The 288,358-nt window shown below is 40.3% G+C and overlaps 1 protein-coding gene across 2 annotated transcripts; it reads left to right on the top strand.

Annotated features, from left to right (window-relative positions):
- The first annotated feature begins 75,455 nt into the window (after window positions 1-75,455).
- On the top strand, window positions 75,456-240,211 carry P3H2 (prolyl 3-hydroxylase 2). Of its 2 annotated transcripts, none has more exons than XM_079767058.1 (15): window positions 75,456-76,139; window positions 202,304-202,456; window positions 206,696-206,885; window positions 212,468-212,599; window positions 214,683-214,825; window positions 215,148-215,237; window positions 217,684-217,724; window positions 219,351-219,445; window positions 226,633-226,760; window positions 227,315-227,410; window positions 227,984-228,134; window positions 229,004-229,121; window positions 230,006-230,081; window positions 233,699-233,839; window positions 239,220-240,211. In XM_079767058.1, the coding sequence occupies exons 2-15, from the start codon at window positions 202,349-202,351 to the stop codon at window positions 239,310-239,312; spliced, it is 1,602 nt and encodes a 533-aa protein (XP_079623184.1). In that variant the 5' UTR covers window positions 75,456-76,139; window positions 202,304-202,348; the 3' UTR covers window positions 239,313-240,211. The 2 variants fall into 2 exon arrangements, with proteins under 2 accessions (XP_079623184.1, XP_079623183.1); XM_079767057.1 differs by having other exon boundaries at window positions 75,465-76,101.
- Window positions 240,212-288,358: the final 48,147 nt, after the last annotated feature.

Raw genomic sequence — 288,358 nt, 5'->3', positions numbered from 1 at the left:
TGGAAGTCAGGAAACACTGTGTGTGGTCATCCCATCCTGGGGACTCCCAGGGCTGACAGCAAGGGTGGGCTTCTGTGGGGTCCCCTCTGTTATGGATCCAGGATCACTACATCCTAATGTTGACTCTGGCAGGACTTGGGCCAGTCCTCTGTGGATCTGAGGTCCTACTCCCTATACCAAAGCCCCTGAGTCTCTGAGACCCAGATGCAGAAATTGCCTGTCATCGTCATCCCACCCTGGGGACTCCCAGAGCTTACAGAGGGGTAGGGCCTTGGTGGGGGTCCCCTCTGTTGTGGCGTACAGAGTCCCATTACTGTTTCCTCGGGGTCCTCACCCTGACTTTGGCAGGACTTGGGCCGGTCCTCTGCGGATCTGAGGTCCTGCTCTCTATACCAAAGCCCCCGAGTCTCTGAGACCCGGATGCAGAAATCACCTGTTGTCATCATCCTGCCCTGGGTGGGATGATTCTGTTCTAGGGGCCAGGGTCCCTCCCTCCTCCCTCATGTTCCTCACCTTGAGCCTTGGCAGGTCCTGGGATCCTCCCTCTGTTGACCCAAGGCCGGACTCCTCAGATCAAGGCCTCACTGCCCTGAGTCCTCTGCAGGAAGTCAGTGTATGTCACACCCGGTACCAAGCCCAGCAATTCCAAAGCCTGATGGCAGGGGCTGAGGTAGATTCTGTAGGGTCCTTTAGCCCTCCTTCTGATCCATCTTTGACAGGGCCTGGGCCTCCTGTTCTCTATGAACCTGAGTCTGCAATCCTCAGACCAAGGATCTGCCTACCCGAGTTCCCTGAGGAGGTGGGGTGGGGGGAGGTGCAATTTTCAACATACAAACAGGAAGCCCAACTTCGGGAATTTAAATTCCTGCCTCACTCACCTTATACTGTTAAACCCCAAATCTAGATACTATACTTACTATGATCACCCCCAAGATTTTAAACAAAGCTAAGATAACCAGTTGAGCAACTCTATTCATTAAAGACAGCCTAAAGGCAATGATTTCAACCTTGAAAACAGAAAGCTGGGAAGAGCCACATGGACAGTGGAAAAAGGGGGGTGAGATGGAAAATTTCTCTGATAGTAGCCAAGAAGTGAATGGTTTTCAAGGTGAATAAGAGCAACCTGTACTTGAGAAGCAGGATGATTTACATCTCCACAGAGACAGTCACATTACCTTGAAAAGATTTTAGGTAAATCTTATGAAAACTATGGTTAGGGGTGATCAGCTAATGGTGAAGGATAAGAAAGAACAATGAACCACTGAAATGGGTGGCCTAGGGCAGTGGTCGGCAAACTCATTAGTCAACAGAGCCAAATATCAACAGTACAACAATTGAAATTTCTTTTGAGAGCCAAATTTTTTAAACTTAAACTTCTTCTAACGCCACTTCTTCAAAATAGACTCACCCAGGCCATGGTATTTTGTGGAAGAGCCACACTCAAGGGGCCAAAGAGCCGCATGTGGCTTGCGAGCCGCAGTTTGTTAAATTTGAGGATCTTTTTATCACTGTATTGGTCATTTGTATTTCTTCAGTTTGTCGACCTAGGGAAACATTTGAAGGAAGCATTATCTCCCTAACATGGGACCCATCGGAATTGAACATGGGTTCAATAAGTTTGAGAAGGCTTAGGAGTGCTAAAGAAATGCCCCCTTTCTCTTACCAAAGCATCTTGGCCTCCTCACCCCTCCCCATGGAAGTGTCAGGATGGTGCTTTATGATGTCTAAATTTCTCTCCCAGAGCTACCATTAGCTGGAGGAGAGGCTTCCTGATTAATTAAAGCCTAGGGGGGTGTGCCCCCTCATTGTCCTAGAGAAAAGCATATGTTCAGGAGGCCTGGGGTAGGGCCCTGGGAAATTTTGACATGGTGAAGATGACCAGGAAACCACAAACTCCTAGCACAGTTATGTAACAACCAACCTCATTCACCAAAAGAAGGTAAAAAAGGAAGAAGCCCTGTTAACCCAGGTCCAGTGTCCAGGATGAGAGGACCACACCCAAACTTCTCCTCCTCTTCTTTAGTGTATATCCTCAAGACTCCCTGTTCTTGCTTGGCAGATTCCATCCTCAACCCATACTTTTTCTCATGAAGACTTTTTTCCCTTTCATCCCAGCCATTTCCCCAGAAACCAATGTCCTTCTGCCCTTATTCTGTTGTCCTTCTAGGTACTATAGACATCCTTGGGGGTGAAAAGATGTCTTTAAGGGAGTTCAAGGAAAGGAGCCTTTTCAAAAATTCCTACCCCTTCAAGTAAACCTATAAAAGCTATAAAGCCAACAATATGTGGCCATTATCACAGGCCAAATGAGGAAATGAATAAAAATGATCCAGAAAAAGAGCAAGACAATGTAGAAAAATTCACCATCTTGAGTGATAACTTGGGCAGCCAGTAACTTCAGAGAAAGGCCAAAGAGCTCAGATCTATGAAATCTCTGAAGTCTGGCCCCCAAGAAATGCTGACAGTGTGGAAGCCAAATTTTACACCTACAGGGTATACCAATACTGATGGTTAAAATAAAATTGATAAGTAGTTCACTTCCAGTGTAAGCATAATTTGCAGATAATTTTTATTAAATTTATTGGGATAACATCTATACTAATAAAAGGGTAATATGCTAATTAGATCTGGAGACCTCCCGGACGTCTTTCTGGACAAAGCCATGGTGGCGGGGCCGAGGCAGAGGCGGTTAGGGGCGATCAGGCCAGAAGGGGAGGGCAGTTGGGGGCAAGCAGGACAGCATGGGGGGTGGGCAGTTGGGGGTGAGCAGGCTGGCAGTGGGGGACAGTTGGGGATGATCAGGCCAACAAGGGGGGGGACAGTTGGGGGTGATCAGGCCAGCAGGGGGGGGCAGTTGAGGGCAATCAGGCTGGCCTGGGGGGGCAGTTGGGGTGATCAGGCCAGCCAGCAGGGGGGGCAGTTGAGGGCAATCAGGCCAGCAGGGGGGCAGTTGGGGGGCAAGCAGGCCGGCAGGCAGAGTGGTTAGGGGTGATCAAGCAGGCAGGCAGGTAAGCAGTTAGGAGCCAGTGGTCCCAGATTGCAAGAGGGATGTCCCAGATTGGAGAGGGTGCAGGCCTGGCTGAGGGACACCCCCCGCCGTGCACGAATTTCATGCACTGGGCCACTAGTAGTAAATAATAGTAAACAAAATCATCCAACTAACCAAATAAAAAAAGCAGTAAAAAATAACCTAGTTGCAGGAAGCATAAAATAAATATATGAATTCATAAAGCATAAAATACATACTATATCAGATGATAATGAGGAAGTGTGCAATTTTAAATAGACTGGTCAAGAAAGGTTCAATGAGCCTTGGCTGGGTGTTTAGTTAGTTGTAGTATTGTCCTATACAGCAAAATGTTGCAGGTGCCATTCCTGGTCCAGGCATATACCTAGGTTTCAGGTTCCGTCCCCAGGGGCACATATGAAAGGCAATGGATGGATGTTTCTCTCTCACATCAAAGTTTCTCTCTCTCTCCCTGCCTCTCTCTCTAAAAACAATAAAAAACATATCCTCAGCTGGTGATTTTTAAAAAGGGTTCAATAAGATGAAATTTGAGTAAAGGCTTGAAACAGGTGAAGGAATAAGTGAGAAAATACAGGAAGAGGGAACGGTAAGTGCATGAGCCCTATGTCAAGGTTATGTCTCAGGGGTTTGGAGGTTTCAAGGGAGGGCAGAGTAACTTGAGTAGAGGAGCTAGGGGAGAGTGTTGGTAGGTAAGGTGAGAAATGTTGAGGAGAGGGAGTTTTGGGAGGAGATAGTGAGGAATAAAAATAATGTTAAGATGTAAAAGTTATTATAAAAATTCTGCTCTCTTAAAAGCAGGCCCCATCCGGTGAAGGTGGAAGTCGGGAGACTAGTTCTGAGGCTGTTTTACTCATTCAGGTAGGAGACGATGGGGACTCAGACCAGAGTACTGAGAATGGGGGGCATGAGAGATGATTAGATTCTTCATACATCTTTAAAACTCAGCCAATAATAGGGCTGTATAAATTGTTGACAACTTGGATGGAGGAGATGAGGAAACGTGGTTTCAAATGGGACTCACAGGTTTTGGCCTGAGCTACTAAAAAGATAAAGTTTTTATTTACTGAGATCTAAACAATTGAGGTGAGATCAGGTTTGAAGAAAAGACCAAGAGTTTGTTTCTCAAATTACTTGTAAGATACATACTAGATACTGAAAAGGAGAAGTCAACAGGCAGATAGATATGTGAATCTGGAGGTCAGAGGGAGAACCTGAGGTAGAAATGTAAATTATCAAGTGGAAAGTACTGGATGTCAAATCAGAGAACTAAAAGCCCTGGCTGGTGTGGCTCAGTTAGTGGGGCATTGTCCCATGCACTGAAAGGTTGCCAGTTTGATTCTGGCCAGGGTACATGCCCCGGTTGTGGGCTCAATCCTCCTGGTAGGGGTCTGCAGGAGGCAACCAATGGATGTGTCCCTCTCACATCGATGTTTCTTTCTCTCTTCCTTCCTCTCTCTCTAAAATCAATTTAAAAATTAACATAAAATCAAAAGAAAACAGATAAGGTCACCGAGGAAGTGAATAGAGATGAAGAGACCTTAGGACTGAGTCCTTGGGAACTGCAACATGAGGAGGTAGAGGAGTTGAGAAGGAACCAAGAAAGGAGGTCTAGTCTGAGTGGCCAATGAGGGAGAAAGCCAGGAGCCTGTGGTGTTTTGGAAAACAAGTGAACAAAGTTATTTTACTTTAGCGTGTCTTCCATTTTTCACTATTATTTTTTAAAACAAAACAATGAACACATTGTGTGAGCATATGTGACTGTTTCTTGAGGATTGATTCCAGAAGTATAATTGCTAGGTCAAAAATATGTGAATTTAAAAATTTTATGGATTCTGCCCAACTGTCTTCCAAAACTGCTTCATTAATCACCTTTTGAGAGTGTTTGAGAGAGCCTATTTCCCCACATTATTACACATTCTTGATACTACTAAACTTTAAAAATAAATAAAAATGTCTCATTTTAATTTGCATTTTTATAAACAGTGTTAAATTTGAGGATCTTTTTATCAGTGTATTGGTCATTTGCATTTCTTCAGTGAATCCTGGTCCAAATCATTTGCCCATTTTCTTTTTACTTATTTCCTTATCAATGTGTAGATGTGGAAACACTTTTATATTCCAAATGTCATTTCCAGTCTGTCACTTGCTGTTTAACTTTTTTGCTCAGCCCGTGTGGCTCAGTTGTTGAACATTGACCTATGAACCAGGAAGTCACGGTTAGATTCCAGTCAGGTCACATGCCCAGGTTTCTGGCTTGGTCCCCAATAGGGGGCATGCAGGAGGCAGCCAATCAAAGATGATCTCTCATCACTGATGTTTTTATCTCTCTCTCCCTCTCCCTTCCTCTCTGAAATCAATAAAAAATATATTAAAAAAAAATCTTTATGGTATCTTTTGTCCAAAAGAATTGAAAATCTTTATGTAATCAGGAATGTAGAACCTTTTCTTTATGGCTCTGGATCTGTGTTTTGCTTAGATTTTTCCTACCATATGATTATAAAAATTATGCTGCATTTCCTTTTTAACACTTTTATAGTTTTGCTTTCTTGCATTTAGATCTCTAAGCCATAAAGAATTTATACTGGTATATGATAAAGTTGAAAATATTTTTTTTTGTAAATGTATAACTTATTTTCACAATACCATATACTGAATACTTGCTCTTTTTCCCACTGATTTGAAATGCCACTTTAATCACCAACTGAATTTCAATATTTTCCATGATTCTGTTTCTGGATTCTTTGTGCTATTCAATTAGTTTACTTATTTCTGCATAATATTTAGTGACTGTTATTTAAAAATGTTAAGCATGTTCTTTCTTTACCTTGTCCTTTTTTTTTTGGGGGGGGGTATTATTTCACATTTTATCTTTGATTTAAATGTTAAAACCAATTTATAATGTCCCAATATACAAACAAACAAAAATATTTTTTAATTGTTATTGTTGAAAGTATTACATAGGTCCTCCTCCCCCCCCTTAATCTCTTGCAGCCCACTCCTGTCCCCCCCATAGGCCCTCCCGCACTCAAATGTCTGTGTCCACAAGTTATGCATATATGTATTCAAATTCTTTGGTTGATCTCTTCCTACCCACCCTCCCCTGCCTTCCCTCTGAGGTTCAACAGTAGTCTGTTCATGCTTAAAACCTTTTGTGATTTTGCCTATGATGTTATTGGATTTATAGTTAAATTTAGGAAGACTATGCATATTTATAATAATGAACATTTCTTCAATAAACATGGCATGCCTTCATTATTCTGTGTTCCTTGGTAGGGTTCCATCATTTTCTTCAGAATCGTCTTTTTCATGCCATGTTATGTTTATTCCTAGCTAATTTATGGTTTTTTCCTAGAATTTTGTAAGAAAAATATTGTGAAAGGATGCCCAATCTAAACTTCAAGAGGAGGGCCTGCCTCAGATTTTGATATCTGTGACTATATTGACTGGCCTCCAATATTCACATAGCAGATACCTTAACGAAATGTCTTTGGATAAATTTTGGTTGTATTTTTCCAGCATGATAAAACTGACCACTAGGTGGCAGAATAAGCCATCTTTCTTGGACTGTGTAACCATTCAAACATTTTATACAACAAATATAAGTAAGGCAAGATTTAGGTGGGTGGGTGGTAATTTGTAAGTTATGTAAATATCTAACTACTATGGTGTACATCTGAAACCAATATAATATTGAATGTCAACTATAATTGAAAAATATTTTTAAAACCTTTGGTCACAGCCCCACTGAGAAGAATAAATTATTTTATAGTCCACAATAAACCAACATATACTGCAATAATATTGATCTTTAAAAAGTCAATATAAAGTAGATCAATGATTCCTGACTCAAAAATAATTATCATAAATTATATTAAATTATCATATAAACATGTTTCTGTACTCTTTCTCTATTTCTTCCTCCTTACTCCACTGCAGAACTGTGGTATTCTGTAGAGTTTATTTTTTATCTTGTGCCTTGCTCTGCTCATTGTGTTTTACTCTCTGTGAATAACTTACCTAATGAAAGGTTTCAACCATCATCTCTGTGCCCAGTACCCCCAAACGGCATTCATAAATCTAAACTCACTTTCATCCTCAAGTCTCATGTTTTTACTAGTAATAGTGGACTGACATGTTCCATAAACTACCTAAGTTCTTGTCTTCCTCTAGGGCACATAGGTTGCTAGTATGTACCTCTCCCAATGATCTCTTGACCAATATTTTTCATGCAACAAATTATATGCCATTAGTGGGTTGTGAAATCAATTTAGCTCATTGCACCCAGCAATATAAAAACTAAAATGTAATAGTAGAAGATATCAGAGTGTAATGCCCATAGTAAGGACAAATATTCCTTCTATAGGATATTAATATCAGCTAAATAAGTGCATCTATATGAATATGTGTCCTGGTTTTTTTTTAATTTTTTTATTGATTAAGGTATCACATATTTGTCCTCATCCCCCCATTCCCATCCCACACCCCTCCCCACACATGCCCCCACCCCCCTGTTGTCCTTAACCGCTGGTTAGGCTCATATGCTTGCACACAAGTCCTTTGGTTGATCTCTCCCCTTTACCCCCACCCTTCCCTACCCTCCCCCTGAGGCCCGACAGTCTGATCCATGCCTCCTTGTTTCTAGGTCTGTTCTTGTTCATCAGTCTATGTTGTTCATTATTTCCCCTAGATGATGTGTCCTGGTTTTGAGGGGAAAAAATTTACTGTGGGTCATAGTCAAGAAAAAAATAATGGAAAAAAATTCTAGTAGAATCTCTCAGACTCCATTTTACCAAGTATCGTGGAGGATCTCAAGGCTCCACTTTCTGAAATGCACCAGGTCACTTCATACAATAGTCCCTCAGTCTTAGAACAAATATTAAACTCCTACTCTATGCTTCTAGGTTCAAGAAATCTACCTAGAAGTTTTCTTAAAGTCTTATATGTCCTAGCCTCTCCAGAAGTGTGTACATCCAAAATGGAGACAGACAGTGCAGGTGCATGTATAGTAAACTTAACCTACCATCACAGGAATTTACAGCTCTTCTCAAAAATTAGCCAAGGACATCAGCCAATTAATCTCCAAATGCCAAGACTGTTCATGCCATCTCTGGACTTTCTTGTTCCCCTGACTTAGCTACCCTGATCCAAATAAGAATGAAGGCCACTAGGCAATGAATCAGCTGAAACAGCCTTTCTGACTTCTGTATTTTTCCCATAAAAATTCCTTGGTCTCCCAGCAACTTGGAACTCACTGTCCTGGTATACTGGAATTTCCTTGTATGGTGGTTGAAAACCTTGCAATGAACTCATCCTTCTGCTTTGTTTTATTCAGTATGCAGTTTGGTTTTTGATGGATGTTCAGGTGTGTCAAGTTCTCTCATCTCCCCCACCATAATTAGCTTCAGAGTTCCTTTATCCTCTCCTCTGTGTCTGCTATAGGCTATATCCTTGGCTGACTTTTTTGCAAGAGCAGGTCTAACCTTATTCATTTTGCAATCCCATTGGACATCCACTTAAGTGTCTTACTGTCATTTAAAAGTGAACCCATTTGAATCCTCGCTCATTTTATTTGCTTCAAATCAGTTCATATATTGATTTTTATGGTATTAACAATTTCATCAATCTCTTAATTACTTAGTCTTGATATCTTAAAAATGAGTATTAGATTAACTGTTAAAAACATTAGCTTTGGACTTGGAATAATTGGCCTTATAATATCAACTATCCCACTGTTTTTCTGTGTGTCTTTATATATTATTTAGCATTTCTTTCTTTCTCTCTTTTTTTAAGAGAGTAAGAGAGAAGGAGGGATTTGTTGTTCCACTTAATTATGCATTCATTGGTTGCTTCTTGTATGTGCCCTGAGGGGAAATCAAACATGCAACATTGGCATATGGGGAGAACTCTCTAACCAACTGAGCCACCCTGCCAGAGCTGTTATTGAGCATTGCTAATTCTCAGACTTCCTCATCTGTGAAATGGAAATGATGAAAATGCCTACTTTATGAGGTCATTGAGAAAATTAATGCTGCAACACTTTCAAAGCACTTCACTGGCAAATAGTTAACACAATAAATGTGAATTCTTGTTTTCAATAGTAGCAGTAGTTATTCTAGTAGCAACATACTTGAAAGAAATCAACAGACTCTGAATAATACTTCATTCACTTTGATATGATCTGGATTCTTTTGAGGGTTTTATCCTCCACAGTTCCTAGCTAAAGTCTAGTACATTGAATTCACTCAATAATAGGGTGTGTCTGTTATCTTAATTTTCTCTAATTATTCATTTTAGTTATCTAACTAATCTTTCAATATTATGTTCCTTAAATACTTATATTTGCCATTTATATTAGAGAATTTATTTTTTGCTAAAAATGCTGTTTCTATGCCACAGTTTTGTAGTAAAATTGTGACTATTAGTGTCATTCATTTAAAAAGAGAGAGAGAGATGTATGCTTTATGCTTGTAAAGATGAAATTAACAAAATTCATTATTCCTCATTATAAAGTTGATGTTTTCAATGTAAAATGGGAAGAGTCAGAGCAAAAATTTTAGGAAAGTACTCTAAAATGACTTGGTGGTCAATTTTCTCAAATATGGCATGAGTTTGAAAACTTTAAATTATATTTTTCCTTGATATTCTCAAGATATTCTGACAAGAATATACCTTCAGTATAGTAGCAAAAGAAATATGATCTTTGGAGACACTTGTTCCCTGCTTTATTTCTACACTTAATTAAGTACCTGGCTTGATGTTCCACAATATTTACTGAATGGATGAATGAATGAATGAACGAACAAATAAATGGAATCTAATCCTGACTTTGCTAGTCAATATCCTGACCTCAGTCAGGTTATTTACCTTTAATCTTACTTTTACTCTTCTCCAAAATGGGGAAAGTCACCTTACGGCTTTGTCATCATATGAAACAGGACTGCATGAGGTGTAGGACAGGTAGTAAACATGCTACTAGCTTCCTCCTCCACTTTTATTGATGGAATAATAAAACCTATCTATCCAAATGCCCAGATTAGTCTTATTCACAGAGGTTTTAATGTTTGGGTAAAGCTATAATTATATAGGATACAATGTAAAAAATGACTGGGACTTAAGTATTGAATACTACTGTGAGTTCTACTAGTAAAGGGGAATATAGGCCATTTTATAGATGAGGAAACTGAGGTACAGAAAGTATCTTTCCTAAGTTCCCACAGCAAGTGAATGGCTGAGGTGGAGCTGCACAACTCAAGATAGTTCTTTCTCTCTTCCTCTCCTCTTCTTCCCTGTTTCCTCTCTCTCTCTCTCTCTCTCTCTCTCTCTCTCTCTCTCTCTCTCTCTCTCTCTCTCTCCCCCCCCCCCTTTCCCCCTCCCTTTTCTCTACCAGGCAGCTTTCCAAAGTTAGTCAGATGAACTTTGACCAAGAGGATCCCACCAGAGAAGACAGTAAGACGGCAGGCAAACTTAAGACACAGACTGCATCTGTTAATGTTTTATTCTCATGCTAAACATCGGCTAGAGACTGAGGAAGAACTCTCTGGGGTGGCCAGAGTAGTGCGTCCACCCAGGCCTTTGCTACTCTGAAACATTGATGAGCAGCTAGGGGGAAATGTAATAGTCAGCAGTTAAACAAAGGGCAAAGGTGGGGGTGAGAAATTGGGCCTCTCTTCTGAGCAATCAGATTATGGAATCTATCTGGCCCCACTTCATATATTACTGTCACCCTATGTTTAATAAATACTTAATTCTCGCATTTGTTAAGTATTTAGATATTTCAACAGCTGTTTTTAAGAATTTTATATTTACTTGTATTAATGTTCATTTTAACTGTGTTCCTAAAAAATGTTTAAATATGTTTTTATACATAAAAATAGAGTTTACAAAACAATTAGTAACTATTTCTGTTCATTTAAAATTTTAATTTATTGTAATTGCATTGATCTTTTAATTGAAATAAGTTTTGTACATTTAACCAATTACCTTCTTCAGAATGTTTTCAGAAATACATTGGTGTTTGGTAAAAAGGTGCTGGTTAAGAAATATATAGAGATTTGACATTATTTTTAAATTTTAACTTTTTTATTTAAAATTAATAAATGAGTGACCATTACTTGAATTGATTTTTCATAAGTACATACATAAAATTAACATCATATTTTTGAGAACTTTTACTGTCATTAAGTATTGAAATTTGTCAGACCCAAAGAAGTGGAATTAATTACATTTTTAAATGTCAGCTATTCATTCTTTCAATCAATTGTTTCTTGTACATTTATATTTCCAGGCCCATGATAGTACATTTCTTATGGTATTACAATAAGGCTTATGGTATTACAAGTAGGCATTATCAGCCCCATAGTCCAGATGAGTAAACTGATATTTAAAGAAGCCCAAGTCACATAGCTACAAAGAGGCAAGGCTGAATTCAAATCCAGGATATTGGGGCTTCTTTCATTACCCCCTGAAGTCTCAATAAACTAATAACATTTAGCATTTATTTAGCAGTGCTCAAGTACTAGACATCATTACAGATACTTTCTGTTTTTCTCACATACAGGTTAGTAATATACCAATCTAAAACAGAATCTCAGAAAACTCATATTTACTTGGTGCAGAGAGATGTTGAAATTTGAATCTCAGTCTGTTTGATTCTAAATCCCTTACTTTCCAGGGGTCCTTAATCAGGAATGTAGGGATAGAATTCAAAAAAATATATCATTTCATACTAAACTTTAACACTTTTTTCAACTATGAATGGTGACAAAAAAACAAAAAACAAAAAACACAGTAGTGTTGGAGTCCTAAGGCAACCAAAGGCATCCAGCATATAAAAAAAGGTTAAGATTCTAAAATTTCCATACTGCCTCTCAAAAGTTATTAAATTCATACTATGTGCCCAGCACTGTGTTTCAAAAATCAACAACAACAACAACAAAAATAGCCCTAAGTGAGCTCAGAAATGAGTGAAGGAAATAGATAGATGTGTATATTGAATCTATATATAACATTTAAAGGCCATAATAGAGGTAGTGAGACAAAAGATAAAATCACCATCTTTACCCCAGATAGCTCCTCAGGAATAGAGGCAACCAGGAGACATCTGTTCAAGAATAGGAACTCATCTTGCAAGAACAGTTCAGGAAATAAACACATTTGTAGCCCAGCCAGAGTAGCTCAGTGGTTGAGAGTCAATCCATGAACCAGGAGGTCACGAGTTCGATTCCCGGTTGGAGCACATGCCTGGCTTGCAAGCTCCATACCCAGTGGGGGGATAGAGGGTGCAGGAGGAAGCCAATCAATGTTCTCTGATATTTCTACCTCTCTATCCCTCTCCCTTTCTATCTCTCTAAAAAATCAATAAGATATATAATATTGTCATATTATTAAAAGAGCAATTTATAAAAAGAACGACTTGTGCCAAAGCTCTAAAAATAAAATCTAAAAGGTGCACTTGGAAAACGCAATGCAGTTCAGAACAAGTGGGCTGCAAGGTTTACGTGAGCAAGTGTCAGAGGCGGAGGCTACAAAGGCAGGCAGAGGCCCAATAGCGTTCACTCTGCCACAATATAGTGCTCAGTTTGTGGCAGCGGGGACAAGCCTTGAGAAGTATCTATCTACCATGAGAATAAGCAGCATGTTTAACACATAAGAGATCCGGGCTGATCTCTACACACCTGCATTATTTCCTGACCTGACTTAAAGCCTTAATTAGACTGCTTCCTGGATCCCACCTTGAGCATTGGGTGGTTGATTTCTTAAAGGTGCAGTAGAACCAGCTGGGGTAGACAAGATGCCCCTTCCAGTGAGCAGTAGCTTCTCAGTGTGAGTCCTGGGCTCTGGAATTTTAACCAGATGTTATGGCAGAGTCCAGCTTGTTTTCCTTCTGAGTGCAGTTCTCACTTTATCTTGTTCATTCAGAACCGCAGGTGAAAACAGAGGCTGGGAAGGAGAGGGCTTGTCTGGGTTCTCAGAGATATGAAATCAAACCATGACTTCTGTTGTAGAGATTGGTGCAGATCCTCCCTCCCACACTGCTCTGAGAGGAGTCCAAGGCTTTATTTGGAAATAAAACAAATGGTATTTTCTAAAACATTTGTGCAGCACTGTGGGACTAAAGTTGGGATAGGATGGGCTCGTGTACCAATAGGTGCCAGAAATAAAATTTATTACAATAACTGCCATTGGGCCCTTTTTGTGTGTCAAATGCTATACTAAACATTTTACAAACATTAGCTCATTTTTTCCTCACAGTCATCTCATGAAGTAGGAATTACTTTTCCTATTTTACTGATTAGAAAGCTGTGTTTATTGAGGTTAAGTGGTTTCTCAGACTTCACCCTACAGTCACCTATGTAAGAGCCACGGTTTATATCCAGGTCTGGCCAACGTCAGAGCCCATTCTCTATAAAGAGGCAATTTTAATGTAGTGGAAAGAGCACCTTTAAGGAGTCAATCTGCATCTAAGTTCTCATTGTGCAACTTGATTTGCTGCAAAATCTAGGTTTTCATTTACTATGTCTTGGTTTCCTTACATGAAAAAAATGGGATTAATAATAATTTTATTTACTACAATATTTGTTGTGGAGATCTAATGAACTCACGTATATAAAAAAAATTTTTGATGTTGTCAAATTCTATGAAAATACTTTACATATTATTATTTCTTTCAAAGCCTCGGTTCGATTACCTATAAATTTGGGGTAATTCTGGTCTTGCATAACTCACATGGATGTTGGGAGAAACAACCAAGATGATCTATAAGGAAGTATTTTATAAACTTTAAAGTAATATAGCAATGAGGTAATGAGCAAGCAATCACCTTATAATTCTAATAGACTGTAAGGGATTATAGTAATTACTGTCAGTTCCTCTGAGACTAATAACCTGTATCACTACTTAATATTCTTTCACTTTTATTAGTTCCTTCTATTGCTGTGGCATATATTTTCCAAGGAACTTGGCATAAAGCTTTCTCCTATCCATTTCTCTCCCCCCTCCCATCCCCTCTGCCGCTATAAAACAAGATGACGCCATTATAAAACGAGCAGCATGTTCTTTGAATGACCTGCCCAACTCAGAGCCTAGTGTATGACATAATCTAAGATCTGCACATGCATTAATACTATAAAAGAGGTTTTGTGAGAGACAAATACAAACACCATGAGGTCACTTCTTCCAAAGTATAACAGGAAGCAGACTCTTGGAAGAAAATAGTATAAATGTCTTTTTGGAAAATCTTGTCTCTGAGCACAGAACATATTATAAGTTTTTCCAGAACCCTCCAACATACAGCACATCAAACAGTGTGCCTTTTCTTTCATTTCCCCCCCCTCTCTCCTTCTCTCTCTCTCTCTCTCTCTCTCTCTCTCTCTCTCTCTCAGCAGTTCTATTTTCAGAAAAAGGATGAAAAAACTGGGAGGGAACTTTTAATTACTATGATTTCCAAAGTCCATTACTGCTCTTAAGGCCCTGGTCTTTTTTCAGAGAAGACTGTGTAATGAATTCAGAATCAAGGTCCCAGTCCCATTTCTCCAGCTGAGGGAATAGTTCAAATTTTCAGCCATCTTCATCTGCCAAGGAGGGCAGTATGACATAGAGTTAAGTAAACAATGAAGTAGAAATCAGGAGATCTCAGCTCTTTAGATAATTCTACAAATAATTGTTGTGCAACAAAATAATTGCTTTTAATGATGTCTACTAACTCCTGACACTACTTGGCAAGGCTCAGTAAACAGTTGTTTAATGACAAATATATTATATATTAAAAATATACAAATACTACAACATAAATAAATATATAATATTATATATATATATATATATATATATATATATATATATATATATTATATATTATATTATATATATATACTAGAGGCCCAGTGCACAAAATTCATGCATGGGGGGGGTAGGGGGGGGTCCCTCAGCCAAGCCTGCATCCTCTCGCAATCCGGAACCCCTCGGGGGATGTCTGACTGCTGGTTGCGGGATTGGGCCTAAACGGGCAGTCAAACAGACTTCTTGCAATCTGGGACCACTGACTCCTAACAGCTCGCCTGCCTGCCTGATCACCCTATCCACTCTGTCTGCCTTCCGGATTGCCTCTAACTGCTCGCCTGCCTGCCTGATCGCCCCTAACTTCCTGCCTGCCTGATTGCTCCTAACCGCCTCTGCCTTGGCCCCCGCCACGGCGGCTTCATCCAAAAGGTCTTCCAGAAGAACGTCTGGAAGGATGTACAGAAGGTTGTTTGGCTGTCTGGTCTAATTAGCATATTACACTTCTATTATTATAGATTGTATATATATATATATATATATATATATATATATATATATATATATATACACACACACACACTAGAGGCCCTATGCATGAAATTTGTGCATGGGTAGGGTCCCTAGGCCTGGCCAGCGATCAGGGCTGATCTGTGGGGCAACCAGCATGGCAAACACGGCCCCCGCTGGCACCCACCTTGGCTGGCCTGGGCCTGCAGGCTAGGAGCAGCTCCTGTGTTGAGCATATACCCCCAGGTGGTCAGTGCACATCATAGCAACCAGTCATTCTGCCGTTTGGTCGATTTGCATATTAGGTTTTTATTATATAGGACTACAGGTCCAGTGTACGAAATTCATGCATGGGTGGGGTCCCTAGGCCTGGCCAGCAATCAGGGCCAATCAGGTTTCATGCCTCCACACCTCCTCCTTCCCTCTCCGCCCATGCCACCATCACGTGGTTTCCCACCTCCTCTCCTCATCCTTCCCTCACCACCCCATGAGCCACCACCATGTGGTTTCCCTGCCTTCCCACCTCCTCACTGTCCCGCCTCCTTCTTTCCTTGCTGCCCGCATGCCACCACCCACCCTTAGTTCCCCGCCCCAGCCCGGGTCTGGGGCCCGGCCCTGATCAGGCAATCGGGACCTGCCAGCCAGAGGGAAGGACCAGGAGGTTGGCCAGCAGACCCTGATCAGGCAATTGGGGCCTGCTGACCAGGGGGAGGAGCTAAGTGCCATTGTGATGGGTGGGTGGTGGGCTAATTGGGGCCTGCCGGCCTGGAGAGGAATAGGGGAGGGACCCGGGAGGTTGGCCACCAGCCCTGAGGAGGGAGCCGGCTCTCAGACCCCTGGGAAAGGGGCCATGTTTGCTGCCACCCACCCCCAGTTCCCCATCCCAGCCCGGGGGCCTGGCCCCAACCAGCTGATTGGGGTCTGCCAGCCTGGGGGAGAGACCAAGAGGTTGACCGGCAGGCCCCATTGGCAATCAGGGCCTGTGGGCTGGGTGCAGCTCATGCATTGAGCATCTGCCCCCTGGTGGTCAGTGTGCATCATAACGACCAGTTGTTCCGGTCGTTCTGTCATAACGGTCGGTTAGGCTTTTATATATATATAGATATAAATTACTCAGTAACCAGCAATCAAAATTTCAGTGGCTGCACTCTGATAATTGTACTTATAGACCTCTGGTGGTGCTGGTGGAAGTGTGTGACTTGCTTTTGAAAAGTGAGGATAACTCTAGAGAACATGTGAGAGCTATGAGTTGAACTCAAGTCTGTTGCCTCCATTGAACTACTCTATTTCCAATGACAAATGAATTGCCCTCTCTGAGCCTCACTTTTCCATCTATAAATGAAGTAGTTAGACTAGATCACCTCCAGTTTTGTGAGTCCATTCCTATCATGTACCACATAACAAGTCAGGGCCCTAGGCTTAGAAAGGATTTTCAGTTAAATGCTCAAAGCTTAGTCCCCCATTCCCAGAAGAATGATGTCAAACACACAAGTTGTATAGTCTCTTCTTATAGACAGTGGTGCCATGATTTCCTTTGGTGTTTTATTTGAAAATTTGTCTTACTTTGTTGACTATTGACTCCATATCCAGAAACACTGAGTGTCTAGTTGACATCTTTTACTCTTATCCCTTTCATTTTATTTAAATTCTCAAAGACTACAATTGCTGATTTCCAGCCTTTTTTTTTTAGACCAATGGTTTTTATTTATGACTGCACATTGTATCATCTCTGAAGCTTTTAAACATAAGGCTATCCAGACTCCATTCTTCAAAATTTTGATTTAATAGGTGTGGAGTCCATGCCCAGTTTCTCAAAGCTATCCATTATGTAGCCAGGATTGGGAACTACTGTACTACCCTAGAACAGTGTCTCTTAAATCTTAATGTGCAAATGAATTACCTGGGGATCTTGTTCAAATAAAGACTCTGATTCTGTAGGTCAGAGGCAGGGTCTGAAACTCTATATTTCTAATAAACTCCCTGGTAATTTTATGCTCTGATCCTCGGCCATTAGAAGTGTGATCCATGGACCCGCAATATCTGCATCTCTTGAGAGGTTGTTAGAATGTAAAATCTCAGCCCTCATCCTGACCTGCTGTGTTAGTCAGAGTTCTCCAGAGGAACAGAACCACTAAAAGCTATGTACATATAAGGAGATTTATTATAAAGAATTGGCTTGTGTAATTATGAAGGCTGACAAGTCCCAAGATATGCAGTGGGGAAGCTGGAGACTGGAAGAGCCAGGGGTACAGTGTCAGTCTGAGTCTGAGGGCCTGGATACTCATACTTGCTTCTGAATTTAATCCTACCTAATAAAAAGGTAATATGCAAATTGACCGTACCTTTGACACACCCACAAGCCACGCCCACCAGCCACACCCACCAGCCAATCAGAGCAAGTATGCAAATTAACCCAACCAAGATGGCTACAGCCACAGAGAGCAAGGTTTCCCAGGTAACAGAGCAAGCCAAGCTTTCCACCTGCCCTTGCAAGGCCTAAGCCTCCACTCAAGCTACAAAGTTTCAATTATAGAAGGTAAACAAATTCAAACAGAATGGCGGCAGAACGGAGCTTGAGAGAGCAGGCCAGGGTTGCCCCCCGCAACAGGGGAAGCAAAGCTTTCCACACACCCTGACCGGGCCCACCTGCTTAAGGCTACAAAGTTTCAATTATAGAAGGTGAATTAATTGCAACCAAAATGGCTGCCAGCCACTGAGGGAGCAGCGGGCTTGGCTCCGCTCCAGGCTGCAAAGTTTTAATTGTAGAAGGAAAATAAATTCTAGATACCCGGGCCTCTGCTTGGGTTGCCAGGGGGCATGGCCAGCCTGGAAAACACCACAGGCCCCTTGCTCAGGCTGCCCCAAGCCCCAAGGGAACCCCCACCTGATCCGGGACACCCTTCAGGGCAAACCAGCTAGCCTTACTCCTGCACCAGGCCTCTATCCTATCTAATAAAAGAGTAATATGCAGATTGACCATCACTCCAACACACAATATAGCTGCCCCCATGTGGTCAAAGATCCTGCCCCCATGTGGACACAAGATGGTCACCACAAGATGGCCAGCAGGGGAGGGCAGTTGTGCGGGACCCGGCCTGCAAGGCAGGGCAGTTGAGAGGGACCAGGCCTGCAAGGGAGGGCAGTTGGAGGTGATCAACCCTGCAAGAGAGGGCAGTTAGGGGTGACCAGGCCAGCAGATGAGGGAAGTTGGGGGCAAACAGGCTGGCAGGGGAGCAGTTAAGCATCAACCAGGCTGGCAGTGGAGTGGTTAAGGGGTGATCAGGCTGGCAGGAAGAAGCGGTTAGGGGCAATCAGGAAAGCAGGCAGGCAAGCAGTTTGGAGACAGCAGTCCTGGATTGTGAGAGGGACTAAACGGGCAGTCGGACATCCCTCCAGGGGTCCTAGATTGGAGAGGGTACAGGCTGGGCTGAGGGCCAACCCCCATCCGTGCACGAATTTCGTGCACCAGGCTTCTAGTATATTATAATATTGGACATCATGTAGTTTCTGGAAAACTACTCTAATCTCATAAGATAATGCACACAAAAAAGCAAATCACCCCTTAATGTTATTTTTAAGTGTTTCTAACCTTGAATATCCCCTGCAAATGTCCCAGGGACTACCAAGGGTCCCAGGACCACATTTTGAGACTGCTGTTCTGGAGAGAATCTAGATGATCTATATAACTCCTTCCAAATCTGTCAACTGCATATCTCACCAGCACGCCTTACACTAATGGAGTCAAAACAGTCTCTTCAATAAATGGTGTTGGGAAAATTGGACAAATACATGCAAAAAAATGAAACTAGACCACCAACTTACACCATACACAAAAATAAACTCAAAATGGATAAAGGACTTAAACATAAGACGGGAAACCATAAAAATATTAGAGGAATCCACAGGCAGCAAAATCTCAGACATATGCCAAAGCAATAGCTTCACCCATACAGCTCCTAGGGCAATGGAAACTAAAGAGAAAATAAATAAGTGGAACTACATCAAAATAAAAAGCTCCTGTACAGCCAAAACAAACCATCAACGAAACAACAAGAAAGCCCACTGCATTGGGATAACATATTTGCCAATGTTATCACCAATAAGGGTTTAATCTCCAACATTTACAGGGAACTCATACAACTTAACAAAAGGAAGATAAACAACCCAATCAAAAAATGGGCAACAGACTTAAATAGATACTTTTTGAAAGAGGACATAAGGAAGGCCACGAGACATATGAAAACATGCTCAAAGTCACTAATCATCCAAGAGATGCAAATCAAAATGACAATGCCGTACCATCTTACACCTGTCAGAATGGCTATCATCAACAAATCAACAAAGGACAAGTGCTGGCGAGGATGCGGAGAAAAAGGAACCCTTGTGCACTCTTGGTGGGAATGCAGACTGGTGCAGCCACTGTGGAGAACAGTATGGCGTTACCTTAAAAAGTTAAAAATGGAACTCCCATTGGACCCAGTGACCCCGCTTCTAGGAATATATCCCAAGAAACTAGAAACACCAATCAGAAAGGATGTATGCACCCCTATGTTCATAGCAGCACAATTTACCATAGCAAGATTTGGAAACAGCCTAAGTGCCCATCAGCACATGAGTAGATTAAAAAACCATGGTACATCTACACAATGAAATACTACACTGCAGTAAAAAAGAAGGAATTCTTACCATTTGCAACAGCATGGATGGAACTGGAGAGCATTATGCTAAGTGAAATAAGCCAGTCAGAGAAAGATAAATATTACATGATCTCACTCATTTGTGGAATATAATGAACAACATAAACTTAAGAATAAAAACAGATCCAGAAACCGAGAAGCATCGATCAGACCGTCAAAACTCAGAGGGAAGGTAGGTGAGGGTGGGGGTAAGGAGGAGAGATCAACCAAAGGACTTATATGCATGCATATAAGCCTAATCAATGGACATGGACACCAGGGAAGTTAGGGCATGAGTGGGGAGGTGGGGGAGGGTAATGGGGGGATAAAGACACATATGTAATACCTTAATCAATAAAGAAAAGAAAAAACTTGGGGAAATTACAGCATCTTCTGCAGGCAGTCAGCCCTTTTTTCCACTAGTAAACTATACCATACTGACAGCAGTTTCAAAGACCAATGATCAGAAAGCCAGTTTTGAAAGTTTACTTACCCCTCACTATAGACACAAGTTTTCTCAACCTCAGCACTATTGATATCTTGAGTTAATTCATTCTTTGTTCTAGGAGTTGTCCTATGCATTGTAGAATGTTTTGCAACATCCTTGGCCTTTATTTATTAGAGGCTAACCCTGCTTCCCCATTGTGACACAGATGTCTCCAGACATCACCAAATGTTCCCTGTGAAGCAAAATTATACCTAAATGAGAAGCACTGGTAAAGACACAGGAAATCAATGAGAGTGGTGAAGGTAGGAGACAAGGTTTCTGGTTCTGACTTGGTAATTTGTATGGATGATGGTGCCTTGAACTGTAAATAAAGGGGAAGTGTAGTCTTAAGAGGAAAGACAATGAATTCAAGTTGTGGTGCTGATTTTTAAATATTCAAGGGTTATCTCTGCATGGTTAGGACATGGGTAGTTATCAGAGGAACTGCCACCAAAAGACTAAAAGCAGAGACTCACTGGAATCACACTATCACTCTGAGAGAATGTCACGGAATTTGGATGTCAGAAAGAAATTCTTTTAGTTTGTTTATTATGTTCCAGGCACTTCAGAAGATTTCTTATAAATAGTTGTCATTCTAGCTAGCATGACCCTTTTACTGATGAGACACTAGATGAGGGAAGTTGAGTAACTCTTCCAAGTCAAAAACAAAACTCTTAAGTGGCTAAGTTTGGTCTGACTCTAGAGTCTAAAGGCTTTTTGTTCTTTTTTTTTCCCTCTCTTTTTTCCTCCCCCCTTCTTTCTTTTTCAATATCCTATCTACTAAAGAGGGAATATGCTAATTGATCCTCATGCCATCACAAAGATGGCAGAGCCCACAGCCAGTAAGGAGGGAATATGTTAATTGACTGCCCCGCCCTCAAAGATGGCAGTGCCCACAGTCACAACATGGTGGCGCCCAGTCCCCTCAGCCCCGCCAGCATGCCTGCCTCCAGTGTCCCCCAGTCCCCTCAGCTGCGAAGTTGCCCAGGGCCTGCCCAAAGTGCAGGCAAGCCTTGAATGACAGCTACCCAGCCTCCCAGGGCCACCGAAGCTCAGGTAACCTAGGCCAGCCGAGGCTTGCGCTGCTGGCAGTGGCAGCAGCAGAGGTGTGTTGGGGGCATCACTTTCCCCTGATCGCCAGGTCGCCTCCTGCCCCTAAGGGCTCCTGGACTGTGAGAGGGAGCAGGCTGGGCTGAGGGACCATCCCTCCAGTGCATGAAATTTCATGTACCAGGCCTCTAGTCAACTATAAACGGCTACCATGTGCCACCTATAACTTGAAGTAAGGAATTGATACAGTCTTTTCCCTTATGGAGCTTTTAATCTAACAGCAAAGCTAGAAAATTAAACAAGGACTAATAAAACAGTTAGTTGTCATTATTAAAACAATCACAGGGCCCCAGGGTGAGAAGACTGTTTATTCCAGTCTTATCTCAAAAGGGGAGATCAGGAAAGGTTACCAACAGAAAGTGGCATTTAAACCATGATCGTACTGATGAGTAAGAAGTAGAAAAAGAGTAAGGGAAAGCATGTTCTAAGCTGCGGGAATATTATGTGTGAAGAATGCCTCTCTCAATTTCTTGCTGATCTGAAGTCTAAATTCCTTTATTTTCTTTAATCTTTAAAACCAATATTATTTATATCAGTTTGTTAATTTTATTACACCATATAACTATGTGGTTGTATTTATTGAAAGTACCTTTTTCTGCATTTCAACTAAATGGTCCAAGGAAAGGCACTATGGCATGGCAGAGCTTTGAAGCCTGGATTAAAATACAAGCTCTGTAACTTTCCAGGAGAGAGACATTCAATAAAGCATTTCTATCCCAATTTTTATTTTTTTCATTTGTAAAATGGCAATTATAAATATTATATAAAATCATATATATGGAGATGCTACACTCTTACCAATAACTGGGCTATTATTATTATACCAGGTCAAAGGATCAGCATGAAATGTGAACACAAATGGTGTGTTCAAGAAAAAGAAAATAATCCATATTAGCTGGAGCCTTGAGATTTTATTGCAAGAAGGGACTGAAAAACAAGTTTAAGACATATGGTGGTGGGTATTAAATACCAGAGAGAGGAGCTTACTGAATTTAATAGGCAATTTATCCCATGTAGATTGTCACTTTCTATTGCTTGATACCAGAGCACGAGCCAGTATTCTCTGGGGATCTTTATAGCATCTGGCAATGTCTATGAAGCTTTATAAATAACAACATATATGCTATCATTTTCACAACTGATTCAGAAGCAGTTTAAATATTTCTTTAATTTCCAAGTATGCCGGGTTTGAAGTTTGGCTCCAGAAAGCTGTTTACAGTTAGAATAACATTTCTGGGATACAGAAAGAGAAATATAAATATTAGCCCAAATTTAGAAATATCTTAGGATTTTCCAGATATGGTATGTAGTTGTCCAGCCAAGAAGCTTGTGTGTGCTTGTGGGAGGAGAGGGTCACAACAACTAGAGAGATTCCTCGAGGACCAGGAATGCGGCCTTGGTGAATTTGCACTGATGGAGCTCAAGACCCTGAGTTGAACACTGGAAATGACCTTGAGAAAGCAACTGTGAATCAAGTGTCTGGGGATAGGACTCCTAGAGGCCACTGAGTGCTCTGGTCTCAGACACATACAGAGGATCCCACCTAGAAGACCACTTGAAAAGTGTATAGTCCTGGAGGGAAACATTGCCAAAGATTCTGGAATACTTGAAATACTTCTTGAAAGCCTTCTGCTTCTGCTTCTTCTTCTTCTTCTTCTTCTCCTTCTCCTTCTTCCTCTTCTTCATCAGTTTTAGAGGGGAAGGAAGGGAGAGAGAAAGAGAGAGAGAGAGAGAGATACATCGCATGATTGCTTGCCTCCCAAAAGCACCCCAGGGGATTGAACCCACAACTTAGGTGTGTGCCCTGACCAGGAATCAAAACTGATACATTCTGGTGCACAGGGTGACACTCCAACCACCTGAACCACAGTGGCAGGGCCTGAGAGTTCTTCTTGAAGAGAACAGACAAGCATCTAGTATTATATAAAGAAAATGGGTCCTGGAGGCAGAAGACATGCTTCTGAAGCCCAATAAGCAACTATTAGATCAAACCTTCTACAGGTCACTTTCCTAACCTGAGTCTCATTTATATCATCTGTCAAATGGAATAAACTTAGAGCCTCATTCATAAAGTTATTGTACTGAAAAACAAATAATGTTATACCTTAAATAGAAATTTAGCCAGGCCCATATTGCTCAGTGATTGAACATCGACCTATGAACCAGGAGGTCATGGTTTGATTCCCAGTCAGAGCATATGCCTAAGGTGGTGGGCTTGATCCCCAGTAGGGGGTGGGCAGGAGGCAGCCAATCAATGATTCTCTCTCATCATTGGTGTTTCTATCTCTCCCTCTCCCTTCCTCTCTGAAATCAATAAAAATATATTTTTAAAAAAGATTTCCATTTATTTAAGGTATTATACAAAATATAATACATTTAATAGAAATCACAGACCAGAAAACTCAATAAAAATGTTATTAAAAACAGGAAATGTTTAATTTTTTAAATTTTTTGATAGTATATACATAGGGGTGGAAAAAAGGTTTACGGTTGTGAGTACCTGAAACATAGAGCTTATTCTTATATTATTATTTATTATTGTATGATTTATTTGTATTATTTGTCTTATTATTATATCATTGTTATTATTTCATATCCTTACTTATAATTTTTCCTTTAGGTAATGGTGGCTGGTAATTTAATCCACTTTTGCATATATATATATATATATATATATATATATATATATATATATATATGTATTTGTGGTATTTGAAGCACATTGATCTTTTAGTCTCTAAGCTACCCAAGTTTTATTTTAAATACTTATACTTTTTTTCCAATAAAATTTTAAAAAATTATGATTTTGAAGTAAAATAAATCTCAAATAAAAGCATAATTTAATCACTGTTTTAAAAGGAGGAGCATGAATTGATGGCATCACACTACAGACTGAGCCAAAAAAACAAGTTAGAGATGTCCAGCATGTAGGTAGTTCTTGCACAATATGTTGTTTAGAATTTAGGATTATCTTCCTAACCAGAGAAGGAAGGAAGAGCCTAGAGTTTAGAGAGTATTTAAAATTAACTTTAAGGACCTTTCCAGTCCAGGGACCTACGTTCATTGCGGCACCGCTTTCACTAGAGTATAAATAGTATCTCACTATTGTATTTTGTATTTCTATGAAAATAGGTAAATGGATTATTTTTGTCTTAAGAATTTTGCTCAATGTCATGAATAAAATAATTTATTCAGTAGTTATGTACATATTCATGTATAAGATATTTACAAATCTTTCTTTGTCCCCTTGCAAGTGATGTGAAAGTGTCTGTTTTCATGCAGCCTGAGTATTATATTTTTCAACATTCACCTCAAATCTTTAAAAAATCTTATAAGAAAAAAATAATTTATTTCATTAGTAAGTATTTGAAAAATTGGATAAACATTTATAAAAATTAACTGACAAGACACAATAAGAAAAAGAATTAAACTATCTGAAGAATGAATTAATGTTTGGGGTGAATAAGGTAAAGCTAAAAATAGATGGGAAGTTCAAACTGGATTTAAAAACCAGAACACTTTTTAAACCAAGATACAGATCATATAATAATACAAGAAGCAGAATTAAGGAAATGCATAAGCAGAATTAGGGAAAAAATAAAACTGGCTATACACAACTCATTTTATGAGCCCAATGAAAGGTATAATAGTGCCATGCCACTTTCTATCTTGCACTTAAACCTCAATTTCATTTCCATTTTATGGCTTCCCTTCTGCCCTTTGGACTTGGCATGGGCACCTGGATTCCTTGGCTTTGAACTTTGTTGTACACTGAATACTTGACTCGCACTTGCTTTTCCGATTCATTGTTCTTGGATCCCTTGGGTAATACCTTTTGGGCTGAAACTTGCCCTTATTTCACACCGCAAGGTTGATGTGTAACACTCACATGGGTGTGGTGAGGGTGTATTTGGATAGTTTGGATAAAAGAGGTAGTGATGGGTAAAGTTATGTGAATTCTTGAGCCTTGCATCATTTTCTCAGTAGTACTTGTATATATAGACAGCAATGACTCTTTTTTTTTAAAATATATTTTATTGATTTTTTACAGAGAGGAAGGGAGAGGGATAGAGTGCTAGAAACATCGATGAGAGAGAAACATCTATCAGCTGCCTCCTGCACGCCCCCTACTGGGGATGTGCCCGCAACCAAGGTACATGCCCTTGACCGGAATCGAACCTGGGACCTTTCAGTCCGCAGGCCGACGCTCTATCCATTGAGCCAAACCGGTTTTGGCAACTCTTAATAATTATAATTATCTGTCATAACTCCCAAGCATGATTCTTTGTCTTTATTACGTGCTATTCTAAATGCAAAGGCCTAAACCACCCATCTACTCAATTCACTTCTTCAAGATATAGCTTGAACATCTCCTCTTTTACTGTGTCTGCCTGGATTCACCCAGGCTTCTTGCTAGTTGCTCTGTTCTCTGCCCCTCTGTGGTTGAAGCAAAGGACCAGCAAATGCCATGTTTTTCCTTTAGGTAATGATGGATGTTTTCAATTAAATATGCATCCCTATGGCCATACTATGAATTCCCTCTGCTTCACCAAACCTGGGGAACTGCTCTGCATACAGCAAGTCCTAAGTAAACTCTTCCTAAATAACTGTTTAGTATAACCAATGAGGAAAGCGAATCAAGAAATTTCACCTTCATTCCCTAGAATAGGTGAAGTAATTAAGGTGCAAGAGATAAAGAGGCCTGCCCAGGGCTCACCCAGAAGGCAACATCAAAGCTTGGACTTAAGTCCAAATCCTCTGAAATTGATCATGGGATTCTTTCCCTTCAGAATATTGTCTTCAAATCTAAATAGGATGATAGAACAGTTAAAGAATAGTCATAGAGAACTAGTAGCCAAAATCTTAGACACATAACATCAGTGTATGAAATGTGCTGTGTTTGTATGCTCAAGGCAAATGTTTCTAAGGTTAGCATTTTACTTGTTTTTAATTATATAAGAGAAAACATTATATTCTCCGAGCTTCTACTGAGGGGTGAGGTAGTGAACACTCAATATATAAAACTTCTGGCATCAAAGAAGTTCCAGACTGGTGAAAAGTCTCATACTTTTTTACATTTTATAAGTCTGTTGTTATGCATTTATGGTCATGTTCAATTTGTGCATTGTTTTATGCATATTTTAAGTGGAAATTCCTTAGGGTAGGTGTGCAAAATAGGTTGATATAATATTTCTCCCACTTCACACGTCAAAAATTCAAAATACAGAGGTTATAGAGCTACTCAGGGGCAGTCTTGGGCATGCAACTTTTCTTGGGCTCACTGAACCAGATAAGGTGGTAAAGAGTGGTTATATGGCTAAGAATCCTCTTCCATCCAGAGTGCCCACGGACTCTGTTCTGAGGAATGAAGTTTATTTATTCAGAAATATCTGCGGAACATTCACAGCAGATCTGGTGGTCTCACAGGATGCCTTTAAAGAGCAACAGACTTCCAGCTTGCAGAAAACATCCTCTCACCTACTGCTGTCTCTCCCCCCACTCCACCCCTGAGTCTCCCCCATCCCAATGCAACTCTTAAATTCTCTATCTCAGTGAACCCATACCCACTGGTTGTCTCAAGATTCAACTTAGGTAGTCTTAGACTTGATTTTCCATCCCACATCCAATATTACATCAGGCCTCTTGTTTCTTAGCCCTTCACTTCTTCAAGCTGTCCTTTCTTCTTCCTCATTGTGACAATATTTCCAGTGTGTCTCCTACCTCCAGTCTTGCCGTATTCTAATCAGTTATACATAGTTGAACCAGACTATTCTTCTAAAATAGACATTAGACTGTGGCTATCTGGATGCTTCAAACTGCTTGACTTCTTTTTGGTTGACCTTTCTCTTCTCACCTGCACCGCTTACCCTAGTCTCTTTCACCCCTTCTCTAAGATAAAGTTCAATCACCTTAATATGACTTAGGAGGGCTTCATGATTTATCCCTGATCTCATCACCCTCATCTTTCCCTTCCTGTACTCTATGTGCCCCCAGACTGAACAACTTATGGTCCCGTGAAGGCACCTTGCTGTTGTATCCTCCCTGTTTTCTAGCCCCTTTAAAAGTACAATTTCCTCTACTTGGAACACCCTTTTACACCACTACCAACTCCATTCCTTCTCCTTGCACTCTTAGCCTGGATACTTCTACTTGTGTTCCCAGCCTCAACCAACATACCAATTCCTTTAGGAATCTTCCCTGAGCTCTTTAAGCGGGGTTAAGACTCATGTGCCGGGATGTTTGACAGCTGGTGTTAACTCATAGCTAATACAAATGGCATTGCTTTAAAATGGCACATTTATTGTATTTCCTCTCATATTGTCAGCAACTTGAGTGCAAAGATTGTACCTTTTAATTATTTGTGTAACTCTACAATAGTTAGCATAATGATTACAAATAGTAGGCCTTCAATAAATATTAGTTGAATGAATAAATGATCTAATTAGTAAATAAAGAATGATATTATGAATGTCTCTGTAAATTAAAGTTTTATTACTTCGGAGAATTAATATCTCCCTAGCCCTTGCTTAATATACATTAATAATATAGCATAGGGGAGTTTGCTTACATTATGTAACCTTTGCATGTGTTTATTTTGGCTGTGTTTTTATTAGAAGAAGGGCTAAAGACAACAATGAAACTGTGATAAGCAAAGCAGATTTTAAAAATTCTTGACATTTGTCTCAGTTTCACCAATACTCAGGCTTTATTCTAGCTTTGTCTTTAGATTTTATCAGTCAGTGAAATCCAAGCCTAAGTGTTTGGGCACTGGTTAAATAACCACATTTTTATTAACTGAAAAATGAGTCAGAGTCTATAGATTAGTTTCTGGTAATGGTTTAGGGATGTGCTTCTCAACTTTAGCATGCATAAGAATCTGGAGAAGCTGTAGATTCCTTAGTCCCCACCCTCAAAAATATTTGGGACATGTCTCTGGAAATAAGTCCATCCCTGTATGATCAATTAATATTGACAAAGGAGGCAAGAAGGTACAATGGGGTAAAGACGTTCTCTTCAATAAATGGTGTTTGGGAAATTGAACAGATGCATGCAAAAAAAAAAAAATGAAAGTAGACCACCTTCTTACCCCACATACAGGAATAAACTGAAAATGGATTAAAGACTTAAAATATTATTCTTGAAACCATAAAAATCTTAGAAGAAAACAGGCAATAAAATCTTGGATATTTCTTGCAGCAATATTTTTTCTGATATATCTCCTTGGGCAAAGAAACAACAGAAAAGATAAGCAAATGGGACTACATAAAACTAAAATGGTTTTGCACAGCAAAGAAAACCATCAACAAAATGAAAAGATAACTCACTGAATGGGAGAACACACTTGCTGATGATACATTTGATAAGGGGTTAATATCCAAAATTTATAAAGAACTTATAAAATTCAACACCAAAAAACAAAAACAAAAAAACAACAACAACAAGCAATCCAATTAAAAATGGACAAAGGACCTGAATAGACATTTTTCCAAAGAGGACATACATACAGATGACCAATAGACATTTGAAAAGATGTTCAACAGCACTAATCATCAGAGAAATGCAAATTGAAACCATACTGAGATATCACCTCACACCTATCAGAATGGCTATCATCAAAAAATCAACAAACAAACAAGGATGTGCAGAAAAGAGAGCCCTTGTGCCCTGTTGGCAGGAATGCAGATTAGTGCAGCCACTGTGAAAAACAGCATGGAGATTCCTCAAAAAATTAAAAATGGGACTGCCTTTGGACCCAGCAATTCCACTTCTGGGATTATATCTGAAGAAACCTGAAATACTAGTACTAATTAGAATGAATATATGCACCCCTATGTTCATTGCAGGGCTATTTACAATAGCCAAGATTTGGAAGCAGCCCAAGTGCCCATCAGTAAATGAGCAGGTAAAAAAGCTGTGCTACATTTATACAATGAAATACTACTGGACAGTATAAAAGGAAGGAAATCTTACCTTTTACAAGAGCATGGATGGACCTAGAGAGTATTATTTAAGTTAAATAGCCAGTCAGAGAAAGACAAATACCACATGATTTCACTTATATGTGTAATCTAATAAACAAAATAAATTAATGAACAAAATAGAAACAGACTCTTAGATACAGAGAACTGACTGACATCTGTCAGAGGGAGGTTGATTGGGAAGCTGGGTGAAAAAGATGAATGATTAAGCAAAAAACAACAAACAAACAAACAAAAACTCATGGGCAGAGACAACAGTATGGTGATTACCAGAGGGGAAGGGAATGGGGGCAGGTAGAAGAGGGTAAAGGGATAGTAACATAAGGAGACTTGACTTTGGGAGATGAACACACAATGCAATATACAGATGATGTTTGAATTGTATACTTGAAACATGTATAATTTTATGAAACAATGTTATCCCAATAAATTAAATTTTAAAAAAAAATTTAAGAACTTACTTTTCTAACATCTCCCAGGTAAAGCAGATGTTAGCAGTTTGCAAACCATCACAGACCACTGGTTAGGTAACAATCAACAGATACTCAAAATAAACTGATGAACAGAGTGGACCCAGAGACATGAAACTATGGAACTGAGTGCAGAATCTCAGAGGGAAGGTGGGGGAGGGTGGGTAGGTGGGATATAATCAACCAAAGACCTTGAATGCATATATGCATAACCTATGGACACAAGACAATAGAGTGCTGAAGGCCTGGGGCGGGCAGGGGAGGGTGGATGGGCTAGAGGGGGTCAATGGGGGGAAAGGGGGTATATGTAATACTTTCAACAATAAAGAATTACTAAAAAAAAAAAAAAAATCAACAGTTACTTATTGAGAGTTTTTGATAGATCACCCCTTCCCCAAAGTGGTGAGTGGAGTAAAGGTAATCAGGATGCGGCCTGCAGCCCGGAAATACCAGGATACCCAGTTCTGTCCTTATATAGACTATACATTGAATCACCTATCAGTATCAGTCAAGTTCCCTAAGCCCCCGTTCTTTCTTCATTCCTCCCTTCAAAAGGAGCGCTCACCTCTGCCGGGGCGCTGGTCTCCCTTTGCAAGACAGCCTGACAGGTCTTTCCTCTAATAAAGCCTGTGTCACCTGGTTTTCGGCCTCCGGCTGATCTTTCAAGTTTTTAGTGTGAAAAATACAACAGGCAGAGAAAGATCTTGCCCAAGGGTACCCAATCAATTCTGCAAATATTATGGAATGCCTAAAGTGCCTCCAAGTGCTGGCTTACACAAGGGGATTCAGACATAAATAAGAAACCACCTCTGTTCTCTGGGAGCTCCCAGTGTAGTGACAGAAACTGATCCTGATAACTGCGATTGTGAGGCAGATGGTGGTTGTTGAGATAAGCAGTTTGACACTACTGGAGCATAAATTAATGAATGTGATGGGCAAAGATAGAAAAAAGGGAGTTTCAGACCAGGTCACCAAGAGTTTTGAATCTCCTTTTAAGGACTTTGTACATGGTTTTGTTTGCCATGAGGAAAACAAGATTTTTTTAAAAGGAAAAGATATTAATAATTTCTTGGATCACTGATGGCAATTTGCATGACTAATGGACTGAGGTAAAGACAAGGAGGCTGTTGCTGAGGTGATTGCTATTGTTCCAGCAATAAGCAATGAGAGAATAAAGTGGGAAGTGACAGTAAAGTTACATTATTAATACAAATATACAATGGCCTTCAGGCACAGCAGTGGAATGCCTGGGACTTTCTAAGTCCTCAGGAATATCTAAGGCCCTATGAAGGCTTATAAACCAACTTCCTGGCTCTTTTTCATGTTGAAATAAAAGGAGGAATCAAGTCTATTTTGTTTATTAATCTATTTCCAACACATAATAAAGTTTCTGGCACATAGTAGGTGCTAAATAAATATATATTGATTGATTGATTGCCAAGCTGGAAAAGGCCCTGAGTATCATCTAAACTTACTCCTTTCTCATTTGTTGATAAACAGTGAAACTGAGGCCAAAAAAAAAAAAAAAAAAGTGGAATTGACTAAAGTCATATATCTGGTTACTAGTAAAACTAGGACTAGAACCCACATGTCTTGAATTATAGTCCAGTTGTGTTTTTTTAACATCACACCAACCACCTATCAGGCTTCTATTAAATGATACTGTGCTAGGGATAATGAGCTACTTCTGCATGACCTCATTGTTTTCTGTTTGTCTGCCACATGCTGTGGTCTGGCAGACAGTAACTCATTCAAGTCATCTTCCAGCCAATAGCATTATTGACTAAGACAATAAAATGTGTTTTCTCCAATCTGTATTCCACTTCAAGTGTTTTGTTTTTCTGGTATTTCACTACAAATAGATGGCAACTTCATTTTATAAGTCATTCAAATAGAGAAAATAAAGTGATTTAACAAGCAGTAACTGCTGAGAGATATTAAATCCTCAAACCACATCTTCAGTTACAAAATGTAGCACATGGAAAATGCACCAGCGTGCCTTGGCTAAAGTTTATAAAATGTCTCTGTTGTGAATGTTCCTGGCCTTGTCCCCAATAAAGTCCCTCAATAAATGCATCATCTTGGCTGCACTATGTGTGTTCTGGGGAGAATAAAAAGAAAGGCAGCAGTAGTACCAGAACTCCCAGAGGGAAACTGGCCAGGGTTTTACCATCTGCAATTCCCCATCTGAACAATGCCCTGGTGTGATATATGCTCTACAGTAATATAGAGCTTCTTGTGTCTAAGGTAAGAAAACCACTGAGCTATATAATTCCAAAGGCCCCTCTTGACTCCCAAGGTATGTGGCCTCAAATGCACTTTAATTCCCTGAGTTAATTTCCTTATGTTAAAGGAAACAGTAATATCTTACTGATGCATAACAGAATTTAAGGACAAAATGTATATAAAAGTACTTGGAAAGTCTGACACAGGAATGGGTTTAAAATTTTACCCAGAAAAATCCATGTTCCTTAGATCATTTCTATATGGTATTGTAATCATATTGTAGGGTATAAAAGTGGACGAACTTTGTTAGTAACATGTCAAAGGCTTTCTAGCATCACCAGCTCGTATGTTTAAATTTCCTTTAAATATAGCAATGGCCTTTATTTATTGAGAGTTTACCATATGGAGGGCACTTCAGTGTATGGATGTTAACACTTACAACAATGATAAAATGTGCTCACTATCTCTGTTTCACAGTTGAGGGAAGCAGAGCTCCAAGAGGTAAATCACCTAACACAAAGGCAAAAATTTAGAAGTGCTAGTGCAGAAATTAAAGTTCAATGTGTCTTATAAAATCCACTAGAGGCCTGGTGCACAAGTACACGGTGGGCAGGGGACCCTCAGCCCAGCCTGTACCATCTCCAATCTGGGACCCCTCGAGGGATGTTCAACTGCCCGTTTAGGCCCAATCCATGTGGGATTGGGCCTAAATAGGCAGTCAGACATCCTTCCAACAATCCAGGACTGCTGGCTCCCAACCACTTGCCTGCCTGCCTGCCTGATTGCCCCTAACCACTTCTGCCTGCCAGTCTGATCACCCGCTAATCACTCCCCTGTCAGCCTGATCAACACCTAACTGCTTCCCTGCTGGCATGATTGTCCCTAACTGCCCTCCCCTGCCGACCTGGTCGCCCCTAACTGCCCTCCACGGCTGGCCTGGTCATCCCCAACTGCCCTCCCCTGCAGGCCTGGTCCCCCCCAACTTCTCTCCCCTGCAGGCCTGGTCACCCCCAACTGCCCTCCCCTGCCGGCCTGGTTGCCCCTAACTGCTCTCCCCTGCTGGCCTGGTCACCCCCAATGCCCTCCCCTGATGGCCTGGTTGCCCCCAACTGCCATCCCCTGCTGGCCCAGTCAACCCTAACTGCCTTCCCCTGCAGGCCTGGTCACCCCAACTGCCCTCCCCTGCCATCCTGGTCCCCCACAACTTCCCTCCCCTACAGGCCTACTCGCCCCCAACTGCCCTCCCTTGCAGGCCTGGTCCCTCCCAACTGCCCTCCCCAGCTGGCCATCTTGTGGCAGCCATCTTGTGTCCACATGGGGGCAGCCATCTTTGACCACATGGGGGTGGCCATCTTGTGTGTTGGAGTGGCGGTCAATTTGCATATTACTCTTTTATTAAACAGGATTATATTTCTTATACCACATGAAGGCCAACCTAAACACTACATTTCATTTAAGATCAGACAAATGTGGGTGTTTCAACTTTTCAAAAAAAAATCCATTTACTGAGTTATCTATGAGATAAAAGGAATAACATATTAACATGTTTAAATATTTTCAGTGATCATAATATTGGTGATAGTTATTGTTATGGTTTTCTGAGACAATAGAATATATGTTATGAATAAATCAAATGCATAATGGATGTGTATTCTAATTGTATCACTGTTGATGTTCTCAACAGCCATGATTTCTGATATGTTAAAGAAAGATGTAAGGCAGAATAGATTAATTAAAAATTCTGTAGTCCTAAATTTTAATTTGAGATATCAATATGAAGCAATTATAATTATCAATAGTGATGATGTTACCTAGAATTATTTTGCTGATCATTTTGCAATTCATGGTGGGTCAAAAGTAGGTTTACAGTTGTGAGTTCACAAAACAGACTTTGTTATTTTTTTTTTTTTACACTTTTTTTTATTGATTAAGGTATTACATATGTGTCTTTATCTCTCCATTGCCCCCCACCTCCCCACTCATGCCCTCACCACCCTGGTGTCTGTGTCCATTGGTTAGGCTTATATGCATGCATACAAATCCTTTGGTTGATCTCTCCCCCTTACCCCCACCTTCACCTACCTTCCCTCTGAGGTTTGATGGTCTGATCAATGATTCTCTGTCTTGGATCTGTTTTTGTTCATCAGTTTATGTTGTTCATTATATTCCACAAATGAGTGAGATCAGGTATCTTTCTCTGATTGCCTTATTTCACTTAGCATAATGCTCTCCAGTTCCATCCATGCTGTTGCAAATGGTAAGAATTCCTTCTTTTTACTGCAGTGTAGTATTTCATTGTGTAGATGTACCATGGTTTTTTAATCCACTCATCTGCTGATGGGCACTTAGGCTGTTTCCAAATCTTAGCTATGGTAAATTGTGCTGCTATGAACATAGGGGTGCATACATCCTTTCTGATTGGTGTTTCTAGTTTCTTGGGATATATTCCTAGAAGCGGGGTCACTGGGTCAAATGGGAGTTCCATTTTTAGTTTTTTGAGGAAACGCCATACTGTTCTCCACAGTGGCTGCACCAGTCTGCATTCCCACCAAGAGTGCACGAGGGTTCCTTTTTCTCCGCATCCTCGCCAGCACTTGTCCTTTGTTGATTTGTTGATGATAGCCATTCTGACAGGTGTGAGATGGTACGGCATTGTCATTTTGATTTGCATCTCTTGGATGATTAGCGACTTTGAGCATGTTTTCATATGTCTCTTGGCCTTCCTTATGTCCTCCTTCAAAAAGTATCTATTTAGGTCCATTGCCCACTTTTGTTTGGGTTGTTTATCTTCCTTTTGTTAAGTTGTATGAGTTCCCTGTAAATGTTGGAGATTAAACCCTTATTGGTGATATCATTGACAAATATGTTAATCCCATGCAGTGGGCTTTCTTGTTGTTTTGTTGATAGTTTCTTTTGCTGTACAGAAGCTTTTTATTTTGATGTAGCCCATTTGTTTATTTTCTCTTTAGTTCCCATTGCCCTAGGAGCTGTATGGGTGAAGCTATTGCTTCGGCATATGTCTGAGATTTTGCTGCCTGTGGAATACTCTAATATTTTTATGGTTTCCCGTCTTATGTTTAAATCCTTTGTCCATTTTGAGTTTATTTTTGTGTACGGTGTAAGTTGGTGGTCTAGTTTCATTTTTTTGCATGTATCTGTCCAATTTTCCCAACACCATTTATTGAAGAGACTGTATTGACTCCATTGTATGTTCTTGCCTCCTTTGTCAATATTAATTGAGCATAGTGGTTTGGGTTGATTCTGGGTTCTCTATTCTATTCCATTGGTAAATATGTCTGTTCTTGTGCCAGTACCAGGTAGTTTCAGGAACAGTGGCTTTGTAATACAGCTTGATATCTGGTATTGAGATCCCTCCTACTTTGTTCTTCTTTCTCAGGATTTCAGTAGCTATTCAGGGTCTTTTTTTATTCCGGATGAATTTTTGGAGAGTTCAGTCTAGGTCTATGAAATATGCCATTGGTACTTTAATGGGGAGTTTATTGAATCTATAAATTTCTTTGGGTAGTATGGACATTTTAATGATGTTGATTCTACCAGTCCATGAGCACAGTATGCTCCTCCATCTGTTTATGTCTTCCTCTATCTCTTTTTTCAGTGTCTTGTAGTTTTCTGAGTACAGGTCTTTTACCTCCTTAGTTAAGTTTATTCCTAGGTATCTTAATTGTTTTGGTTTGATGGTAAAAGGGATTGTTTTTTTTTTTTTTAATCTCTGTTTCCATAAGTTCACTATTGTTGTATAAAAATGCCATAAATTTCTTGGTGTTAATTTTGTATCCTGCTACATTGCTGAATTCATTTGTTAAGTCTAATAATTTTTATATGGAATATTTAGCGTTTTCTATGTACAATATCATGTCATCTGCAAATAATGACATTTTACGTCTTCTTTTCCAATTTGGATACCTTTTATTTCTTCTTCTTGTCTAATTGCAATGGCTAATACTTCCAGTACTATGTTGAACAGGAGTGGTGAAGTGGGCATCCCTGTCTTGCTCCTGTTCTTAGGGGAAATGGTTTTAGTTTTTGCCCATTGAGTATGATTTGGCTATAGGTTTGTTGTATAAGGCTTTTATTATGTTGAGGTATGATCTCTCTATTCCCATTTTGCAGAGTGTTTTTTATCAAGAAAGGCTGTTGGATTTTGTCAAATGCTTTTTGTACATCAATTGATATGACTATGTGATTTTTATATCTCAGTTTGTTGATGTGATGTATCATGTTTATTGATGTGTGGATATTGTACCATCCTTGCATCTCTGGGATAAATCTTACTTGGTCATGTTGTATGATCTTTCAAATGTAATGCTGGATCTGATTTGCTGGAATGTTGTTGAGGATTTTGGCATCTATATTCATGAGGGATATTGGCCTGTAATTCTCTTTCATGGTGTTGTCTTTATCTGGTTTTGGTATTAGGGTAATGCTAGCTTCATAGAATGAACTTGGAAGTGTTCTTTCCTCTTGCATTTTTTGGAATTGTCTGAGGAGGATAGGTTTTAGTTCTTCCTTGAATGTTTGGTAAAATTCTCCTGTGAAGCCGTCTGGCCCCGGGCTTTTGTTTGCTGAAAGCTTTTTGATTACTGCTTCAATTTCCTCCATAGTTATTGGACTATGGAGATTTTTATATTCTTCCTAATTGAGTTTTGGAAGCTTGAATTTTTCTAGGAGTATGTCCATTTCTTTTAGGTTGTCTAGTTTGTTGGAATAGTTATTCATAGTATTTTTTTAACAATCCTTTGTATTTCTGTGGGGTCTGTTATTATTTTGCCTCTTTCATTTCTGATTTTGTTTATTTGGGTCCTTTCTCTTTGCTTCTTGGTGAGCCTGGCGAGATATTCATCAATCTTGTTTATCCTTTCAAAGCAGATTTATCTTTTGTATTGTTGTTGTTGTTTTTTGTTTGTTTGTTTTGTTTTGTTTTGTTTTGGTCTTTATGTCATTTATTTCTGCTCTAATCTTTATTATCTCCTTCCTTCTGCTCACTCTGGGCTTTTCTTGTTGCTCTATTTCTAATTCTTTAAGTTGTAGAGTTAGATGATTTATTACCATTTTTTCTTGCTTTTTGAGTTAGGCCTATAGAGCTCTAAACTTCCCTCTCAGAACTGCTTTCACTGTGTCCCATAGATTTTGTATTGTTGTGTTTTCAATGTCATCTGTTTTTAATTTCTTGTTTGATCTCTTTGGTAACCCAATCATTGTTTAATAGCATACTATTCAGCTTCCAAGTGTTTTAATTTTTTGACTGTTTTATTGTAGTTAATTTCTAATATTATGCCATTGTGGTCTGAGAAGTCGCTTGATATAATTTCAATCTTCTTGAATTTGGAGAGACTTAGCCTGTGACCCAATATGTGGTCTTTCTTTGAAAATGTCCCATGTGAACTTGAGAAGAAAGTATATTCATAGCTTTGGGGTAAAATGTTCTGAAGATGTCAATTAAGTCCATCTGATCTAGTGAGTCAGTTAGGATTGCTGTTTCTTTGCTGATTTTTTGTCTAGAGGATTTATCCAGTGATGTCAGTGGGCTATTAAAATTTCCTACTATGATTGTATTGTTGTTGATCTCTCCCTTGATATCTTCAAGGAGTTGTTTCATGTATTTGGGTCCTCCTACATTTGGTGCATAAATGTTTACCAGGGTTATATCCTCTTTTGGTATCGATCCCTTTAGTATTATGAAGTGGCCTTCCTTATCTCTGTTATGGCCTCACTTTGAGGTCGATTTTGTCAGATATAAGTATTGCTACCCCAGCTTTTTTTTTTTCATTTCTATTTGCCTGAAAGATATTTTTCCATGCCTTCACTTTCAGTCTGTTTGAGTCCTTTGTTCTGAGGTGGGTCTCTTGTAGACAGGATATATATGGGTAATGTTTTTTTTATCCATTAAGCCACTCAATGTCTTTTGATTGGATCATTTAGTCCATTTACATTTAAAGTTATTATTGATAGGTACTTGTTTGTAGCCATTTTTATTTTTTTGTGCCTGTTTTCCTGCTTTCCTTTTCATTTCTTCTTTTTACACCAGTCCCTTTAGCATTTTATGCAATGCTGGATTGGGAGTGATAAACACCTTTAGGCTTTTTTGTCAGTGAAGCTCCTTATTTCCCCTTCAATTTTGAATGATAACCTTGCTGGATAGAGTATTTTTGGATTCAGTCCCTTGCTTTTCATCACTTTGTAAGTTTCCTTCCATTTTTTTCTGGCCTGATGTGTTTCTGTTGAAAAATAATTTGATAACCTAATGGGAGATTCCTTGTACATAACTTTCTGTCTCTCTTGCAGCCTTTAAGATTCTCTCTTTGTTCTGACAGTTTTCCATCATAATTACTATGTGTCTTGGTGTGGGTCTTTTCAGGTTCATCTTGTTTGGAACTCTCTATGCTTGTGAGACTTTTTTCTTCCCACATCAGGGAAGTTTTTTGATATTATTTCTTCAAATAGGTTTTTTAACCCTTGTTCCTCTTCTTGTCATTCTGGCACCCCTATTATTTGTATGTTGCTTTGTTTCATGTTTTCCCAAAGCTCCCTTAGGCTCTCCTCCTGTCTTTTAAATTTTTTCTCCAATTGCAGTTCAGTTTGTGTGTATTTTGCTTCCCTATCTTCTAATTCGCTAATTCGGTCCTCTGCTTCTCCTAGTCTACTGTTGAAACTTTCCATGGTGTTTTTTATTGCAGCTATATCATGCTTTATTTCTTCTTGATTCTTACATAAGTTGTTGATTTTTTTCATCCATCTAGTTTATGAACTGTATGACCCTTAGTCTGAATTCTTTTCCTGACATATTGCAAGGCTCCATTTCACTTAGCTGTTTTTCTGGCAATTCCTCCTGATCTTTCCTTTTTTTGTTGTTTTTTTGTTTTGGTCTCCCCATTTTTGCTCTCTCCAAAGGATCTAGGTATCGAATTGTACAGGGGCTGCTCCTCAGGTGGTCACAGCAGTGGCTGCTCTTCTGTTGGCAGCTGCTCCTCTGATGGGCACTGCTCACAGCAGTGGTGGCTCCTCTGGCTGGCAGGGGCAGGCTGCTCTCACCTGCTGCTCCTTGGACGGGGGCAAGCTGCGCATGGCTGCTGCTCCTTGAACGAGGGAAGGCTGCTCACACAGCTGCTACTCCTGGGATGGGTTGGGTGTTTGTAGGGCTGCTCTTCTTGTACTGGGGCAGGCTGCTTGCGTGGCTGCTGCTCATCAGATGGCGTTGGGCTGCTCATGCAGCTGCTGCTCCTCGGATGGGGGTGGGCTGCTCATGGAGCTGCTTCTCCTCATGGGTTGCTCACTGGGCCTGCCACTCCTTGGATGGTGGTGGACTGCTCACGCAGCTGCTGCTCCTTGGAAGGGGGTGGGCTGCTCACGTGGCTGCTGCTTGCGTTGTCACAGTGCCCTGGACTAAAGCATTGGGCCAGCCAGAGGGGAGCATGCTTTGGAACTCCCAGGAGTCCGTGCCCAAGGTGGCTGAAGTCTCAGTGACCATGGGACCACAGCTGAGGCAGTAGGTCCCTGGCAGGGGTGGCTGTAGAGTCCCAGGTGTTATCTGAGGGCACCCTGGCTGGAGGTGAAGCTGGGCTCCTAGTCACAGCAGCTCTCCCTTTTAAAAAGGTGTGGTCTCTGCAGAAGAGCCGGCTGCTCTGGGACTGTTTCCAATGGTAGCAGAGGCTGCCTGGTTAGGCGAGCCCAGTCAGCCTGCCCCAAAGATCCTGCGGGATCTAACTGTGCCTCACTAACACACACACACAGACACCCCACACGTCCACACACTCCTCTTTTGCTCCCTCACTCATTCACACTCTCTCTCTTGCTGTTGCCTTCTTTCTGCCTCTATAGTTGTGTCTGGAATATTATTGATCCACTAGAAGCCCGGTGCACGAAATTCGTGCACGGCGGGGGGTTATCCCTCAACCCAGCCTGTACCCTCTCCAATCTGGGACTCCTGGAGGGATGTCCGACTGCCCGTTTAAACGGGCAGTCAGACATCCCTCTCACAATCCAGGACTGCTGGCTCCCAACTGCTTGCCTGCCTGCCTTCCTGATTGCCCCTAACCGCTTCTGCCTGCCAGCCTGATCACCCCCTAACCACTCCGCTGCCAGCCTGGTTGATGCTTAACTGCTCCCCTGCCAGCCTGTTTGCCCCCAACTTCCCTCCTCTGCCAGCCTGGTCACCCCTAACTGCCCTCTCCTGCAGGGTTGATCATCTCCAATTGCCCTCCCTTGCAAGCCTGGTCCCTCTCAACTGCCCTCCCTTGCAGGCCGGGTGCCTCCCAACTGCCCTCCCCTGCTGGCCATCTTGTAGTGGCAATCTTGTGTCCACATGGGGGCAGGATCTTTGACCACATGGGGGCAGCTATATTGTGTGTTGCAGTGATGATCAATCTGTATATTACTCTTTTATTAGATAAGATAGAGGTCTGGTGCATGGGTGGGGGCCAGCTGATTTGCCCTGAAGGGTGTCCCGGATCAGGGTGGGGTTCCCTTGGGGCGTGGGGTGGCCTGAGCGAGGGGCCTGTGGTGGTTTGCAGGTGGGCCACGCCCCCTGGCAACCTAAGCGGAGGCCTGGTATCTGGAATTTATTTTCCTTCTACAATTGAAACTTTGTAGCCTGGAGCGGAGCCAAGCCTCCTGCAGCCATTTCTGTGGCAGTTAATTCACCTACAATTGAAACTTTGTAGCCTTAAGTGGGTGAGCCCGGCCAGGGTGTTCGGAAAGCTTTGCTTCCCCTGTTGCCGCCGGCAACCCTGGCCTGCTGTCTCAAGCTCCATTCTGCCGCCATTTGTTTGAATTTGTTTACCTTCTATAATTGAAACTTTGTAGCTTGAGTGGAGGCTTAGGCCTGCAATGGCTATTGGAAAGCTTGGCTTACTCTGTTACCTGGGAAACCTTGCTCTCTGTGGCTGTAGCCATCTTGGATGGGGGTTAATTTGCATACTCGCCCTGATTGGCTGGTGGGCATGGCTTGGCTGGTGGGCGTGGCTTATGTAGCGGAGTGATGGTTAATTTGCATATTACCATTTTATTAGAGAAGATTCGTGGATGGAGTCTTCTCTCTGGGTGTCTGGTTATGTGGCTCGCTCTCTACTACATTGGCCAAACAGGATAAAATTCACCTCAACAAGATACTACAACAAAGGGAACAAAACACAAATGTGTCATGACACTGATAACCCCAATATAAGAGAGAAAAAAAATGGTATGAGAGAAAAGAAAAAAGGAATATATATATATATATATATATATATATATATATATAGAGAGAGAGAGAGAGAGAGAGAGAGAGAGAGAAAATACCAGAGAACAAACAGATAAACCAAAACATACAAACACCAAATAAAGAGGGTGGAGGCAGAATCTTATATACAGAAAGTAAGGTTAAGGCTGTGGTCGGCAAACTGCGGCTCGCGAGCCACATGTGGCTCCTTGTCCCCTTGAATGTGGCTCTTCCACAAAATACCATGGCCTGGGCGAGTCTATTTTGAAGAAGTGGCATTAGAAGAAGTTTACGTTTAAAAAATTTGGCTCTCAAAAGAAATTTCAATTGTTGTACTGTTGATATTTGGCTATGTTGACTAATGAGTTTGCTGACCACTGGGTAAGGAATTGGATGAATATGGGGAGGACTTCAGTTCAGCATAGAGGAAGCAGAAAGAGGATGAGTGGATAAGAAGAAAGAGAAAGAGAAGAAAAAAAAATAATAATTTTTTTTAAAAAAATAAAATTAATTTAAAAAATAGGATAAAATAAAAAAAATTAGAATGATGAAAAAATAATGCAAAAGAAATAAAAAATAAAGAAACAAATGAAATAAAGAAAAAGAATTAACAAAATAATAATAATAAAACAAAATAAAAATGAAAAAGTGAAGTGTCGTTCCTTTTCTCTGATTTTTTAATTCCCCATGAGGGCTGGTTTAAGATCCCACCCTTCTGTACTGTCTGCCACTTCTAAGTTTCCTATTCCTGGGACTGAAGGCCTCTCTTTGGGCTAGTGCCTGAGGGCTCTCAGGGACTATTCAGATTTTTTTCTGTATCCTTTGTGCCACTCAGGGTATAGTCTGGCTGTGGCTGTATTGGTTGCCTGGAGACTTTACAGAGGGGCTATCTCTTCAGAAGAAAATGGTTGCCTAGATCCGGCACCTCGGGTATGACTCTGAGTGCCAGACTCATGGCCACCTCTCCCTGACCCTCTCTTCTCCCCAGCCTCTCCCCAGAATCCACAAGTCCACACCCCCACCTTCACCTCAACCACGAGTGAGTGTTTGTATTTGAAAGGTCCTATGAACTAGGTTTAGCAAACAAAAGCAAAGACCAAAAAGGGTGGAAAGAGCTATGCCACTGCAAGCCCCTCTACCCACAGCAGGGCGCAGCCTGGGCAACCATCCAGGCTTCCCCCTCTGGGCTCAGTCTTTCATGGCTGTGGACCCAGATCTAGAATCCCCTGCCATCAGCAGTCCTGTGGACCTCCTTTCTACAGTCAGATACTATGCCTGTCCCAAGGGACGCGGCCTCAATGCTGTGCAATTTCCCTCTGACCATCTGGACTCAGAGGTCTCACAGTTCTCTCCAGCTCAGATCCCTGATTTTACCATTCTCCAGGTGTCCTCTGCCCTTCCTGGCTGCAAATTGTCTCACTAGCTGTGTCTACTTCGCCAATTCAGGGTGGATGTCATTCAATTTAGTTGCCCATTCTATCTGCTCTGGGACAAGGCTCAGGACACATCCATCTATTCTGCTGCCATTTTGTCTCTCTCCCCAGACTTTATTCTTGTATTAGTGTTGGGAGTACATGAGACTTGGTTGGAAAGTTTGTAAGGAGGACATTCTGAGAAAAGGGAAGTATGTGGAAGGCTGCCTGCCCTGTTTATCGGAATTCCAACTTAAGGGAGACTTAGGGTAATCTCAAAGGCAGCTCCCCTAATTATTCCTTGACCTTTCTAAACAAGTCTGTGCATGTGCAGACCCCTGGGTGTTTACTGGAATCCTTATGCTTAATCCCTGGATGCTCTTGCCTAAAGGACAATGTAAACACATGTGTCCTCCCAAGATTACTCATCCTACTGATTGTATCTAAAGATAAAAATTCCAATAAAAGCCTAAGGAGACAGGCAATCAAGGCTGCCTAACTTCTTTAGCTGGGCCATCCCTAAGCCCTCTCCCCCACTGTGAAACTGTGTTTCACATTCTTTTGTCATTTTTTCCAGATTTTTTTGTTATTTCAGATGTGTGTGGTATAGAGAGGAAAAGTAAATTCAGACACTGCAAATCCACTGGCCAGAAACAGAATTCAGTCTTTACTCTAGTATGATTGATCAAAGTTTGTTTTCATTTTTTTTTCTTTTAACATTTTTTAATACTTTTATTGATTTTTTAGAGAAGGATGAAGGGAGAGGGAGAGAGATAAAAACATCAATGAGGAGAAAAACATCATTGATCTGCTGCCTCCTGCATACCTTCTACTGGGAATAAAGCCTGCAACCTAGGCACATGCCTTGATCTGGAATCGAACCAATAGCCCCTTGGTTCATGGGTCAATACTCAACCAACTGAGCTGGGCAAAGTGGGTTTTCATTATTTAGTTTTAAATACGTTCAGCTTTACAACTCGGTATTGAATATGTCATACACAAAAACAATTCAAATGCCTTTGAAATTTTGATATGTTTCATTGAGTTACATAATTGTCTGATCAAATAATTACTGTACTATATATACAGACTTATTGATGGGAAGTGTGGGAGGTTTGTCACTAGAACACTTTTTTCTTCAGGCCATTTCACTGCCTCAAAGGCAATTTCGCATGCTGTTTCATCTGGATGATCCAGACGTGTCAGGACAAAGGGGAGCATATATGTTAAGACATGATCCTGTTATGATTTATACGACTTGAATATTCACTCACAGGTTTATTCTCTGTTGTAGTATTGCTAAAGATTTATTTCACCAAACACAGATATTATGATGCCTTCTACTTTGCACAGTTCCCAACCAAATTTTTAAAGGACAATGTTTATAATTGCATATCCTGTGATATTACATATCTTTCTACCAGGAGAGATTTTCTTTTGATCAGATGTTCAAAATTATAATATCTGTTTATAGTTTTCACACCTTAAGCTTGAAATAATGTCCTACTCACTGTTTTCTGGATCAATCAATGCATTTAAAACCTTGTTTTGTCTTCCACTCCCTGTATTTCATGAGCTGCCATGTCACAGGACCCATTTCTAGCACAAATGCCCTCTGACTCTGCATCTTTATGCCACATTGCTAGGTGACAGTGAAAGTATTGCTGAAAATTATTTCTAGTGGAGGTTAGCACTATTGTAGTTTTTTATAAAGCTTTTAATTCACAAATAATTTTAAAGTTTAAAAAACAGAAAAGCTTAAAAAATATAAAGGGTAAAAGAATAACTGTATATACATTCCTGAGAATACCATTGTTAATATTTTACCCTATTATTTTACATGCTTTCTATTTTTCCCAATTATTTCCTTGTTTATTTATTACCCATATTTTAGAATTAATACTGTATTAAATTATTTTGTTCATTATATTGTCTTATAGGTAGTCATTAGGAGTCCCTTCAAGCTGACTCCTGTGTTCCTATGCATGCCCCTATACTTTTGGGGAATTTTACTTTGTGGACTAATAAGTTCTTCAGCAAGCTCACCTTGACCTCCTCTAACACTGGCACTGGCACCATTCATAACTCCAGGGGCCCCAGTTCCTCTTCATGGAGATGGTATTAGAAACCAAGATCTGTGTACTAGCTATGCTCATTGCTACTGGTGTGTAGCATTAAAATACTGTTAAGCAATTGCGGGTCACATAAATATATTCCACTGAATCCACACTAAATGTATCCCCAACTCAACTTCCCTATGGCCATTCCAAGGCCACACTTCTTGAATAAAAGTGTAACAGAAGGGATGTTGGAGTGTAAAGTTTATAAACTATAAGATTTTTATTATTATTATTCATCTTTATAGAGAGGGAGAGAGAGAAAAACATCAATGTGAGAGTGAAATATAAATTGGCGATCTCCTGCATGCACCCTACAAAGAATTGAGCCCACAACCAGGGTATGTGTCCTGACTGAGAATCAAACCATCAACCTTTCTGTGCATGAGACAACACCCAACCAACTGAGCCACACCGGCCAGGGCAAAGTTTGTAAAATTTATAACAATACTAGAGGCCCAGTGCACGAATTCGTGCATGGGGGGGTGAGGGTGTTCCTCAGCCCAGCCTGCACCCTCTCCAATCTGGAATCCCTCACAATCCAGGACTGCTGGCTCCTAATTACCCTCTCCTGCTGGCCTGATCACCCACAACTGCCCTCCCCTGCAGGCCTGGTCCCCCCAACTGCCCTCCACTGCAGGCCTGGGTCCCCCCAAACTGCCCTCCCCTGCAGGCCTGGTCCCAACCAACTGCTCTCCCCTGCAGGCCTGGTCCCTGCCCAACTGCCCTCCCCTGCAGGCTTGGTCCCCCACAACTGCCCTCCCCTGCAGGCCTAGTCCCCCACAACTGCTCTCCCCTGCAGGACTGCCCCCCCAACTGCCCTCCCCTACAGGTCTGCCCCCCCCCCCACCTGCCCTACCTGCCCTTCCCTGCAGGCCTGGTACCCCCCAACTGCCTTGCCCAGCAGGCCTGGTCCCCCCCAAACTGCCCTCCCTTGCAGGCTTGGGCCCCCTCCCAACTGTCCTCCACTGCAGGCCTGGTTCCTGCCCAACTGCCCTCCACTGCAGGCCTGTTCCTCTCCCCCCAACTGCCCTCCCCTGCAGGCCCGGGTCCCCCTCCCCAACTGTCCTCCACTGCAGTTCTGGTCCCCCCCCCCAACTGTCCTCCCCTGCAGGCATGCCCCCCCCAACTGTCCTCCACTGCAGGCCTGGTCCCCGCTCAACTGCCCTACACTGCAGGCCTGCCCCCCCCCCCCCAACTGCCTTTCCCTGTAGGCCTGGTCCCTACCCAACTGCCATCCCCTGCAGGCCTGGTCCCCCCCAACTGCCCTCCCCTGCAGGCCTGGGTCCCCCCCCTTCAACTGTCCTCCACTGCAGGTCTGGTCGCCACCCCCCCAACTGTCCCCCACTGCAGGCCTTGCCACCCCCCAACTGCCCTCCCTTGCAGGCCTGTTCCCCCCCAACTGCCTTTCTCTGCAGGCCTGGTCCCCCCAACTGCCCTCCCCTGCAGGCCTGGGTCCCCCCCAAACTGTCCTCCACTGCAGGTCTGGTCCCCCCCGCAACTGTCCTCCACTGCAGGCCCTGCCCCCTCCCAACTGCCCTCCCCTGCAGGCCTGGGTCCCCCCCAACTGCTCTCCCTTGCAGACCTGGTCCCCCCCAACTGTCCTCCACTGCAAGCCTGGTCCCTGCCCAACTGCCCTCACCTGCAGGCCTGGTCCCCCCAACTTCCCTCCCCTGCAGGCCTGGGTCCCCCCCAATTGCTCTCCCCTGCAGACCTGGTCCCCTCCAACTGCCCTCCCCTGCAGGCTTGGTCCCCCCCAACTGCCCTCCCCTGCAGGCCTGGTCCCACCCAACTGCTCTCCCCTGCAGGCCTGCCCCTCCAACTTCACTCCCCTGAAGGCCTGGGTACCCCCAATTGCCCTCCCCTGCAGGCCTGTGTCCCCCCCAACTGCCCTCCCTTTCTGGCCTGGTCTCTCCCTACTGCCCTCCTCTGCCGGCCTGGTCACCCCCAACTGCCTTCCCCTGCAGGCCTGGTCCCACCCAACTTCTCTCCCCTGCAGGCCTGCCCCTCCAACTTCACTCCCCTGCAGGCCTGGGTACCCCCAATTGCCCTCCCCTGCAGGCCTGTGTCCCCCCCAACTGCCCTCCCTTTCTGGCCTGGTCTCTCCCTACTGCCCTCCTCTGCCGGCCTGGTCACCCCCAACTGCCCTCCTCTGCTGGCCTGGTCACCCCTAACTTTCCACAACTCCCATCCCCTGTAGGCTATCTTGTGGTGGCCATCTTGTGATGGCCATCTTGTGTCCACATGGGGGCAGCCATCTTTGGCCACATGGGGATGGCCTTCTTGTGTCTTGGTGTGATGGTCAATTTGCATATTATTCTTTTATTAGATAGGATAAGACTATAGGGTTATAATGCAAAGGCTCCTCCAAGGCTTCAGGAAGGTCCTATGGAAAGTTTACCTTCATTAGCTCCATGGTAAATCTTCCTTGATCTGTTAAAAAGTTAATTTCATCCCTAATTATATGGTGGGGATGGGTCATTAACAAGAAGCCCTTGCAGGAGCAACAAAAGCATATTATTTAACTGAATTTTCATAAATGTTTTATATCCCACATTTGTGGGGTTTTTTAAAGGTCTTTATCATCACCTTTTGTTTTACACCATCTGAACCCTTCCCAATGGGTCACATTTCACCCCAGCTTCTTATTTCCCATGGTATGGTCAAAATAATTAAGAGAAGAGAGATGATTTTAAATTATTTTGTATCAACCTTGGTATGTAAAAATATGCTTTTAAGATGTTTCTGGTGACAAGAATACAGGCTTTGGGACCTACCAGGCCTTTGAACAATTGTTGAATAACTACAGCTAATTGGAATTAAGTTCAAGGCCTAGGGTTTCTGGTTAAAATGTCCATCTCTTTGCCCCCTGCAACCTTCAGGGTGATCGGTTTTGTCATTTTTATGGAACTAAGAGAGAATCCATTCTTCTTTAACAGGAAGTAAAGTGGCCTTTGGAGTAAAGAGGTCCTTAGTTTAATTAGAGACGAGTTAGGTTTATCCTTGGTTTCTGGGAATTCTGTGCACATTTTAAAAATTAACACTTTCTACTATAACTATAAGTTTCTAATATTCTCTAAGGAAAATATTATAATCTATGTATATTGCATATGAAAAAAGTCTATTTACTAACTTGGACACTGAAATCAATTATAATTTTTTCTATGGGAAATTACAAAAGAAGGTAGAAATATTTTATCTAGAAATTAACATTTGAATCATTAAAGTATCAACCCATTGACAAGTTAGAAACTAACTGAATATTTATACCACGTATAATTTTATGAACTATGCTAAAATATGTTCAATATTAGCTTCTTAATTGTTCTCATCTAAGAATCAATAGTATGTAGACCAAGATAAAACTTACGAATTAGAAAGTTTACCTGGATAACTTAAGAGTTTAAACATTTTCAATACGCAGACTTATCTGTAGAGTTAGCTTTTTTAAAAAAAATAATCTGTGAGTACATTGTGATACATAACAATTCTTAAGGTCAGTTAGGTAGTTGATTCCCAAGGGAGGATTTAGGTAAGAAAGCAAAAATAAGTTCTCAGTTTGACTATCATTCTGAATCCAGACAAAAGAAAAAGAAAAAATAAATGCACAAATCATATGGACTTGCTATGTTTTGAACTCCTGGGTAAAGTCACATATTAAAGTGATTTTATTCAACGTAATTATTTAACAAAACTAACAATCTTTTAAAAACAAAAAGGCTACATTAAAACTTTGCATAGCCTTTTTAAACTTTCAAAACAGGTTTTTGAAGAAAGAGTCAAAGGACCCAACTCCTAAATGCTTTGAAATATGTATAAAAGTGAAACACGTTTATGATCAGTTTGAAGTCTAGTGGAGAGATGCACAGGTGCTAAATTGTACAGGTGTCTTCTAGAATCTCCTTGTATCCTCATTAAGAGTTATGAATGAGGCAGAACACTCTGTTACCATGAGCACTGCCTTATGCATCAAAGGGCAGGGGATCAGAGCCTATCTCTGGTAGCAACTGTCTCTGTGAATGTGTAAGTCTTTTCTCCCAAGAATCTCAGGAGGGAACTGCATTAGTGTCACTCGATGTATATATAGCTCTTAGACTAGTGCTAATTCTTAAAATGTTTATTACTGGTGTGAGATGAGTACAGAGTTTGAGAGCAAATGTTTAAAAACATTTCACAACATTTTGACTGAGTAATTTATTTCTTGTGAAGATCTGATAAACCATTTCTTGTGAAGATCTGATATATATTTTGTATATATATATATATTTTAGTAATTTAGTTTAGTTTTATTTTTCTAAAAGTGCTAATATTTAACACATGGGTGTTTAGGATGAAACAAACAAAACAAAACAAAAAAACAGAAACAGAGGATCAAATGATCATCAAAGAGTCTTTTTTTGGTTCTATTTTACCACTTTATAATTCCAAGAGGGTTCATTAGAAAAGCAGCAATTGTCCAACTCTCACCTCCCTCTGGACTAAGCAATTTATAAGAGCACAGGAAAACACAGCTTTCGCCAAAAATTCTTGCCATTTATGAAGCAATTTTGATTACGAAAGGCTGTCTGGGCTAGTCATGTAGTAGCTAATTTGGACTTGTCCCGACAAAATCAGAAAAAGATTTATGAGGCTGGCAATGAATAGAACACGTGCTATGTTTCCAGTTGTTTCAGAGAAACTTTCTTTAATTCTAGTTTAGGAAGCATTGCCAAATTTCCATAGGACTCTACTCATTAATGTTTAATGCAGAAAGTTAAAAGATATTCCTGACTAAATATTAAGAGATCAAGATGCTTACATGCTTTAGCATTCAAGAAATAAAATTAACATAAAGATATTTATGCACTTATGGTACCTGCTCTAAAACTCATATAAAACAATCTTACAACCAGAACTAGTATATAGACTTCTAGTTGGCATAGTTATCGATTAACAGAAAAATCACCAGGCTGGAATTTAGAAAACAAATTTTTAAAAATATATATTTTATTGATTTCAGAGAGGAAGGGAGAGGGAGACAGAGACAGAAACATCAATGATGAGAGAGAATCATTGATTGGCTGCCTTCTACATATCCTCCACTGGGGAGCTAGCCCAGTAGGATCGAGCCTGTAACCCAGGCATGTGCCCTGACTAGGAATGGAACTGCGATCTCTTGTTCATAGATCCACCAACATTCAACCACTGAGCCACACTGGCTGGGCTAAAAACAAATATGAGCTCCATTTCTGCCAGTGATACTTGATCACTTACTTCTCCAGGACACAGGGGAAACATACTGAAATGCAGAAATCAAACTGAAATGTGTGGTTTTCCTCTGGGCAGGATGTGAAAGTGATTTCTTTCTCGGATCCTTGTCCAGGTGGATTTGAAGAATGAATCCACAGACAAAAGATAGTATAGGAAAAGGTGGAAATTTATTGGGAAACAAGCACGGACTCCCATGTGGGGAGGGGTTTCAAAGGGGTATCCCACTCAGTCCCTCTTTCCTAAGGTTGATATAGGTTGCAGTTCTTTGTGTCCTGATAGCCCCTCTGATTGGTCACTATAGCAGCTTCAGAGCTCAAACCCCACATGGGGTTCCCCTCTATTTCTCCCCCTCCTGTGGTAGAATTCTCTATTCCCTGTGAAAATCTGTTTTCTTCTTTCTCCCTTTTGTTTTTCTACTCCCTCTGGCTTTCCCCTGTCTTCTGTAAATTGGGTGTCTTCCTTTCCCCTTTGGCATCTCTTTTCTCTCCCTGTGAATGTATGCCTTTTGGCAAGTCCCAGCCCCCCAGCTTTGCAGTTCTCCCCATGGGCCATCTTTCTTTCTAAAACTCCCTAAACCTGACTATTTTACCTCTAAAAACTCCTCTCAATATGTTAAATGAGGGAATTAAACAGATAAATCAAAAATGCCCCTGTTTCTAATGATATGTGTTCCAAAGTAATCTTATTTTCTGTTTCCAAAAGTAAAAATTTTATCCTCATTTTTATTAGGCATAAACAGCCATTAGAAACCAGCAATTGTTTAAAACAATAGTAAAAAAATAGTTTAATCACTCTGCTTTTAATCATTTCTAAACTTTGAAACCCAAGATAATAAAATCTAACTGTCCTTTTCAAATTGTTTATTATCCTTTTATATTGGAGTGACTGAGGTCTTCTAATACATTTGCAAGTTGGTCAATGCTTGTGGACTGTCTGCAGCAGAACTGCTTGATGAAATTTTTAGAAATTATAGATTCCTTCTGATTGCAATTTCATTCTCTTCTTTTTAAGATTCCTATTTAGTAGGTCTAAGAACTGGATTTGTATTTTTAAAAAACTAGCCAAATTGTGCTAGATCATCCTATTTAATAAAGAGGGAATATGCTAATTGACCCTCACGCCATTGCAAAGATGGCAACACCCACAGCCAATAAGGAGGGAATATGCTAATTGACTGCCACGCCCTCAAAGATGGCGGCGCCCACAGCCACAAGATGGCGACACCCAGTCCCCTCAGCCCTGCTGGGGCAGCAGGCACGCGGCAAGGTCGGGCCCACCCCCAGGTGGGCCTGGCCACTCTGCACGCCTGCCTCTGGAGTCCCCCAGTCCCCTCAGCTCCCTAGCCTCCCAGGGCCGGCCTGAGGTTCAGGCAAGCCTTGGATGGTGACTGCCCAGCTGCCCAGGGCCGTCTGAGGCTCAGGTAACCAGTGCCGGCCGAGGCTTGCACTGCTGGCAGTGGCAGCAGCAGAGGTGTGATGGGGCGTTGCCTGCCCCTGATCACCAGGTCTCCTCCTAGCCCTGAGGGCTCCCAGACTGTGAGAGGGGCCAGGCCGGGCTGAGGGACCCCCCCCTCCAGTGTATGAATTTTCATGCACTGGGCCTCTAGTCTATACTAAAAGAAGGGTAATATGTAAATTGGTCAGGACGCCCTCATGCAATGACCAAACAGCAGGCTGTGTGGGGAGACCAGGCCAGCAGGGGGAGCAGTGAGGGGCGGCCTAACGACTGAACAGCAGGGTGCATGGGGCAACCAGGCTGGCACAGGGGGGGCAGTGAGGGGCAACCAGGCTGGCAGCAAGAGGTAGTTGGGGGTGACCAGGCTGGCAGGGGGGGCAATTAGGGGTGATCAGGCCAGCAGGGGAGGCAGTTGGGGGTGACTAGGCTGGCCGTGGGGACAGTTACAGGCAATCAGACTGGCAGGCAGAGGTGGTTTGGGGTGATCAGGCTGGAACAGGGGGTAGTTAGGGGCAATCAGGCAGGCAGGCAGGTGAGCGGTTAGGAGTCAGCTGTCCTGGATTGTGAGGGATGTCTGACTGCCGGTTTAGCCCCAATCCCTAGGATCAGGCCTAAACGGGCAGTCAGACATCCACTGAGGTGTCCTAGATTGAAGAGGGTGCAGGCTGGGCTGAGGGAACACCCCCCCCCCCATGCATGGATTTTGTGCACCGGGCCTCTAGTCCTATATAATAAAAGCCTAGGTGGTGTCGCGTAACACCCTCATGCAACATCATCACAAGATGGCTGCCACAAGATGGCCACCCTCATGTTATCACAAGATGGCCACCACACGATGGTCACCACAAGATGGCTGTCAGGGGAGGGCAGTTGTGAGCAATTAGGCCAGCAGGGGAGGGTAGTTGGGGGTGAACAGGCCAGCAGGGGAGGGCAGTTAGGGGTGACCAGGCCTGCAGGAGAGGGCAGCTTGGGGCAATCAGGCCTGCAGGGGAGGGCAGTTGGGGGGGACCAGGCCTGCAGGGGAGGGCAGTTGGGGGAGACCAGGCCTGCAGGGCAGAGCAGTTGGGTACAACCAGACTTGCAAGCGAGGGCATTTGGGGGCGTCCAGGCCAGCAGGGGAGGGCAATTGGGGGTGATCAGGCCAGCAGGGAAGTGCAGTTGGGAGTGACCAGTCCTGCAGGGCAGGGCAGTTGGGGACGATCAGGCTGGCAGGGGAGGGCAGTTGGGGGCAATCAGGCCATCAGGGGAGCAGTTAGATGTCAATCAGGCCAGCAGGGGAGTGGTTAGGGGGCAATCAGGCTGGCAGGCAGAAGTGGTTAGGGGCAATCAGGCAGGCAGGCTGGCGAGCAGTTAGGAGCCAGCAGTCCCGGATTGTGAGAGGGATGTCCGGCTGCCAGTTTAACTGGCAGTTGGACATCCTCCAAGAGGTCCCAGATTGGAGAGGATGCAGGCCGGGCTGAGGGACAACCCCTCCCATGCACGAATTTCATTCACTGGGCCTCTAGTTAGTTTATGAAATGTCTAATCTAGTTCAACCACTCATCTGAGGGTTGAATCCACCAATGGAAGTGGGCCTTTATCTCTGCTTAAATAACTCCAGGGATGGAAAATGCTTTGGGCACGCTAGGAAGTAAATACTCAACAAATGTGTGATAAATGACTGTATATATATCAAAGAAGGAAGGAAGGAAAGGAAGAAGGAAGGAAGGAAGGAAGAAAGGAAGGAAGGAAGGAAGGAAGGAAGGAAGGAAGGAAGGAAGGAAGGAAGGAAGGAAGGAAAGAAGGGAGGGAGGGAGGGAGGGAGGGGAATAAAACTATCTCAAACCAGACTGTACCCTTAAATTTGCACTTCTCTTTGTGTGTTAGGGTTTGCTTTTTGTTTTTTTGTTTTTTTGGGGTTTTTTTTTTTGTTTTGTTTTGTCTTCTCCATAATTTTTACCCATTCTTTCTACCCTAAACAATAATTAAAAAAAAAAAGATGTAAAATTTAGGTTTTTTTATATATTGCTTTTGTATCCATTATTTTACTAAAACATCATAAAGAAATATCCACATTTTACAAAAGAGAAAATGGAGGATGGCTCAGAGAGATTAAAATATATTGCTCAACATCATACATAATCAGAGAATACTGCCTAATCACTTAGCATATCTATGATCAAAGACTAGTGCTCTTTCCACTAATAATTAGAAATGATGAATATATAGTGTTTGCTATATGCCAAGTAGTTTTTTAAGGTCTCTACCTGTATTAACTCCATGAATCTTCACAATAACCCCCTTGAGGTGGGGGCATTTATTATTATTTCTCCCTTTACCTGCGAGGAAACTAAGACAAAATGATGTTTTCAGAAGTCATGAATTAATTAATTAACTTTTCACATATCACCCAGTTCATTAATTTGTTAAAAAGTGTAAAATGTATGATGTAGGAGTAAAGTCATTGAAAAGTTAAGAGGAAATGGAATTCAGTGCACAAGTGAAAATTCTGACTTTAAAGAAGAACATGGACAGTTCATCATTTTAACAGAAATGATGGCACAGAATATGAATTATAATGCATCTCAGCTATAGTGTGTTGGAGGAGGGATGGCCAAGCTCTATTTTAATGGTTTTGGTTTTGTGTTTTTTTTTTTCAGATAAGTATGTAAAGCAAAGTCATATGCATCACTAAGAAAATGGGAAAAGGTATAAAATAGCTGTCTAAAGACAGGAAAAATTTATATTGACTCCTGGGATGTAGTTGGCTTGCTCAGTTGCACTGAGGTCACATCTGAGGTTTAGATTGTAAATCTAAAGTGAGTTGACGGCATCTTATCTGTTATTCTCCAGCCATGTTTGATTATGCAGGTGCCAACATGGAGCAATCAGCAAGGTGACTTTTACCCAGAAAGATCAATGGAAAGAGAGAGGTATAAAAAAGTTCCAGAGGAATGCTTTGGTTTTTGAGGAATGACAAAAGTTAACAGTGGTGCCAGTTGAGGAGAGGATCAGTAAATGACAAAGTAAAATTACCATCTCACCTCCCACCCACCTCTATCATATTCTCAACTTACTGTAACCTATTCATAAAACAGTATTACTAATATGAAAATATGCCTTACAAAATGCAATTTTGAAATGTGATCTTGCTACTGGAAAACAATTGCAGTTTTTTCTTGGTTGGTTAGAACTGAGTAGTACCTATAGTAGTGTGAACTAATGTACTGATATCTTCTTTGCGCCCAAATCTCTTACATGAAACTTCTCCTCCAAATGATCATCATAATAATTTTTACAAGAGGGCATTTTGTCTTTGACTTTAATTATATATAAATTGAAAATCTTGGAAGGTAAATAATTTGCCCAAAGTTTCATAGCTAGCAATAAAAGAACTTTTTTAAAGCTTTTTCTACACTGTGCACACCCCCCGCCATTCATCCAAGTCCAGAGCTGAAAGCACTTGGCAAGAGTAAGAATAATGTTTTTGAAAGGGCCTTTAGATTGTCTGTTCCAAATTCCTTCTTTAGAAAGAAGCACAGACTTCACTCACAAAACTCACAAAACTCTGAGCTTTGAAGATGGGTAAGAATATCAACCTCGTCATAAAAGAAAGAAAGACTCTGATTGGATCAGATGTTAGAAACAGAAACGAGAACCAAAAAAAGTCCAAGATATCAGCCAAGCACATAATTTGTCCCTGAAGAAGTCTCCAGGAAGACTGAAAATGCTAGCATCCACCAAAAAACTGATGGGAGAATTACCTAGTGCCAAGCTCTCAGATCCATTGGGATCAGTTGAATTATCCCCATATTTATCTGTTTGGGCCTTGAACTACTGCTCTGTGCCAAATCATCTATAGATCAGGACCACATTTGGATCATCAGTCCCCTCAAAGGCTAGACAGCACACAGGAAAGTTTCTGAGTCCCCTTAAAAACATGTCACTCCCTTCTCTTGAATTAATGAAAGGGATTTGAAGAAGACTAAATCAGCAAGATGAACCAAGCTCTTGAGTGATACAGGGCTAGGCAAAAGTTGGTTTGCAGTTGCATTGTGACAATCTTTTACGTTAATAAAGCTACTGTAATAATCATAACCTGCCTGTTCCCCGTCCCCCCCCCCAATATGAACAATTGTAACTCTACTTTTGCCCATCCTTGCCTAGTTACCATATTCCATGCTCCCAGCATTTAGTTGAGAGAAATAAAGTTTACTTTCAGATGAGGACCCTGGAACCCAGTGAGGTAAATCATAAATGACTCATGGGATAAAAGGATGTAACTAAAGCCTCTGACACCCAGAGTAGTGTTCTAGCTACAGTGTGAGGAGAGTAGGGTGGGGGCCAAAGAAAAAATTCTGTCTTCAGCCAGAATATCATTCAAACAAGTACTAATATCACTCAAACAAGTGCTTTCAGGGTCCTTGGTGGTTTATTGAAACTCCTCAGTTTTCCTGTAGTGAAGCCAATCTGTGTTACCACTCCAACCAAGATGACCCACCCTTTGGCAGGTTCACCAGAATTTTAATGGTGCAGTTACAAAGGGCCCCTGTTTACAGTAGAACCATTCAAGAAAGCTGGTTTTGCTTCACAAATAAATAAAACCCTTTTGCCTAGAGTGTTGATTATATATTTATATATTCTTCATAATAAGAAATATTCAACAGAAAATTTTCTCAGCTGGGTAAAGAGCAACTTTGTGCTCCACATTTCTGGTTATTTTCAGCCTCAATATTGGCTTCTCTCTGGAATTGCCATGAGCAGGTTAATCCTTCCAGTTTTGACCTTCAGTTTACCTCTGAAGTTTGGAGTCTCTATTGTTAGTGGCTGATGTGGAAGTGACTTTATCTAAGTAACTAGAGGCCTGGTGCAGGGGGAGGGGATGTGGGAGGTTGGCCAGCTGGTCAAACTCCCGGTTGAGGAGACAATTTGCATATTAGGCTTTTATTATATAGGATGCTCATTCATCTAGATAAATGTCTATTACATTCTTGGAATTCTTCCTTCAGCTATACATCAATTCAATTCATCATCAGTATCCCCAATGGCATTATGTTACTGAAACGCACCCTTGTCAAGCTTCTTAAAATAGCATTCAAGGCTCTTTACTAAGTAATCACAATTTCTAGGTCTACTTTCTGCCATTTATCTCTACAAGTCATATGATCTAATCACATAATACTTCTAACGACACAATACTAAGTGTTGTTATTAAAAATATCTTCATGTTTTATATCTTTTCATTCATGCTGTTCCACCTTCCAAGCACCATCTCTTCTTCTGCCTGCTAAGAGCTACTTTTACAAGTGGCCAATCTAAAATGTTCTATTATACATGGTGTCAAAACAAGCCAAAGGAAAATCATTTGGGCAAAAAAATGAAAAAGGATCGCAAGTCATATTTATAGAAAATATTCTTTTATTAACTTTTGGTTGAGAATATGTTTGTATATTTTCAGAAAACAACTCCGAGACCATGTGGATTCCTGCAACAGAGAGGAATTGACAGGAGTGCTCCAGCCATGAAGTCAGAAGAGAAACAGTCCAGAGATGGAAGACGCTGACCGTGCCTTGCCATACTAGCTGTCAGCAGATGTGCGTCACTGCAGATTGCCCAGGACCAAACCAGAGAGGGTTGGACCTGCATTACCACCATTTGTCCACCATCCAGAACTGAAATATCATTGCTGTTATGTACACATAAACAACTGTTGGACATAGAAATCGGGACTCAAAAGAACTGTTGGCCCAGAAAGAAACTCACTATAGACTGATTCAATTGCCTCTCAGCATAACCATTATTGCTTGTCTCATTTTCAGTTCCTATAAGTGTATTCCTAGTATCACATGAGCTCACTCATCTAGGGGAAAAGATGAACAACATAGACTGAAGAACAAGAACAGCATTGATCAGACTGTCAGAGGGAAGGTAGGGGAGGGTGGGGACAAGGGAGATAGATCAACCAAAGGACTTGTGTGCTTGCATATGAGCCTAACCAGTGATCATGGACAACAGTGGGATGGGGGCATGCGTGTGGGGGGGTTTGGGATGGGAATGAGGGGAGGTGGTTGATGACAAATATGTGACACCTTAATCAATAAAGTAATTTAAAAAAATAAAAATAAAATGTTCTATTCACATTGTAGTGAGTTATTTTTTTACTTCCCTCCCTTAACTAAAATTAATATCTCTTTCATATGTGTTTTCATAAAAGTTTATATTTGCTTTTATAATTATGTGTATGTGATTGTTTTCTTTAGAATTTTGTGTGTGTATGTGTGTGTGTGCATGCACGCGCATGTGTGTTATAGATGTTGTGAGTTCCTTGGAAGCATAGACTAAATCTTGTTGTCCTTGGATTTATCAATGCCCTATATTGTATTTGATAAATTTAATTAACAAATTTACCAAATACAATTTACCAAATATTTCGACAAACACCTGGTAATTGAGCTTTCTGCTGTTTATATATTTGTTTTTTATTGGTTTGATTTAATATCAATAGAGACAAAAAATATATATATAGACAACACCCATGGGACTACCTAACTAATAATAATATATCATATATTCTTCAGATTTAAAAACAAATAAAGTATTACACATCAAGTTGTGATAACATTCTAAACCTCAATTCTCTCTCCCAATGCAGATGTTTCCATGGATTTAGTGCATATGCAATCTATATTTTCATATCTTTTCTAAAAACACATGCATATAAATAAATAAAATATGTTACTCTTTGATGCGTTTTTATTTATTCATTTATTTATTTGTTCTTAACAGACTTTTAAGTGACCAGATCAAAGGAAATTTAGGAACAGAAAGCAATTTCAAAGCCCTGCAACATATCCCATGCATTCTAGCTATAAGACAGATGGATTTACATCATAAATGACAGCTTAATTTTGGCCCTGTAAGCCCTTAGACTGCTCTCTCTCAAAACAGCTGCTTCTGGAAGAGAAATTATCAAGTGCATAAATAGCTAAAACCTGTAGTCTTTTCAGATTGTTTTTTTTTAAACCTAGTAATGTGCATTTACAGTTCCTCCTTCATAGCTTGATAGATAATTTCTTTCCAGTGCTGAATAATATTCCACTTTCTGGATGTGCCATAATTTATTTATCCATTCACCTCCTAAAGGACATCTTGGTTGTTTCCAAGTTTTGGCAATTATGAATGAAGGTGATAAAAATATCCATGTGCAAGTTTTTGTATGAACATAAGTTTTTAGTTCATTTGGGTAAAAATACCAAGGAGTGTGATTGCTTGATTGTATGGAAAGAATATATTTAATTTTGTAAGAAATGGTCAACCTGTCTTCCAAAGTGACTGTACCATTTTGCATTTCCACCAGCAATGATGAAGGTTTTTGTTGCTCCACATTCTTGTCAGCTTATGGTGTTTTCAGCTTTTTACTTTGGCTTTTCTAACAAGTGTGCAGTGGTGTTTCATTGTTATTTTTATCTTTTTATTTTTTAAATATATACACATACTACCATACTAAATGTATTTTTATAGACTTTTTTTTGTCTTGACCAAACACCTTTATTTATTTATTTTTAAAATTCTTTATTGTTTAAAGTATTACATATCTCTCCTTTTCCCCCATTTACCTCTCCCTGGCCACTGACCTCTCCCCGGCCACTCCCATCCCCCAGCACATGCCCTCACCCTCTTAGTGTCTGTGTCCATTAGTTATGCTTATATGCATGCATACAATTCCTTTGGTTGGTCTCTTACCCTCCCTCCGATCCCCACTCTCCCCCCACCCCCTGCCTTCCCTATGAGGTTTGATGGTCTGTTCAATGCTTCTCTGTCTCTGGATCTATTTTTGTTCATCAGTTTATGTTGTTTATTATATTCCACAAATGAGTGAGATCATGGGATATTTATCTTCCTCTGACTGACTTATTTCACTTAGCATAATGCTTTCCAGGTCCATCCATGCTGTTGCAAATGGTAATAGTTCCTTCTTTTTTATAGCGGTGTAGTATTCCATTGTGCAGATGTACCACTGCTTTTTGTTTGTTTTTCAGTTAGCAATAATCACGCCTCGGACAAACCTCATCGGCTATGATACTGCCATTGTGCAAAGCTACCACTGTTTTTTAAGCAACTCATCTGCTGATGGGCACTTAGGCTGTTTCCAAACCTTAGCTATTGTAAATTGTGCTGCTATGAACATAGGGATGCATATATCCTTCCTGATTGGTGTTTCTGATTTCTTGGGATATTTTCCTAGTAGTGGGATTACTGGGTCAAATGGGAGTTCCATTTTTAACTAAATGTATTTTTTGACTTTCCTTTTTACTTATCTATAAATATTAATTCTTATACTTTGTTATTTATTTTAATTTATATAGTATTCTCTCACATAAGTATATCATAATCAATTTATTAATTTTTCAACTATTAGAACTATTTCTAATTTTTGCTTCACAATTAACATTTTAATGAGCATTCTTATAAATGTTTTCTTACATACATGTGTATGAATGTTTCTAGGAGTTTTACCTAGAAGTGGAATTATTCGGACATTTTCTGAGGCCAGATTTCTCTTTAAGAGGACTTCATAAACTAGCAGTATATTACATAGTTGTGTCTCTAAAACCTTGCCACACCTTATTTTTTGCACTTGCCTTGTTGTTGTTGTTGTTGTTATTATCAGTCAATATTATGGCTGGTTATTTTCCCTTCTAATTTTCCTGGCCCATAAATAAGTGGTAACTGCATGAAATGGATGCCATCCGATTCTTTCCTGAGAACAATGACTCTCTGCAGTACTCTTTATTCATATGGCCTCAATAAGTTTTGTTTTTGGATTTTGTCTTGGTAGCACTGGGAAAAACATTAAAGGATCTCTTCCCATTTTCTGCTCCTAACCCTCTACTCCCTGCTGACTGTGGGTGGTTATTATACATAGGTCTTACAGTTCTACCTTTGTCAAGTAGTGAGAGTTCAAAGCACCACCAGCAGCTCTCCCTGGCTCCTTTTTCTTCTCTGCTAACATGTGATCAGATTCTTTCTGATGCTCTCCCAAGTGCCTTAGCACCAGTTCCTACTCAACTTCCCTTTCCCACCAAGAGTAGTACCTTGGGATACTGGTCTAAATTTTGCCAAAGCCCATCGTACCCTAACAGGCCTCTAGTCATTCTCCCACTTCTCTATTCCCCTGCTGTTTCCCACAGCCTTTTCCTGACCATAGTCTGGCATTCCCACACTGATTAGCTTATTCATCATCTTTTCAGTGTCTATTTTTTAGAACCTCTGGGCTATGGCCCAGGAATAACAATATTCTCTCTGCTGCTTCCACCCACTTCTAGTCATCAACAGCAACCGTGGCACCTGGTGTATCCAGCCTACACAGGCTCCTGACACACTCAAGTCCTGGCAGTTTAAACCTCTATGACTTGCAGGGGTGTTGGCCTTTTAACAACTGGATAAAAAAATGTGGGTGGAGTGCTCATCACCTCAGACCAGGCACTCCCTAGGGATGATAAATAGGTTTCAGAGACAAGTTTCCATCTACCTGCCACACCCATCGTCCCTAGAAGGAGCAAACATATTTTACATGCCCCAGCGTCCACCTCCCCTCATACCAACCACCACAGATGCATACCTGATCAAACTCCATTTCCTTCACGTGACACTTTCTCCTTTCTGTCCCTCTACTCCTTCCCTTAATCATTAAACCCTTAAGACATCAGATTCTGGTCAGTATCAAACCATCTTAAGAACAAAGCCTCAGATGTGTTGACCTGAGAAACAGAGATTCTGTCAAGCTATAGATAACATATTGATTTCAGTTGTGTTTCAGCCCCAGGCCCATGAAAGCAGAATGACCCTATGGACCACACCCAGATGAAACCAGGCAGAACAAAGCCATGACTGACATCAGGACCTGATACCCTGGCCCCAACCAATCAATAGAGCCCAGGACCCCAACTCCTCTAACCACCATGATTAATGATTTTCCCCCTATATAATCCATTCCCTGGAAGCCATTGGGAAATCAGGTCTTCAAACACAAGCTTACCTGAGACTCAGGCTTGGAACTGTTAATGTAAAAAAAAAAAAAAAAAAAAAAAAAAAAAAAAATTCAAACCTGTAAAGAATTTTTGTGTTTATTTGAGCCAAACTGTCAACAATTGCCAGGAAGCAAAATCTCAACCTATTGGGATAATGCTTTGGAGAATGGAAGTTTTTCACTTTGTTTTATACATTATAATCAAAGGAAGAGATGTAAGTGGGTTACATGAAATCCATCGATGATAGATTAGGGAGGCAGGAGAAAGCAAAGTGGGGGAAGTGGGATGGGGGAGTGGGGAGACCTCTGAGATTGGATAAAAAGAAAAATGATAGACACATATTTCTTTTACTTAGGTGAGTTCAGGATATTTAACAGTCAACAATTAACATAACAATAACAATGAAGGAATTTGTGGTCTCTGTCCCAGGGCCCAGGTTCTTGGCTGTGCCCTGAGGGATCCAGCAAAGGAGAAGTTACAAGTTACCCTGACATTTACAGGTATATTACCTTAGATGCAAAAAAAACAATAGACTCAGTAAAGATCAAAGTTGATCTTTGTCAAGGAAGATACTGGCCTAAGACATGACTACCCACTATAAAGTGATTTTTAATTAAAGGTTTTCAATTTCAGGTCATCCTTTGTGGTTATTTGAGATCGCTTGAGTTTGTAAGACTGCCATGCAGGCCTTCCCTGAGTTAGTCAGGTTAGTCTGAAGCTCTTTTTTCATCCACAACAGCATTTCTTCAACTAATAAACCGTTAGTTTCTTGGCTGCTAACTCCTGCTTGAGTTTAATTGGGCTTTGTTGTGCACAGGCAAGCATGCCCCTTTAGTCCGGTAACAATCTCCCTTATTGTGTTAAGCAATAAACTCTACTTTCCTTTATTAAGAGGTTACTTTGGTGGTCAATAGTTTATCTTGGTGGTATTTTCAGAGAGCTGATATTGGGTAGAACCACTAACTGGGTGCAATCTAATTGTCTCTGCCATCTAAGAAACCTAGAGACTGCTGTAGCTGAAGGTAGCAGCCAGACTTAAAACATCATGACATATAGCCAGGGATCACAGTCATACTCATTATGTGCAAAATGAATATGCAGAGGATGCTGGATGACACAAAGGGAATGGAGCAAATATATGCATAGAAAAGGGACAATGGGAAAAAGTGTGGACTCCGATAGTCTCCTCAATACCGGGCATTCTAGCTCTCCCATGTGTGATGCCTTAGTATAATTCCTTATTTCCTCTCTTGGAAATCTGCTCAAGTACCTGTGGTGTTGTGACAGGGCAGAGAAACTCTGCTTGTGTTTTGGGCTTTTATATATGTACTTATTTTTGCTGCTTTATCATGAAGTCTTAGTTGTCAACTGTTGATGTATAGAGAAGGAAATATATCCATCGCCCTTCCCCACAGATAGCAGAGAGCAACCACTGTGTTTCTAATGATTTGACCCTAAACATTCTGTGGAAGAAAAGAAGCCACATGTTAACCTGACTAACTCAGGGAAGGCCTGTGAGGCAGCCTTGCAAACTCAGATATCTAAAATAACCACAAAAGATGGTCTGAAATTAAAACCTTTTAATTAAAAAGCAATTTATGGTGGGTAGTCATGTCCTATGCCAGTATCTTCCTTGACAAAGATCAACTTCTATCTTTACTGAGCCTATTGTCTTTTTGCATCTAGGATAACTACCCATGGAATGTCAGAGTAACTTGTAACTTCCCTTTTTTTCTGGATCCTCATTGTTATTGTTATCTTGTTAATTGTTGACTGTTAACTATCCTATACTCACCTAAGTAAAAGAAATATGTGTCTATCATTTTACTTTTTATCCAATTTCAGAGGTTTCCCCGATTTGCTTTCTCCCACCTCCCTAATCTGTCACCAATGGATTTCATGTAACCCACTTAGGCCGCCCTCAGGATCCTGTTTGGAGCTCCCTGACCTCCTGGGACTGGCCACCGAAGACTGAAGCTGCCCAGGCCTGACAAGGTCCCACAGACTTACATCACCAGGACAGAGCCTCAGGTAATGATTGTGGTGGCAGGACCTACTAGACAGCTCTGTATGCTTATAAAGGGGCAAAACTGGGAAAATAAGAACCTCATCCCCAGGGTAATGTATCTTCCTCTTTCATATCATTAGTCAGGCAACTTAGACCCCTGATCTTTTCCTCCCTAAAGATATCACCTAGGCCTCATTTGTATTTCAACTCCGGGCCCAGAAAAGCAGCAAAGCCAGACAAGTGACGTTGTGGCAGCCTCAGGACCCGCTTTTATCTCCCAAGTCACTCAATAGGACAGTTTTTGAGCCTTCACCAACCAGTCTCTTAGGGAAATCATGCTGCTGAACCCCTTGCTCCAATCATTGAGGAATCTATACAGTGTTCCAGCTGACTACAATCAAAGTCCAACCCCCTGTGATCTCCACGCCCCCTCCCCTCTCAGCAGGAAGTAACTATGGAAGACATGACCTTTGTCCCTATTCCATAAAACAAAAAGACTAGAATGTAAGGTCTGATTAAATAATTGAATTGATATCCCCTCCCTTGGGAATTAACCTTTAGGTCACTTCACAATGGACATTCCATTTGCTTAGACCATAATCTCTGCCCTCCAAACTTTCCCAGAATCCAGACCTACACAGAGAATTATCTGCCCAGAAAAAGCCCACCTAGAGTCCTTTAAAAACTCTGACTCCCCGTCTTTAGGTGCTGGTGCCATTTTGGGGTTCAGCCCATCTGGTATCCAGATGACCTGATAAATTTATAATCCCTTACCACTTTGGCCTCGTGCGTTCCTCCTTTGGCAACCCTAACAAAATTCTTTACAGGTTTGAATGTTTTTACGTTAACATCTTCCATGGAAATCTGAGCATACCACAAATGCAATGGAAAGTAAAAGCAACTTATAATGTCATGTGCAATTGAACAATGAAGATGTTTTTAACTTTGGATCCTTAAGGAATTTTGTATATTTTTGTTCTTGTTGTTGTTCTTAGGAATGTTTTCTCCCCAGATCCCACCTGAACTTTTATGAACCTGTGTTGGCTGGAAGTAAGGCATATTTGAAATGAGAGTGTGTTTTTCAAAGTTTTAAAGCAGCAGTATATATTTTTTTCTTTAAATGCATTATATGCAAATAAAATCCAAAAGCTCTGGCTGAAGTGGGAGCAGGGGTTCTAAAAGGCTTCAGGGACTTCTCAGCATCTCAGTTCACAGCCTAATAGTGATTTTAAAGAAATCATCAAGGAACAGTTTAAAAGTCGATCTTGATAAGCTTTGTCTACAAAAGTGTGATTTTCATGCTAGTTTAGCTACCAAATCACTGTATGTTTGTGTGTTAACAAGTCACTTTCCAACCTAGGTGTAGAGGTCTTCAGCTGAGTCAGGAATCTATGCTAGTTGATGTTAAAAGTTTTGCTCATCCTGGAACATCCTGTGAGTTTAACTATTCATAAGTTTGTCTCTATTGAGGAGATATATGCACATATAACCTCTTTAACTTTTCCTTTGAATGATAGGTAAGTGTGTAATTGTAGGGGAAGGGAAAGTAGTAGAAAGTTTGGACTAGAATGCTAATAGGAGGCTGTGTGACTTGGTTCACCACCATCAGAAAGCTGGTCATGGGAAATTCATTCACTGACTTAGTTCTGGGCTCACTGTGAGATTGGGGAGAAGGCAACTTCTTGGGTCCTGATCTATTTCATTATCAGGAAAATTTGAGAAGTTTTGATCTATGTTCATGGGGAAAAGAGCAGACATCATGAATAAATACATAATATAGCCTCACTGGTCTGTTCTTAAAATGTCAGATGAGGGACTCTTTAAAGATGAATATCTCTGAAGAAAAAAGAATAAATGAAAAAAAATCACCTTATTTTAATGTCATTAAAGCTTGTCAGAAAGCCTTAGTCAATTATGACATAATCTTCCTAGGAAAAAGTTGTAAGTTTTGCCAATTAAAATGAGGCAGCGAATGTAATACAAGTATAAGCTCCTGTTCTCATCTGTTCTTTTCTGTTATCCTGCAAAAATACAGAAACAGATCCCTAGAGAATTTCAAATTTTGTGTGATACAATCTGAGGTCTGGCAGTCTTTCAGATGCAGAATGTGGAAGTTAGCCTTGTTTCCTTGTGGGTATATCAAGAATGAAGTGTGTGTGTGTGTGGGGGGGGGGGGGCCGGAAATAGAGGAAAGGGACACTCAGCAATCATTTTTTCATATATCTCAAAGTTTGAAAATAACTTTTGTTTAAATTTATCTTTTAAAGTGCTGCAACATCTCCAGAAAGTTAAGTATATTGTTTTATTAAAAGTTTTTTCATCCTAGAAAGTGTTCAGTAATGAGAAAGATCCAGTGGAGTTGCTGAAAAAGAGGAGGGGGCCGATTAGTTTAGAGTATCTAGTCTCTGGGTATGAGTGAGCAGATTGTCTTTGTTTGCTAAAAGCAATCTTTGGAGTGTAGTGAGATTTTGAATTTCTCCCATTTTGCATTGTAGCCCAAAGCCTTTGTGTAGGGCAGTGATGGGCAACCTTTTGAGATTGGTGTGTCAAACTTCGCCAAAAAACTGAACATAACTAGGGTAGTGTGTCACTTTGAGGAAAAAACATTATTTCGCAAATGTTTCATCCTCAGGAGCAGCAAATGTTTCATCCTCGGCATGCAGCCGCCTCAGCGGCCGCGTGTCATCAGAAATGGCTACGCGTGTCAGTGCTGACACGCGTGTCATAGGTTCGCCATCACTGGTGTAGGGAATGCCTAGGAGACCCTGAGAGGTGGAGAGACAGCATCTATCATTTTATATGGGAAGGGTTTTGAAAATGATAAAGTACTACAAATATTAAAGTGACATTATTTAAAAAAAATAGAGATTATTATTACATACGGAATGGTTATTTTTGAATCAAAAGGAAAGCCTCTGATTCCCTAGAAGATTGGCTGCAGTCACTGCAATAATTTTAATGTGAGTGATTCTTTATCTTTTGAAAGTGCACTTGACTCTAGGAAACATCTCAATGTCCCCTGAAGTTCATTCTGGAAAATAAGGTAAGAAAAACTCTTTTTTGGTAAACATTCAGTTTTGATTATAAAATAATATGCACAATTTCTCTGCAAGTCCCTCCCAAAGCATTGGTATTATAAATGGGATCAGCATATGGCTTCCCATGATGTTGACTTTGAAAGAAATTGACTTTACGATTTATTCTGTGTTTATTTTAACAAATCAACCTCTGATTACATGTTGTGTGGTAGAATCTGAAGTCTGGCAGTCTTTCAGAGGCAGAATGTCAAGTTAGTGACCCATGTTTTCTTGTGGGTACATTGGGACTGAAGTGGGGGGAAAATGGAGGTTTTATTTCTACAACTTGCGCAAGATTTTATTTATACAACTTACAACCTACTTTCTCTTGAAAGTAAGAGGAAGGAGTTGTCTATAGAGTTTTTAAACATACATTTGTATACTTTTACAGTACCTTAAATGTAATAATTTAAAGTTCAAAAGTGGTTTGGAGATTAAGCTAATTTTAAATATAAATTGTCCTAACCCCCAAATGTAAATTGGTCCAGATCAGTTTATTACTTAGATCCTAAATGTTTTCAAAGACTAAGGTGGTAAGAGGCTCAGATTTAATAGAATAAAGGAATTAAAATATTGGTTTGGCTATTTATTCGTGTGTTTGTTTGTTTGTTTGTTTGTTTGTTTTTCAGGTGAACCACTTCATCACTGCATTTGGGTCTTACTTTCTCCATTTATCAAATGGGTTGGGAAAGTTGGGCAGCTATCCTTCTCCTCACTATGTTTTGTAAATCCTGGATTTTCTTCATGATTCTTTCCTGTGGGTAAATGCACAAAGAGAAGACATATGCTGGACAGACTAAAGTGGGAAGTTCCCTCGGGAGCTGGGGCATGTGGATCAACTCTGCTGTGCCTGGAATTGTTATTATGCTACAAGATGCCCGAAAACAACAAGGCCAGTCTTCTGCTCTACTGGCTGAGGCTGGCTGACATTTCTAGGCAAAACCAACAAGCTCTGAGTAAGCTGAGACCTTTAATGACCCCTGAGGGAGCTTGGAAATGTGTTTGGGAACCGAAATTTAACTTTATCCCAGAGATAGATGTAGGGAGAGGGGGAGTAATGCTTTGGAGGGCCAATAGGAATATGATAAGAGTATTTTTAAAATGAAAGAATCAGAGAATACTTATTGCTGGAAGGGCTTTCAGAAGTCTAGTTCCAGACCTTTCTTTATTGATGGGGGTAAAATAGGACCAAAGAGAAGTTTCTTGCCCTGAGGTATCACAATTACCCCATGGCAGAGCCAGAACCAGATCTAGGACATTCTAATTTAATGTCCAAGGTTATTCTATACCTTAATTTGGTTCACTCATTTAATAGCATTTTCTATAACATAGGCACAATGTTGAGATCTACTAAATCTCTTTCTTCCCAAGAGGTTAAGAGGATGATGATCATTAGATATCTTTTTGAGTTGAGTTTTCATTTATTGGGGCAATTTGCACATTGTCAGGTACTGCTAATAAAAAGTAATTTAGAGCCCAGTTGGTGTGGCTTAGTGATTGAGCCTGGACCTATGAACCAGGAGGTCACAGTTTGTTCTATTCCTAGTCAAGGAATATGCCAGGGTTGTGGGCTTGATCCCCAGTAGGGAGCATGCAGGAGGCGGCCAATCAATTATTCTCTCTCATCATTGATGTTTCTGTCTCTTTCTCCCTCTCCCTTCCTCTCTGAAATCAATAAAAATATATTTAAAAAATGTTTTAGAAAAAAGTAATTTAGATGTAAACACAACAGGAGCAACCTGGTGTGTGGGGCAGATGTTGAAAGAAACCACAGGCGGGCACCCTGCCAGCCTGGCAAGGAACAGGTGGTCAGGTAATCAGGAGGCTGGAATCTATTTTCAGGAGCCAAATAAATGGCGAAGTCAGAATCTGAAGTATTCGGGTGTGAGTGACAAGTTCTCCAGCAGAGCCACATTGGTGAATTTTATGGGTTCTGCCAATGTTTTCATTTGAATGAATTTCTTAAAACAGAAGAAGAGGCTCAACAGCCCCAGCAGAGGCACATTTAGATGCTGTCCAGAGAAGTGGGGATGCCAGTGTGCAGACTACCACAGGTCAGACCATTCCTGATGAGAATACTGTTGGAGATAGTCCCAAAAGAAGGAAATGGTGTTAAGTGCAGGCAAAGCAGACTAGAATAATGAGAGAGGCAGGCAACCAGCACTAGAATTTAGGGGTTTGTGGTAGCTGAAACTTTATTGCTTTAATACTTGCATCTTTGTTTTTCCCTGTGATCCCACCAGAAGATGAGTCTGAAAGCGACTAGAAGAAGGCTGGAGAGGTTTGCTAGAACAAATCCTCTGTCAACAGATGCTAAAAAGAATTCCTGTCTGGAGACCCTAAGAGAAGTATGCACTCTTCAGTAAGTGGGCTCTGGACTCAGATTCAAGTCCTAACTCCCCAACTTATTTGCGTTGTGAACATTAGAACATTTTCTACCAAAATTTCTTTATTTGTAAAGTCTGCATAATAATATATACTTAATTTCTCCCCATCCTCCAACCCCAGGATCAAATAAAATCACAAAATGTTCCCAGTTCAAAAATCTCAGTTAATGTTACTTAAATCTGAACAAAGATGGAAGTTTAATGCTATGAAAGAATTCAACACAAATTCTCTACCACCACTCAAATAATAGCTTTATATTTCTTCTTGTGCTCTTTGTATTTGGACTTCTATCTAGGTCCCCATCACAATGTGGAAACTGCAGCAGCCTATGTTTTCCTGGAAATGGATACATGATACAATTCAGGAAGCTGAGGCCAGAGAGGTGAGACACCTATAGCTCTGCTGCAGTGAAGATAGGCTCCAGAGCAGTCAGAAGCAGAGTAGACCTTCCAGAAGGAAGTTCCTGACAACTTGTCTGAAACACTTTGGTGGGTCAGATTTAGCGTCACAGAATCAGCAAGCAGCATGCTGAAATTCAGCCAGATGTCCAAGAGCAAAGCAGTCAGCATCAAGGGTGGCTCTAAGATGAGACAAAGGGTGTAACAGCAGAGAGATGAAGCTCATCCCAAGCATTCTGTCAGCAAGAACTAGGTGCTGGTCCAGGCAGGTTTCTGGCTTAGTGATGCCTTACAGATGGAAACAGGGGCTGGGTTTAGAAATGGTCTTTGAGCAGGCAAGGAATAGCAGGGGCGCCACTTCAGAAGATGTGGGGTGATTATTCTAATTAGATAAACAGAATGTTGGAGGGGAGCTCCTAGTTTCCTTATCTGTGTTCATGAGGGAAATTCTAGAGTAATGTTTCAGAAGTTTCCTAGCTTGCCTGAGAGTGGACAAGTTTGATTTGAGGATGTGGGTGGCAGAAGTAATAAACAGGCCATTTATTGCATATTAAAACCCATACCCTCCAAACCTGCTTCTCAGCAATAATGGTAATATTTGGGTATGTATTACTTCCATTTCTGGGTCTATCTAAGTGGTTCCAAAATTGAAGTTGAAAAAAAAAAAAGATAAATGATTAGTTATAAACCTTAATATCCCCAAACAAGAGAAGACAAAGGTTTAGTTTCTAAAACAAGGATTTAGTTTCTAAACTAGAGTTTAAAGGCAGAGCAGACTAGCAGGAGAGAATGCAGAATTAGTTCAGAACGTGGACTCAGAACATGAATTCAGCACAAATTCTGCTATGAAGTATTCAGGGATGGAGATGGGAAGGGGGTCTCAAAGATAGGCAGGGCACCGGGGTAATCTCAGAATGATGGATTACATACACATACAGAATAATCTTCTCTCCTAGAATATCTAATAGGTAAGGTTTTTCTTTGCATCCAACTGAAGCAATCTGGCATCTCTTATGTAGGTATGATTGAAGACCTGTTTATGTTCTCTAGTGGTCATGACTGTTTTTATCCACATTACGTCACCTATCAAGTTGAGTTCACAGTCATAGTCAGCCTCTGTCTAATACATGTGGTCTCTCTCCCTCTCTCTCACAAACATACACAAACACACACACACACACACACCCACACACACACACACACACACACCTTGTTTATACTAGTATTTATTCTGAAGAACAATGTTATGAGTCTGTGACTCTAGTTGAATGAGGAACATACAGCAAAGTTGGTGACTAAAGAAAACATGTGGTCCAAGTTTAACCAAAGCAGAATTTTGATGGGAGTTACGAAGACATTTTAGGCTTGGAAAGAGGCAGCATAGTAGAGTGGGAAAAGCACTAAATAGGCTTTGGTCCTGGCCTTGTAATTTTCAAACTGGATTTTGGCAAGTCATTTCTCTTTTATAAGACTCAACTTTCTCAATGGTATAATTATAACACTAATGCCTTATTCAAAGAGACCCTTAAAAGTTAAATTACTGCATGTCTATGAAAAGAACTGGCCTGCTATCCAGCACATAGGATGTGCCCAATTCTCTGGGTTTCTATATGAATTGTGTTTTTAGCTTCAATTATTTTGGGAATAATTAGTACTCTTTATTTCACTTGTTTCTTATTCAACTAAAATGTGAGTCTCCCAAGGAATACTATTAGAATGCCTCCATGACAGGAGTGTGGGCACAGAGTGTTTGTGGTGTTTTGTTTGATTTGGAATTTTAAAGCCCAATCAGGAATTAAGGTATGTACAGGGACAGGGCTATTAAGGAAACTGGAAAGGAACAGACAGTCCTGGAATGTGGCAGCTCCTGTTTGATTTTAAATGTAAGTTAAATATTAATTTTTTCTAAAAAAACACTCTTCTTCTAGGAGGCCTTTTTTTTTCTCTCTCTCTCTCCCTCTCTTATGTTGACAGACTATTAGTGGCTTGCCTTTCACACTAACTTACTTGGAGAAAAAAAAAAAGTCTTCAGATGATCCTATTTGTATAAGGGGAAAAAAACAAGTCTTCAAAACAGCTCCCTTGTTGCCAGCATCAACAGCAGCTGAACAGGGTTGGGTTGTTGTGTATTGAGAATTATTCCTTTCATTTCAAAGGAATCAAAGATGTTTGGGGCAAGCAAGAACCCTGGTTACACATGATCAAAATAACATATTAGATTTGCTTATTGAAAGAGTCTACTACCAATGGAGTCTCCTGCTGGAGTTTGAGTACATTTTTTTATTGTTCCATAAAGATTTTGCAGGAAAGAGAGGAGTCATCTTTGAAAAGCAAAGCTGATTTGGGGGAAATAATAAGTATTTGAAGAGCTCTTTTCTGAATTCCTTCCTGCTGGAGGTTTCCTAAAGCAAGCCGGTGCCATGATGCTGTTGACTTGTAAATAGAAGTCAAAAGGAAATTCAAGCTTCTGTCAAGTTTCATTCCAAATATAATAAAAAAGAAAGTGGTTGAATCCCTTTTAAAGTTTTTGAATGGATTTTCTTGTGCTTTGGCTGTTCTCTGATCTTATAAAAAATGGGAAACAATAGAGAAATCACAAGTTTCCAGTTCATACCTATCTTAGCAGAAATTTCAACATCTTATGGTTCCAATGTCTCCTTTTCTCAAACCATCATTTCTTTCTTTTAATATTTTCTTTCTCTTAAAAAAATTCACAAGGCTATATCATCCAATGCTCCATGACATTCAACACACGTTTTATATTTTGGTATATAAAATTAAGTCCACTGATCCTGTTACTGCCTAACTATGTGACCAGTGGGTCTAAATGTCCTCATTTGTAAAATAAAGTAATTGAATAAGACTTGCAGTGCTCAAACTATATTCTATCCCAGGGTTCTTCAACTTGTACATTGTTGATACTTTAGGCCGGATAATTCCTTGTCATGGGAGGCTGTCCTCTTCATCTAGGGATGATTAGCACATTAGATGCCAATAGTACAACTGTACTCCCCTGCCCTAGTGACAACTAATGATGTCTTCAGGGGAGAAAATCACTAAAACACTGATTCTCAAACACCTGTGGCTATCAGAACTCCTGAGGAACTTGGTGAAAACATAAAGACCCAGATTTGCTTCTAGTTCAAAAGCCAGGGCCTCTATGTATTTATTAGTTCTTTTCATACACAACAAAGTTTGGCAACCATTGTTCATAAGGAATTGTATTGACCAAGTTCAATGTATGATTCTTGCACCAAGAGCCTCAGCATCACCAAGGAACTTGTTAGAAATGAACATTTTGAGGCTCCACCCCAAACTTAGTGAGTCAGAAACTCTGAGAGGGAACTCAGTTGACTAGGAAATGGCCCCGGTAAAGAAGAAGTGGCACCTTGGCACACCCAGCAAGACATGCAGGAGTTTGAGAGATCCAGGGAGGACTGTCTTTCTCAACACAGAGTTGATTCCACTGGGCAGAGCATCGCTTGAAATCAACTTCTTGGCCCTGCATGACTCTTATCACCATATTGCCATGAACTTCGGTCCTAATCTAGGCTTAAAAGGCAGATCAGATTGTCCTTGGGAAAGGCAGATGGAGAGATGGTACATCTTACATTCATGAATCCTCCACAGCACCTGGAGCCCTGAGTTATTCTCTGAACTGAGACATTGACTCTAGATCAGTGGTTCCCAATCTTTGCTTCATACTAGAATCATCTAGGGAACTATTTAAAAATCTCAATGCTCGGGCCATACCCCAAATTAATCAAATCACAGTATCTCAGAGTGAGAGCCAGATATCACTATTTTTTGCCTTCTTGGGTGATTCCAATGTTCAAGCAAATTTGAGATGTCAATTGAACACTTTCTATAAAGTCAGGCAGGATTTGTACAGAGGGAGAAAAAGTAGTAAGACATGTAGTGCATGTCTTGAAAGCACATGGCCTGTTTGGGGGTCAGTGGAAAGTTTGGTACGGCTACAGCCTGTAAGTTTTTAACTCTCTGCCAATGTCAATTCTTCCCTAAGTTTTCCTAGATCCTTCCACCAGAAGTCTTTGCAGGCTCTGATTTTCTATAGCACTTTGAATCTAATCTAACATGTACCACATTCTACCTTATATCATAGTCCTGTACTTCACGTTTGTCTCCTATACAACATTGTAAGATCCAGGGATAAGGGCCCTGGCTTATTTGTATCTTTACTCCACTAGAACACCTACTTTGAGAGTAGACATTCAAAGATAATGAATTTAATTGACAAATATTAAATAATATGTAAATGTCACAGAATGTAAAGGTAATCTATGGTTAAGCATCCCCCCACAGCAGGAATCCCTAGTCTAGTATACTTCAAAATGTCCCACAAGTGGACTGATAACTCTGGACTCCAAAATCTTTATCTGAAAAGAGAGACAATCCCTAGAGAAAATGTCTAGGCAGATAAGTCAAGTGCAAATTCTGGAAAATTGAATATCCAAAGTACACACTCAGCTCCCAACTGGAGTTTTTCCATCAGTGGGATGAGCCAAATGAGTGAGGTTTGATGGGGAAAAAATAAGAACATGATTTGGGGGAATCCCTTGGAGTAACAGAACCAAGGCTGTTCATCGTCAGAGCAGTTAAACTCAACAAAATTAATGAAGGAATGAGCATGAAACTCTGGCAACCTCCCGGGCATAGTGGTGATTCCTCACAAACGCCTTCTTTAGGAAATTCATATCAACTTCATGATATATGAGGTTCTTTACCATTGCCCTTCCCTCTTACTCACCATCCCGGTAGCCAAGAAGACGTTGGTGAAATTGCTATGGCACTAGGAGACCACAGGAATGCCTTCAGGAGGCAGGCTGGAGTCAAGGGTCCAGGGGATAAGCTCTCAGGAATCCTTGTGAGAGTGTGGAGCCAAGGCACAGGAAAGAGGGGAACAACTTGCCTCCGAAGGGATTTATGAGAGAGGAGAAGCAGAGGAACAGGAAAGCCTTCAGCTAGTCCTTTGGAATCTGGCAGCCACTTCTGTCTGCTTTCCCATTCCTAGATTGATACTCATTGCTTAAGTCCCGCGGGTACTGGATTTATTAAATTGCCTCTTTGTTCATCTCTTAGAAGAATTTATATCTGAAAACTATATGACGTGTTGGGACATTTGTCTGCTGTAGCGATGAGGGAACTGAGGCTCAGTTGCACAAGGTCACACTGTGGGTAAACAGAGGCAGAATTGAAGGCAGCTGCTCCTTCCTCCGAGTTCTCTGTGTCCTGTAATACCACCTTCTGCATAAAAAGGCGGACTCTTGATTGCCTCTCCCCCCTGTTCCAATACACAGACCCCCCCCCCCGCCAAACAGTGGATGAGAAGGCCAGGGAGGAACCCTCCCTAAGGGAAGGAACTCTAAGCTTTGAATCCCAAGATCCAGGGGTGAGGCTTCCCTTTGCCCCTTCACAGGTCTGTAAACTAGGACTGCTCGCTCTTGTCAAGCCCCCACAACTGGGCCAAATGGCCCTCCAGTGCTTCCCCTGAAGGTGAAGGCCTCTGTAAACTGTGAAGTCAGGTACAAACTCCAGAAAATGATTAGAACCTTCACCTCCCTGAGCCGGATTTTCTTCCTCTCCAAAAAAGAAGTGATCCTATCCATTCTCCAATCTAGAAGGGGAACCACGTATAGAGCTTCACCCGCCCAGGTTGCCCTCAAGAGGCACTGGCTCTGCTCTCTGGCTGGCACTTGGGTGTGCAGCCCTTGGCATCCCTGTGGCTGCAGCCCTCCCGGAGCCGGCAGGGCGCGCGCTGAGCTCCGGCGGGAGGCTTGTGGAGGATCGGGCAGCAGGAGGAGCGTGTGAGTTGTGGGCGTCCCTTTAAGAGCTGCCGGCCGACCGGCCTCTGCCTCTCAGTCCTCCGAGAGCCGGCGGTCACCGGTCACCTGGGGCTCACAGGGCAGTCAGATCGCGGCGGGGCCAGTGCTCTCGCCCTCGGAGGTGGGAGTAGGCGCACCGACGCCAGGTGCGGGAGCGGTCTGGAGCGTGGCCGTCCTGCGTCTCTCCGAGGCGGAGGATGCGGGAGCGCATCTGGGCGCTGCTGCCGCTGCTGCTGCTGCTGCTGCTACCGCCGCCGCTGTGGGGCGGCCCCCCGGACAGCCCGCTCCCGGAGCTGGAGCCCGAGCCAGGGCCTCTGCAGCCCTACGACCTGCTCTATGCCAGCGGCGTGGCCGCCTACTACAGCGGGGACTACGAGCTGGCCGTGCGCGACTTGGAAGGGGCGCTGCGCAGCCACCGGCGCCTGAGGCAGATCCGCGCGCGTTGTGCCCGCCACTGCGCCGCGCGCCGCCCGCTCGCGCCCCCCGGCGCCGGGCCGGGGGCAGAGCTGCCCTTCTTCCGCGCGGTGCTGGAGCGGGCGCGCTGCTACCGGAGCTGCGAAACCCAGCGCCTCGGTGGCCCCGCGTCCCGCCACCAGGTCAGCGAGGATGTGCGCAGCGACTTCCAGCGCCGAGTGCCCTACAACTACCTGCAGCGAGCCTACATCAAGGTACCCAGTCCGCACACCTAGGCTCCCTGTGGCTCCAGGTGCTCTCCTGAGTCCTCGTCACTGTTGTTTTCTTGCCAGATTTGGTCTCTTTTAATGTTTCGTTCTCTTTTTTTTTAATTTATTGGTGTGACATTGGTTAATAAGATTGTATAGGTTCAGGTGTACAGTTCTATATATATTGTGTGTGTGTTCACCATCCAACGTCAGATGACCTCTTTTGGCCACCTTTTATCCCCTTTTTACCCTCTTCCACCCCCCCCTCCCCCCAACCTCTTTTTCCTTCTGGTAATCACTATACTGTTGTCTGTGTCTGTGAGGTTTTTTTTGTTTTTTGCTTAATCCCATCACCTTTTTCACCTAGCTTCCCAACCCCCCTTCCTTCCGACAGCTGTCAATTTGTCCTCTGTATCTGTGAGCCTGTTTCTGTTTTGTTTGTTAGTTTATTTTGTTCATTACATTCCACATATAAGTGAAATCATATGGTACTTGTCTTTCTCTGACTGGCTTATTTCACTTAGCATAATACTCTTCATGTCTATCCATGTTGCAAAAGATAAGATTTCCTTCTTATTTAATGGCTGAGTATTATTCCATTGTGTAAATGTACCAGATCCTTATATAGAGAACCCTAAAGATTGCACCAAAAAACTACTAGAACTGATAAATGAATTCAGTAGAGTGGCAGGATACAAAATAAATACCCAGAAATCAGTTGCATTTTTTTATATACCAATAATCAACTATCAGAAAAGGAAACTAAAAACAATAATAATAATAATCCCACATACAATTGCATAAAAAAATACCTTGGAATAAATTTAAACAAGGATGTATGTACTCAGAAAATTATAAGACAGTAGAGAAAGGAATTGAAGAAGATACAAATAAGTGGAAACATATACCATGCTCATGGATAGGAAGAATTAAAATAATTAAAATGTCCATACTGCCCAAAGCAATCAATAGATTCAACATAATTCTTATCAAGATACCAAATGGAATATTTCACAAAACTAGAACAAATATTCTAAAATTTTATATGGAACCACAAAGGACCCCAAAAAGCCACAGCAATCTTGAGAAAGAAGAACAAAGTTGGAGGAATCACACTACCTGATATCAAACTGTACTACAAGGCCATAGTAATCCTTTCATGTTTCTGTCATGTGTTTGTAGATTCAGGTATCTGGTGGTGTGAGCTCTGTAACCAACACTAGATGAAGCTGGGCAAGTCGTTAGCTCTGTTGCTCTCTCTCTCTCTCTCAAAAAGGACTGTGCTGATAAGATGATGTTTAAAGTCCCCACTAAGCACTAATCCTTGAGACGTTGTCAGAGTTGGGTCTAGCATTAGGTTTCTCTCACTTCATTTCTTGGTGTAGCTCCACATCAATTTCTCTGCTGTTTCCACTCCTTCATCCCTCCTACACGCTAGTCTGTAACTTTTCTCTGAAGCTTAAAAGAAAGCATTCTCAAAACAGTAGAGATAAAAATAGGTTTGCTCTGAAATAAATTTGTCTCTCTTCTCTCCTGCATCTACAAAAGTTTAAGATCAAAGGTTAAAGAGAAGGAATGCTTGGAGACGTGAAATCTGTGTGAGGCAATCTCACTAAGGCTTCCAGTTTCTGGAGGTTTAAGTGTTAGACTGGGTTATACATCATCAGATGCCCAGTCCTCTTGTTCTGGTTTTATTTTTGTGTATTCAACTTGCCTGAACATAGTGTCAGGAGGTATGCGATATATATTAACATTTCCCCCATAACCACAATGTTGAAGATCTATCTGGATGCTTCAGCAGAGAGCACTTAGCTTGTGGTTCTCAACCTCACCCTCACTCTTACTCACTCATGTTGCTCTTAACTTTCCGCTTTTCTATGTCAATATATCAATGTCTCTTCTACAGCTGTTGAAGTGACAGTTCATGCCCGCCAGTGTACCAGGCTACATTTCTGGGGTGGTGAAATAACACATTATGTGCAGATATCCAGGTGCGTTTAGCAGCTCCTCCCTCAAGGTCTCTCCCCTCAAGCTTTCAGGAGATTTGCAGATGTGGGTTGAGTTCAGGAAATCACAGCATGGGCAAACTCTTAACTCCCAGTGTTGTGGCTAAGATGCTGGACTTCACTATATGATATTGGGCAAGAAATAAGGAGAGAGCCTTGAGTCTTTTCCAGGATTTCTCTTCTGTTTACTTGTGCCTCCTGAAAGATTTGTAAAGGTATGCAAATCTGATTTCTTTTGAATAAGTGGACAGTTTTGGTGGTCTTACAAAAATCAGTCAATGGTAAGCGGAGAGGGGACCTTGAGTGCCTGACAGCTGAAGATATATAAGCTAGTTCCCAGGGCAGAGCGTGGGTGGTCCCCTGTTATATACTCTTCCCAGGAGTCACAGATGTGAGCTTGGCAGTCCTGCTGAGAGCTCTGTCACACATCTTGGGCAGATTTTCTTTTCTCAGGTCCTATAAAAATAAATAACCATGAGGTAACAAAATGTGTGTTTCTTCGGTCCTGTAATTAAGCTTGCTTCACTGTAAATGTTAGCATTTATGTCATTCTCCTGCTCCTGTCCCATGGCTGGAGGTCAAAGAAGGTGACACCAATAGGTTTAACATGCGTCACATTGCTGCAATGAATTGATTACAGGAGTTAGTCATTCATGGGCACCTCCATGGGTGAACTACTAGGTGTGGTCTGATGAACCCATGAAGTTTAAAAGTTCTTTTAAAAATATGTGAAGCAATGTAAAAAATAAGTTTCCAGCAATGTTTCTAAGAGCAGAACAAATCTTGTATCTTCTCCATATTCACCCCTTCTCCTATAGGCAAGTCTTTTTGGATCCATGTAATTGATCATGTCTTTGGAAATTCATTTTTGATGGTTGGAATTTGCAGGAATATTTTTTGTGAACGTCAAATAAGATGCATCATGGTTCTGTCCCTTCCCTCCACAGTTTTAAACCTTTGCTTGGCTTCCAAGGAATTTGGAATTTCACACACACACACACACACACACACACACACACACACACACACAATCTTTTGAGAATAAAACAAAAAATCTCAAATAATAATGGAATATCTTGACAGGAATGGATCCTAAAGTTCATTCCTTGATGATACAATGAGGAGTTCCCTGCATGTGCTTGGATATGGTCATGTTGTTGTTGAATTACTTTTGATCAATGATCCAGTTTACACTTGAAAAAAGATAATCTTGGGCCAGATTGATTTCAGTGAGGACTCTGCAGTCAGGATTTGAGAATGGCAAATCTATAATCTAGTCAGAACTAGTGGGCTTCCTAGAGATAAGGAAGTGTAGTTATTCTCGATAGGGCTTTACAAACTGTGGAAGCTCTTGGGAGATGCTGCTCTTCCCATCCCCAAATCCCAGGAAGTGAGACATTGATGGAAGCAGATCCTTTATGCTGGGGTGTTGGAAGGGAAGAATTGAATTTTGTGAAATCTGAGTCCCGTCCAGATCAATTTCACATTTCCCTGACAAGGAAAGGGAGATTCAGAGAGTGAACGGGGCTTGCCCAGTGTCACCTGATTTGATTTGATGAAATGAACACAGGACCAGAATTCAGGAGTCTGAGCTCTGACAATAACTGATGCCCATGCTTGTGCTGTGCCCACTGCCCCATGGGGCTGCCTCAGGTCCCAGGGAATGCTTTAGTCTCCAGGGCTATACTTCTGCCAGATTTGGACAGCTCCAGGGATGAGCTGATCCTTGTCCTGCAGGATACCAGACACACAGTGCATTTATCTTAAGGCCTGCTCTGTAGAATCTTCCTTAAGACCTGGCATGTTTATCTGAACAGCTATGAGACAACAGTTCCACCTGGTTCTTAGCCAGGGAAAGACTATTCAAACTTTTGATTTTTATTATTTCTGATTGTAAGATATAACTCATGATTCATAGCCTAAACCCTAAAATAAAGCTTTTATCACAGTATTCTATGGGAAACCTTCATTGGTATCCCCTTGCTACCGTATATAGCCCACCGAGTTTAATACAGCATCTATAGTCTGGCTCCCCCTTAACTCTACCAGCCCTGTCTCTCCCCACCCCCCACACTCTGCCACCCTCCAGCCAGAGGGAACAATAGATGCCTGGTCTTATGTGTCTCACACTTTTGCACATCTGGGCTTTGTTTATTCTTCTTTGGGAGGCATGTAGGCTCTGGAATGGGATAGTCCTGAAGTCCTGATATTGAACTTCAGCTCCTCAATCTCTAGCTGTGTGATGGTGAGCAAATTTTATAAAATTTCTGAGCTTCTCTTGCCCTGTCTGCAATATAGGGAAATGATAGGATTACCTGACTGGATCGGGTTTCAGAGGAGATTTATGTAAAGCGCCCAGGACAAGGTCTCTTTCTCTCTGAACACTGGAGCCATGTTTCTGCTTATTATTAATTCTAATAGTAGATGTTTCCTTCTCTACGTGTTGAAATGGTAACTCGACTACCACAAATGTACCTATTTGGGTGAGGTCCTCTTTCACTCCCTGTGCAACTCCCAACAATCCATCATTCCTCCCTCCTCTAAATGTCCAGCCACAGCGAAGAATTTGTTCCTCGCATATCATGTTTCACTTTCAACCTTGTTTTGGGAAATTCATATATTTGCCTATCACTTACATGAGCTCCTTGAGATTAAGAATTCTCGTAGTCATTGTTATATCTCCTAAAATAGGAGTTTTCAGATCCGGGTGATTATTAGATAGATGATTATTCTTAATCACCTGGGTATTAAAAATGTGATTTAAAATGAGAGCTTTGGGGCCAGTAGGTCGGAGTTGGCTCCTCAGCATCTGTATCCCCCCAAATATCTAAACCAGGGGCAAAAGCAGTTAATGCTCAGTATATATTTGCTGAATAAATAATAGCTTGATTCCTCATGCATGAAATATTGTTGAGAAAGATTGCAGTGTGGTGGCCGAGGTTGCCCCACACTAGTTACTTGGTTTCCTGGCTGGTTGGTTGGGGGAGAAACTTACAGAAGGACTATAGATTGTTTGACTTGACACTCTTCTACTTGTAGGTTCTGGCTAGTGTTGCAAATCTTCTTTCCCTCCCTCTCCATCCCATCTCCCCTCCCCCCAACCCCCTTGCCCCACACACACTGATTTAATTCTTATTACCTAAAACTATGCTTCAGAAAATCCTTGACACATTGTGCTTGCTTTATGTACATTTGTTGAGTTTAAACAAATGCGGAGAGAGCCTTTTATTTAGAGGCCTAGAGGCCCGATGCATGAAATTCATGCATGGGTAGGTGTGTCCCTCAGCCCAGCCTGCACCCTCTCCAATCTGGGACCCCTCAAGGGATGTCCAACTGCCTGTTTAGACCTGATCCTGGGATCGGGCCTAAATGGGCAGCCGGACATCCCTCTCACAATCCAGGACTGCTGGCTCCCAACTGCTCACCTGCCTGCCTTCCTCATGATTGCCCCTAACCACTTCTGCCTGCCAGCCAGATCACCCCCTAACCACTCCCCTGCCAGCCTGATTGATGCCTAACTGCTCCCCTACCAGCCTGATTGCCCCTAACTGCCCTCCCCTGCAGGCCTGGTCCCCCCCAACTGCTCTCCCCTGCAGGCCTGGGTCACCCCCAACTGCCCTCCCTTGCAGGCCTGGTCCCTCCCAACTGCCCTCCGCTGCTGGCCATCTTGTGTCCACATGGGGGCAGTCATCTTTGACCACCCGGGGGCAGCCATCTTGTGTGTTGGAGTGATGGTCAATTTGCATATTACTCTTTTATTAGATAGGATAGAGGCCTGGTGCATGGGCGGGGGCCAGCTGGTTTGCCCTGAAGGGTGTCCTGGATCAGGGTGGGGGTTCCCTTGGGGCGTGGACCCCTCGCTCTGTGATGGTTTGCAGGCTGGCCACGCCCCCCGGCGACCCAAATGGAGGCCCTGGTATCTGGGATTTATTTATCTTCTATAATTGAAACTTTGTAGCCTTCAGTAGAGGCCAAGGCAGGCCAGGAACTTGGCTTCCTCCATCACCGGGGAAACCCATGCCTCCTGCTCGCTCTGTGGCCTCAGCCATTTTTGTTGGGATTTATTTATCTTCTATAATTGAAACTTTGTAGCCTTCAGCGGAGGCCTGGGCTGGCCAGGGTGTGCAGGAAGCTTGACTTCCTCCATCACTGGGGAAACCCAAGCCTCCTGCTCGCTCCTTGGCCACAGCCATCTTGGTTGGGTTAATTTGCATACTCGCTCCTGATTGGCCGGTGGGCGTGGCTTGTGGGTGTAGTGGAGGTATGGTCAATTTGCATATTACTCTTTTATTAGGATTTTTTCTTATCTGTGTGCTTTATAATCTGGAAACTTGAATGGTATCTCTTTTTCTCCTGCTATTTCAGCCATTTAAGAAAAAACAAACAAACCTGGTGCTGTTTATTTTATTTTATTTTTTTACTTAAAACAAGCCTGCTCCTGCATGTGTTGTTTCTGAGTTGGTGCTTTGTGCTATTTGACCTTTGTATTTTCCTCAGAATTAAAGGGGCACAGAAAGAAAATGTGATTAACTTAGGCAATGTTATCTCCTTCCTAGAGTCATCTCTCTAAACCCCCCTTTTATTGACCATCATCTATCTTATGAGTGGTTGCTAGAAAAGAAAAAAGTAAGCTCAAGGAATTTTCTCACTTCTATTCTGCTTTATAAACTTCTTTCTCTTTCTAGATGAATGCCTTAACAACAACAACAAAAATGGAAACCCTAGGCCACACCTGCATGATATACATACTGTTAGTTTAGAATAAAAACCTTTCTCAAACCCCATATTTAAATTTCTTTTTACCTACATGTAGACTTTGTGCCTTTTATTCCCCCAGTTATTTCACATTGGAGGTTAATTTTATGTCTTAAAAATAGCTGTTCTAAAATCCTCCTACGGGGTGATTTTTTTGTGTAGCCAGCTCTTGGGTGCTGTGTGCTAAGCAGTTAGAATCCCAGTTGTCCCCTCATGGGGGTTGTCCATTTGAAGGCCCAGTCAGCTCTTCATTGCAATTACAAATAGTGACACAGAGGCTTAAAATTCAGTTAAATGAGGGTAGCAACTGCTTATAAGTTTTCTCCTATCTCAGTCTGGTGAATCAGGGATTCCTTTACAGGTTTTAATAACAGAAAGTAATAAACTGCTTGTCTCTCTTCGCAGATCCCATCTTTGAGAATCAAGTGTATTCTGCTACTAATATAATTTGTTCACTGATAAACTCCAAAAGGATAGATAGCCTGTGGAATTCTTTTGGGAATGTTAGATAAAATGTCAGGTTCATGGGTGGGACTTGAGAAATTCTGAAAGGTGGGTGGGTTCACTTAAAATGAAAACTCCTCAGATTTGGTATAATAATGGTTCTTTTGTATTGCTAAGGCATTCAGTAAACTGTGGATTTCTTAGAATCACAGATCTTGGGACTGGAAGGGACTCCAAGAGACCATCTTGTTCAACTCTCTCTCTCCAGGTAAAATAATTGCTTTTGGGCAGTGAAAGAGGGGTGAGAGAGAGGGATAAGTACCATATTTGCTCAAGAAATGTGGTCTAAATTATTTTTGCAACTATAAAACATGCTACAACTTGAAAGACTCTCAGAGATCATGAAGAACTTTGTCCCTGTCACTTAATAACTAATAACACTGGCTTCAGAGGTTTCATGACAGATCAAGGTGGGTTAGCAAGGAGAGCTGGGTCCAGAATGCAGATATTCTAACGAAAGTTCCAGTGCTCTTTCCATACTCTATGTCATGGTCGTGGCTGCCTCTATGTAAATGGCCATGGCAGACTCTGTAAAGGGTAGCATGGTGAACCAGGGGTGCAGCTGGGACTGCAGTGAACCTTTTGCTTCGGAGACAGGGCAGACACGAGACAGATCTTCCTGCACTGCCCCGCCCACCCTACATTTTCATTCACATGATGCATCGACCACTCAGCCAAGAGTCACAGTTGTCTGGTGAAAAATTTTGCATTTCTCACTGGGAAAAATAATTTCTCCTGTCTTTTTTTCCATTCAGCTTTTATCCTATAATTCATTTTCTTTCCTTTCATTTATCCCTCTTTTCCCGTTCTCTGACTTCCTAGCTATGTAATTTTCATGAGACCTGGCCCCTCCTTTGCCAAATAGCCCAGACACATCTTTTAAAAAAAAAGTGTTTCGGATTCAGACTTCTGAGTGGCATGAGTTAGTGCTTGTGTAAGATTTTCAGATTTTAGAACTGCTGAGGGCGACAGACTTTTGTTGGAAAAAGCCGATTTCACTCAACTACACTCCTTTCTGCCTTACTTAGTTTTCTATGCTTATTTCTGACTTTCTCCCTTTCCTCCCCCATTCCTTGCCCTATTGGTGACCTACATGGTGAGAGAGAGACTTGAGGGGAACAATTAGAGGGAAGAGACTTGCTGGTAGTGGTAGAGGCAATGTCAGGTTTCTGAATATAATACAATGAAGGGCATAGAGCTTCTTTGATACACAGACATAGGCATCTACTTCTTTGAAACTTTTCATGTCCCTTTTCCTCATATGCCTTGTGTAAAACGTAGGCATATGTTGGGGAAGTTGTTACCCTTCCCTCTCAGCTCCCCATATTTCTGCAACTGCTCTCTGCCACATTCATGGAACATTGGTATTCCAACCATCCCATTGGAATAATAAAACCCTAAAGCGAATCAAGTTGTCCATATTTATCCGGCCATTTTAATGCAAGAACCAAGATTAGAATTCAAGAACCCTGAGTCCCACCTCTGTAACACTGCTGATGACCACTATTGAAAGACCCACACTGAACACATAAACTCAACAAAATTAAAACACATAAGGCTATCCCTGACATTATTTGCTAACTGGAATAGATCTAGAAAACCAAAGCTCCCATCTCCTTATGTGATGTTATTCCTTGCAGTGCTCTTCTGCCCACTTCTGGAAAAAACTCAGAAACGGGAACCTGGTCAGTGTTGTTCCCTAATAAACCTAATGAAAATTAATGAGGCAAAGAATCTTCTTTGGAAGGGAAATGAAAGAATAAGAGCCAGCGAGAGGAAGATCCAAGATGGCAGGTTTTCCAGAAGTTCAGGGCTATTGGATTGATCCTGCTGGAATTCATTATCTGCAAATAATGGATTCAACTTTTGTGCAAGTAATGGCATCCTGCTGAAGATTGCAGTGTAATTATACTGGAATTCTGGATGGGAATGTAAAAAGGCAAAAGATGTAATCAAATAAATAAATCCAAAACAAAACAGAGAAGCTGTTAACAAACCCTGAATCCTAAGAAAGTTAATTGAGCCAATTTTGATTTATTCTTGTGTGAATGTTAGATTTTTAGCTTGCACTCTGCCAATATCAATAGGCTTGCATGAAGAAATCAACACATAATTAGGACTACAGAAACAGTGAAATTACCTTAAAACCATATTTGGCTGTTTTTGAAAATGATCTCAAATTATAGTATCAAAGAGTAATCCAGAACACCATACTAATAATTTCCCCACTGAAGCAAGAACTATTTCTTAATAACATTTTTCAGATTGAGTCCATAATCAACAATTAGCATTTGATTCTCGCACAACCACCAGGGACAGAGACTTTCACAGTCAGTCATTATTTCTATAGGATGACTAAGGGCTCAGTTATATAGTGGAGTCTACAGATCTCAGGTCAATAGGCATTTAAGCTGGAGCTTCTCAAGCTTGGCTTATTGACATTTGGGATGAATAATTATTTATTCTAGTGGGCTGTTCTGAGAATTTTAGGATGGTTTGCAGCATCTCTGGCCATCATCAACTAGACAGCAGTATCAGCACACTCCACCCTACTCCAAGCTGTGAGAACAACAACAAAAGTCTTCATATACATTGCAAATGTCTCTGGGGGGTGAAAATCAATCTACATAGAGAGCCACTGATTGAAACATTTAGCCATACTGAAGCTAACTGGACATTAAAGTTAGACAAGTACAAAATCACTTTTTTGACTATATGCTGGGTGGCAAGGTGCCCACTGGTGAATCATGATATTTATGAGAAAGTTTGGCTACAACTTGAAATTTTTCATGAGGGGAAATCCATTGGAAATAGAACCTCTTTCCCCAAGATGCAAACCACTGGGCTCATATCCCACAGCTGGTGCTCCCCTGTGGCTGCCCGCATCCAGCTTTGCGGGAAAGACCAGAGGCTCTGGCTTCCCTCTACTTACTGTCTGAATAGGACAGGATAGACTGCTTCAGCAACACAAGCTAGCACCTTCAGTCGTGAACTCCAAACTCCAGAATTAATGTATTTCTCATTCAACTTGGGAAGTACCCACGAGCCAACATTTAAAAGTAATCTACGGCAACTCTTAGTTTTCTTGGGGTTAGCTCTGTATCACTTATATCCGGAGAAAGCAGCTTGACTGAAACCCAAAATGCCAACCTGTACAAGTCTGGACAGTGGAGGAAATAAGAGGGGCCAGAGGAAAGGAGAATGACATAGAGATGGAGAGAGAGAGAGTCAGAGGATGTCTCGGTCTGTTGAGGCTTCTAAGACAGAATACTCATAGACTGGGTAGCTTTTAAACACCAAACATTTATTTCTCATATTTTTAGTGGCAGGAAGGCCAACTGCTGAGAGCCCTGCTTCCTAGATAGCCATCTTTTCCTGTTAACCACACATGACAGGAGGGTCCAGAAGCTTTCTGGGGCCTCTTTTATAAGGGCACTAATTGCATTCATGAGGGCTCTGCCTCCATGACCTAATGACCTCCTGAAGGCCCTGCCTCCTAATACCATCAGCTTGGAGGCTAGGTTTCAACATATGAATTTTTGCAGAGATGCAAACATGCAGACTGTAACAGATAATGTGGTGGCATTTCAGGGATGTTTTGTTTCAAAGCAATGGGATTAGGTATGGGAAGGACATAAGATTTAAGGTATATGAGAAATTCCATTTAGAAAAAAACTGGTAATTTTTAACTTTTAGATAGGAAAAAAGGACTAAGAAATAAAAAAAACATTGGAAGTAGAGATAATGGAGAATTTGGAGAATTAATTTAATCTGGAGTATAGGATGTTTTCAGGATAGATCTAGTTGATCATATTTTTAAAAATAATATATACTATTCTGAGGTTTGAAAAATTGATATATGGTAATACATGAAATGATATCTTCAAGGAATTTTACTTTAATTATAGTTATAAAATATACCACTTCAAAACAAAGCTAAGTCCGAGTGAATTGTTGTTCTAGTGACTTTTTAAACTTGCTAAGGGAAATGCCATCATATGCCATTTCAGGTTTTATTGAAACCCTAGGTGTGGTTTGACCTGCCCTTTTACTGTGTGCCAAGTTCCCTACCCTCTTTCTGACTCAATATCTATCTCCGGGAAAAGATAGATAATAATAAAATAATAATAATAAAACCACATAACTCACAGGATTGATGTACAGATAAAAGGGGAAAATATTTTTCAAAGTCATGTATGAGGAATGAGCAAACAGATAAGATGAGAAATGAGGAAGAGGAGGCATTAAAATCCTCATAGAAGACTAAGTCATTTATACAACATTCATCACTTCATGCAGCTACAATGTGTTCAACAATATTCTGACTTTATTAGAATAACTTATTGGGTTTTAACATCAAAACCCAGTTCTATATTCATAAAAGTCCTGCTTTTTATTAGTGGTATAAAGAGCTCACCCACATGGACCTGAGTTTTTTTTATCTGGAAAATAGGGATGACAGTCAGACCTATTTCACAGGGTTCTGGTAAGAATTAAAAAAAAGATTGTGGGCTCATGTAGGTCAGCACTGACACAGAAGAACTTGTTCCTTGCCTCAGGGTTTCTAGGCAGAGGGCAAACTTGTGAGGGCAGATGAAAGGCAGAAGAATAGGCACATACATCATGATAAACTTAGAAGATATTAACACATATAGTAGGTACAGAAAACTTCGGGATACACAAAACAAGAAGTTGACCTGGTCAGTTTGAGTCACGGACTTTACCTTCAGTTCTCTATACCTTGGAGTGCATGCTGACCAGCCTACTTTCACCTTCAGGCTAAAGCAGAAATCCTCCTCTTAATGAGAAGTGGGGACTGCTTTTTTGTTGTGTTGAGAAAAGTCCTTTTGTTCTCTTCTCCACTACATTCTTCAACACTCTGAATTCACAATTTCCGTGAGATTGTGGCCTCTTCTTTGCCTTTTTCAAAAAATGGGACTCTGTTCAAACACATTCCAAACCTTCTCTGTTTCATATTAATAGATAAAATCTCTCCCCACAGACCAACACGTCTTGGGAATTTTAAATCCCTGTAAGCCTTTTCCCCACTCGGATCTTGAGTACCCATCAGAGATGGCCTGTGTTTGGAAATCAACAAACATCTCATCATCACAAACACCAAAAATGACCCTGCTTCTTGTATAACAGGCAAATGGGAGAGAAGCTAAAAAAAAGAAAAAAAAGAAAAGTAGAATGTTATGAGTCTAGGGATCAAGCAATTTAGACTCTGTCCCCCGTCTTTCACTAACTTTTCTCTCCAGGCATGGAGGTCTCCATTTGGACAAGAGAAACGTTAGGCCAGATGGCTTATAAAAGTTCTTTTTATCTCTGCCAGCCGGAGATTCTAAAATATTTTAGTGGACTGGTACTGAGGGCCAACAATCTACCTATGGAAAAGAAGGATGAGATAATGAAATGCAAAATAGAATGAAGATAAAAGGAGTTTAAAAGGAGATAAAAAAGCAAGTGCTTCCAGTGTGTCTGATGACAGTCAGTCCATTTAAAACTTTCAAGAAGGTCACACTGGTATCTAATTTGGTGGTTCTTTAAGAGGTACAAGATAAACTAGGGCATGTTCAGGAAGGACAAACAGATAGATACAACACTCATAACTATTATGAGAAACAGTTGAAATAGGGATGAATAGACTAAACAAACAAACAAAAAAAGAGGTTTAAAAAATGCATCATCGGAGACATTCTCTTTTTTTTCCATTTTGGAATTCCATCAGAAATAGGTATCTATTTATTTATTTATTTTTAATTCATTTTTTAATTGTTATTGTTGAAAGTATTACAAGTATCTCCCCCCTTTTTCCCTCCTTCCCCTCCCAAATCTGGTTCCCACCCTGCCCCAGGCCTTCACCACCCTATTGTCTGTGTTCATGGACAATGCATATCCTATCTAATAAAAGAATAATATGCAAATTGATCATCATTCCAACACACAACATGGCTGCCCCCATGTGGTCAAAGATGACTGCTCCCATGTGGACACAAGATGGCCGCCACAAGATGGCCAGCAGGGGAGGGCAGTTGGGAGGGACCAGGCCTGCAGGGGAGGGCAGTTAGGGGTGACCAGGCCAGCAGAGGAGGGAAGTTGGGGATGACCTAGCTTTCAGGGAAGGGCAGTTGGGGGGGACCCAGGCCTGCAGGGGAGAGCAGTTTGGGGAGACCTGGCCTGCAGGGGAGTATAGTTAGGGGTGACCACACCTGAAGGGGAGGGCAGTTAGGGGTGACCAGGCCTGCAGGGGAGGGTAGTTAGTGGTAAATAGGCTGGCCGGGGAGTGGTTAGGGGGTGATCAGGCTGGCAGGCAAAAGTGGTTAGGTGCAATCAGAAAGGCAGGCAGGGGAGCAGTTGGGAGCTAGCAGTCTTGGATTGTGAGAGGGATGACCGACTGCCAGTTTAGGCCCTGTGGGATCGGGCCTAAACGGGCAGTCGGACATCCCTCAAGGGATCCCAGATTGGAGAGGGTGCTGGCTGGGCTGAGGGACACACACCCCCATGCACAAATTCTGTGCACCAGGCCTCTAGTATGCATATAAATTCTTTGGTTAATTCGCCCCTCCCCCCAGCCCTTCCATCTGAGATTCCTCAGTCTGTTGCGCCTCTGGTTCTATTTTATTCATCACTATTATTGTGTTCATCAGATTCTACATATAAGTGAGGTCATATATTTGTCTTTCTCTGACTAGCTTATTTTGCTTAGTATAATCATCTCCAGGTCCTTCCATGCTGTCTCAAAGGGTAATAGCTCTTTTTCTTTTATAGCTGCATAGTATTCCAGTGAGTAAATGTACTACAGTTTTTTATATTCATTCATCTACTGATGGGAACTTGGGCTGTTTCCAGATCTTAGCTATTGTAAATTGTACTGCTATGAACATAGGGATACATATGTATATTCTTTCTGATGGGTGTTTCAGAATTCTTAAGATATATTCCTAGAAGTGGGATCACTGGGTCAAATGGGAGTTCCATTTTTAACTTTTTGAGGGAAGTTCACACTGTTTTCCATAGTGGCTACACCAGTCTGCAGTGAGACAGTTATTCCTTTTTTTTGGTTTGTTTTGTTAATCCTCACCCAAGGGTATTTTTTTCCATTGATTTTTAGAGAGAGTGGAAGAGAGGGCAACAGATGGAGAGACAGGAAGAAAGAAACAATGATGTGAGAGAAATACATCGATTAGCCACCTCCTGCACATGCCCCCGACGGGGGCTGGGGATTGAGCCTGCAACCGAAGTACATGATGTTGACCAGAATTGAACCCACAACCCTTTAGTCTGTGGCCTGATGCTCTAACCACTGAACAAAACCACCTAGAGTGAGACAGTTATTCTTGATCTTAACGGCACCAAGCCAATTGAAGAGCTAGGACCAAGTAACAGAAATTACAGAGAATAAGATCTGGGTTCAAACCCAAAGACTTTCCTAACGCTGACATCTAGTCAGATATAATAAGGAACCCCAGAAGAAAGTTTTTGAGCATAAGTCAGACAAATGCTTAACAGGGAGGTTGCATTTAGTGTTCAAGCATTAAAGCGATGTTGAAATAGATAGCATTTAACATATTTTCCAATTCAGGTCTTATAAAATGAAAATGTGTCTTATAGCCACAGATGGTAGATCATTAAGGACTTTTTCATTGGAAAAAACATACAGTTCTCTCTCTGTCCTGCTTCTTAATTCTGGTTAATGTAATCTTAGACCAGGGTTCCCAGTACACTCTCTATAAGCAACTCACATAATGCAGAAAAGGAAAGAGGGGGGAAAAATACCAAGGCCTTAAAACACACACAGGAACACACAGGAACAGAATATTTAGCAGTAACAATATCCACATGTATGATTTGCATCAGTCTTCTGATTTCTGGCTCAAGTGTCTCTGAGATAACATCTAAAAAGAATGTACTTGTGGTTACAGAGTACCAATGAGAGTTTTAAATTAAACGTATAATAACTTATCAGAACATCCATGCTTAGGAATTGAAAGTGGGTGTACTTCTTTTAGCAAGTACATCACAATATACTCAGAAAACCCAATTTCATTTACAGAGTGTTTACAGGGCAATTCTAATTTGCTTCAATCAATTGTGTGCTGCTATCCAGAGGCCAGTCTGAAAACCTGACTACCATATTCCGCACTGTAGTTCAGTTCTGAAACCTTTTGCCAATGTTCATTTGCACATTGGGTTGCTAGGGAGTCTTCCCAGGACTTCAGGTTTAAGGATATTTAATGTTAAATATTGCTAAAGAATATTTAAAGGACCATTTTATTTGGCCTCTCCTTTCTGAAATCCCTCCTTTGCTCTCTATTTGGTAGAGGGAGGAGTTGCTGCTACCCCTGGGAAGGAGAGAAGGGGAAATCCAGGCTCTCTGTCCTACGGGCTGACCAAGGTTGGGATGGAGGGAGCACATGTTTTTATTCCCTGGTGTTTGGCTGGGGTAGGGCACGTGTTATCACAATCATTTCTATTCTGTTATGTCCAACTTTCCTGGTCCTTTAACTAGAGAAGCCTGCTTTTGTTGGCTCCCATAGGCATTTCCAGGTGGCAGGCTTCTCCAGAGTCTAAGCTGGTATGTATGTATGTATGTGTGTATATATATATGACAGACAAAAAGAAGGAAATTTACTACTATGTTCAAGTACCGGGTCCCTGGCCAGGCTGTCTTCTTGCCACCTTTCAATCTTCCTGTGTTTGCCTATGATAGTTTGTCCAGTGTTTTTAGGTGTACCTAAGGGGAAGTAGGGGAGAAATGAGTTTACCATCTTGTTCACATCCAGAAGTCTTCATGTGGATTCTTCAAATAATCTTTAAATTATAATGATGATGATGGTGCATATAAGTTGAGGGGACTTTATCTCAAAACTCTGGATTAACTTTGTTACCAATGCTTAATTGCCCAAAGTTACAGCAAAACCTTTCTGTCCTCTAATAAAAATCTCTAGTCAACTTTCACCACCATTAACGCAAACCTAAGTAGATCACCTGGACTGTGCCATGGTGCATGTCAAGCTGTTAAGAGTATTCTTTCCTGCTCCTGCTTCAGAGGTTCAAATGTCCCAGCACTTCTGCTGAGCTGCCACCAGTTGCCCTTTCACTTGTTTATAGGTCCACAGAGGAGTTTCTTCTGGAACACTGCGATTTAACTCCACACATAAATGTGTAGTTGTACATCCTGTTCCATTTTCCCAATAGGATACTTAATACAGTTTTACCTACTATGTTATAGATGGGAAACCAATTAAGGTAGGATTTAGAATAAGAAAAAAAAATGCTCCTAAGTAATGATTCCCTTCTCCTTTTCTCATTGTCCCAGAACAAATATGACATTCCCTAACCAATACCTCCTATGTCCCAGGTCATTATGTGTGAGTCTTTGACCTAAACTTCATTCTTGGCTGACTTCACTGTTTGAGTCTGCTTTTGGTACTAACTCAATAGGTTCACTGAATTGAATTGTCATTGCTCCTAGAGCATGAGTTTGTCCCTATAACACTCCTCATAATTAGGTATTTAAAAATGCTGTTCTGTGTACTTGATCATACATTTTTTAGGGGGGCTGAAATGACAGCTTTGCTTATTTCTTCTTCATTGTCTACCCTACCCTGTCACTGACCATTCATAACACAAGGCCCTTTGAATTTTTCAGACCCTTAGATGTTTGGGTTCTGAATCAGTAGCCCTATAAAACTCTACTCATGGGTGATTCCAAAAACAGTGCTGAACCTTAGCAGTAACTTGGCTTTTTTTTTCATTCTTTTAAAAAAATTGATCTTTATTGTTGAAAGTATTACAAATGCCCTCTCTATTCTTCCCCCATTGACCCCTCCACCCCCACTTTTTAAAGAAAGCTCTTTCATGGGGGGTACGATTTATAAGTCAACTAGTGGTCCAGTGCATGGATTTGTGCACATTGAAAGGAAATTAATTAGAAGAAATATTTTAATATCACTATTTGCCCTTTCTCTATAAAAGAAGTTTCAGAGATGAAAGAAAATTAGTAAAATGTATATGAAAATAATATATAAATTGATTAATAAATAAACATGATATAACATCAACAAAGACAAGATATAAAAACAAAAACATGATATAAAAACAACATTGATAAAAACAATGACTGATAAATTGATTAAACTTATTCTAATATCTCCCCGTATACCACATTAAGAGTAAAAACACTTTCAGAGTGCTTGACTAATTTCCCTTGAGATGAAGTATTTACAACTTTAACTTTAACGTCACACACTCTTCTAACTCGAGATAAAGCAACATATAACTGACTATGTCCCAAAACAGGTTCAGGTAGAAATACTCCTACTCTGTCTAGAGTCTGTCCTAGTAATTTATTAATAGTCATTGCAAATAGTCATCGTGCTGGCATCACGGGAAACTGTCTTCGAGTTAATTTAAATGGGAGGCCAGTGTCAGACAGGAACAAATATTGCACATGCTCGAGTCAATATTTATTTTTAAATTGCCAGTGCATTGGTCAGATGGTCAGATGGACGTATGGTCGGTCACCTAACCTTTTATATATATAGACTAGTGGCCCGGTGCTTGAAATTCGTGCATGGAGGGGAAGGTTCCCTCAGCCCAGCCTGCACCCTCTCCAATCGGGGACATCCCTCTCATAATCTGGGACTGCTGGCTCCTAACCACTCACCTGCCTGCCTGCCTGATTGCCTCTAACCCCTCTGCCTGTCTGCCTGATAGCCCCTAACCTCTCTGCCTGCCTGCCTAATCGCCCCTAACTGCCCTCCTCAGCTGGCCTAATCTTGCCCCCAACTGCCCTCCCCCGCCGGCCTGGTTGCCCCCAACTGCTCTTCCTTGCTGGCCTGATCTTGCCCAGTCTCTGTCTCTCTTTGTTTTTCTCAGCAATTTTCCAGGCCTCCCTGCCTCCCTCTCTCCCTCTTCCTCTTTTCTGGCAGGGAGAAGGCGGGGCCAGTGGGGGCCACTCCACCATCTGCCCACCCTCCCTTCCATCCAGGCCTCTTCAGGCCCAGTCTGTTTTGTTTCCTCATTCTGAGAGAGGCTCCAAGACAAGCTGGGAGGGAGGGAAAGAAAGGGAGAAAAGGCTGTGAGATGGTGGGCACTGTGTGTGTCTGTGTGTGTGTGCGGTTGTGAGTGAGTGTGAGTGCCGACCCTGCTTCCCCCATCCCCGTCTCCACTGCCACAAGTCCCCACCTACCAGAGCCTGCTATGCCTGCAGCCTGGGAGTTAGGTCCAGCCTCTGTCATTGTGGATGTGACGGACCCAAGGTTTTTATATATGAGGATATAAGTATACTAACGTGAAGTTGGGGGGATATACTATTGAAAACAGTATTTAGGTAAGAAATTAGGAAACTGTAGCCATAATTCTTTCTTATTTTTCATCCTCACCTGAGGACATGTTGTCTGTTGATTTTTGGAGGGATGGAGGGAGGAAGAGAGAGAGAAACATCAATTGACTGCTTCCCTTTCGCATCCTGACTGGGGATGAACCTGCAGCCTGGGTATGTGTCCTGACTGGGAATCAAACCCACAGCTTCGGTGTATGGGCCAATTCTCCAACCAACTGAGCCACACTGGCAAGGGCAACTGTGGCTCAGATTCTAACTATGTCACTTACTCTGGCTTTATGATGATGGATGACCCTTTCTTGGTCTCAGTATCTTCATTTGTAACATGAGGTAATTGGAATATATAACTTTGAAAGTCTCTACAGGCTTTAATATATTTTTATGTTTGACATAATATTTCTTTTGATAAACAAAGTTATTAAATTTTACTAAACTATGAAACTCTCAGCAATTGCATTGTTTGCTCCTCAATTTAGTCTTATTAAATCCTTACCTACAATATGTTTGAAATAGAGACACTAGAATGATAGGCTTGGGCAATATAAAATACTTAATATATTGGAGAAGAAAGCCAAATGGGCAAGCCCTTTGCAATCATAGAAATAGATTTTTGTAGCAGTGTCAGTGGCCTGAAGAAATATATTGATCTCATCACTTACTTCAAAAAACTGTATCTCTCTTCTTTAACTTCAGTGTTAAAAAAACTTACTACACAGTTTTGCAGACTCCTCTCTAAAATGATGTAAGCTAATGGCTAAGATTCCATTGTATTCAAAATCTTCACTATTTCCTGTGACGCTAAATCAAGGTCAAGATGTAAGTTATTAATGCCGGCTGTTCTCTATGAATAAAAAGTACTTCATGTATTGGCAAAGTTGTGACTTCTTATTTGAAATGCACTTTTTTTTTTCTGCAAAACCAAAACCAAAACAAAAGACAGTGGTCTGTTACCAATTTTGATTTCAACACATCTTGTTTTGACACATCTATGTTCTGAAGAAATGATTCTCTACTTCTCCCTTGCACATGCTCCAATTGTCCAGATATAGTTCTTTCATGGTATATCCAGCTATAAATCAAAATATCATTATATCTAACTATGTGACAGTAATTGTTCTTCCCCATTGTAATATATTATGTGATATTCTACAGAGTCATTTGAAAATAGAATTTTGCCAGAAGTTCATTCTTTCTTTCCAATCATAATATGTGATATTCGTTTTGAGACTACTTTTGTAAGCTTCTAGCCAATAATATTTAATGTAATTATTTTTGCTATAAGGAGTGTAACTTTGAAAAAGGCCTTTTTTTAAAACCAATTATTTTTAGTTGTATTGTTTGTTACTATTTTTGTCTCTACTAATGGGCTTTAGTAAATCACTAAGAACCATGCATCTTTGTTTTTTAGGTGTTGTTTTTTTTTTTTTGTAAATGGAGTTGTAACAAAACATAACAATAATAATAAAATCATAAACTTAATAATAGCAAACAACATATAAATGATATAATGTAGGCAAGATTAAATGTACCTTGATAACTAAATGATGGTGGACAGGAAACATCCAGTGAAGTCCAGCAAAGAGCTTCTATGATTTTAAGAATGTCATGATTATTAAGAGCATAACTGGGATTTCTGTGAAAATCATGATTAAATCTACATTTCAAATTAATATAATACACCTGAATCAAATCACTTTTAAGTCTGAAACTATTGTCATTCCATATAATGAGCCACGAATGATTGACATATTTTCAGAAACACTGATCTGGAAAGTAAATGAGATGGGATTTTATTCTCCTCAGCAAATTAAAGTCTCTGTGAAGCAGGGTTAAGCCGTAGGGGCGTTATGTTATGAGGAGTTCATACATGTCAGGGGTCTAGAAAAGCACCTGGCTCATAGCATAAGCACTCAGTGAAGAATAATTGTTGCTGATATTACATTATTATCATTACTATTTTTAATGGACTTTCTATTAATCCATCTCACATCTTTCTTATATGAATTAAGAAGAATTGTGGCGATTGTTCTTTTCAGAACTCACCTCTTAATTTTAAATTTTGTAGCATGAGATTTACTCTACGCTAGTGTTATATAAAACATAAATGGAACACAGTCTATTACAAAACAATAGACTGATTCCAAAGATCTTTAAAAAAGTCTTTAACTTGTTTGAAATTCAGTTTTCATTTCTGTAAAATGGGAATACTACTGATATTTACTCTATCTGTAGAACGAGTTTAGTATAAAATTGAAGAAAGCATTTTGAAAATGTTCAAGTTCTATACAAAGGTATTGTAAAAGCAAAGTAATTTTTATTTATACAAGAATATGTGTAGTTTATAAAGCTTTACCTGATGAGATTACTTTTATTACTATATTAATAACATTTATCTTTTTTATATACCACATTAAATTGCTCATTTTTATCTGAACAGTGACAATTGCATATAGTGATGGAGTTCATTAATATGACCTGAAAGTATTTTCCAAATATTTTCAAGCTTACAGAAATCAAATATGGGTTGTGCAGACACAAGAGAGCATATATGTCGAGGTTCCTTTTTGTCCTTGACAATTTTAAGACCTCTGGCTTCCTTTAATAAGTACCAGACCCATGCATGCCTTTATCCCTGGGGGTAGGGAGTGGGGAGTGGAAGCTGTAGCTTAAAACAACACTTGGAACAGGAATTGTTTGATAAGGCCAATGGTTAGAATATTTGCAACTTCTTGTTTTGAATTCCTATAATAACATCAGCTTCTAAAGATTATCTGGCAATTTGTGGGAAATCTAGCAGGAATAAAAACTGGACAATCAGGAGAGATTTTCTTGAGATGGCACACGAGGTAGTAAGAAATGAAAGAATGTGAATGTGGAAGGTCTGAGTTGGCCCCATAATATAGTGTTTTGTTTTTAATATATTTTTATTGATTTCAGAGAAGAAGGGAGAGGGAGAGAGAGATATAAGTATCAATGTTGAGAGAGAATCATTGATTGGCTGCCTCCTGCACACCTGCTGAGGATTGAGCCTGCAACCCAGGCATGTGCCCTGAACAGGAATCAACTGTGACCTCCTGGTTCATAGGTCGAAGCTCAACCACTAAGCTATGTCAGCAGGGTGGTCTTGATAGTTGTTGAGTCTTACAGACATGATCATAGGGCTGAAGTTATGTCAGTGCTACTCCTTCTTAGGGGTGGTTTTTTTTTTTCTTTCCTTTTTTTAAATCAATAGCTATTTGTTTTATGAATCAGATTCTATTGACTTCTTTATTGAACTGTACATGAGAAGCCAGCACCATTACTTCTGATATTTAAATGTATGGAAAGAATTGTGTTATTAAAATCAGATCAATATCTTCCTTTAAGTCATGCAGAACGGGGCCACATGGTAACCTGACAAGCTCAGGAGAGGCCTGCATGGCAGTCTTGCAAACTCAGAGACCTAAAATAACCACAAAAGATGGTCTGAAAATTAAATATTTAACTACAAACAGATTATAGTGGGCAGTCATGTCCTAGGCCAGTATTTTCCCTGACAAAGATCAACTTAGATCTTTACTGAGCCCATTAGTCTTTTTTCCTCTAAGATAACTCATCTGCCAAATGTATGGGTAACTTGTAACTTCCCTTTTTCCCCCGGACCCCTCAGGGCACAACAAATGGCACCAGGACATCCCCTCATTGTTACTGTTATCAAGTTAATTGTCAACTGTTAATTATGTAAAACTATACTGTATTCATCTATGTAGAAGAAGCATATGTCCACTTTTTACCCTATCCCAGAGGTTTCCCCACTCTGCTTTCTCCCGCCTCTCTAGTCTGTCACCAATGGATTTCATGTAACCCACCTACATCCCTTTCCTTTGATTGCGGTGTATAAATACAAATGTAACCCACCATTCTACAGAGCATTATCTCAATTCATTGAGGTTCTGCTTCCTGGCATATGTCGACAGTTTGGCTCAAATAAACTCACAAAAATTCTTTACAGGTTTCAATGGTTTTTTACGTTAACACAGCACATCAATGACTGAGTCAGGACATACATAATATGTCTCAGCACTCGGCTTCCTGAACTGGTTCTCTTTGCATTTGAGTGGTGAGAATTACAATGGGCATGCAGATAATCACCTCTCCTGTTTGTGTCATGCTTGGAAATGTGTGAAGTACCTTCACACACACATCCTCACTTCCTCGTGAGAGCCCTATAGGAAAGCCGAGGTTTCATGGTTTATCCACTCAGACACTGAGAGAATGGCAGAGCAGTAGAGTTTTCTGGCTCCAAGGCCAATGTTCTTTCCTACATGTCACAGCTGCTGTCTGTTTAGATTTGAGGAGTTCTTTGTAGCCACAAAGCTATAAATTCTAAGTTTCCATTTCAAGGCCCTTATCGTGCCACTGTTCTATGTCTTTTTTTTTTTTAATTGCTTTCAGAGAAGAAGGGAGAGAGAGAGAGAGATAGAAACATCAATGATGAGAGTCATTGATCGACTGCCTTCTGCACGCCTCCCACCAGGGACCCAACCTGCAACCCAAGCATGTGCCCTTGACCGGAATCGAAACCTGGACTTTTCAGGCCACAGGCCAGCGCTCTATACCAGTGGCCGGCAAACTCATTAGTCAACAGAGCCAAATATCAACAGTACAACGATTGAAATTTCTTTTGAGAGCCAAATATTTTAAACTTAAACTTCTTCTAACACCACTTCTTCAAAATAGACTCACCCAGGCCGTGGTATTTTGTGGAAGAGCCACACTCAAGAAGCCAAAGAGCTGCATGTGGCTCGCGAACTGCGATTTGCCAACCACTGCTCTATACACTGAGCCAAACTAGCTAGGGCCTGTTTTATGTCCTTATCTTTTTTTATATGTGGTGTTTTCAAGCTACAGATTATAATTCTGTCATTTTTCCCTTTCTTTAAGAGATGGGAGCTTTTGGCCCCGTTGGATGTCTGTTCTCATTGGACTCTGATAGCATGGGAAAGGCTGAGTGGGAAGATAGCGTTTTCAGTCAGCAGTAGCACAGTGGCACAGGTCAATGTGGGGTCACCCAAAAGCTTGTCCCCTCTGAAGTGGACTCCACCCCCCCCTTTCTTTCTTGAGCCCTCTGGGTAACATAATACTCCTGATTGTCCCTGTCACATAAAGGATATGAAAGTTGTATAGACCTAGATTATTTGTTCAGTTCTCAATGTATGTTAGTGTTCCATTTCTAAACATTCTATTTGTGCTTGGTGTAAACATTGAAGGACATTGCTGGATTTCATTCTTTTTTTAATTTTTTTTCTTTTTCTTTTTTATTATTATTATTTTCTTTATCCCCCATTGCCCCCCCCCCCCCACTCATGCCCTCACCCCCCTGTTGTCTGTGTCCATTGGTTAGGCTTATATGCATGCATACAAGTCCTTTGATCTCCCCCCCTTACCCCCACCCTCCCTTACCTTCCCCCTCCGCTAAAGGACTACGTGAGTTTCAGAATCTAAGATAGCGCATTGAAAGAAATAGTTCACAATTACCCATGTTTTTTGTTGGCATTCGTTTGTTTTGGCCTTCTATGCAATATTTACATGTCTTTCCCTTGAGTTGTCATAAATCAGAATTGTTTTTTAATTTTCTCCTAAGTTGACATATTTTCATGGACTTGGCCCTCTCTCTTATTGTGGTTCATTATGTGGCCCAAGGGAGATTTCAACCAAATCTATGCTCTTAAACTTTTGGATGGTATATGTTGTTCTTTCACACTGGAAAATTATAAGCAAAATGTCATTTTGAGGGGAAAATCTTTATGCTTTATGGACTTTGAAAGAGCTTGGTTTTGATACATAGTTCAATATCAAGTCCTTATGTATGGCTTTGTAACTTTGGGCAAGTTATTTCATGTCTATGAGGATCAGTTTTGTCATCTGGAAAACGAATATAATACGTCTCAGTTTTCCTGTTTGATAAATGAGCAACTTCTAGAAGTATGATGAGGATTAAATGAGCTAATTCATATAAAGTGCTTAGGTATGTCTGGCAAGTCATAAGCGCGAAGCACACATTAACTTTCCTATTAAAGCTAATGGATCACACTTTGGGAAATCCTGGTTCTATTTTTTTAGTAAGTTTTCAAAATTGTGATAGTAGTTAGGGTTGGCTTGGCTGTGGCAGCATTGTCTTCATATAAGCAAGTGGTTGTGGAAGATCAGTCAGGAAATCTGGGTAATTGTCCTGCTCATTCCCTCTCTGGCTGCATGACTTTGGACAGATCGTTTTACATCTTTAAATCTGATGTGCTTATGGTGAAGAAAAGTGGCATATTTATACTTGGGATCCTTACTTTACAGGATTATCTGAAGGATATTTCTTTATATTGGTTGTGTAAGTACTTTGCAAATTGCAAAGGACTGCATACATGTGGTTTCTAGCTTTAACCCTTTGCACTCGCTTGCTTTTTTCTCGATTCCTTTATTCTACTCGGGATTTAATTTTTTTTAAATACCCCAGATTTTACAAAGCGCGGCAGTTGAATAAAAAACTGGAGTTTCTTTTCATACAAACTTATTTATTTGGATATTTTTATATTTCAAATTATTGATACATTCAATAACCGTCACACTCGACATCCGAGTGCAAAAGGTTAAAAAAATTACTATCTGGGGTTGGACAGAATATCAAAGGAACTCAGCACTCTACTGTTGTTGGTAGATTGTACTGAGGCACAACTAAACTGTTAATATCAGGGCTATTGACCTTGAGTCAGCCTTTCCAAGGCCACCATTGTCCCAGTGCTTACGGAACTGTGCCTGGATACTGTGGAAATTATAGGGGAAATTTGAATCAGTGCGCTGGTTTACTTGGCTGCTAAATTTGGTTCACTGTTTCATAAATTAGGATCTGTCTAGAATGGTTCTTGTTGCCACCAGCAACCAGGGTCACAGATCTGAAGGGCATCAGATAGGTAAGATAAATGGAAAAGAACTTCCCAAAGTAATTCCTTTTGCAAGAATCCCAAGGCTAGTTTCAGGGCTGAAGATAGCTAAATGGGAGGCTCCAGGCTTGAGATTTCCTGCTTGTAACTGATAACAGATTCGGATATTGATGTGGACAAGAGGCTATGGTACATGATTTTGCTTTCCGGGGTAGAGGAATAGCAGCAGTATTAGATTGCTCATTAGCATTTTCTGCAATGAAATGTATGTAGCACCACAGTTACAGACAGTAGAATAGAGATTGACTTTCCAGATCTGCTCATTCCAAATTCTGATACACACACACACACACACACACACACACACACACACACACACACACATATTTCAGGTTGTTGCCATTGTTCTGTACCAATGCTTCTGAAATTCTCAAAATTAATCTAAATTACTTGGCTTTTGCTACACCATTTTTCTTATTAGTGTAATTCTTTTTTTCTTAATCATGTAAAAGGAAACTTAAATAACTTCACTGGAATCTTTCAGTGAACAAAGTTACCTTATAGCATTTAATCTCCCATTTTCATTGAAGATTCATGTGATGAGTTTTGCAAAATTTTACAAAAAAGTCCACCAGCTTTTCAAGTATTGCCAAGCTATCTACTGTTAATCCTGATGATAATGATATTAAACCAGAACAAAATAAAGCAGACAAATGTTCCTTGTTCTTCAGTCACTTATTTTAATTCCCACACCTTCTCACCAGAGCCATTTACTGATCTTGCTCTTCTGTACACCTTCTTGGATGACTTCAGCTTCTGGTTTGTGGTTTTATCACAGTCCCTGATTTTGTCCAGCTACCAACCTCAGTGAATTTTATAAGCATGGCATTGAGAGTATGGAAAACATTGCTTTGATAGTTTTTCTTTAATCTTCTCAAATTTCTTGATCTGATTTTGCCCTTACTAGCTACCTTGTGGTTTGGAACTTCCCATGATGTCCTTCCCACCCATCTTTATTTACCTTTCTATCCAAACCAACCCCATGGCCTGTCTCAAGCCATCTACTTATATGGGCATTTGCATTGCACTAATGGTTGCAATCACTCTATCCTGTAACTTTCCATTTTGTCAAGCTTTGCAGTGCTCAAGCCCTGTTCTATGAACACTGCAAACAAAGGCCACATAACCATGCCTTTGAGGTTTTCTCCTTATTTTCACTGTGTGCTCATAGTATCTTAGTGTGTAATGTTAGTATTCTTTCGCAGTTTTCTGCTGTTGGGGCTCAATATTTTTTTTTCTCAAAGTTGATGTTGAGACTCATTTATAGTCCTCAAATCTGTAATCCTTCATTCTCTGCATGACTTACCTCCTACACTCATAAGGCAAGTTTTAATAAGGAAATATTTTAGAGTGGCATGCTGGGGAAAAAGAGAAGTGCATGTGTGAGACACTAATTTGGTGAAATTAGCAGGCATTTGTATCTTTTAATGGAGGGGAAAGTAAAGGTAAAAGAGGAGGCTCAGAATTGACCCACAGACTTAGAGTCTGGGGAACCGATGGATTGTGATTCTATGAATAAAAACAAGAAATACAAGAAAGGAAGTAGAGATGAAGGATGTGATTTTCCCTGGCTACTTCTGGTCCTTTTGCCCTTTGTAAAAGTAATTATTTGTACTTAATTACCGTAATAAAAGAGAAAATGTTATTGTTTGAAATGAATGAGCACATACCAGGAAAACTAAAAATATAATAATAATTATAATTATTATTATTACTACTACTAATAATAAAAGGGCACATACCAGAAAGATTAAAGAGTTTAGGTCCTGGCTTCCAGAAGTAATAATCCTCTTAATAAGTTAGGTTGAAGGGCTCTAGTGTTAGATAACTAGAACAGCATTCTGCCTTTGGAAAAATGCCATCAATCCTTTGCCCTTCCTCTTATTTTTAAAATAGCCACGGAAGCGAGATACAGCAGGTCTTAATGGGAAAATTTTCTAGATTTTATGTCTTGCCTTAAGCACCAGCTATTTTGCTAAGCCCACTGTCTCCTCCAAGGGTTTTGCAAGTCAAAGACTGACAGAGATGGTTAGGAAGTGACATAAAACATGGGTGTTATTTTAGTAGCAACTTGCCCTGAATATCCCTCGTATACAATCTCAGCTGAAACATTTCCTCTTTGATAGAAATACAGTGTGGCTAAGACTTACTGGAAAGATATTTTTAGTTCAACACCTGGTTGCACATCCTAAATGACACGGTAGTATAAACCGGATTCCAGGTGGTTCCTAAGACAAAGCTCAGGTTCCATGCTCTCTTCCCTTTTCCATGGTGTTTTCTTTAGTATCTCAGCTTCTTTGTATTCCCACCTTCTCCACGTCACAGAAATGCCAGAACATAAGAAACAGATGATTTTCCAACATCCTTTTGCTCGCATTCTGTCAGAATCTCTGCCCGATTGTGCACTCTTTGCAAGCATCCTGCAGCGTCATTCTTTCCACAGTGATCCAAGTAGCCTATTTGTCAAAGGTCTGGCTCCTGTCATATTTACTTTTGAATTTTTGTAGGTTAGTATTTAAAAAAAACAAACCATTCTGGCATAGGATATGTTTATAGGATAGTGCTAAACACCTTTTATAAGCGTTGAGATGCATCTTTCCCTAACCTAAATGGTCACTTGCTCTGCACCTGCTGTAACAGTGTTTTCTTTATTTTCTTCATCAGGCTGGGAAGTAGCCTGGGATGGACTGTTATATTATTTCATTAACTATGAATTTGGGAGAAGCATGACATTGAGAATATGGGTTCCTTGCAGTTCCTGTTAAGGTAACAAATGTGCTCACTTTGTGTTTCCACCCGGCAAGTGTGACTCTGAGAACCACCTCGGTCAATCTGAATGCTTTACGCCAGTCAAGAGGGCAGTCAGCATATGCAAGCTTAATGCTGTCTGTTGGCAAACATTTCCTAGAAGGCAGATTTGTTTTCTCAAATCAGAATTAATAATAATAAAGCCAACACCTAATTTTGAGATTACCTACTGCCTTTTAATTTATTTGTGGCTGATATTTCCCTTTATTTGCTCAATAAAAAACTAGCTTTAATATATAATTCATTTATAGAACAAGAATCATATAGTAAAGATAACAGAATCGCTATCTTAAAGGTTCATAGCTTTGGGAGAGGACAGGGAGACACGTATTTCAGTATTAAAAATAGTATGTGAGAAAGATTATGAGAGTACTGACCAGCTAGCAGATCACTGTGGGTGAGCCAAGGAAGACCTCTCTGGGAAGTTGACATTGAAGCTATGCCTTTCAAATGAGTGAGAGGTCCCCAGACAGAAGACACAGGGTCGGGCCCTCCATGGAAGAGAGGGAGGTAACCTGTTTAAAGACTCGGAGGTGTTTAAGAGCTTGATGAGGAATTCTTCTGAGTGTATAGTACATTTTCTAAGGTAATAGATGGTACAGTGTTTTTGAATCTATAATATGCTCAATGAGAACTGCAAAAATTATATCTATGAAATGTTAGTCTACATGATTAATATTTTGTTCATAGTAAGCATGTTTTTTGTTTTGTTAATCTTCACCTGAGGATATCTTTTCCATTGATTTTTAGAGAGAGTGAAAGGGAGGGAGGGGGAGAGAGAAAAAAAACAAAAACATCGATATGAGAAAGACACATCAATTGGTTGCCTCCTGTGTGCTTCCTGACCTGGGGCAGCATGAACCTGCAACCCAGGTACGTGCCCTTGATCAGGAATCAAACCCGAGACCCTTCAGTGACTGGGCCAGGGCTCGCTAAGTATTTTACTTAACATGTTCTTTTAGTGCCTATCCTATCTAATAAAGAGGTAATATGCAAATTGACCATCACTCCAACACACAAGATGGCTGCCCCCATGTGGTCAAATATGGCCACCACAAGATGGCAGGCAGGGGAGGGCAGTTGGGAGGGACCAGGTCTGCAGGGGAGGGCAGTTAGGGGTGACAGAGCCTGCAGGGGAGAGCGGTTGGGGGCAACCAGGCCTGCAGGGGAGGGCAGTTGGGGGCAGCTAGGCCTGCAGGGGAGGGCAGTTGGGGGGGACCAGGCCTGCAGGGGAGGGAAGTTGCGGGCAATTGGGCCAGCAGGGGAGCAGTTATGGACCAATCAGGCTGGCAGGGGAGTGGTTAGGGGGTGATCATGCTGGCAGGCAGAAGCGGTTAGGGGCAATCAGGCAGGCAGGCATGTGAGTGGTTGGGAGCCAGCATTCCCAGATTGTGAGAAGGATGTCCCCCAAGGGGTCCCAGATTGGAGAGGGTGCAGGCTGGGCTGAGGGACACCCCAGCCCCCCAGTGCACGAATTTCATACACCGGGTCTCTAGTTATCTGATAAACTCCCACAGGAAAAATGAATGGAAAGGAAACAAATAGTATTTTCTAAAGAAATTTCCAACTATTTGAGGTCATAGTGATATTTATTAAGGTAAGACACATGTTTGGCCTGATGCAAACAGAAATAAAAAGATGCTGTTGGGGCACAAAGGAGGGAGCCGTTCTGAAGACTTACCCACGTGCCTTAGATACACCTACCTACAGAGAGGACTCATTGACTTCATATTCTTTCCACTTCATGGCACAGACACCAGACCACAAGCCTTTTCCTTCACCCACCACTGAGACTTTGCCAGGCCCAGAAAGCTTCCCTACACAGGCCCCCATTCATCATTTCTTCACTCTGTGACTGAAATGTGATGAGGTATCGGGCAACACTAGAGCTAAATATGGGATTGAAAACCCCAATTGCACTAGGGTGGTAGCTTTGTGGTAGCTGAGTCTTTTTTAACAGACCTCACGAATTGGACACCCATCTCGTCCTGCCCAGATTCTTACGACTCCATGGGGTTGGGAAATCCCAGCCTGACAGCCAGCACTTGTCTCCCAGCTTCTGACGTGCTTTTCCTCACATGTCTCAAAGGTCTCCATGGCTTATTCCTATAAATGCTACTGCCCTGCACTGACAAGAGACAGGAAGAGGGGAGGGAGGGAATAGAACATAATGTAGCATAATGTAAGCACCTTCCAGAGTTGGGACAGACCATCCACCGGTCCTGTCTGTGATTTGGAAAGCAGGAGCACAAGGTCCCATGGAGGAAGATTGGTCTGGGAGCTTGGGGTTCATCCTGTGTTGCTCTTGTTTCAAAAGACTACTTTGGTAATTTTCATTAACTTCAACATCTGATTCACTCAGTTGGAACCTTCTTTGGTAATTTTGTCAGAATGAAGGTGGCAGGAATCCTAGGAGACAAAGAGTTAGATTTGAGCATATGGTTTGTGGAGCCCCGGGGACCTTGGGGAAGACTTCTAACAAATCCAGGTCTCGTTCTCGTACCTCCCACTCCCACCACTCATACCCTCTGAGTATTCAGGATGGTGTAAGTGTAGCAGATTGAAGGGTTATACAGGTGAGGATCAAGCCCTGCATGTTCCAGGTTCATTTCTGAATGAACCTACTCCAGAGACTGTTTTCCTGTCAGTGTATATGCAAAAATGCTACCTATAATTTTTCATATTAATAAAAATGAATTTCACTAATGAAGTTTCTTTTTCCCCCCCTCAGTTTCTTATTTTTTAAAAAGTGAGAAAATATCCAAGCACAGGGATCTTTCTTTTCAGTCTTCTGATTGCCTTCATATGTTGTGTTAATTTTCACCCCAATACTGCAGTTCTCAAGTAGACACAGTTTTTATCCTTCCATCTCCAACTCTGACTCATTTTGTTTATAATCAGTCCAGTCACAAGGGAGACCCACATGTTTTTCTTACACATCAGTCATGTAGAAAGAAGCACGCACTTAGTTCGCACGTATCACTTTTCAGGTCAGCAAAGAAACATGGAAATTTTGAGAACTTAATGAATAATTGGCTTTCTCTCCCTTTTTTCCAAGACATCTCAGAAGTTTCTCATGTGGTCCTGTACAGATATTTCACTCAGTATTGCCAAGAGATTTTACCTAACAGCAGGATTATCCAGATGTAATATTAGATGTATTAATTTTCTGAGGAAATAACATTTTTTGTGATTCAAAAAAATTAAAGGGAATATTCATTTTAAAGACCTCCTCTAAAATGGCTTTAACTTTTATGCTTATCATCAGGTGATACTTTAGATCTATTGAAATAAAGATTATTTCCATGTGTTCCATATGAAATTTCATGTTTGATCTCTGTTACATTTACCTTGAACTAAGTCAAATTGAAAATCTAGTACATACGTTTTGGAAAAGAAAAATTTTCACAGTGCAATCCATGTGTTGAGAAGTCCAAAGTCAATTACTTTTAAGAGCTTTTTAAAAACTTGGACGGGTGCTTTCATTTCTAATATTTGTTAATATGTGAAATATAATAAGGCATCTTACAGATTAGATATCTGTGAAATTGTGGGATGGTCACCTCTGCCTTTAATTTACAGTAACTTTTGTCTTTGTATTATTTCTTTTCCTCCCTTGCACTATTTTCCCCAACTCATTTCCTACCCAAGAATCTTCAACATCAAAACTAACAAAAACCAACAAAAACTGGCATCATTATGAAATTTTATAGAACTGAATTTGGAATTACAAATCAATTCCTCCTCAAATGAAGAGTAATGTAGATTGGTGGCATTGACCTTTTCCTTAATTATTTTATATTAAAACCAATGATACAAATGTGTAAAGAGCAGGGATAGAATTTTTAAAAGTATTTTTATAGAGGTAAATTAGAGTGCTGAAAAATATGTATAGGAAGGAGTTTACTCTACCTGCTGGCATTTGTAAGGCTGTGACTTGATAAGAGGAGGTGAACCTAACTGGGTCTGGATAGATAAGAATTTGCAGGATGGAGTAAGTGCACAGACTATCATTTGGGATGGCAGTTTACTTACTACTAATTTCTAACTGCTACTCACGTTAAAACTTATGCTCCTTAACATATCTAACCTTCCCCACAAGCTGCCATGCTACTGGATAGTGGGGTCAGAGGTTGGATATGGAGAGATAATAAGGTGCTAAAATAGGATATTGTGTTTGAGGAGTAATAGGCGGCAGTTGGGTCCAAGACACATTAGAAAAGTTAAGAGTCAAACAGATTTAGTTTGGAGTTGGGTAGACTAGTTGAAGATGACCTCAACATTTGTTACTTGGGTGATGGCATTGATAAAAATATATAGTTATAGAGTATACTTAGTGTTGAATTTAGTGAGGCCAGTTTTGGTAATTGTCTTTGTTCAGGCTGCTATAACAGAATACCATAGACTGGCTTATAAACAAAAAAAACAAACAAACTTATTTCTCATAATTCTGGAAACTGGAAGTCCAAGGTCAAGGCACTGACAGAAGCTGAGCCTGGTGAGAACCCATGTCCTGGATCTTGGATGCCTGTCTTTTGCTGTGTCCTCACGTAATGGAAGGCAAAGAGAGCTCTCTGGGATCTCTTTTATAAGAGGATTAATTCCATTAATCGGGATGGTCTACCTACATGACCTAATCACTTTCTAAAGGTCACCCCTCCAAATACTGCCACATTGGAGATTAGGTTTCAACATAGGAATTTTGAGGGGACACATTCAGTCTTCAGCAGTAATGAAGAATGAATTGTATCTAAATCTTTCTAGTATACTTCACTCAATAGAACATTCCCATCTCTCTTTGCTTGTCCATTAAAAAGTATTACCCTGGAAATTTATAAACCAGACTACACATAGTATTAATCTTGAAAAATTACTGGTAATATATAAAACTATGGATTTTTAGATTTGAGACCTGAATTAAGGAGAAACTTATCAACAAAATAAAGGTACATCAGATTTTTATGATCTATGTTAATGAATGGAAGGGGACATTCGCAAACATATTAAATATACCAATAATTCAAAAGTCAAGTTTGGTCGTAAACATTAGTATTTTCTCCCTCTAGGTTTTCTAATCTGTTTCAAACAAAGGGTTAAAAGTAACTGCTATTGAACAGTGAAAAATGTGCTACCACAGGGGGAAATGTAGCCAGTTCCCCTAAGAGTAATAATTCTAAAGAGCCATTTGTTTACAAGGAGTGTGCTTAATCCATTAGACTGCGTGGAGCTGCAAATGGTTAGATAACTTGTGCCTGAACTAGTCAAGAAATTGGGAAATCAGTAATTTTTCTGCTGACAACACTTTGTTCTCCATTTCAAAGCTTGCACGTTTAACCGTAATATAACCAGAGATTTGTAGCACCTCAGGGGTTAGCTATCCTTAAGTATGCCTTTATCAACAAACATTGGTATGTCATCATTTTGGCCTTCGTAGTTAACATCATGCTTACACTGAAAACTCTCAATGAAAAGAGCAGACATCACAAACGATTGTATCATTCGATAACAGCTGTGATTCCTGAGTAATTCCTGTGCAGCAGAAAGAGCTCTGGGTTCTAGCTTCCTCTCCTCCCCAGGATATTCTGTGACCCCAGAAAAGTCACGGTTTTTCCCGGGACCTCAGTTGTTATAGCTGTGAAAAGAGAGAGTTTCACCTTAAGCATCCTATCTAATAATAGAGTAAAATGTAAATTACCATCACTCCGCTACGCCCACGATTGGGCGGTGGGAGGCTGGGGGGCGGGACTCGGGGTGGCCCATCCGGCCATTGAGAGGCACGGATCCGCTGCCACTGAGGGGGGCGGGACTCCCGCCCCGTGCGACTCTCAACGGCCAGATCGAGGCCAGATCTGCGGCCGCTGAGGGGGCCTGCGCGGACACCCAGCTGCGCCTCTCAACGGCAGGGTAGCCAGGTGTCCGCGGTAGGCCCCCTCAGCGGCCGTTGAGAGGCGCAGGGGGTGGGAGTCCCGCCCCCTGCGCCTCTCAACAGCAGGGTAGCCCCCCTCAGCGGCCACGGACCATCAAAAGCGTGGGAGCTGGGTGCCTGTCCGCTCAGGCACCCAGCTCCCCGCGATCAAAAGCAAAAGTGTGGCAGCTGGATGCCTTTCCGCTCAAGCACCAGGCCTTTTAGAAGCCTCCGCCACGCCGGAGGCTTCTGAAAGGCCTGGTGCACCAGCGATCGAAAGTGAAAGCATGGCAGCTGGATGCCTGTCCGCTCAGACACCAGGCCTTTCAGAAGCCTCCGCCGCGCTGGAGAGGCACCCAGCTCCCCGTGATCAAAAGCAAAAGCGTGTAGGGGACCCTACACGTGCATGATTCAATCATGCACTGGGCCTCTAGTTTAAAATAAAGGGAAGGAGGGCATAGGTAATCCTTTGAATAAAGATTTAAAAAAAAAGAGAGAATAATCTAATGTCTATCTTCCATAGGTCCTTAAACAAAGCCTGCATATGCTCCCTAACATTTGAGATTAACATAATCCTAATTTCTCCAAAAACTGCATAGTGCTTTGTGTTTTCTTTTTTTGATCTCAATAAAAATCATGAGAGAGATTAAATCCATTCAAGACTGAGGAAACTGCAGCTCAAAAAGTTCAAAAGATTAGTACTGAGGCCTGTCCCCACAGCTTGTATATTTTGCATTATTTTATATTGTACTAGAGTCCTGGAGCACAAAATTTGTGCACAGAATAGTCCCTAGGCCTGGCCTGCTATCAGGGCCATCTTCCCCAGCTGCCAGCAGCTGCTCCGCACTCCCCCCCCCCCCCGCCCCGCCGCCGCCACCCACCCCTGGTTCCTCGTTCGTCATCAGACTATCAGGGCCTGTGGGCTAGGGGCAGCTCCTGCATTGAGCGTCTGCCCCCTGGTGGTCAGTGCACCTCATAGTAACTGGTCGTTCCACAGTTCGGTTGATTTGCATATTACCCTTTTATTATATAGGATCATTAATGGAAAAAGAAATAGAGTAAAGGCATTTTATAAATTTGGCATATTATTATATATTAATTATAAAACATTTATTGAGCTTTTAAAACCACAAGACCATTGGTCAGAATAATAATTATTCATTTACTCAGTTGACATTTGGCTTTTATAGAGTTTTTACCTTTGGGTTTCCCTCCCTTTCCAATATGCCTTTAGGAAGGTAAGTCTTCTGGCCAAGAGATGGAAAAAATGAAGACAAATTTTCTGAATAAATTAGACAAGTCTATTTATATTTTAGATGATGTTAAATGCTCTTTAAATGCTGTTTTAAATGATGGCAAAAGTTGGTTTAAAAAATCCTTAGGTTAATTGCCATTCATTTTCCCCATAGCAGAGACCTCTTATTTTTGTCATCTTCCTATTCTGATGAAGTTAGTTTGAAGATGAAGTTTGTTAGCTGTAAACACATTGAAGAGATTTTGGTGCAAGATAAAGAAAGCAAGTTGTGAGGAATTATTCATGAATGGTAGCTGTAGCCACAGTATCCACAGTATATACAGTGTACCCAGTCCACTTGTTGGAGTCCTTACCTCATAGGTAGATTCAAACAAATCCCGACTCTGCCCTTTACTCGCTGTTTAACCTGGGTTAAATCACTGATGGAAGTCACTGCTCTTCAAATTGCCCTCTCAGGGACCACTCAAGTTGTTTAGACAAACACCTTTTGGATTTGTGACATTTTTTCCCCCAAAAAATAGTAAGCACAGAGCCCATGGCATAGGCTCTTAACCTATTGCTTGTTACTCTAATGAAAACATTCAAATTCTCATTTTAAAAATCCTGCCAAGTTTGTGGTTATTTGTTCACTTTTTAAACAAGCAAGTTAGTTACTTTGTCTGAACATATTACAGGCACAGTGGGAGCCACAAAGCAAGATTCTCTTATATGGAGCCCAACATTGCTCTTGGGTGCAATTGGCAACGGGGTAAAAAGGTTTGATGTTAATCCGAAGTGTTTCTGGAAGGCAAAACAGTACATGATTTGAAAATGGAGTGGACCTCTATGGGTCCCTGGGGAATTTTTATACTCAGTTAATTTTAGAGAGGACTTTTATTTAGAGCTGCTTTTATGCCTGGATGGGTCGGGCCACACCGCAATTACACATATTTAGAAGGGAGGATTCTTTGATGACAGATGTAATTTCTACCCCCTCATTTTCCCTTTAAAAGATTACCATTTAAAAATCCTTTGAAAATGGTTTGATCCTTTTTGCACATGCAGATTTCTTTTCAGTCTCCAGGAGATTTATGCAAGCTGTAGTTTTTAGTGGAAAAGAACACCCAGGGGTTCACCCCTTTCCTCACCCCAAATAGAAAGGGCTGGGTTTCGCTCCTTTGATGTGGGTGAGGCACACCTCCTCCCCAACACTTCTGATGACTTTAGTGTTTCCTGCTGTTTGTTTGCCCTCCCGGTGAGCATCCCATTCCCTGTCTGTACCTTAAAATACATAAGATGTTTTTCATTTCTCAGGCCAAATGTGAACTTGGATCAATTAGCTTGAAGAAGGAAGACTGTGAATTCTTTTTATAATTGGGTTTTCAAAATTTTAGAAAAAATCAATTTTATAATAAGGGAAAGACCTGGACACCTTGGTTAGTTTCTTGGTTTTGATGACTTTAGGTGAATACATGTAAGTTCATGATTCTCTGCATTATGGGATTCATGCATTATGGGATATAATGCATGAATCCCATACACACACAAACAATAAAATTTCAATTTTTGTTTTAAAAAAAAGTGTATGGATAATCTCTTCCTTAGAGGGATTCTCCCTTTCCACTTACTATTTATATTAGTATTGGTAATTAATCATTCTTGAGCATTTATTCTATGCAAAACACCCTGCTAAGGCCATATGCTTCATAAACTCATTTATTCCTCATAAGAATTCTGAGGATATTTTCCCATTGATTTTTAGAGAAAGTGGAAGGGAGGGGACAGACACATAGAGAGAAACATTGATGTGAAAGACACATTGATTGGTTTGCCTCCCACAAGAGGTTCTGGGTTGGGGATCAAGCCTGCAACCTAGGTAAGTGCCCTTTGACTGGAATCAAATCTGGGATCCTTCAGTCTGCGGCCAACGCTCTAGCCACTGAGCCAAACCAGCAAGGGCGCTAAACTGGCTAGGGCTAGTCTCTTTTTATAGATGAGGAAACCAAGACTACCTTTTGTATATTCATATGATCAGGAGAAGGTAATTTCAGGACTTGCATCCAGGTTTGTCCCACAACAAAGTCAATGTTTGAGACATGAATTTGTATAGCCGCTTCAAGCTGAATGTTTTGAGTTTCATGTCTCAAATCCTTTAGCAATTCTGAATGCTTTGAGTCTCATGTCTCAAATCCTTTAGCAATTCAGAACATAGTGTATCCCATGAATTAATATTTTATTAGAACAAATAGCCAGGTATTGTAATGTTGTCTTTCCTATCATCCTAGACCTATCATTGACTCTGAATCACTTGGATTTTTCTGCAGTTCATATTATAATTTGTTTAAATTATAATGTAGAGTTGGTTTAGAGTAAAAGTGTCATTTTAAGGTCTTGAGGAACATAATGCAATGCAATGTGGTAATACCCAGGGCAGGCATAGAGACAGTGCTAGTGGGTGTACTTGAGTGCCTCTCCTCTAGACTAGAATGATGGGATTCAAAAGTCCCTGGTTCTCCCATGACTGAAGAGAAAAGTTAAACTGGATGGTAGTTCACTTTAGGAATGAGAGTCATTCCCCTGAAAAAATTTGAAGGCCCTTTATTCTTTTTCAAATCATTCTTTTTCTTTCCATTTATATTCAATGTCAGATTTTTAAACATATAACATACAGCTAAATGTAGGAAGCCATTTATTGTGGGGTCAGTGGTAATATGAAGCTATATTTTTACATATTGTTATAATTCAAAGTAAGTAAAATCAGATAATAAAATCTTAGACTTTTATTTGAATGTACAATACTTACCATAATCTCTTTATTTCTAGTCTTTCATGTGTCAGTGATTTACATACATGAACTTAAAATAATAATAAAAGGTGTCACACACATATAAAGGCTTTATAGTTTACAGTTTGATTTATATTTATTAGACTATTTGATAATTTCCATAGCTCTATGAAAAAGACAGGAACGTGTATGCTTTTTTTGTTATGGACGAAACTCAAGAAACTGAGGCACAGACATCCCGTTGTTTGCTTGGATTGACTTGTAAGCATTTGTGTAATTGAGTGTAAATATCACTGTAATTTAAACCCTGAACTTCTTTTGAAGTAAATTATTATCTGTGTAGGAATGAAACATCAGCACGTTGCTTTTTATTTAATTACGAGGTTCTAGAAGGTGTATGTAAATCCAACAGAGGGGAAGGCCATTATTTTTATTTCATGCTCCCTTATTTCTCAACACAGACACATTCTGGATAAGTGTTTTTTTAATGATTTTCCCTTCAAGTTTTGCAGACACCGTTTATAGTGGGGGTAGAAAAATTGATCAAATTGCACTCATTATTTTCCAGGTTTGTCAACAAGATCATCTGAGGACAATGAGGTAAAGACTAAAACTCTTACCATGACACCCAGGTTCTTCACACAAATGTAGCCTTGCTTACATTGCAGCCTCATTGCTTGCTGCTTATGCCCATATCTTATTCTGCAGCTCTAATCAAAATAGGATTGGCATCACTTGAATTTTCCATGCTCAGTTATGGATCTGTGGTTTTATCCACTCTTCTTTTTGCCCATCAGGCTTCAATACCACCCTCTTAACTGACAGATTGCATAGCCACTTTCCAAACTCATCTTTGCCGGTGAATTCTCTTACTATTCGTTTTTTCTGCCTTAACTATAAAAGTAATGTATAATCTGCCTTTCTTTACTGCATTATAATAACAGTGAAGTTATTTACTTAATACTTTTATAGTTTAAGCACTATCCTAATTACTTTTCATATATGATTTAAATGAGTGGTCTGCCATAAATCTCTGAAATTGCTATTGATAACTTCCTTCCCCACTGTAGATGAGAAAACTGGGCACTAGGTCATATTGCTAGTAAATGATAGAAAGTATTTTCAATTCAGATTTGTCTGCTTTAAAGCCAAGGCTTTTTAACATTAAAACATACTACCTAAAATCAGTGAATTAAGAAAGAGGAGGTTCAATGTCTTACTCATTTTTGTAGACCAGTTCCTAGCCCCATGTATGGTGTTGGTGGAGGCTCACTTAAGAAGGTGGAAAGCGTGCTGCAAACTGGGCAGTCTTTCTGTGTTTTGGGGAGGTAGTGGGCTCTCAATCTCAAGAAGATCAGTTATTAAGGAAATAAGGTGTTATGTGCTGTGGATATATATCCAAAGGAATGCTGCCAAATTATATTCTTTTAAAAATAAAATTTAAATTTATTTGTTGTTCATTTGTTGTGCTTATATGCATTAACTCAATTCTCACAATACTTCTTTGTTGTAGGCACTATTATGTCCTTACTTTACAAATGTGGATTATTGAGACACAGAAAGGTTAAGCTCATGTTCATGGTCATATAGCTAGTGTGTGACTAAGCTACAACTGGATCATGGTGGGCATTTGGGCACCAGGGCCCACACCTCCAACCACTGTGCATGCAAATCATCCTTTCACTCTCCTGTACCTCCTAGTGAAGGGTCCAAGGAAGCTGTCTGACCATCCTAGCACCCTGTGACTAAGAATATGAATACATGGGCACTGGTTTCTTTGCTGCTTCCCTGGAAGTGCAAAGTCTTACTTTGCCCAAAATAAATGATGATTTTATAAAGAATACATCAAAAAACAAAAACAAATGCAAAGTTTGGGTGTGCAGTCAGAGCTGAGGGAACTGAGTCTCTTTTGTCTTTTCTGTACAATTGAGAGCGAGGATAATAACACTTGATATTGCCATAGACCTTTTCAGTTTGTGAATACATATGCCAGTTGGTCTCTTGTATATGCTGTCTGTCTCATGGGGCTGTTATTGCTTGTTGGTATCTCTGCTAGATTATGGGGCTCCTTATGCCTAAGTCCTCTAATCACTTGCCTTTAGCAGGTGCTAATGAATGAGGGTTGAATTGGATAGTAGTAGAAGATGAAACAACAACAGCTCCCATTTATTGAGATCCTATTAAGTGCCAAATCATTGGCATATATTGTTTAATAGTAGTAATCATATTAGTTTTAATCAAATTCATTATAAATGCAATTAAAATTGCTCAAAAGGTGCTAGCCGGTTTGGCTCAGTGGATAGAGTGTCAGCATGTGGACTGAAGGGTCCTGGGTTTGATTCTGATAAAGGGCACGTACCTCAGTTGCAGGCTCCTTCCCGACCCAGGCCCTGGTCAGGGCTCGTGCAGGAGGCAACCTATGGATGTGTTCCTCTCACATTGATATTTCTCTCTGTCTTTCCCTCTCTCTTCCACTTTCTCTAAAAATCAATGTAAAAATATTCTCGGTTGAGGATAAAAACAAAACAAGTAAACAAAAAAACCCTGTTCAAGTGGGCAGTTTTATAGCCTGGACCTACTATTTGGTAACCTTTCTAAGCAATGAAGATACAAGGATAATGTAAAAACAAAATAAACATATAAACCAAACACACAAACAAAACCCCATGACCTCTGGATTAATGGAGCTTGTAACCCAGAGACTTTGAGAACTGACCAAGTTCTTTTTCCACTTAGGTATTTCTTCACCCTGCCTAACTCCAAATTCAGTTTACTTTATTATCTCTTGAGGAAAAGATGGAGAAGGTTTAGAGTTAGCTACCCATTGGAACTTCCATTTTACCTTGAGGTATGTTGGAGGCAATTGGAAGTAGCTTTGAACTATAAGAAATTGTTGGATTTAAGGACATTTTGCTTTTCTTGGTCTCATATTCCTCATCACTTGTAATCAGTACTGTATTTAGGCCCTTGAGAGGCTCTGGTGAAACTTGACACTTGGATAATGAAAAGAGGGTAAATTCCAGTCATATCATGATTAGAGCTTTGACTTTAAGTGCACAATAACCAGTTTTCACATGTTTGCTTGGTTGTGTCTCTTCCTAACATAGGTGTCTACAGAGCACTGCCTCTGACTTCCTCTCCTTAGTGTTAAAGTTAATACAGTTAGTGCATTAACTGATATCTCTGCACCTTTTTTGTTTGTTTGTTTCAAAACCCTTTAACTTTTATTTCTTTTAAAAATTTATTTATTTATTTATTTAAAAACATTTTTTTAATCCTCACCGGAGGATATTTTTCCATTGATTTTTTAGAGAGAGTGGTACAGAGAGAGAAAGACAGAGAGAAATATCAAGAGAGACACATTGTTTGGTTGCCTCCTGCATGAGCCCTGACCAGGGCCCGGGCTTGGGAGGAGCCTGAAACCTAGGTACATGCCCTTGTCTGGAATCGAACCTGGGACCCTTCAGTCCACAAGCCAATGCTCTATCCACTGAGCCAACCCAGCTAGGGCTATTTCTTTTTTTTGGAAAATGTTTTTATTAATTTCAGAAAGGAAGGGGAAGGGAGAGAGATAGAAACATCAATGATGAGAGAGAATCATTGATAGACTGCCTCCTGCACACCCCACCTAGGGGATTGAGCCCTGAATCAGGGCATGTGGCCTGACCAGGAATCAAACTGTGACCTCTTGGTTCATAGGTCGATGCTCAACCACTGAGCCATGCCGGTCAGCCTATTTCTTTTGTGCCTTACAAGAACACTGTGAGTTGAATGTTTATCATCCCCCTTTCACATGATGAGGTCATCAGAGGTGACCAGCAATGGGAGAGTGCCTACTTACTGATCCACGCACTAGGTGAACGACAGTCAATGCTTTTTGTGCTAGACAACATGGGTTTGTCTGGACAGAAGATAAGAGAAGGACAACCCTGAAAAAGAGCCAATTGCTACAGGTGACTAGGCAGAGAAAATGCTCACTGTTGCTAGGAGACCAGTTCTGCTGTCAGGCTGAGGAATGAGAACATGCCCAATGGAGGGCACTGGGCTGGAATTCGTGTCTGACAAAAACTGTTGAATCATGCATGCCAGTGTACTGAGTCAGAATCAACCAGAGCTTAAAAACAGTCAAGAAAGTTTTCCTACTCCTTGTTTCTCCTCTTTTTATTATTTATTTATTTCATATACAAATTCTTAATTAACGATCCAACAGTAGACATGGGATGCATAGAAATTTTTAGTGCCACTCTGAGGTACATGGTGATGTATTTTAAGCCACTATCCAGAATGGAAATCTTTTCTCCAAAAATAAGTAAGCCCAAGGAGAGTTTTAACTTGCTTGTCTTCCAAGTTCATCTGAGGTAGTCTAAATTGTTGATCAAATGCATCGTTACTGAGTTAATGTCAAAACTCTTTGCACTGTTTATAACAAAGGTGCATCCTCGCCTCCACTCAACAGACCTCCTTACTGACTGACATCTGTGCTTGCACCCAATAGCCAGTGCAGCCTTGCACAAGTCATGCTTCCTCTATGAATTGCCTTTTTCTCAGATAAATGAGGCCAGAAATGTGAATTATCAGACCTTATAGATTCCAGGAAGCAGGGAGCACTTGGCTCTTGAGATCCAGTGTGCTTTTGCCAAAGCACATAAATATCTAAAAAATTAAGGACATTTGTACTTAATTGCTTCAGTTTTAACATATATACCCCTTTTTATCATTTTATAACTTAAAATGGCTGGAAGCCACTACTGTTGACAGGGAAAGTTGATTGAGCCAAGAGTAAACAAACCTGAAGTTGTCCAAGCAATATTAACCAAATAGATGAAATAAAATATTCCCAATTCGTATCTAACACCTTGTGGAGTAACAGTTTATGTTACCATGAGCAGTACAAGACAAAGCTATGTTTCATTTCCCTGGAGGATTTTCTCTGAAAGGTAGTTGATACATCTTCAGAAGAAATACTTAAGTTTTGGGAAGTTTATGTCATTCTAAAGTACAGATCCAGTCATGCTGTTCCTCTAATATAAAATCTGTAATGATTTCTGGGTAGTATAAAGATTCTGACTGCCTTAGCCTGGAATTCAAGGCTTTCAGGGTCCGACGCTCTGACCCATCCTATCTTTCAGCAAGGTCTTCCACTCATCCTTTTCAGGTATGCCCTTCATCTCCTCATGTCCAATCCTACCCCCTTTCAATGCCTTCTCCAGTGCTGTATCTTTCAGGAAGCTTTCCCTGAGACCTGCAGCTTGGAAGAATGCCTTCAAATCTTTCCATTGTTAATTTTATCTTTATAATGCATGAAAGGAGTCTAAGAGGATGCTAAAAAAGTGAGATACAGAGACATGAAATATATGGTTGAAAATCAAAAGAAATATTTGGTTTAGGAGACAACAAGCCATGTTCATTGTGCACACACCCTTTCTTTTTATCTGCTCCCTTGTGGCTGTAATGAGGTAGGATTGGTTCTATAACTTTCATGCAAATACAGCTTTTGTAAATGTGGGAATTATATGCTGTTTTAAAAAGTTAGGAGATATCTTTTTCATTACAGAATAGTTTTTCAGGTGAGACTATAAATTTAGAATCACAATGTTTTGGATTTAGATTCAGACTCATAGGAATTAATGAGAGTTTAAGATTAAGTGGTCCAGCCCTGGCTGGATGGCTCAATTGCTTGGAGCATTGTCCGGTACACAAAAAAGTTGCAGGTTCGATCCCTGGTCAGGGCACATACCTAGGTTGCATGTTTGATCCCCAGTAGGGTTCATATGGGAGGCAACTGGTTGATGTTTCTCTTTCACATATAGAGTTTTCTCTCTTTCTTTCTCTAATAAATAAATAAATAAAAACATATCCTTGGGTGAGGATTAAAAAAAAGGTTAAGTGGTCCTATTGGGTACTGGAAATACCAGGGGGAATACTTTATAAAGTATATGATTGTCTAACCACTATGCTGTACACCTGAAACTAACGCAAAATAATATTCAATGTAAACCATAATTGAAAAAAATAAAAAAATGTTATAAATGTGAAAAAAATAAGTGATCCAATTTCACATTACTAATGAATAAATTGCAACAGTATAAGACTGAATGATTTAGTTATGAAGACTGAAGTTTAAAATCCAAGTGTCCTAACTTATAGGTTGTCTTGTCTTTTGTTTGTGCAGTAGTATTTCTTAATTTAATAATAAATCATTCACTGTATGAGCTGCTTCATTAGTTACCTGCAAAAAGTGAACTGCATTTAAAAGTATTGTTTGTAAGTCTTGTTTATAATTTTATAAAAATTCAGGCAAAGTCATACTGCTGGAGACATGATTCACCAGTCTTACTTGTAGTTCATTTGCGGTATGGCCTTAGGTCAAAAATAACCAAACTCTGGCTACCCTTGAACTGACTGCTTCCATTATTGCCAGCATCTCTTCTTTCAGCTCACATATATTGGACATCCATACACCACTTTACCACCAGCTCTGAAAAAGAAATTCAGCTTGCCATCATCTGAGCCTTGGAAATCCTGGTCCTACTTTTTGCACTTGTCCTACTTTTGTAGACCGCACTGCAGTTTCTGGACACACTGCTGTCATCGTCCTTCAGTCATGCCCACCAGGGCTGCTGTGGCAACCACTGTTTCCAGGCCAAATGACAGAATGCATTCTAGGCCTTAGTGATTGATGATCTTCTTACCATCGATGCTCATGCGTGCCTGTAGCTGATTAGCTCTGACTTGCCCAGAAGTTGAAAAGAGGCAGATTGTGGTTCGTTGTGACAAATAAGGTTTTATCAGGGCTGTCCAGCAGGAAGAACATTCCAGCCACTGTGGAATTTCTTATCGGTAGCACTGAAAAAGTGAGATGAGCCATTGGAGTTAATGACCTCTTGGGTTTCCTTCTAGCTCTGCCTCTAGTCTCTAAAAAGCAAGTCAGGGGTCAGTGGCCGGAGTTATTTTTAATCTTGATTGAAGTATAATATACACAAAGAATAGTGCAAGTTTATAAGTAACAGTTTGCATTCATTTGACAAAAACTGTTTACCATCACCTGCAATCATTTCACAGCTCCAAATTATATCAGTCTGTTCATTAGTGCCAAATCCTGATAGCATTTTCACAGTGTCACTGTTTGCATTGTCTCTGTATATGTCAAGTAATTTTGTTTTTGCTATTTTCAGAGTGACATAAATGCAGTTTGAAAATAATACAGGAAGATAGTAACTCTGATATGTGATGTTACAATAATGATTTAAGGATAATATTTACTTCTTATGGACTAATATATGTTCAATGTAGATAATTTACAAAATACAGAGTACAAAGGAGACAAATAACAATCAATACACAGCATCATCACCCAAATATATGCAATATTTGAATCACATTATGCACGTTTTCTTGTAGCTTTTTTAAATTGAGAAATATAAAATGACACTTCTTTATTTATAGTTTAACTATTAAAGGCATTCCTTTTGCTTCACAGATATTACATTTCTTACAAATTTAAGGTAAGGCCCTAGCCGGTTTGGTTCGATGTTTGGAGTTTCGGCCCGCAGACTAAAGGGTCACAGATTCAATTCTTGGTCAAGGGCACATACCTTGGTTGTAGGTTCCATCCCCAGCCTAGGTCAGGGCACATGTGGGAGGCAACCAATATGTGTCTCTTTCACATCAATGTTTCTTTCTCTCTGTCTGTGCCCCTTCCTTCCACTCTCTCTCAAAATAAATAGAAAAAGTATCCTTGGGTGAGGATTAACAAAACAAAAAACAAAAAATTAAAGTTAAGACCCTCCACTAATAAAAAGATTACAGCTTGCTGAAAGCTTAGAAGATGGTTAGTATTTTTAGCAATAAAGTATTTTTAAATTAAGGCATGTACATTGCTTTTTCAGACATAATACTATTACACATAATAGATTACATTATAGTGTAACATAACTTTAATAATCACTGGGAAACCAAAAATTTCCTGTGACTCATTTTAATGTGATCATCACTTTTATTGTTGTGGTCTGGAATGAAACTTGCAATATCTCTGAGGTATGCTTGTATATGAATATATATAATCTACTTAACAAATACCTGCTCTAGTTATTTGACCTTTGTATAGTCTTGCAGTCTCATAAATATTGCTTGGGGTCATTATTATATTTAAATATTCATTGCTTATCATTTCTGTAAAGTACATTCCTAGCAGAGAATTGTTGGATCAAAATTTATGTGCACTTTAGGATATTTGGTATATATTGCCAAATTGTCCTTTAGAAAATCAGTACCACTTACTCCACTAAATAGCAGTGGCTGAGAATCTGTTTCCTAGAAGCCCTGCTAGATTCTAGATTATACTTAAATCAAGGAAGCTATGACAGCCCGGTTGGCATAGTTCTGTAGTTGAGCATTGACCTATGAACCTGGAGGTCACAGTTCGATTCTTGGTCAGAGCACATGCCAGGGTTGTGGGGCATGCAGGAGGTAGTTGATCCCCAGTGTGGGGCATGCAGGAGGCAGTCGGTCAATGATTCTTTCTCATCATTGATGTTTCTGTCTCTGTCTCTGTCTCTGTCTCTGTCTCTGTCTCTCTCTCTCTCTCTCTCCCTTCCTCTCTGAAATCAATGAAAATATATTTTTAAAAAAAGGAAAGCTATGACAATTTGATGGATAAAAACACATATCTTGTCTTAATATGCATTTTTTGGTTATCAATATGAAAATCTTTTAAAATGTTATTAAGTGTTCATGTATTTTGTCTATTTTACTGAGGTGTTATTTTTTATTGCTATATATGATTCTTTTTATATATGCCTATAAAGACCCATGAATAATACAAGAAGACAGTGACTATGACTATGATCTTTCCTGGAATGAAAAGTAGTGCATGAGCCCAATAGTGTTTTTAAAATTCTCACTGAAATTATTTGGAATAAATAAAATTAATTTTTTAAATTTTATATTAAAATTTATAGTAGGTATCAACCAATATTTGCTCATTGATTAATGTCATGACAGGTTAGTTAGGAATTATACTAAAATGGCAAACAGATTTAACTGATTTTCCAGGAAAGGACATACTGAATATTTTAAGTTTAATTTAATGTTTATTTTAGGTGATATATTCCTTTTAGGGCTGGCATGAAAACAAAACAAAACAAAACTATTTATTATGGATTGCTATAGGAGATTACAAAGATAATGTATGCCTTTTGAAGGAGCTTTATTTCAGCATTTACCTAGTAAACTTTTGGCTACTATCTGAATGTCTAAAACAAACCATGATAGCTAAAGCCAATCTCATAAGACTTTGATTTAGTTAATCAATTTTAGTACAAACATCATCCTGGAATATGTTGGTATTTATTGGGGAAATTAGGTACTTCAGATGTGATGGATCTCTTGGAAGCTAGAGTCCAGAATTAGAGCCAAGATCGTCTTACTTTCTGAAATTTCTCTAATAAATTATTTTCCTTGATTTAATTTATTGTGCCTTTAAATCATTTAAAAAGACCTCGTGCAGTCTATGTGTTATAGGATTATGTTGCTCTGCTCTGGTCAGCTTAGAGAAGAACATTTTGGACTCAATTAGCAACAGTTAATGAAGTGAGGGCATCACGTAAGCGTGAAACATGAGGCTGCAGCAGGAGGTGGGAATTTGAGGCAAGTTTGAGGTAATGGAAATTCCTGCTTCAGGCACACAATGTGTTTTTACTAAAGATAACTTTTTGAGAAGACTGGCTGTTAACATGCCTTGTGAGAAACAAGTGTTTCATGTTGGAAGTGGAAATAGTTATATAGACAGTCCAGATTTATTGTCCTATAAGCTTTCTTTGCTGTAACTGTGGGGGCACTCCCTCCTAGGATGGGGTACTCCTAATTATAGCTCTTGATTTTGCAGGAGAAGAAAAGGAGAGGCAGCCTGAATAAGAGAAGTCCCAGGATAGTCTTTCAGAGGACACATTCGATTTTTGTAACTTCAGAAACACAATCCTAGTACTGTCATTCTGAATGCAAGACAAGAAAGTCGAACCCAATACTTGCTAGAACCCCTTCTGTATCTTTTTGAAAAATGTATTTTTTATTGATTTCAGAGAAGAAGGGAGAGATAGAAACATCAATGATGAGAGAGAATCATTGGTTGGCTGCCTTCTGCACACCCCACACTGGGGATGGAGCCTGCAACTCAGGCATATGCCCTGACCGGGAGTCCAACCCTGACCTCCTGGTTCTTAGGTCAACGCTCAACCACTGAGCCACACCAGCTGGACCCCTTTGGTATCTTTTAATAAAGCATGCATGACTTTTACGAAAATGAGCTTGATGTCATCAAATGAGAAAACATCTCATCTGATCAATTCCACCAACCCATTAGCTTCTGTAGGTAGATAGATACTGCTGCTTTTCCTCTTATCTCAATGATAATAATAATGATCATAATATGAAATTAAAAAATCTATGTGAAATCAATAGGAGGTCAAGATTTTTGACTCATACCCTGGATGTAGCCTATCTCTCCTAGTCTTCCAAAAGATTTCATGCTTGCAATTATCTTTTTTATTTCTCCTAAATCATCCATTTCTCTGTAGCTACTGGATGATTACCAGTAGCTCACAAACTTACCTTAATGCATCCATCTTAAAACAAATAAACCACCTTTGACCTCACTTTCCTCCATTATCACAACTTTAAAAACTTGTCTGTACTTGCTGTCTCTACTCATTTTCTCCCACATTTTCTCCACAACTCATGCTAATTGGATTTCCACTGAATGGCTGCTGATAAATGTCCCCAGTGGTCTACTTCTTGCTAGGGCCAATGGTTAGTTATCTGCCTTCAGCTTTCTTGAACTTTCAGCAGTATTTCCCTCTCATGACATTATATCTTGGAGTCTTTCCTTCTCTAGTTTTCCTTTCCCTCTTGCTAGATTTCCTTCTATTTAACTGGCTGTTTTCTATCTCCGTTATTGGCTGTACTTCTAGTAGATCCTGGAATGTTGGAATACCTGGATATTTCAGTGGCTGAAGAGAGAGGGAGAGACTGTAAGGAGGACTGGAAAAGGAGGAAAGGTGAACACATACATTTTACAGAAAAGTACTGTGTGGTTGGTGTTTAGTTGGAGAGGAAATTTACTTATAGATGGAGCTTGAGATGCCTCATAAAACATAATATCTACCTTGAAACTAGGAAAAGTTTTCCAAGGATTGTGATTTCACAATTTTTCTAGCCCCGAAATCGGTGAAAGTCAAAGGATGCCAACTCAGTGAGGTTGGTGAACTAATTAGGCCCCATGTTGAAGGTAACAATGACCTTTTATTGGAAACCAAAGTCAGCAATGTCCCAGAAGTGTGTCATCATAGACTTTCTTGTTCTTGGTATACTTTCTCCAAAAGGTACTCTAGGTTCTAGGGCCAAACCACATGGAAGCTGACATTCATTCCTTAATTCCCCAAATATTTATTGAGCTGCTACTATGTGGAAGGCACTGACGGGCGAGGCTGTCTTGGATAAATATACGAGAGAATGGATTTTTTGTTGGAACTATTTTAAGTGCCACCTATGAAAATACTGACCTCATTAATATGAAACATTTTTTTCCATGGTTTCTCAGGACACCACTGGGCATGGGATGGTCTACATAGCAATAGTTTATAGAGTCATAATAGAGGTTTAAATCTGGTCTTTAAAAAAAAAAAAGTTTGCAACTTTTTTTAAAAGTCTTAGAAAATATACTTTATTTTCAACTTTTTGGATACAAAAGCATCAATATGTAGGAGAACTTAAAATTATTGCCAAAGAAGAAAATATGTATGATGTAGATCAACATATATCAATCTTTCCATTGGGCAAAATAGAAATTGCAACTGATTTTTATAAAACTGCCTTGTCTATGTCTGCATCTTTATTCAGGAATACTGCATTGGTAAATTGCAGTAGTGATTCATAAAATTTATCTTAGACAGCTTTTGTAAATAATTTTTTTAAAAAAACCAACTTTTTACCAGGTCCTTATGGGCAGGAAGAATCATAAGCAAGATGTTTAGAATGTAAACGTGTCAGCATCCTATGTAAAATCATATTAAATACTAGAGAATAACACAAAATTACAACTTATCCAAAAGAAAACCTCTAGAGAAATGAACAGTAAAAAGAACACTAAGGATTTGTCTCTTTGCTTCTATACAAGAAACATTGATGTCAAGGTCATACAGTGTAGATTCTAGAAGAGGATTTCATAGTAATTTACATTCCTTCTCCTCCTCCCCCCACCACCTTCATTTCTTTTTATTCAATAAGTAATTCTTAAATGCCATATATCAGGAATTGCTCTGGGTAAAAAGATAAATTAAACTCAAATCAGGTCTACAAAAAGCTAAGAATCTGGTAGTGGAAACATCTACCAAAATATACAAATGACATTTAAATGTAAAGGTAAACTACTAGTAGAGAGAATTATTGTTTAGCCAGTGACCTTTGAACTGGACCTTGAATGGTAGGAGGAGAGGGCAGTCGGAAGACATTTAGATGGTAGGAACATTGTAAGCAAAACAAACCACAGGGAAGGGTTCTGAATAGACAAGGCTAGAGATGTAGGTTGGAGTCTGATCCAGCATGATCTTGAATGGAACAATAGAAATTTGTGCTTTAGATGATAAGTCTTAAATGATTTTGAGCAGAGGAATTTCACTATCAGTTTTGTTTCATAAAGTTGTATAGATTATAGATTGTAGAACATACTGATGGAAGACCACATAGGAAGCTGTGCAGTAGGTCAGAAAGGCTTTCTCAGATCTTGGTGACAAAGGCAGATATGATGACCAAATATTGCGGGGACATTTTATATAAAACTAGAAGCCCAGCGCACGAAACCATGCGCGAGCCACCGCCAAGAGCCTCCCCGCCCCACCACCCCACCTCGCCGCTGGGAGCCGCAAGTTGCCCGACTTTTTGCAGCAGTGCCTCCAGTCAGCACTGAGGACATTGAGCAAGCTGGAGGAGGAACACATGGTGATAGTTCTAGCGAGAGACACTGCCTAGCCCGGACCGCTTTTCCAGCTCTACATTTGTGCCACAAAAGCAGTTATTTTAAAATCTGATCCACTGCCTCAGTCCTACCCCCTTGGTTTGAATTTTCTGCACTGGGAGCCATGAGCCGCCCCACTCTGCTGCCGGGAGCCACTGCTCACGGGCGGCAGGGGAAGGGGAGGGACCGAGAGGTGCTCAATGCACCTCATGGTGACTGTTTTTTTGTTCATTGCGGTCGTTAGAGACTCTGGCTTTTTATATACATATTGATTAGGGGCCCAGTGCATGAATTTGTGCACTTTGAAAGGAACTGTGGGCCACGAGGCTGTGGTGGGCAGAGGGGTGGGTCTCAGTCCATCCTCCGCACCCCCGCCTGGCCCCTCCCACCGTGGTCCCTGGTCCCCTCTCTGGTGGGAGCCCTGCTCCCACTGCCACCACTCCCATGTGCTGACAGCAACGGCCCTGCTTGCACCCACTGACGGCACAGAGCGATTGGGGCTGGTGCCAGCAGGGGGTTGGAGGGGGGTCAGCATCGTCAGCAGGTGCGAGCAGTGGCTGCTGCCCCAATTACCCCTCAGGAGCAGGGGGATGTGGAGAAGCCCTGAGGGGTGATCGGGGCCGGCAGCTGCCATTCGCACGTGCTAACGGCGCTGAGCAATGGGGGCTGGCGCTGGGTGCAGACAGCGGGTGCAAGCGGGTCTGGTGCTGGCAGCAGGTGCAAGTGCCAGGCTGGACTGTGGTGCACAGGAACAAAGAATTTTCAGTAACCACCAGAGGCTCACCCCGATGACAGTGACTGGTGCCCAGCCTTGGTCTGGTGTCCCTGTTCACCTGCTCTGCCATCCCGCCGCAACCAGCGCCCGCCATGTTCTGCGCTCTGCCGCCTGCTGCTGATGCCTGCCATGTTCTACACACACCCCCTGGTGGTCAGTGCATGTCATAGTGACTGGTTGTTCGGTTGTTCAGTTGTTCCACTGTTTGGTCTATTTGCATATTAAAGTTTTATATATAGAGATTAAGGAAATGGCAAAATAAAACGTAATGTTTCTTTTTAAAAAATATATTTTATTGATTTTTTACAGAGTAGAAGAGAGAGGGACAGAGAGTCAGAAATAGTGATGAGAGAGAAACATCAATCAGCCACCCCCTGCACACACCCCACTGGGAATGTGCCCACAACCAAGGTACATGCCCTTGATCAGAATCAAACCTGGGACCTTTAAATCTGCAGGCTGACACTCCATCCACTGAGCCAAACCAGTCAGGACTCTTTTTGAATCCTATGTTGACTAAGGTTTTGGCCGGTGAGAGTGAGCCTTCAGTTAGAATTCCATAGGAGCAGATAAAAATAAAATAAAAAACATATTTGTTCTTTATTAAGTAATAATAACTCTGGCTATTATAAAAGATAAATTTCTAAATCTCAGTGGCTTGAAACAAATAAAATTTTATTTTTTGTATAAAGTCTAAGTGGTGGTGGGGAGTACTGCTCCTCTGGCATCATCATCATACCTAATAAAATGGTAATATGCAAATTACCATCACTCCGCTACGCCCACGATTGGGCCAGCGGGAGACACAGAGGGCGGGACTCGGGGTGGCTGGGGTGGTGATTGGGCCGGCAGGACGCTGAACTCGCGTTGCCAGCGGCGACGCTAGCTCAGCGTCTGCGCCATGGCTGTGCTGCAGCACAGACAGGCCTCTGGGGCAGCGAGCTGGCGTTTTGGAGGTTTGGAGGCGGCGCGGGTGGGTGGGCGGCGCGGTTCCCGGGGGAGGAGTCTGGCGGCAGTTGGGCCGCAGGAGCGTGAGGCGGTGTCCCGGTGTCCGCAGAGGATGCGGGTTTCCACGAAGGCAGAGGAGGCGGCGGTGACCTCAGCATTCCTGGGTGGGAGGCGAAGGCAAGACCCCGGCCTGGGCTCCAGCCCCAGGAGGACCATGCCCCCGCCCCGCCTCACCCTAGGGGCCCAGGGACTTCGGAGCTGCCGGCCACACTGGGTCCCGACCAGCGGACAGACAGCCTACACGTGCATGATTGAATCATGCACTGGGCCTCTAGTCTTCAAATAAATGGCTTCCAAAGTCATCCTTGATATTGACACTGTAATTGGTAGACAAGGGGAGCGAGAGAGAGAGAGAGAGAGAGAGAGAGAGAGAGAGAGAGAGCAGGATTACAGGAAAGGTTGTTATGGGCCAAGCCAGGAAATGGCATATATCACCTGCACTCATATCCTGCACTCATATTGCATTATTCAACTCAGTCTTGCAGCCTGAGTTAATGCAAAGGGGATGGAAAATATGCTCTAGTTTTGTTCCCATGGTGAAAGCAGATTTAGTGGACAATCAGACAGTCTCTGAAATAATGACATTGTCTGCACTGATTCTGGGAGATATTTGATTTCTTAGTGGGGTCCATGGGCATTTTGCATTCTGGCACAAGGGGTTTTAAGGCAGGGACTCCTCCAATCCCAGAAACCAGGAGCCCAGATGAAGATGGAATTTGCTGATCAGCTCAGTCTTCTGATTGTGCCTAATGAGCCTTCATTACATTGGAATTTGCTCTGTATCTGAAGCCTGCCCAGCATAGATCAGGAAGGCTTATCTTAGGTCCTCTGACAGGTCATCCTGTTACTTTCTCCAGCCAGGAACATGCTCAAGATACCATGTTAATTTAGGGGGGATTCACAAAACTATACAGAATGAGTCAAATTTTATATATTTAAAATGTGGGCATCATGTCCTAGCTGGTGTGGCTACATTGGTTGGTCATTGTCCCATGCACCAAGAGGTTGCTGGTTCAATTCCAGGTCAGGGCACATGCCTGGGTTGTGGTCTTGATCCCCACCAGGGGGTATGCAGGAGGCAGCAAATTGACATTTCTGTCTCACATCAATGTTTTGTTTTTTTTCCTGTCCCTTTCTCACTTTTTTCCTAAAAATCAATAAAAATATAAAAAAATAAAATATGGGCATCTTTGTTTTTGTAAATAATATACACATTCAAATGGTCACCTCAATGAAGCTTGAGGCTGTGCCAGGTTTTGCTCTGCACCCTCTGCCTGTCAGAGTGCCTGACACACCCTGAATCTTAATAAAAATAGGTTAAATAAATACACATGTGAATGCACAAAGACTGGCATTAATTGCATTTATATCAAGTTACAAAGCGTCTCCCTGCTTGAACCTATCAGCTCCACCCTCCCTTTCCCCTCCCTTTTTTAAAATTAAATGCATTGGGGTGATATTGGTGCACATTGAAGAGTAGAGGCATGCTAAGATTGGAAAGGTAAACTGGCATATCATGGCGGACCTTAAGGAGAAAGAAAGCCCATCTGTCATTTATTTATTGAGTACCTCATGCCAGGCATTTGACATGTTTTTCCTCATGTGATTCTCACAAATAATTGTTGTTTTTTCTATTTCACTAAAGGGAAAACTGAAGCCTAGACAGACTAAAGAACTTGCCTGAGGCCTATTGGCAATGTACTAGGATCCTAATCCAGGCTTGCATGGATCCTAACATGTGTTCTTTCCTTTCCATCATATTGTGTTTCTTCTGAAGTTAATGAAGAACCCTTAAATTTTTCTTTGGGGAAGAATACCTGGTAACTGGCACCAGTTTGCTTAATGAGTAGAGAGAAAGCAAGCCTAAGAGGTATTGGTAGCCTTAACCATAGCATTGGCAGGGGAATGGAGAAGAAGAAATGGTTGACAGGATATTATAGAATTAAACTCTGTAAGGCTTGGTATTGTTTAGAACGTGCAGCAGTATAGAAGGAGGAGTTACACAAACTAGATGACCTAGTTATGTTGTAACCAGACAATCAAAGGGTCCCGGCTGCCTGTCAGCCAGTTCAGCAGAGACAAGGCTGAATCATATATGGACATTTATTCCAATACTGCCAACAGTATGGGAGAGCAACAGGTCATCCACAAAAATCTACTCTGCCCCCACCATAAGCCAGCTGCTTATATTGGGTAGAAAGACAGAGATTACATGGGGAAGTAAGCAAAAGAGAATGCCAAATGGGCAGTTTACAGGTAATGGGGGCTAGAGATTTGCAAAGGCCTGTGAATATGCAAAGGGCTGGGGGGTCTTCAAAGGGCTGGGTTGGCTCTGGTTTTTGCAACAGGTTGTTAATCTTTCTTTGATAATAGGCAGCTCCTGGATGGGGAGAATGGGCCACATTTCCAGGTGAGCTCCCACATCCGCGTGCAACTCCCAGCCCGGTTAGAATGTGCCTACTTTAATCAGAACAAAACTATCATGGTTAACAGAACAAGGTTAATATTTCTTACAATTATAGCTGGGCCCCATTATTCTATTTCTGTCCCTAACACTGTCTTTTTTTTATTTTGTGGCTATACGTATATTCATTCCCATCATCCTGCTGCTGGTCTTTGTAATTCCTTATTTTTCCTTGCACCGTTGTCCTCACTTTAACCTTATCACCGGAATTTTGTCAAAGTAAAAACATAGACCCTATTGTACTAAATAAAATCCAACCATAAGCTCTTGGCATCAACATTTCAATGGAATGTATGTTCTTATGGGACATCAGTTCTCCCTTAGTTGCGATGAGTACACAGTAAATTTCCAAACATCATACTATGTGACTGCTGTTCTGAGGCCCAGGGGAAAGAAACTGAGCAGGGATTCTCAAACAATTGTGGGGGAAGTAAGGAGAAAAGAGAGTAGGAAAGATGTTTTAGTTTTGTTTTGGATTCCAGCTCAGTCTCACTTCACAAATGCCCCTTGGTCAGAAACAGCATCATTGGCGGTACTGAGAGTTCAGGATGAAGGAGGCTCCTCGTGCTCCATTAGGGTGAGCATATTGGCCATTACTGTACTCCTCCTCCCTATCTTTCTAGCATGTTAATAGATGAGTCATGGTGTACAATCCACTCCCATTTCTGTGACATTTTTATAATTAGATTCACCCATTTATGAGACAGTGGAACAAAATAGCACCAAAGTATAGTTTGATGTGAATTCTCTGCTTTGTTCCTTGGGGATAGACTTCATCTCAAGAAGTAGAGATCATAGTTTAAATTAGGCCATTGTGACTAAGATACAGTATATCATTCACATTCAGTTACTTAAAAGAGAGAGAGAGAGAGAGAGAGAGAGAGAGAGAGAGAGAGAGAGAAGGGATGACTAGACCAAATGCATGGACAACTATTAAAAAAAAAAAATGCCAGTAGGAATTAGAGCAAGTGAGAGGGAACTACTACCATGAGTCACTGACTGTTAAAAATATCCAGAAATTATTCTAAGTCTGATTTGGCATTAATAGTCTCTCTAAATCCCACAAAATTAATATGTGAATTTGAAAAGATTTTGTGTTCACTTGTAACTTTCAGAAACTTGGAAGCTTTGACTGCTGACTGAGTTACAAGTTAGATAATGAACTTGCTTATAAATCATAAACCTGATTTAAAAATAGATGCCCTAGATTAGGATTTAGCCTTGTGCATCATTAATAGTGGTCCATACTATATTTTTCTAATGGCTACTTCTTTCCATTAACTTTAGGGCATTTTAGGGACCTCCAAAGCAGTGAATTTCAGTAAAGTTGTTTCTTCCAAAAGCTGCTTTAGGGCAAACAATCCCAGCTAGTTATTACAAAACCAGGTATTTATCAGGCATTAGATAGCCTTTAAGCAAAATGCCCAAAATTCTTAAGTTTAAGTGACATAGATAAAGCCAGATTTTACAAGAATAGTCTTGATTTTGACCTAAGCCTTATAATATCTCAGCAGTCCATAAGTCCTTTGAATTTTTTTCATTTATTAGTCTGTCATACCTGATAAAAATTTCTTATCTTTTCTCTTAAAAATGAAACCATACCTGTTAGGATTTGCCAGTGCAATTTATATAGAATCACGATGACACTCCTTGACTTCACACAACCTCAGATTATCAGCAGAGATCCTCACTTCCACAGTATGTAAAAGGAGTCAGTTAGGCTGGTGAACAAGAGTCTGCTATGAAAAGATCATGGTTAGGGTTCTTGCAAGGATCCTAAAGAATGTTCGAGAACATATTTGTCCTAGGTCCTTAAATGGCATTCAGGTTTTCTTTCCCAGCCTAAAGAGCTACTACCAAAATGAGGATGTCAGAATTTTTGGAAATAAGTGGCAAGAGCTTCTGAAGGGTGTGGGTGGCAGATACAGTGGAGGTGAATGGCCCTGGAGGTGGAGTAGAGCAACGAAGTGAGGATGTAATGATGCATAGGAAAATGTCCCTTTTTCCAATTCTGGCAGTTCATGCTTTCTCATTCCCTTGGTCTTTGCTTCTTTTAAGATGACACTATGGCTGGAGATGCAGGGGAGGGAAAGGGCCTTCATGACTGAAACCAGTGACCTTTCCAATTTTCCATTCTCCAGTGTGGGTTAACAAGGATGTGCTTTTGATGTTGCCTGATGCAACAGCGCTGGGAGTACCCCTGTCCAGCCCAGCTGTGCTGGGAGTCCCTTACTCACGGAGACTGTCTTTCCGTGATACTTTTTCCAATCATGCACTATGTACGCCAGCTCTATGAAAGTATGGAGTACACAGACCTGCTGCTCAAAGGACACACAGTCAGTGGGGAAGGGAGGCATGAGACAGATAATGATGCTGTGTGGCACAGGTTGGGGGATAGATAATAGAGGCATGCCCGCAGGGCTGCAGAAGCACAGGGTACTTACCAGCTGCCAAGAAGCAGGCACTGCCTGTCTGGCCCGGCTTCCTCTCTGGCCCAGCCTTTGTTCGAGGGAAGCTTTAGATAACAGAAGGCAATCCAGAAAGATGTGTCGATGAAAGAATGTCCAGTGTAAGAGTGTTATAAGAGTTTATTTGAGCCAAACTGATGACAGTTGTCTGGAAGCAAAATCTCAACAGATTGAGAAACTTCTCCAAAGAATGGCAGTTTTGCAGCTTATTTTATATATGAGAATCAAAAGGAGATGTAAGGAGGGTTACATGAAATCCATTTGTGGTCGATGAAGCGGGAGGGAGAAAGCAAAAGTGGGGAAATCTCTGGTATTGGATAAAAAGTAAAACAGTGAGACACATGCTTCTTTTACATTGGTGGGTACAGGATAGTTAGTAATTAACACTTACAGCACATAGAGACGGTACTTGGGGGAACAAGATAACAGTAAGGGGTTCTGGAGTTTTATGCTCTGGTGGGAAGTTGTACCCTGAGGGGTCTGGAAAAGGACATTTATTTTTTACTTCTCTGACATTTTAAAGGGATATTATCTTAGATGCGAATAAATAAATAAATAAATAAATAAAATAGACAGGCTCAGTTAAGGTAAAGATTGACCTTTGTCAAAGAAGCGAAGGCCTAGATCAGGATATGACTATTGGCCACGACCCATGACTTGCTTTTTATGTTCAGACCATCCTATATGGTTACTTTTGGCCTCTGAGTTTATAAAGCCTGCCATGCAGGCCTCCCCTGAGCTTGTCAGGTTTAGTAAGTGGCCCCTTTTTGTCCACAGGTGGTTATGAAAGCAGAACTTCCTTAAGAATGGCCTCCTTCCCCAATCCATTAAGCTAATAGGACAGCAGGAGAAGAAGGAAACCACACAATATGCCACTACAGAGACCCTCCACAAAAGCCAGTTTGTTTCCCCTGAAATGAAATCTGGCCTTTGGTGAATTCGGTTGTGTGGTACATTCTCTCTTTTCCCAACATCCTTTTGTTATCAGGGACAGAACACTGTGACCCTTTGCACAGGGTTAAAATAACAGCTGTTGCTCAAGTGCAGGTTGAATTTTGCTGACCTTTTTACATTCCCCTATGACTTGTGTCTGCATCAGCACAGCATGGGGCCCTTCTCCCCCCAGCTTCTCCCATCATGTTGAATAAGTCAAAGCAATTGAATCTCCCTTGCTCTTTTAAGTTGATATAAACATGTCACTGTTTCCATTCCAGGTCCACTCCCCTTCTTCCTCTCACTCCCACTCTGTTACTAAGTTGTTTCCCACATTCCTGAGATCATTACTTCCCATTTAATGTCAGAACCCTTGACTCAAACTCCAAGAGAGTGTCTCTTACAGTTCCTGTGTTTCCCAGCAATCTTTGCCTCTGTTTAAGACAAGCTTTTACCTCCTGGGAAGTCACCAGTACCCCATTAACTTCACCATGAAGTTAAAAAAAATGAACCCATAAGAATTTGATAAATGCTCCTTCCTCTACACAGGAGAGTATAACTTATCACCATCTTAATGGAAAAAGAGTAGGCCTTCAACAAGGCGATTACCAGACCTGGATTGAAATCTTCTATATACAAGGCACTGTGCTGACACCTTAAGGCTATGTGTAGAAAAGTACGCACGCTACTCAAGTATACTAAATCTGGAACTGCTGAGGTGATCTTGGGAATTTCCATGTTCTCCCTTGTATTCTTTTTATTTTTGGGGGGTGGGGTGGAGAATTAATGAGAGCCATTCATCCTACTTTTGATCTGCCCCAGCTGCTTCTCAATCTCTGCTACCCCTCTTCCTAACCTTCAGAGCTGAAAGTAGGTTTCTAGCACTGGATATTTTCCTATTCCTTCATCTTTCTCTTCACTCCCATGTTTCTATGGAAAGATGTTTTTCGTAGGCAAAGTTTGTCTTTTTACTGAAAGGGAGATGAATTTAAAATTATCCTAAAACAGAGACCTCACACCACACCATCCCTTTTTGCCCCACCCTTTAGCAGCTTATGAATTTTCTCTCCTACAGGAGGATCCTGTGAGGTCAAGTGTGGCGGCCTCTTTTTTCCTTCTCAGCATCCACATTATTAACCTCTAGGAAACCCCCAGAGGACCAAATGCTTTCTTCAGGTAGAAGAGAGATGCAGATTCTGTTCCCAGGGAACCGGAGAAGTGAATAGCCCTGGAGGGAGAGGGGCCTCAGGAGAGAGCTGTGAGAGGGACCCAAGAGTTCATCCAGGGCCTGAGTAGGGATCAGAACTGGTGATTTCAGCTATATCTCCCAGGACTTAGCTTTCTCCACCTCTTACTCTTACCCCTTAAAAGCAGTGCTCCTCAAACTTTCCTGTCCATATAATTCCCTGTGTGGTTTAGTTAAAATGTGGCTTCTATTCAGTAGGTCTGGGGTGGAGCCAGAGATGAGCGTTTCTGACAAGTTCCTAGCTGATGCCTCTGATTCCAGTCTGAGGATCACAGTCTGAATAGCAAGACTCTTAACTACCCATCACTATGTAAAAGGATAAGAAGATATTTAAAGATTTAAAGTCAAACCTTCCAAACTTTTCCAAATTGATTTATAGGTAGTGCAAGTTCCACTTCTTTCTGCTCCAGTTCCCCTCCTCCCACTCCTCCTTGGCTGAAGGTTGGAGGCGGCTTCATCAGTCCTCTCTGCTATAAATGAACCCAAGTTATCCTGAGATGAGGTCACATTTTCCAAAAGACATGTTTCTAGTCTGTGGTGAAGGGGGAGGGTCTGTCTGAGAGTTAAGCCTGGAAGTGTATGTAGCCTGTGTACGACAGAGCAGAGTCTGGGCAGAGCATGGATTTGAGGACATTCCCTAGGCAGAGGATGTGGGGAGGTCTGAGCAGCTGCCTCTGCTTTTCTAATCCAGTCTCATGGTTTTATGGAAGTAGATTCTGGCCTGACATGTTTAAGGCATTTCAGTGACCTGCACCTCAGAAAAAGTCTGTTATTTCTTTTCATACATAGAAGCTTCATTAGAGTTGACGACTCTTAAGGGGGATACGTTAACTCAGATTATCATCCACACCTTGAAATTATGTTCCCTATAAATATGGATTTTCAGGTGTGATACTGTGTTTTATTAAAAAAAAAAATAGGTGTCCCAAAAATGTATACACACTTTAAGAGCTGATAGCTCAATTTTGAAAATGAAATGTATTTTAATAAACACTATCTTTATAATTATTCAAAGTGTGTGTATACATTTTTTTGGGGACACCCTATATTTTATTTTTGTCCATGGTTCCTGGCTTACAGCTGCTAGAAACCCTCAGAATTTCCTATGATAGAGTGATAAAGGTGTCTTTAAATGTTAATGAGGTGACTCTTGGAAAGCCCTTGAGTAACCTAAAGATGGGGGCTGGTTGCCCTGGGAACCACCTTATGATTAAAAGGTTAGAACTTTCAGTCCCAGTCCCCATTCTCAACCTCTGAGGAGGGGAAAGTGGCTGGATATTGAACTCAATTGTCAGTGTTCAGTTATTAATCAAACCCAAGGAGGATGTCTTGAGAACCTTTGATTTATAGTTGGTCAGTCAGAAGAAGTACAAGTAACAACCTGGGCCTCTGGCTAGCATCGGTAAGACTGAGCCCTTAACCTGGGGGATCTGATGCCATATTCAGGTAGATAGTACCAGAACTGGTTTAAAATGTAGGACCCAAGTTGATGTCCAACAAATTGCTTGTTGGTGTGAGGAAACCACCACCAGCCCGCTATACACACATCAGAATTTGTCTCAGAATCAGTTACACAGAGTCCCGCTATCAACTATTCTGAATAAAAAGTGAATATATAAAGGTTTCCCAAAGTTCATTTGAAAAATTCTAGTTAAAATTACATATTTTTCTAGATATTTATTGAGTGCCTGCTATTGTTACCAATGCAATTAGCCAGTTATTAATATTAGTAATAGGAAAGGAGCAAAAGGAAGGCCAGACATTATAAGCATGGTCATCAGGGCAGCTTCACCAGGAAGCTGCAATTTTACACTCCCCAGAGAACCACAGGTCCATTCCCTGCCAATCACTGGGGGAAGGGGTCCAACAAAAGGGAAGATTGATGCATATACAGTAAAGTTGAGGTGATGTAGGGAAAATACTTGCCTATTAGTCTAACATGGGAAAAAGATAATTGCTTAGAAGGGGTGGTGCCATTGCACGCGTGCAAAATATTAGAAGGTTAAAATCTGCAGACAAAGAGATTCTCTCTGTGTTTCTCTGGATTTTCTCCTGCTTCCTTGTACTCACCCATGTCCCTTTCATAGCCATGTGGCCCTAGACACAGTGGACTGCTGCTGGGAACACAAGCTAAGCTAGTCTGATGCTGGACTGGACTGTGCAAATATGGAGTAGAAACTGAAAAATGGCTTTAATCCTAGCCCTGCTAAAGACAAAAATGGGACCTTTTTCTTGGTGGCACAGAAGGGGTTTAATTCCACAGAAATAAAAGTTTTCATGATATCTCATCCTCCTGTGGAGGCCTCTGAGAATTCTTATTCTCAAGCCCACTTCCACCAGCAACCAGTGGGGACACAGAGGATACTCCACCAATAACTCTATATGGAGTCCCTGTGTTGAGTACTTGGGAATACACTTGTGAACCAAATGGAGGTAGCTGCCCACATGGGAATGCCTATGATCTAGCTGGGGGAAACAGCCACTTAACAATGTATTTTAGTACACTGGTGGTGGGTGACAGGAGGAGCTGCCACAGACTGGTTGGCTTTAATAACAGACACTTGTTTTCTCACAGTTCTGGAGGCTAGAAGTCCAAGATCAAGTTTCCTTCTGATTGAGTTTCTGTTGAGAACAGCTGCCTTCTAACTGTCTTCATATGGTCTTTCCTTAGTGCATGCTTACGCGCGCGCGCACACACACACACACACACACACACAGAGAGAGAGAGAGAGAGAGAGAGAGAGAGAGAGAGAACTCTCTTATGTCTTCTCTTATAAGGACACTGATCATATGAATCAAGGACCCACCCTTAGCATGTCATTTAACCTTTCTCAGAGACCCTGTCTCCAAATACGCTTGGGCTTCAACATATGAATTTTTTGGGAAAGGCACAAACATTCAATCTACAAAACAAACACTCAAATGATACCTAATTTCAAAGTATGGTACATGCTAAAATGAAAAAAGATACAGGCTCTTTTTAGAGATCTATTTCATGGAATTGCTTTATAAAAATTAGTTTTGTTATCAACCAAAAATACAAATCAGTAAAACCAGGAGGATAAAATTGAGAATGATATTGTATTCTGTATTCCCTTTGTGAAAACCAGAATCTATTTTATTCATACTTGCTTCAGTGCCCACATAATAATCTTTGACTTCCTTCAAGAGAATATGATCGTTTTGTGAAATATAACTATGACCGTTGCCTGACTCTTGAAATGTAATTAGTAGATGCCTTTCATATCTAAGAATTGGGCCTTTTGGTATTTAGTGAAACCCGAGAAAGGGAAACATAACACTTTGTATCTGGCAGAAGTTCCTATCCCAGAATTTTGTTTAGCATTTAAAGGTCCTTATTACATGAATCGAAAACCTTTTTGTTATTGTGATTGGTATTCAAGTAAAAGGGTTGTAATAAAAAACACATTGATGTGAATTCCAACTTTCAAACTTAGTTTTACAAAAATCAAATATAACGTCACTCTTTGGCAGAAGAAAAATCAACTTGAAATTTTTTTCATTTTTATCCAAACCAAAACAAACTTGGATAAATAAGGAGACTACTGATCATGAGGCCATATATTATGTGCTCCTGGTTATTATTCCTAACTCTAAAATGCACTATTAAAGCTTGTTTATGAGCACAGAGGTTAGTGTTCCAGGTTTACCATGTGATGTCCTTGTTACACATGTGGAGAACGTGCAGAAGTCCTCTGATTGACTGAGGCATCTCCTTCACAGAGCAAGAAAGATGTATATCCTTCTCTGACTGCTGTGGAAGGCAAAGGCCTGAGAGAGGCCTAAAGAATACCAGAGATGACTTTCCCACTGTACTTCTTTTTAAAAAATATATTTTTATTGATCTCAGAGAGGAAGGGAGAGGGAGAGAGAGATAGATACATCAATGATGAGAGAGAATCACTGATCGACTGCCTCCTGCACACTCCCTATTGGGGATCGAGCCCACAATCCAGGCATGTGCCCTGACTGGGAATCGAACCTTCATCTCCTGGTTCATAGGTCGATGCTCAACCACTGAACCACACCAAGTGGGTCCCACTGTACTTCTTGTGATACCCTTCTTGGAGAGTTGTGTTTAGTTTTGGGCTAACCATTTAAAAAGAATATTGAAAATGTAGAGCTACTCAAGATGAAGAATGAGATGGAAGGGGCATGTAACTGTATAATGTGAAAAAGGGGGAATATTATCCTTTAGTCCCCACCCATAATTCTGGGCGGGAAAGAAGATTATGGGAATACTTGAGAGTGTCTTCATATGCCTGATTAACTTGGATTAATAGGTGAATGTTTCAGGATCATAGACTTGCACAATGTGAGGAAGATCTTTAAAGCTATTAGGAGTGTCCTTAGAGAAATGGGGGCTGAGTGAAAAAAGCCAGATAAAAAAGTATATGCTGTATAAATTCTTTTTATATAAAATTCTTTAAAAAAATGCACAGTAACCTATAGAAAGAAAACTAATCCATGGTTGCTTCAGCATGAACAAAGGCAAAGAGATGGATTGCAAAGGGGGACAAGGAAACTTCTAGGGGTGATGGGGGTATTCATGATCTTGATCATGGTATTATTTTGTGGGCAAATACATATGTCAAAACAACTCAAATTGTATTCTTTAATTTGTGAAGTTTATTGGTCTTCACTTAGACCTTAGTAAAGGCCATCTATATACATGTATATGCACACATGTATACACACATATACATACACATATATACATACATATATGTATATATATATGTATGCTTTACATACACTTACACACACACAGCCAAATGTTCTTAGTCAAGTTAATGACCTCTCTGCCTCACTTTATATTTGTGTAAAATGGTGACATAATATTCCCTCAGAACAACATGCTGAGCACAGAGCAAGATCTACAAAATATTAGCTACAATTTTTACCCTGTGCTAATCATTTTATACCTTATTGGTTTGTTTACTTTGCCTCTCTGTTTTTTCTTTATTTTTGAGAGTGTCTGTTACCAGGAACAATATTGCATTCCCTCCATAACTTTTTCTTTTTTGGTTGCAAGATCTGACTGTTGTGGCAGCATGAATAGAACACATGGGTGAAGAAGCCTTTCAAATGTCATTCCCAGGCCTGATAGGGGAAAACCTAGTGCTCAGAAATTTTCCATCTTCCTCCATAGCTGAAATGCCTCCTTCAGCGTTTCTCGCTTGAATGCCCTTTCTTAGCTGCAAGAATTCACTGTGGGCAGAAACCTGGCAGATTAAATCTTGGGAAGGGAAAGTGATTTGAAAGTAATATTTTTCCTTAAAATGACAAACAAGTATTACAGATTTTCATTATTATCTGTGTTTCAATTAAATTCTTGGGGATTTTCCAGATTAGCGTCAATAAGACACTTGAATTTGTCAAATGGAAGATTTCTTTTGCTTCTCTTATTTTTTTATTTTTAAAGAAAGCAGACTAAGCTATAACTTTTCAAAGTCAGCTCTTCTTTTAGTAAAATCTTATTATTGCAGCTACTAAATACTCAAGATTTGTATTTAAAAAACACACACACAAAAACTGATGAGTCCAGTGGTACAGAAGTTTGAACAAATTAACCTTTTTCAAATTAAATCATTATTTGAACAAAGACTGAAATGACATTGTTTATTTTAATGCCACAAAACTCGATGTCACCTCTTTTCCCATTTCCATTTTTTTTTAATAGAGAAAAAATAAAAACAAAAGGCTTGCTGTGTACTGGTGGTCTATTAACATGACTATGGTGATTTTTTCTTTAGCTGCTTCCTCTCCTGTCATTTGAAGTGATCTCAGCTATTGACAGCCTACTTCCTTCAGATTCCAACCTTCGTCTACATCAGTTGTGATTAACATCATCCTATTCCCACAACACTCATGTCATACTACGTGATGATCCTATTACTGATGTCATAGATGGTAAATGAATAAGAACTGCATTATCTACATCAATGAGACTAGCCACTTAGACTTGCAGATCAGGAAATCACTAGTTTAATATCAGAAGGCATTTGGTTGTATCTTTTACTATATTCTGAATTCATGACCAGCTACAGAAATTTCTAGTTAGTATTATGTGCACTTGTAACTGCTTGAAAGGATTTATGTGGTATCACATAATGAGTCAATTTTAAGCTGGAAGGAGGACTCTAGTACCTATAATAAGCTTCATGGTCGATCAGTCCATTCTCTTAAAGTGATAAAATTTGCATGAAACTGAGATGACTTTATAACTGAGAAAAGAGAACCAGTTTATTATACAGAACACGCTCTATGATGGAGGGCAAATGGAATCTAATGGACGTGTGTGCTCCTAACATCCCCCAAAACACTCCTGTATATACACACACACTTTGCCACAAAATTTGTGAGAAGCACTCAAAAGTTTTAGTAAATTAATGGGAATCAATGATAAGAAACATGTGCCAGACAGAAGCTAGTGAGATCTAGGACTACATTTATACGAAGATATCTGAATTTCTGTGTTCACTTTGGGGTGCCTTCGCTTAAAGAAGACATTCAGATACAGAGGATTAGACCTTGTAATTTGACACATTTATTTAAGAACTGGAGTTTTTCTGCAAAATAGAAGACTGTGGAAATATAATTGTTGCCTTCAAATATCGGAAGAGTTATCATGGAAAAAAGGGATTACATTATTCTTGTTTTTGTTTTTCTAAAATACAAAACCAGGAGCAGTGGTGGAAGTTAGAAGGAAGTTGGTTATGGTTAATGTTAGGAAAATTACGTTTGACTTAGATTTTGTATAGGACAGAATGGACTTTTTTGGAAAGTGGCTATTTTCCTCACACAGGGAAAATTCAGCCAGAGACTAGACAAACACCTTGGGTTGATTTAGAGTAGCATTTCTCACAGCATGCCTTGCAGATCGCTACCCTCACAAAATATCCCACAAGTGTCTGAGTGAGCCAGCTTTGAGTATGCTCACATGAATATTCACAATGTGCACCAGCACATTAGTGGCTCTGACAGTCCCACAATAAGGAAACATGTTTAACTTGGTGTGACCCAGCATTTCTCAGATTCATTTAAATCCTAAAAGTTTTCCACGTATTGGTGGAGCAAGTGTGCTTAGAAATGCAATTCAGCCTGGTCTGTGTGGCTCAGTGGTTGAGTGTCCACCTATGAACCAGGTTGCAGGCTTGATACCCAGTGGGGGGCGTGCAGGAGGCAGACGATCAAAGATTCTCTCTCATCATTGATGTTTCTATCTTTCCCTCTCCCGTCCTCTCTGAAATCAGTTTAAAAAAAAAAAAAAAAGAAATGCAATTCAGGGAGGGAGACCTGATGACTTCGGTTCCATGAGACCATTCTCTCCGCATTTATTAACATATTCACATGTTAATTTGTGTGTAACTTAGTTTTAATGATTAAACAAACCTTTCAGCATCCCAGCTGACTCAAGAAAACGACAATTCTTAGCTTTCCCTCAGAGAGGTTGTGAAAGCCAAATGCAGTCATCACACATCATCAACTGCTCCTCAACACAGCAGTAAGACTGTAACCCCACAACTATTTTTTATTCTCCCCTTTCCTCCCCTGCCATTTAGGCTAAACGCCAATTTCTTGAAAGCGGTGAGGGAGGGCAGGAAGATATGAGAGAATACAGGTCTGAACCACATCTTAAACATCTGGTTTTATTTATGTGCAAGCACCGTGCACAGAGACTAATTAATGTGGCTGAAAATAACCATGTGTCTATTGAAATGTTGGGTAGGCCTTATTATGTGTATTTCTCTTTGCTAAACACACTGACCCTGTGCTCCTTATCACATTGTCAGGATTTAGTCATGAGCAGGAGTTATGAATGTGCATAGCAGTTTCTTTTTCTCTTCTCTTTTCTGACTTTGTTTTCTTTTTCTGTAGTTTTTTTTCTAGAAAACTACTACTTTGGCAAGGGTTGAGGACTGAGTCATGGACGTGCCCTCACTCACATCTTCTGAAACTGGAAGCCAGAATCTGAAGCAAATTGCAATAAGTGACAGGCAGCTGTTTAGCTCTTGAAATGCTATCTGCACACATATGCACACACCTGCAAAGCTATTTTTCTTGTTCCTCTGGAAGGATCTGGGGCTGAGAGGACATGTAGATAGGAGACAGTAAGGGAAATCCCTTTCCTGTCTCTTACAGGACTTTTTTTTTTAACCTGTGAATGATATAATACTGATGAGAAGAAACACTGTTTCCCGAATATGTTGCAGCTGATCTCCAGCTGTTGTTCCTATAATGCAATCAGACACAGAAAGTCTTCCAATCTGATAAGCTACTCCAAGAAAATGTTTGTGGGAATGCTTTATATATATTACATACCTTAGTACAGTTAACCAAAGAGATGGAAAATAATAGCTTTGAAATAAGCCACAGACATGATATTAAGCTTAAATCAATCTCTCCCCGCCCCACTTATTTTTTTTAAATATATTTTTATTGATTTAGAGCTGAAGGGAGAAAGAGATAGAAACATGAGAGAGAATCATTGATTGGCTGCCTTCTGCATACCCCCCACTGGGGATCAAGCCAGCAACCAGGGCATGTGCCCTGACCTAGAATTGAACCGTGACCTCCTGGTTAATAGGTCAATGCTCAACCACTAAGCCACTCTAGTAGGGCTGCCCTTTATTTATTTATTTATTCATTTTTAAAATATTTTTACTGATTTCAGAGAGGAAGGAAGAGGGAGAGAGAGATAGAAACATCAATGATGAGAGAGAATCATTGATCGGCTGCCTTCTGCACACCCCCTACTGGGGATTGAGCCTGCAACCCCGGCATGTGCCCTTGACCAGAATGGAACCCGGGACCCTTCAGTCTGTAGGCCGACGCTCTATCCACTGAGCCAAACCAGCTAGGGCCCCCCTTACTTATTAATGTCAGAGTCCATAAATATCAATAACCTACTAGGTAAAAAGGCTATCTAATAAAATGAAGCAAAATCTAGTGTTGTTATTTTTAAAACAGTTTTCTTAAGTTAGCAGAAGCCATTTTTCAAATTAAAACCTAGAATAATTGTGATTTATTTTAAAGAAAAAGAGCAATAAATGAAGAGAGTTGTTTTGGCGAACCTGTGCCTCTTCTGTGTTCTTCCATCTTTGAGGCACATCTGAGGTTCTTCCAAGAATGCAGTGTGACAACCACTACTCTGGAACACTGGCAGTCAGAAGACTTGTATGCATTGAGAAGGATGAAATGAATTTTCTGTGATAAAATAGAAAGCAAATCTACATCAAGAACCAAATAAATTATCTTGTTTTTGAATAATATGACCTAGTATATATTTTGTTTTTCTTACATCATTGCATCCCAAACCAGTAAAACATACAAACATATTCTTAGGTCAGATTTTCCAAGTGGTATTGGACATCAAGATCACCTAGAGCTTTGGAAAATACAGAGTTCTGTTTCACAACCCTGGAGGCTCAGAATTGGTAGGTTTTATGCTGTGCTTCAGTGTCTGAATCCAAAAAATTAAAATAATAATACTTCACAAAAGGTGAGTCTTTTGTGCCTGTTGGTTTAGGAATTACTGCTCTAGGTTACTTTTTTCTACCCCACAAATAAATAGAATCTTACAGGCACTGGATCTTTATTTCTATTACAGTCAATACTTTCGATTGCCAGCATGATGCTGATAATCAAGATGGAAGGTCTAGTCTCTCATTTTATTCTTAATGTCTGTGATTTTTTTCTTTCACGTTCTGGATTATTTTAGTTCAATTCAATACTTATTGAGTGTCTACTATAAGAAAAATACGTATGGGTTTAAAAAAAACAAGTACGGGGAAATCTAGCTCTAAATAAGAAGATGAATTCAATCATCTAGAACAAGCATGTCAAACTCGTGACCCACGGGCCACATGCCTCATTTATTTGGCCCATGTTAGCCTTTGAGTTTGACATGCTTGATCTAGAATTAAAACAGGATGTCTTAGGTATCATAGTAGTGTGAAAACACAATTCTCTGAGAGCTTGATGGGGATGACCATGATTAAAGGGACCTGGAATATGTGATCATTGAGTTCTTCCTTAGAATATGAATAGATTTCTGTGCCATGGCAAAGGGGATAGGTATAGAGGAAACCTAAGGAGTATGCAGTATGGAAATTCATGTTAAGGGGCCTATAAATAGGCAGATGGAGCTCCTTGTCAGAGAAGAATCAGAGAAGACTTTTTTTAACGGTGACCTCAGTCAGGTTTGGGTTCTTCTTTAAGTTCTCAGGCAGAAATTCCATTATAGAGGAAATGAGCACTTGGAAATAAGAGTATACTGATAAATAAGGAGCATGAATGGGATGTGGCCATGGTAGACATCATGGGAGGAAGATATGAATTCATGTTTAAATAGTCTGATAATATGAAGAATAGATGCACTTGGGATGAAGCTCCTTCATTGACACCGAGCTGGTGAAACTGTTGCAGGTTAAGAATACTGAAGACATGGTGGGTTTAACAGTGTATGCTAGGCACAGGCTTTGTCTGATGGTTCTGATGTGTCAGAACATGACTGGGTGATAGAATAGGGACATAAATACTTTCTCTTTGCCACAATGATTTTTATTTTTTCTCTCTTTTTTTTTTAAATTTAATAAATCTTTATTGTTCAGATTATTACAATTGTTTCTCCTTTTTCCCCCCATAGCTCCCCTCCACCCGGTTCCCACTCCACCCTCTGCCCTTACCTTCCCCCCACTGTCCTCATCCATAAGTGTACAATTTTTGTCCAGTCTCTTCCCGTACCCCCCACACCCCTTTCCCCCTGAGAATTATCCATCCCCTCCCATTCTATGCGCCTGATTCTATTATATTCACCAGTTTATTCTGTTCCTCAGATTTTTAATTCACTTGATTTTTAGATTCACTTGTTGATAGATATGTATTTGTTATTCATAATTTTTATCTTTACTTTTTTCTGCTTCTTTCTCTTCTTAAAGAATACCTTTCAGCATTTCATATAATACTGGTTTGGTGGTGATGAACTCCTTTAGCTTTTTCTTATCTGTGAAGCTCTTTATCTGACCTTCAATTCTGAATTATAACTTTGCTGGGTAGAGTAATCTTGGTTGTAGGTTCTTGCTATTCATCACTTTGAATATTTCTTGCCACTCCCGTCTGGCCTGCATAGTTTCTGTTGAGAAATCAGCTGACAATCGTATGGGTGCTCCCTTGTAGGTAATTCACTGTTTTTCTCTTGCTGCTTTTAATATTTTCTCTTTGTCTTTTGCCCTTGGCATTTTAATTATGATGTGTCTTGGTGTGGTCCTCTTTGGATTCCTTTTGTTTGGAGTTCTGTGCACTTCCTGGACTTGTAAGTCTACTTCTTTCACCAGGTGGGAGAAGTTTTCGGTCATTATTTCTTCAAATAGGTTTTCAGTATCTTGCTCTCTCTCTTCTTCTGGCACCCCCATAATTCTGCTGTTGGTACACTTGAAGTTGTCCCAGAGGCTTCTTACACCATCTTCAACTTTTTGGATTCTTTTTTCTTTTTGCTTTTCTAGTTGAGTGTTTGTTGCTTCTTTGTATTTCAAATCTTTGACTTGATTCTTGTGTTCCTCTAGTCTGCTGTTGGGTCTCTATATAATATTATTTTTAAAAAAAAATATATTTTATTGATTTTTTACAGAGAGGAAGGGAGAGGGATAAAGAGTTAGAAACATCGATGAGAGAGAAACATCGATTAGCTGCCTCCTGCACATCCCCCACTGGGGATGTGCCTGCAACCAAGGTACATGCCCTTGACTGGAATTGAACCTGGGACCCCTCAGTCCGCAGGTCCACAGGCTGACGCTCTATCCACTGAGCCAGACCAGTCAGGCATGTATAATATTCTTTATTTCAGTCAGTGTATGTTTAATTTCCAGTTGGTCCTTTTTCATATCCTCGAGGGTCTCATTAAATTTATCGTCCTTTTCTAGGAAATTCTTGAAAAACCTTATAACCGTGGTTTTGAACTCTATATCCAGTCATTTGTTTTCCTCCATTTCTTTCGTTTGTGATCTGTTTCCTTGTCTCCTCATTTGCCCTGCTTCCCTGAGTTGGTAGGGTGGCTTTGTGTGCTAGGTGTCCAATGGGTCGGTCTCCCAGTTACCTGAGGTGGACACTCTTGGTGCACCCCCTTGTGGACTGTGTGCACAGCCTTGTTGTAGTTAAGTCTTGACTGTTGTTGGTGTCACTGGGAGGAATTGACCTCCAGGCCAATTGGCTGTGAGGACCCGCTGTGTCTATAATGGAAGAATTGCTATGCTGGAGACACGCTTATTGGGCAGGACTTGTTTCAGTGGGGCTTTGGTGCTCACTGAGTCTACCTCTTGAATGTGTCCCTTATGAGAGTAGTTGAAATCTGGTGTCGTCTCACACAGACCACTAGATACACTAGCTTCTGGATCTCCAATGGGGTGCAGGTCAGCTACTGTCTGAGGCCACCCAGCAGAAGCTACAGTGGGAACTACAGTTTTCTCGTCTTTGTTTGGGGTTTGGAGGTTTTGGAGCTGTCTGACTGGAGTTGCAGTTTGTTTGGTTAAGCTGCTATAGGGCAGGCCATTTATATGCAAAATTCGCTGCATGGAGCTTGGGTGTGTTTGTAGATTGTGCGGGGCGGGGGTCTCAGGGCATCACTAGGCTAGGGCGTGGCAAACAATGATGGCTGCCAGTCAGCCTTCTCTGCATTTCTGCGTTTCCAAGTCCCTGGGTCCCGTGCCGCAGTAAACAATGATTGCTGGGTGCACCTCTGCAAGAAAATCACCCTCACTTTCCGACCTGATGGCTGACAGTCCAGCGTCTCCCCAGAAACTGGATTTCAGAGTAATTGGGAGCTTGTCTCCCTTCGGGTTGAAAAAAAGCAACACATCCAATCGCCCGCCACCAGCCCGATTCGCGCGCCTCCGTACCTCAGCTTTTCAGTGCTTGTGCACGTCTCAATGCTCTTTTCTCTTTCCTTCTAGTTGTAGAACTTCCACTCGGCCAGCTCTCCTGTGGTTCTGGGTAATAGACGTTTTGTCTTTTAGTTGTAGTTTTGAAATTGTTCTGCGAGGCAGCAGTTTAGGTGTTTACCTATGCCTCCATCTTGGTTTCTCCCACAATGATTTTTAACTTCAAACAATGCTTAGTGTTTGTTTTAAGATATTTTTTGACTATTATGTTCTTAAAATAATTTGAATGGCTTTTACTCTTCTAAGGAATAATATGCATTCTTTGTCAAAGATAAAAATTAGAGGATAGTGATAAGTAAAAAGAGGAAAATAAAAATCATTAGATAATCTCAATGCCCAAGAATAATCATTGATAACATGATGAAGTATATTTCCAGTCTTTTTTCCCCCCATGCTTATGAATATTTGGTTCAAAACTGGTTATTACTTTACTAATACTGTTTGTAACCTATATTTTTTACCTGAAGTATATAATAAAGTCTTCCAATATTCTTAAATGTTCTTCTGCAGTACTGATTAGAATGACTTCCTAGAATTTTGTGAAATAAATTAACCCAAATTTCTTTAATTTACTTTAATGATGGTCATTTGGTTAGCTTAATCCTCTGTTTACTCAGTTATAAACATGATTGAGGAAATCCCTTTATATCAATTTTTGTATCTGTATTTTAATTGTTTTTGTAAAGGAAATTTTCATCTGTAAGGTTATCACGTTGGAAAATTTGATTTTAATTATTTGCAATTACTGGTCACTATGATAAGCTACTCCAGCAACAGCATCCAGGACTAGAGTGGTCCACACATCCAACCTGGTGAGGGTTCTGGAGCTTTGATCCTGTCTTTGTCAACATCTACCAAGAGTGCATTTGGCCTGAATAATGGAATTTGGCCACATGATATCTGAGTTAACTCTTCTTCCATATAATTAAATCAATATTGTGCTATCGCAGAAGTGAAGGAATTATGTTTATATTTACCCCCAAAGTGTTTAAAGGTTATCTTTAAAGCATGACTTCAAAAGTGTAACATCTTGTATCAGTCAGGTCAAGCAGAAAAATAGAATCAGATACATTTTAAGAGATTGATTTATTACAAGGAAATGGCTTACATTTTGGGGGGCGCTGACTAAGCAAGTCTGAAACCCATAGGACAGGCCATTAAGGAAGGGCATAATTAAACTCTTGGTCATAAGCTGAACTTGTTGTCTGTAGAAGAAATTTATTTTTCCTTTGAGAAGAAGAAATTCTTGTTTTAAGATTTTTCAACTGATTGAATCAGGCCCACTCAGATTATCTAGAATGATCTCCTTTACTTAAACTGACTATGATCATATCTACAAAATATCTTCACAGTAATATCTAGGTTAATGCTTGCTTAGGCACTGTAGTGTACCTAAGCTGACACATAAAATGACCATCACATTGTGTAGTTAGTTCTCTCTCTCTCTCTCTCTCTCTCTCTCTCTCTCTCTCTCTCTCTCCCCCATAATTGGAACTAGTATTTGTGAAGGAATTTGAGGGTGGGAGGCAAGAATAAAATCCAGTAAACAGGAAAGCAAGTTAATGGGAAAAAGAAAATTTGAGTTGATTTTTTTTTTCGATGCCTTTATAACAATGACTGCCCAATTTTTCCTTGTTGAAGGAGAAACAAATTTAGAGATCTTAGCTGCTAGGAGGCTCACGTATAACTGTAAAGCCCAATTGCATTAATTTTTTCATAATTTAGAAATAAATCTAAGTTTCTTACCTTGGCCTAAAATGCCTTAGATGATCTAGGCCTTGTTTGCTTATTCAGCCTTACCTTATATTATTAGGTTCCAGATAATCTAGCATATTTTACTTTTTCTCAAAGATGCCAAAGAACTTTGCACTTTTTTCTTTGCCTTGAATACCTTCCTCCAAGTCTTCTCTCTCCTGGCCTTATTACTGAAGTCTCAGTTCAAATATTACCTCCTTAGAGAGGCCTTCCTGGCCACTGTATTTAAGAGTTCCCTCCTCCCAAATTATTATATCCATGCTCCAATTTTAATTTTTGTAGTGAAAATAAATATCTATAATAGTTTTAGTGATTTAACAGTTTTCTTAGTTATCATACATCCCCAATTTATCTTTGAGATGAAGATTCTCTTTTTTAAAATTTATCTTTATTGTTGAAGGCATTACAGATGTCTCCCTTTTCCCCATTGGTTCCTTTTAGCCAGCACTCATCCCCTGCCCCAGGCCTTCTCTATACTGTTGTCTGTGTCTATGGGCTATGCATAAATGCATATAAGTTCTTCGGTTAATCTCTTTTTGTTCTCCACTAAATCACAGTGACAAGTCCCTTACCTGACATCTAGTAAGGCTTTACTCCCTACTTGTGGAATGAAAGGATACATCACAATTTACTTTCTGGGTACAACTACTTATATGCAATTAATTAGTTACATACACATACTAGAGGCCCAGTGCATGAATTTGTGCACTGGTGGGGTCCCTCGGTCTGGCTGGCAATCAAAGCCTATCAGGGGGCTGGGGCTGGCCCAGGGGGACGGACCCTGGGAGGTTGGCCAGCCAGGAAGTAGGGCCATGGGTGGTTGGCTGGCCGGCCTTGCCTCCAATTGGGTTGGGGGGCCTGATGGGAGACATGGTTGGCTGAGGGTAGGGGCCACGGGTGATTGGGGGGAGGTGATCGGGGCCCAGATCGGGCCAGTTGGCCTCCACAGTGCACATCATAGCGACTGGTCGTTACGGTCACTCTGGTCGTTCTGCTGTTCGGTTGCTGGGCTTTTATATATAGAGATTTATATATGACTTTATATTATATCTTGTCCTTCCTTCTAACAATGTATTCCTGTTATATACATTTTATTGTAATCAACCTTACAATATTATTTTTGGAAGTTGTTTGTACTGTATATACTCTATGCTTATGCAGAATTCATCAAGTGTCCCTGGTGTGGTGTGTCATGCCCCAGTCCTGAATGGAATATAACATATCTATGTCTTAGGATTCTTATTTGGACCACAAGGGAGGCAAAAGTCAGAACTGTATTTGGTGTGTGATTTGTCCTAGGAAGAGGTGTGACAGCTGGGAGGGAACTGAGAGCCCAGGGGATGTGCCTTGGCTGAAATATTTTGTATCATTCCACCACGCTGACTGCTCTGTACTGTGCAACCATTTGGCATCTGGTTCAGCCAAAACTAATGTGTTAGAATTATGAAGTGTGGTAAGAAAGCAGTGAGTATCTCGGGAATAACTTCCACTTCTAACTAGTTCTGAATAAGTATTAGCTGATGGCTTTCAAAATATCTCAGGAGTGGCACTGGGCACTTAGTCACTCCCTTGTTTGTGCTTTTGTTTTGTTTTTATTTAAACACACTTGTTTGACCCTGCATGTATTTTAACAGATGTGTAATATGCTAAGTAGAAATAAAATATAAACAATTGTCATTTTTACTTTTACACTTATTTGCAAAGTGTTTATTATTATCTGGGAAGTCCAGAAAAGCAATATATTCTGTTGTTTGTTTTGACTTGATTTTCTCCCAGAATTCATACAGATAACATTCCAAACTCTTATTTTAATAACAAAGATCTGCTTTTAAGGCAGATTGTTAGAAAAATCTATTTGTTTGTTTTAAAAAGATGTGTTTTCAAAGAATGGAACCATTTTATGGGCAGATTATAATTTCAAAGTTTGAATCTTATGGTTAGTAGATGTTTTATGAAAAGAGTTGCACTGTATTTTCTCTATCGCCTATAATGTCCTCCTGTCGAAGTGACATGAATTTATGTAGATTATTAGGGTGTCATTAGGGCCCTTTTGGTAATGAATTAGTAATTATGTCCTCTGTAAGCATTTCTGAATTGGAAATGTGCTGCCTAGAACTTCACCACCTCCTACTCTGATGGTCATAAAAAGTGTGTACTGGAAAAGCAATGGATACCAAGTGTAATAGAATTTGGAAGAGATAATGATGTGATTTATGATTGCTGTTCTTCAGGTGTGAGTGTTCTAGTTTCAGAGAAGTTTCCTCAAATGCCATTTGCTTTTATGAAGAAACTCTTGCAAAAATATAAATTTCTGTCTGTCTCTCGGTGCACCAAGACCACCTATACTATGAGGATTATTTGAATTATGAAATTATTCCATTGACTGGATTTGGTTTCTTTCTGGAAAATTTTACCAGCATAGATAAAGACAGATAAATATGTTGGGGGAAAAAAGTTTTCATTTATTTACATGTGCTTACTGTTTATGTGATTGACCTTGACCCATAGTCAGTAGCTTTGTTAATGTTTATAAATTGTAAAAGGAATGTCTTATCTAGCTGAAGGTGGTTTAGTAGTTGTAAACTTAAATGGTAAATAAGAGGAATATTGCAAATGGAGATTCAAATTGCTGCATGTTACACAAATTTTTGGATCATTTTTGGACATGATACACATTTGTCATCTGTCTTCCCTTCAAGTGTCCTGGCTCAGTGGTTACATGGAATTTTGAATTGGTTTTGTGTCATCAGTGGCATGTCCTAGTCCTACACTGAGAACCAAACATAGTCATCAGAGTGCCAATGAAAAATAAAGTCAAGGAATTCATTTAGCTCTAAGAAACAGGAAAGTTTTTCTTGGAGGAAAGATAACCTGGGGATTTGAGTGCTGTCTTCAAGTTCTGGAGTGAGTTAGATGGGATTTCTTAGAAATGGCTGGAAAAGTGTGAACAGTACAAATGGGAGGATTTTACAAGGTTAGAGCCCAACACAGTCAAATCTAATCCAATGAGCTCCTCCCTCTGAAGGAGTTCACAGAGAGCTTGGATTGTTCAGTGGCAGATGCAAACCTAAATGAGAAAAATGACCTGAGTACTTATAAGGCTCCGGATTTGTTTAAAAGTTTCACACCTCCCTTAGTACTGCCATTTACTGAATGTTTGCTAAATGCGAAATATTGTCTTAGCAACTAGGAGCAGAATGTGTGCATGCACTATCTCCTAGTTAAATTTCAGATAAGCAAGTAAGGATGACAGAGGCTTAGTATTCTGCCAGTAGTTGATAAAACTGGGACTCACAGGGAGGCCTTGTTGGCTTCAAAGCATATTTTGTTGGTTTCAATTTTTGTTTTTTCCTCTTCTGTCAGAATGAACTTGCTGACTTAGTAGTCCAGTTAATTGGATTTCCTTATCTACGACTTCCTCTTCCTGCAGTTGCTGGAGAACTAAGAGAGACAATATGAGTTCAATGGAAAGAATGGGTCAGAAAAGCTGAGTTTTGGCTCTGATTCTGCTACTGACCCTCAAGAACCTTGAACACACTTCCCACCTCTCTCACCCCTACCCCAGAGTGTCTCCCCCAGAAGGTCAAAGTGGATGGCCTCTGTGCTTCCTTTCAGCCCAGACAGTATCACTCTGCAACCCCAGGCATCTCCACCTAATTCTGGGAGATGAGTCAGGACTTGTGGAACATGTTGGCTCTCAAAGTTGATTACCATTATTCTAATTAGTGCTCCAATCATGATAAATAAACTCTTGTTTGATATAAAATGTGGTATAAGAGCTTGATAGAGGTATAATATTTTCCTAATAATGATCCATTTCTGTATAATGAAATTGTACCAAGCTCCTCAAGTCTGCCTGCATCCTGCCATCCTCCCTTTCACCAGCATAAAGTACCAGTTCAAGGAAAATAAGAAAATGCTGAGAGCTGTGAATCAGCCTCAGCATATCAGAACTCTTTGCACTCATTTCTCTGTGGCCTCATCATCTCCATTTATCAGGGTGACCCAGGGATGTTATAGACACTGGTTCCTTCATTTTGATCTGTTGCTTTGGTTCCTAGAGGATGAAAACTGCCTGCATTTTAAACATATCATATACATTTCTATGAACATATATAATAAGCCTCATATGAGATCTTACTATAATTAACTACTATAAAAATGTGATAAATGCAGTGCTTCATTAAAACACACACACACACACACACACACACACACACACACACACACACACAATGTATCTGGCTCTGTTCTATTATTGGAGAGTATTTTTGGAAAAATATATATAATGACCATCTCTAATGGTTACATTTCAAATGAAAATACCTATCTGCCTTTATTTTCAGCATTACATGCGGTTGGCCTTCTTTCCTACTCTGGCTTCCTACCAAAGTATTCTTTTATTTATAAGAGTGAAAAATAAACATCAGGGTTCACCAGATTTCTCCGGAATGTGGAGCTCTGGGGACAAATTTTCACTGCTTCTTATTCTAAGAATAGTCAGCATGCTGGAATCCCACTTATCCTTAACAAAGAACAGTAACTATGCCAATATAAAAGAGGAACCATTCCTTTGATTTCAGGCCAAAAAGTTTAATATAAGGACTGGAAATGACATAAAATAGAAAATACAATAGTTTTATCCATATTGTTGTTCTGAGGAAGATGCTACATTAAATTTTTTGTTAATCCTCAACCGAGAATATTTTCCATGGATTTTTAGGGAGAATGGAAGAGAGAGGGAAAGACAGAGAGAAACATCAATGTGAGAGAAACACATCAATTGGTTGTCTCCTGCATGAACCCCAACCAGGGCCTGGGTCAGGCAGGAGCCTGCAACAAAGGTACGTGTCCTTGACCAGAATCGAACCTGGGACCCTTTGTTCTGCAGTCCAATGCTCTATCCACTGAGCCAAACTGGCTAGGGCAATGCTACATTATTTTTTAAAAATCTTTTCTCACAAATGTAATAAACTCTTACATTAGTAAGATAGCTTAAAACTTATAGTCTACTTTGATATATCCCATAATACTCCTATGAGTGTATCCATATCTATATCTGTATCTCTCTATCGCTATATGAAATTTGGCCAGGGTGTATCTATATCTATATCTATATCTATATCTATATCTATATCTATATCTATATCTATATCTATATCTATATCTATATCTATATCTATATCTACCTATCTCTATATGAAATTTGTAGTATGTTCTGACTAAAGACACACAGAGTAAACAAGTAAAACATTTTGGAATTCTGTCATCTAATTCCTAACACTGATTCTTTCTGCTATTTACACTGCAGTTTCATGGACATTTGCAACAAATTTTATGGGCTGGATCAGTTAAAAAAAAATAAAAAGCATAAAATGTGCCAGTCACCCTAACTCCCAACACAGTTCAGAATCTGAGATTCCTATTCATGTCTGTTAGGATCCTACTGCAGAAAGGTGGTCAACAAAATAAATCACTTTCTTCCTCCCTATCCCATCACTCCTCTACCATTGCATTCAGACATTGGGGGCCAACTTAGAAAATTTAAAGCAGCTAATTGCCAGATGACAGTGAGCCAATTACAGACTTTAATAATTAAGATATTTTCCTTTGGGGACTACATGAGATTCTAAACTGTGAAAAACTAGTTAGAAAAATGAAGTAATTGTTTTCTTGTATGTTGAGAAATTTCAAAGAAGTTGAACTTCTCATGACCGTGAATTTTAAAGTTCTGTTTACAGTATTTCCTATTAACAATTAAATATTGTCAGTGTGGCCAATAAAGGCAGATTGCCTCTCTCCCTGTACTTGGGGACATATAAAACCATAAAAAAAAGCAATTGGGAGAAATTATTTAATTTAAGTTTTAAAATGTTAATAGAGGGCAAACAATGACCAGACCAGATGTTCAACTTATTGACCTAGGTCTATGGGGCCTTTCAGGCTGCAGAATAGCTATTACTCTCTTTAAGCGTTTGCAAGTCAGGCATGGAAACTTTTAAGCAAGCTCTGACAAAAGTGCTGGATTTCATTCATAATTGCATGAAGTAGAAGCCAGCTGTGAGCCTCCCAAGACCCTCTTATTGAACTGAGAATTTTAAACATTTTGCTGATTAGGCAGTAAAGTTATTTTCTCTTCGCTCCCACCCTCTTTGTGAAAACACACTCTTAATAAACTTAAAGGAAATAGGATATGAAAAAAATAAATGAAGAACTTGTGTTGAACACAGATTTTAGTGCTAACCTAAAGGTCATGCAACCCACCATATGGAACTTATTTTATGACTAGCTTTGTAGTAGATGCTCAATAAATAGTTGTTGAATGGATCATGTTGGTTAGCTCAGTTTTTGTGAGTAATAGGAATGTATACAATCTTATCTGCAAGGCCAATAGTTTCTACAGATATTAATTCAGTTTGTCCTAAGCAAGGGCCACTTTGTATGAGGTCAACAAAGTGAAATAATGTCAATGACTTAAGTCAGAACCATCACCACTCCTAAAAAAGTGCTACTTTGCATATTCATGATCATGAAGATGAAAACATTGCCTTTTTTGGCTATGGCTATGAATTTTTTTTTTTAGCCCATTTACAGTGTCCTTAGATGACCATATAGGACTAGATTCTCTGTGCAAGATTTTGATTTATAAGAAATATGTATTTGGTCATTCAGATGATCAAATATATATTTGTCATATATTTGGTCTTCATCGAGGGTTCCTGGCTCACAGCTCCCTAAACCCTTGGAATTTCCTGAGTGATAAGAGCAATGGGGTTCATAGCAGCACAATTCACCATAGCTAAGATTTGGAAACAGCCTAGGTGCCCGTCAGCAGATGACTGGATCAGAAAACTGTGGTACATCTATACAATGGAATACTATGCTGCCATAAAAAAGAAGGAATTCTCTTCATTTGCAGCAACCTGGATGGAATTGGAGAACATTATGTTAAGTGAAATAAGTCAGTCAATGAAAGAAAAATACCACATGATCTCACTCATTTATGGATAATAAAGAACATTATAAACTTGAACAAAAAGATAGATACAGAGACAGTAAAGCATCAAACAGACTGTCAAATTACAGGGGGAAGGTTAGGGAGAGGTGGGGGAGATAAGAGATCAATCAAAGGACTTGTATGCATGCATGTAAGCATAACCAATGGATGCAAAACTCTGGGGGGTGAGGGCATATATGGGAGTGGGGTGGGCGGGGCAATGGTAAGATATGTACACATATAATACCTTAATAAAAAAATTGAAAAAATAAAATAAAATAAAAAAATTAACAACAACAAAAAAAAAGAGCAATGGGAGCATCTTTTATTATAATACTAGAGGCCCAGTGCATGAAATTCATGCACGGGTAAGGTTCCTAGTGGCTGCAGGCTGCTGGCCGGGGCCTCCCTTCCCTGGCTGCTGGCTGCTGGCCAGGGCCTTTCTTCGTTCTGCGCCGCCCGTTGGTGGCAGCGCACGACAGAGTGAGTGATCGAACTCCCAGTTGATCGAACCCCCGAAGGCACACTTTCCATATTAGGCATATATATATCTATATCTATATCTATATATATATCTATATATATATATATATATATATCTCCTATCTAATAAAAGAGTAGTATGCAAGTTGACTGTCACTCCAACACACAAGATGGCTGCCCCCTTGTGCGCAAAAATGGCTGCCCCCATGTGGACACAAGATGGCCACCACAAGATGGCCTGCAGGGGAAGGCAGTTGTGGGTGATCAGACCAGCAGGGGAGGGCAGATAGGGTCAACCAGGCTGGTAGAGGAGGGCAGTTGGGGGGAACCCAGGCCAGCAGGGTTCCCAGGCTGGCAGGGGAGGGCAGTTAGAGGGGACCAGGCCTGCAGGGGAGGGCAGTTGGGGGTGACCAGGCCTGCAGGGGAGGACAGTTAGGGGTGACCAAGCCTGCAGGGGAGGGCAGTTGGGGGTGACCAGGCCTGCAGGGGAGGACAGTTAGGGGCAACCAGGCTGGCAGGGGAGGGCAGTAAGGGGTGACCAGGCCTGCAGGGGAGGGCAGTTAGGGGCAATTGGGCTGGCAGGGGAACAGTTAGACATCAATCAGGCTGGCAGGGGAGTGGTTAGGGGGTGATCAGGCTGGCAGGCAGAAGTGGTTAGGGGCAATTAGGCAGGCGGGCAGGCGAATGGTTGGGAGCCAGGAGTCTTGGATTGTGAGAGGGATGACCGACTGCCCATTTAGGCCCGATCCCATCAGGATTGGGCCTAAATGGGCAGTGGGACATCCCTCGAGGGGTCCCAGATTGGAGAGGGTGCAGGCTGGGCTGAGGGACACCTCCCCCCCCCCCATGCATGAATTTCATGCACTGGGCCTCTAGTGTGTGTGTGTGTGTGTGTATATATATATATATATATATATATATAGATAGATAGATTTGGTCTTAGTTCCTGAAATTGCTTTAGAGCCATAGAGTTGAAATGAGTCTCCTTTCTTGTTTTTCATAACAAGCCCCTTTCCACCAAAACTGGGTTTATGTTAATGAAGATGATTTCTGGAAAGCACCTAAAAATGAGGGCTGGTTGCCAGGAGAACCAAAAATGGATAGACTGTTGAAACTTTTAGGCACACCCCCTGATTTGGTGAGCTCAGAGAGAGCATGGATGCTTCACGCCCCTTCTCCATACCTTACCCTATACATCTCTTTCATCTGCCGGTTCCTGAGTTACATCCTTTTAAAATAAGTTGGTGACCTAGTAAATAAAATGTTTGTGTTTTTTTTCTGAGTTCTGTGAACTGCTCTAGTACATTAATCAAATTTGAGGAGAGGGTTGTTGGAACCCCTGATCTATAGCCAGTAGGTCAGAAACACAGGTAACAATTTGGACTTTTGAATAGTGTATGGAAGTAGGCAGTGAGGGAGGGGAGATCAGGAAGGGAGTTTTGTGGATCTGAGGCCTTAACCTGTGGTATCTGACTGGCTCTCTAAGGAGGTAGTGTCAGAATTGAGTTGAATCATAGGACACCCAGCTGATGTTGGGCATTACTTGTTGGCCTCCACCTTCCCCACCAAACACTCATTGGAGAATTATTGCCATGTCTTATGAAAAGATAGTCCACACTGTGTCTGGCTCCAGTGGAAGAGGCTGATTTTTTTTTTTCTTTTAGAATTAAACGACAAAGTTTTTTTTCAAGGTTCTTAAACAAGTGACTTGCAACTCAGGAAACACTATTAGATAATACCCAGAGTATTCTTAAGAAAAGAGTTGAAAGTTTTTATAGTAAAAAGCACATTTTTCATAAGAATCAGTCCTGCATTCTTAGCTTCTGATTTGGTCTGAGATGGTGATCTTCCAAATGTCCCATGGTCTAGACACATGAACATTCTTTCCTAAGTGTTTCAGAAGGTTATCTAAAGAATTTATAGATCTCTAGGCATTGACACACAACTGAAAAGTTCAAAAGATTAAGTTTCCAGGCTAGTTAAAGTAAAATAAAATAATTTTCTTTATGTTTTAGTCTACTTTGATTTTTTCTCAGCTTCACTATAGTGTCCATTTTCCCCCCTGCACTCTTTCTTCAAATGTCAGCTCCATGAGGGCAGCTGTCTATGCTGTATCTCTAATGCCTAGAACAGTGCCTCGTACATGGTAAGTGTACAGGGAACATTATAGAGCATAGACTTCTCTGAATATCTGTTTTCTCATCAGCAAAAGGGGGATAATATTATTCTCATAAAGTTAATTTGAGGCTTAAAGGAGTGAGTTTAAGACTGTGGGTTAAATGCCCAGCCTTTAGTGGGGGTACTAGTGTCACTCACTATTACAGCCTTCATTTGGTGAGGCTTAATCATGAACAGGCCCCTCATTACCTCCCTTTAGCACTTTGGTCCACATTTAAGAACAACCTTCATGGGATCTTACCTTGCCTACCTAACCCCTGAGCCCAAGAACTTACCCATGTCCTAGTTCTGAAAGACATTAAAGACAATAAATTGTCATACATTTACACAATGGAATATTACACAGCTATAAAAAAGAAAGAACTCTTATCATTTGCAACAGCATGGATGGACTTGGAGAGTATCATGCTAAGCGAAATAATCAGTCAGAGAAAGATAAGTATCACACGATCTCGCTCATATGTGGAATCTAATAAACAAAGTACACTGATGAACAAAAATAGATCCAGAGACATAGAAGCAAGTAACAGACTGTCGAACCTCAGAGGGAAAGCAGGGGAGGGTGGGTGAGAAGAGATCAACCAATGAACTTGTATGCATACATGCATAACCCATAGGGACAGACAATAGGGTGGTGAAGGCCTGGGGTGAGGGGCGGGAACGGCTAGAAGAGGAAAATGGGGAAAAGAGGGGACTTACATAATACTTTCAACAATAAAGATTAAAAGGAAAAAGAAAAAATAAATAAAGACAATGGAATCAGAGATTCACTCCACACAGGCATTTTGCTGTCTCTAAATATTTGTTAGAAGACTGAGTAAATGAATTAATTGGCAAACAAGGTCATTCATTGGCAAACAAGGTCTTTAAAAGGTGATTTAAACAGGCAGGAAATTTTTTTCTGTATAAGGGAGAAATAGATATTTCTTGCATTTTTAGCATGTGCCAGGTGGCATGTTAGGCACCTGAGATATCTTATGTTGTTACATCCTTGTGTTAATCTTACAAGGCCGGAATCTAAGAATGAAGAAACTGAGGTCAATTGGTCAGGACACCAGCCTGAGACTTCATAGCATTAAGTAGCAGGGCAGGCAGGGCAGGAGTTTCACTCAGAGCTGATCAAGCCCCAAAGCCTGTATTCCCAATGTCTCCACCCACCTTTTTGTAAACTCATTTGGTAGAAGACCTCTTTGCCAAGCTAGGAAGTTTGGATATGTTCTGTAGGCAATTCTAAAAATTAAAAAAAGTAGCTGAATATAACTACTAAGGAAGGAGGAATTTTTTCTGCCTGAGATAAATAAAAAAAGCTACAGAGAGGATGTGGCCCTGCTTTGGGGACTTGTATTTCTGGTACATCAACACATCTTTGCAGAAGTTATCAGTGGCTTTTGGTTCCAACACATGACAATGAACAGCACTTGCTATTTACATGGTCGTCTGGTCATATTTTCAACAGGTTATTCTTTGGGATCTATTATTTTTATTTATAGCTCTTTGCATCATTTCGTAGCCAGAAATTAGCATGTTCTGACAACAACCACTTTTTGAATGGCTTGACTTCCAAGCACTATGAACCTTTAAGATAGTAGAGAGCATGGAATTGGGAGCCTGTTTGAACCAACTCTTCATGACTTGGTTTAGTGACTTCATATAGATGCCTGGAAATTCACCAAGGTAAAAGTACTTATACTACAGAAACCAATAAATGCTACTCCCCCCTAGAGAGTCTGTTGTTAAACATTGCACCAACACATAACTAGCTTACCTATAGTCAAAGAGCAAAAAGAATCCTGTTTAGAAGTCAGAAAACTGGTGTCATCACTAATTCACTGTAAACCTCAGACAAGTCAGTTCACTTCTGTGGGTCTCAGCAGAATAGAATGATGTCCCAAAGTTATTCTGTAAGTGGCAGATTCAGTAACCATTAGTTGGCATCCTCTTTTACGAGCCTGAAGTAACCTGTTTTTCGCACACAGGTTTGTGGACTACATGAGCAGCACAATCATTTATAGACCCAATAAAAAGTGTTTCAGTGTTCTGACAGTGCTCTGCAAACATTCCCATCCCAGACCTTTCAAATCTTTCCTGGAATCTATGCTGCTAAATATGGAGTTGTCTTATAGTTGGCAGTCTCCTGCATGCCCTCTGATCAAGTATAATGTGGGCAAAAGTAGGTTTAAAGTTGCAATACAAGTAAATAACACAATAATAAATAATAACATAAGAATATGCTGTTTCATGTACTCACAACTATAAACCTACTTTCGCCCACCCCTCTGCATGCTGAATCATCACGTGGAAAAGGATTAAAAGGCCGAATATCCCTTTAAGAAATATCTAATGTAGCTGTAGTCACTGTTCTCATTTTTTTGTAGTACAGTGGGTTTTTGTTCTGTTCCTTATTCCTAGAGTAAATAGTGCTTGTTTTAGCCATATCATGTAAAGGAAATATAGGGGCTGGACAACTTAATGCATTCACTTTGTTTATTCCTTCCAACCAACCTATAGAATGTTTTAGCCTCTGTGAGGAAACAATGAATAAGGCCTATTTTCACCCTTGACAAGTTCACTATCAGTAGAAAATAAACTCAAGTAATTTCTTACATTGATTTCTCCCTCCTGTGAGCCCCATGCCATTCTGGAAGCGTTTAGGGAGATTTACCATAGTCTCTCTTACTTTAGAGACATTTTTATGCTCCTTGGTAGACTTGGAAGCCCTATAAGGCAAAGACTAAATATTCCTCATCTTTGTATCCCTGGTTCCCAATATAGTTCTTTTTAAAAAATTTATCTTTAGTGTTGAAAGTATTATAGATGTTCCCTTTTTCCCCTGTTAATCCCCTCCACCCTGCACTGCACCCCCCAGGCCTACCACACTATTATCTCTGTCCATGGATTATGCATATATGCCTTTAAGTTCTTTGATTAATCTCTTCCTGCTCCCCTCCCACCTTCCCTCTGAGATTCATCAGTCTGTTCCATGCTCCCATGTCTCTGGATTTATTTTGTCAGTTTATTTTGTTCATTAGATTCCATATATAAGTGAGATAATGTGATACATAAGAATAAACTCAAAATGGATAAAAGACTTAAATGTAAGCTGTGAAACCATAAAAATCCCAGAAGAAACCATTGACAGCAAAATCTCAGACATCTCTCATAGCAATTTGTTTGCAGATACATCTCCCAGAGCAAGGACAACAAAGGAAAAAAGAAACAAATGGGACTACATTAAAATAAAAAGCTTCTGCACAGGAAAAAAAAATCAACAAAATGAAAAGAGATCCCAATATAGTTCTTAAGACATGCTATGAGCTTAACATGTTTTTTATTTTATTATTATTATTATTTTTTTAATAATACATTTTTATTTTTCTATTAAAGTAGACAAAAAATATTATATTACTTTCAGGTGTACAACCCTTTGAATAGACATCACATAACCTATGAAGTGATTCCCTCAGTAAATCCAGCACCCATCTAGCAACATACATAACAACACTATCGACTATATTCTCCATGCTGCAATTTATATCCCATGACTATTCTGTAACTACCAATCTGTACTTCTGAACCCCTTCACCTTTTTTTTAAATTACTTTATTGATTAAGGTATCACATATTTGTCATCAACCCGCCCATTCTTATCCCAAACCCCCCCACACGCATGCCCCCATCCCCCTGTTGTCCGTGATCACTGGTTAGGCTCATATGCATGAATGCATGATCTGACGGTTTTGCCACTAGCAATCTATGAGACATTTAGCTAGTAATCTAGTACCTCTGGGTCCTTTTTCTTCATTTGTAAGTGAAGAAGTAGGGATGTTACATCTTATAAAGTCATGACCTCAGAATTAGATTCATTAAATTTTGCAAACTGTGAAGCAGACCTGTTAAAACTGAATATGTGCTGTCATTGAACCGTGAGTTGCCATTTAACCACAGCTGGTGATGATGTGTGAAGGAATCGGAGAGGCCTTACTATTGGAGGAGAACTCAATTATATGTCCCATAAAAATTTTCTTTCTTACAATGCACAACTGTTAAAAAAATTAAGAAGTAGGTTCTAATGAAGCATACTAAGTCTAATTTATTCTTCAAAACTGTTAACCTTGTCTTGTTCATAAAATGTGAATTATCATGGCATATGGTTCTATTCAGGGTACGATAAATGCTGTATGTACTTTGGGAAGGAAACTATAAGGTATGTTTCTGGCTTGTTATGAGGAAGAAATAAATGGCCGGTTCATTCATTTCTATTTTTGGTTTCTGTGGTTAACGCATCCTAGAGGAACAATTTCCTTTAAGCTACAATGCCAGTTTCTATCCTTTTTTCATCCTCAGAGTTTTAGATGGAATGTGAACTGGAAAAAAAATTATCTTTTATTTTGGGTGACTTTTTTTTTTCTACTCCTGCTTATGTCTTTCACAATTTTCTTTTTTCATTCTGGAATGAACTCTTCCTTTTGTTTATACGTGGGCTTTTATCTAGAAGGAGATCCAATATGATTGAGATAATGCAGGGCTGTGCCCAGTGCTCTAGTGCTAGCAGGTTCTGTGCCTCTTACCATATCACTCACTCACAGCCTGCAGGAGACTCAGGACCAATCAGGATTCCCTGTTCATTCCAGATCTTGATCTGTTGGGTCCTTAGGTGCAGGAGATGAGTGTCTTGTGAAACCATTTGAGTATGTTTTGTATTTTTTTCATGATATGGTTAGCCAGATGCAGCCACAAGGGGAGACACCGAAAAAAAAATTTATTATATTCACAAGTCCTAGAGAGAGAGAGTCACAGCACACGCTGTGTGCCGGATGTTCAAGGCCACTCTGAGCGTGGTAATCCTAATTAGGATGTTCAAGGCCAGGTTGCCATAGGCAGGTGCAAGGACACAGCAGTTTCATTGTATAAACATGCCCTTTTATAACCCAAAAGATTTTTGTCACTATTTGGCAAGAAGCCTCTTTTGTCTAAGTTAGTATAAAGTATGTTACTGACCAGCCAGTGTGGCTGGCTCCTGTATGGCTCCTATGTTGGGGGCTGCATTGTAGGGAAGATGTAGTATTAATCAGCCGGTGCTGGCTGTTTTTACTAGGAGGGCTCCTGTATTAGCAAGGACTGCTTTGTTTTATAGCTACTTGGTAGCAATGGCTACTTGGACTACAATAAAGACTCTTTTATATACCCATGACTTCTCATGTCTTCTCCATCTTCTAATGCCTGACATCCAAGGAGGTCCAGTCCCTGGCAGAGGGACTCAGACCCAACACACAGGCAATGAGAGAGCCATGTGAGGGGAGTACCAAAGGAGCCTGCTCAACCAAGGAGAAGCATTGGGGAGTCAAGAAAGTGTGAGGACCCATGGGCAAGTAAATTTATTGGGGGTCAGGGTGGAGTACATAAGCAAAAGCCATGAGAGGATTTCATTGGTGTGTTTGACTATCTAGATCAGTGGTTCTCAATCTTTTTAATGCCGCGACCCTTTAATACAGTTCCTCATGTTGTGGTGACCCCCAACCATAAAATTATTTTCATTTCTACTTCATAACTATAATTTTGCTACTGTTAATGAATCATAATGTAAATATCTGTGTTTTCCGATGGTCTTAGGCTCTACAGCAGCGGTTCTCAACCTGTGGGTCGCAACCGCTAGCAAAAATATGAAGTTTTAAAATTCATAATACAGAGTAGGTGTCAACAAAGGTTTGTTTTAATTTGCTTCTAGATTTAAATATATCTCAGTACCAACCCTAATTCAATTTTCTTCTTGTTATTTCCTGAGAGGATAGTTCCTATCATCGGTGTGAGCTAGCTATTCTCAGGTGTGTTATTACATTTTAGAGGTCTTTGAGATCAGTGAAGAAATATAACTTTAGCAGAGCCTAGAAAATGACTTTGTTTTGAAAATAAATGTTTATTATAATATAGATAATATTTTGAACCCACATTTTGAGGTTTACCTTGCTGTGGAAATAATCCATTGTTTTAATTATGAAAAATCTTGATTTCATTGACCAAATATTGAGTGTCTGCAATATATGACATGGAAGGAGATGCAAAAAAATTTAGAAACAGTATCTATAATTAAATTGCTTATAATTTGATTTTATCAAAATGCCATACCATAGAATCATCAACACTTACATTTCCAATGATAAATGTACATTAGTAATTTAAAATAACCATTAAAAGCGTGCTGATTTAGAATTACATGAAGAAAGAAGTACCATACAAATAGGATACATAGGCCTAGGAGATAAAGGTATTGAGACCCAGGGAAGAGGATTGATAGAGTGTAAAAAAGTCTTTTTGCTAAAATCTGAGATCACCATCTGAGAGATGCAAATCAAAAGGACAATGAGGTACCATCTTACACCTGTCAGAATGGCTATCATCAACAAATCAACAAACGACAAGTGCTGGAGAGGATGCAGAGAAAAAGGAACCCTCTTGCACTGCTGGTGGGAATGCAGACTGGTACAGCCACTGTGGAGAATACTATGGAGTTTCCTCAAAAACTAAAAATGGAACTCCCATTTGACCCAGTGATCCCACTTCTAGGAACATATCCCAAGAAACTAGAAACACCAATCAGAGAGGATATATGCACCCCTATGTTCATAGCAGCACAATTTACCATAGCTAAGATTTGGAAACAGCCTAAGTGTCCATCAGCAGATGAGTGGATTAAAAAACTGTGGTACATCTACACAATGGAATACTACGCTTCTATAAAAAGGAACTCCTACCATTTACAACAGCATGGATGGACCTGAGAGCATTATGCTAAGCGAAATAAGTCAGCTGGAGAAAGATAAATATCACATGATCTCACTCATTTGTGAAATATAATGAACAACATAAACTGATGAACAAAAACAGATCCAGAGCATCGCTCAGACCATCAAACCTCAGAGGGAAGTTAGGGGAGGGTGGGGGTAAGAGGGAGAGATAAACCAAAGGACTTTTATGCATGCGTATAAGCATAACCAATGGACACAGACACCAGGGGGGTAAGGGCATGAGTGGGGGGTAGAAGGGGAGGGGAGGATAAGGATACATATGTAATACTTTAATCAATGAAGAAAATAAAAAATAAAATAAAATCTGAGATCACTGTATCTTATCATTTCTTCATACTCTATCCAGAGCACTGATTCTCCCTTGAAGTCCATATTTTTGTTGAAGCTCAGGGGTCTATGAAGTCTATAAAATTGCATGTAAAATTGTGTGTATAGGAGTATCTTTCTGGGGAGAAATCTAAAATAATAATCCAGTAATATTAAGTATTACTAATGCAGATTTTGACCTATAATTTGCTTCTACTTTTGGGAAAGACACTCTGCTTGGTGATAATATCTTAAAATTGGGATGGGAAATTATTCAACTATAATATCTTTCACTTTACAATGATTCATACTTGCTTTCCTCTTGAGAGTCAAGTGACATGGGCTATGTGACTGTCCAACATAAACAATAAAAGATATGCACACATAGGGAGTATTACTATTGTCTTAAATTGTTTGGGCTTCTGCAACTGCCAATCCAAGATATTTTCCTTTGCTAGTTGAAAATTTTATCCCATTACCAAGTAACTATGTCCTTTCTATCCTGCCAATGCTGTCAGGTTAGTTTTTCAAAGATTGATTATTCAGTTCATAGACTTTCCATGTCTTTGGAGGCCTTTATTCTTTTATTTATTTAAAAAAAATTCTTATTGTTAAAGTATTGCATATGTCCCCTTTTGCTTCCCATTGACCCTTTCTAGCCCACCTCCACCCCCCACCCCAGACCTTCACCATCCTATTGTCTATGTCCATGGGTTATGCTTATATGAATACAAGGTCATTGGTTGATCTCTTCTCACCCTCCTACTCTCTTCTGCCCTCCCTCTGAGGCCTTTATTTTTAAACGAGTCAGTGTAAGTATGTAATACACGATGGCCAGTGCCTGGTCAACATCACAGTGGAGGCAGGTCAGGGTGCCCAACAAGCTGTGGTAGACCCCATGTTGTTCCTGGCCTGGGTCAGATTCTACAAAGGGAACTGGGGAAAACTAATTTTCTTTTCTTTCAATAAAGGTCAAAGATAGGTTGAGTGAGTAAGATTGAGGAAGAAATCAAAAGAGAAATGAATGTGATTTGACAATAGATTCTGAGTTGAACTCCCTGCCTTGTTTCCATGCAATCGTTAAGACATATTCTTTCTGAGATGTGGTGTTACTGTTTTTAAAATGGAGATAAAAAAGAACGATCTCATAAGATTCTATTAAGCATGAAATAATCATGGGATGCAGCTTGTCAACTGTAAAGTGATATGCCACTTTAAATGTTATTAGTGATTAATACAAAAGGCAGAAACTACCACTTAATATTAGAGAAAAACAGAGGTAGGAAGGAACTGGTGGTGGAAACTAGGACTTTCAGAAGTAAGTTTTATTCTGAGTGTGGAAAACGGGAAGCCAAATGATTCAGAACTAGAACAGTACTGATAGTAATTGCAATTCAATACATGATTAGTAGGAAATACTCATTCAACTGATAGTTACTTCCCATGAACTCTTCACTACAGTTTACTGTGTATGCTTTAAACTAAACTACTTACCAACTGGCACATTTCTGATGTACCTCTTGTTTCCTGCTCCCACTCCAAACCTCTCGGCTAATTAGCAGCATATGTTTAGGAAAATCCAGTGAAACATTCTAACATGCAATCTGGGTTTGTTTCAAGTCCCCAAGTCCCCTAAAGTTCAACAGATGGTGCTTGGCCATTTGCCTTTTCTTTAAATGGGAATAATTTTGTGTTATCAATAGTGCAATACCCCCACCCTGCTGTCTTTTAGTGTAAATTAAAACAACGGTACTAAGAAAGTCAAAATGTAATGCCCCACCTTGGTGATTAGGTGCCCTCTGCAATCTAATGACAATTCATCTAATTGTAGGCAATGTTTCTAGAAGGAAATAAGCCTCAAATTTTGATCTTGCAAAGCCAAAGCTCCAAATGTACCATGTAAATGCTAATGTTATGCTACTCTTTTCTCATGGTTTCTGAGTCAGTGTCTAACATTTACTTTTATATGGTTGATCCTTCCTTCCCTTCCTTCTTTCCTGCCTCCTCCATTCACTTCCTCTCTCCTCCTTGTTGTTACTAAAACCTTAACATTGAATTTTTGTTCTAAATTTCTTGAGGGCAAATCACAGAAATTATGGAACTGAAGTCTTTAAATGTTTCTTTAGGCCAAAGAATTTAGAGTCTCACCAGAATTCCAAGGCAATCCATGTGGTAAATTAAGTGCACGAGCAGATGAACCAGCATTTTGATACCATACTTCAGGATTATAGTGACTTGAAAGAATTATTTTATCTTTGAGAATGAGTAATGTGTACCAGGGAGTTCTGTCATGTACATTTCTGGAATGGAAGAGATAATTAATTTATAAATATCTGCTTCAGAATAAAATGTGGGAAAGAAGTACATCCTCCATCATTAGACATAGGTTTCTGGGACATCAGCTAATGTCAATTAAACCCTGTTATTTCTTCAAGGACAGGGAACTTGTCCTAACCATTCTTGTATCCCCAGGTGTAGAAGTAGGCCTGGCATTTAATAGGCACTCAGTAAGTGTTTTTGAATAAACTGCAAAAAGACAGCAAAGAAAAAGTACAGAGATGGAAAGGGGAACTTATGATGATGAATAACAGTTGGTCAACGTAAGATACTTAAGTTCCTATAGGTACACAATAACTCCATGAGATTGCGTATATAGTCACTGAATTTCTGAGCTTTCTTATCTGAAAAAGTAGTCTTTTTAAAAAAAGAGATTTTCTATATTTTGTTAAATGTTTCTTATTTTTTTTATAACCAGTGACATTTCATTTAAATATTTGATCCTTCAATTAAATGCATTTCCTCTGTTCAATTAAGTGATGTCCTCTTCTTGACCACAACAATGAGACACACTATTGACATAAGTTTCCTACATTGTATTAGAAACGTATAAGCTTGCATTAGCACTTCTTGGGCTTTGAAAATTAGCATCTGTCCTTTATACCTTGAAAAATTAAAAAATGTTTCTCTCAATATTTTGCAATTTCTTCCTCCTCCTCCTCTTAAAATATGTATTTACACTTGTTTCCTTAACTGCGGAAATAATATTGGCTTTCTGTTTTAAAAAAGTGAGAAGACAGATAACCCTGTTTATCACTTTTGTGGTAGATTTACTTTTATTTTACTTCTGAGGCATTCATGTATAGTTTGTGATTCTTTGATTCTTATATAACTGAACTAGCTTTTTTCTTCTGAGAAATATTTTGATAATATACAACAATTTTGTTATACTTTTTCCCCCCTTTAGTCACAAGACAATTAAATTTTATTTTGAAAAAATATTAGAATTACCCAAATATAACAAAAATAAGATGTCCTTTACCCAGTTTCCCTTATATCAACTTATATATCCATGGTACAATGGTCAAAATTACAGGACTTTTTTAAATTGTACAAATATTTCCATTATTGTCCTTTTTCTGTTCCAAGATCAAGTCCAGGATCTCACACTGCATTTAGTTGTTGTGTCCCCTTAGTCTCCTCAAGTCTGTGACAGTTTCTTGGTCAAAACTTGTCTTTCATGACCTTGGCACTTTAGTGAGTACTGGTAATTGAAATATTTTTGACACAAATCTTAGTTGAAATTTTAAATGTTTATTACCAGTATGTATTTGTTCCTTTGTGGCTTATTGGATTGTGACTTTTAAGCAAAATCACTGAAACTCTAATTGTTTATTAGAGTTTTAGTGATTTTGCTTAAAAGTTACAGGAGTTTCTTATATATTAAAATATTGACATAAATTACATTTGCTTAAAATATTTTTCCATCATGAGTACACCATTTGAAGTATGTGGTGGTTTATTTTGTTTTATTTTTCTTAGTTTATGTGTGTTTACATTGACAAACTTTTTCCTTGTGAAGTCTTCTATTATTTTAAACATAAGAACTTCTCTCTTACCTAGTAATCAGAAATATCCACATATATTTTATTCCAGTTGTTTTATAGTTTGATCATCTTAGGGCAATTTAATTGATTTATAATTTACTTTTATCACTTTTAAGCATAAGAAATTATCCTTATGCAGGTAGTATCAGAAATATTCACATGTATTATATTCTACTTTTTAAAATGTATATAATTTAAAGAAACATTTCAGTGCATGTAACTTTTTAATCTATCTGAAGTTTATTATTTATATGATATCAGGCTAAGATCAAAGTGATGTTTTCTAAATAGTTAACCAATATTCTCTAGCATTTATTGATTTCATATATAGTGGTATTGTCTCTTTCTTTGTATCCTAAGATCTGTTTATGGTCTATTTGGTTTGTTCAATTGATTTTATGTCCAATTTTCTCTCACTAATCGACTATGTTAGTTACTGTTGCTTTATTCTAACAAATTTTAACCCATTACTTTAGATTTTTCAAATTGTTATCTCTTTTGCCTTCTCATTTTTCCATGTGAACATCAAAATCATTTGATATAGTTCTAAGAGATTCTCATTATTTTTCTAATATTTAGATCTTTGAGTGAAATTTGTTTCCTTCATGTAGCTATAATAACACTTAACTTATAAAAGTCATTGTTTTAAAGTTATATCTATTTAATTTGTAGATGTATCTTTTAAAATTATATATTTAAATTACTTAATAAATAAATACAGGAAAGCTAAACATCCTTATATAATTATCTTTTTATAAAGCTAATCGAGCTCTAAATAAGTATAATAATTCAGCATGTTTTCTTGGGTTCTTAAAAAATGATAAATTTATCTCTTCCTTTTCTAATACTTTTTGTCATAGTTTGTTTGAGATCGATTGACTTTCTAAAACAGGGTTAAATAACCCTGTATATAAGGATTTCTCTAATATTTTGTCACTAGGTATGATTTTAAGTCAGAAATTATGTTGAATGTAGGGCACAGATCAGACGCTTTAATGAAAAGAGAAAAAAAATATGGAAAGTCACCAATTTTCTTTTGCTTATGGGTATTTCTAGAGAGTTATCAGTTGTGAGAGACTGACCACAGCTTGACATGTAAATATGTAGTTCTCACCAAATGAAATTGTCAAGTCGAGGCTGTTTAAGATTTAATATGGTTAACAGTATGAAGTTTTTAATATTTTCTGGATGCCTTTGACCTCCTAAATCTTCTTTGTAATTACCCACAAGAGATTAAATGAGAGGTCTACCTCTAATATAAGAAATTTCATGGTGAGCAGAATCAATGGTTTTAGTTGCTGAGATTACCGGCTTCTATGCAGATACTGAAAGTTCCATTATCAGATAATGTCCATGAGCTGCCAGCAAGCTGTCAAATTCATAATAGTTACTCAGTAAACATTAACCATCCCCACTCCAGCTTTTAAGAGGTAATCCAATATTTACTCAAGAAATGCAGATGAGAGCCTAAAGAAATCAAAAAGGCCCGTGGATGATTTTGTGTTGGTTGTAATTCAGGCTTTCTACCTTTGTCTTGGCTTCTGGGAATTTCTCTCTTGGCTTTTCTCACTCTCCTCTCTTTACTCTTGTTTAGCCTAGGTCCAGACCTATCATCATTTTCTTCTCTTATATTTAGCAGAGATGTGTTTGCACTTTTAAAGAATAGACCTTGTAAATAAACTAAGAAACCAAACAAAAATTAAAATAACAATAAAATCAAATAGAACACAGGGTCTTCATTCTAATAATTTAGAATGAAGAGTTTCAATTAATTCCAGTAGCATTCACTGAGTATCCATCTGTATGAAGGGCTGCTATAAAGGTTAAGCCCAGAAACATCTCCCTTCAAGTGTGTCTACTGGAAAGAGGAATAGAGGAGTTCTAGACTCCAGAGCTTGGCTGGAACAGCTCTCAAAAATGAGTTTTCCTGTTCTCCCAAATCCTGACTTGGCTTTTTAGGCCTTTCACCCTGACTTTGCACTCTACCAGAATAAGAATCAAAGGGAATACCAATCATGTTTTTACTTTCAGGAATATTAGGAAATAGAGGGATTTTTAAAAAAAATATATTTTATTGATTTTTCACAGAGAGGAAGGGAGAGGGATAGAGAGCTAGAAACATCGATGAGAGAGAGACATCAACCAGCTGCCTCCTGCACATCCCCCACGGGGGATGTGCCCGAAACCAATGTACATGCCCTTGACTGGAATCGACCCTGGGACCTTCCAGTCCGCAGACCGATGCTCTATCCACTGAGCCAAACCGGTTTTGGCATGGGATTTTTTTTTTAAATTGAGGAATAGAAAAAGCCACTCAAAGGAAAGGCCAAAGTGTAGACTGCAGAGGCCTCAGGGAACAATATGAGCCTGGTCTTAGAACTCTATTCTGTAAAGGTGGAGAGGAGGGCAGATGCTCAGATCCAGCACAGAGTATCTCCTGTGTGCAAAACTCAGGTACCAGCATGAGGTGAGAGGGGAGAATAGCAAAGTAAAATCTTGAGCAGGGAATGATGATTGCATTTATTTCTCCACCAGATTAAATATTTACAATGTTTTATAGATTAACTAATAACCTCCTTCCCTGTAATCTGATGTTTCCTTATGAGGTCATAATTCCTCAGAATGAATTCTTTTATTTTAAGTCTTTTCATGTACCCCACCACTGTCTCTCATCTCAGTTAAGGATGGATTTACTGTATTTTACATAGTGGGGAATTAGCTGGCTGTGATACCCTAGTTTGATTGCCCTTATGGATAGAACACAGAGGTAAGTTTATATCACCTCTACTTCATAGTAAGTTATGTGTTTGGGAGTTTCTCTCTCCAGAGCTAAGTGATAAGGACTTACCTAGGCATCATAGCTTATAATCATATATCTCAGAACCAACTGCCTGGTTTGAATTATGTTCTTTGTTATTTCTAATCCCATTGGCTTGGGCAAGTTCCTTCTTCAGGTACTTCTTAGTGCCTCAGTTTCCCCATATGTAAATGAGCATGACAATGATACCTACTTTATAAGATTGTTATATGGATTTAATGAGTTAATGTTTGTAGCTCATCTAATATCAGTTTTTGGCTTGTGAAAAATACTGATATTGGAAATAAAATTTAGATATTCTCTCCTAGCCTCAACTTTTAAATCTTTTGGCTTTATACCCCAGCAAATTTCCATTGAAAAATCAGACCCAGATATTAGAACAAATATCATTTGTTTGATATGTTCAGTTTACAAAGCTCTTCTCATTTCAGTTTAATTGTTACAATACTATGAGGAAGGCATGTAAGAATTCTCAAGAATGTCATTTTTAAGTAAATAGGCTAAGAGGAAGGAAGTCAATGGATGGATGGATGGGTGAATTGGCAAAAATGAATATTACGGATTTGTTCAATGTTAGCTTTAAGTCTGGACTTAATTTTCAAAAAACTGGATGAGGAAAAGTTTACATAATCTAGGAATAAAATATTTTCAGAGAAGAAAAAGTTACTCTTTGGAAAAAGGAAATTATAAAAGAAAAAATGTGTTTGGTTTGGATTGATGCATTCTAACAGTGTTGAAAATCTAATTGCTATAAAACCAAAAAATCAAAAAAGGAAGACTTTAAAAACAAAGTGAAACAAACCAATTGAATTTTACTTTTCCAGGTTTAAGAAATGCCAAAAAAATAAATACAGAGGCAAAGCATCATGATTTTAATGAGCTACAATGATGCATAAGAAAGAGAATCACTTTTGTATTTCTTGATTTCATTTATTTCTCCACCAGATTAAAACATTTACATAAATGGTGTGAAATCTCTGAAACCACCCAAATGTTTTCTGTTGTATATTAACTTTTTAATCCAAATTTCTGATTATTTGGAAACATCCCATGCTGGGTGTTTCCAGATGTTTATAATTTTGGCATTCTTTACATCTGGAAGACTCTAGCCTGGTGTAAGGCAAAGATGGTTAGCTTGGGTCCTGAGGTCTGAAGTTTCCCAAGTGAATTTGGGAAAATCATTTACCCATTCCGGATCTGTCTCTTCTTTCATAAAATTGAGAGGTTGCAACTAAAGTATGCCTAAAACTCACTGCAGCTCCATAACCTGCCAGTCCTTACTCTAGCATCATTTTAAGTGGGATTTTGTAGACATTGCTTCCTTTTGTTTCACATTTTTGACAGTCCCCTCCACTTTGGAAAATGACTCCTTACAAAGCTTTAGGCCAAATGAGGCTCCAGGCACTTCAGCAGAATTAAAATAATCAACATGTGTCTGTGGCAGCCACCCAGCCAGACCACGCACAGGAGAAATTCCCCCACCCCTGGATGGGCTTCACACTAAATATCCACACTTAACTGTGACCCTATTTAACTTTGCTATGTATCTGGAACTGATCAGACATAGAAGGCTTTCATGAACTGGGAAAGTTCTGACTTTTAAGATGAGACCTGGAGGTCAGGCCTGTTCAGCCATAAAAAAGATGCTTATGAGGGAAAGTCCTTGAAGGACTCATCATGGCTTCTTTGAAGTTACTGCTGATGCTATATTTGGGGATCCAGTAAACTGCTTAAATAGAAAGGAAGGAAAATTTGTTGGATTAAGATGGAAAAGAAGAGGCAAACCTGGCTATTAGGAAAATTTTCCCACTCTTCCCCAGAAAGCATCTTTTAATTGATTTTACTTTTTCCTAAATCTCTTGGATTTTTGCCTTATTAAGGTAACATATCTGTGTGCTAAAAGTTATCCCTGATTTCATGATATCTGATGCCCATTTCTTGAATCACTACCTTTGTTTTTACCAGACACCTGGTGTTGAATGCCTTAGCCTTTCTGGAGGTGGCAGCCACCACAGCTAATGGAAGAGACTCTGAAACTAATTTGATGGCTTCCTACTTTATTACAGAAGTAAACCAACTGTGAACTTTCTAATCACAGCCATTGGGCTTGTGCCACCTCCTGCTGACACTGATCATGGCTACTGACTGAATTGTGTCCACTGGGTGAGGCTTGCTAAGATTCATTCTCATCAATATCATTAACATTCACCGAAAGTCTATCCTTCCTAAAGTCTCAAGACAGCAAGAAACATGACAAGTTCTTGTCACAATGAAAAGAAGACATACTTAAACAGAAATAATCACACCAACATTAATTGTGGGTTTGTGGGTGTATGTATTTGTGTATGTGTGTGTGTGTGTTTTAAACAATGTCACATAGATTTTTCCTTTTGCTTCTAGCAGCAACCACTTGAGGCAAACCAAACAGGGATTGTCATTACTACCGGTATTTTATTCATGAGGTTATTAAAACTAGGAGGGCAGTGCAGCGACTTGACTGAGGTTTCACAAATGCAAGACAGACCCAGGGTCATCTGTCTGCTTACTATTACAAAGTACAGTAAATGGTAGTGGAAATAACCATGAGCATTCTGACAGGTGTGGATTTAGGACTGAATGTAGGAATAGAAGGGCATTTTCATGTAAGAATAAATAAGTCACTGAGTCAATAGCATTTCTCAGTTCTGGAAACTGAGCTCACCCTGTCCAGTACCATAGTCTGAATATGTAGCTCTCACATTGTGCTTCTGAATTAGAAAGAAATACCTTGCATTTGGATATAAGATAGGCATTTATTCTAGGAGAATATGGGCTTAAATGTAACATCAGTATCATTAATGAAAATTGTCTGAGAGGAGTCTGTGTTCACAGACACTAGGAGGGCCAGTCCCCTTTGTGTTTTTCTCTTCATTTATTGAAATTAATAGCAATTTTCTTGGCTTTCTCAAGGGAGGCCTTGGTCAAACTGTGTTTTAAGTCTTCCATGTGTGTTTTGGACAAGACTGAATGGTATATAATCCAGTAGTTTTTTCTTACATCAGTCACAGTGGCACTAAGGTTTCTGTGTGTATTTCCATAATAGTTGGTACATTACCATGTAAGGAGTTTGCAGACATCTGTATTAGAGGGAAATATAAAAATAGTTATTCTGTCTTAAAACAGTGAACAATTTGAAGAGAGGAGTACAGCATTCTCAAGTGGTACATGCAGAAATATATCTACAACCACTTTGAGTTCATTCTCTCCTTATGCCCATCCTATATAATAAAGAATAATGTGTAAATTGACCATCACACCCTTACACAAGATGGCCACCCCCATGTGGTCACAAGATGGCTGCCTCCATGTGGTCACAAGATGGTTGCCATAATATGGCTGGCAGGGGAGGGCAGTTGTGGGCAATCAGGCCATCAAGGGAGGGCAGTTGGAGGCAACCAGACCAGCAGGGGAGGGCAGTTAGGGGCAACTGGGCTGGCAGGGGAGGGTAGTTGGTGGTGATTGGGCTGGCAGGGGAGGGCAGTTGGGGGCAATCTGGCTGTCAGGGCAGCAGTTAGGCATTGATCAGGCTGCCAGGGGAGTGTTTAGGGGGTGATCAGGCTGGCAGGCAGAAGCGGTTAGGGGCAATCAGGCAGGCAGGCAGGTGAGCAGTTGGGAGCCAGCAGTCCCGGATTGTGAGAGGGATGTGAGATTGGGCCTAAACCAGCAGTCGGACATCCCCCAAGGGGTCCCAGATTAGAGAGAGTGCAGGCTGGGCTGAGGGACACCAACCCCCCCAGTGCACGAATTTTGTGCACCGGGCCTCTAGTATAAAAATAAACTAGCAGCATGAAATAGTGGAGTTAGAAAGACCTGAAATATTTAACTTAATTTAGCTGTGGTTTTCTCACCAGTAAAATAGGACTATTAGCACCCACCTTATAGAGTTATTAAGAAGATTAAATTAATGCTAATTAATTTAAAGTGCTTTGCACAATAATACAATATGTTAATTATTATTATTATTATTATTATTAATTTGCAGAAAAGTGCATCTGTATGCAAGGGAGATTAATTGGTGAGAAGATATGAATAATGAGTTTACCAAATAGACCATAATGACTGAGAAAATAAAGTAGGCATCCTCTTCTTAGAAATTATTCTTACTGAGTAGTACAGCACTTCTTCATAAAGGTTACTGTACTTCATGAATGGCAGCATGTACAAACTTTCATTATGAAAGGATGGGTTCCTAAAGAACTATAGAATTGGCTACTCACATGACAATTTGTGAGAAAGATAAGTTAAGCACATTTACTTTCACCGACTTGTTCAAATCTGTTATACTTAAGGTTAATATGTATGTCCAGGATGTATGTGTCTATGGCATTAGCAAATATTCTCTGGCATTAAAGCATTTTTATACTCTCTTGGGACCAATTGTTACCATTCCAATGTCCAAAGGAATTTGGCTTTAATTACAAAGACAAGATCATTGAAATTAAAGAGACATTTTTCAGAAAATAGATTGTAGAGAGATATAATGTTAATCTGTTTGCTTGCACATCCGCATACAAAGCTTGCCTACTAATCCAAGATTAACAAGGGTCATAGCATCAGCAGCACTCAGCATCTCTTACCACATGCATAATGCATTGTGGCTTAGAGGTGTGGCTCAATGGCAAACACATAACTGTGTACTGCTGGCAGTGAATGTGGTAAGGAGAAATCCAGAAGAGAACTTCTTTTCAAATCCATTTCCCATTATCCAAGCTGTCTTTGGACTTGTTTTGGTTATTGTCAGGAGTCAGATATATTTACCATGCTGTTGCTGGCTCCATGCAGTTAACAAATCTTTTGTACCCCATGTGTGTGCTATTTAGCCTCTGGAAATAATATCTCTTTTTGAAATATTTTTTGGGATGATTCCCAAACTTCTGTAACTAGAGAACCAACAGTAAAATAGTTTTTTTGGTTGTGTGCTTTTTTTTTTTTCCCTGAGAGAGCAGCTGAGGTGGCTTAAATTTAAACTACTAAGTAGAATTTCACTGCTCAAGTCATGGTTGCCTGATTTATGAAGGAAAAATAAATGACATTGCCATATGATACACTGCTTCCTTGAACAAAATTCTTTAGGGTATGTGACTGACAGAACAGCTGGAAAGGGACTAAAGAACAAATGTAAGGGAACACAGAAAGAGAAGATGGGGTAGGTTCCATGATAGAGAGTTCAGATCTAAGATATTGATAGCCCATGATAAAAATATTTTTAAAGGACCAACATTTTCTACTGAAAGGACTCATTAGTTTAGTGCACCTACATTTGAAGGGCTACTTTAGACCTATGTGATGAGTGGATTGGAGACCAGCTGGTAAAAATTTAACACAGGTTCTAGTCATCATAAAACAGGATTTTAGAATGGCCAAAGCTGCATAAAACTATAATGGGCTGCTTTGGAAGATGGTGAATGTTCTGTCACTGGGGGTTACTTCAAGAAGAAGTAACATGACCATTGATAGAACTTTTCAGAAGATTCAAGTACCAAAAGGGAGGGTGGAGGTTTGGCCAAGCTTGTACTCTCAAGGTCTTTTTTATCTCTGAGATTCAATGGATAAAGTAGTGGGAATATGGTAAACTTATGTTCAATTTGTAATTTAAAAATTTGTCATGCTTCCCACAAATCACATTCAGATTAAAAAATAAAGTAAAACTAATACAAGATAATATTAAATGTAAACTATAAGTGGAAAATAAAATAAGAATTAAGCATTATTATTATTCCCATTATATACATGAAACCATTAAGAGAAATTAGGACTTATCACATATTCTTAGCAACAAAAGACTAGGAAATTCTCTCAATGATTTATATTGTGGATTTCTTCTCCCTTAAGTATAAGGAAACCATAGATACATTGCTGATGATTGAGGCAGAGAATTGAGAGACACCATTCCTTAGTTCTAAGGGAAAATATTAGTCAAGAAGCAAGATGCAGGCACGACACATGCTTGCACACAAACTTCTTCAACCTCTATTTATCTCCAGCCCTTTCCTTTGGGAAAAGTTTTAGGACAGGCAAGAATGTAACACTTAGGATCTTGTTCAAAGCAGTTCTCCAAAGGTACTGGCTGAACCCTAGTTCATTCCAGGAATATTCAAAAGATTAAAGTGTTAAGGGGCCCCATCTGCCTTCTGTAGCATGAGCCCTAGGCGAGTGCAATGATGCTGACCTAAACCATATACTAATGATAGCAGCTTGGGAAAGATCAGAAATGCTGAACCCATTCTCAAGTAGATTTTTCTTCTTGAGGAGTAGTTCAAGGTTAGCCAAAAGAAGATGAGCAAGTTGCATGTCAGACTCCTAGATCAGTGCTGTTTCTTCTGTGAATAGTCTCTTATTGGCAAGAAAGGAAGGTCCTGGGATGGGAATGATTTATCTTCAGTGAGTGAAGCCAGGTAGGGAGAGCCAAAGGGTCTCTGAGTAAGGCTTGTTATTTATGAAGCACCCTTTCAAACTTTTCACACTGTAGGTTTTTATATGGATTAAGCTGATTATACTATTTAAGACTTTCATTCCTGGAAGGTATGTGATATAAGTAGGTAAACATAGCAAGCATGAAGTCATCTTAAAGATCCTCTGGCCTAATCCTTCCACTTTACAAATGAAGTAGCAGATTCAGAGATATTGATTGGCTTGCTTAAGTTACTCACCAAGTTGCCAGCAGAGCCAGAATTAGAATCTATGTCTTCTGCGTCCTGGTCTCACATTTCCTCTTTATCCAAGTGGAAAAGATATCAAGCCCAGAAATGGCAGACAAGACAGTGAACTCCTCATTTTGACTCAGGCCACAGATGTGGGCATAGGGTTGGTGTCCACATTCATTTGAGTATAATACATTCACAATGTAAATTACTCATCCAGCCTAATTTCCCACTCTTGCCAATCAGCCTCAGACAATTGGAATGCCTTTCTCAGTACATAACCTATACTTTTCAGGCACTGTACTTTTGTCAGTTACACTTATTTCACCCAGAATACCTTTCTTTATCCATCCTCAGCTGTTCAACCTTGTTCATGTATCATGGTTGATCCCAAGTGTCACTCCTTTATGGAGTCTTACTTCTCTCTTCCAATAATATGCTTTCTCACATAGCCATACCTGTTGGTCATCTGCCTACTTTTCTCTCAGAAAGAATAAAAATTATTTGGAGAAAATAATTTCAATGACAAGAAATTCTCTGACTTCATAAAGACGTGTTGTAGGTATTCATTCATTCATTCATTCAATCATTCATTCATTTAATCTTTTAGTTTAACAAACTTTTGCTGAGCACCTACTTCTCATATCCAAGTCACATCTTTTCCTCAAAGGCCAGCATAAATATGTTCTTCATAAATCTCTCCCTAATTCCTCACCTGTAAGTAATAAATGCTTCCCATAAATCAGTTATTTATTGTCTGTATTTTTCAACCAAACATTTTTTTTCCTCTAGTAGACAATAAAATCCCAGAGGCGAGTGCAATGATGCTGAACTAAACCAGACCCTAATGATAGCAGCTTGGGAAAGATCAGAAATGTTGGATCCATTCTCATCTTGAGGAGTAGTTCAAGGTTGGTCCAAAAGGGATGAGCAAGACACAAAAAGGGAGTGCACATCAGACTCCTAGATCAGTGCTATTTTTCTCAGGGGAAAAATACCAAGAAAAGATAACACACAATTTTTTTTCCTATTTTATTTTTTAAATAAGATTGAATCAGATATTTACTGATAGCCTACCACACTAAAATTTTGGTCTCAGTGCAGTATGCAAAAATGATGAGGTGATGATTTAATTGACTTTTTTTTTCCTTTTTCTCCCTAATAGGGGATTTTCAAGTCATCAGTATTTGGCAGCCAGGACTATTCCATTTACCCTCTGGTTCTGGAAAAGATATTTGAAAACCCTGCAGCATTCAAAGCTAGGGTTGTTAAAATCATCGTTTCCCTAAAGGATGTCAGAAATCCTAAGGGGAAATATTTACAAGGAAAATCTGTTTTCTCTTTGGAATTTACAGATTTTATTTGTCTATTTTTCTCTTCTTACATGCCTCACCCTTGCGTCATCCCACGTGGCAAGAAGAGAGATTCAGTTGTCTTTCCATGGATGAATCCACCATCCAGTAGCTGGTGAAGTCTCTGCCTGTTTAAGTGAAATGTGTTTCAGTTCATCAAAGTTGGCTAAAATTATCATTAGTTTATTTTAATTTTTCAAAATGCTTAAAAATGACTTAATAGTTCCAGTTTAACCAAACTCCTTTTGGGAAGTAGCTATCAAGAGAGTGCTATAATTGTTAACCAGCTACCATAATTTTTAAACTTGATGAGGTGATAAATGGCATCTATTTTGAGTTAGGTGCTCTTTCTGTGTGTTCCCACACCACTCCCTTTTGCACTTAACTCACTATTTGATTATTATCTGTTTACTTGCTGTAGTCCTCACAATGCTATAATCTCTTATTATATGGATATTCATATGTATTGAGAGACACACTCATGCCCTGGGTGCCTATCATGTATAATCAGTGACTAACCCACAGAAACATCAAGGATTATCAATAAGTGTTTGATGAGTGGACAAGTACATGAACAGGCTTTCATCAAGTTCTTATTGAGACCCAAATTATACCAAAGAGGGTAATACAACAGCCAATCAGAGAGACATAGAAACACAGCTTTTTATGAATTGAGTATAATTTCAAATTTAAAAAGATAAGAATTCTGTTTTTCTACAAATGAGTTATTATTATTTTTTTAGCTTGCAAAATCTCAATCTTCTTCTGTATATTGGTAAACAATGTCTTTAGAACTCTGCCCCCAGAGGACTTGTGGGGAACTCCGGCATGTCTGTGGATGGTTGTAATACTCTGAAGGAGGCACTATGTGGGTTAGCTCAGGAGTTTAACCAGGCATGTGGGATTTGGTGGTTCATGGCAGACACAGCAGAGAAAATAATATCTAAGCAAACTACTAAAGATGAATAAGAACTAATGAGGTGAAGATTGGGAAGGAGAATTTTCCAGGGAAAGGAACACTACAGACTCTCAGAGGGGAGAGAGAGAATGGAACTGAGACAGAATTCTACAGGACCATAGTTTATTTTTTTATTATTTTTTTACATTTCTTTATTGATTAAGGTGTCACATATTTGTCCTCATCCCCCCATTCCCATCCCACACCCCTCCCCACGGATGCCCCCACCCCCTTGTTGTCCTTAACCATTGGTTAGGCTCGTATGCATGCACACAAGTCCTTTGGTTGATCTCTCCCCCCTCCCCCCACCTTCCCCTACCCTTCCTCTGAGGCCCGACAGTCCGATCGATGCCTCCTTGTTTCTGGGTCTGTTCTTGTTCATCAGTCTATGTTGTTCATCATTTCCCCTAGATGAGTGAGATCATGTGTTACTAGAAATATAAGAATCGAATGTGAGACGAGCAATAATAGTTATGCTGACAGGCAAATGAATCAGTCTGTAGTGAGTTTCTTTCTGGACCAACAGTTCTTTTGAGACCCAATTTCAATGTCCACCAGTTCCTTATGTGTACATGTCGGCACTGACTTTTCAGCTCTGGATGGTGGACAAATGGTGGTAATGCAGGTCCGACTCCCTCTGGTTTGGTCTCGCCCGGACCCTGGGGCACAGCTTCACCCGGACTCAGGGGCGCTCGGCCTCACCCGGACCTGGGACCCAGCATCACCTGGGCCCCGGGGTGCGTGGCCTCACCCGGACCCGGGCTCCAGCCTTACCCTGACCCCCTGGGTCCGGGGGAGGCCGCGCGCCCCTGGGTTAGGACCATAGTTTAGAAAGCAACAAAGAATAGTGAGCAGTTGAGTCTGGCAGGTACACCCAGACCAGCCAGGCAGGAGCTTCCAAATCACTTAAGGAATTTGAACTTTAGCCTCAGATTAGGGGAGAGCCTTTGAAAGTTTAAATCAGGGAGGGATAAGATCAGATATGCATTTTAGAAAGATTATTCTGGCTTTTGTGTGGTAAATAGATTAAGGGGAGCAGGAGCTCACAAGAATGTTTCCCATAGCTATTTCCCTTTGTGTGCTTAAATATGATGCCCTTCATACACATGTGTGTGCATACATGTACACATGAACACATACACACAGCTTTTCAGAATTTCACTTGTATTTAAATTACATAAATCAAATTCACTGGTGGCATTAACGGACCTTTTTCAAAGATTAAGCTCCTCCTTACCTGAAAAAAAATTTTTTTTTCAGGAAATCATGATAAACCTTGATTCCCAGAGGAGTATTTTTTCCTCTTGGAATCAAGGTTAGATAGCACACAATTTTTTCCAATTAAAAAAAAAAAAAAGGATTGAATCAGATATTTACTTATAGCCTACCTCACTAAATTTCTCACTCTACTTCCATGTGTTTCTTCATAACACACACATGCCATATGTTTGCTCATGAAAATGGGGAGAAAAGATAAAAATAATAATTATTAAGTCCCCTGATTCCACTTGACCACAGCTACTATCATTATTTGGCGTATAAAACTTTTCTTATGAATTTATATTATATAACTGGATTCATACTATACATATACAGTCTGCTTTGTTCTCAAGAGCATATCATGAGCATCTCTGCATGCCTAGTCTCAGTGGGCACAAAATATTCTACCATATGATTGTACTGTAATTTAGTCCACCCCTGTTGTTAGAAACTTCACTTTTCATTTGATCAGACCAGAGTCCATGTGAGTTTCAGAAATTCTTCTTCCACAAAATTAAGATGACATTTCCCAGGCAGAATTCTCTGTCTGATTATATGGTACTATGAGTTTTCAGCATTTTGGAGGAACTTTACCACTAATTAAAATAATACCAAGAAAGTATCGTCCATTGGGAGTTTTCTGCATTAGGAAAACTTTTTACTTACAATAAAATGAAAGAGATGCTTAGCAGAATATTCTTGATCAAACTCCATTTTAGAATAAATCAAAATGGGAGGTTCATGTACCATAAATAAAAACAGACTTACCACTCCAGAATGCCTATAAGAAAATAATCATTTGCCTTGATTTTTTTAACCTTATCCTAAGATATTACCAAGGAAACCAGTTATTTAAATTTTCATTAGGAACTCTGTTTTTTCCTGTCCTTGTTTTCCATCCTGTTTTAATGTTAAATGGATCTTCCAAGGTAATTTCATGATACTTTTTGTACAAAGAACACTGAATTAAAAGTTAAGATGTTCTCATTTGGTTGCTAGCATTGTCATTGATCATCTTATTACTTGAGAATATAGCTGAGAGATTAAGGGTCTGAGATCTGGTGTAAGATATCATTGGGTTCAAAGTTAGATTCAATTACTCATGGTTTTTAGTTTTCTTAATTGTAAATGAAGTTATTGATTCCTACTTCACTATTATTTTTTAAAAGGTGGTATGTTAGCTTGCTAAGGCTTCCATAACATAGTACTGCAGACAGGTGGCTTAAACAACAGACATTTATTTTCTCACAGTTCTCGAGGCCTGAGGTTCAAGATCACAGTGTCTATAATATTCTGAGGTCAATCTCTTGGCTTGCAGATGGTCACCTTCTCACCGTGTCCTCATCTGGTCTTTTCCTCTGTGTGCCAAGAGTCCCTGGTCTTTCTATGTCCTAATCTTTTCTTTTAAAGACACCAGTCAGATGGGATTAGGGCCTACCCTAAAGGCCTCATTTTAACTTAATTACCTCTAAAAGTCTCTATCTCCAAATACAGTCACATTCTTAGGCACTGGGAGTTAGGGCCTCAGCACATACATTTTAGGGGATACAGTTTATCCCATAACATTTGGTAGTATATCTAAAACATTTATTTCATTTCTCTGACATATTACGTGCTCAATAATAGTAGAAACTATTATTATTTAGCCTATCTGAGCTTCATTTTTCTCAGTGTGAAATTAGATATTAGTATCCATCTAGCCTGCATATGATGATTATTTGAGATAATTTATGTTAAATTTCTTTGAAAAAATAAGTAGTAGGAGTTTATTGTTAATTTCAGATGTGTACATACATATTTACTCCCTTCCCTTTGAGAATATGCACATTTTATCCAGGCATTTGCTCTTAGCCTCTTTTCCATTAGAACTGGGATTTGCAAGAGGAGGATTTAGGCTCCCATTTATCTCCCTTTTATTCTTATAGGTCTCAGAATTCTCACTTCCTGAATAGGAAAGCAAAGGTTAATAATTACCAATTTATAAAGCCTTCCCCATAAAGACTCTGCTCATATGGGGCATGAGGCAATAATTAATGAAAGTGTAACAGAATCTCTCCAAGTAGAGGCAGGTGAGAATTCCTCTAGTGCCTCATGGGAGTATTTTCAAATGAAAAGCATGAACACTGCTTATATTATTTTGTAATAAGACCACATGTTCTTCTGGGTGGAAAGAGTAGAGGTGGCAACTTCCAGATGGAAGGCTATGTTCATTTTAATGACTTGGCTGGGATTTCTCTCTGGTTGAAATTGGACTTGCTATGGAGTCTTTAAAATATAAAAGGTTTTAGATTGACAGAAGGTGAGTCTTCCAGAAATAGGAAATGTGGCATTTTAGCACTTTATTGGCATGCACGACATACTGTACTTTTGGAGTGTAAGTATGTGGCCTGGTTCCATAGTGCTCAGGCTTTAAGGCCAGGTGGAGACCTGATTGGAGGTTTAGGGTGTACTGGCACCTGGAACTTAGTGGGATTCATCTAATCTGCCTGTGTCAACTATAGATCATTCTACATTGCTAGTATAACCTAGTAATTTAGATTTACTCCTTTCCAATGAGATGGAGATGTTTCTGGAAGAGAGCTTCTAAAGATTAAAGTCGCTCCATTACTCTGAAATTTTCAAGTGCCCTTCCAAATTTGCTTAGCTTCAAATCCACAATACTTTAGCACCAGTCTACTTCTTAAGTATTTTCAGCTACTCTAAACCCCACTCTCAATATTTGTACTCCCAACAAACTAATTCTCATACGTAGTGTCCCCAGTGTCATGATGAAATGCTCTCCCTGGCACCTCTGCCTGTTGAAATCCCATCCATCCTTCAGTGTTCATTACAAATGCCATATTCATAATAAGATCTCCAAGAAGACTCTCGAGATCCAAATCCACCTAATTAGAAGTGCTTTTTGCTACTTTGATTCCTTATAGTAATCTGTTTTTTCTTTCCTTATGGTCCTTTACTTAATCCTGAATTATAGGTATTTGTCTGATTTCTCATCCCATCCCCTAGAGTAGCTACTAAAAAACAGGACTTATCTTAATTTTCTCCCCACCATCCCCACCCATTCAATACTTAGCACAAGACCTTCATTAAATGTTGAATTAAAAGACAAAGTAGAGTAACCTGTGCCTCGGGGACCCTAGAAATACAAAGCTTATAATACCATATGCAGACGAGATGGGAATATTGGATTCCGTGGAAGATCATAGTGGCAATCTTTTCTTAGTACAGACCAACCAAACATGAAGCTACTAAACTCTGCCACAATATAACATTTCAAGGAGAAGGAAGCCAATGTAAACCACAGTATGTGCAAAGTCAAAATCAGAAACCCTAAGTTTTATAACCACTAAATATAATTTTATAGTCTATTTGATATGATTTTTCTAGGCTGTGGTTCAGTTCAAACAAGGCTCTTCAATCAAACACAATCCTAATTCTCTTCTGTACTCATTAGCAGCCACTTTACAACTTTAATTTGGCTTATTCTGGGTGGCATGGAGAAAAGTATTCCTTTATGACTTTTGGAGAGATATATTTGGGTGTCACTTTTTGATATGCACTTGTCCAAAATGGTCTATTCTTCATTTTCCTGCTGAATACAGAAGATTGGTTACTTAGTCTTAGACACATTGTAGTTTACCAGAAAAATAATTAACTTTGGAATTAGAAGACCAGGGTGTAGGACTCAGCATTTCTATTAGGACCCATGTGGCCCTGAGAACAATTTCTTACTTGCCATCTAAGTATAGTTAGAGGAGGGAGTCTTACAGCAAATGATGTCTAAGGACCATATCAGTCTTTGCACTTTTGGATCACTTAGATGATGATTTAACAAGTAAAATCATTCTTTTATCAAAATTAATGAAGTTTACCCAAAGTGCAGGTTGCCACATATATACCAATAATGTAGAGTCTCAGAAAGCTAATTAGTCTTTGAATCACTATGAAGTAGGAAGGATGATTCTTTGGTAAAAATAAATAAATAAATAAATAAATAAATAAATAAATAAATAGAAAAATGTAGAACACAGTAACCCATTCATGGAAATTAGCTATCAGAAACATCCTATCTAATAAAAGAGTAATATGCAAATTTACCATCACTCCAAGACACAAGATGGCTGCCCCCATGTGGTCAAAGATGGCTGCCTCCATGTGGACACAAGATGGCCGTCACAAGATGTCCTGCAGGGGAGGGCACTTGTGGGCAGTTAGGGGTGACAAGGCCAGTAGAGGAGGGCAGTTGGGGCAGACCAGGCCAGCAAGGGAGGACAGTTGGGGGGAATCCAGGCCTGCAGGGGAGGACAGTTAGGGGCAATCAGACTGGCAAGGGAGGGCAGTTAGGGGTTACCAGGCCAGCAGGGGATGGCAGTTAGGAGCAATTGGGCTGGCCGGGGAGCAATTAGGCATCGATCAGGCTGGCAGGGGAGTGGTTAGGGGGTGATCAGGCTGGCAGGCAGAAGCGGTTAGGGGCAATCAGGCAGAGGCAGGTGAGCGGTTTGGAGCCAGCAGTCCTGGATTGTGAGAAGGATGTCCAACTGCCCGATTGTGAGAAGGATGTACAACCGCCCGTTTAGGCCCGATCCCGCTAAACGGGCGGTTGGACATCCCTCAAGGGGTCTCAGATTGGAGAGGGTGCAGGCTAGGCTGAGGGACAACCCCCTCCCCATGCACAAATTTCGTGCACCGGGCCTCTAGTATTAAATATTCTAAAATGTTACTATAAATATGCTTAACATTTAATATACTTTATCTTACACTTCTATAAAAACTTTTTTTTTAATATATCTTATGACCATCTGGGGAAATAAACTTCTTAGCAAGATAAGAGCTAATTACAAACCCAAAGACATTTTTTTCCTGTCCTTCTAGGTTGCTCTGAGTCATTTGTATTAACATACAAATGATCATGCCTTCATTCTGGGAAGTCTTCTCTTACTTTTTCTGAGCCTAAGATCGCAAATGTACATCAAGTGAAAACCTTGCCCAGTCAATTCTCAAATCAATATTCTTTACTAGTAAGAAGATGTATTCCTTTGTATGCCTTTTTATTATATCAAATATACTAGTAAACTGGTTCAAAATGAAATAATTATTTTCTCCAATCCACAAACAAATTTTGGAGTTGCCTAAAAAAAGTACTGATTTACATTGCTGTTTCTATCATATTCCTAATTGACTGGATATCTTTAACTTTTACATGCCCTTTGGCTAATACTATGGGCTGAATTGTCCCTCTCCCCGCTCAAGTTTATATGTTGAATTCTTATCTCTCAGCATGAAGGTATTTGCCATGGGCCTTTAGGAGATAATTAGGTTTAGAGGAGTTCATGAGGGTGGGGCCTCATGATAGGACCAATGCCTTATAAAAAGATACACCAGAGAGCTTGCTTCCATTTTATCCTATAACAACCAGGCTAACCTTTCCATGAGAGAGGATTATCAAGTCAATAATACATCTTCATTCTCATATCATTTTGTCTGCTGAGAAATGAAAAGTATTTCAGACTCCTGGTTCCTGGCTCTGCATTTAAGAAGCTTGGTGTTGCCATTCCATCCTAACAACAAGTAAAAGTCTGAACAGACTGAAAAACCAGTAACTTTTTTAGTGTGTACTAAAAGAAGTGAGGACACAGTATTTAAAACAAAAGAAAAAAAAAACCTTCTGTAGACAACAATGTCAAGAGAATTAGATAACAAGCTACAGACAAGGAAAAAGTATTTGCAAAAGACACATTTGAGATAAGGAATTGTTATCCAAAACATACAAAGAGTTTTTACATCTCAAAAATAAGGTAACAACCCAACTAAAAAATGTATCAAAGACCTTAACAAATACCTCACCAAAAAAGATACACAATTGGTAAATAAGCATATTAAAAATTCTCCATATCACATATCATCAAGGAATGCAAATTAAATCAGTGAGATACCACTACACACTATTAGGATGGCCAAAATCCAGAATACTGACAGTATCAAATGCTGACAAGGACATGGAGCAACAAGAATTCTCATTCATTGATGGTGGGAATACAAAATTATAAAGCTTCTCCAGAAAATATTGTGGTAGTTCCTTACAAATTAAACTGCTCTTACCTTACTATCTAGCAATATCACTCCTTGATATTTACCCAAAAGAGTTGAAAACTTATGTTCACACAATAACCTGCACACGAATGTTTATAAAAGCTTTATTTGCAATTGCCAAACTTGGAAGCAACGAAGGTGTAGTTGAATGGATAAACTGTGGTATATCCAGACAATGGAATATCACTTAATGTTAAAAATTAATGAGATATCAAACCATGAAAAGACATGGAAGAACCTTAAATGCATATACAAAGTGAAAGAAGACAACTTGAAAAGTCACAATATTGTTTAATTTCAAATATATGATATTCTGAGAAAGGCAAATCTATGGAGAGAGTAAAAAGATCAGGGGTTGGGATTTGAAGGAATGAAATGATTGGAGAACAGGATTTTTAGGTCATGAAAAAGCTCTATATGACACTAGAATGATATATACCTGTCATTATAAATTTCTACACACTCAAGAATGTACAATAGCAAGAGTGAAATCTATGGACTTTGGGTGATTATGATGTGCAGTGTAGTTCCTTAATTGTAACAAATGTATCACTCTGGTTGGGGATGTTGATAATGGGAGAATCTTATGCCTGTGGATAGGGGGCATATTGGGAATCTCTGTTCTTTCCTTTCAATTTTGTTGGGAACCTAAAGTTGCTAAAAAAAAAAAAAAAGGAAAGAGTCTTAAAAGATTTTTCATAGCTACATCAAATATTTTAGTTTTTATTTTTTGAATACTTTTTGGAGTGAGACAGTGGATATTTTCATGATCACACTCTCATACATGCACACGTAGATACATCTGTTTCTCCTTTCCCCAAAATCAAAACACCTCAGTTTAGTGTTCAAAGATCTCCATGATCCAGTCTTGTTCAACCTTGTTTTCCATTACTCTGCAATCTAGACCTTCCAAATGAGCCAGGTTAATCAAATTACTATGCTGTGAAAACATCTGAGTCATTCCTGTTTTCCCTTCTCTCCCCTATTCTGCGTCAGAGACATCCACATGTTTTCTGTTATTAAGACCCAGCCTCAGTCCCACTTTCTCTGAACCTTCCAGGTGTCAACCAATGTTTGTTGGTGCCAATTCAATGCCAACAGGAATCCTTAATTTGGCGTGTGGTGAAGAAGAAAACTTTATTTGGTGCAGAAACAGCTCAATTGTGACAAGGCACATCTGTGAAAACAACACAGCTGTGGAACAGCTCTATTGTGATATAGCACGGCTGTGAGGCAGCCCTGAGGCCAGGCCCCTCTCCAACTAGACAGCTCAGTTCTGCTCTGCTCCTTACTTGTCCGATCTGCACTGGTCTGCTCCACTCTGCTCCAGTGAGACATAGTTGGTGTTTCAGCTCAACCAGGAAAACACAGTTTTTGGTCTTCAGGGGAAAGGGAAAGTGAGCTCCCAAAGCCAGAGGGAGCTGGCTCATATAAACAAGTGCCCATCCTGGTCTCTGATTGGTCTGTCCTCATGCAAATGAGGACTCCAAATCCTTGCAGTTTGATTGGTCTAAAATGCACTCTCCTGATTGGTCAGAATGGAGCTGCTCTGATTGGTCAGTGAAGTTGTTCATGGGGATATAGCAGTTCTGTTGGTTGAAAATGGATTCCAAGAACTCCTTTAAAAGGGCTGACTCAGCCCAGCTGGCATCGCTCAGTGGTTGAGCATTAACCTACGAAACAGGACGTATGGTTCAATTTCCAGTCAGGGCACATGCCCGGATTACGGGCTTGACCCGCAGTGTGGGGCCATGCAGGAGGCAGCCAATCAATGATTCTCTCTTGTCATTGAGGTTTCTATATCTCTCTGCCTCTCCCTTCCTCTCTGAAATCAATAAAAAATAAATAAATAAAAGAGCTGGCTCAGATGGCAGAAACAATGCAGGCAGGCAATTCAGTACAGAGGCCGGTGTTCCGTGCAAACTTCTCCATGAAGTGTGGTTGGAGTGAGCAAGCGAGTGAAAGGCCCTTGCCTAGAAATGGCTGCTAGGCTCCATTTTTTTTTTTCTTTTATTTTGTTGCTGTTTAAATTTGAGCCCAGTTAGCCACTAGGATCTCTTCTTAGTAGATATCTTTTTCCTACACAGGTTACTGTGATTTTAAATTTATCTCAATTTCTATAGCACTGTGTTGCCTGTTAACCACTCATGCTTCCCTCTAATTCTGCAGATCCTTAGTTCTTTATATTAGTAGTTTGTGTATATGTTCTTGCCCTACTGGACTGTATTTAATAAAAGGTCAAGAACCATATTGAAAATAGTTTTTATCTTCAGGTGGCAAACCATTCTTTTATGGACCAGATATGCACAAACTCACCTTTACTTAGAAATAGTAAATTAAAGTCCCAAATATATGTTTGTGAATGTTTTAATAAAAGATGTAGATTGTAACCATTGTCTTGCCACTAATTTTCTGAGCAAATCCTTCTTCCACCTGTAAATGAAGCAGTGATACTAAATGATTTAAATAGAATTTCTAGCCCTGGTCACCTATGGTTAATGGAAATTAGCATTCATAAGACCAATGCAAGTACTGTAAAAGTAACATAAGTATTAATGCTACCTGATATGTTCAGTAAGTGGATTTTGTCCAAGCTTTAACTTTTCACAAATTCACCTAGCCTGGAACTTCTTTCCAGTACAGTCTGTTGGCTAAGGTACAGAGAGAATGTTTGGATTTGTATTTAACCTGTGTATAGGCAGGGATATTTAATTTATAGTACAGCCTGAAGGCTATTCCTGTGGATGAATGCTTATAAAGTGCAGATGTGATGGAGAGGAACTTATGAAACTTTGACAGAACTTTGCCATCAAAACTACCTCTTTAATAAGACGATGTGACCTGTCAGGTTAAGAGCACCCATTAGCGTGATGGGTTATACCTAAAGGGACCTTAGTCCTCCTTGAAGTTCCCTGCATGAGGGGTCTTTAGAGTGAAACTCCCCTTGGCTTCCAGCCATGGTGCATTCCTTTACATGAGCTCCAGTGAATGTTTGGAAATACTTTATGAAGTAATCTCCTCACCCTTATAAGAGCAAGAGAGAGTTTGTATTTCACAGGGGAACGTGGCATATTTATACCAAAAAGGTACAAGTGGAAAGCTTTAGATTTGCTTGTTTGCTTTTCTTATATTTCTCACAGAGGAGTGATTTGGTGGAATGTTAAATTTGTTTCATAAACACAAAATGGGAGACCAGAATAGAAGGGAGATGTTAGAAATAGTAACAACATTTTTCTATATGCTCACTAGACCCTGAAGTCCCCCCCCACATCATCAGTTTGGCCAGACTATCTCCAGTGTTAGCCTCACACTGTTACCATTTTTAACAAGGCAAGGCCCAATTTATTTCTTCTTTTCCCTGGTCCACATGCCTCCACCTGCAAACCATGCAGGAAAGATGGGTGCTCATGAGATTAACAGGAAAGAAACCCACGCTTTGATTCTCGGTGGTCTGGCTGCCCACTCCTTCTTGTCTATGACAAACATTTTAGGCTGTTGCTTTATTTCACAAAACAAAGCTACAGACATACAAAAAAGTTGTGAAATTTTGATATTCTCAAGAGCAGAAAAATCAGTGCTAGGTCTATATTAAGCTATTTCCCTACCAATTTTTAAAGACTACCTTAGAAGCAGAAAACCCAAATCCATAGTTAATTGCCATTTTGCAATCAAATACGTTTGACAAATAAAGCCAAGTGTTTGCAAGTTTGTAGAGTGTGTGTGTGAGGGGGGGTGGGGGGAAGGGTGGGAATGTGGTCTGGCTGCTGATGGCTGCAGAAACATAATTCCAGTAGTGAGCAATTAGGGAGCTGGCTGTTGGCTCTAAAGAAGTGATGTCCAGATAGATGTTTTTAAATGGGTCACTAGGGAAAGACAACATTCATCTCCATTTATCATAATGAAAACCAGGCAGAAGCAGCAAAGCATGAGTGAATGGTTAGAACAACAAAATTTGGTTTTGAACCATGGAGTTCATTAGGGGTAACTCAGTCTATCCCAGCACTAGCTTCTACATGATGCTATTGCTTATGTGCAAGGTGCCCTTGCACATAACGATCACCTGGGCCCAATGTGATGTAGAAGTTAATTTTTCAGCTTTTTGAAAAATTTTACAATAGGAGTTGAGTAGACACTCAATAAATGACCATTTTTTTTGTTGTTATCAGTATTGTAAAGTTTTTTGCACAATATACAAGGGTAGATTCTTTTTAACCTCATTTATGAGATCATGGTCACCAATATGAGGGTCCCAGAGGAGGAGAGTACAGTTCTTAGCTCACAAAAAGGGACACTGGAATTCTATTTATTTATTTTCCAAACTCAGACACGAATAAGATTTTTTTACACGATAAAGTGATGACTACTGCAGTAGTCATGGGACGTTGGCAAAACTAGAGTATGAATTGAGTGGCATCTACCTTCCAAAGAAATTTTAAAGAGGATTAAAGCTGTGGTTGCAAAAACAGTAGCAGGAAGCAAATGTCAGACAGGTCTTGGCGCAAACCTACTTTTCAGTAACCATTAGTCATCCTCTGACACCTCAAGGGAGACTTCTGGACAACACCGCAGAGATTAAGATGCCAGCCCAGTTCTTCCATATTACTCTATCCCAATGTTTAGAACCAAAAGCAGTAGAAATATATCAACAAAACATACACACTAATTTAATTTGCTCCCTGGCAGATATGACTTGCCCACATTCCATCCCAAAGATAGTATTCTCTCCTCCTTATCCGGCAGGCATTCAAGTCTTGGCTATTCTCGTTAGAAAATTAGACAATACACAGATGGCTTGAGGGATTTTGTCCAATTAAGCACGCAGTTATTTTTTGGCAGATACATTGAGGGTATTTTTTCTTTAAATAACTTCAGGGACTTTTTGTTTTGAATAGTCTCTAACCTGAGATCACATGTTAATCACAAGTTAGACTTTAATGACTAAAAGCTCTGCCTCTTCACTTTAGTTTTTCCTTACCCCGGAAAATGGTTTTCATTGATAAGAAACCTTCTAACATAGCTGATAGAACCTGTTGTTCCACTGTGCTTATAAGGGTAACCTCATTTGACAGTGGCTATTCACCACCAGTGTTTAACATTAAGTTGTAAACATCAGATTAAAACTTCACAAGAGTATTTAGAAAGAGTGGGAAGATATTAATCAGGCTTAGGACTATAAGGAGTTGAAGGAAAGACTATGAGCAGTTTGGCAAAAGAAAGTATCTTTAAAAAGACATTCTTCCTTTCCAACTTATTCCACAGAGAAAATGTTACTCTTTAGAAATGCCATTTCGCATCTAATCCTTACCAAATAGTGCTTTGAAAACTGTAAATATTTACTTATAACCATGACTACATTTCAGACTAACATTCAATAAATGCAAAGATAAGTTTACTTTCTGCATTAGCATGAAAATCAACTTGTGATTAACATGTGATCTTTAAAGCTAGAAATTTCTAAATTTTCAACATTGAAATATAGGAAAGAATTTAATTACCAGAAGTTTCCTTACTATAGGGGTTTATATTTTGAATAAGTTGTATATTTCCTGTGTCCCAAAGGACTTTAAATTACCCTTCTAAAACAATTATTTGTATAATTAGATTTTTGAAATGGAAATAAAAACAATGACAAATTAAAAAAGGGGAAATATACCAGCTTCAAAAAAATACAACTTAGTTCTGCGCTTTCTATCAGTCAAGGCAAAAAGGAAAACACAACATATTATGTAGTCCTCAATGTTTGGTAAATTAATTTTACAAATTGTCAAAAGAAACAGTTATTTTGCATAACTGAATGATTAAAATAATCCAATACATAGGTGTTTTTGCAAGTTACATTAACGGCACAAAGAATAGTACCATCACCAGAAATTGTGAAATAAGAATATAACATTGTTTTCTATATGGCTAATTTTTTTCTTTTTCAGTTACAAGTGTCATTCAATATGATTAACCGGCCCCAAAGTTTACATTTGAAACACTCTGATTTATAGAACTTAGTTTAATCTAGTAGTTCAAATTACTTCAAATTTTTGTTTCAAAATTTGTTTGGAGATACTAGCATGTGCTAAAATATCTACAAAAATGTCTGGTGTTATCATTACTAAGAAAAAAATTCTTACTGATCCATAAAAGGAAGACTACAGTTTTTAGCCCATAATTTTTTTAGTGTTTAGCATAATGTACATCCTGTAATCTGGTGACTTTCTTTCTCTTCAGCCAGTGTGTTTCCGCTGCTAAGTAGAACTTAAAGATTCTGCTGTGGCTTAGAAACAGAATGTCTTGTCAGTTGGTAAGAAACCTCAGATGGGGTTAAAAATTCTCTAAAAATGCTATATTGTGAAATTTAAGTAAAGAGCCAAGGCAAAAATTATGGCACTTTATCAAAATGTAATGCATGATACTGGGTGAATTCCAAAAGTTAGGGTGATGAAAGTACTAGTAGAGAAAGAATTCCCTTCTTTACTGAAAATGTTGATGTTTGAGTAGAAGAATGGAAATTACTTCAGGTTTGACCTTTTACCCTGATTGTATGAAAAAGGCTCCAGAAGATAGAAAGTGATCCTAAATATTCTATTTCACAAGTACACAGTGTTCTTTACATGTTTCTTATGTGCTTCAGAATGTCTTTTTCCTTCCTTGCATGTGTCTTACAAGCTATTTTAAATTTCCTATTCAAAATATGTGAGCTTCATATTTCTTCTAATTCAGAAAAGAGGGAACTTATATATTTTCCCTAAAATATGCTTGGAAATTTTAGAAGTCTTTTCTTTTGTGCTATGTGTTTGTCTTCCGAATGAGAAACACTGCTATAGCAAGAATGGACAAAATGGAAAGAAAGAGAAAGGAATGGAAGTTAGAAGGGAAAAAAGGATGGGGACTGACCTATTCTGTGATATTCTTATTCTGCAAAGTAAACATATTATCTCTGACCTGGTCTTCTCCTGCCTGCTACCAAAGACCTACTCTCCACATAGCAGACTGAATTATTTTAAAATGCATGTCAGATAATGTTCCAAATTTTTAAATAGTTTTCTCCTACACTTAGAACGACATTCAAACTCTTTACTGTAGCCTACAAGTGATCTGTCCTCCAACTCCTCAAATCTCTCTCCCTAGTCTCTGCTCTGCTTTTTAAAAAATGTCAAGACTTTTCCACTTCCACTTCAGGTCCATTTATTTCACTTGACATTCTTTTGCCTGGAACACTCTTCCTCCTGTTTTGATCATGACTGACTTCCCAAAAATTTAGGTCTCACCTCAAAATTCCTTTGCAGAGAGGCCTTCCTTGACTAATTTTCCTAATTAAGTCCTGTTTTCATTCCAACCCCTGCAGGCTCTTAGAGTATTATTTGTTCATTGGTTTCTTCATGGCACTTAGCACAATCTGAAATAATTTTCATTAATGATTTATTTACTAGAGACTTGTCTCCCTGGATAAGACTGTGAACACCTAGAAAGAGCAGGTTCTTTATCTGTTTGGGTCTTTAGTTATTCTGTTCTCATTGACTATCACAATGTCTAGCACAGAATCTGTGCAAAATAAATATTAGCTGAATAAGTGAATGCATTAAATAAGTAATTTGGGTATGACTGGAGTATTGGGCTCATGTGTGTTTTCTTGAACAGGAGGGTGGTAAATTAGAAAACTTCTAGAAGTTCTTCTAGAACATTTTTGGGGAAAGATTGCATAATGACAGAAAGGAAGAAGTTATGCTAGAAAGAAAGATAGGGTGAGGGGCAAATCCTAGAGGTTCTTGAATGTCATGGTACATAGTTTCTGGAATCTCTTTGAGGTCATTAGATAGGTGCTGAAGGTTTTGAAGTAGTCAGTGTGTATGAAATGCTCCTTTATGATTAGCCCTGGAAAATCAGGTGTGTCTCAGAAGAGTCTCATTTCATCAGCAGTGGACAGAGGAACTTCTGAATGCAAACAGGGTGTTGATTTAATCAGTGTTCATTTCTTTTCCACGCAGCATGACGGCCACATACAGTTGTGCTTCTGGGCTGGCAGGAGAAAATGTTTGCTTAGTTCTTCACAGCCCAGGGGGAAATGAGCCAGTGCTTCTTGAAGGCATGCCTGACCCCCGTCTCTCATATCTCATTGGAACAGTGGGCTTCTTAAAAGTGATATCATCTTGCTGTCCAATCATTTCCCTTTCCTCAGTTGCTCTTTACTAGTATTTGCAATTTATTTTTCTAATGCATAGAGTTACCCTCACATTAGAGCTATCCTCTCCTGTGGTTTGTTTTATTTTAGTTTTAAAGGAAACGCAGTTTGGAGCCTTTAATGTAGTTGGCTTTCTGTTGTTTTAAAAGAATAGGGGGTAGATCCTTTCTTAGCTGAAACCTTGTACTTACAAGGCCTTGTAATAATCCCCAGCCAATAATATGGCATTATATGGAGTATACACCCAATTTACAATCTAAAAAACTTCACCTGGACTTTCCCTACCACTTCAGATATGTGTATCTAATTTCTAAAATAAAGTACAAAAATATTAAGCTTCCAGTTAAAATAATGGCCTGTTTTATAGACTTTGGCAGCTAATTCTAGTTTCCTGAACTGGTTCACAATGATTTAAAAGCCTTGGCCAGTTCACGAGTAAGTTTTATGGTTTAAGTCATGGAATCTTTTTATACTTAGGGATGATGGTATTATGTTCAATACTGGGTTATAAATGGGGAAAGCACCAAATAAGCAAAATACCAATGTGGTCAAATTTAAGAAAATGAACCAGTGTATCAACATTGTCTGACAGTTTTCAAGAGCTACTGGATCACAGTCATCAGTAGTAAATAGTATTGGGAGCTCTCAGTGCGAACAATGACTTCTGAGATGTTATTAAACTTATATCATTTTAGTACATGGTAGCTTATGAAGCACACTCCCATGCAGTATACTAATATACCTTTTGATTTGTGTGTGATTTACTTGCTAGAAGTTTCTTTTCTCTTTTCTTAGACATTTCATAGACATCATCCCTATGTGAAGTAGATAGGAAACAAAAGGATAAATTAAGTCATATGGTCTCTTTCCTCAGAGCTCTAGTCAGAGAAATAAACATACTCAAGTAGACACAATGTATGGCAGCATATAAGTGACAGCAGAGGAAAAGGGATGGCATTGCAATGGTTGGCTACAGCTACAGAGTGGGGAAAGGATCTATTAGAGAAGGCAGAATTGAAGTTTGGCTTTATAGGGTATGTTAGAATTCAACCAGAAAAGACCAAGGGACAAAGGATCTCCAGGTCAATGGGACAGCCTGAGCAAAACATGAAAGTAGGAAAATGTAAAACAAATATTGATATATGTTCTATCAGTTATAATGGTGCTATAGAACCCGAGTATGTCAGTGCTAGCCTGTTTTGTTCATAACTTACAGTTTGACTCTTAGCTGGAGACAGTTTTCACAACCACAAGAACCTTAACAATCCTTACAAATTATGTATCCATGAACATTGTACACTACTAGAGGCCTGATGCACGAAATTTGTGCAAGGGGTTTGGCCCTTGCAGCAGCCCTGGCTGCCTCGTGGCCCCACCCCCTGCCCACTGGTTGCTCCAGAAGGTCATCCTGGAAGGTCATTCTGGAAGGTTGTTCCACCGTCTGGTCTAATTAGCATATTAGCTTTTATTATATAGGACTAGAGGCCCAATGCATGAAATTCATGCAAGGGTAGACCCTGGCCACCCTGGCTGCCACCTCAGCCCTAGCCCCAGCTTCGTCCAGAAGGTCATCCGGGCAGTTGTTCTGCTGTTCAGTCATTCCACTGTTCGGTCAATTTGCATATTATGCTTTTATTATTATAGATTATTATATATACCCATCATTAAGGAGAGCATATTTACACCCTTGCAACTGATCATGTGTAAGTTGTATTCTGTTGTTTATTTTATTTGAGTTTTAGTGATTTCTGAAGCATATTCATATATATTACACAATTAATTTCTTCCAAAATCCTATGTAGTAGATGGTGGTATGGGTGTTTTATGGGCATTTTTCTTAAAGGAGAACTGAAGCACAAATGCTTAGATGACATTTTCCAGGTTCACACAATCACCCAATTTACAACCTATTCTTTTTCACCTATACCTATATACTTGCTGCTATGTAGATGTCCACAAAATTCATATTTATTTGTGTTAGTGTGTGAGAAATTGAGGAAATTTAACTTAAGAAAGAAACAAGTCCAAAATTAGTGATTTTGACAGTCAAAATAATTCTGGGAGCATACAATTGAGAACAAAATCAAAGTGGTAGGGAAAGTTGATTTCAGACGAGATTTAATGGAAGGAAGGTCAGTAGGTAGGAATATGAAAATTAAAGGGGAATGGGGAACATTTTACTATTATTAGACAACTTTAAGGATGTCAGGTCTTGAAATATGGCAGTTTATCTTTTTTGAGGTGTTAAGATTCTTTATATATCACGAGATGCAATTACTGGGGACTTTATGTTACTCATAGATGAGTGGCCAAACTGTTAAAAGTATACTCAGTTAAATCTTTTATGCTGTTCCATGATTTTACATTTACTTGTTCAGGAGCAATGAGTTTTTAATTCTTTATACTTTAAAATAGATCAAACATTATTTGGATTTACCCTGGAAAAGGCTACTAATATTCAGTTTTCTGGTAATGGGGCAAATGTATATATCTACAGACATTCTTCATGACTAAAGCCTAAGGAAACATGTCTTAAATTGAGTAAATTTAATTCCATTTTGTTAAAAATGTATCACTGTATGTTACATGGAGAGCAGTATATTAAGTGGGTTAGGAGAAGATTTATAGTGTCTATGCAGCTGTTATTAAAAATTCTTCCTTTTGTATTAATGAGAATCAAACTTGTAAATTTGAAATCAAATACCTCAATCAAAAGAGTGTGGTAGAACATTGTATGTGATGTATTTAGCATCTCTTATTGGAATAATTTACTTCTTACAACTTTGTATTCTTCATATTCTAAAGACTGGTAACAAACTTGGTGTAGTGGATGATATACCCAACCCCTTGCTTTGGAAAATCATAGGTGTGTTTATACTCCCTTTGTTAGGACTAATGCAAAAGGGACAAAAATAAATGAAGAGAAAAAAAGAGAAAAATATGTTGAAAATCTGAATTAGAAGTGGCACAGCACTGGCAGCTTTTTATTTTGATTAATTATAAAACAAACCGAAGCATATAGATTCAATTTCCCAGAAAACACCGATGACTTAGAAAAGAGGGGAAGAGAATGAACTTGGAACAAAGTACATGTATCCATTCTCACTAAAGTCAAATCATCCACATATCATTTTAGTAGTACTATATATTAACCTACTGCCCTTTGGGATGGAGGTTTAATATTGTGAATGTGAACTGAAACCCAACCCTGCCACGTTCAAGCCTAGTACTGAGCCTGGTTTAGAAATATTTGCCTTTATTTGACCCTGCCCCTTTTTTTTTTCTTCTCCACAGCTTAACCAGTTGGAAAAGGCAGTGGAAGCAGGGCACACATTTTTCATGGCCAATCCTGAGCACATGGAAATGCAGCAGAACATTGAGAATTACAGAACAATGGCCGGCGTCGAAGAATCCCAGTTGGTAGATCGAGAAGCCAGACCGCACCTGGTGAGCTCTGGGGACCCCTGCCAACCATGTGCAGCTAAGTGCTCCTAAGTTTCATTTGCCTCAAAGCAGATTCCTGTGAATGGATATCTCAAAATGGCTCCTGATTTCCAAAACCGGGACATTTTTATACTTTTAGAGTTATTACATAAAATGTTATAATTATCATGGTTAAAAAATTGAGAGACAATTACAATTAATGTAGAAAATCAGTTTGACATGGTGAAAAGTAGAATATGATATAAATATCTGTAACCCTTTCTGAGCTTCAGCTCCCCCACCAGCATTATTTTACACCTGGGACTTGAGCCAATGTGAGCTGCTCAGGTCACACTATAGTTTCCTAGCTCCAAGTCCCGGTGGTTTTTCCATTGTGCCTGTACTTTCAAATTCTGGGGTTCTGGTTTCAAGCTATATAATTATTTGTTTACTTAAAATCACAAAATGTTGAAAGAGCTTCTTCTACAATTAGAGACATCTCTATTCTCAACATGTAGACTCCAATATGATTAAAGAAAATGATAAGAGAGGAAGATTTTAATGGAAGCCCTCTCCTCCACCCTTTATTTTTTCAGCTGGGCCAGGCCAGGAAATGGTTGTCATGTCCACCCCCATCAATCTTCCTGCACTTTGTTGCATGGCCCTACCTACATTCAAAAGGGTTAGAAAGTATTGTCTTTTTGGGGGGTGGGAGGAAGGACTAGGTCCCATGGAGCCAGAAAAAGCCTAGGATTTAGCATTGTAGCCAGCACAAAATCACATTGCTCTTTAAGTAAGATGAAGAGAAATATATCGATACACATTATAACTACAGCACATTTGTGATAACATAAAATTAAAGGAGGTTGGTAACCTTCTCTGGCAATATATGACCTGGCATACTAAGGTCTCTAGCTAATAACTTCAAGATCTCATAATTTTCTCATAATTGTTCAGTTCCTCTATCTACCTTTCAGCCCTGTATGTCACAATTCCATCAGTCAATATGAAACGGGACATGAAAGGGTCTGAGCTGCCTGCTGCTACCAGTCAAATAAGTAGAGACGAGGTTGGATCTTTGTGGTGTGCTTATTAATCAGAAAGCCAGCAACCTGAGGGAGGAGCAGCAGGTGTAACACGCTGAAAAGATCGCTCTAACAGTTCATTTCAAACAAGCTCTTATATAGGGTTAGTGAGTAGGAAAATTTTAAAGTTAGTGAGTTCCCAGGGTGTGTCTTCTTTCATTGTATTTGTAAAGATTAGCCACAAATGCTTCCAAGACTAGCCCCAAACGCTGTCTCCCTTCAGATATTTTCTGTCCTTGATCTGGACTCTGGGCTGCCTTATCTCCAGGGACTGTTCTCTTTCCCCTTTTTCTTTCTTTTTTTTTTTTTTAATATATATATATATATATATTGATTTCAGAGAGGAAGAGAGAGGCAGAGAGAGAGAGAAACATCAATGATGAGAGAGAATCATTGATCGGCTGCCTTCTGCACACCCCACACTCGGGATTGAGCCCACAACCCAGGCATGTGCCCTTGGTTGCAATTGAACCCGGGACCCTTCAGTCCGAAGGCCGATGCTCTATCCACTGAGCAAACTGGCTAGAGTTGTTCTTATAACATGTCCTTTAGTTCCCCAGTATTTGTAAGAAAATCTCTTCTTTATAGTGAGTAGCTATCAAACAACTGTGATTCTATTTCTATTTAGTGCCCCTTCCCTGTCATTCCCCATTACTTTTAAGTCCTATATCTATGAGATTAGTTTTTTATGGAAAGCATCTTACTGCTGAAAGAGAGGGGAGGGTGGAGTCTTGCCTATTCCAATGTATAACAGTCCATCTACAGATAGCTTTCACTATATTTTCCAGGGGAAGTTGGAGCATGGGATGGGGCTCACGTTCCCATTTATCACACATTCCACCCCAACATGGATGCTTTTCTTTTCACTCCCATACAATCTGCCCATATATTTTCTGCATATATCCTGGGGAGGAAGGAGGATGGGTGAGACATTACATTTGTTTTTTACAGCAGTCATATAGCATATAGTAAAGGAATAATAGAGCTATATAATAGATTTATACATATTAGTATCAAAGTACATAAAGTTGATTGTCAATCCCAAGAACATTTTCAAATATGTTAAGATTGGACCATTCTGTCAGGTTGACCGGATTTGTTTCCAAGGTAGCCGAGCAGTAGCAGAGAGGGACACTTTATTAACAAATCTAACGATCTGAAACATTGGACCTGAGAGCCACTTCATTAGCCTATCTTGCAAAGCTGTTAGCCTGCACTGAACTAAGGAGAATAAGACAAATGTTTAGTAGGTACCAACAGAGGCAAATTAGCACCAGTGGGTAGTATACAGGCCATTGCTCTATCCTGTGTAAAAATAGTGGCTTGTTTCATGTGGTCTTTCTGGTCTTCTATACCATACCTTTTGACAGGTGATGTCTCCTCCAGCCCAGAATACTAGTTGTGAGAGGAGGAATACAAATCTGCCAGATGCAATAGCAGTTGGCCACTTATCAATTACTAGAGGCCCGGTGCATGAAATTCGTGCATGGGGGGTGCCCCTCAGCCCAGCCTGCACCCTCTACAATCTGGGACCCCTTGAGGGATGTCTAAACGAGCTGTCACACATCCCTTTCACATCCAGGACTGCTGGCTCCCAACTGCCCTTCCCTGCAGGCCTGGTCGCCCTGAACTGCCCTCTCCTGCAGGCCTGGTCCCTGCCAACTACCCTCCCCTTCTGGCCTGGTCCCCCCCAACTGCCCTCCCCTGCAGGCCTGGGTCCCCCCAACTGTCCTCCACTGCAGGCCTGGTCCCCCCCAACTTCCCTCCCCTGCAGGCCTGGTCCCCCCACAACTGCCCTCCTCTGCTGGCCTGGTCACCCTGACTGCCCTCCCTGCTGGCCTGATTGCCCACAACTGCCCTCCCCTGCAGGCCTGGTCCCACCCAAACTGCCCTCCCCTGCAGGCCTGGTCCCCCCCAACTGCCCTACCCTGCAGGCCTGGTCCCCCCACAACTGCCCTCCTCTGCTGGCCTGGTCACCCTGACTGCCCTCCCTGCTGGCCTGATTGCCCACAACTGCCCTCCCCTGCAGGCCTGGTCCCACCCAAACTGCCCTCCCCTGCAGGCCTGGTCCCCCCCAACTGCCCTACCCTGCAGGCCTGGTCCCCCCCGCAACTGCTCTCCACTGCAGGCATGGCCCCCCCAACTGCCCTCCCTGCAGGCCTGGTCCCCCCCAACTTCCCTCCTCTGCCAACCCAGTCACCCCTAACTGCCCTCCCTGGTTGCCTGATGGCCCACAACTGCCCTCCCCTGCAGGCCTGGTCCCGCCCCAACTGCCCTCCTCTGCCAGCCTGGTCACCCCCAACTGCCCTCCTCTGCTGGCCTGGTCACCCCTAACTTCCCACAACTGCTCTCCCCTGCATGCCATCTTGTGGTGGCCATCTTGTGGTGGCCATCTTGTGTCCACATGGGGGCAGCCATCTTTGACCACACGGGGGCAGCCATCTTGTGTCTTGGTGTGATGGTCAATTTGCATATTACTCTTTTATTAGATAGAATGGTAGAAAGCCAGGGGCAAGACCCTCCCCCCATGGGGCTAGGAGAGTGCACCGGAAGGTACCAGTTTGAGTTTCCCAAGGCCAGGTTAATACACTAGCTCTCCTGGGGTGCTGGCAACAACAGGTTATTCTCCACTCCCCAACAAGGTCCTATTTTCAGCCCCTTTCCATACCTGGGACCAAAACACTTTTGGGATTTGGAGTCTCCCCTGTGGCTGCCAGAGATCCCCATGACGTCCCCTCCTGGGTTACATGTGTGTTCAATTCTCCCGGTAGGGCTAGAACATCGATACCAAGCGCCTGTACCTGTTTAACTGCTCTTTTGCCTCTCATAAGCCTGTGGTGCTTCTCCTGCCAATCCTACTGTTGGCTTCTCCTTTTAAGAGTTACAGAGGTTTCAGGTGCAGACAGTATAGTCTTGAGTGTGGTCAGGAAGAAAATGAAATTGACTGGCATCACACGAGTTGCCTAGTTAAGTCCTTTCTTATCTACAATTAGTTGAAACTGGGGAAGTTATACTTTACCTCCCAGTGCAATCCTTTTTTGCCCTTTCACAGCACAGGAGTCCAATATCCCACCTACCTGAGTGGTCCCGAGTCTGCATGAACCCTGCTATCCAAGTGCCCTGTGGGTAGGTGCTATTTGAAAAAAAAAAAAAAAAGGGTTTTTCTGTTTCTTTGCAGGAGAGTTACAGTGCAGGAGTCAAACATTATGAGGCTGATGACTTTGAGCTAGCTATCAAGTACTTTGAACAAGCTTTGAGAGAATATTTCAATGAAGATACAGAGTGTCGAGTCCTATGTGAAGGGCCTCAGAGATTTGAAGAGTATGATTATTTAAGGTATAAAGCTGGTCTCTATGAAGCTATTGCAGGTAAAACTTACTTTTTTTCTTTTATTTATTTTATGATTATAAAAATACTAATGCAATCTCTAAAAATATTCCAACAACATAGAAGTGTATATATATTGTAAGAAGTGAAAGATTCTTATATATCTAAACACTCCTATCTGCTGTAGATAAATTTATGTAGTTTAAATTTTGGTGACTGTGCTTCCAAACATTTTCAGATGCATAGCTAAATATTTATGTAAGATAATTCTATTTTTTATAAAAATAGGACAATACTATAAATACTGATTACCAGCATATTTTTTGTTTTATTTTATGCTTAACAATGTACTGTGGACTTCTTCTCATGTAAGTACATGGAGATCTACTATATTATATTTAATGGTTGCACAATATTTCATTATATGGTGACAGCACAATTTATTTGACCAGTTTTTTACTGATGAATATTAAGGAAGTTGCAATTTATTATTATAAACAATGTAGTAGTGAATACTTTTATATAGTCTTCTTTAATTATTTAAAAGGGCATCCTATTTATGTGAGAATGTGTTACAAAATAGTACTTAAAATAGTAGGTAATATGCATTCTACATTAATTGAGGAGATTAGCTAGTTAACCATTTGTGGTGGGAAGTGAGTTTTCTGGTGTATGTAAAAATAAACACAAAAATGCATTCTATTTATATTAATAATTTAGGTGTAAAAATAAAACTGTTATAAGAAAATGCAGGAGGACATTTGTGAAATAGTAGGAGAGGAAAAGCTCTTCTTTGCATGGCAAAAACAAGAAATATGAAGAAAAAGGTATACTTTAATAAGACAAACACAAAAGATACAGTAAGTCAAGCTGATTTACAAAGGACAAGTGGGAAAAATTGAAAAAAATATTATTTAAATGGAGCATGTAAATTATTATGAGTAGTAATTTATTTGTTATTTATTAGTAGTAATAATAATAACAAACACTCACTTAGCAGTTACAATATACAAAGCACTTTACTTCTTTATCTTTTAATTCTCTAAACAACTTCTTGTGCAGATACTGTTATTTACTCTCTTCTTTTTTTTAAAAATGAGGAATTTGTACCTCAGAAAGCCGAAGTAATGTAATTAAAGTGAAACTTGGAATCAAGACTAGACTTTTCTCACACGGGAGCCCCATGTTTTAAAGGTTTACACAATTGAAAAATGAGCAAAGGGTGATTTATTCAATGAGAAATGTTTAACAAATAATTGTTGAGTGTATAGTATGTTCCAAGTTATAAAAATACAAGAGGCCTGGTGCATGAAATCGTGCACAGGGGGGTGTGTCCCTCAGCCCAGCCTGTGCCCTCTCACAATCCGGGACCCCTCAGGTAGGGTCCCTAGGCCTGGCTGGTTATCAGGGCCTATCAGGGCTTTCCTTTCCCTGGCTGTGGGCAGCTGGCCCCACCCCCACCGCTGCCACTGCTTGCCATCTGTGCGGCGCTGCCCCCCACACCTATCCCCTGCCACCAGTCGCCTCCCTCTGCAGACAACAGGCATGGGGTGTGATTGCTTTGCTGGCCTGGTGGCCCTGCCTACCCGACCAGGGCTCCGCGATTGATTGCCATCTAGAGGGTGGCCTGGGGCTCCCTCTTTGTGGTGATCACAGAGGCCCCCCACACCGATCCATCTCCCCATCGGCCGGTGGCCTGAGCCTCCCTCTGTGGGGCAATTGTGGGGTAATAATGGGGCCCCCCAACCAATCGCATCGCACCTGCCTTGGCTGGCCCAGTGCCAGTTCATGTCATAACATGGTCATCCAGAAGGTCATCCGGACAGTTGTTCTGCTGTTTGGTCGTTCAGTCGATTTGCATATTATGTTTTTATTATTATAGATGAAAAATAGTGTTCAACTTCACATGTACTCATAGAAATTTAAATTCATAAAGTCAGTATGCTCTCCCCAACTTCCAATGTTTTCTCTCTCCATAGAAAGCACCACTCACCTAGTAGTAGCTCAAACCAAACCTCAAGAATATCTTTCAATCCAACATTTCCCTCAATTCCTATACCCCTCTAATTTGTTACCAAACTTTGATAGATGTCCCCTTCTAATAGTACTTAAGATTCCCTGGTTCTCTTCACCTCTTTCACTAACACCCTACTTCAAATCAACATTATATTTTCACTAAGCCACTGTGATAGCCTCCTTGCTGGTCCTCTTCAGGTTTTACTCTGTAGGCAGACAGAGCAGTCTTCTGAAAAAAGGGAAAGTCTACTCACAGACGTGCTGAAAACCCTCTTGGCTTCCATTGCACTTAGAATAAAACCCAAAACCTTTAATAAGGAGGACATACTTGTCTACATTTTCATCCTCCTTTCCCCCCCTCTTTGTGACACATTCCTACTGTAGTTCTTTTAATTCTTTGCATATGCCAAGCTCATTTCCACTTAGAGGCCTTCCAAATGTCATTTTCCTCTATCACTGGCTAATGTCTGATCTTTTTCAGTGCCCAGTGCCTAAGTATAGGGACTGGCAAATAATGGGTTCTTAGTAAAAATGTGTTACATGAATGGGTTGCATAACCGAAGGAGATGACATATCCATCAGTTATACTGCAGAGATTAAAAGGGTTAATAATACTCCATATTTGTGAAAATGTAGATCATACATTGTTGAGGTCCTTTAGGGGGCACTTGGGGAAATATCTATTACATTAGACAAGTAAGTTAGACTGAAAATCGATTTGTCAAATGACCAATTTGCCACACACTCGGTTACCCTAAATCAACTAAGTTCACTTAAAATCAATACTAATATTTGAATTATTGAGGAATTTTTCCCCAGAGTTGTGTTTCATGGGGCTTCTGCCAGAACCATTTGCCTGCATTTTTGTGAGCACTGCTCATTTGAATGCCAGTTGCATGTGTTTTATATTTTAAGTGGTGTGTGTTTCTCTACAGAGAAATACTTTTTCTTTATTATAGTTTACTATCTTGTGGCTTTGTGGGGATATGTGTCCTCCCTCCACTTCCATATTTGCCTCTACACATGCCTGCCTCTACCAATGGCAACTAAACAGCCTTGGCAAACGTCCTAGATCTGGTTTAGGAAAATTGAATAACAATTCCCCACAGCTTAACATTTAGTAATTTCCTCAAGGTCACCACAGCATGCTGTTTGCTGGAAGAGAGATCTCCTAACTCAGGCTCTTAACACTTAACACGACTTCCAACACCATGACGCCCACTTCCAGTAAAGAAAATTGATTTAAGAAAAAGTCATAGTCTTTTAAGTTCAAGCCAAATATTATATATTATAGTAATATGGTAAGTCTTGGGAATTTGAAACATATTCAATTTTTTATGAGAAAGAAATTTAAAAAAGTATTACCACACAGTGTCTTGGATCTAAACTTATTAGAAACATATTAATTGCACAATAATGTTTGGTGAAAGAAGCAAGGAATACAACTAATAAAAAGTGACATTATAACTCTATGTAAATTCTTATTTGGTTCAAAACTGTCCTAAATGTGGAGTAAAACTGGCTTTTAAAACATAAATGTATTTAGAAAGCCAGAATATTTGAATTTTTAGAATTAGAAGACCATTAAAAATTGGAGAAATATACAAATGGTTTCTGAATACAGTTATTTATTACTAGCGATGCTTGTTGAAGCCCTAAAGGATATTATTGTGTCACTCTTACTTTGCTACTATTTATATCTTGCTTTGAAAAATACTTTTATTCAGATTTTGAGTTCTTGGTGGATGTGTTTCCCACCTTTTCCTTTTGCTTGTCATTTGGAATTAGGAGGAGTGTGTATTAAAAGGTAAATAACCAGCTATCTAAGAGAAAACAGTTGAGGGTTGTTTGTTGTTATTTTCTTAAGAAATAAAATAGCTAGCTATTTGTTTCTAATATTCTAATCAAATAGACAGAACTCATTCTTTCCCTCACATTCCCCCACCTGGAGTTAAGAACAAATGGACAGCAGGGATTCTGTTAGCTATGCTATATTAGCTTGACTTGGCCAGCTTATGTAAAAAATAGCACACTTTTTTTCCCTTTTATTTATTTCTTATTGATCTCAGAGAGGAAGGGAGAGGGAGAGACAGAGACAGAAACATCAATGATGAGAGAGAATCATCGATTGACGGCCTTCTGCATGCCCATGCATGTGCCCTGACCAGGAATCGAACCATGACCTTCTGGTTCATGGGTTGATACTCAACTACTGAGCTACCATGACCAGGTGGCACACTCTTTTTTTACACACCAGAAAATGTACCTTTCCTTCCTGTTGTGTTTTGGGGTTCTTCTTCAAGGTCATCGAGATACAATCTGAACTCTGCCTAACTGAGAAGCTTTTGAAAGAAGGCTGTTGTGGTAAATTAAATTGTACAGTTATCATTCTCAAGAGAACCTGCTCACTCAGCACGAGCATGAACAAACTATTCTCTTGCTGGCAAAGACTACCTTCATCTTCATTGTAAAAATCAAAATTGGGACAAAATATAGCAAGTGTGTTGTTTTTTTATCCTCTGGTTCATTAGCCACTTGTGTTTCCTCAGCTCATGCTTACATAAGCCAGAGCCCAGAACTAAAGGAAGCATGAAAACCCCTTACACTTCAGGATCTTGGCCTGTTTTCAGGCAGGGAGAATGGGAACAAAGAAAGGGGAACAGAGAGAGGCAAAGTGCTTATTTAAATTATTCAGCCTTCATCCTTCTCTTATTTTACGATTCCCTACAGTATTAGGATTTAGTGTAGCTAAGTTTTGTCCAGTTATTGGACTAATTTGTAATTGGGCCAAATGGGTTCCTAATCAATAGCTATAAAGGAATATTGCTTTTATTTCCCCTTTAGGAAAAGTTGCCTGAAGATGTTAATACGCAGAAAGAGCATTCTCCTTTACTTCTCTGCAGGGAACTCCCCACCTACAGGACAGTTCCTTTCTCTCAACTAGTCCTTAACAAAACTGGGACCCAAACTTCTGATTCTGACTCTGGGCTATTTCAGGCTATTAAAATATCCGAAAAGAGGCTCTGAAGTTGTTATAATAGGAAAGTCAACTATTCAGCTGGGTGTGAGTGGGGTGAGATGGCCTATGTCACTTTCAGGAGATGTGTAGAAAACAGGGTACACGGAAGGGAGGAGTGCAGTATAGACACAAGACCAGCAGACAGAAGATTTGGAATCTACTATTTTTTTTAAAATATATTTTTATTGATTTCAGAGAGGAAGGGAGAGAAGGGATAGAAACATCAATGATGAAAGATAATCATTGATTGGCTGCCTCCTCACACCCCTTCCTGAAGGCCCTATGCCCTTGACTGGAATCGAACCCGGGACCCTTCAGTCTGCAGGCTGACGCTCTATCCACTGAGCCAAACTGGCTAGAGCTGGACTCTTAATTACTCTTAATTACTATCATGATCACCAGTTAGGAGGCCTTGGCAAGTCACTTAACTCCCTTGGTGAAAAGGATTTCTGGTTGTGGAGTGAGGATAAAAATGATATGGTTCCCAGGTGTGGTGAGGTGAGGAATGCTCTGCTGTCACTGTGGCTCTAACTGAGGTCTGGACATTGAGCTGACTGGAGGGACTCACTGTGGGCTCTTGTCTTCCAGATCACTACGTGCAGGTGCTGGTTTGTCAGCATGAGTGTGTGAGGGAACTTGCCACCCGACCTGGCCGCCTCTCCCCAATTGAGAACTTTCTTCCCCTGCATTATGACTACCTACAGTTTGCCTACTATCGAGGTAAAGCGTGGGTTATCCATGAAGACATTTGGGGGCCAGGGGTAGTGCTCCTCATTACAGAATCGCTCTCTCCTCTCACATCACCATAGCTCAGGACAAGAGGAGCAGAAGGTGAAACTACAAATGGGCAAATCTTACCTATTAATAGACAAATATGTAAATTGACTGTACCTCTGCTATGACACCAGCCAATCAGGAGTGATATGCAAGTTAACCCAACAAAGATGGCGGTTAATTTGCATACTCAGCTGCTGAGTGTTGGGGGTGGGATGCTTGCGTCATCGCCATGGCAATGACGCAGGCTTTATGCCCCACCCCCGGTCTCTCAGGACCTCTGGCAGCATGGGAAGGCGGGGCCGGAGTGGAAAGGGGTGGCTCCCGGAGCAGAAAGAGGCACCTCCAGGGCCTGAGCAGAAAGGGTCTGAGCCGGAGTGAAAAGGCGGTGCCAGCAGCCAGGGAAAGGAAAGCCCATTCTAGCACGAATCTTCGTGCATCTGGCTTCTAGTGCTGTGATAATGTCCTGAAAATGATACTAGACTGACATTTTATTTTTTTTTAATTTATTTTTTTTCAATTTAATTATAAAAGGTATTCACAGGTTCAGAGACCAAATATCATAAGAGCCCCCCTCACTTCCTTTTCCTCATAGCCCAATGTTATGTCCTGCTACATAGTTTCTTACTTATCCCTCTAAAACAGTGGTTCTCAACCTTTCTAATGCCACGACCCTTTAATATAGTTCCTCACGTTGTGGTGACCCCCAACCATAAAATTATTTTCGTTGCTACTTCATAACTGTAATTTTGCTACTGTTAATGAATCGTAATGTAAACATCTGTGTTTCCCGATGGTCTTAGGTTGAGAACTGCTAGCAGGGTCGCCTAAGACCCTCGGAAAACACAGATGTTTACATTACGATTCATTAACAGTAGCAAAATTACAGTTATGAAGTAGCAACGAAAATAATTTTATGGTTGGGGGTCACCACAACGTGAGGAACTATATTAAAGGGTCGCGGCATTAGAAAGGTTGAGAACCACTGCTCTAAAAAGTTTATATGGAAACAATACACAAACACACACACACACACACACAACACCACACCCACACACACATACACACTCTGACTTATTTCTGCATCTTACACAATGAAGATAGCATATTATTTACACTGTTCTCTACATTGATTTCTTTACCTAATAATACATTTCAGACTTTTTTAGTAGATTTGGTCTATGAAATTACCATTTGCTTAGGTCAAATTTTGGTAATTTTATATGATTCAACTTAATTGTATCAATTCATACAGACCTTCCTCATTAATTTTTCTTTGCGTCTGCATATCATATAACTTATTTCATGTGATTCTTTACTGATGGGCATTGTATTGTTTATGATTTTTGTTATGATAATCAATGATAAAGTGAATAACATTTTACATATCTTATTTTACATTTGCACATAAATATCTATAAGACAGAATTATATGAATTAAATGGTTTATTTATTTGTAATTTTAATAGATGTTGCCAATTTTTTCTCCATTGAGGACATTTTTTATTGCTTATCAACAGAATATATTATCAAATTGTCAGATATTATCAAATTGTCCCAATGTATTAGGTGAAAAATGACATCTCAATATAGTTTAATTTCCATTTATCTAAGAAAAAGACTGAGCATCTTTTTTATATTTAAGAGCATTGAATATAATTTTGATTGCTGAAATTAGTCTTAGGTACCATGTTGTCAAAATCAGCACAAAAATCAGAATTAACTACTAAAATTATATTCTGTGTATCGGTATTAAATAATATAAGTTATCAACATACATCTTCAGATGGAAACTTTATATAATTTATGTAAAACAACTAGCACCAAAGAAGACCAATGTAGTACCTTTGGAATACCTGAAATCGTGTTCCTTCTACCTGTAACTATTTCTGATTGCTCTACTCAGCCTCACCTTATCTTCCCTTATTGACATATAATGCTGACTTTTCACATACATATTGAAGTATCCTTCAACCTCCTTTAGACAGGCCTCAGTTGACTCTAATGCTTCAACTCCTTGATCTTTCAGTTGGTGAATATGTGAAAGCCCTAGAGTGTGCCAAGGCCTATCTTCTTCTCCATCCGGATGACGAGGATGTCCTAGACAATGTGGATTACTATGAGAGCCTGCTGGACGACAGCATGGACCCGGCATCCATCGAGGCCCGAGAGGTGAGATCAATGTCCTCAGAAGAAATTCTGCATTCTACTAGGTGCTCCAGGGAGAGTTAGTAAAAAATATAACACTGCACTTAAATATACCTGAAAATTTAGTAAAGATTCTAGAACTCGGTTCTTTTGAACTTTGTTAATGCCAGAAGCATATTTTTTCATATGTACTAGCTTGTAAAAACCTGTTGAGATGGAGACATTTTTGCAGATCTGTATTTTTTTTTCCTTATTGTCACTGTGTAATAAAAACTATTTCCACTTAAATGCTTATGATATCTCTTAACTGTTATTTAAATTTTTCTTTCATTTTTTCCCCCTCTAGGATTTGGCTGTGTTTGTGAAGCGTCATAAACTGGAATCGGAACTAATAAAATCGGCTGCAGAGGGACTGGGGTTTTCATACACTGAACCGGTAAGAGCAAAAAGGAAAAAGGAAGGGTTTTGTTTTTCTTTTTTTTAAATTTACTTATTTTTAAAATTTCTTTATTAAGTGTTTTTTAAAAGAACTGTTTAGTGGACATTTTCTTTGTACTTTTATTAGTCAGTCTTATTTGTTGAAGATTCTTAATCCTCTGCCTGAACAAAAAGAGGATGTGCGTGAATGTTTATTCAATACTAGAGACCCAGTGCATGGGGTCCCTTGGCCTGGCCTACAGGGATCGGGCCGAAACTGGCTCTCCAACATCCCCCAAGGTGTCCCAGGCCAGGCTGAGGGAACCCACTGGTGCATGATCGGAGCTGGAGAGGTACTGCCAGAGGCTCTAGGGTGTGTCCAGCTGTCTCGCCTAGTCCCAATAGGCCAGACTCCAGCAGCAAGCTAACCAACCGGTCAGAGCGTCTGCCCCCTGGTGGTCAGTGCGCATCATAGTGACTGGTTGAACAATCGAATGGTTGGACACTTAGTATATTAAGCTTTTATATATATAGACTAGAGGCCCAGTGCACAAAATTTTTGCACTTGTAGGGTCCCTAGCAGCTGCTGGCTGCCAGCCAGGTACTCCCTCCCTTTCCCTGGCTGCCTGCCGCCGCTGGCCAGGGCCTCCCTCCCTTCCCCTGACCGGCCCTGTCCCCTGGTCAAACTCCCGGATGAACTCCCGGTCAAGGGGACAATTTGCATATTATGCTTTTATTATATAGGATAAGTGATAAACAAACTTTATAAGATTTTTATAGATTTCCATACTCCTGAGATCCCAAGTCAAAAGCAAATGTATTTGGATAGAAATGAAGTATTTTGTACATGATGCATTTGCCTCAGGTTTGTTTTATTTCCTGAATTATGAATGCAACATTTTGTATTTTCTCTTAAACATGTAAAACATTTTAAAAACTTCAAAAAGAACAAAATCACTCATGATTATAGTACCCAACATGCTGACTTGTCTTCACTTGTTTAATCATTCTTCATATGAAGACATATCTTTGGCAGAACTAGCACTGTGGCATATAGATATGCTTCTATTTTCATTTTGATTTCAGGAACCATAAGCAATTTCTATATTTTTACAGTTTCTAAAATTATTTTAGCTACATATATATACTTGATGTCCAATAAATAAACTCTTCTCATGATGCTGAACATTTTATTTGTTTTCTCTTAGACTTAATGCATTAAGCATTTTTCTCTCTGTTGAACTACACCGTTTGAATCAATTCCCAGGAATGGGATTACTCTGCCATTCAGGGATATGAGAAGTTTTATAGTTCTTGAAATGCTTTTCTAAGAGTGGTTTCTGACACCTTTATTGCTCCTAGCAATGCATAAAAATACCAGTTTACTACAAACATCTCAGCAATGAGAAATAACATTTTAAAATAACATGTATTAATCATATATTATATACAAAATGGTACATCATTGTTGCATTAATTTGTATTCCTTTGATGGTCACTATAAACGAACTTTTCACATATTATTATTAATTATTATTTTTCCTCTACTTTGAATTGTCTGGACGTATTTTTTGTTCCTTTATCTGTTATCTATTATATATGTTCTTTATATAATTTGCATGTCATATGTTTATCAAAAGCACTATTTGCAAAATATCCTATTTGTAACATATTCTTTTCATTTTTATCCTAGTTATATCATGTTTTATTGGCACATTTAAAAATTAGGTTAATTTTAATTTATCAATTCTTTTTTAAAAAAATATATTTTATTGATTTTTTTTTTTTTATAGAGAGGAAGGGAGAGAGAGAGAGAGAGTTAGAAACATCGATGAGAGAGAAACATTGATCAGCTGTCTCCTGCACACCTCCTACTGGGGATGTGCCCGCAACCAAGGTACATGCCTTTGACCAGAATCGAATCTGGGGCCTTTCAGTCCGCAGGCTGACACTCTATCCACTGAGCCAAACTGGTTAGGGCTAATTTATCAATTCTAATGTAACATTTCTAATAGTTTTATCTAGTCCTACAAAGGATTTTTTTTTTTTCAAAACTGCATTATTTTGAGACCCCAGGGAAAGCCACTTGGTCAATTTATAGTCTTGTAGAGATGATTGAGCTGGACTTTTTGTTTGTTTTATTCATAAAATGTAAGAGAATTAGACTGAATGATTTTTTAAATGTCTTCCTGACACCAAACTCTAAATCACTTCTTGGACAAAATAATGGATGTCCAGGATAATTCCATGATATTTTTAAAAAATGTGTGCATTATTTTGTCTTTGTCAAAATTGTATTAACCTTAGCCTTTCTTTCTATTACTTTTAAATAAAAAATATAAAGTATCATATATAACGTGAATGTTTTATAACATTTTAGTCCTTTTGAGTGTTTTAAAGGTATTCTATTTCTGTAAGTGATGTTTTAGTGACAAAACTACTGAGCTATTTTTAATTTAAAACAGAACTATTGGATTCGATATGGAGGACGACAGGATGAGAATCGGTGAGTTCTCCATTCAGAACACCAACTGTTTAATTTTAAAATATTTTTCAAAGGTATAGAATTTCTTTTCCTTTAAAAAAATTCAATTATGGTTGCCAGATGGGATGAAGTTTGGGGGGATGGGTGAAAAGGGGAAGGGGTTAAGATGTATAAATTGCTAGTTATGAAAACAGTCACAGGGATATAAAGTACAGCATAGGAATATAGTCAATAATATTGTAATAACTATGTGTGGTATCAAGTGGGTATTAGACTTATCCGGGAGGATAACATCATAAGTTATATAAATGTCTAATCACTATGTTGTACACCTAAAACTAATATAATATTGTTTGTTAATTATTTATTTTTAATTAAAATAAATACATAGAGTCAGACCTATTATAAGAAATTGAGTTTTATGAATAGGCAAAAAGATATAATTAAAAGAATTCCAAACTGGGAACTGGTCCCAGCTGTTCCTGTCACTTCTGTGTAACCTGGAGTAATTTATTTTCCTCTCTGGGCTTCATGATTTTACTCAAATGAAGGAACTGAAATAGGTGATCTCTGAGGGTTAAACATTCTGTAATTCTATAGCAGAGCAAATTGGATTTTTCACAATTTATTACTATAATAAAGCTTGAAAGCTTTACTGTAAGCTAAAATACTAGGTGTTAACTAACTCAATTGGAAGATAACTCGTTTTTTGAAATGATAGGAGTCAAAAGTCAATTTATATGTCACGAACAGTTCAAGGGATCATAGAATGTTGATGTTACATGTTTGAGATCACATGGACTAGTCTATTCATTTTCAAATTCTAAAGCTGAGGGCCTGACAAGGCAAAGGAATCCTTTAGAGTCTCACACTACCAGGGACAGCACATCCAGATCTTCTTATTCAAAATCTTGTGGTCTTTTTCTAGACTTCAAAGACTCAACCTCGGGGTAGCCTAGAATTATTACAAGAGGTCCAAAAATGCATATGCACATTTGGTTGGGTTTAATATGTGTTCACATATTGAACGACCATCATGCTATTATTTGTGTGTTTGCAAAGTTTGACGCAAATTTGTGTCTTCCTTCTTGGAATAGTTGAGAACCACTACATTAGGATGTGATTTATTTTAGTTCAATCATTGTTCAGTGATGAACACTCTATGTTCAAGACATATAATGTGACACTCTGAACATTATATAGATGCACATGATAATTTTTTCCAGATTGGTTGTGATTCAAAGTCTTAAATTAAGGGGGTTAAGTTATGGATACAATTAACTGTAGTAAAGATTGCTAAGAAGATTTAGAAAAGTGAAATAGAACACACTCATGAAGGAATAGAAAAGAACTTCATGAACTTCCGGTAGCTTGTTGTTTGGAGTGTTGTCCTGATACACTAGGGTTCTCTCTCTCTCTCTCTCTCTCTCTCTCTCTCTCTCTCTCTCTCTCTCCCTCCCTAAAATCAATATATTAAAAAAAGAACTCCATGAAGGTAGTGACATTTTATTTGATCTTGAAAGATAGGTAGACTTCTGTACAATGAGCATATAAAATAGGGAGTCATAGAGTACCTGGGTAAAGTATCTTTGCTTTTGAACATCTTTATTCAATGAGAAATTGCCATTTCCACTTTTAAATAAGCAGGGTTCCTTCAGGAGTGAATGTGGAAGGAGCAGAAGTTCATGGATTGTCAGTAGGGAAAAAACCATCACCCAAGATAGACCGAGACCTAAGAGAGGGTAAGTATCTGTGCACTTTTACTCTTAGAAGGAGGGTAAGGGTAGAATGGGACTTGACCAGTTGTTATTCAGATCAAGGCAAAACCTGCCTTCTCTGGAAAATAAAGAAAATGACTAAGCTACTACAATTCATGAAATTCTGAAAGCAAGGCTTAAAAACAAGAATGTCTCAGATTTGTATATCATTACCTTTGGTTTCCAGCAAAAGGACTTCTGTTTCCTACAAGAATCCTGTGAGACAGGTAGGAGCTGTGTGATCATTGCCATTCTCAGTTCGGTACCTGAGGCTTAGAGAGGTCACATGGCTCACTTTTGTCATACAGTGAGTGAGTAGTGCTGGATAGTATAGAATAGACTATGTATCAGAAGAACTTAAAGAGACAGCTTGCGTGGGATGTTAGATTAGTTCATCTAAAATGTTTGAGGCACATATATCTGATCAAGGCTATGAAAGAGAAGTAGAATTTAGGTTGAATTGACAGAGATGTCGAGAAAGCCATTCTAGTGGGTAAAACAAATGGAACAAAGGCACAGAGATGGAGAAAGCAAAGCATCATATGCTTACTTAATATCAACAATTTTTAAGCAAATTCATGCACAAAGCATTTTATTGTATTTATTTAAAAAAAATTACATCCGATAATATTTTGTATTAGTTTTAGGTGTACAGCATAGTGGTTAGACAATCACACACCCTATAATACACACAATTCCTTTTAGTAATGGCAACATCTCATTTGAGAAAAGTATCCCTACTTCATAGACAAGAAAAACTAGGCTCACAGACATTTAGTGATTTGTCCAAAGTCTCACAGCTCAGAATAGGTTAAGCAGGCATTTAAGCCCATGCTTTTGAATCAAAACCCCATTTTCTCTTCTTCACCTGAGGATGGAACATAGAAATGTCTAGATATCCAAAATAATCCAAATTAAATAATTGCAGAAACTCTCATGGAGAGGAAGTACAGTACTACTTTCCCAGAAAGAAGCTTGTCAGCACATTCTTCTAGCTGATTTGAAAACTACTGGCTCTCTACAGCTCATATTTCCCAGCCTTTTCCTTCCTTAAGTTTCCAAGTCAGTTTGAGGTAGTAAACAGGATAATATGATCATCTAATCTGACCTGGACCTTAATTTGTAGCCACAAAGCCCAAGCTGTTTCATAAGTGTTTCATGGTCAGCCAGAGTTCATGCTGCTTTTTAAGCCAAGAAGTCACCTAGGAAGTACATGACAATAAGCCAGAACTTTGCTGTAAAGGTTTGGGAAACTCCAGAAGAGTTGCCAAATTTCAAGCATTATTTTTTTAGCTACCAAGGAATCTGATGTCCAGCAACTGATGAGGAAGATTAATGGGAAGAGTTGAATAGAAGACTACACAGGATGGACAAAGATCATGATTGGCTGGGTTACCAAATTCTATCATTTCTGCTTAGTTGAGTTAGGCCAATGGATCTTAAGATGTTCTCTGGGAATCCACTGGAAAGATTTCTGTGCAGTCACTAGAGACCTAAATAGTATCTAAATTAAGAACAGTGGTAGACAGAGGCAAAGTTCCCAACCAGAAAACACTTTCCTATCATAGCCTGGCTGAAAGCAGGTGTCAGGGAGACAAGAAAGGATGCATGCTTCACAGAGTAGAATGTATTTCAGCTTTTCACATTTTCCACAAAGACATTGTCATCTACTCTGGTTATCTGACAGTAGTTAGTCATATTCATACTAGAGGCCCAGTGCATGAAATTCGTGCATGGGGGTGTGTGTCCCTCAGCTCAGCCTGCACCCTCTCCAATCTGGGACCCCTCGAGGAATGTCCAACTGCCCAATCCTGCTGGGATTGGGCCTAAACGGGCAGTTGGACATCCCTCTCACAATGCAGGACTGCTGGCTCCCAACAGCTCACCTGCCTGCCTGCCTGACTGCCCCTAACCGCTTCTGCCTGCCAGCCTGATCACCCCTAACCACTCCCCTGCCAGCCTGATTGATGCTTAACTGCTCCCCTGCCAGCCTATTTGCCCCTAACTACCCTCCCCTGCAGGCCTGGTCACCCCTAACTGCCCTCCCCTGCAGGCCTGGGTCCCCCCCAACTGCCCTTCCCTGCAGGCCTGGTCGCCCCCAACTTCCCTCCTCTGCCAGCCTGGTCACCCCTAACTGCCCTCCCCTGTAGGCTTGATTGCTCCCAACTGCCCTCCCTTGTAGGCCTGGTCCCTCCCAACTGCCCTCCCCTGCTGGCCATCTTGTGTCCACATGGGGGCAGCCATCTTGTGTGTTGGAGTGATGGTCAATTTGCATATTGCTCTTTTATTAGATAGGATTGGACAGCTCCCAAGTATTAAGATGGGAGTGGCCCAGGGTGACTCTAGTCCATGGAACATACATGTCAACTTCCAAAAACCAGATTTGTCACTTATCTATTCTTCTTTCAGCCATCAGTTTTCCAAAGGTCCTGCTTGATAATAATCGCAGGGCCAGAGGGTTATAGTAGAACTAACTTTGGACTTGAAATCAGGAGACCAGGTTTCCTGGATTGCCTCAGTTTTACGTGCTCTGAAGTGATGGATAACTGGAGACTCAATCTCCCAGGGCCCTATGCTCCCCATCTGTACAACAAGGATAGCCACTGTTGGAGAGGATGAATGTGAAGTCTTTTGTAAACTTTAAAGGGTTGTGCTCATATAAGGGTTTGTTAGTCAGCATATCCCTGTCATGCCTTTATGACATTGAGATATTTACGGCAAAATGATTCTTCTTGCTATGAGCCACAGTCATTGAGCATGAAGGGTGTTTTCCTGGATGATCCGTCCTTATTGCAAATGGAGAGTTTGAGCCAGGCACATACTTTATGAATGAGAGAAGAATTAAGTTGTTGAAATCCCTTTGGGCTGTGGTTAAGAGTTGGCTGAAGCTATCATATCAGGCCCCAGGAACCACAACTTACTGAACTACGTTTTTTAAATTTTTATTTTATTTTAATGTTTTCCTCTGTCTGATGTGCTACTAGTCATTTGTAGGCTGGTTGGCTTGCATTTTTGAATGGCAGGATTTTTTTTTAATTTTCTTTTTTTCCCTTTTGGTTAGTGAGTGGGTAGTTGGTTGTTTTTGGGTAAATGTATGTGTGAGAAACCTCTGAATAAAACTGCATTGTGGTGACAGTGTCAGCTGCATATAAGGCAGTTTTCTGGTACAGATTCTGTCTGAACCTGTAGGGTTTAGGCATTTAAGACACCATTTGCATTCTGCTCCTTCACTTGATCTATGTTGTTACTTATAGCATGGTTGGGGGAATTGTCAATATCTCAGTAGCTCTCTTTTATCTATTTATAAATCCTTACACATTTTTATTGATTTTTAGAGAGAGGGGAAGAAAGAGAGAAACATCTAGTGAGAGAGAAACATCTATCAGTTGCCTCCTGTATGAATCCTGACCAGGAATTGAACCCACAACCTTTTGGTGTATGGGACAATGCACCGAGCAACTGAGCCACCCAGCCAGGGCTCAGTAGCTCTCTTTTAAATATACTCCATTATGCTTATTAAGATGACTCAGTCAGAATTAATACAATATACTACGCATATATTACTAATTCAATAATAATCATCATAGTAATAGTAAATACTTATATGGAGCTTAAGAATAGTAGGCATTTTTCTAAGTGTTTTATTTAGTTTTAGTAACTTTTCAAGTTATATTTTTAAAATAAATCAAATTATATTTAAAGTAATACACTCTCAATATAGAAAACAAGATAAACATGGCAAAGTACAAAACAACGTAATTCACTAAACTCTCCGTCTGTCTTCCATTTCTAATTGAGTTTTATGTTAGAAAATGCTTTCAGTGAACCTATGAGTATCTTGTCTTTCTTGTTGAAAGAAAATGTTTTTATATTTCTAAATGAGATTGGAATATGCAGTTGACTTTTCCAAATATTTGAGGGATAGCCTCAATTTGGCTATGGATCTTACTCAACTATATAGATTAGAGTAACCTTCCCCAAGCAAACTGTGCTTTAAGAAGTTCCATGATGGGAGACAAAGTCTACTGTTGTTCATTTTTATTGCTATGAAAAATATTAGCTCAAATATAGCAGCTTCCAATAGCATACATTTACTATTTCTCAGTTTCTTGGGGCCAGGAGTCTGAGGATAGCTTAGCTAGGGTCTATTGCTTGAAGACCTTTACAAGCTGGCATCTCTTCTAAGGCTTGACTGAGGAACTATCTTCTTCCAAGTTCAGATGACAGAATTTGGAACTTAAAAGCTTATTTGACTGTGGTTCTCAGTTCCTAGTTGTTTTGTTTGTTTGTTTGTTTGTTTAAATACATTTTTATTGATTTCAGAGAGGAAGGGAGAGGGAGATGGAAACATCAATGATAAGAATCATTGATTGGCTATCTCCTGCACGCCCCTACTGAGGATAGAGCCCACAACCCGGGCATGTACCCTTGACCAGAATCGAACCTGGGACCTTTCAGTCCACAGGCCAACACTCTATCCACTGAGCCAAACCAGCTAGGGTCCTAGTTGGTTTTTGGCTAGAGGATCCCATCAATTTTTTGCCATATGAGCCTGTCCAATACAGTCACTTGCTGCATCAAATTCCAAACTGAGAAGGTAATAGACTGAGTCAGCTAGCAAGATAGGAGTTGTAATCTTATGTAATGCAATCACAGAAATGACATTCCATCACTTTTTCTATATTCTATTGGTTACAAGCAAGATCCAAGCCCTGCCCACACTTGAGGGAAGCAAATTACACAGGCCTATGAACACCAGGAGGCAGTGATCATTAGGGTCCATCTTGGACTCTCTCTGCCATAAGAAGGAAGGAAGGAAGGAAGGAAGGAAGGAAGGAAGGAAGGAAGGAAGGAAGGAAGGAAGGAAAGAGGGAAGGGAGGGAGGATATTGTGCTCAATTAAGGGTGAGAACTACTCTTACGCTATTCATAATGCATGTTCTAAAAAGTCCTCTTAAATTTGGTTTAACTCAGTAATTCCAAAACACATTTGGTCAAGAAACTATTTTTCGTGCTCGCTTTGGCAGCACATATACTAAAATTGGAATAATACAGAGAAGATTAGTGTGGCCCCTGCGCAAGGATGACATGCAAATTCATGAAGCGTTCCATATTAAAAACAAACCAAAAAAAGAAACTATTTTTTCATCAAAAGCTTTTCTGTAGAAAAAAGTTTGACAAACATTGAACTATATATATTTTTTTCTATTCACCCAAAAGATTTGTACTGAAATTGGGAGCTTATGCATATATTCCTGAAATCCAAGAAATTCTATAATAATAAAGTTTGATGACAATTTAAAAATTTAAGAGGGACAACTAGTGGGGCATCTGAATAACCACCTTATAGCCAAGTACTCCCATGAGATTTCACAACTCCATGGTATGGGTGCAGTTACCATCACATTGGCAGCAGTTAATAATATTCAATGGTTGAAGACTAACAAGAAATAAAGTAGTACAAATTTTAAATAATGTATGAGGACCAGTTGAAGACCAAAATTCATCATGGTACACTAAGATTGGTCGTAATTTCAATAGAGAAAAATTGTGGTAGAATAAGTGAGTCATTAAACACCAAAAGTACTAGAGGAACGTTGCCTCAAAGAACCTTGACCAGATCAGTTAGTAGAATATTCATGAGGAATGTAGCTTTTTCGTTTCTGTAACACTGATCATTTCATTAATATTGCTTATTTTAATTTATTTGGTTTATGGTCTTGCTTTTACTTAATCTTATAAATTGGTTTTCTGTAATATGAAACCATGAAAATAAATACTGTTTTCATAACTTTATAATTGCAAATATGGAAGTAAAATTATAGTATAAATAATTTGTCAGCACCATAGTTCCTTAGGGAACTTTTGTTTTAGCAGATAACCATATATTACTCAAGATTGATAAATACTACCTCATTATTTTAAAGTAAAATCTTGATTTGTTTTGGGTTTAGTTGGATTCCTAATGTCAATCCAGGATCTTCTGTGAATGGCAGACAATTCCTTTAATTGTAGGCTATAGTGATTCTATTATCCTAACTAGAATAATAAACACTTAGTCCTGCTCCCTAATTTGACTAATCTATTTTAAAGCGATATAGTGGACATCAATTGTCTCTTCTCCCTTCAACTGACATGCTTGAGACCTGCATGTTCAAGACCATTGCTTGGCCACCGTGGGAGGAAGGGAGGAGTTGTGCCCTCCCCACCACTCCCTCTGGGGCGAGTTATTGTTATTGACAGGTACATGTCAGGTCCCTTGGGAGTACTGCAAAGAGTAGAAAAAACAGTGTTTTTCTTTTCTGTTCACTTTTCTGGTTCAAATTCAGATGGTTACACTCGGTTACATTTGAAGATTTCCTCACCATCAGAGGTTTTGTCCTTTAATCCTACTTTCTGTGAGGAAAAGACGTAGATTTTATCATTTCACCACCTAAACATGGCCCAAATGCATCATTCTCTGAAGAGCCTGGGTGGGGCTAATTTGATAAAGTTGTGGACCCTATCCAGGGAGAGAGAGGAGCCTGCAGGAAGCCATCTGGTGCAAGGACAGTGATATAATGATATGCCCATAGAGCAGAGTAGAATAAATATTCTAAAAGCAAGACCATATAGAGTCAGGTAGTGGTGGAAAGAAGACTTGGAAGGAGTCAGGTAACTTGGTTGTGACTGTGCATTTACTACCTGGATTTCCTGGTGAAGGCATTGCTCTACATACCCATGAAACTGATGTTTACGTCATGCATGGGGATGAGGCATGTCATGGAGTAATTGCATATGATGTTATAACAATGGTAGGAACCAAGGGCTGTGGAACAGGGTGGGTCCAGTTGTGGAGAGAATCCTGGAAAGTCTTCCTAGAGGAGAATCCTGTGAGATGCCCAGTCTGCTTCGCTGGATTGTCACTGGAAACAAATAAAAAGATATTTTATCAAATACAAGATACTATGCAAATATATTATATCAGCATGACATTTAGGAAAAGCCACACAGCTGCCCTTTTCTTGAATCCACATTGTTTATCAAATTCTGAATTTGTCATTTGTCAAAGCAGTCCTAAATATTCATGAGAATACTGGCTCTCCTCAGCTGCACATTGCTAGCTGGTGGGTGTTCTGTGCTTCCCCTCGGGGACAGAGGTACCAGAGAAGACAATGTGCTGTGTCCCTTCAGGTGGCCCTCTGATCTACGAGAACATCACCTTCGTCTACAACTCAGAGCAGCTGAACGGGACTCAGCGGGTTCTCCTGGATAATGTCCTGTCGGAAGATCAATGCCGGGAGCTGCACAGTGTGGCCAGTGTGAGGACCCCTGGGAGGGTGGGGCCTGACTATGCTGGACTGCTGTGAGCCTGCAAGTGATTGGTTCTGGTCTCACCCGGAGCCAGAGAACCAGGCCTGCAATGTCACTTTCTCTGGGAGAAGGACATTGATTGTAGAGGCACTTTCATAGCCTTTGGCTTGAGATGACTTTAGTTTTGCCCAGATCTGAATATAGCTAGTGGATCTGGAATAGTTAGCAGCTAAATTCCTAGGACAGCCATCATCCAGCATGGGCCCTGTCTACCATATAAAGTTACCGAGAAATCCCTTTATTTTAATCAATAACCAATATATTAATCATTTCGAGTCTACATATTTCTACAAAAAGTGGTGGTGTTTTATAATAAAAATAGAGTGTAAAAGTTAAATAAATACTAGTATATCCCTTTTGCTTTGAAGAATGAATGATACCAGGATCCTGAAAACAAAATGGGGATGACTTTGGTTCTTAGCTTCCTGGAAATCAAGGCAGAAAGGAAGACCTGATGCATTCAGAGTTATCATTAAGAAAACATCTTGTATTGTACTTCTAGGGAATCATGATTGTTGGCGATGGATACAGAGGAAAAACTTCACCTCATACACCCAATGAAAAGTTTGAAGGCGCAACTGTCCTGAAAGCACTCAAAGTAAAGTCTTAACTTGTTTTGGGTATGGGTTCCTAAGTGTTAATCCAGGACCTTCTGTGAATGGCAGGCACAGGAAAGAAAAGAGCTTAGAATATAGTTTTATCAGGACATTTGAAGGGAGCAAGTATGAAATGGCACCTGCATCGCTTTAAATCCTTCTTCATTTATCTATTTATCATCTATTTATCAAACTTAATATTTTCTAAATTTGTATCTGACCAAAAACATACAGCTCCCGTCCCCCCTTGCCACCCCTTTCTCAAGGAACTCATGGTCCAATGGTGAAAACATACCCGAACAAGTAATCGTTCCATATCTCAAGAAATGTAAGAGAGGAATGAGGAGAGTGTTATGAGAGAAAAGAGAGTGATTAGCTCTTAATGTTCTCTCTGTGATTAGGAAGGCTCATTTCAATGGTTCATTTTCCTAACCCAAATCCACAAGCATGTAGTAGTATTCCCACTAACCAATGCAGAGATGACCATTGTACCTTGGCTGACGGAAACCTAGCATCTGTTTCTCTCCAGCTCGCTAATCAACCCCATGGTATCTAATGTTCTCCTTTTTCCTCAGTTTGGTTATGAAGGCCGAGTCCCACTGAAGAGTGCCCGTCTGTTTTATGACATCAGCGAGAAGGCTCGAAAGATTGTAGAATCCTATTTCATGCTGAACTCAACCCTGTATTTTTCCTACACACACATGGTCTGCCGAACAGCCCTGTCTGGTGAGATTTCAGAGTCTGAACTTGTTCCTTCTACCCACAGAGAGATGAGAAAGAAAACAATGCTCAACAAAATTCCATTACATGTTAGACAAATGGTTTAGAAGAGTTCTAAATTTCCAAAACAAAATAAACTTGATAGCTCTTATTTTCCTTTCCCTCTTTTTCTCCTTTTTTATCCCTGAAGTACCAGCAGACCATCACTCTACCTTTTCCTCCATTTAAATCAACTTCTCCTACTTTCTTTTTGCAAAGAAAAATGCTTTTCTGTTCTAGGTTTTACTTTTCAGGGAACTAGGAACCTGGAAATTAGTCTCCTATTACATCCATAAGCATTGAGTGGTAGTGTAGAAGATGAAGGGATTGTTGAAATAAATATTCTTAAAAAGTTAGAGACCCCCTCACAATGTGCTATCATTATTTCTTCCCTAGACCTTCCCTTCCACCCCTCCAGAGTAGGAGGGAATGGATAATGTCACAGGGCAAGACTTTTACACTTGGGACAGTTCAATTGAGTCACATCTTTTTTTCTTTTTTTTTTTAACATTTTAATTTCATCCTCCTCCTATTACTACTCCCCATGAAGTACAACCTATGAAATGCATGGAATGTCTATTTTTATCAGATAACTTATATAGCTGTAGCAGCAGGTGTGACTTGCTCACAGTTTTACATCAGGTTCATATCAAAGCGGGGCCAAAGTAGAGTCTCTTGACTGCTCGCCTAGTGTTCCTTCATCTGTCTGTTCGGCTTTCTGTATCTTCAGATTTACAAGGGCACCAGCAATGGGAGAAGGCAGTCTGATGGTCACTTTTGCTGTAGGAGGTTAACGCTCTCCTTCTTTCATTCTTCCCTGTTCCCTCTCCTGGCAGGTCAACAGGATAGAAGAAATGACCTCAGTCATCCCATCCATGCTGACAACTGCCTGTTGGATCCAGAGGCCAATGAATGTTGGAAGGAGCCTCCTGCTTACACATTCCGGGATTATAGGTAGAGCCAGCACCTGCTGCAAAGCCAAGCTTTTGTCCAACAGTTATCAAAAACCCATGGAAACTAGAAAGTGGATCTTTTTTGCTTGTCATCACATTCATCGCTACAAAGCAGAGTCTCAAATAACCTTTTGAAGCAGCTGTCACAATTGAGAAGTGACTTCATCTCATATTTTATTCTTAAAAATGCATGCATATTTTTCATATCGTATTCCACAAAATGTCTGTTTTGCTTATATATTTATGATCCCTTAGCATTCACTGAAACATATCCTTTATGCAGACGGATCTTATCACATCACTTATCTATGTCTGCATTTTATCAATAAGAAACTGGACACTCAAGTGGGAAAAATGTTTTCTCTTATTGAAAGATATTTTTTGTGTGTAAAGAGAAGAGTCAGGATTTGTAGTCACCATATAGGTAATAGTATGTTAATTATTATTACTCTGTGCTCAGTACAGAAACATTTATTGAGCGCCCTCTATCTGCAAGGCTAAGCTACACCTCTTGGAGTTCTCCAGCTAGTTAGGGAAAAAATACATTTTGTAGAGTTACTAGTATGACAGGGAAGAAGAGAGTTGTAACTAGTGTGGGCAGGTTCAAAGGGCTAGATTAAATCCAGTTAGGTTTTCTTTGAAGGAAGTGAAATGTGAGATGAGCTTTAAACTATAATTAAAAATTAATGTAAGTGGAATAAATACTTCAAGGGTATGATCCAAACTACATCTGATCTTACTCTTGAGAGGGTCAGTTATTTCAATGTCTAGTTCAAAGGAAAACTTACTAATCAGAATGGTCAATTCATCATCAATCTTCAGTATTCTTTGGTAATGATGTTGTAAGCATTTAACAGTACAAATGATTCCCCTTTCTTCGTATAGTGCTTTGCTCTACATGAATGATGACTTTGAAGGAGGAGAATTCATATTCACTGAAATGGATGCCAAGACTGTGACTGTAAGTAAACCTATTCTTTATTTTTTGTTGTTGTTTAAATATTACAGATATCTCCCATTTTTCTGCCTTCTCCCCCCCTCCAACCAACCCCTGTCCCTCCCCAGACCTTCCCCATGCTATTATCTGTGTCCATGGTAAGTAAACCTATTCTCTATCATATTTATTTACTATTCTTAATCTCAGTTTTTCCATTTTCCAAGGACTCAGACAGTTGGGTTTCAAGTATTTCTGAGATCAAGAATTCAAGAGGTGCAAAGAATCTCAGTCGATTTATGCATCGTAAAATGTTAGAAATGTAACCTTCAAAATATAAATCTTCCCATCCATTTTAAAGATGGGTAAATTAAAGAATAGAAGTATTAAGGATTTCCTGATCCTCATATAAGTTAAGTTAGACTTGGAAACAGAACCTCGGTCTTCTTATTATAATCTGGTGGAAACATAAATACACTAATTCCTAAGTCACCCAAGCCTAGGACAAGTCAAGTGATTCCACAGAGTGGCTTTCAAGTAACCTGGTGTTGTACATACTTGGATTGATTATTGGCCATCAGACCCAAGATATAAGAGCTATTATATATGCACATTTATGTGTGTGTATGTATGTATATTGGTGTGAATTTGTGAGTGCATATGTATGATTGTGATTGCAAATAAAACCATACCTGAACATTGATCTATACATTCACATATGCACACGTTTGTATGTCTGGTCACATGACATGTTTTGGATGAGATTCCAAACATACCTTCATAGGTAAAAATCAAAAGTTAAATTTAACCACCATCTTCCTAAGCCAACTGATGCCTTTGGAAAAGCAACCTGCAGAGTACATACAGACCACATGGGCAGCATACTCTGGTCTTTTAGCAAAGAGGATACTTATGGTAGAAAAGCAGGTTTTCCAATTGACAAGATAATCTATACTAATAAAAGGGTAATATGCTAATTAGCCTGGGTGACCGGCCATCTTCCGGACATCTGACTTCCTTCTGAACAAAGCCATGGTGGTGGGGGCTGAGGCAGAGGTGGTTAGGGGCAATCAGGCTGGCAGGGGAGGGCAGTGGGGGCGATCAGGCCAGCAGCTGGCAGCCAGGGAAGGGAAGTCCTGGCCAGCAGCCAGAAGGCCCCAATCGGCCCTGATCATCTGCCAGGCCTAGGGACCCTACCCATACACGAATTTTATGCACTGGGCCTCTAGTTCAATTATAAATAGATTATGAGATATCTCTTTTCTCCATACAAAATATAAATAGTCGAGACATGCATGTGATAAACTTCAAGGATTTTGCATTACATATGCTATTTCTGCAACATTTTCTTAGTTTTATGGTTTTCTCCTCAAATTTTACATATTTTTCTTAATAGTGAAACAGTCATGCATTGGCTAATGTGACTCATTAGGTTGAGTGTCATCTCAAGCACCACTGAAAAGTTGCTGGTTGATTTCTAGTCAGGGCACATGCCCAGGTTGAGGGTATGATCCCTGGTCAGGGTGTGTGCGGGAGGCAACCAATTGATGTTTCCCTCTCCCATCGATGTTTCTCTATCTCTCTCTTTCTCCTTTCCTCTCTCCCTAAAATCAATAACAACATATTTTAAAAAATAGTGAAAGTCATTTATCATTAATGACATACTGCTATACTATAAGCAGATGGTATTCAAAAACTGTATGTTACTGTAAAAGAGGAAATATAAGGATTCTGGTTAAAATTGTCCAGGTACATTGTTATAATTCAGAAATAATATTTAATACAATTTAATATAATAATGTATATTTAAAAGGCTATGGTGCCTACACTTTCTGATAAAAAGTCTAAATACTAACTTGGGAATAGTGTGATGCTTCTTTATCTGGGAAATTAAATCAAGATGGAAGGTCTGGGTTGGAGTTTAAAGTCTGTATACAAAATTCTCATATTTTGAAGAGCCTCTGTGCAGAAGGATTTGATTATTGAGCTCTGCTAACACTGAAACTGAGGTTCAAAAATGCATCTTGCCCAGGTAGAAAGAAAATCAGACTGGTTGTTGAAAGATTTCTTTGCTTCTACTCCACCTCGTGGCCAGATTTGGAAATGCTCAGTGTTTGAAAGTGATGACTGGAATAGCGTCTGAATCAGTAATTCATTCATTGTTGAATGCAAATTAACTGGATCCCCCCCCCCCCCCCCAGTATTCAGGGATTTTATTTTATTTATTTATTTACATATATACTTTTAATTTTTATTGAATTTATTGGGATGACATTGCTTAATAAAAGTATATAGGTTTCAGGTATACAATACATCATCTGTATATTGTATTGTGTGTTCACCACCCAAAGTTAAATCTTCTTCCATCACCATTTATCCCTCCTTTACCCTCTTCTATCTCCCCTCTCCCCTTCTCCTTCTGATAATCACCATACTGTTATCTGAGCCTATGGGGGGTGCTTTTTTTTCTTAACCCCTTTACCTTTTACAACCAACCCCCCAACCTTCTTCCCTCTGACAGCTGTCAGTCTGTTCTTTGTATCTATGAGTCTGTTTTGTTTGTTAATTTATTTTGTTCATTAGGTTCTACATATAAGTGGATTAACCCTTTGCACTCGCTTGCTTTTTTCTCGATTCCTTTATTCTAATGCTAACCGTGTCGAGTCACACTCGACATCCGAGTGCAAAGGTTAACTGTTATTCTGCTTTTTAATTATGTGAAAGCAGATAATACTCCACTTTAATAGTTCTAACCCTTTAATATAAGGACTTAACTACTTTTAAAATTACTGACTCTAACCATTCTTTCCCCTCAAAAGTAAAAGAAAAACCTGGTTTAAACAACATTTTTATTCAAAATCTCCAAGTTGGGAGTTTTACTTTCCCAAATTATTTCTACTTCAGATGAATTTATGTGGTAGAGTTCTAATTTTGTAGGTAATCAAAATTCCTAGGTAACTGGTCCCAATAAAAAGAGAAATGGGTAGTTTTCCTTTTCAGCTTCCCCTTCTTTGCCTCTGGAGGAACACATGAAGTAGGGAAATAACCCAGTTTGGGACTGCAATAAGGGGTAATGTCTTTATTTTTGAAAAACTTGGAAATAATATAATTAACTGAATGGTGGCTAAAGGTTTACATTTACTCCAGTCAAAGGCTTCTCTGACATGTCATCAGCCATTAGATGAAAAGCAAAAGACATTTGCTTTTATTATACTTGGAAGATACATGGATTATTTCAACAGCAACATTTATCTGTGAAACATAGGTATTTAGGGATTTGGGTTTCTCTCTGCAAGTTTCCAAAAGTTTAAAAAAGTCTGAGTCAAGTTTCCCGGCCTCAGACTTTTTAAAAAAATTGTTGACAGTATTACGGATGTCCCCCTTTGCCCTCCTCTACCCAGCCCCTGCCCCCCACCTGAGGCCTTCACCTGAATAATTTTATTTCCTGAATTAGCATTATTTTGACCTACCTTTGTTTTACAGATGAGGCAATTGAAATAATCTGTGTCTTCTTCAACCTCAGGATTCCATTATTCTTTGACTCAACACTTGACCCAAATACTCCCATAGAAGGATAAAGAATGGGGATTGTAGAGATGTTGTGACACAGGAATTGAGAGTCTGATTTTCACTTTTTTTCTCAGGCTTCTATCAAACCAAAGTGTGGACGAATGATCAGCTTCTCATCTGGAGGGGAGAACCCGCATGGGGTGAAGGCAGTCACCAAGGGCCAGAGATGTGCTGTGGCTCTCTGGTTTACCTTGGACCCAATTTATAGAGAATTGGTGAGTGTCCCACCCAGAAAGCCAGTTAGATGCCTCGTAGACCTGCTTCATAAACTGATTTATATGAAAAGTCCTTTAAGTTGATTCATAACCCTTCAAGAACCTTAGAGAACATGGGAAACAAACAAACAAACAAACAAAAAAAACCTTTTATAGCTGTTACAGAATCCTTTCTCTCATGTTTCTAATATAGACCGTCTTTTATGCAAGAGAAAATTCTCCTGATCATCTAATGTTTGTGGTGTGAGTGTGTGGGAAAGGAGAGAGATGATGAAGGCATTTTTTTTAAAAAAATTATCTTTACTGTTGAAACTATTACAGATGTCCCTCTTCCCCCACATTGGCCCCTTCTAACCCTCCCCACCTCAGGCTTTCACCACACTATTGTCTGTGTCCATGGGTTATGCATAAATGCATGTAAGTTCTTTGGTCAATCTCTTCCTACCTACCCACCCACCCCTGCCTTCCCTCTGAGATTCATCAGATTGTTCTATATTTCTATGTCTCTGGATCTATTTTGTTCATCAGTTTACTCTGTTTATTGCATTCTACATGTGAGTGAGATATGTGATACTTTTCTTCCTCTGACTAGCTTTTTTCACTTAGCCATTATGCTCTCCAGGTCCCTCCATGCTGTCTCAAAGGGTAAGAGATCTTTTTTATAGCTGCATAGTATTCCATGGTATAAATGAACCACAGCTTTTTATCTACTCATCTACTGATGGGCACTTGGGCTGTTTCCAGATCTTAGCTATTGTGAATTGTGCTGCTGTGAACATGGGGGGGGGGGACGACACACACGCATATATTCTTTTTGATTGATATTTCTTGTTTCTTAGTATATATTCCTAGAAGTGGGATCACTGAGTCAAATGGCAGTTGAGGAAAGTCCATACTGTTTTCCATAGTTCCTGTGCCAGTCTGCATTCCCACCAGCAGTGCACTAGGGTTCCCTTTTCTCTAATCCTCACCAGTACTTGTCATTTGTTGATTTGTTGATGGTAGCCATTCTGACAGGTGTGAGATGACATCTCACTGCCAATGAAGGCAATTCTTAATCACATTCATTCTAATAAGTGAATGTCTGCAGAAGTTGATATATCAATGATATTTGGCTGTCCTTAATTAGTTTTGAGCTTTATTTAAAAACAACAACTGTAGCATCAGGAGAGAGGAACCACTTTCTACTGGTTACTGGGAAGAATGATTCGTTTTCTCAACAAATCATTAAAGGAGCACTGACTAATTTATGAAACATGTGGAAGAGGTAAGGGAACCTGGAAGTTCAATGTTATATATTATGATTAAATTAAATCCTAAATATAAAAATATTGTTCTTATTATATGGGAAGCAGCTGAGGACACTTAGCCTGGATAAGAGACCATGATCTTATCCTCTGGATGCCCTTGGGCAGAGGTGATAGGCTCTATCTGTGAAGTTGCAGAGGAATAAATGAAGACCAATGGGTAGAATTCCCTAGAAAAAAAATTGGATTCAACATATTAGAAATAACTTATAAATCGTCACCACTGTTTGGTGAAATTGTCTGCTTTGGAAGTAGTGAGTTCCTCATCACAGGATGGCTCTAACTAAAGCCTTACCAGCTGCTTGGCATGGAATGCTGAAATTGAAATGGGAATTTCAACTGGACAGCTTCAAAGTCTTCTCTGGCCCCAACTGTTGATGAATTCTATTCTTTAAAATGGCATTCCATCTGCCCTAGCTGGTTTGGCTCAGTGGATAAAGCTTTGGCCTGTGGACTGAAAGGCCCCAGGTTCAGTTCTGGTGAAAGGCACATGCTCGAGTTGGGGGCTCGACCCCCAATAGGGGGCATGTAGGAGATAGCCAAACAATGGTTCTTTCTCATCATTGGCGTTTCTATCTCTTCCTTCCTCTCTGAAATCAATAAAACTATATTTAAAAAATAATTTAAAAAATAAATAAAATGACATTCCATCCAATTTTTCTCTTTAGATCCCTAAATTGAATCCAATTTAATCAGAAACTATTTAAAATTAATCAGATTTCTCATATACTTTTTTGCCATCAAACCTAACTCACCCATATTCTAAGCATTCATTCAGATATTTAACAAATGTTTACAGAAGAGCTACTATTGTACCTGGGAAACTCTGCTAGGTAGGCCGGCGGGGTGGGGGGGTGGGGTAACAAAGGGGAACAAAACATAGTACCTGACCAGGAGGAGCTTGGGGAGGTCGACAAGGAAGTAGAAAGTGAGAAGACATCAGTATGAGTTGTAGGGGAATCAAGGAAGGCATATATAGACTTAGCTGTTGTGGCTCAGTTGGTTGGGTGTTGTCTCATGCACCTAAAGGTTGCTGATTTGATGTCCAGTCAGCACACATGCCTGGGTAGGCTGCAGTCTCAATGGCCCTTGGTGGGGGACAGGGGAAAGTGCAGGAGGCCACCTATTGCTGTTCCTCTCTCATATCAATGTTTCTCTCTCTCTCTCCTCCCTTCTCTCTCTCTAAAATTCAATAAAAATATTTTTTAAAGAAAAAGAAAAGCATATAAAAGTGCAGAAAGAGAAAAAAATGGTCCTGCTGAGGGAAAGGAGCACAGAGAGTTCTGAAAACTTCAAGGGACACTGAGCAATCTCCTTCATGTGTGATTAATTCCTTTCCTGTGCTTCTCCACCTCCAAATGCCAGCATGCCACCACAGCACTCTGTACTAGGGAACCCAGATAAGCGAGCCGACAGTGAAGATAGCTTGTTGAAAAATTGCCTTACTGTTTTCTCTCTTTAGTGTTCAATTCAGCAAACAGTTCATCTGTTTTATTATTCAGTATCTCAACTTTCTCTTTCAAGATATTTTTAATCAAAATAAAAGTTTTAACACAAAATAGTTATCTTTGGTCCTTCCTAACCAGTAACATCAGTGCTCCTTTGAAGGGCAAATAATGGGAAATGTTTCCAGTCTCTGGACAGTAGCGACATCTACTGGCCACAGAAAAAAATGACCAGAGCCTCAAGCAATGTTCTACATTGGAATCACCTGGGGAACTTTACAAACTCCTGACATCAGGCTGCCCACCTCAGAAATTCTGATTTGATTGACATGGGGTGTGACCTGGGTATCGGAAGTTTCAAAGCTGCTCAGGTAATTCTAATGTGCAGCAAAGTTTGAAAGTCCCTGAATTAGGCGCCTCTTCTCAGATTGAATCCCTGAGCAGATGAAGTGTGCCTATGAATAAATCACCGGAGCTGGCAACTTCTTTTCTTGTTACAGGTTATTTTAAAGGTACTTAATTCTTATGGAGTATCTCACATCATAAACTCTTAAAGATGTCCAATATTAGAGACTTCAGTTCCTGTGTGTAGCATCCCCGCTGTGGAACTTCTTTCCTTTCAGGAGAGAAAGGATGCAACAGTCTCCTTCCCCGGCAGTTTGGGGAGAAAGTTTCGTGTGTACATCGGTTGTTAAGAAGCAGGTTATTCTTCCCGTATTCAGAAAGTGGCATCCAGGCATTTTACTTAGGCAGCATGACAGCTATTTAGATTTCTGTTATTTAGTGTATTTGGGTTTTTTGGTTACCTTTATATCGATGTCATTTTATTAATGTGCCAGATAGAATGGAGGCCTCACAAAGTGACAATAGCTTTTCTGGTCACTGGAAATACAGCGGTGACCACAAATGACAGGATTCCCTGATTTCATGGAGCTTTCCTTCTAGTGGGAAAATGACAACAGATATGTAAAAGAATAAATAATTGAGAGGTTTTCAGATAGTGAGAAATGTGTGGAAAAGAGAACAAGGTCACTGATTTGAGAGTGACAGGGAAGGGGTGGCACCCTGAGGGCCCTTGGGACTGATGACAGGTGAGTTGCCACCTGAGTGACAGGAAGTCAACTCTGATAACGGCCTTGGGAAGAGAATTCTAGGCAGAGAACAGGTTACAAAGGCCCAGGGACAAGAGGGAGCTTAGAGTGGTCAAGAAACAAGAAACCCAGTGACTGGAATGTGCTGCGCAAGATGGAGAGTGGTGTGAAAAGAGGCCACAGAGGAGGCAGGGGTCAGACTCAACAAACTGGTTAAGGAATATGAATTGTATTCTAACTGAAGGTATGGGAGGGAAGCAATGTGCCCTAGCTACCCTGCCTCCCCTAGTCCTGGGGAGTTACAGGGTATGAAAGGGTTACAAGAATAGCTTTAAATTTTTTAAAATTTTTATTTATTGATTTGAGAGAGAGAAAGATCAATTTGCTGCTCCGCTTATCCAGCCAGCATGTTGTAGACGAAGGTAGTTAGAAGGTAAAAAAAAATGTGTAAGATTTGAGATGCCATTTGAAGATAAACCAACCAGACCTGCTATTTGACTGATGTGGAGGGTAAGAAAAAGCACAGGATATGATGGAAGCATCCAGGGGGTCATTTAGCCGACACTAGAAATGGGGAATTCTTCTGAGAGTGATGGGTTCAGAGACCTTGAGGTGAGTTAGGAGGTTGGAGTGTAAGGTGAAGTGAGAGAGGACAGGTGAGCTGAAAAAGAAGAATGATGTAAATCAAACAACTCCTTATAAGCACAGCAGGGAGATTGGACCTGGAACTTTAGGAACTGGGAGGCCATGCCAGGGCTGTGAGCAGTGAACAGGAAGATGATGTGGTCATGAGTCAAGTGCATGGGTTCTGTTAGAAGCATGTGGGTGTGGGTGTGGAGCAGATCAATTTGGAAGCTGCTGTAGCAATGGAGTTGAGAGATGATGAAAGCCTAAACACTTGCTTTTCAAGCGAGAGCTGGTTTGCCTCCTAAGGCACATTTGACAATGTCCAGGAACAATTTTGGTTGAAATAACTTGGGGAGAGCTGCTACTGGCCAGGGATGCTGCTAAACACCCTACAATGTCAGTAGTGCTGAGGTTTAGAAACCTGGCCTAAGCTAAGGCAACAGCAATGTGCACTGAAAAGAAAGGGGCGGGCACAGGAGGTAGATGAGATCCAAGGATCCATGGTCAGGCTTTTAGTGCACACGGGTGAGCAGGGGCTGGTTCACTGAGAGAGGGGATTTGTGAGGAGGAACAGAGTAGGTCTGTGCAGAAGAAAATGGTGAATTCAGCTTGAAATACTGAATTGTAGAGCTGACCTGGAGATGTCTATAGGACCACAACATAGAAAAAGGAGTCAGCAGTTGAATATAGAAGACTTCTTGGCAAGAGAGAAATCTTGGAAAGTGATGGACTAGGACACAGGGAAGTCAGGAGAAGGCACCATTGCAGGGATGAGGTGAGGCTCAATCCTTAACTGGATTTAGCTTCCATCCCATGGACAGATGGATGCCTGGAAGTGTTGGGAAAGCATCTGCCACCAGGACTGACTATGATGCTTGTAACAAAAATGTGCAAATTGTCTTTTTTGCAGGAGCGGATAAAAGCCGATGAAGTGATCGCAATCCTGGATCAAGAACAACAAGGGAAACACGAACTGAACATCAACCCAAAAGATGAGCTATAAAAATGAGAAAGAGTGTTCTATCAGATATTTATTTAAATTGTTAATAATCTTATGAGAACCTTTTTATTTTTGTACAGAGCCATGGTATAAATTAACAGGTTAATACGAGTCATCAGATCTTCCTTCTGTTCCTAAGGATGTTTGCTTTGCCTCACTCAGTCTGTCTGTCTTATTTTTTTCATCAGTTCATCTCTCAATGCCCAGTCATCCCCCACCCCGCCCCCCTCCACACACATGCACTTCATTGGCTGCAGATCCAAGAGCTAAAGCAGAAAGAATAAGTCCGTTTGGGGTAAACCATGTGTGATATAGTTCTAAAGCTAGTGTGTGTTGCCATCTCAGAAGGCCTTTCTGGCCCTTTGCCTCTCAGCCATCTCCTCTCATGGTGCTGATGGCCTTGAGTTGGAGCCTGAGGTGCCCGGTGGCGGTGGGGTCTGCCCTGCCTCACCTATCACTGGCCGAGGGTCCCCAGGCTCTGAGAAAGAACCACTCTGATAAGTACTGTGTGAGATGGAGGGGCCCAACCTTTCCAAGGCCTTGGTGGTGTTTCCACCAGAAGACAAACTTACACTGGAAGCTTCGATCCATCCTCCACAGTGCTCCAGAAAGGACGCCCTGGGAGTCGTGTTCTTCTGAAGGTTGTTCAGGGGTTTGAAATAGAATGGATCTTCACCCCAGTGACTTTTAGAAGAAAATCTTGAATCCCATCTGAATCTGGACATGTCGCCTGCGAGTGGAGTCCATGGGTGAGAAGGAGCATGTTGATCTTGAGAAAAATGGATTTCTAATTGATTCCAGTCTTCATCTGCATAGCTTGGTGGTCCTTCCTCTTTGCTACTGTCCAGCATGTGGGCTTGTTCTTGTGACTGGTTGGTTTAATAAAGGGAGCCTTATTTTAATATCTGGCTTTTTTTTTTCTTCTCCCAAATATTTGGTTTATCTTCAGGTAATGGTTTTGTGGTTCCACAGGAGCTTTGGAGATGACCCAGGGGCAACTTTGGGCAATGACTAGTTTTGCTGGCAGATGCTCTGTGCCTGCAAGAGGTGGGAGCACTGCTTTTGAAGAAACAGAAATGGGTAGCAAACAGAGGTGTTCATCCAGACAACGTCTGGTCCTTGGTGCCCATTCTGAGACATTATTTGGGATGGGGCTGTGGTGTTTCTAGCTAAGGGCAACCTGCTCCCCTAGACAGTGGGAGGTCACTTGCCTCTTTGATGGACAGTGGTAGAGGTAAATACATTTCAGAAAAGCAGCAAATACATTTTTTTTCTAAAACTCACATTTACTTTCCGCCATTTATGATCTGGGTGAGTGATAAGAACATTCATCCTTGCGACTGAACAAATGAGTCATTGCGATTTACATGCTGTTTTCCACCCAACCTTCTAGTTGCATTTCCATCATGGGAGAGTGGAAAGAGCATTAGATAATAATCGCAGAGCGATCACATATGCCCTGCTGTGTGACCTGGAGCTACTCTCCTTCCCTTTCTGGGCTCTAGTTTTCTTCTCTTTAAGTGTCCTAACGGGCTGTATTTGTTTCCAGAAGCCTGGCTCTAAATAAATAAATAAACAACAACAAAAGAACTGATTTTGGAAATATTCACAAATGCAATTACATTTACTTCTACTAACATTTTGAGACTTGTGTGACTAGGTTCATTTTATATATATATGTGATTTTAAAACTTTAAACCCAATTTTAAGGCTATAAAAGTTTCTGAGCTCTGAAAAGGTAGAATGCTGTTTGTTTGCTATCTCTGAGATTGTTTGCTGGCACTCAGATCTGCTGATAGGAAGATCCTGGCAAGGATCTGATTTCTGTTTTCTGGCAACAAGGCATCAACAAAGAAAACAGCCCTTGGCTCCTTGCAGTCCCACTTCCTGGGTGCTCTGGGTGCTCTGAGCAAGCAAGGGGCTTCAGCAGGGATTCTGACATTCAGCCCCACAGAAAGTAGGTGAAGGCCTCCATAAATCTACTTTGTGGTAGATCCATATCTCCCACCCTTTGCTGACAACGGAGGAGTTTTTCCTGTTTTGTAGGTTACCAATATTGTTTTACACCTGGGACATCAACTATACTGGAAAGCATTTATATTTTTAATCTGCTCCACATAAAACCATACATGATGTCATTCAAATAGTTAGGGAGTGCCATCGGATGACTTTAAAAAATTGAACTCAAAAATGACAGTCCGTGTGCTAGAAGAGCCCATTAGAATTTTTGTAGCTTTTAGAACTACAAAGTGAAGGCGTGAAGGAGGTCATAGAAGTCACAGTTCAATCCCATCCCTGGGAGGAAACTGAGGCTCAGAGATCAGAAAGACCTGGTTACAGAATTGAAGTGATGGGAGAATGCCTGGCCCAGGAGGCTTGTGGGCACAGGAATCCTGGCAAAGGGCGTCGTCCACAAGAAGAAGGGCTGCCTTTTTGTAGTTGGCAAAAGTGCTGCTTGCTCCCCAATCTGTGGACCCGCAGACTTGTGCCTGTCTAGAAGGTGTGCCTTTTTCTAGTTTCACTCGACAGTATTCTATGTGGTTGAGGCAGGTCAGGCTATAAAACCCAATTTATCACTTTATGTCTAGGACTCTTCATCTCTACCTCTAGGGAAATTGCCATGTGTATAAAAAGCCTAAATTTTTACAAAGCTTTATTGTCACCTATGTGATTTCATTGCTTGTAACACACAGCTTGTTCACGTGCCCATTTTGCAGATGAGGAGGTGGGGAACAGTGAGATGCGAGCCTGTGATTGGTGAGCTCAGAATGTCCATGTCTGAGGCAGAAGCACAGATTTTTTTTTTTTTTAACAGGAGGGGAGAATAGGACCAGGGTTGTTTGCTCTCTCGGCCATGCTTCCAAACATATCCAATACTAAATAATACATGATGGGGAAGAAAAACTGGTTGGTTTTATAAAATCTAAACTTCTTTATTTTCCTGCCCTTCTCCCCTGAGATATAGTGCATATGGGGTATATAATTCAATCAGATCAGCCCGTTTTTGAGTAAATTCTGTGAGCCAGGCACTGCTCTCGTGAAAATCACAAAAGGGAAGAAAGTTCTTCTCAGGAGCCATTTTCCTCTCCCTCTAGCAGGAAGAATCCTGAACTTAAATTTCCCCTTGAGAAAACACTGAGTGATATTCTTGGATGTGTAAGGTGCTGTCTTCGGAGCCCTGAATGTAAATGGTTTGACAAGGAACTTGTAGTTTCATGCAGCCTGTGGACATGACACTTTCTGGCACTTATTCAGTGGAGGGGAAGTCATGGAATGAGTCAGTACCATTTAATAATACATAGCTATGAATTTTAATTGCAGTCTAAATGCTGAATATTTCACAGAAGAGCCACGGCAAACAACCCCTCACTGACGTCAAGAAAGGAGGTAATGGGGGCCACCTCACCAGTTCCTCATGCCGAAGGATTACCATTCTGAGGTGACTGACAATGGTACGGCTGAGAAGTGGGAAAACAATTTGAACTGTTGCCACATCCAGAATTCGGGGAAAACAGGAGCCATTTGGCAGAAAACCCTAACGCGTCAGTTAGACTGGGCCCATGTTTAGGATTCCCTCTCCAGCTCCTGCCAAGAAGCCTGTGATGTGAAGTGACCTCCCACAGAATCCCACAGCCCACCCACACATCCCCTAGTCCCAGGTAATTTGATGTTTCCAACAGGGGACATCAGGGCTCGTTTTGTCTTGGACCTGGTTGATTTCCTCAAACACAGAGAGACAAGTAACATCAACCACTTCTGAGCTCACTGCTGGGCTGAGCTGCGGACTCACGCTGTCAGAGCCTCCCCCAGTCCTCCTCCCCCTGGGAAATCACAGTGTTCTCTGTGCCCGCTGTTGACCTCTGAGGCCAGACGACGTCACGTCTGGAACAATCTGATCATCGATTCTGGCTCTGCTCTACAATGGATGATGACCTCAGCCGTATGAGAAGTTGGCTCAGTGAGTCACCTCTTCCTTCAGAGATCTTGTTAAGGGCCCACAGAAAAATAAGCAAACAAAACGTTTCTGCCCCCTCTTTTCCTGACACACATTATTAGGGAGGAAATCTGAATGCTCCGTTCAGTCAATAGACAACCACCTTTTCTGGCCACTTGATGTGATACACCTTCGGGGAGAGGGAAGAAAAGGTGAACAAGACAAGCCTCGCCCTCCCTGTGCTTGGTAGGTCACCACAGAGTAGGTCGAGGGTGCCGTAGGGTTGGACAATTTTCCGGTCCTTGTCCCAAGTCGTCTTCTGCTCTGGTAGGGCAGATCATCTAAGTCTCCACTTCAGAAGTGAATTGGATAGCATCGTTCCATCTGGGAGCCCTTGCCCTTGGCCCCATCAGATGTGATGGCATGGGTCCTGGAAATTCTACCTAGACCCTACTTACACTCTCCTCACTCTTCCCAAGTTGACGTTTTTACCTCTGAATCACTATCTGATGATGGGTGGGGATAGAAATGTGAACCGGGCAAGAAACATTACCTGCTGTGTCTCATCTTTTTCCACTTGTAAATCATATATCCCATTGTTTCAAAGGGTTGTAATCATGGTTGGCATTTATAAAGCTCTTTTAGGGCCTTGAAACACATGCCAATCATACGCAAGTGGGCAATTATCTCGAGACACATCAGTGCAATCTTCATTTTGTACACGGAGAAAAGAAACTGTCACAGGGAAGGTGGTCAAGTAATTAATTCACGAATTAATTCTTCAGGCCGTTTTGAATGACTACTCAGTAGTAGTTTTAGGGAGGTAGTAAAAAAATGAGTAAAACTTTATGAAATTCAAAGTAAAGTGGAAAAACATAGATGTAAACAAATGAAAACTATAAAATGAGGTACATGCTGTGATAGAAAAGTTGTGGCAGAGGCAAGTACACGAAAGGCCATGTTAGTTCAGAGAGGGGAGCAGCTGGGGACAGGGAAGGCTTTACAGAGAAGTTGACAGTTAAGCTAGGTGTCGAGTGCCTGTTCCACCACCCAAAAGCAGAAATGAGCCAGATGACCTCGCCTTTCACCACAGTGTCCCCAACTGAAAAGTGTTTAATTTGAACTGGATGATTTCTTGGGTTCGAAAATGTTAAGCTTTCAGGAAAGTTGGGAGAGTTCCTATTAAATTGTTCTTTTGGAGGTGGGTAGATTGGGATCTTTTCTACAGATTGCCCTGGGAAAAACCCTCTAATGAATCCTGTGAAAATCCAAATAAATACCAGTTTAAAATACAGTTTTGTTTTGTTCCCTTGTCAGGAGTTATATATAAGTGGGTGGGGTGTAGTCACCTGGGACCGTGCTTCTTACGGAAAGCAAATGAGCTGAAGGGAAAGCCACCTCTCAGACTGAAGTCAGCGAGCTCTCCCGGTGGCATTTTCTTCAGCCTGTGAGTCCGACAAGCTTCACATGACCTGGACCCAGTCTGCTCACTCAAATCCTTACACATTCATCTCAGAAATGGAAATAATTAAGATATTTCTGCCACCTGCTGATGTTCAGATGTGTTGACTGAAGAGCCTAAAGCATTTGGTAAAATCATTCAAGCTTTTAGTAAAACCAGAAAACCATGTAATACTTTAGTAAGGACATCGCTTCCAGTGTCAAACGGAACAGGTGTCAGAAGCTTTGGGAATGTTTAAACGCAAATCATCTCCAACAGGCATTGATGGGGTCCATTTGCCTCATTTCAAACCAGAGAGCTAAATGAGACACCATGCGATAAGTGTCCAATACACTACTGTGTGTGTTCTCTGTACCTGCTTTTGGTTTGCTAAACCTTGCAAATGCCTTTGAAGGTCTTAGGCAATCATACTGCTTACATTTAGAATAAATTATAGAGTTCCCGAGGCTTAGAAGCCAACTTCAAGGCTCCTGGTCACCAGAGTAATATTCTGAGCTTTCGTGATATTCCAGTGTATAACAGTGTTTACTGAACAGACCCCAGTATTTCTATTGCACTCTAAGTTCAGAGTTTCAGGACGTGCTTTTTTCACAAATAATATGAATTAGAATTATGCTTCCTTGAAGTTAATATTGATAATTAAATAAAAATGGTTTAGTAATTTTCTCCCCTCCATATCTAAGGTAAAAGTGTGTTTTTAGCAGAATTTCATTCTGAGTAGTCTTCATTTTCAATTCATTACATCGTTAGCTCCTTAGCCCCCAGTGAAGAGCAGGCATGAAGGCATTGACTAGAGACAGTCAAAGATCCCTGGAAGAATGTTCCCTTTCCCTTCATTGGCCACCACTGCGGTCACTAAGCATTTCACAGCACTCCGGTAGACTGGACCATTAGCCACACATAGAGAAAAAGAAACCCAGACTAGATGAACAATTAAGTCAAAGTCATAGTAGATGTGTTTCCTAAGTAAAAAAATTCTAAAGATATTTTGCAGTTCTGAGCATCTTTTTATGAAGAGCTACAGGCAGGAGGAATTATTATAAACTTATATGACCCCAAGCCTCAACACTCCTCCACAACCCCGTGGAGATTCAGAAGGAGGCTACTGTCTTCAGCAAGATGGTTGCTGCGCCTGCGCGGATGTGCCAGGTCTGATTGCAGCTCTGCTCAGGCAGCTCGGGCTTCCTCGCGCAAGCACTCGGAGGGAGCCTTCTCTGAACTTCCAGGCCGTGGGGCAGAGCACAGGGCACAGCTTTTCCTTCCAGACTTTTGGCTTCTGAGTAATGTTTTTGTCTCTAAAAGTAATAGAAGTACATCAGATGTTGCTCCTTGTACCATGAACTTTGCTTTGAAGCACCGGTGAGCCACTTCAAAGGCTCAGCAGCACTCAGAGAGGCTTTTCCCGGGGAAGCTGCCCTATCAAGGTGGGCCCATCAACCTGGGGCACACTGCCCACCAAGGCACTCACCAACTAACGCCTAGCTGTCGTCACATGGGACAAGCTGGCATGCTGAAAACTTCACCCACCCTGCTCTCAGAATCAGCATCATGGTTTAGACTCTGTAGGGGTGTGTGTGCATCATTTACATGCAGAATGATGTACAAATTAAATAGGAAACTATTCAAATAGCCTGCAAAGCTTAGCACAGAGTGCTTTTGGTCATTGTTATCTGAAGCCAACATTGAACTGTTCAGAGCTGATTAGACTGGGAAGATCAAGCCTGGGTTGGATCCTCAAGAACCAATCATCTTCACAACAAGGCTTTGTATTTAGAGTTCAGTAAATGACTGCCACTACCAGTAACAGACTGCAAGGTGAAAGGGGCCTTAGCATTTGGTCCGACGCCTCTCATTTAGAGTTGGGGAAACTGAGGACCAGAAAGGAAATTTATTTATTGGACTTTACTACAAGTTACTGGTAGAATCTGGATTTAAACCTAGGCAGCTTGACCACTAGTCCAGAGCCCCATCATGAGAGGAGTCAGGGTAGAATAGGGAAGAGGGCAGGACTGGGCCACCCACACTTAGGCCCCCTTGCTGCCTCTTATTAACTCAGTAATAATGGACACATTTCTTGCCCTTATTTTCAATGTCTTCATCAGTAAAGGGCTAGTAATACCTATCTGATGAGTTATCATGAGATTTAAATGAGATAATGGAATGAAAATGCCAACACAGAACAGGCAATTATTAAAAGTCCATTGTTATTTTTACTACATATCAGAGCACCTAACAAGAAGGAAAACGAATAAGGCTAAGGTTTCTCTAGCAATCCTTTTCCAGCTCTCATGACATTTTTTAAAAATGCATTCTCCCACGAAGCATCTTGGAATCTTCAAAGTTAACTTTCATAGAATTGGATTTAAAAAGCATCTCTGGCCATAAGTAACATGTTTTTCTGGGGTAGGGGCACAGGAGAATAGAAACTTGCTATACAAAATCAAGAGGATTGGCAAACAGGTTGTCAATCACCAGTGTAAAGAGATGTCTGGCTTTCTGCACCCACCGTCTCTGGCCATCTGACTCCCTGGCCTCGCCTGTACCGGGACCTTTCAGCAGCTATTCCCAGTCCTCTCTATCTCAGCACACTGAAAGACACAATTAAAAAAAGAAAAATATTTTTATTGACTTCAGAGAGGAAGGGAGAGGAAAACAGAGAGAAACATCAGTGATGAGAGAGCATCATTGATCAGTTGCCTCCTGCACGCCCCACAGTGGGGATCAAGCCCGCGACCCAGGTTGTGCCCTGACCGGGAATTGAACCATGACCTGTTTAACTGTTGAGCCACGCTGGCTAGGGGAAAGACATAATTCTTATCTATTTATTTTACTAAGCATTCTCTCACTTGCTTTTCTACTGTGCAGAAAACAGAATCATTACTAAGCAGCAGAGGGCACTATCAGCATATTTTGCTTTAAGGGGTAAAAAAGAGGTGCCTCTGTTGCCGGTGGAAGTGGGGTCCTTATGGTGTTGTGAGTAAAAGCATTTTCGGGGACCCACAAGGGAGGATGATGTCAGGAGGTAAGATTTATTTGGGTGAAAATAGAAGGCAGCTTCTGGATTTATAGTGTCCCCATCTCTGTCTGTCCCATGGAAAATCAGGGCCAGAAACAGGGCCAATGTCCAGAGATCCTGTGCCATAGTAAAGCTTAGTCCAGTTCAGCCTTTTCACCATCCCCGGCTAGATTAGATTGTGTTCCAGCCTGCAATCCCTTGTTGTGCTGTGGTATCCAGGCTCCCACATGGAGTCTGCCTTTAGAGTCCCTGTGGCTATCAGCCACAGGGCTGCTAGGGCCACATGGCTATGGAGAGAGAACTAGCGAGCACAGGGAGCAAGCACGTGGTTCCCTGGCAAGAGAAAGAGAAAGAATTCTTTCTTTCCTGGGATTATAATATCTCAGGTTTGGAAGGACCATGAACTTTTTCAAAGTAATCAATCAACTTCCCAAGCCCTCTTGGGTTTCTGATGGGCCTACCCCTAGCCAATTGATCCCTTTCCCAGGTTAGACTGACAGGCCTCTGTGGTCAAGCACCTCCCCCTGCACTATTTTGACTTCCATTGTGCATGTGCCTATGTTCCCCTGCTCCCCCCACAAACCAGTACTGGAGGGCGAAGGGAGGGCTGTTAATCCTGGGAAGGACAATGCTGTGATCCCCTGGAGTGTGCGAAGCTGTAGCTTTCTGGTGAAGCAAATGGGCTCAGTTTCTGATTCAGCTCCCCAGCCCATTAGGCTCAACAATGTCTGATTGCTTTTGCTTCCTTTTTTTTATTAATATATGGCTAACAACCTACACTAACCCTCCGTTCGTTCGTTCGTTCATTCATTCATTCATTCTTCATTCATCAGGTCCTGATTTAACATCTCTTGTTCAGCATTGAGAGAGGGATACTAAACAAAGCTAACGGGTGACATTGGTAGTCCAGGTGGGAAGACTGCATGATATGTATGGTGTCTGTGTAAATGCAAAGGGAGTATGCTTTGGGAGTTTTTGAAAAGAGCAGGGTTCAGGGAAAGCTTAAATATTAAATAGCAAGGGAACGATTTTTGAGGAAGTTGGTCTACTCTTGATGAGTGGGGTATGGAATGGCAAGGATGAGAGGAGTAAAGCAAAAACAGAGTCATGCATTGCCATGAACAACATGAGAATGGTGACAGCCACTACTCTGACGATTATTATCTCCACCACTTACAATCACCATCCTGGCACACGTGGGCAGACAGTTTCCTAACCACGGTCTCATTTGGCCCTTCCTGCAATCCTGTGGCTTCAGTCTAGGGCTATATTAAGCTAATTTGGCTAATGAGAATATCGAGTTTCTTAGAGGGAAAGTGACTTGCTTAAGGGCACAGAAGTGGTATCTGGTGTGCTGGGATTGAAAACTAGTTTCCTCCCAGAAAATGCAGCAGGAAACTACAGCTTTTGTGGCACAGAGTCTCATAGCAAACAGGGCATGGGATGCAGAGTAACAGGATAAGCTTCAGCTGTTGGGCTGGCTTCGGGTTACTGAGGGCTTGACTGAGAGCTAAACTGTGGCATTGGGGCTTGATCTTGTAAACCTCAGGAAGGCTTCTGAGGTTTCAGGCAGCTAAGGATGCGTGGTTATTCACTATAGTTGCATAGCAAAGTTGGCATATGAGAATTGGGAGAAAAAGAACAGGATTCAGGAAGACCAATGAAGGAAACAATAGGATTAGAGGATGAGGTGGGAGATTTTATCATTGCCATTAATGGCTGGCTCATAGAAATAATGCAAAGCAGCCCTGCCAGCGTGGCTCAGTGGTTGAGCTACGACCTATGAACCAGAAAGTCATGGTTCAATCTCTGGTCAAGGCATATGCTTGGGTTTCAGGCTTGATCCCCAGTGTGGGGGGACATGCAGGAGGCAGCTGGTCAATGATTCTCTCTCATCATTGATATTTATCTTCCTCTCTCCCTCTCCTTTCCTCTCTGAAATCAATAAAAAAATATTTTTTAAAAAGAAATAATACAAAGCAAACTGACTTTAAATTGGTTGTTTTTAAATTTCCTTCAGACAGCACACCCCCTTATTGCCCAGGAGGTCTAATCCCACTCCTCCCACCCTCTGCCCCCACACACAGACCCTTAGCCACAGGTGAGGACAGCCTGACCAGTCTCACAGGTAAGGACAGCCTGACCAGGCTCACAGCGATGGGACATAAGAGTTCAGAACTAAGGAGAGATATTTTGAAGAAAAAAGAAATAGGGATTTTGTGGCTGACAGAATCAGCAAGGAAAGAATATAAAACTCGTGTGTCTGAGATTTTGAGGTTAGTAAAACAATAACATCATTAATACAAACAGGGAAATTAAAAAATAAACTAGTTTTCTAGGGAACGTGACCTTGTTGGACATGAAGATTTCCCAGTAGCAACTGAACACTCAGCTGGAATGTTTTGATGCAAACTTATTTCCCACTCTGTTTATTGATTTCTTACTTTTCAGTTTTCATCTGAAACTTACAAATGATGGGCTTTGTTTATGGCTCTATTACAATAAGGAAACTGAGGGGGGGGGATAAAACTGACAGGTTATTAGTGTTACAATTCCTTGCTTAAGACCTTTCCACTGACAATGAATCCCATGGCTTGTTTATTCTTATGGCCCACAGAACTGCCCACATTGGGGCCCTATCTACCTCCTCCCTTGTACTCCCACCCCCAGCATCACCCTCTTCTGCCTCTCAGATGTTTACAACCTGTTCTCTCTGCTCTAGGTCCCTCTCGTACCTCCCGCCTCCTCTCCAACTTTACCAGGAAACTCTCACAGTACAGTGGCCAATTGTCTTGGTTTTCCGGGGACTGAGGAGTTAAAACCAGGATCATCTCCAGCAGATCTGGAGAGGAGGTCACCCTACATCTGGTGGCTGCTTTTTTCTTGCAAACTTCTTCCTCGAGGAAGCCTTCCAGACCCGATACAGCGATACAGTGATACAGCTCCAGGCTAAGTTCTGTGTCCCTGCTGAGCAGTCAGCTCCGCCCTTCATTCCCCTTCCATGACCCTTCTCATTCTCCTCATTACTGAGTTTTTATGCCCATCTTCCCTGCGATCCACAGTAGCTGTCTTTGTGCCACCTCCAGATCATGTGACTCCTCTGCTCAAAATCCTCCCCTGGTTTTCCATCTCACTGGCAAAGTCATCACAGTGGCCCACAGATCTGAGCCAGTTACCTCTCAGTTCTTACCTTCCATAAGTTCCTGCCAGCTCCAGTGGCACTGGCCTCCTTATTGTTCCTACAACACACCCACCATGCTTCTGCCTCAGGGCCTTTCCATTTACTGTTGTTTATGCCTGAACTATTCTTTCCTCAGGTGTCCACATGGCTCATCTATCAAGTCCATCAAGTCAAGATCCAAGCTTACCTTCTTAGCTCTTCTACCTGACATTCCCATTCCCCATTTCTGTTTTATTTATTTTCATAACACTTATCACCATCTAACTTCCTATTTACATTTCATCTAATTTACTTAGTCTATTGTCTGTCCCCTTCCACTCAGAATACAGTTTCTAGGGTAGGAATTTTATTCATTGCTTTATTTCTGTAGTTTAGAATAGTACATGGTATGAAATAGATATTAAAAAAATAGTTATTACCCAGCTAGTATGGCTCAGTGGTTGAGCATTGACCTATGAATCTGGAGGTCACTGTTGGATTCTGATCAGGGCACAAGCCTGGGTTGCAGGCTCACTACCCAATAGGGGGCATGCAGGAGGTAGCTGATCAATGATTCTCTCAGCATTGATGTTTCTATCTCTCTCTCCCTATCCCTTCCTCTCTGAAATTGATGAAAGAAAAATATATATGTAAATAAATATTTATTGAATGCATGTCTAAGTGATTAAATAAATGAGTGAACAAACACAGTAGAAAGGACAGTTGACTGAGTCACAGGTTTTAGCTCAGCCACTCAGGATTTGAGTGATTTTAATAAAAACAACTTCCCCCTTCCAGTTCTTATTTTCTCCAACTGTAAAATGAAGCATTGGGCTCAGTAACCTTTTAGGAGTCACAAGCAATGGTGTTTTCAAAGTTCACCAGTCAATGACAGATAAGAACTAGAATCTAAATTTGTCATTAAACAGGGCTCAGAAGCAAGAAAACATTAACAAGAGAAAGAGAAACATTGCTTAAGTTCCAATTGAGGAAAAAATATGTTTAAGAAACATAAAATTTCCATTTATGAGGAAATGCAAAGAAGGCAGATGACTGGCCCAGCTGACTCGACAATTCATTTTAGGGCTGGGATTGAACACAACCCAAGGATCCGTTGCCCCAACAGCCTGGAAAATGACACCAAGGGCGGGCCAACCTCCATCTGATTACAGAGCCGTGACTGATACAATTTGTGATTAGAACACTACTTGGAATCTTTCCTCACACCCGCTTAATGGCCTCCAGAGTAGGTGGATTCTCTAATTAGTCATATAAAAACAGAGGTTTCATGAAGCAGAGATTCTAGGAAGTTCTAGGCTGTTCCATTCAGAAAAGTATCATCCCTTCAGAAAAAGAAAGTAATTCAAGATGCACACCTCTTTTTGTTCATTTCATGCTGTCTCAGACAGAAGACACCATCTTGGAGAGGGTACATGGAGAGATGGTGGAGAAGCTGAATTAGTCAATTTAAAGAAGACATTAGAAGCACTATAGCGGCCACACCCTGAGTGCCAGGAACCAGACCGGTTATTCAACTTCTGTGTAGCTACTGTGTAGATACAGACTTGAGCCCAATAAGGTCAGCGAGTTACTTGCAGTAACCAAATCCCTGGTGTTGCAGTGATTATCAGGGTGATCTTGCCCTGCTATTGTGGTTGAATGGGATTTGCTATTGTCACCTTGTTTGGTAACACAGCAATAGCAAGTGTTGCAAGTGCAATTGTTGCTGTTGAAATATCCTTTTGGCAGTTCCAGGTGTGTGTGTGAGTGTGTGTGTGTGTGTGTGTGTGTGTGTTTCATCCCGCTCAGTCTTTTCTGAAAAGCTCTGGGAACTTATGTTCGTTCCACCTCAAGGAAGTAACCAAGGATTGGATTTAGAGCCAGCCAGTAGATTCCATACCCCTAGTTCATGGCAGGCATTGCATTGAAAGCTTTATTGTGCTCTAACAGTTTGGGAGCTGGTTTCATTGGTTCCAGTTTATAGATATGGACTGGAGGCTCAAAGAGGTTAAGTAATCTCATCAGGGATCTAGTGAGAGCAAATTGCCAAGTCAGGATTTTAAGATTTGTTCCCCAAACACAGAAATATTCTTGAATAAACTCTTAGGAATAGTAGCACAGTATAAAACTGGAAATATCAGTGATGCTTGGGTAGAAGCAGGAGTCAGGACTTTGAAGCCCTGTCCACTCGGCCCTCTCTATCTACCTCTGTGGGTTCCCAGGAACTCTGTGAAATATTTCTAAAAGCCTTCTGGGTGAACTCTAAGTTCCTCCCAGCTCTAAAATGTTATGGATCTATGATTCTGAGAAGTTCCTACTCATATTACATACAGACTATGAACTCCTCCCTCTGGATGCGTACTGGAACTAGTCCGGCCTCAGATATAGGAATCTGAATATTATCATAGTGTACAGAGTCATAGACTGTTAAAGATGAAAGAGACCTGAGAAGTCAACAAGTCCCAAAACTCCATGTACTTAACACAATGATAACAATTTAAATTTTGTTGACTAATAGAAGCCCATAAAGAAAGAAATGATTTGCTCAGGAAAAGTAAGTTCGTAAATTATCCTCCTTCTACCAGAGAGGTGATATTTACAATACAGAACAACTGGTTTATTCTAACCAATCAGAACAAATAAAGCACTCAGTGGCCGGTGTCCAGGGGAGGCCCTTCATGGCAAGCTTTACCCTATCAGTTGCTGGACTGTGAGAATGTCCCAGGGGTCCTAGAGGAGGGATTGAGGTGGCTAGGGCAGCAAGAGTTGGAATGGTCCAGGAGCTAAGCTGGGGGAAATGGCTATGTATAAATAGTCTGGGATTATTTAATGACCATCCTGGTGCAAAATAGTAGATGATCAGTCCTAGCCTTTAAGTGTTTATTCAGCAGAACTGGGACTTTGTCCCACTGTTGATTCTGCTTCCTTTTTCAGCAGGGGATAAAAGTGGCAAGAAGAAGCAAAATTTCTGCCAGCCAAATGTCACATGAAAGAATTTCACACAGGGGCAGATACCTGAGGGGCATTGCCAGGAAGACAGTGCTAACTCTGGTAATGAGGTTGACATCATCTAGCAGCCTCAGAGGATTTGAACCCCTTCCATGCCTCCTATCACCTCCTGTCCGGTAGTGAAAACCTGAGGTTGGACACTGGGTGATATACAAAAGCAAATGCAAGCAAACTAAAAGTCTCTCCCAAGGGAGAAACTTTCTTCTAGGTTCTGATCCAGATACTGAAGGAGAAGAAAAGAACCAAGGCCATAGTTGAGTGGGTACAAAGAGGGAGCCAAGGTTGGTCATAGGATTATATGCCCATGAGATTAGAAGACTCCTTAATGGTCACACTTGGTCAAGTCTCCAGTTGAAGGCTAGCATCTTCAAAATGAGCCATCTCCAACCCCAACTGGAAATGAAAAGTGCTCTGTTCTGGACTGAGCCTTGGTCTCCCTCACTTTCAGATCTTTCCATATAGTTCCTCAGTTTGTGGTACCCTTCTTCTTTCCCTACTGTCCCTGGGGCTCATGTCCTACTTGCCTTCCAAGTCTGATTTCAGAAACTATTTAGTTAAAGGGCTGCATTAGCTGTCCCTTAGAATATTTCTATAGCCACCACAACTGTACACAGGTTAACAGGTTTTCATCTGCTTTCCTCCCTGGGCTATGAGCTACACTAGTGGAGAAACTGGCTGTGTTATGCTTATCCAGCAGGCCTCATAAAGGGCCTACCACAGGATCTAACACAACAGTTCAAAAATGCAGATGCATGAAGGAGTAAATGAATTGCTACATCTTGACTGCTAATAAAGTTTTTATGTTCATAATCTCATATTATCATTGTACCATGCTTATGAAGACAGTAAAACTTTTTATGCTTTTAAGGAGTAATATTTTATTTCCCATTCTATGGGTGAGAAAAACAAATGTTGAAAGAAAGGAAAAACAAAGCAACAACAAAACCCTGACATATACTTAGGACATAGATGGACCATTCATTGTGCCAGGTACATTCAAACCATTTATCATCTTTACTAGAGGCCTGGTGCACGAAATTCATGCATGGGGGGGTCTCTCAGCCCAGCCTGCAGCCTCTTGCAATCTGGGACCCCTTGGGGGATGTCCAACTGATGGACATCCCTGTGGCATTGGGCCTAAATTTGCAGTTGGACATCCCTTTCACAATCTGGGACCACTGGCTCCTAACTGCTCACCTACCTGCCTGCCTGATCACCCCTAACCACTCACCTGCCTACCTGATCACCCCTAACTGCCTCTGCCTTGCCCCCTCTGCCACAGCTTCATTGGGAAGGATGTCCAGAATGATGTCCAGAAGGTTGTTAGGCTATCTGGTCTAATTAGCATATTATGCTTTTATTATTATAGATTCTTATAACTGACCATTAAAAGTTATTTTAATTCCATTGTTAAATTTATTTTTTAAATGCACACTCCCTTTTTAGTGTACAGTTATATTAGTTTTGACAAGTGCACAGAGTCCTGTGGTCACCATTACCATCATGACACAGAACTGTTCCATCACCTGCAGGCTGCCCTTGGCCATCATTCATTCCCAACCTGACTTTCTGGCAATCACTGGTTTGTTCTTCATCCCTATGGTTGAAGAACCATATGGTTGAAAGGCTGGCTTGTGAGGGGACCGCTCTCCGCCGCACCTCCCAGGCCTCCAGCTGCCCCGAGTTAAAAGGCTGGCTTGTGAGGGGACCGCTCTCCGCCGCACCTCCCAGGCCTCCAGCTGCCCCATTTTGTTAAAAATGTGATTATTTGTATAATCACATTTTTAACAAAACAACAGAAAAAAAAACACAAAAAACAGAGCTCAGAAAGTTTAAGCAACTTGCTCAAGCTCAGCAGCCAATGCATGGTTAGATTTTGCCTTTGAACCCAGACTTCTGCTACTCAGTGAAGTTGGAAAGCAGGCGCATGAGGCCAAAGAAAACAGTTGCTTCATTCCCCTACCTACCTCCCGCCTTCTGCAGAGGGCCCTGTCCTTAGTCAGTGTTCTGTGAGAGGCAGGCAAACACGGCCTCATTACTGAAGGAGAAATCTGATAAAGCTGCACCTCTGATCATTCACTAGGTGCTGAGGGAAGACTGTGTTCCTTCCCAACGGAACCATCTGAAAACCACTATGATCTGCTGGCTGCTTGGCAAACTATGGTGTAAGAGATTGATCTTTTTCCAGTTCTTTCACTTATCTCCAAGACAAGAGGGTTCTGAGAGAAGGTCACTGCTAAACATTTAGCCTCTCAATGCACCAGCTTCCCCACCAAGGCCCGGGAGCTCTTTTCCAGACATGGGTAAGACAGCAGGGAAGCCTTGCTTGCACAAGGTGGGTGCTGCTGCTAATTGGGTTGATGTCATTGATTGTTGCGGTTGTTCGCCTGGGAAGCCAGCCATGGTCTCAGTGTGAGCAGCCTTGCTGGGCCAGCCTGTGGCAGTGAGCACAGATCTTAATGGGGCTCTGAGAGCAGACAGGTTTAGAGGCAGGTTCACAAGTGGAGAGCTAGGCTGCCACTGGGAGATGGCCGTTTCCCTGGGAGACGCTAGCTTCCAAGGCCAGGAGGGATACAGAAATCATTTTATTTTCATCCTCCTTTTAATCAGGGTGGCAGGATACTGGTGCCACATTTGTTTAAAGATAATTTCTTTTCTAAATAAAAAAGAAGTACTTGTTTGGAGCTGAAGGAAGATAAGTGAGCTGTGATCTGCCCTGACAGATGCAGGAAATAGCTATCAGTGTCCTGCCTACATCCCTTCCAGGCCCCACTGCACCTTCTCCCATCAGTCTGAGACCCCACCCATCAGTCTTTCTTCCCTGAGAGAATTCCTTAGGAAATAATTTGCAATTCATGAAGGCTGATCCTACCCTTCCGTGGCAGCCTTTGCTACAAAATGCCATCCAGCTCTACCACCCAGTGAAGTTGGATCTGCTTGTGAGGGCTTTTTGGATCAGTAGTGCTGACATTTTTGGGGCAGGAGTCTCCGGAGAACCCAGCCTTTGCATCCTGCATTCTCTGCTCAGGGGCTGTAGCAGTGATCATGGGCCAAATCCAAAGCTTTCACCCCAAAATGGGGATAGCAAGTAGTGATGAAAAGTTCACAGGCTGTGAAAATCCCCACTTTCTGGTACAGTTACTAACTAGCTGGGTGATCTTGAAAAAGTTGTTTACCTTCTATATAAACATTATCTTCTCATCTGTGCAATGAAATAAATAATACCTATCTTATGGGGTTGTCAAGAGGATAATGCATGCCAAGTGGCATACAGAACACACTCAAGAGCAGTAATTATGATCATCCCCATCACTGTTATCACCATTACTCAACACAGTTTAGTTTAAACGATGTTTGGGTATTTTTGTAAATTATATGCCTAAAGAGTTCTCTGCTTTTTAATGCCAATCCACAATAGGACACATGGAATGTTCCTGCTAATACCCTGTCTTTATTCCTGAATGCAACTTCTGCCCTGAAAGCCTCTTGTCTTCTACCTTAAACTTGGTTATACAACCCAGAGCCCTGAGCCCAGGGCTAAGCCAAAACTCCAGCTCTGACCTTTTCTTCCACACCCTACCTTGGTCCCTCTGATCCCCAGAATCAAAGTTTCTTCCTACACAGAAAGCAATTTCTCACTAAAATAAAACTATAGTGAAAAAAATCTCAAGAGTTCACAGACCAGCAATGCAAAAATGAAAAACCTGAACCTTGTTTTCTTACCCAATAGCTTCCACAGTCTAATGGTGTAGGTACTGAAGATGGGTGCCATTCCTCTGACCAAGACTGGGAATTCTCCCATCTCCCTCAATCTTTGCCTATTTCATTGGAATTCCTTTGCGATGGTGTCTGGACATCAGAGGAGAGGGTGTGAGACCCACAGAATTTGTATGCTAAAATCATAAGATATGTGGTCATTTGAATGCAGAAAACTACCTTCACACTATATATAGCTCACTACTAGTGTAAAGCTAGTTGATGGCATGATTCACTCTTTGGCTATTTCCTGAATCAGAATGGCAGCCAATCTCTCATATCACTGTCTTTTGAGCTACCTTATTCCCTTCCCTTCTTATACCTCAAAATTTTGGGGCAAGTGAAAAAAGCTATCGATCAGGTAAATAATTAACTCATAAGACAGTCCCTTAATTTATACAAATCCTAGCAGTGTGTTTGAAGTTAAAGGTTAATTTAGTTGGTATCTTTACCAATTAAATGTACATGAACTTTTAATCACTCTAATACTTGGAATTGAACGATCAACCTTTTTCTCAGGGCTTTGAGCTAGCATTGACATTGGCTCTGAATTCTCTCACCTGCTTTGGGGGGAGAGGGGAATTATGGATCAGAATTAATTATAAGATGTAGCCAAGATCACATAGGAAATGATCAGATGCCTGAATCTTCCTATTCCTAAATTATTCTTCCAGGCACCTTACGGTTTCAGCACCTTATAATCCTTTGCTCATTAAATAAGATAATAATTATTCCCTTATTAAGGTACTAGGCGCCCAGTGCATGAAATCCATGCACAGGCAGGGGGAGGGGGGGGGGTGTCCCTCAGCCCTGCCTGCACCCTCTCACAGTCCAGGATCCCTCGGGGTATGTGTCCTACTGACAGCTTAAGCCTGCAGTTGGACATCCTTAGTGCTGCTGTGGAGGCGGGAGAGGCTCTTGCCACCACCACTGTGCTCACCAGCCTTGAGCCCCAGCTTCTGGCTGAGTGGCACACCCCATGGGAGGACACTGACCACCAGGGGGGAGCTCCTGTGTTGAGCATCTGCCCCCCCACCCCACCCGGTGGTCAGTGTGCGTCATAGCGACCGGTCATTCTGCCGTTTGGTCGGTTTGCATATTAGCCTTTTATTATATAGAACTAGAGGCCCAGTGCACAAAATTCATTCACTGGGGGGGGGGGGGGGGGGAAGGGTTGTCCCTCAGCCCAGCCTGCACTCTATCCAATCTGGGACATCCCTCTCACAATCTGGGACTGCTGGCTTCTAACCGTTCACCTGCCTGCCTGCCTGATTGCTCCTAACCGCTTCTGCCTGCCAGCCCAATTGCCCCCAACTGCCATCCCCTGCCAGCCTGATGGCCCTCAAATGCCCTCCCCTGATCTTGTGATTACATGGGGGCGGCCATCTTGTGATGATGTGGGGGTGGCCATCTTGTGACAACATGGGGGCGGCCATCTTGTGATGACACGAGGGTGAGACGCCACCTAAGCTTTTATTAGTATAGATGAGAAACTATGTTAAAAAATATGGAGAAATATCTAAAACCAGCAGTAGTTATTTTTAAATGGTGGGATAAATGTGTGTTTTTCTTTTCTTTTTATATTTTCTAATGTTTAACACAGAACAATTTGTTACTTTTATCCTAAATAGATATTTTAATTACATATTATAGAAGGTTGATTACTGTGGAATACAAGTCTTTTAAGTAGTCAAAAAGACATCACATGTGAGTATTATTGCCATTCAGTTATTATGTAGTGTCTGGACCATTCTATGTCACACTTTACCTGACAACTAGCCCTCCAAAAGGGCCCTAGTTTCAAAGGGTACTCAGTGAAGTATCATGTCCTTTTCTAGTCATTTAAAGGCAAAGTCACTTAAGACTGCATTCCTGAACCAACTCAGAATGTAGCAAGTGGCTCAGGCATAGAATCATATCACTCTATTTCATGGTCTTGAAGTCCAGGCCTGGCAGAATGAAGAGAGGTGATGGGTAAAGAAACTTGGGGTGGAGAATAGGGCACTGAGTCATGACATTCTCACCAGATGTTAACTATAAGACTTCAGACCACTTCATAGCCTTAGGCAAAGTCTCCTAGCTACTGTTTCTCCATCTGTGGCCCCCAGTCCTGAGCAACCATTCCCTCTGGCACCTTATAAGGGAAAGATAATGAGAAGGAAAACTCACCTTGCAAGAATGCTGCAGGGAGACCTATCACAGGGAGTGAAACCACAGCACCCAGAGGCACTGTGACTCAGTGGTGGGGCTGACTTCTAACACCCATGTTTGATCACCCTCCCGCCTACAAAAGGGATGACCTACATGACAAAGGCCAGGGAAATTCACACGTGGAAAGCCACAAGAATAGCACATGGCAGTGGCAGGTCCTCAAAGTGCTCCAGAAAGTACTAGTTATGTCTGTAGTGTCAGGAAGAGAAGGGAAGAGGCCAACCAACTCATCTACTCCTTTGTTTATTTTATTAATGTATATTGTCTTCCCTTAATGAATCAAGAGTTGTGCTACTTGCTATGGGGAAAATAAAGATATTCATACAGTTCTAGCCCTCAGGTCTAGTTAGAGGGAAAGATAAACTATAAAATATTAAATGCTTTATAATTTCTATAAATGCAAATATATGCAAAAAGCCATGGAAACACAAAGTCAGGAGTAGCTTCAGGCGGAGAGGGAAAGTAAAAGCTTCACATGGAAGTCATCTCTGAGTTGGGTCTTGAAAAATGACTAGGAGTTTGCCACACAGTACAAAGTATGCCAGTTAGAGGGACAAATATGTATAAGTAAATAGGAACAACTAAGTCAGTAGATGATTCAGCTTTTTTAAAATTTTATTTTATTTTTTAAACATTCCATAGCTCGCCCCAGCCATGTCATTCTTTAAAATTATCACGAGAGTTTCACCGCTACTTAGTAAAACCTACAGGAATAGCCATAGCCAGTTTGGCTCAGAGAATAGAGAGTGTCAGCCTGCAGTCTGAAGAGTCCTGCATTCGATTCCAGTCAGGGGCATGTGCCTAGGTTGCGAGTTCGATCCCCAGTAGGGAGCGTGTAGGAGGCAGCCAATCAATGATTCTCTCTCATCATTGATGATTCTATCTCTCTCTCCCTTTCCCTTCCTCTCTGAAATCAATAAAAATATATATATTTTAAAAACCTACAGGAAGATTGGTTTTCCCAAAGTAGTCCAGGAAATCAATAGAGAAAGGAGGGGGTAAATGTAGGAGTTGATCAATTTAAGGCATCCTAAAAAAAAAAAAAAAATCCTATCTAATAAAAGAGTAATATGCCAATTGACCATCACTCCAACACATAAGATGGCCATCCCCATGTGGTCAAAGATGGCTGCCTCCATGTGGACACAAGATAGCCTCTATAAGATGGCCAGCAGGGGAGGGAAGCTGAGGGCAATCAGTCCAGCAGGGGAGGGCAGTTGGGAGGGACCAGGCCTGAAGGGGAGGACAGTTGGCAGGGACCAGGCCTGCAGAGGAGGGCAGTTGGGGGGAATCAGGCCAGCAGGGGAGGACAGTTAGGGGCAACCAGGCTGGCAAGGGAGGGCAGTTGGGGGCAACCAGGCCTGCAGGGGAGGGCAGTTGGAGGTGACCAGGCCTGCAGGGGAGGGCAGTTGGGGAAACCCAGCCAGCAGGGGAGAGAAGTTAGTGGCTACCAGGCTGAAAGGGGAGGGCAGTTTGGGGTGACCAGGCCTATAGGGGAAGGCAGTTGGGGGGAACCAGGCCAGCAGGGAGGGCAGTTAGGGGAGACCTGGCTGGCAAGGGAGGGCAGTTAGGGGTTACAGGGCCAGCAGGGGAGGGCAATTGGGGGCGGCCAGTCCTGCAGGGGAGGACAGTTAGGGGCGACCAGGCTGGCAGAGGAGGGAAGTTAGGGGTGACCAGGCCATCATGGGAGGGCAGTTACGGGCAATCAGGCCAGCAGGGAAACAGTTAGGCGTCGATCAAGCTGACAGGGGAGTTGTTAGGGGGTGATCATGCTGGCAGGCAGAAGTGGTTAGGGGCAATCAGGCAGGCAGGCAGGTGAGTGGTTGGGAACCAGCAGTCCTGGATTGTGAGAGGGATGTCCAACGGCCCATTTATGCCCGATCCCACCAGGATCTGGCCTAAACGGGCAGTTGAACATCCCTCAAGGGGTTCCAGATTGGAGAGGGTGCAGGCTGGGCTGAGGGTCACACTCCCCCTGTGCACAAATTTTGTGCACCGGGCCTCTAGTAAATAAATAAAAGCCCACATCCTTTCACGCAAGTCTCCAGGATGCTTTATCTTAGAGGCAGTCAGAAGCCCCGCCTTAGCTGGCTCTGGGTGATTCTTCCACTCCATCTGTCATCTTAATTACTTGATATAGTTTTATAGCAGGATGGTTGGGAACCACCCAACAGCCATCTGTGTGTATATGTGTTTTTTTAATGTTGTTATTCCTTGTGTTTTATCTTTTGTTTTGTTTTTGTTTTTCTTATTTCCCAACTTACCCTGGCTGTGGGTGTGTAAGGAGCTGTAAATTTTCCTGTTTGGCATCTTTAGGAGACAGTTATGTACCTTGTTTGTACTGCCTCCAGTACATTGATGTTTACCATTTCTCTTTCTCTTCTTCTGAGAATAACCATCATGTGCAAAGCTGTGATATTTTCTGATCATTTTTCTTGCTTCCCTCTTATTTATTTATTTATTTATTTATTTATTTATTTATTTATTTACTAGAGGCCCAATGCATGAAATTTGTGCAAGGGGCTCAGCCCTGGCAGCCACGGCTTCATCTGAAAGATCATCTGGCTGTCTGGTCTAATTAGCATATTACACTTTTATTATTATAGATTCATGTATTTACTTTTAGGTTAAAGAAGTAAGGAAATAAGGCACATGGATAACAGCTGAAATTAAAAGAGTTAGATACCTAGAAGACCAGAATGCATTTTCTTTTCGTGTAGGCAGGTATCAGCAGATAGGTGGAATCTAATGAGCATGGGCCCATTGCCACTTATTACTCAGCAGATCCTGGGGACATTAAAGTCGTATTCTTCTCAAGCCATGAGATAGAGCTTTCAACCCCCATTTTCACAAGTGAGAAAATAGGACTTCAGGGAACTTAAATTATTAATAACAATGATGAGAATAAATTACAGGTATTCTGATATTAATCAATGCTCTTCTATGCTTGTTGTGTCAATGTAAGAAATGTTCAACCCTATATAGAATATAGAATATAAACTTACTAGAGGCCCGATGCACAGAATTCATGCAAGGTGCTCAGCCCTCACAGCCACTGCAGTTTGCCTTGGCCCTCACGGCCCAGCTTGGTTCTGATGGACATCCAGGAAGGATGTCCAGAAGGTCATTCAGCTGTCAAGTCTAATTAGCATATTACACTTTTATCCTATCTAATAAAGAGGGAATATGTAAATTGACCATCAACTGTCACAAAGATGGTGGTGCCCATATCCACAGGATGACGGCGCCCAGTCCCCTCAGCCCCGCCAGAGTCCCACAGTCCTTTCAGCCCAGCCAGGGGTGCAGCAGGCGCATGGTGTGGCCAGACCCGCCCTCAGCCCCCCAGCAGCCCAGGGCTGGCCCGAGGTGCAGGCAAGCCCCAGATGTCAGCTGCCCAGCCAACACCTGAGGTGCAGGCAAGCCTCAGATGTCGGCTGCCCAGCAACCTAGGGCCAGCCCAAGGCACAAGCAAGCCTCGGTTGTCAGCTTCCCAGCCACCCAGGGCAGGCCCCAGGCACAGGCAAGTCTCAGATGGTGGCTTCCCAGCTGCCCAGGGCCACCGGAGGCTCAGGTAACCAAGGCTGGCCGAGGCTTGCGCTGCTGGCAGTGGCAGCTGCAGAGGTGTGATGGGGGCATCGCCTTACCCTCATCGCCAGGTTGCCTCCTGCCCCTGAAAACTCTCAGACTGTGAGAGGGGGAAGGCCGGGCTGAGGGACCCCAGTACATGAATTTTCATTTAAAGATAGTGTAAGTGCAGATCTCAAATGCTCTGGAGAATGACAGTTTTGTAGTTTCTTTTTTAAATTTAATTTAATAAATCTTTATTGTTCAGATTATTACAATTGTTCCTCTTTTTCCCCCCATAGCTCCCCTCCACCTGGTTCCCACCCCACCCTCTGCCCTTACCCCCCCCCCCCCCCACACTGTCTTCACCCATAGGTGTACGCTTTTTGTCCAGTCTCTTCCCGCACCTCCCACACCCCTTTCCTCCCAAGAATTGTCAGTCCACTCCCTTTCTATGCCCCTGATTCTATTATATTCACCAGTTTATTCTGTTCATCAGATTTTTTATTCACTTGATTTTTAGATTCACTTGTTGATAGACATGTATTTGTTGTTCATAATTTTTATCTTTACCTTTTTCTTCTTCTTCATCTTCTTAAAGAATACCTTTCAGCATTTCATATAATACTGGTTTGGTGGTGATGAACTCCTTTAGCTTTTTCTTATCTGTGAAGCTCTTTATCTGCCCTTCAATTCTGAATGATAGCTTTGCTGGGTAGAGTAATCTTGGTTGTAGGTTCTTGCTATTCATCACTTTGAATATTTCTTGCCACTCCCGTCTGGCCTGCATAGTTTCTGTTGAGAAATCAGCTGACAATCGTATGGGTGCTCCCTTGTAGGTAATTAACTGTTTTTCTCTTGCTGCTTTTAATATTCTCTCTTTGTCTTTTACTCTTGGCATTTTAATTATGGTGTGTCTTGGTGTGGTCCTCTTTGGATTCCTTTTGTTTGGGGTTCTGTGTGCTTCCTGGACTTATAAGTCTATTTCTTTCACCAGGTGGGGGAAGTTTTCTGTCATTATTTCTTCAAATAGGTTTTCAGTATCTTGCTCTCTCTCTTCTTCTGGCACCCCCATAATTCGGATGTTGGTACTCTTGAGGTTGTCCCAGAGGCTCCTTACACTATCTTCAAATTTTTGGATTCTTTTTTCTTTTTACTTTTCCGGCTGAGTGTTTTTTGCTTCTTTGTATTTCAGATCTTTGACTTGATTCTTGTGGTCCTCTAGTCTGCAGTTGGGTCTGTGTATAATATTTTTTATTTCAGTTAGTGTCTGTTTAATTTCTAGTTGGTCCTATTTCATATCCTCGAGGGTCTTGCTAAATTTATCAGCCTTTTCTAGGAAATTCTTGAAAAGCCTTATAACCGTAGTTTTGAACTCTATATCCAGTCATTTGTTTTCCTCCATTTCTTTCATTTGTGATCTATTTCTTTGTCTCCACATTTTGGCTGCTTCCCTGAGTTGGTAGAGTAGCTTTGGGTGTTAGGTGTCCTCTAGGGCACAGTGGCTCAACTTCCACAGTTACCTGAGGTGGACACTCTTGGTGCACCCTTTGTGGACTGTGTGCTCAGCCTTGTTGTAGTTAAGTCTTGATTGTTGTTGGTATCACTGGGAGGTATTGATCTCCAGGCCAATTGGCTGTAAGGATCAGCTGTGTCTATGCTGAGAGAACTTCTATGCTGGAGACATTCTTATGAGACACGACTTACAAAATTGCAAAAGCCTCTGTGCTCATCTTGGATGGGGCGGAGTTTCAGGGCAGAGCAGACAGCCTTGGTTTCCTGTCAGCCCTGGGTCTCAGTGTCCCTCAGTAATCGCTGCAAGCACCTCTGAGAGAAAGCCACCCTCGAGTTTCGCCCACTGCCAGACAGTCCAGTTTCTCCTTGAATGAGTTGGGGTTCCCAGAAACTTGACCAGAACTGGAGTTCATGTCAGTTGGGAGCTTCCATCTCCCTCCCGCTTTAGAAAGCCAGCCGCACACAGCCTCCCATGCATTCAGCAGTCAGTCCTCTCTGCGCACACGCGCCTCCGGACCTCTGCCTTCTGCAGCTCCCGAGTCTCAGTGTGCTTTCTCTTTTCCTGACAGTCCAGATTCCCCCTGAATGAGTCTGGTTTCCCAGCATCTCACCCGAGACTGGAGTTCAGTGCAGTCGGGAGCTTCCTTCTGCCTCCCGCTTTAAAACGCCAGCCCCGCACTCAGCCTCCCATGCACACAGCCGCATGTCCTCTCCGCTTGCGAGTCTCCGTACCTCAGCCTTTTGCAGCTTCTCTGAGTCTCAATGTGCTTTCCTCTTTTCTTCTAGTTGTAGAATTTCCACTCAGCCAGCTTTCCTGTGGTTCTGGATGGTGTCCGTTTTGTCTTTTAGTTGTAGTTTTGATATTGTTTTGCGAGGCAGCAGTTTAGGTGTTTACATATGCCACCATTTTTGTTTCTCTCCCAGTTATTTCTGCAGTTTGTTTTATACATTTAAAATTAGGGAGGGAACATAAGAAAAATTACATGCTGGTGAGAGAAAGCAAGGCAGGAATTGGATTACAGGGTAGTTAAGATTATGTGTTCTCTTGAGAGTGGTTATACTTACTGTATTTCAAAGGTATGCTAATTCAGATGCATAAAAATAATGGATAGAACTTGTTGAAGCTAAAGATAAAACCATTTACTAAAAATGTTTTATGTCTGGGGCATGCATACCCACCATGACCTGGCCAGTTAGGAATTTATGATCAGATAACCCATAAGGTTAGTCTCTGTAGAACCCCATTTTCACCCACAACTCCCACTTTGGGCCATAAATCAATGAGAAGGATACATTGATGATGAACCTTTTGGTCAGATAATACGGTCTCACTGTGCTAAGAAGGCTCATTTCTAGGAAGTCTCAGTTTCGACTCCATCTTGTTGAAATGGTAGGCCACTGGGGATGGGGCCATACCATAACCATGGATATGAGTTGAGACCCTATTTTCCCAAATAGGGAAGGGAAGGTAAATGGAAGGCAATCACATTTCATGGCCTTTATTGAAACATTGTCTGGATCATTTCTATTCTGTGAACTATCATGATTCATTTTATCATCATTTTTTATATTTTGCATATAATATAACATTTATATAAGTTATTAAAAGAATACTAAAAGTTATCTTATATATGCTCAGTAATTAAAAATAGTTGGATTGTAGTAGGAACAATCGGCCAGGTACAGAGGGTTACCAGAGCAGAGAGCCCTGGGTGCCTAGCAACGGGAAAAACTATAAGCCCTTGCACAACCACTCCCTTAAGGATTAACTCCTGAAAGATGACATCTAGGTGTCAGCTTTGTTTCAACTCCAGGCCCGAAAAGAAAGGCAGCAAAATCAGAAGGTGATGTCATGGCTGACATCAGGACCAGCTGTATTGACTAATGACCCCCAGGAGCCAATCACTGGAGGCCATGAGGTGCACACCTGGAAAACTGAGGAATATTTTACTGAGATTCCTCCCTGAGACCCCACATAAAAGCTCTCAGGACTGAGGACCCAGTGCTTGCTCTCTCTCTCTTTTCTGGGACATACCCAAACCTCTCCCCGTTTTGTCCCTCAAGATGCATATCTTTCTCCCACTTTCTTCTAAACCTCAAGGGTCCTTCTACTAGGACCCTTGTAACTTTGTACATAAACTTTTTCTTACAGTTTGAGTTTTTTGGCTCTGAATTATTTCAAGTCAAACTTAAGTAACTAGGTTGCTGAACTGAGATCCAGTCTAACTCACCGCTAGTACCTGGTGCCATTTTTTAGCTGCCAACAGGACTATATATATATATATATATATATATATATATATATAACTATTATTATGACTAATATCATTAGCAGACAGGTAGAGACAATCAAATAATTAGTTTCTGAGTGCAACATCAATTCATAGGTACACAGGCCTCGTTGATGTCCTGGGATAGCTGGCTGCCTCTGATGCAGTGGCTTCTCATCCTAGAGAAGACTTTGATGTTTGTTTTAGGTGGAGGCAAGTGTCAGGGACAGGGAGATGTTCATTCATAGTTAGGTGCCAGATAAGGTAAGTTCCAACAAGGTTAGAAATTGTCTAATTGTCTTTTATTTGATGTCATTTCCAATAAACAAAATCTCCAGGTTGCAGTCAATAATCTTTAAAGTCTTTGTCTCTTGGGAGCTCAATGTGAAAGAAAGTATTACCGATTTGGCATTTCCTTAGGGGACCTTATCAAACCTTGGCAAAAGCATAAGATATCTTTTTTTCAATACTGTCAGCTCATAAATGTCTTTATCTAACCTAAATCCAGCTTAAATACACTATGACACACAAAGAAATGTAAAAATGGAAAAATATGGGTTTTGCCACGGAGCCTGTAAGAACCTAGTAGCTGTTTTGTATTTCCCATAGCCCTGGCTATTTGTTTCATTTGCTACCATTGTTTACCCATGTTATATACCCTAGTAGATTTTTACCCCTTATTTTACAATGCTTCCCAAGCAAATTAACATAAAAGACAAATCTTTTTGAGGTGTTGCAGGGGCCCTTATGGGACACCACAAGTCATTCCTAGTTATACTGAAATTTTAACCCTTAAAACTTCAATTGTCAATGAAATTTAAGAAGTAAGCTATTAGAATTCTTTAACTTGAAAGATTTATGAAGACATTTTATAATCTCTATAAACAAGGCTCTTTTATTGACAAATATTCTTCATAAGCCAAAAATAAGTAAATCTATGTTCAGTAATTAGGAATATAAAAGAACTGTTGGATCTAAATTTTGTTTTGGAGGCATTTACAATTTATATCTGACCTTGACAAGTCAAGTTCCAAATAATCTTTCTCCTTTTAAAACAAGGACAGCCATTTTCAGTACCTCAGTGAATTGGCTTGACACCAGAATGACATCATAGATTAATCCATTTATCTAAATCCTTTTTTTGAAGCTTCAAGAGGCCAATTAAATATTCTTTCCATTTATTCTGCATAATTTTATTGCTGGCTTTTTTTAATTGCACATGCAAAAAAGTTATTTAGAAGTATCAAAGGATCCTCATCTCTACCACCTTAGTATTAATGAGAGGCTGACTGTCCTGGGGCTTGTCAAGCTCAGAGGCACAATTTCCCATGTTCTTTTAGCTTTTCCTTTGAGGTCTGTAGAGTCTGAACAAACTTCTAAGAAAAACCAGCCTTTAGGTGCACTTCACCAGAGGACTCAAATGCGGTGGTTATCCCTGTAGGACCATTTCATACCCTAGAGGAGAATTTTCCTCAGGCAACCTCACAAAGATTCTTAGTCATGTAAGAGCACCTGAGCAAGGGACCACAAAAGCTTCCCAGATGCCGCAAGAACCACAATACTTTCCAAGTCATATATGCTCCTCTTTTGGGATGAACTCATTTTGGAGCACCTAGTCCCTGGGGCTCCTGCATGCTTGTCCAGGATTGGCTACAATGCCTCCTTGGAAACCTTGCTGCATCCATCTTTGCCACTTCTAGATTCAAGGATCTGCAACAACTATTGTCTGTTGGCTATTTGGGTTGGGGAAGCAAATGTCCTTTCTCATTTGGAACTAAAGAGAGCTCAATCTCTCATTTAATCGGCAAAGTTTTTTTCAGACTCTCAGTAAGAAACCCAATTAAAAAGCTGAAATTAAAAGCAACCATCCATTTTTCTTCTCCTCTCCATGGACTATCTCAAACCTTATCCACCTTAAATATTTTGTAAGAATAGCTCAAATTAAGCCAGAATTTGCTACTTAAATTAAGGAGGTCTGGGATTCTAAGCGAAAACTTGCTTAAGTTCATCCAATGCAAGGTGAAGCACAATGGGCCTTTGTTGGTATCTCCCACCAGGTCCAGATTGTAGGGTGATTTTGGGTGGGTTTCTTTGGAATTCTGCCAACTCAACCAAAGAAATGTTGATTTATTTGTAAGAAATGTCCAAACCTATAAAGAATGTTTATAAGTTTATCTGAGCTAAAACTGATGACAATTTCTGGGATGTAAGATCTCAAATGCTCTGGAGAATGAGTTTTGCAGTTTCTTTTATGCATTTAAAATTAAGGAAGAGGCAATTAAAAATGGTGGCAGAGTTGGTGGATGATGCACAAACATGCTCCCAGGAACAAGCTGGAATTAAAACTGAAATATGGAAAGGCTTCCTGAATAATCAATGGAAAACTCACAGGAGAGAACGCTGATACCCGAGGACCGAAGGTGGAGACCACATAGAGACTGGTAGGAGGGACAGAGGCATGAAAGGGCTGTCCAGGTGCCCACAGATAGCAACTGAAGTCCCAGAAAGATATCTCAGCTGTGCGGGGATGGGGGAGGTGCCACTGAGAACTCTGGGATGTAATCCATAAGCTGGACTCCCCTGCAGAGAGCATGAAATATGAGGAGGGTACTCATATAACATTTAGCTATGAAAAGCACCAGGGTGCTGTCTTCCAGGGAGTGACAGTTGAAAGTTTGGACACCCTCTTAAAGGGCTAATGCACAAAAATTTCCTGTGGAGTCACCCACCTTGTGTTCTGGCAGAGGGAGGATGAAGTGGACTGGAGCTGTGAGAGCAGAACACAGGACTTAGGACTTGGGGGATAAAGCTCAGAAGGCAGGCACCCCAAGTTTCCTGGGCTGATTCATTCCCTCATGCAGCAGAGGACAGCTTTCCCACATTGACATCTGCCTTGTCTGGGGGGAAGACAGTTGACACACCCTATTGGAAAACACCTTGCCCTGAGGCCATTTAAGAGAATAAAAGTAATAATTAGCCTCCAGGCAGAAGCAACCGCTCCACCCTGTTGAAAAAACTCTCCCTACACCTGAGGATGATTGCCTGGGGGCAATTCAAGTCAGAATCTTATTAGTCTGTAGACAGAGGTGGTCTCTGGAGGCTTTGAGTCTTTGCCTGGTCCAATTTGTCAGAAACAGCCTTTAATACTGTCCTGCACTAGAGATTGAGAAGTGTAGAGGATCTACCTAAAACACAGTCACAAACCCAGACAGATAACCAAAATGAGGAGACAAAGAAACAACCCCCAAATGAAAGAAATAGAGAATTCTTCAGAGGATGAGATACTAGTAAATGCAGCAGAGAATTCTGAACTCTGTTTCAGAAATTTATCTGAAACAGAGTTCAGAGTAATGATGGTAAAAATGCTCAACAGTATGAAAAAAGATATAGTAACTATGAAAAAAGAACAGTCTGAGATAAAGGATGACATAACACAAATAAGGAACACATTGGAAGAAATACACATCAGATTAGGGGAAGCTGAGGATCTAATCAGTGAATTAGAAGACAGAGTTGAAAATATCACTCAGTCAGAGAAGCAAAAGAAAAAACAAAAAAATAGAAGGATAGCTTAAGGGAGCTGAGGGACAATGTGAAATGCAACAGTATTAGAATAGCAGGTGTGCCAGAAGAGGCAGAAAGGGAGAAAGGAATTGAGAAGGTGTTTGAAGAAATAATGGCAGAAAGTTTTCCTAATCTGGTAAAAGAAGAAGTCACACAAGTTCAGGAGGCACAGAGAACCCTAAACAAGAAGAACCTAAACAGACCCACACCCAGACAAATCATAATTAAAATACTAAAAATTAAAGACAAATAGAGAACCTTAAAGGCAGCAAGAAAAAAAAACACACAAAAAAAACCTGTTACCTACAAAGGAGTTCCCATGAGGCTGACATCTGATTTCTCAGCAGAAACTCTACAGGCCATAAGGGAATGGCATGAATTACTCAAGGTAATGGAAAGCAAGGATCTGAGACCAAGATTACTATATCCAGCAAGACTATCATTCAAAACTAGAAGCCCGATGCATGAAGATTTGTGCTAGAATGGGCTTTCCTTTCCCTGGCTGCTGGCACCGCCTTTCCACTCTGGCCCAGCCCCTTTCTGCTTAGGCCCCGGAGCCACCTCTTTCTGCTCTGGGAGCCACCTCTTTCCACTCCAGCACCGCCTTCCTACATTGCACAGAGGCCCTGAGAGACCAGGGGTGGGGCAGAACGCCTGCCCCATCACTCAGTGCCTGGGTATGCAAATTAACCGACATCTTTGTTGGGTTAATTTGCATATCACTTCTGATTGGCTGGTGGTGTATCAGAGGTATGGTCAATTTACATATTTGTCTATTATTAGGTAAGATAGATGGTCAAATAAAGAGCTTCCCAGACAAAAAAAGGCTAAAGGAGTTCATCACCACCAAGCCAGTATTACAAGAAATGCTAAAGTGATGGCTGTAAGGGATTGCTGAGAAGAAGAAACAGAGAGAGAAACCTAGCCATACAGAATTTAAATGGCTCTAAATAAGTACCTCTCAATAATAACCCTAAATGTCAATGGATTAAATGCTCCAATCAAAAGGCATAGGGTAGCTGAATGGATGCAAAAACATGACCCTACTATATGTTGTCTACAAAAAAAACCATCCCCAAAAAAAGACACATACAGGACGAAAGTGAAAAGATGGGAAAAAAATGTTCCAAGCAAATGGAAAAGAAAAAAAGCTGGAATTGCAATACTCATACTGACAAAATAGACTTTAAAATGAAGGTCATCATAAGAGACAACAAAGGTCACTACATAATACTAAAGGGATTGATCCAATAAGAGGATAGAACCCTGGTAAACATTTATGCACCCAATATAGGTGCACCTAAATATATAAAAAATCTTCTAGAGGACATTAACAGAGTGATTGACAACAATACAGTCATAGTAGGGGACTTTAACACACCTCTGACTTCACTGGACAGATCTCCCAGACAAAAACTTAACAAGGAAACAGAGAGTCTAAAGGACATACTGGATCAGATGGATTTAATATATATTTATAGAATATTTCAACCCAACACAGCATAATATACATTCTTCTTAAGTGCACATAGATCATTCACAAAGATAGACCACATGTTATGACACAAAACAAGTCTCTACAAGTTCAAGAAGATTGAAATCATATCAAGCATCTTCTCAGATCACAGTGGAATGAAATTAGAAATCAACTATAGTAAAAACATTCAAACACATGGAATCTAAATAGCATGTTATTAAACAATGAATGGGTTACCAAGGAGATCAAGAAAGGAATAAAAAACTTCCTGGAAACAAATGAAAATGAACACACAACAACCCAAAATCTCTGGGACACAGCAAAAGCAGTCCTGAGAGAGAAGTTCATAGCACTACAGGCATACCTCAAAAACAACAACAACAACAACAACAACAACAAAACACAAGAAAAATCAGCAATAAACTATTTAACCCTACAACTTAAAGACCTAGAAAGAGAACTATAAGAAAAGTTCAGAGTGAGCAGAAGGAAGGAAATAATAAAGATTAGAACAGAAATAAATAACATAGAGACTAAAAAAACAATACAAAAAATCAATGAAACCAAGAGCTGCTTCTTTGAAAGGATAAACAAAATTGATAAACCATTAGCCAGACTCATCAAGAAACAATAAGAGAGGACCTAAATAAATAAAATCAGACATAAAAATGGAGAAGTAACCACGGACAACACAGAAATACAAAGGATTGTAAGAAAATACTATGAACAACTATATGCCAACAAGCTGAACAATGTGGATGAAATAGATAAGTTCCTAGAAAAATACAATCTCCCAAAACTGAATCAGAAAGAATAAAAAAACCTGAATATGCCAATAACCATTGATGAAATAGAAGCAGTAATAAAAAAAACTCCCCCCAAACAAGAGCCTAGGTTCGGACGGTTTCACAGGAAGTTTTTCCAAACATTCAAAGAAGAACTAACACTATACTCCTCAAACAATATCAGAAAATCCAAGAGGAAGGAACACTTCCAAACTCTTTTTATGAGGCCAGCATTATCCTAATTCCAAAACTAGATAAAGACACTACAAAGAAAGAGAATTACAGGCCAATATCACTGATGAACATAGATGCTAAAAATCCTCAACAAAATATTAGCAAATAAGATCCAGCAATGTATTAAAAAGATCATACACCGTGATCAAGTGGGATTTATTCCAGGGATGCAAAACTGGTACAATATTTGCAAATCAATAAAGGTGATATGTCACATAAACAAATTGAAAGACAAAAATCACATGATCATATCAATAGACACAAAAAAAGCATTCGATAAAATCCCAAACCCATTTTTGATAAAAACTATCAGCAAAGTTGGAATAGAGGGAGCATATCTCAACATGATAAAGGCCATATATGACAAACCTACAGCCAACATCATACTCAATGGGCAAAAACTAACACCAGTTCCCCTAAGAACAGAAACAAGACAGGGATGCCCACTTTCACCACTCCTATTTGACATAGTACTGGAAGTGCTAGCCATAGCATTCAGACAAGAAGAAGAAATAAGAGGCATCCAAATTGGAAAAGAAAAAGTAAAACTGTCATTATTCGCAGATGACATGATACTGTACATAGAAAACTCCAAACACTCCATAAAAAAACACACACACACAAAGAAAAACAAACAAAACCTTCTAGACTTAATAAATGAATTTGGCAGTGTAGCAGGATACCAAATTAACACCCAGAAATCTATGGCATTTTTATGCACCAATGATGAACTCACAGAAAGAGAAACTAAACAAATAATCCCCTTTACCATTGCAACAAAAAATTTAAGATACCTAGGAATAAACTTAACTAAGGAGGTAAAAGACCTATACTTGGAAAACTACAGGATGTCAAATAAAGAGATAGAGGAAGACATAAACAAATGGAAGAATATACCGTGTTCATGGACTGGTAGAGTAAACATCATTAAAATGTCCATACTACCCAAAGCAATCTACAGATTCAATGCAATCTCAATTAAGAGACCCACAGAATATTTCACAGACCTAGATCAAACTCTCCAAAAACTCATCTGGAATGAAAAAAGACCCCGAATAGCTGCAGCAATCCTGAGAAAGAAGAACAAAGTTGGAGGGATCACAATACCAGATATCAAGCTATATTACAAAGCCACTGTTCTCAAAACTGTCTGGCATTGGCACAAGAACAGATATATAGAACAATGGAACCAAACAGAGAACCCGGAAATGGACCCAAACCATTATGCTCAATTAATATTTGACAAAGGAGACAAGAGCATACAATGGAGTCAAGATAGTCTCTTCAATAAATGGTGTTGGGAAAATTGGACAGATACATGCAAAAAAAAAAGAAAGAAAGAAAGAAAGAAAGAAAGAAAGAAAGAAAGAAAGAAAGAAAGAAAGTAGATCACTAACTTACACCATACACAAAAATAAACTCAAAATGGATAAAGGACTTAAACGTAAGACAGGAAACCATAAAAATCTTAGAAGAATGCATAGGCAGCAAAATATAAGATATATGTTGAAGCAAAATCTTCACCAATACAGCTTCTAGGGCAATGGAAACTAAAGAGAAAATAAACAAGTGGGACTACATCAAAATAAAAAGCTTTTGCACAACAAAAGAAACCATCAACAAAACAACAAGAAAGCCCACTGCATGGGAGAACATATTTACCAATGTTATCTCTGATAATCTCCAAAATTTACAGGGAACTCACACAACTTAAAAAAAGGAAGATAAACAATCCAATTTAAAAAAATGGACAAAGGATCTAAATAGACACTTTCGAAGGAGGACATAAAGAAGGCCAAGAGATATATGAAAACATGCTCAAAGTCACTAATTATCTGAGAGATGCAAATCAAAATGGCAATGAGGTACCATCTCACACCTGTCAGAATGGCTATCATCAACAAATCAACAAATGACAAGTGGTGGTGAGGATGTGGAGTAAAAGGAACCTTCTTGCACTGCTGGTGGGAATGCAGACCAGTGCAACCACTGTGGAGAACAGTATGGAGTTTCCTCAAAAAATTAAAAATGGAACTCCCATTAGACCCAATAATCCCACTTCAAGGAATATATCCAAAAAAATCAGAAATACCAATCAGAAAGGATATATGCACCCCTATGTTCATAGTAGCACAATTTACAATAGCTAAGATATGGAAACAGCCTAAGTGCCCATCAGCAGATAAGTGGATTAGAAAACAGTGGTACATCTATACAATGGAATACTATGCTGCTGTAAAAAATAAGGAACTCTTACTATTTGCAACAGCATGGGTGGGTCTGGAGAGCATCATGCTAAGCAAAATAAGCCAGTCAGAGAAAGATAAATATCACATGATCTCACTCATTTGTGGAAATAATGAATAACATAAACTGATGAACAAAAATAGAGCCAGAGGGAAAAAATATAATATTTTAGAATATAATAGTAGTAATCTTGTTATTTGCAGATTTTTAATATTTCCTACAATTTTTGTGATATCATACTATGTTATTACAGTTTTGGTAATATTATTATGCTTAAAATCCTTTTCTTGAAATATTAATGTTTATTGCATATAATATTATTATACTTGAGATAATTTTTCTTGAATAATTGGTATTTACTGCATGTAACATTATTATATTTAAAATCACTTTTCATGTGATATTAATGTTTATTGCATGTATTATATTTAAGATTGTTTTTCTTAAAATATTAATGTTTATTGCATATAACATTATTATATTTAAAATCATTTTTCTTGAAATAAAAAAAAAGTTCCCATTAAAAAAAATAAGGAAGATAGATGACAATATTATGTGCTTTTTTGAGGGTCGTTACACTTATTTCAAAGGTGTGTTAACCTTGGTGTACAGGAACAAAGGACAAGGCTTGCTTACAACAAAGATAAACCTTTTAGTAATGAAGTTATATTCCTGGGGTGTGATTACTCACCTTGACCTGCCCAGTTAGGAATTTATGACCAGATCACCTGTATGGAGGTTACTTTCCATAGAACCTCTTTTTAGTCCACAGTAGTGTACTACATTATACTACCCTCTCCTTGCACAAAAGGGGGTTAATCTCCATAATTTACAGTTCCAAATTCAAGGGGGCATTTTGTTCCAGATCCTGACATACTGGGACCTCTTCAGGTTTTCTGAATCATCATCATCAATCATTATCATTATCATCTTACTTGTAACAGTTCTATAATTTAGAAAGTGTCTTCTCCACTTTAACATGACATTGAAAACTCCCAACACATTAGTGAATCAGAATTACTAGCTCTATTTTACAGATGAGGAAAATGAGACTCAGAAACAATATGTAAACTGCTAACAGTTATATAGTTAGATTGAAGCTACTCTGATTCCTGATATAGAATTAAATGTTAAGAAATTATGAAAAAGAAATCTGCCATTTTGTGATGTTGCAATGAGAATTAATGGTGGTGGTACTGGTGGGTTGGGGTTGGAGATGACTTCAAGCTGTCAGGTAATGAAAGGAGTGAATTGCAATGTTGATGCTCTGGTGCAGGTAAATCTGAGGGAGACTGGAGCAATGTTGCGTGTCCAAATGTCTTTGAAACTATCTGAAGGCTGAACATGATAAATAAAGTCTCTGCCAGGTCATTTTGGTTCAACACGCTCCTCAATCACACTATGCTTCTTAATTTCAAGATAGGGTTGGGGATTAAGTGCTGATCTCTATCAGACGCAAATCATTGCCTCCTTTAAACCTAAATAAATATTTTATGAGGTAAAGGACCTTATCTAGACTGGAGCCTGAATAATTTAATGGTTTTTTGAACTAATTGTACCCAGAGGCATGTACGTTGAATAAATTGAGATAAGCCATCCTTATCCCCATGTTGGTAACACATCTCTCCTTTCCACCATCTTCTATTGCTGTCATTGCTCTAGAAATGTGACTCAGTCTCACCCGAAGGGAAATGGAACTAAGTAGTTGTAAGGCTGATGACATGTGGTCGGTGACTAAGTGTTCCCAGAAATGAAGGGTTGATCCTTTCCCCTGTGGCAAGGTACAGTATGGCAGCTGTTTTCCTGAGATTCCCCTGGTGCGGCTGCCAATTTCCTTGATCCAAGCCAGTTAGTACTTAAGGGAAGCTATGTTGAAAGACAGTAAGAAAATGGCCATTTGACAAGCTCTGCTCATGCCCATCATAAAACAGTGCTGACTTATGGTGAAAATGGAGTTGATCCCAGAGCATTGAATGAATTGATTTTGCAGCAGGGATTTATAAATGCCTGGTAGTTTCTAATGAGATTAAACCATGCAAGATGGTACAAATGCAAGGATTGGTCTACTCTGCTGTTTTTGAGCTTTGGCTGCACATTGAAATCACCTGGGGAGTTTTATAAAAGTTATTCATGCTTGTGCATCAGAAAAATTTTAAAGATTTCTCATATTCTAATATAAAGCAGAGTTTGAAAACGAATCTAATACCGTTTTACTATGGAAATTGGTTTTTAATGTTATCTCACTTCTATTATCCCATTTCATTGTAGTAACCATTGTGTGCATTGGTCCAGGTGGATTTTTCTTTCCATTTTCTTGAAGGTATCATGGTCACACAGCTAATCAGCAGCCGATGTTCAAATTCTAAGTTCACAACTTCTTCTATTTAATAACTAAGGTTCTCCTTAAAGTGAATGATAAACAACTGTTAGGCAGAGGTATTCATGCTTAAAAGAACAGAGTTGTACGCAAGCTAATCTTGGTGGAGGGATACTTGGACTCTGAATCCTTTTCACTGTTTTGTCAAACAGCTTATGTTAAAAAATTACATCACTGTAGATAATTGTTTCCAATTAGTATTTGCATTAAATTCACCTGAAGAATCTTGTTAATATGTAGATTCTAAACCCAAACTCAAGTGGATCTGTTAGGGTCAATCAGAGATACTAATCTGCATTTTAGCCCTCTCTAAGGTGGTTCTTGTTTGTTTGTTTGTTTTTTAATCCTCACCCAAGGATATATTTTTAAATTGATTTTAGAAAAAGGAGGATTGAGAGAGAGAGAGAGAGAGAGAGATGAGAGAGAAACATCTATCAGTTGCCTCCCATATGCTCCCTGACCAGGGATTGAAACCCACAACCTGGGTATATGGTTTGACAGGGAATAGAACCTGCCACCTTTTGGTATATGGGTCGACACTCAAACCAACTTAGCCTTCCTGGCAGGGCTCTAAGGTGGTTCTTAAGTCCCTGAAGCTAGATAAATGTTTTTGCACTGCTGTTTTCAGGGTGTTGCCCATTGTCCAAGTGTCAATTTAGTGATTCCTTATTCTGGGATTTAGAATAAGATTTAGCAACCTTCCTCCAGTTATGCAAAACAAGAACCTAGAACAATCCTCAAAATCTGGTAGTTGAGGCATTAGAGGTATTTCTCCTAGAATTTCAGTATTTCTGAGTGCCAGACAGACAAACCTAGTAAAAACCACCACAGCAGCAATACCATAGTAAGTCTTTAGATTGGTATAAAGGTTCTGGTTATGTAGTCAAGAAATGTCCTACGCTTTTTATTTAAAACCATTATTGATGTTTTTATTTATTGCAGAACAGTTCATGGGAGACCACAAGATGTAGTAAATTCATTGATTGAATATATTGTCAGAGAAATTGAGCCACGGTTCTACTACTAATTATTCATGTGACTTTAGGTAAGTCACTTCACTTCTCTGATCTCTATATTTCATTTTAAAAAATGGATTAATGCCTGACATACAAATGTAATAAGCTTATTATAATCTTCAAATACAATTATAATCTAAGTAATTAAAATTAATTAAATTATATTAATTTCTATAATTAAACATACCAATTAAAAACTAATAAATTTTATACAAATATAATCATTTCATGGAAGACACAGTGGAGTCTTTTTTGGTAGCCTGGGACAATTAGATATTTGCTTCTCAGAAGAGTACTGTGTTTTGTTGGTTTGTTGTGCGTTCTTTTGGTTTTTTTTTTTTTTTTTTGAGACAGATATGTAAATCTTAAGAGAAAATTTCTTGATAATATTTATTAATATAGTACAATGAAATAAATATTTGGAAAATACTATCTACATTTATTTTCTGGGACCAACATAATATAGTTTCTTACAGCAAGTCCTAATTTGCTTTCTGACACAATAAAATTTTATGTAGTTACTTAAGAGTCATGTTTTCAAAGAATGTTTATAGACATTTTAATTGTGGTAAATGGGGAAAAGCAGCATGTACATTGTGTGTATATATATATAGTATTATGCTTATATTATAACATATATAAAGTACAAATTAATTCAACAAATTTTTGAGCACCTTGTATACATAATGGAGAAATTTTCTTACAGTCTTTGGTCATAAAGACAACTGTTGGAAAAAAGTATTCCATTGTATAATCATACCACAATTTGTTTGACCAATCTCTCCTTGATGGCAATTTTGATTGCTAGCATTTGTTGTTGTTATTGTAGGGTGAGATCACAACAAAAATCTTAACTCATTGGAAGGCCATTTGAACTTATACCTCACATTAGGTAGTAAGCAATGCTATAAAATGTGTGTGTGTGTGTGTGTGTGTGTGTGTGTGTGTGTGTGTGTGTGATATACATGTATATTGGTTGGTATTATAAAATTATAATTATTTTTAGTTAATAGACTGTGAAGCTCTGTAAACAACCTAAGATGGTGGGGAAAAAAAGCAATAGGTAAACATGTAAGACACTCTGTTGAGATAGTGCCTAGAATCTAAAGAGTGGAGGTAGAATGATCCCAACAGAGAGAAAATGACCCAAATTTTAACAGAGAAAAGTCTAACTGATTACATTCTGGTTAGCCCTTATCACATCAATGCTCTACTGACCTAAACTAAAAACTTCAATCAAGCTACTCCAAGATGGGGCAGTTTAATGAAAGATTGTCTGTCCTCCTTAAAACTCTTTAAGGAGCTTTTTTTTTTTTTTTTTTTTTTTGTCTTTTGTCTTTTCTGACTATGAGCTGTGAGCCTCCCTAGACTAGGCTTGCCACCCATCTGGAGATTCTTTCTTTGTCAGTTTAGAGACAGGTAGCAGAATGTTGAATGAATAACCTTTCTCTTTGTGGAAAGAAGGAACAACTGAGTCCCTAAATAGTTTTGGAGGTAAATTGCTAGGTCTAAAAGAAAAGTTAAATGATCTTAATTACCACAGTTGTAAAGTTCAAGTTCAATATATAGTTCTATGAATACAAACAAATCATTCAGTGAACTTTCTTATACATAAATATTTACCTATATCTTTGATAAGATTCTCTAGTAGATTCTAGAAAGTGAAATTCTAGGTTGAAGGGTATAGTCATTTTAAAGCTCCTTGAACATGCTGCCCAGTTGATTTCCTGAAAGATTAGGCCTGTTTATATTCTTACTGAAGTGAGTAAAGTACTCACTTGACCTTACTGGAGTTAATTATTGAAAATTCATAAGCAGGAATCAAAAATAGAGTTTTTTCAAACCGTTTATTACCAATGCAGTTTTATCAGTTTCTCTTTACCATTAAGTATAAAGTTACATTCTATTTCCAGTGGATGCCCTTTATCAAGTTAAAGAAATTATCCTCAATTCCTCATTTGAGGAGAATTTTTATCATAAACTAGAGGCCCGGAGCACGAAATTTGTGCATGGTGGGGAGGTGTTGTCCCTCAGCCCAGCCTGCACCCTCTCCAATATGGGACCCCTCAAAGGATGTCCTACTGCTGGTTTACAGGGATCAGGTCTAAACCAGCAGTCGGACATCCCTCTCGCAATCTGGGATTGCTGGTTCCTAACCACTCTGCCTGCCGGCCTGCTTGCCCCTAACTGCCCCACCCCCACGAGCCTGATCACCACAACTGCCCCCTGTGCCAGTGTGCTCACCCCCAACTGCCTCCCCTGCTGGTCTGTTCACCCCCAACTGCCCCCCTGCTGGCCTGCTCACTCCAAACTGCCCCCCTTGCTGTCCTGATCACCTCCAACTGACCCCCATTGATGGCCTGCTCACCCCCAACTAGCCCCCTGCTGGTCTGCTTATCCCCAATGGCCCTGCCCCCCCCCCCCCCCAGCCTGATCACCCACAACTGCCCTCCCCTCTTGGCCTCTAACCACCTCTACTTCAGTCCTGCCACCATGGCTTTGTCCAGAAGAACATCCGGAAGGTCTCCTGGAAGGTCTCACAGTCTAATTAGCATATTACCCTTTTATTAGTATAGATAGAGGCCTGGTGCATGGGTGGGGGCCAGCTGGTTTGCCCTGAAGGGTGTCCCAGATCAGGGTGGGGTTCCCTTGGGGCATGGGGAAGCCTGGGTGAGGGACCTGTGGTGATTTGCAGGCTGGTCACGCCCCCATGGGGTGAGATTCCCAGCTAGGGGGTGTGGCCAGCCTGGGTAAGGGGCTGAGGGCTGTCTTCAAGCTGGCCACACCCCCTTTAGGGTGGGGGGTCCTCACTGGGGTGCCTGGCTAGCCTGGGTGAGAGGCTGATGACTGTTTGCAGGCTGGCCAAGCCCCCCAGAGGGGACCCTCACCCCATGGGAGTGTTGCCAGCCTGGGTGAGGAGCTAAGGGCTGTTTTCAGGCTGGCCACGCCCCCTGGTGATCCAAGCTCCCAGCCCCTCCTTTTTTTATTTTTATTTTTTCAGCACCTCCTTGAGTGGAGGCCAGGGTTGGCTGGAAGCAGGTATCTGGGATTTATTTATCTTGTATAATTGAAAGTTTGTAGCCTTGAGCGGAGGCCAGGGTTGGCCAGGGCGGGCGGGAAGCTTGGCTTCCTCCATTGCTGGGGGCAACCCAAGCCTCGTGTCCCCTCCAGCTCCAAGGCTGCCACCATCTTTGTTGGGTTAATTTTCATAATTGCTCCTGATTGGCAGATGGTGTAGCGGAGTGATGGTCAATTTGCATGTTTCTTTTTTATTAGTGTAGATGAGTGCTGAATTTTGTGTATCTACTTAAATGATCATATTTTCTCATTTATTCTGTTTATATTATAAAAAAACACTGATTAAATGTCTAATCACCAACCAATCTTGCATTCCTGGGAAAAAACATATAGCATGGTTTGTTATCATTTTTATGTATTGCTTAGTTCAAGTAGCTAATAAGAATTTTTGCATCTGTGTTCCTGAAGAATATTGGTCTTTTGTTTTTTTGGTAAAGTTTCTTTCTTTTGATTAGAGTTAGCATACTATATCATTATTTTAACCAGAGTCTTTATATTTAAAACTAGTGTCCCAGTGCACAAAATTTGTGCACATTGAAAGGGAATTAATTAGAGGAAATATTTTAATATTGCTATTTGCCCTTTCTCTATAATGGAAGTATCAGAGATGAAAGAAAATTAGTAGAATGTATATGAAAATCTCCCTCCTGTCAGAGTCTCGGGGTGCGCCGTGGACCTAGAGTCAAGTCCCTGCCAACCACCTGCATGTGCTTCTAAAATGCAGAAGACCCAGACATGGCCAGCCCCACCCCCATTGGGTGAGACCCAGACCTGGCTGGCCCCAACCCCGTCAAGCCCCTCTGGGTGGGTGGGCACAGCCTCAGGTCCCCCAGTCAGGCACTGGGTAGGGGGTGCAGTCTCAGGTATTATGTAGTATTATGCTGATATTATAATATCAATAATATTATAATATCAAGCCCCGCTGGGAAGGGGGTGCAGCCTGAGGTACCCCCAGACTGTTGCTGGGGCGGGGGGCACAGCCTGAGGTATCCTGGTCTGGTGCCAGGGCAGGGGCCATAGCCTGAGGTCCCCCATCAAGCCCCATAGGGCAGGGGGCCAGGCCACAGCCTGAGGTCCCCCATCAAGCCCCTGCGGGCGAGGGGTGTAGCCTGAGGTTCCTGTCAAGCCCCGTGGGGTGGAGGGCACAGCCTGAGGTCCCCTGTCAAGCCCTGCAGGGCGGGAGACACGGCCTGAGGTCCCTTGCCCTGGATAGGTGCCATGCAGCCTCAGGTCCCTGCTGTTCAGTCGTGACGTTACGGCATCCTGGCTAATTTGCATATTCCTCTTTTATATAGATAGATGTTATTTTGTATACAACATGTAGTGTGGTCTTTGTTTTTATTCAGTTTTACATTCTACCTTCTTACATGTATTTAGATCTTTCCCATTTAAGTGATTAGTGGATTGGTATAGTTGGCATGAAATCTAATATATTTTTCATTGTTTTCTACTGGTTGCAATTGTTTCTTTTTCCCCTCTTTTTTTCAATTCTCTGGTTAATTTATTATTTTATATTATTGCGTTTATCTCCTCTCTTAGCAAATCTATTCCACTCATTTTGAATTATTTAATGGTTGTTGCCCTGGTTTTTGTAATATTCATCTCAATTAATCAAAGCCCACCTTCTAAATAACACTATAGCAGTTCACAAGTAATGCAGTTAACTTATAACAAAGGATTCTCAAATCCTCCCTTCTATTTCTGATGAGATTTTTGTTATCCATTTCACTTAGTTTTATGCCATAATTATCCAATATGTTCTTATCATATTAAAAATAATCTTTTAGATCAATTAAGAAAGAGAAAAACAAAAGTTTTTATTTTACTTTTATTAGCTTCTTCTGTGATGTTCTGCCTTTCAGGAATGTTTGGGAAAATTTATTTTTGAAGCCATCTGTGCCCAGAAAGTGTTTTGTGATCTGTTTTAAAATGATAAACTCATTTTTGAAAATTAAATATAACACTATTTAGATTTTCTCTTCTTTCCTGTATTTATTTTCATAAATTATGATCTTGTAAATTTGTTCATTTAATTTATAAAATTATTAGTCAAACATTTTTTCTTCATATTCTTTATCTTTCTAATATATGTATCAATAATGATGTTCCTTTTTCTTCCTAATATTGGTACATTGTACTTTTTTATTTTTCTGATCAATTTTTTTAAAAAGGTATATCCATTTCACTATTTTTTTTCAGAAACCAACTCTTGGCTTTTTAATATTCTCTATTGTACTTTTGGTTTTTAGTTAATTAATTTATACTCTTAACTTTCTTCCTCATGTTTTCTTTGTGTTTAATGTTATTTTCCTAATGTTCTAAGATGAAAACTTGAATCATGATATATATATATCAAGATATATATATATATATATCTATCTATATATATATATATATATATATATATATATATATATATATATATATATATATATATCTTCTTTCTGGTACAGGCCTGTAAAGCCTAAAGTTTTTTTTTTTATGTCAGTAATAACTGTATACTACATTAATATGCCACATTTTTTTGTATGCCAGTCAAAATATTTTGTAAATTACACTGTAATTTATTAATTTACCCATGAGTTGATTTTGGTTAATATGCAAACATGTGAAATTTTTACATTATTTTTATAAGTATACTATGTAGTATATTCTTCTAATAAACTTACTCTATATTATTTTTAATATTGTGAAACATTAAGATTAAGTTTATTAATTATGTAGTTCAAAACTCTAATTGCACTGACTTTTGTCTGCTTATTCTACCAGTTATTCAAAGAAAGTTTTAAATCTCTCATCTTGACTATAGTTGTGTCACTTCTTACTCTATATAACAAGATTGTGTTATTAAGTACAGATTTATAATTTTTATTCTCATTATTTCTAATAATGCTTTTTGTCTTAGAGCCTACTTTGCCTAATATTAATAAAATAATATTAGGTAAATTTTGGTGACTAGTTATTATATTATTTCCCAATTGTTGAAAAGTTTTTAACATCTCTATATACTTATGCTTAAGGTGTGACTCATTATTTTTATCAAATATGAAATATGTAGTCAATTTACAGATAATCTATATATATAAAACCCTAATATGCAAATAGACCAAATGGCAGAACAACCAAACGACTAGTTGCTTTGAAGTGCGTTGACCACCAGGGGGTGCACATGGAACATGCCAGGCGTCAGCAGCAGGTGGCAGAGCATGGAACATGGTGGGCATCAGCTGTGGTGGGATGGTGGAGCAGGTGAGGTGGGCGCCTGACCAAGGTGGGGCACTGGTTGCTGTCATCAGGGCGAGCCTCTGGCGGTTACTGAAAATTCTTTGTTCCTGTGAGCCACAGTCCCGCCCAGAGCTTGCACCTGCTGCTGGTGCCGAATCCACCACTTGTACTGGCTGCTGGCCCCAATCGCCCCTGAGGGCTTCTCCACTTTCCCCTGCTCCTGAGGGGCGATCAGGGCAGCAGCCACCGCTCGCACCCACTGACAGCACTGGCTGCCTCACACAGCTGCTGTTGCTGGCCCCCATCACTTTGCAAGGTCAGCAGGGCGAACGGGGTCAGCGCCTTCAACGTGTGGGAGCAGTGGCGGCAGGAGCGGGGCTGCTGGCAGACAGGGGACAGGGGGGTCTGCAGCAGGAGGGGGTGCAGAGGATGGGCCAAGACCCGCCCCTGTGCTTACCACAGCCTCCTGGCCCAGAGTTCTTTTCAAGGTACAAGAATTTGTGCACTGGGCCCCTAGTTATCACATATTTTTAAGTTTAAATCTACCATCTTTCTCCTTGTTTTATGTTTGCCCCATTCTGCTTCTTTTTTTGTTGTCTTATTTTAAAAAAAATATTTTTATTGATTTTAGAGAGGAAAGGAGAGGGAGAAAGAGATAGAAACATCAATGATGAGAGAGAATCTTTGATCAGCTGGGGATTGAGCCCCCAACCCGGGCATGTGACCTGACCAGGAATCATGACATCCTCGTTGATAGGTCGATATTCAACCACTGCGCCATGCAGGCTGAGCTGTTGTTTTCTTTTTAATTGATCATTTTCCCCCATCTATTAGATTATTAGATATGTTACTTTTCTTTTCTTTTAGTAAGTACCGTAGGGATCTCAGCATGAATCCTTAACTTATTAGTGCTGACTTCTTTTAAAATTAGTGCTGACTTTTAATCAGCATTTTGACCATTTCTCAGAAAATGTGAGTACTTGAGAACACTTAAATTCCATATTTCCCTGAGTTCAGACTTTTTTGGTATTATCAGATATTTTAATTTTATATATGTACTAGTGGCCCGGTGCATGAAATTCATGCATGGGGGGGTGTCCCTCAGCCCAGCCTGCACCCTCTCCAATATGGGACCCCTCGAAGGATGTCCTACTGCTGGTTTACAGAGATCGGGCCTCAACCGGCAGTCAGACATCCCTCTCGCAGTCTGGGACTGCTGGCTCCTAACTGCTCACCTGCCTGCCTGCCTGCCTGCCTGATTGCCCCTAACCACTCTGCCTGCCGGTCTGCTTGCCCCCAAATGCCCCCCACCAGCCTGATCACTCCCAACTGCCACCCGTGCCAGTGTGCTCACCCCCAACTGCCCCGCCTGCTGGCCTGCTCGCCCCCACCTTCCCTCCCCACTGCCCTGCTCTCCCTCAACTGCCCCCCTGCTGGCCTGCTCACTCCAAACTGCCCCCTCCCCGCTTTCCTGATCACCTACAACTGACCCCCACTGATATCCTGCTTACCCCCAATGGCCCCACCCCCCACCAGCCTGATCACTCACAACTGCCGTCCCATCCTGGACTGATCACCCACAACTGCCCTCCCCTCTTGGCCTCTAACCATCTCTACCTCAGCCCCGCCACCATGGCTTTGTCCAGAAGAACATCTGGAAGGTCTCCTGGAAGGTCTCACAGTCTAATTAGCATATTACCCTTTTATTAGTATAGATAGAGGCCTGGTGCATGGGTGGGGGCTGGCTGGTTTGCCCTGAAGGGTGTCCCAGATCAGGGTGGGGATTCTCTTGGGGTGTGAGGCAGCCTGGGTGAGGGGCTGAGGGCCATTTTCAGGCTGGTCAAACCCCCAATGGGGACCCTCACCCCAAGGGGTTTTGGCTAGCCTGGGTAAGGGGATGAGGGCTGTTTTCAAGCTGGCCACACCTCCTTCAGGGTGGGGGTTCCCACTGGGGTGCCTAGCTAGCCTGGGTAAGGGGCTGATGGTCATTTTCAGGCTGGCCAAGCCCCCCAGAGGGGATCGTCACCCCATGGAGTGTTGCCAGCCTGGGTGAGGAGCTGAGGGTTGTTTTCAGGCTGGCCATGCCCCCTGGTGATCCAGGCTCCCAGCCCCTCCTTTTTTTTTTTTTTTTTCAGCACCTCCTTGAGCGGAGGCCAGGGTTGGCTGGAAGCAGGTATCTGGGATTTATTTATCTTGTATAAATGAAACTTTGTAGCCTTGAGTGGAGGCCAGGGCAGACCAGGGCGTGTGGGAAGCTTGGCTTCCTCCATTGCTGGGGGCAACCCAAGTCTTGTGCCTCCTCCAGCTCCATGGCTGCCGCCATCTTTGTTGGGTTAATTTGCATACTCGCTCCTGATTGGCTGGTGGGCATGGCTGGTGGATGTAGCGGAGTGATGGTCAATTTGCATGTTTCTCTTTTATTAGTGTAGATGATACCTCATGTTATATTACCATTATTCTTTTGAACTATTAACTGTTTGTATTTTATACTGTTGATATTTTATACTATTGGTATAGTATTTCTATTCCTTCAAAGTTCCCCTTATCAGTAATTTTTTTTCCCAATTACATTTGTCTAAAATAATTTTCTTGCATTTCTGTTTACATTTTCCTTCTTCCCAAAGGATAACTTTAGTATATCTTTTAGTGTGCACTTGCTGCTAATGAATTTTCTCACTATTTATTTGAAAATTTTAAATTTCATGTTTATTTTTGAAAGCTATTTTCTTTTTTTAAATATATTTTATTGATTTTTTTTTAATATATTTTATTGAGTTTTTACAGAGAGGAAGAGAGAGGGATAGAGAGTTAGAAACATCGATCAGCTGCCTCCTGCACACCCCCTACTGGGGATGTGCCTGCAACCAAGGCACATGCCCTTGACCAGAATTGAACCCGGGACCCTTGAGTCCGCAGGCCGATGCTCTATCCACTGAGCCAAACCGGTTTCGGCTATTTTATTGATTTTTTAACAGAGAGGAAGGGAGAGAGATAGACTGTTAGAAACATCGATGAGAGAGAAACATCGATCAGCTGCCTCTTGCACACCCTCCATCGGGGATGTGCCTGCAACCAAGGTACATGCCCTTGACCGGAATCGAACCTGGGACCCTCAGTCCTCAGGCCGACGCTCTATCCACTGAGCCAAA

Source organism: Cnephaeus nilssonii (assembly GCF_951640355.1).
Source record: "Cnephaeus nilssonii genome assembly, chromosome: 3".
NCBI classification, from domain to species: Eukaryota; Metazoa; Chordata; class Mammalia; order Chiroptera; family Vespertilionidae; genus Cnephaeus; species Cnephaeus nilssonii.
This window is presented reverse-complemented; position numbering and strand designations above follow the sequence as displayed.

Excerpts from the sequence above, each read along its gene's own strand:
- P3H2 (XM_079767057.1), top strand. The coding sequence starts at position 75,631 with ATGCGGGAGCGCATCTGGGCGCTGCTGCCGCTGCTGCTGCTGCTGCTG. Across the intron at positions 76,102-202,303 it reads TGCAGCGAGCCTACATCAAG|CTTAACCAGTTGGAAAAGGC; the intron begins GTACCCAGTCCG and ends TCTTCTCCACAG. Across the intron at positions 219,446-226,632 it reads AGACCGAGACCTAAGAGAGG|GTGGCCCTCTGATCTACGAG; the intron begins GTAAGTATCTGT and ends GTGTCCCTTCAG.